At 38.4% G+C, this 288,358-nt stretch overlaps 5 protein-coding genes and 1 long non-coding RNA gene across 12 annotated transcripts in view; 2 read left to right on the top strand and 4 right to left on the bottom strand.

Moving 5' to 3' along the window:
- Window positions 1–50,331: 50,331 nt before the first annotated feature.
- CPE (carboxypeptidase E) lies at window positions 50,332–107,977 on the bottom strand. Its single transcript, XM_058803785.1, has 9 exons — window positions 107,667–107,977; window positions 69,556–69,752; window positions 67,773–67,940; window positions 66,736–66,853; window positions 65,557–65,739; window positions 58,909–59,048; window positions 56,788–56,887; window positions 54,385–54,503; window positions 50,332–53,063 (listed from the first exon to the last, which is right to left on the bottom strand). The coding sequence occupies exons 1-9, from the start codon at window positions 107,950–107,952 to the stop codon at window positions 52,965–52,967; spliced, it is 1,410 nt and encodes a 469-aa protein (XP_058659768.1). The 5' UTR covers window positions 107,953–107,977; the 3' UTR covers window positions 50,332–52,964.
- Window positions 107,978–115,306: 7,329 nt separating this feature from the next.
- MSMO1 (methylsterol monooxygenase 1) lies at window positions 115,307–124,112 on the bottom strand. Of its 4 annotated transcripts, XM_058803407.1 has the most exons (7): window positions 124,030–124,112; window positions 123,370–123,508; window positions 121,876–122,184; window positions 120,679–120,827; window positions 119,646–119,772; window positions 117,783–117,937; window positions 115,307–116,257 (listed from the first exon to the last, which is right to left on the bottom strand). In XM_058803407.1, the coding sequence occupies exons 3-7, from the start codon at window positions 122,128–122,130 to the stop codon at window positions 116,050–116,052; spliced, it is 894 nt and encodes a 297-aa protein (XP_058659390.1). In that variant the 5' UTR covers window positions 122,131–122,184; window positions 123,370–123,508; window positions 124,030–124,112; the 3' UTR covers window positions 115,307–116,049. The 4 variants fall into 4 exon arrangements, with proteins under 4 accessions (XP_058659390.1, XP_058659391.1, XP_058659394.1 ...); XM_058803408.1 differs by lacking the exon at window positions 123,370–123,508 and having other exon boundaries at window positions 124,030–124,087; XM_058803411.1 differs by lacking the exons at window positions 123,370–123,508; window positions 124,030–124,112 and adding an exon at window positions 123,926–124,027.
- Window positions 124,113–125,173: 1,061 nt separating this feature from the next.
- Window positions 125,174–179,297, bottom strand: KLHL2 (kelch like family member 2). Of its 3 annotated transcripts, XM_058803452.1 has the most exons (15): window positions 179,102–179,297; window positions 176,068–176,193; window positions 171,825–171,931; window positions 167,164–167,285; window positions 144,991–145,153; window positions 137,966–138,075; window positions 136,490–136,606; window positions 135,338–135,487; window positions 134,278–134,395; window positions 133,464–133,661; window positions 132,607–132,708; window positions 131,570–131,698; window positions 127,203–127,343; window positions 126,912–127,055; window positions 125,174–126,284 (listed from the first exon to the last, which is right to left on the bottom strand). In XM_058803452.1, exons 1-15 carry the CDS (start codon window positions 179,122–179,124, stop codon window positions 126,256–126,258), a joined length of 1,779 nt encoding a protein of 592 aa, XP_058659435.1. In that variant the 5' UTR covers window positions 179,125–179,297; the 3' UTR covers window positions 125,174–126,255. The 3 variants fall into 3 exon arrangements, 2 of the variants coding, with proteins under 2 accessions (XP_058659435.1, XP_058659436.1); XM_058803453.1 differs by lacking the exon at window positions 171,825–171,931 and having other exon boundaries at window positions 179,102–179,205; XR_009274649.1 differs by lacking the exon at window positions 125,174–126,284 and having other exon boundaries at window positions 126,952–127,055; window positions 127,203–129,305.
- A 10,641-nt stretch (window positions 179,298–189,938) lies between these two features.
- On the top strand, window positions 189,939–207,068 carry TMEM192 (transmembrane protein 192). Of its 2 annotated transcripts, XM_058803757.1 has the most exons (6): window positions 189,939–190,030; window positions 192,904–193,050; window positions 196,944–197,208; window positions 199,138–199,272; window positions 203,027–203,129; window positions 205,453–207,068. In XM_058803757.1, exons 1-6 carry the CDS (start codon window positions 189,989–189,991, stop codon window positions 205,574–205,576), a joined length of 816 nt encoding a protein of 271 aa, XP_058659740.1. In that variant the 5' UTR covers window positions 189,939–189,988; the 3' UTR covers window positions 205,577–207,068. The 2 variants fall into 2 exon arrangements, with proteins under 2 accessions (XP_058659740.1, XP_058659741.1); XM_058803758.1 differs by lacking the exon at window positions 199,138–199,272.
- Window positions 207,069–210,279: 3,211 nt separating this feature from the next.
- Window positions 210,280–215,291, bottom strand: APELA (apelin receptor early endogenous ligand). Its single transcript, XM_058804030.1, has 3 exons — window positions 215,212–215,291; window positions 214,662–214,756; window positions 210,280–212,470 (listed from the first exon to the last, which is right to left on the bottom strand). Exons 1-2 carry the CDS (start codon window positions 215,289–215,291, stop codon window positions 214,672–214,674), a joined length of 165 nt encoding a protein of 54 aa, XP_058660013.1. The 3' UTR covers window positions 210,280–212,470; window positions 214,662–214,671.
- Window positions 215,292–280,877: 65,586 nt separating this feature from the next.
- The window catches only part of LOC131557230 (uncharacterized), a 14,853-nt gene continuing 7,372 nt past the window's right edge, over window positions 280,878–288,358 (top strand). Inside the window, exon 1 of the long non-coding RNA XR_009274719.1 lies at window positions 280,878–280,945. This is a non-coding gene — a long non-coding RNA (uncharacterized LOC131557230). The remainder of the gene's footprint in view (window positions 280,946–288,358) is intronic.

Genomic DNA, 288,358 nt, shown 5'->3' on the forward strand with positions numbered 1-288,358 from the left:
GATAATCAAATTTCTAAAATATGGTATACCTAGTAATTTTGCTATGTGCTCAACTCCATTAGCATGCTTATTCCTCAGAAATGTTTGATCACGTAAAACTGCCAACAGCTGGTTTACAGAACACCAATAGCAATGGTACTAAATGAAAATAATTCACTGTCCATAACAGTGTCATTTTCAGAAGCATTTGATTCTTGACTGACCAACTTTTTCTTGCTGTGCATCATTCATGCTTAGCCATTAAGATGTTCAAAGTTCTCCAAGATACAAGCTCAGGAAAAGTGGCATGTGGCAATGTGATATGCTTGCTGAGCCTCAAGCAAGGGATGGAAATAAAGCAATATTTAATATTTATTCACATTTTCATGGTAACAAATGTGAACTGCATGTATTTGCCGGCAGGTAATTTAAGTGGAGATGGATAGCTATGGGGCAAAGGAGAGCATCCTACTGTGGAGTCACATACAGCTCCTCTGATGTAGGAGTTCAGTCTTTAACCTCATCTGACTTAAACTGGCTTATCTTTTAAAAACTCAACCAAGATATATGATAATGAGATACAACAGGAACTCCTTTTAAATTGTAATGGTTCTACTGGGTTACATTTTCTGGATTTACTACTTAAAATCAGAAGAAAGCCTGAATATGATCCAGCAGCATCTACGCAAGCGTAACAGCTGTATGTGCTTAGCCCATTTGTTCACTGAAACTGGAGGATAAAGAAACTTCACAATTTTCTAATTCTTAATAGAAATTGAACTGAGATTAGGGAAATATATCCCCAATGGAGAGTCGGTCCCAAATAATGTCAAGAGCACGAGAAAAACCAATACTTTTCTTGCAGAAAGCTTGCTCATAACATGATCCCTGTGTACAGAGCATTGTTTAGAGATTTTTGAACAATCAGCTTTGATTTAAAAATATGAATAAATGTCAATTCTGCGTGAGACACATAGGTTAGTGGTTTACCCTCTGGCAAGAATTTGAAGTCCTATAGGACTAGAAATTCAATCTGTAAAAGAAACATTTATTGTTCAATGTAAAGGTAACAGCAGCCAGTCTTATATCATTACCTTCAATGTCCTTCAATTCCTGTAAGGTACAGTCTGAGAAAAATTCAATCACACAGAAAATTATACCGATCTGCTATTTTGATTTACTTTCTAAATTTGTGAAATACCTTTCAAATGCTGTATTTGCAGGACTGCCTTTACAACTGCTGTGTCACTTGGAATTGAATTCAGGTCTAGCACTAGCAAGTAAATACCACACACATCAGTTCAATAATAAGTTTATGGTCAAATTTCAATCTGATGTGGATGCTAGTCTTTAAATCAACCTCATGCTAAGCCACTGCAAAAAAATACAAATTGCTCTGTCCTTGTTTCTATATTAATACCTTTTTTCACTAATGACATACTCTTGAACCCCATACTAAAAGTCTTTTCTTTACATTTGTACTTTTCTCTTTTTGAATTAACTTTACACCTGCTTTCTGCATATTACAGTAGTGAAGTTAAAATGTTAAAATGTTCGTGAAGCTAAAATGCTATTTCATTTTGGCATTTTTAATAAAAGAACTGAAAATGTCGTATGAGATTTGGATTACTTGTGGTTGGGCTCTGGCAGATGTTTTTAGATCTCAGACCAAAAAACTCATTGGAAGGTCTTTAACAGAGCTAACAATTTTAAAGCAATTTGCTTCCATATGTCTGGTGCAGGAAAACTTTATGACAATGTTGGAAAGTTAATCTTTCTTGGCTCTCTTGATCTTCAGAAGAAAGTTTTGACTGTAGATCAGTGAAGCTCAAACTTACATTAAGATGACCAGCAGCAGGGTATAGGTGAACCAGTAGCACAAAGAGAGGCTATTCTTACTTTCAGCTCTGTGAGGAATCAGCTGGAGTCTTTCCTTTGACTCTTGATTGCTCTGACATTTAAAGGATATTTACCACTTTCTTGACAAAACTCTAAGACTGAAAAAACCTATAGCAAGTGCTTAGGATCCAGAAAAATTCACTGACAGAAATAACACTGGACAAGTACAAAGTCACCCTTTAATTTTCTTTCCTACTTAAATAATTATTTTTACAGTATTTCTTACAACCACGAGATACTTGACAGTATCTTGAAGTACTGAAGTTTTAGAATTCCATATCTAATAGTGTTGCTAGTCATTGTTAAACTGAATTTCTGGTGCACTGAGGTTTGACCTTTCACAACAAGATCTTCCAGCTGAGTGCAGATTAGATGATAGGCTAGGAATCAAATTTTGGAATTCTTTCAACAGCATCAATCTCAGATTTTTCTTTAAGTTGACATACAAATTATATAGAAGATATTTGATTATTCACATCTTAAACAGAAACTTTCTTTCCTGAAACAAAATGGTGTCTAACAGGCTGCTAGTAAAGGCACGCACATGCCTTAAAGCAATGTCAAAAATGTCTGGAAAATTTTGAGTTTCCACTAGAGTTAATTTGATTTAAAATGGTTGCCTTGGATTTAGTTATTCAATAACCACCACCAGTAGATGCATGAATGTCAAGTGGAATGAAAAGATCTTTTAATAGGATCTTTTTGGATAAGTCCTTTTCTTCAGGCAGAGTTACTCTGCTCACTGTCAGCTTTCCAGCAAGAGAAAAAAGTCCTTGCTTTAACCTTGGGCACTCAGCTATTTTCCCTGTACTCAGTAGACAGCTGGATTGCAGTGCTGAAGAAAGGGAAGGAAAAGGTCCATTGGCAACAACTATAATTTACCAGAGCAGTGAGAACTCTCACTGGGGGAAATGGAAGGCAGCTATCAGCACCAAACCAAACATCAGCTAGATCTGCAGCTTCACTTTAGCACCAAGTACAGAGGTTGTTCTTCCTATCAACAGTTAGGCAGATAAAAAGGATGAGGGAAAATAGCAAGCATATGTCTTAGCAAATACAATGTGATCACATTTCTGCTAAGTATCTGGGTGGAACCTTGGAACTGAGAGAATTTCACAAGAACATTCAGAAACTGCTTCTGTTCCAGCTTTTCCAGCTCTTTGCTTCCAGCTCTCCAGTTATATTTCCTTTCCTTTTCCTATTTTTCATTCATCACCATTTTTTTGTTGCTAGTCAAAAGTAATTTGTTTTGTTTGGTTCAATGCATTTTCTCAACAAAATAAAAAACGTTGAACAGAAATTTTTCCAAGTATTTCAACAAATTATAAACAGCTTCAGTCATTTCCAGGCTAATAGTCAAATAGGTACAGCTAGTCTTCCCTCAGATGTCAATCTTTGCAATTTCATGCATCCTTGCTGTAAACCACATCCCTAGTAAATAATAATAAATGAATATATTTGCCATGAGGAAGAATAAGTGGTATAATCCTGAACTATGGAAACTGTTGGAAGGATAAGTAAAACACAACACTACAGAAATACTTTGTGTCCTTAATATCATCACCTATAAGAGGATTCTAATTTGTGGCAATTTTAGAATAATTGAAAAAATTAGAAAAGATGTGGGGAAACGGATACATTTTGCTATTCAGAGATAGCTAGCTTATTGAACTAAACTTATGTTTTCAGGAGAAAGTATACAGATACACTTGGTAGAAACAGAACCCTTCATGAATCCAAAGAAAGGACAAAAATTTAGTTCCAAACTTGAAAATCTCAAATATGGCAATTTTAAAATTGATTCATTACAGAGTTTAAATCTTCTATTCTTTGGACCTCTATGTATCTCAGCTAGCAGTCTTTTCCCCCCAACACTTGGATATAATTAGAGCTCCCTGATTAGAGGAGACATCTTTTCTGCTTGCCAAAAGCACTGGGCACCTTGGGGCATCTGCTCTGTGTTCACAGTTATTAGGGTCACTTATCTACAAACAATAGACTCCAACTGCAACAGAAACCCAGAACCAAAGCAAGCTCAGCGTTAATGTCATGATTCTATTTATGTGATAATAATATATAACCATAGCAATGGGAACCTCAAAAAGTACCTCCACATTACCCATTTATGTTTTCTTCTACTAATGCCAGCCATCACAGTTACTCATTACTAATTCGATGTTACTCCCAGGGCTGGGTTTCAAAGGCAAGAAGGTTCAAATCAATCAAAATCTCTAAAGGGTCTAGGAAGTCCCTTTTACCAAAATATGAAAGAAGCAAGGTTTTCATATTTGAGATTAGGAAAATTATTGACTTCTCTTGCTCTGAGGTCTTAGTTGTTCCAGTTACTTGCAATGTAGGAGTATGGCATATACTAGTGTATAATATCATAGAGGGTAATATCTTTGAAATTAGATTAGCTGGTATAAGGTATGCTATTTGTGGAGATTTGTGCAATGAACAAGAATTTCCTAAAATGAAGAAAAAACCATAATGGGAAAAATAATTGTATTCATCCTAGATAAGGGAAAAGAGAAAGAATGTTGCCCTCATCTTCCTGGCTATACTCCAGTTTCACTGTAAATTTATTGCAGTTTCCCATCCCTTCTTGGTACTAAAGCACCAGTGATGCTTTTTATTTCTCTGACTCTCCTTCTCATTGCCCTTTTAGCCTTGCTAATAGGCTGAAATTACTCAGGTGAGTTTTATTCTTGTCAGGTATAGCCATGGCCTGGTTGCAAACCGAAAGTAAAGCAATGTTAGGTAAGTGGAAATTAGATGTTTTCCATCCACTAACTGATAAAGAACAATAGCCCTGTGTTAATTGCAGTCAGTCATGTGATTTACAATCCCCGCAAACAATCTTGTTAGGGCATTTCTGTTGTGTGTCTGTTGGGGGTTTTGGTTGATTTACTTCTATTCTTTTTGCACTCCCAATCTGTATACCTAGCTCTTGAGAATAAATGGTAAAATCTGAGAGCAAACAGCTCCATACAGAATGTTCTTTCTATACCTATCCTTCCTGCCAAGAGCACTTAAAACCACAAAACAGAGTATCTGCAAAAATCTTTCTCTTATTAAAAAAATTATACAGAATAAAGTTAGCTGAAAATTGGCCAGAATAAATACTTGATCCAGTGACTGTTTGTTTTCCTTTCTAAACATCCAAACTAAATACAAGTTTGAAAATAATTGTTTTGTTGATAACATACAAATAATAAAATTCCTCTTCTGTTAAAAAAAATTATCATACATTTGGTGGGAAAAGTTTATGATTCTTAACTGTAACAATCCTTTTTTATATTTTTTTATATAACTATCTGGGGAGTTTCACTCTAAAACCTTAGACTTAGGAAATTTCCATCTTGCTCCAGTGCAGATAGTACTGCTAGCAAAAGCTTCAGGTGAATTTCTTTAGGCACACACAGATGGCCTCACTATATCATCAGAAAAAATGTACAAAAATAGTAGGAACAAAATCTGCATGTTTAAAGATTGACATAACATGATAGTGCCCCCCTTATGTGAGATCTACAATATCTATGACAGCCCTCCAGATCTTTCAATGCAATTCAATAGCTTGGAATCACAGTATCAAGGTTTGACTTCACATGGAATCTCAAAAAGTGTTTATAAGTACAGTATGAATCTCAACTTTTTATAGGCAAAAGTTTAAAGACATTATAAACAAGCAAACTCCAGTTGTTTATAGATTGCATTCCTATGAATTTAATAATATTTTTAAACTATTTATGATCATCAGTACACACGACCTTTTGAATTTTGACTGCTGTACAGACAGTTTCCTCCTAAATAGAAGAGGTCAAGCTGTCCCCAGTTACATCACTAGTTATCCCACAGACTTTACAACTTCTCATCTGGAAATCAGGCTGTGTTCATTTCTCAAAGCAGTGTTGTCCTCAGGCCTTATCTGAGATAGGAAGCACTGTCAGAAACACCACGCTAGGCACTGCCCTGTGATAGCCCTGACCCTTGCCATGACTGCCCTTCTGTTTCCCCTGCTCTGTGGTGTTTAACTGCAGTTAACTGCGCACCAGCCACAGCTGAGACTGCATGTGAGCCAGATGGGGAACCTCAGAACAGAATTTGTTCATGACACCTATTAAATCTTTTTCACCCCGAGGTGTTTCACTACACAACTCTACAAACAACTGTGTCGGCACTGCTGAAGAGGCAGCAGAACAGGAGGGCTGTGGACATTAATGAGGTAATGGATATTGGGCAAGCTCCTATTGCATCTGATGTCTCTGATCACCAAAATGTGTGTGATGATCTGTCTGGAGAAGTAAATAGATAGATAAGTACCAGAAGGCCAGAGGATAAGAAATCAAATCTGTGGGGGAGGAGGATAAAAAGGCAAGGACATTTGCAAAAAAGAAATAGAACAGGGAAGCAGAAACAAGACACACCATTAGATTTTTTTTTTCTCCTTTTATGGCAAAAGAGCATCCCTTATCACATGTGTGTGTCATGCTCATACATGAGAAGTCATATCAGCATCTGTAGATTTACAGAATTAAAATGAGACACATGCTTAAGAGCCCTCCTGAAAAAAGTCACAGCTAGCACCTGTGTTAAGAAAATGGAACAAAATGTTACACTCCTTTTTTTTCCCTAAATCGCTTCCTAAGGAAATTACACATGCATTTTAAATTAAATTTGTTTATTTCTTAAAGACTCAGTGTTTGAAGGTGCAATAGAAAGTCCACAGTTCCTGCTTTGAGGAGTAATTTTCTTAGGAAAAAAAAAGATGCAATGTACCAGTTTTTCTGTACTAAAGGTAGTATCGCCCATTAGCCTGTAATGCTGTAATGTATTATTAAACACTTATAGATACTGTTGATGGAATATACTACAATAATAGCATAGCTGGAAAAGACTTCTACTTTTTCAGGATAATTTATTCCATATTGGGCCAACTGGAAAGCTTTTCAAAGACTGTCAGCACCATTAGCTCTTTACTGTTGAGGCAAAAGCAAGAGTATTGGATGTGTATTGATTTGATGTTATTCTGAGACTGCACAAGATTTGGAAGCTGGACAGAAATAGATATGTGGGTGTACCAGGAAAAAAAAAAAACTGAAAAACTACTCATCCACACCAATGCACTGCAGAAAGCTTATCCAGACTCTGAAAGCAATTTGATAGGGGATTTCTTATCAGCATATTGATTTCATTCTTCATCTTATTTATATATCCAAATGAAAGGTCCATTGATGCTCAAAAACAAACAGAAAAAAACCAAACAAATAAAAACCTAATATTATTTCTATTTTATGCATATTTATTTGATATGCAGTCTCTTGTGTACTCAGAGGTCTTAGATTTACAGTACAGAAGTAATCGCTGTTAGAATTTACTTATTCAGAATATTTTCCAATAATGGTTTTTTTCCAATATAGGTTTTAACTGTAGTTGCCTCATACATGTTATAATACTGCAGTGTTTAATTACTGATATGTGTAGGCTCAGCTAAGAGCATATTGTGGTTGTATACATTAACCTCACCTAGATGTCTATGTGAATTTTTTATAATATATAGGTTTTCAGTTACAAGTTTCAGAGGATGGATTCCCTTTGTACTGAACATACTTTATAAAGAAATTCTACTGTTGAATAATAAGACCTTGAGGAGCTTACTCTTAACCTGAACTATTTTGTGGACCTGTTTTATAACACATCCACATAAAAAGCTGTAACCACATCTGAGATGATAGCAAAGTGAAAATCCTGTCTGAATGATTCCAGTAACCAAGCAAAGCCTCTCACATCAGTGTTTCCTTGAAAAAGAGGATACCTTGGACACTGACAAGATCATCAGGCCTTCCTTCCACCCACAGTCATCTGCAAGCCAGTCAGATACATGGGATGCAAACATGACTTTTGCATACAAAGGAAGGACAGATTCCTAGTAATTGAATGGGAAATATTTCAAAACCGTCCACCAAAAATTTAAACATGAAAGAAAATCTGGATCTGAATGGAATCCCTGGAAGGCTCCAAGAAAGAATCTGACTATAAAAGGAAGCACATTTCACATTTCCCAGGGAGTGGGATACTTCTGTGGAAATCAGTCACAGAATAAGAGAGAATTACAACCCTAAACAGCCAGAAAGCTGCTAGCAGAGAACCAGACCTCCTGAGACACCTTTTTGGTTTCATCTGTCACTAAGTAGATCATAACAGTGAGATTTCCTTTCAATTTGTTACCTATCTGAACAAAATTTTTGAACTGTATTTTTAATGTATTTTATCTTTTGGTAGGTAACCCTAATAGGTAGGTAACAAGTAGTTTGCATCAAGCTACTTTCACCCAGAGTGAAGTGAGTCTACAAAGGTAGGTTTCCAAATACCTCAAGATGCTCCCTGCTCCGCAGTATACTCTTTTTCTTCTGGCATAGAAAGAATCAGACCTGTTAGAAAGCAGTTTCTTCCAAGACAGGGAATGAAGAAAAATAGCAAGAGAGAGGCATGTTTAACTTCTCAAAATCTCAAGGGAGGTGGAAGTAGACCAGAACCTTCTTTAGAGAAATAACTCTGATTCATGCAATTATTAATATTGCTCCAGAAAAGAAAGCTTATTATAATAAATATCTGTCAGGATTTCAATTGCTATTTCATCTTTGAAAAGCCAGCATTATCACATGCTTTTCATTTTTATTTGATCCACAGTGTAGAATCTGGCCTGTATTAGAAAGATCAGATGTTATTATTGACAGACAAATGAGCTGTCAGGAAATTCTCAGTCCTATCAGAAATGACATCTTGATTTGTTCATAGCTAAAGGAGTTCAGAGATTTGGTAGATGAAAGAAAGCACGATCAGCACTTTACATTAAGGACTTAGCATGTAAGAAAGACATTAAAAATTAATCCTGAAATAGGAACATGAATTTCAGAGTATTCAGGTGAAATGGGTACATTTATGGTGTATGAAAATGGGTACATTTTCCCAAAAAGAGAGGGATATTGAATTTTGAAAACCGGGCAAAACTAGATAGTTATGACTGCTCTGTTTACTTAACTTTCAGGAGTTCTCACTATAAGTTTCCTGTTGAGATGAATTTCCTTCTTTACCTGCTTTATTGAAGAGTCAGCTTTCATTTTTAAATGAAATTTGATTTTTCTGTCCATGTTATAGTAAACAGCCTTGACTGCTGTCATGCAAATGAATAAAAACTCATACAGATTTTTTAAATGGGCTTCAAAACTGTCAGATACTATTTTGCAGCTTTACCCAATTTAAGCATTTTGCTGAAACACTTAGAAAGGAAAGCTCTGCATCCTTCATGCCACATCCATGAGGGTTTTAGAGACTTAAAGACCACATAAGTGAGAAATTGATAGCTGGTTGATAACCATATAGGGTGATGTTTTTCTAACGTGATGGCCTATCAAGTATAGATTCACCTATTTTATATATCTCAGCCCCTACAGGCATGAGGCAGAGTGTGAGCCAAAGGTCACTGATCTCAACAGGTGCATTTGATTCACTGAAATGGTTTTGGACTTGAGTCAGAATGAGCACTGGTTCATTCTTTTGCTGATGTTGCAGTTTCAAATGTAGAAAGCCATATTAGATTACCGATTTTGAAGAGAGGGTCCTATAGATTATAGTTCTAATTTATTTTTTTCAAATTGGTATTTTTTTATTTAATAAACTTTTATACTCTAAAGCGATTTTATACTCAAAATTTACGTTTCCATAATTAACAAGCACAGGGCTATGTGAGATTACTACCTATGCAATATCATACATACCCATGGGAAATGTAAGAGAAGGGTACGTGTAATGGGGTATGGATTTATTGACATCACAGGGAGCCATGTCATTAACATAAGCAATATCACCATGGATCCTACTTTTTAATCTAAAATTCAACCAGAAGGGTAACAAAAGAATCATAAAATGTCATTGGACAGCAATGGTAAGGAAGCAGACTTACTACAGTTTGGAGTAAGTTCTTGCAGAAAATAGTACCATTTTAAATTCTACTGCATATCTACAAATTTTTTTTATTTATTACCAAATTTGCAATCATAAATTGATAGTATTATTCTGTGATATCACAATTTTAAACACCATGTTCTAATAAACTAGCACATTTGAATATATAGTCCAGTTCTATTGTTCATATAGCTTGTGGTACGTAAACATGCTGATGAGTTTTTTACATATTGCCTCAGAATTTAAACTACAGTCAAACAATGGATTCTATTTTTTAGGTTTGGGCCATAATATATAGTTTGGGCCCCTGGCAGTTTGGTAGAATTGCACTAGATCAGATATAACTTCTCCTTCAATAAAAAAAGAACACTTAGATAAATCTAAAACCAGAAACCTGTGAGTGCTCTGGTCTCCCAAATGGCTCCTTCCTAAATGAACTGGACTTACACATATTTAATAAACTATTTGTTTTATCACAGTGCCAGAAATAACATCTTCCCTTGCACAGAAATAGACTATTACATTATCAAATGCTACAACCTTTCAACCTAACCACAGATGTATTAAAAAAGAAACTGAAATTATGACTTAATCAAAATAGTATTGCTAAAGTTCTAGATAAATCTCAAGGAGGAGTCAGGTAGGTATTTGGTAGAAGCAAATACCACTGATAAATAGAAGGGAAACTCCCTATGAGTGGGAAACTGGATGAGTGTCAATATCTGTATATGAGCTGGCAAGCTGTCTTGAAAGGCAGAATGAATTTCAGTAGTTCCCCTGCTAGTTCTGTAAACAATTATACAATAATTAGCCATGCATATCTACAAAGAGAAAAATAATGCATTTTTCAAAGCTAAAGATCACATAGATAAGTTGATGGCTTTCTGACAGCAGATTACTAGCAACCAACAAAACTAATTTCTGATATATGCTTAAATGCAATTTCACTATGTTTATTCATCATACAAACTTAAAAAAAATCAAAGTGTGGAATATTTTGTATGTGGGGGATGGGCCTTTTTCTGACCATTTATGAGAAAATGAATTCATTATGCAAATACACAATCACATGTTTGGCACAAGCAATTTACTGATTTCCTTAGCTTGTCACATTGTGCAATTTGTTTTTCAATGCAGACTTCTGCTTGTTATTAATAATAAATAAATCAAAAGTTCTGTTTTGTGACTGTCTCGCAGCTGGCCCTTCATAAATCTGAAATGCCAATAACTATCAAGTACTGCAGATACGCCTTAGTGGGAACATTCCAACTGTTTTGGTCATACTGTAATTTTTGTTTCAGAAATATGGTTTTAATAGGGTTTTACTAGAGAAAATGTTCAGTGGAAATGCTTAAGCTTTTTTTAAACTCAGGCTCGATATTATGAAGCAAATGTGGGAAAATAGGTGGAATCTATGTTGTTAAACACTCCCCATAAAGTTCACAGTCTTGAGAAAATTTCTAGTACCACAAAAAAATCCTCACAAGTGAAATAATAATTCTTTGTTGCCTGTTAATCAAAAACCTCCAGGGGAGCCATTTTTATAGATTAAGAGGGGGGGAAAGATCTTTGGAAAACATCAGCCAGTCCATAAATCAGACAAAGCTATGGTATTGTGGAGAAGAAGAGTCAGCCTAATTGTTAGCATATTAGAGAAAAGGAGATAGAGATCATCTGAAGGTTGCATGGGCCCATCTTTCAATTTTCTTGGATCTTGTCAAATAAACTTCACATGTGCCTACTTTCAAAATGTGAATTTTGGCTCTTCAGAACATTCTCCACTGACTGAAATATAAAGCTATCTTTTTGCTCTGGAATCTATATTCTTATCATAAAATCTTAAAACATAAAGCTGGAAGGGAAGCTAAAAGGTCGTTCATTACGCTCTCTATCTCCACCAGGCAGGATCAAAGTGCATGTGAGATGTTCATGGCAAATAGACTCTTCTCTACCTTGGCTATTCAGGCCCTTAGCAATGAAAGCCTTTTCCAAGAATCTATCCCAGCAGTTATTTAACCTTATGAGTAGCCATCACATTTTACTAAAATCTAACAGAAATCTTTCACAACACAATTAATTAATTAATTTCTTCTTGTGTTACCTGGCTTTAGTGGAAACATTTTACTTATTTGAAGACTTAACGCGCCTCCCTCTTGTCTCCCCTAGATTCAACAATGTTTTCCCAGTTTCACAGGTTCTGATAATTTCAGAACCAGCCACTGACTGTCTCCAAGAGCCAATCCCTGCAGAAAGAGGAGTGTCCCAAGGCTGACCCCACAGAGCAGCTCCAAGGCTCTCCCAGCCCTGAGGGGAAGCTGTTGCACGCCCTGTCACACCTCCAGCACTCCCACTGACAGATCCCAGTGTGGCATCAGTGTGAACCAGGCTCATCTGTGGTCACTGCAGCCCAAACTGACCTCTTGCCAAAGACAGGTTCTGTCCTGTGCTTGAGGGGCACCATGATTCTCCCCCCATGACAGTGCTTATCTCAAAGTCCAGCCCGGCCTGAGAGTGCCTGCTGGCTCTCCCAGGAGGATGCTGCCTGCAGAGATAATAAGAACACTCCCTAACCTACTATCCAGATAGATAATTAAAAGGGTTGATAGTGGACTGCACAAAACTGCTGAGTATAGTCTTTGAGTCTGAATTCATCCTCTAATGATTCATCTTGTGTCTAGACTGTGTCTCCTCTGCTTATGAAAATATCTACAGCCCTATTGTAACAATATGTAATACCTTTCCTCTACTAACAAGGGGTATTAGCCAGTCCTGAGTGGAAATTAATTAGATTGAATGTCTTTTTGACATTAAATCTATTGTATTGACTATATATATTACCTCCTCTTGTTACTCTTCTTTTTCAAAGTACCTACAAATACTTAGCTTAATTTTTAGTTCCAGTATTTTTCCATGGATTGAAGCAAAGCCGACTCATCAATAATAACTCTCTTTCAGTCCATTTAAAGGGAGACACTAGCTTTATCATTTTCATAGAATATGCTGAGTTGGAAGGGATATATCAGGATCATTGAGTCCAACTGCACAGGACCATCCCCAGGAGTCACACCACGTGCCTGAGAGCACGGGCCAAACACTCTTGAACTCAGACAGGCTTGGCACTGTGACCACTTCCCTGGGGATTCTGTTCCAGTGCCCAACCACCTTCTGCATGAAAAACCTCTCCTGATATCTAACCTAAACCTCCCCTGACTCAGCATCACACCATTTCCTAGACTCCTGCTGCTGGTCACAAGAGAGGAGAGATCCTGCTGGAGTAATATCCAATGATCCTGATATTAAAAAAAAAAAAAAACACAACCACAGTTTTTCCTGCTAGGCAAATTGCAAGTATTTACAAATCCTCTGCTCGAATCTCTTACACTATGTCAATTAACTCTTTCTGTTCTGTTAGAGCATGTCAAAGAGGAAATTTTTAATTTTTCACTTTAATCAGAATTAGATATATGGGCATAATTCTATACATTCTACACAGCTACTTATTTTTAAAGAGAGTTTAAAACGTAAAACAATGATAATAGTTATGTATTAGGACATCCCAGGTAAAATGAAATTAAGAAAAGAAAGCATGTTGCAAAAGAGAAATTAATTTGTAAGATAAAAGAAGAAAACTGGAAAAAAATCAGCATTAAAAAAGGCAAAAATTCCCCCAACAAACCCAAAGCAAACAACATCAAAAAAACCCAACCAAAGACAAAGACAGATGAGAGTCAGTAGAACAAACAAACTGTTATTTAATCTGGATTTAAAGTGTTTCTTCAACTTAATCATATTCAAGATTTATTCTTTAGGGTAAAACTACTAAAAAATGTTCCAAACTGTATTAAAAATAATTTGAACAACTTCAAAAGTATTTCATTTCTGTTTTGCAGCTTTTGCTAGTACATTATTTATCATTTGGATCACAATAAGACAGATTCCCCAAATTAGCACAGCTTCACTGAAACAGAGAAGAAAAACAAAGAAATATTTAAAGATACCAAGGTCATTCTTCCTTATGTTCCTTGGCCACACACTGCTTCTGAATCCCTTACCCCAGCAGAGCTGACAGAAGTACTCTGCTTAGCTTCTCATTAAGCAAAGGACAACTACTGGTTTACAAAACTTTTTTTTCTACTGGAGAACCAAGCCCTGTGTTTGTTCTTACTTTTTTATTTGCTGCAGCAATATTTTAAATAAAGGGAATTCACTTGATATATGATATGCAATAAAAACTTGACATACATATGTAAATATAATTATGCGGTAAAAACCCCAACTTTTCTATATTTCAGGCATCACATACTGTGACATCACCTTATACTCCTTTTGTGGAAAGTTTCCTATAGGTCCACAAAACATTACTAATACATTTACTTTATAACCTGCAATGCTTTTAAGGGTTGGGTGTGTGCAGGGCTTTTTGTCACATCCCTCCTGTTTCATGGAAATTTCCATTAGCCCTGAAATAGTGTTTTGTTTTCTAGAGTTCAACAGACATTGCACTTGGCAGGTCTTTAATGACCTTGCTATTGATACTTTGAAGATCATCCAATGACTTTTGTAGAGTGTCTCTGTATCCCAGAGGCAATGGGATACAGCATCCTCTCTGTGAGGTGATCTAGCAGTACTGTACTGCTAGTGCTGCTCCATACAGCAGCACTAAGCAGAGCAGAGTCTCATGCCAGATTATTTTTCTCTTAGTTTTACTTATTCTATAAACAAACAAGACAAAACAGAATCCAACTCTTTAAAAGGCCAGTTAAGAAAACATAAAAGAGTAATTGGAAAACAGAGATTATGAAGTTAAACTGAAGTTCTCCTAGATCACATCTGCCAATCTGATAAACCCACATGGTTCCTCCCCTGCCACCAACGAATGTGAAAATAATGTCTGCAGAGAGCAATTTGTCTTGCTGTGATGAGAAAACTGATCAGCAAGTGCCCAGTAAAATTAAGAACACAAGTGAGATTTTTCAAGAAAGAAGTAAATAAAGCAATAGAGAGGATATGAAGTTGCTGACACTGAATTTTTTCATCCAGCACTCCTTTTGGTTGAGCCAAAAAGCTATTTGTGGAAAAATAAAAAATGCATAAAGCCAAGTAATAAGTGTCATGTCATGGTGCTCTTAGACTGCCTTTTTGTGTGAAGCAAAATCCTTTGCAAATGTTAGCTACAGTTCAGGAATCCTTTACTAAAATTTTATTTTTAAACAATCTCTAGGGAGGGAAGAGTACTGTGACACAGAAGTAAAACAATAAAAGATCACACAGCAAGCCAGTAAAGTGGCTGGTCACTCAGTCAGTTCCCTGGCCTTGAATTACACAGAAGATTCCCCAACATATCTCAGAGTGACACCAACAGGAGTATGACAAAGGAGAAAAACTAAAAGGAGCCTCACAGTGTCCATTTCTACCAAGCTTCTTCACTTTGTCATTCTGCAGAGGACTTTGGCAATGCTTGTTTTATCAATTCTTACATATTCACATTCTCCCTTCTCTATTTTTCATCTGTACCACCTTCAATGTTCAGATTCAATACTGAGGACTCAGAGAGAAGATAGGAGAGAAATCTTTGGGGGCATTGCCAGCAGCTTTTCAGATAGATGTTGGGAGACTACTTGCAAAACTGGGTGTTATGGAGATTATAAAAAGATAGAAATGGTGAAATTGATCTAATGTACACTGAAAGAAGAAGCATTCACATTTACCAACAGAACTTCACTTAGCAAATTCACTTTTCTCACATGGTCCTACTCATTAAGGCGAATTTGTGACTGGGTGCTCTGCAAGTGGAATAGCTTGCTGCAGAGGTAGGGAGCTGGGGCTGTGGTCATCCATGGCAGCAGTTTCCACGGCAGCAGTCACCATGCCACCGTGCACAGAGGAGCCGGCTGGGAAGAGCACGCTGTGTGCTGCACAGCATGGCTTGCTCACAGCCTGACTCCTCATTCTTCCATCCTTGCACAAAGGGCCATGCTCTAAGTGAACTGGGAGCTGTGCACAGCCAGCCAGACTGAGCCCTCAGTGGTTACAGAGAGCAGAGCACCGCCCCAGGATGCTGCCCAGTGTTGTGAACTCCTGATTCAGCACAGGAGATCTATGCCCTGGGCTTTGGGGTGCTTACAGGGGCCAATCAACACAACCTAACTCACATACTCCCAAATACAAACCAAAATGCAGTGAAAGGAGAGGATGACCAGAAAATTCCCTTTGAGAGGATATGTTTGATCCAAACAAAAAATGTAACACAGGCATATCATTAGATCCAAAGAAGCTGGAGATTAAATTGCATTAAAGTCATATGAACTAGCATATTGGAAGCACTGTAAAGAAATCCCAAAACTCTGTGACAGCAACATTTTACAATCAATTTAAGGTAACAAAAACTGTGGTGACTTTAAATAGTAAGCATAGTGAGGTAAACAAATGCTTTGAGCGCTGTCAGATGATGCACTTTATACTCTCTCCAATCTCAGATTCTCCTGAGCTGGGTGCCTAAGGGAGACAAAACCTTTGCTGCTACAAACTTTTGATGAAGCTTTCTTCCTGTACTCCAAATTAACTAACAAGATACACAGCCTGTGATTACAAATCTTCTTACTGGAATGACTCACACCACAGTTCCTCAAAGTCTACAATACCCCCACAGTCTGTGACAAAGAGTCAGATAAAAATAGAACAACTTTTCTATATTCCTTTAAATATAATTGCTTGGGTTTTTTAAGGATCACTATACATTTGGGTGTGTCTGGAATCTCAGTTCTGGAGGAGGGAGGTCAGGACAGAGACAGAAACAAATTTCTGGTGCACACATACACTGATACATACGGTCTGTGTTGGTGCTTTCACCAGAATCATTGGACTGCAGACAGACATTGCACAGCGTTAAAAATTATGCTAGTGATGGAAAATCACTAGAAACTAATCATCTTTTGGAGTAGGTGGAAACTCCTACATCTGAACTGCATTAAGTAGGATGGGATGGACCTTCACAATCTGCTCAAGTCTAGTCCTTGGGAACTCTCTTCTATCCCCTTTTATAGGAGCTGAAAATTGATGGGCCAATTTCCCTAAGGACATAAGCAAAAACAGTTCTCTACTTCCATCAAGATTTTAACTAATGAATATGTGTTACATTTTTCAAAAGAAAAACAAAAACCACAAACCAATAGCTAATCATCACATTTAGATTAAAAAACATTGAAATGAATGTTTATAGTTTATTAACTGTTACGAGGACATAGCTTGCTATTCATTGAGTGCTAGATTTGTACAAATACAGAGATTTGGCAGTCATGAAAAGCAGTCATTTCCCTTTTCTCCCCATTTCTGGTCCTGACATGTTGAGGTGCTGAATGCTCATGCATCTTGTGGAATGCTTGAACTTGCATAATTAGATCCTTTCAGGATCAGACTGAATGGCATTTGCCAAGTAATCCTCCTAGCTTGCTCTCCTTGGCTCCTATGAAGGGCTGCTCCACAGAGCCCATTTCACCCCAGCAGCCCCCCACAGCAGATCCCTCCTGCCCGGAGTTGCAGTGCAGCCTTGGGCTGTGCCGGTGCCTCCTGCCTGCTACACCCTGCTGGTCTGGCAGCCCATGGATTAGCAGCCCTTCTCAACAGCCAGACACCTGCACTGCTCTTCCTCCCTGCACAGAGGGAGGGAAAAGGTTGCTTTGTCCCATTAGGTACTCCAATAGGTGTTGAGGGAGGGCTTCAAATCCCTCCCACTGCAGGTTATCAGAAAAGGTATTTAAATAGACAGAAAAAAACAAGCAAATAGTCTCACTAATGCACTGCAGAAAGCCTGCTGGTTATTTTTGTTTCTTTAAAGCTTACTTTTAAATTAAGTGCTGGGCCTTATTATTCCCTGCCCCAGAAGCACCAATGTGGGGAAATCAGCTTTCTCGTCAGAAAAGAACTAAAAACCTGTAGCACAAACAAGACAGTGGGAAAAAACACCACAAAGAAATATATATAATATTTCCTATAACCCTTAGGAAACCAAAAATGACAACATTGTGAGTCAGATAGTGACTTCTCTCTTTTTGAAGTAACACCCTTTAACATCAAGGGCCAGGAATGCCTACTTTGAGCTGGGATTTCGAAAGGAAGGCAGAGTCTGTTGTGTGAGGGGAAAAGAATATTCCTGGCTTCTATAAAGGCCATCCTTACTGAGCTTTTTATTAACAGACTACGTTCTAAAAATAATGCACCATGTAGGATCACTACTAGAGAAAGGTGGAAAATAACCCTGACATTCACATATCCTGCTCAGAAAGTCATTCCTAGATCTGCTAAATTCATGGTGTCATTGGACACACTGAAGTATTTTAATTAATCAGCAAAACACTGAGAATGTGATAGTAATTATCAACAACCTTAATGACTTCACTGCTGAGTTTCCTGGGTTGTTTTGGTTTTGATTTTTTTTTCCATTCCACATCATCTTTAAATAAAATTAAATCCATAAGACATGGAAAGATATGGCAAGGAGTTTATTTGTGCCTCAGGCACAGATATTTTGTTAGATACAGCAAATTTACTGATGGCCTGACATTTTTGTTTAAAAGCTACACACCTTCCACAAATTTATTTTAGAGTTTGCAATACATGCTATTGTAAATCCAGAGGAAGCAGCCAACTACACAGATGTGCTTGTGAGAATGGGAGAAAACCCCAGACAAATCACATACAAAAAGTGTGGACTTCAAGCAATTCCAGAACAGCTAGATGCAGACCCTTCAAACACTGCCTTCACTGAAGTTGTACTTTTCAGTCTACTTTGCTTTAAAATACATACAGACATATAAATACATACATACATATAAATAGATATATATGTGCAGAGAGAGAGTGAGAGAGTTGTAAATAGAAACCATCCTGGCAACATGCTGTGAAATGATCCTAGGATTTCAGAAGGTGAGGCTGATCATGGAGAAATGCAGGGATATAGCACCAGTTCTACTTGAAAACCATAATTAATGATAGATTAGATTCTCAAACTGGATATCATCTAGGTTGACTCTAAAGGGGGAGGCACTTACAGAATGTTTTCAAGCACAGTATTAGAATAATTTTCTGATTATACTTTTGTTAATTAAGGTTTTTTTCTTCTGTATCTTTTCAAGATCAAACTCACACTTGCTCATTCAGATAATATTTTTTTTTGCATGTAGGGCATAGTTTTAAACAATACAGCTTTATAGGTGAAAAACAGACCTGCAATATGCTTTAGGCTGAAATTTGGTCTGTTTTGCATTTTTAAGCTCTAGTTGTAACAAAGATGGCTGTAAAGGGTTGCTTGTCCTGAATATGAGAGATTCTGGCAAAAGTTCAAAGAAATTTTTGAACACAGTTCCAGCTTTGGAGGATCCACAAGACACACTATGCAGGACTGACATAGATGAAATCTGTCTGAAAAAGCATTTCCTAGCTCAGCCAATGAGCCCTTCATGTTCCATGAGCTTCAAATGTTCTAAATTCAGCGTTTTCCTTCACTACTCTTGATGTGCAGAACAATTTATCTAAGGAGCAGACTGTAGCAGAGGATCTAAGTCTCGAGAAGAATCTATTTTTTAATCACCTCTCTGTCTTTTAGAAGTCAGTTTGTTAATGATTTTTTTTCTTCTACGCAGTCACAGGGAAAAAACCATTTGAATGCAAAAATAATCCAAATGCTGAATGGCAAATTGCCCATAAATACAAGTGAAAAACAGACAAGGTCCTGCAATTAGTTTCCATGGAATCAGTGAAAACTACTGATGTAGAAAATAAAATCCTGTTCCAAAGAGTAAAGTCATTTTACCCAAGGGCATGGAAGACTTTGCTCATGCCAAAGAGCCTCAGGAGGTGGTGACCACACCATTCTAGGAAGGCCTTGAGTAAGGACACAGTATCAAGTGGTAAGGCTGGGGGACATAGAAATGTTTCAGGTTGTCTTGGCCTTTAATTCCCATGAATCACCAAGGAGCTGATCTGTTATCAGCAGCAGCAGCCTCTGTCCCTAAGAGAGGGGGATGACACAGGAAGCATATGCTCCAGGCTATTCATGAGGATGCTGCCAGAAACGGGTGTAACGTTTTGAACATGGTGACCTGCACTTTGAGACTCTAATTGCATGTGAAGTCATAAACTGGGCAAAAAGGACATATAAGAGGGACATGGAAAGGAAATACAATGAAAACGATTAATACATGATAATTTCCAACCCATTATTTTCTCAGGAAAAGCATAAAACAGCATAGTGTAGAGCTCCTGGACTCCACCTTTTAGTTGCTTTGGTCAGGAACAACTATATTCAGCTCAAGTTTCTGTTTTATCTGTGGTAATGACAAGCATCTCTTCCAGCAGCGGAGTTATTTGCTCCTAGAGATAGCTGTACATCTCTGGGAATGACTGGTACACAAGAGCTGCACTGGTGGGTTCTGTGTCCAGAGGGGCAGCCAACACTTGCTTTCAGACACCTACACACTCTGCACCCATTTCTAGGGCCACTCAGAACAAACTGTCTGGGAATTTGTGCCAATTTCCTCCTAAGTTAGGGAATAATCTTCAATAACTTGGGCAAGTAAGCAGATGTAAGGTGGCTGAAATGCAATATCATTTAAAATTCACCTCACATTCTCCCCAGCTATATCAGACATACAAAAATATTTTAGTACAACATTCACCAGCCATTCCTTTGTGTTCACTCTGATGCACCCCAGATCTACTTCTTCCCCAGCCCCAGGGGTCACCAGAGCTGTGGATATTCAATGCCTATGACTACAGTTTCTCTGGGTTTATTTTCTCTATTACCCTGCTATCTATATCCAAGTAATAGAACTGACTGTTGTATTAGATAGAGTTTGTGATGACAGATAGGATTCAACATCCAAATTCTAACATTTAGGTCCTTGCATAAAACATTTTTTACTTGTCTTGCAGATCAGCAGTAAGTACAATGTAAAACAATAAAAAACGTTTGGATAGAAAAACCTGAAAGAGTCTAATCTATGAAAGAATGAGAAACATTTTAATAAACCTATAGAGATTTCTGGATGACTGTGCCACAATTAAAGTGCTCATTAGAAAGATCTGGAATTCTCATTCATACATCTTTCCATATAAAACTTATCCTACTGAAATTGCCTTGATATACCAGTAAAAAATCCAAAAGCTGTTACACAGCAGAAATGCCTGTGCATTTTCAACCAGATTGGATGATCAGCTGTCACTGCTGTCTCATCATATGGACTTCTGCATAAGAAAGCAGTTTTTCTGGGCCCAAATACATTAAGCTAGAATTTCACCACAAATAGCATTGATGTGGTGTTTAGCAAGGGGGAGTTCTTTGTTAAGACCTTCATTCCTGTTACTTACTATGGAAGAAACAGATGGAATTCAATTTTCCCCCAACTGTTAAGAACGATGAATATATTTTCAGTTAATGCTGAGGGAGTTCAAAGGTGTGACAAAACAGTCTGAAGACCAAAATATAAAATATAATTCAATAGTCAGGATAAATACAACCTTCTCCTGATTTGTTGACTTGCCCCATGACTTCCTTACACATAGCAGGCCACCAGCTCGCAAAAACCTAGTTTTAGACCTTGACTGCTATAGGCGTTCTGACATAACAATTTCAATCTAATTTAAAGCCTGAATTCAAAGCCACTGAAAACAATGAGCACATCTCCTTTGATTTAAAAGATTTTACTTGTCCCAAGAAATTTGATCTTCAAGTATTTTCCATTCTCACAGATGGTCTTTAGTTTTAACCTCAGTTTTCTTACCCTTTGTACTGTTTCACCATAATCAGTTTTTCTTCCAAGCCTTTCCTCTAACTGATGATACAAGCTTTCTTTTTTACTTCTAATGGTTGAAACTTCTAATGGTTCCTCATAGTTATTGCAATTTTTGGGGGGGGTGGAGTGGTATTGCAGCTTCTGGTATTGTCAAAGTAGTTACAACACAACTGGATGCATTTCATATTACCAGTGAGAACCATTTGCATTAAATGTGGTTTATATTTTCAGTCATTTAAAAGGGAAGGTGGACAGAATAAGCTAAAAAACATGTTCATAGTCTGTTTTCTCAATGCTGAATCTTTCTCTGAAGCCACTTGGAAGTTTGCCACTGATTTAAATAGGAGACTGATAGGGCTCTAAATTCCCTTTTCTGAGATGTGCCCTCATTTTCTAAACAACACTGAATATTTTCCAACATTCTCTTCTTCCATTCTAGAAGAGAACATAAATCAGAGAACTTTCTCTTTGTTGTTTGTTCCACGTTTTCCTGGAAATTCATAGTGGGGATTTAAAGGAAGAGAATCAGCAATACATGCAAGATGTGTATACACATTTTTCTTTTGAACTCACATCTAAGGTGGTCTTCAGTGCTCTATGATTTTTCCTGTTGTATGCAGAGTGGCTCATTTGGACTTTGGCACTGCTCAATATTTTCCTGCTGTTTGAAATGACAAAGAAGTGAGTGTGAAGAGGCTGATGCAGACTGGCTCCATCTGCACTTCCTCACTGGCTCCCAGGCTGTCAGAAAGTCAAGGGCGGCTATGGTCCCCTTGTCCCAGCATCACTTACTCTTAACAAGGCATTGTTCCTAAACACTATTATTGTTTCAGGTTGTCACTTAAAGGAGATGTTACATGTACAGCTACTTCAGAAATGATGGGTTGTTCTGCCCTCAAAAGCCATGTTTATAGCTTTACTCTCTGCAGAGGATGGCTGGCTGCCACTGCTGCTGGCTGCACTTGGAGGATAGCTGCAAAAAGCTCTTCTCTGACCTAGTGGCTTTTAAAGTTTGTGTTTCCCCTCCTGCTCCATGCTAAGCTGTGAAATTTGCACAGCCATCTCCACCACTACAACAAGGAACGCTAAGTTGCTTTATAAATTAAAGGATGTTTCATAGCTGAGGTTTAGAGAATACAGGAGCAGAAATTTTTCTGAAGGTACAGAAAGGTTTCTGTTGGGAGTAGACAACGAGAGTAAAAAGGTTTTGTCAAATTGCTGTATAAATCATTAGTTAATTATAGCCCTTAATCATCTGCATATTGTAGAAAACAGCCGTGCTGCAAATCAGATCCACTCAGGCAGCTCACAGACTGGCACAGAACTGAGAACTAAATGCACATGGAGTTCATAATCATAATAATCTCTTTAATCTGGTGGCACTGCTGCACATAATGATATTCTGAGTGCAAATATGATGCAACTTTAATAATACCAGAGAAAACAAAATACAGATGTTCCTAAGTAAAGGAATTTACAAACAAATGTACATAACACTAAAAAGTAAGATCAAAAAGAATTTACCATCTGCAATACCCTAAAACAATAATAAATCTGACAACCTGAGCCAAACTTTTAGAATGCATTTGTATATTTTCAGAACTGCTGTGCTGTTATGAAAAAAAAAAAAAGATGTCAAACTATCCCACATTCATCAACCTCCCTCATTATCCAAGGCTCTCACCACACTTGGCTCACAGGTGCCAGACCACAGCACAAGCCAGCAGTTGGAGTCCTTCACCCAAGGACTTTCAGCTGCTGTGGAGCACCCATTACCACAAATTTAGTTTTCTGACACGTTCATTCTCAGAGTAAAAAAAATATGCAAATTCATACGACATGAAAGATAATAAAAAAATCATTAAATTCAGTTCCTATTCTGGGAGATTCAAAGAACGCTCAAGGTACAACTTTATAGTTTCATCTACAAATATCCTCATCCAACATGGAGTGGGATCAGGGAGGATTCTTCCACTCATCCAAGAGGATTTTTTTTTAAATAGGGACAGTCTTGTTCAGATTAAATCACTGCTGTGCAAGTCTCATGCAGGTCATTATGAACATCCTCCTCATGATGCCATTTCTTTCCCTTTATTTTTGTTAGGCAAGTTATTTCACCTTAGTAAGGCTATATAGCCTATTCTACATTGGAGATATTAAATGAGGCTAAGAATTGTTTGCTCCTTAATATAGAGGGGTCTCTGTCACTCCCAGCTACAAAAGGGTAGCAATAAATAGGCAGCATCTGTGCACCACAGTCAGTCAAAAAATCCCAGTGGACATTTAACTTGAATTAACTCGTGTCCACAAAAAGTAGACAAATAAAAAGTGTGCAGCTGACCAACCTACTCATGCAACTGAGCAGTGGAAAGCTGTCAGTAAGGCAAGAAAAGACAACAGATAGTAACAAAACTTTTTTCCTTAAGTAACCAGGAAACAAGCTTCTGGGACTGTAATAGTGATTAAAAGACACAAAACTACAGCTGCCAGCCCAGCCAGCTGCTGGGAACATCCATGTGACACCCATCAGGGCTGTATGGCAGCAACCATCTTCATCATCACTGCGATGACTCCACTTGTCCTTGCAGCAGTGGCAGTGGGCCACTTGTTCTGCACTTCTGCAGTCATCCTGCAAAATACAGTGTGCTCCAGAGCCAAGGGGAAAAAAACGTGTGAACACATTCACTATGGTGTTTTTCCTTGGACCAGGCTTCACAAGCTCAAAAAGAGATGGATTTATGGTTCCTGAATTGTTAAGGCTCCCTCCGTTGAACTCAAAGCCAACAAAAAGAGGAAAATACATTGTACAATACATAGAAGATGGAACACTGGCTTTCCAGAATTAGATGTATCTTGCACTTGGAGCTATTTCCAGCTCTTTCCAGATCCTGTAGCGCTGCAAATGTAAAGGTACTATGCCCAAAATTCTCTGTTCTCTGTTGCATTTGTCAACCTGATCCAGTTGATACTTTGGTCTCTGCAGAAGCTGTCAGCTTTCTTTACTGAACAACTCACTTCCATCTTTCCCTGCTTTTACTGCAGCTCAACAAGTTTCTTTGTGTTTCCTGACTGCATGTCTGCTCATTTTTCATCATATATTTCGATGTTAAATGTTTTATGGTAGGAAGCATCTGTTTGCTGTGAAGAATAGCTAATGAAACAGGCATCCCATCATGAACAGACATCTGATTGTTACTCACTATTAATTAGAAATATGAAGCTTTGCCTTTCTTTCATATATTTTTAATAGAAAATATGTTGCTGGCTTTTTTTTTTTTGTTTGTTTGTGCTGCTTTTGTGTTTTATTTTAAAGATCTCTAATGAGAAAAACGGCACACCTTTGCAGAATGCCAGTAGCAAAGTCTCTAGAAAATAAGTTTCTTTACCTTCTTCATAAGCACATTTATATTCTTACACCACTGGATATTATGTATATAATATTCAGCAGGTGACAGGAAAGCAAGATCAACACCTAAAATTTAACTGCTTTGTGAACCCTTCCTCTTGCCTAAATGTCTTTGCATCATGTTTTAGGATCTAGAAGGCCTGATAACTGGCCTTTATAGCTGAATAATTTTCAGTTATAAAGAGGCACTATGTTCCTGAGGAAGTCAGGGTTTCTTTTCAAAGTAACTAGTAATGGGCAATAGGACAGATATCTGAATAGAAAGTGGATAGAAGACTAGTAGCAAGAAGAAAAATAAGAAAGGAAAATAGGAAATATGAGGTGAGGTGGGGGGGGAGAGGAAATATGTATTCTGGTCCAAACAACATGTCCCTGCAAATTAACACAGTCTAGCTGATTCACTAGAATTAGATTAACACAACATTGCTCATTTCCAAGTGCAAAGTCTGCGTGCAGAAAATGCTTAATGACAATACTAAGAGGAAGCTTGCTGAAGCAGTTAGACACAGATGGCCAGAATAAAGTACTGAAACACCACAGGAGTCAAGTTGTGCTGGGGCTGAGATGAGATTTCCCTGTGCACTGATCTGCTCTGTAGAGGACAAAGAGTGACTGTGCCTACTCTGGAGGAAAAAAAGGAAACGTTAGAACAGCTACATGCAGCAGATTTAGGGATGGAGATGTGCCAAAGAAGTTTCAAAATTTGTTTCTCTTGCCAATAATGAGTAAGCAGATTGAAGATTTTAACATATAGATAGCATTCTACATGTAGGTAAAAGAAGAACTTTAAAAAAAACCTTTATCCCCGCATCAAAGACCCTGAGGACAAGGAACCCATCAATATGCCATCAGGTATTGCAGGATTTATACTGTCAAACCTTTGGGCATTCTTTGCAAATTAATGGCATATCTCTGTCAAGATGCAAAGATTTCTTTTACTCTCACTTGATAGGAGCAGGATTTAGGGATTGCTTTAAAATAATGAATATTGTGAAGGGAGGGTGGGGTTAAGCATTACGGAAATCAAAATCATCTTCTTGGCTTTACTACAAAAAAAATTGGATTACATTGAGGCAAGTCATTCAGTTTCAGTAGATTGGTTCTTTATGTACTTAATACTGAGATTAGAATAATACTACCTTCTCCCTTCTGCTTTTTTGTGACTTGTCTATTTCCCTCCCTTTAAGACTACATTTTCTGCTATACTGGCTTCTCCTAGAATAAGAGATCCTACTTCTAAACTGAAGACTTTAAGAATCATAATTCTAACAAGAGGCATGTTGGTAAATCTATCATTTGCTAGTAGATTAATTGTACAGCAAAAGAAAAATAGCTCACTGTTGAGCACAATTACAACATATAGGGACTCATATTTAACATTTTTATACAAACACTGCTAATTCCATACAGAGCTATCTGCAGTATCATTAAATAATTCCCTGGATGTAGATGTTACATGTTGATCCTTACAGCAGGATGGAATGAGGCATTGTAGGTAATATAAAGCAAAAATTATTTTGGATCATACACGTTCATACCAAAGATTTAAATAGTTGCCTGAAATCCAGGTTTCCCTGACATAAATCTTGAATACAAAGTACAATTGCTGCCACTTCCAAGCACAGGTATCACCCTTTAATGCCATTTTAGGGTATTGGATGCTGTTTTTCAACTGTGATCAGCGAAATAAGGTCTGAGGCAGACAGAGAAGGAGCAGCACATTTACTTCCAAATTGAGAAGTAGGGATAAGACAAAGTGTTTGAGCAGCACTTTCTAAATAGCAGACTGTTACACCTGCCATCAGCACATTTCCCAGTGTGTTCCTGAGCAGGGGAAGACAGTACATTGTCCCAAATTACTTACACACTTTATGTCAGAAGCACCTTAATTGAGCCACTTTTTAATGAGTGGCATGTCAATGTTTAACCTTTTTATTTACTAGAGAAAGAGGAAACTACTTTGGTTCCATAGATATAGACATCAATACCCCTGTGACATTTTAGAAGTTTCAAATGAGACAAGCTTTCTGAAGCATTCTAGTCAGTTTTGTTGAGAAGTTATTCAGAAATAGTTTAAAGTGTTACTCAAAATCCCATGGAAGTCATTGCTTCACCACATTCAAAAGACTTTTGCTCCCAACACTAAACTAAAACCTATATTCACATACCTATTCTGAGTGCTGGAGATTAATGATATTTCATCACATGACCTTTCATAACTTAAGTTCTACAGACTCACAGATTTAAATCGGACACAGTTAAAATGAAACATGGTATTAAACTCATAATCCATGATTGGATTTTGCAGAATTTTGCAACTGTCTTATTCATCATGCTGAGCTTTCCAGTGATAGACCATAGAATATGCTGGGGACAGTCAGCTTTGTAATCAACATCCAGACACAATCTCAGACATTGACAATATGATCCATGCCTTTATGATCCATGATTTAGGTCTCACTCAAATCCCAGAAAAGTCCATAATCAGTCTCTTGTCAGTACTGGTATACACACAGCTAGCTGAAGTCTCTGTCAGCATTACTGAGGTCAAGGGTCAAGTTCTTAACAAAAGTAACAGATAGAAAAGTAGCATTTAAGGAGATTTAAAGGTGGATATATTTATTAAATTATAGCTATCTAAATTATAGATCTATAGATTTTATATTGAATTGGAAAAAGAGGAAAATGTTGAGAAATTAGCAAAATAAGCGGATGCCAAATAAGGTTTTCATTAATGTAAAAATAATTATCTCTGTTAACAGGTTTGTCCTTCAAGATATTACTCTACACCAGTGCCCATTTCTCACAAACTCAGTGCTCTGCTTGGCTACCAGCAGATCCTCTCATGCCCAGGGCTCTTTATCTTTGCAAATACAGCTTCAAAAATCTTCATGTGGGCACTGCTCATGTCCTTTGCTTTTCATTCCTCTTTGGTTACATAAACACATGATCAACCTATTTGAAAACAACCTATAAAACCTGTGCCTAATATTGGGAATTTTGACAACATGAATTTATTTGAATGGGGATGTAAAAGCCAGGGGCAGAACAAGACAGAAATATATGTAATTAACATGTTTTAAAGGTGATGATAACTGAAGAACTTTGAGTTTCAATACCTGAGTCAAAAGGTACCAGTTTTTCAGATGCAGAGAAATAACTGGATAGTAACTCTTATAATTAGACAAGCATATATAATCATTGATGCTGAACACATAAATGCAAAATATATGCACATTTGTAATGATTAATACCGAGTTTTCTTGCTCCTTAAGCTGGCTCAAGTGATTTTACTACACTGCAAGTTGTAAGATAGAAAAAAATTAAATCACAATTAACACCAAATAATCTCTGCTGAAATGCCAAGGTTGCCAAAACTGCGACCTTCAAATTCTTGTTATGCTGTTTATACATGAGCCTTTCAGTTGTGGTGGATCTCAGCAGAACCTGCTGATCACCACAGCTGCTGCAGCCACCAAGTGCTTCCCAGAGCTGCTAACAGAGATAACAGAGATTCTGCCTGATGCACGACCTGCAAACCAAGAGCAGCCAGTCAAGAAAGCCCAGTGGCCATCTCTGTGATAAAGCAGAGGGAGGCCAGGGCTGCTGATACCATCCCAGACAGCAATATCAGGGCTGCTGATACCATCCCAACACAACCAGTTTGGCTGTGACAGCAACTGAGCTGCACAGCAAAGTTCTTCCCACGTACGTTCTGAAACAGGATTTATGGAGTAGGCCTGGCATCCCCCAACTGCTCTCTGATGGAGAGCAAAGCCAGGTGCCAGAGACAGAAAGTTATATTGCCTGAAATGACTGTTAGAAAATTCAGCTGCATTTGTCCCTCTCAATGATTCATTCAGTAAAGTTGCTGGATCCTCCCTTGCATACAAACATCCTGTAACTGACTTGGAACAAAAACTTACTATGGCACAGATTATTTTTATTATAAGGCCCTTATTCTAAGTCCAAACTGTTAGGTATAGCCCATGAAAATAACTCTGGGAACTGCTGCTCAGAATTAAAAATCCATTCATTAAAAACATCTTATTCCTATGTCCAAGCACTTCTCAAACATAATTATAGACAGTTCATTGTGCTGTGACTGCAGGCAATTGAATTTTAGAAGTAAATTAATCCAAGACCTTTTCTGGTCATGGATCACTGAACCCAGAATCATGCAATCCAATAAAGAAAATGGTATATACCACTGAATGTGACTATATCACATAATAACAATAAAGACCACACCACTTTCTCTGCTATTCATAAAACCTTCCTTTAAATAGTCCCATATCTCAAGATAGCATCAAGCAACTTGTTTAATAATATCTTAATCAGAGCACTTTTAATTTCCATTTTTTCTGTGATCCAGATTTTTCTACTGAAAAAAAAATATTAGAGTGATAATTTAAGTACCAATCAGGTTAGCTTCTTTTGAACCTGTTTTTGAGATTTCCTCCCTTCTGCATATTGTACATAGCTTATTTACAGCCAGGTAGTCTCAGACATAATTAAAAGTATCTTGAAGACATTTTCACCAATATGTGGCAAATTGAACAGCTTAAGACATATTCTCTGACCAGACTGAGAGAACTGTGGTTTGAGCATGAAAACTGAAGTTATTCTCCTACTGAAATGGGTAGCATTCAAAATAGATATCTTGTAGTGAGCCCCACCAAACCTGTTTAGATATAACAGAATAACTGAGGATTTCTATAAATCATCACAATGAACCAACAAATAACAGACATTGTTCTGAGCCATGGAAATTCACAACAGTTAACATTTAGACATTTATTTAGGTAGATGCAGAAGACAGAAATTTCTTCGAAGCAGTTCTACCTTTGTTTGTAGTTGCATTCAGTTGGTCAATAAGATAGAATAAGATTATTATTAATAAATCACTTTTCTCTGTTGGCTGGCTCCTGACAAGATTGTGTTGTTCAGTGTTGCTGTTGTCCAAGTTCCCATATTTTCATTATTATTTTGCCCCTCTACAATCTTTTTTTTTTCTGGATACCCTGGGAAATGTCTGGATTCTGGATGATTAAAGTTAATGGGAGCTTTGCCATCAGCTTCACTAAATATGGGATAATACTCTGTGCCAAATTCCATAAACCTTCTAGTAAGCCACAACACCTGTTTTCCTTCTCCTCCCATGCCCCGTTTCTCTTCATTGCACATTTTTTCTCTGCTCTGACACTTATTAATCCATGCACTCTATCCAATCAATCACATTCATCTTTCTTCACCAGTTATGTTGTTGTAGCTCTGTGGCTGAAATTACTGGGGCAGTGTGAACTCACTTATAAAAGTGCTACTTTTGATATTGCCAAAATAATGTCAGCGTATCACAGAACACCAGTCTAAAAGGGTATGCAATACCCTTTCATGCATCTTGATCTGATTTTAATTTAACTTTCAGTCCCACTTGGAAAATCACCACCTTATACATTTATTTCTAAAATGTTCTTATACCCAAGTGTTAAATCTTTGCAATTGTTCAAGTGTGGCATTCCAGTCTCCCCTTCCTAGGAAATGTAATGAACATACTTTATTATCTCTGCCAAAATGTTTCAACATTTAAACTTTAGCAGTTCTTCATTCTTTGTGTTAAAACCCTTCCTGGAATTTTTAGTTTAACTCCTCTTGAGCTTAATTAAAGACACATCTTCTGAAAACACCTATAGAGACAAGCAGAACAAGTGAAACCGTCTGAGGAAAGCACAGAGCCTCAGCTTTGGAATAATAGTGACTAAGCAGAGCGGAAGCAAAGACAATCATTTGGGAACGATCACTTGGGTCAACAGTCTCAAATACGGATTAATCACGGGGGGAAGGGACCAAAAGAAAAAGAGCACTTTGGGAACAGTTGGTTTCTTATTGAAGCAAGACCTGCTGCCCTGTCTCTTTAGCATATTCTCTCATTTGTTAAGACCTTTCAGTAGCTGTGTGAATGTAACCCACTACTTCATCTCCAAAATGTGTGACAGGCCAAGCAGCAGGTGAAGGATATCCTTTATTCAGTTCTGTCTGACTTTGACTTTATTAGAGTGATACATCATTCAGGATTCAAATAAATGTCTATCTCAAGAGACTTATTGTATGGCTCGATATTTACTCTAAGTGTTCTTTGAATTTGCTGTCTGCAGAAACAAAGTGCAATGCCATTATCAGAAAATTTATTTTCTCCTACTGGAGACTGCTCTGTGAAAGCTGGGCTTCTGCTCCTGGTAGTTTATAAGATGCAGGTTTATTGCCCTCCCATATTTTTATTGGGAAAAAATGAGCAGCTAGAGTACTAAGTAAAGAGCAAATTATTGCACATTCATTCAAAATCTAGCTAAACACAAACACTTCAGAGTGCAACTGCTAAATGCCTATAGCTCACTCCCTGCTTTTATAGGAAGTTAGAACCCTGCCTAAGGGAGACAATGACATAGAATATTTAGTACCATTGGAGCTGAGGTTTACATCTTTATCATTAATTCCCAAATAGAGAATCAATCAGCTTAATCCAATCCAACATCAGCACCAGTTTGCTGGGGTGTCTGGTAAAGTAACCTGAACTGATGTGATGTCAAAGAAATCACACTTCAACCTTGTTGCTTTCAGCATACCATACTTAATTTTTAATCATTATTGCTCCTTCTTTTGAAGATAAGACTCAATATTAAAACAATCAAGTAACTTTAAAACACTTAAACCAGAGCCTAAGGTTTAAACAGCAGTACCCATGCAAACAGAATACCAGGTAGAGAGACTATTTTCAATTTTCAGGTAGATGTAAAAACTAAGTATGGAAGCACTTCCCTCAAACGCAGAAAAGAAAATTTTCTCTTGAGCAGCACAAGCACACCAGAGACAGAAAAGAGATAGTATTGCTTCCACACTTCCCATCACCACTCACTGGCTTGCAGAGCTGCTCTTCATCCCCCAATATCCAGATAAGAGCAAAGTTCACTGCAGATGCCCTGATGTGACAACATGTGTTATTCTGTGTTTTTTTTTTTTTTAATTTCCTTATCTTACTTCTATCAGTAATTCTTCTATTGAGTTCTCTCTTAGGCTTGACTCTTTTCACTTACCAATATGCTTAAAATTGAGTAGTAGTTTAGGCTCTTGGGGAATTTAAAAGTATCTTAGTAGTATTCAAGTTATTTTATGGGTGCAGTGAGTAGGAACCATGTTTTTACTGTAGTGTTTCATCTAAATGATTCTTTTATTGAAAAATATTTTCAAGTATTTCCCCTCTATTTATAAGTGGGGGGGTTGGGAGAAGTCAGTACCCCAAATGTTAAACAACTTTCTTAGGTTTTTTCCCCCCTTTTTTTAACAATTCAAAAATATTCAGATTTAGATGTTTTTTAAACCATGACATGATCTGCTTCAGGGTGGGTTTTAATCCGGATCACCATGCTGCAAAATAGTTCTTGGAATATTCCTTATCTAAGTTTCTTTCTATTTTGAAAGTTTGTTCTGTACATTAATCCACATCAGTCTAATTGATATTCTGCCAACCCCTTAATCCACAATTGTGCACACACACACTATAAACCTGTGAGTTTATGGCAGTGCAATTTACTTCAGTGTCAACTGAATTGTATAAAACCCACTTGCACATCAATGGGATCACCCATTGTGACTTGGTTTCGTGTAGACAGGGCGTAAATCACCTGATAATCTGATGAGGATGGACTGTGTAAATAGTCTCACAAAGAGCAAATGTGCATAGATAGGGCAATAAATTGGAATGATCGATGGGACAAGCACCGCGGTAAGATCAAAGACAGGAGGCTGCAGCAAGCTTTTTAATCACCAGACCTTGCACTCCCATTAACCACTTCCTGTAAACGCTCTCTCAGCACTCTGAATTAGAGATTTTCCACTTTTTTTTTCTTTGCCTTACACCATTCAAGTTCAGTAGGATACAGCCTCGAGCAACATCAGAAACCAGTTGAAGTGCAAACAAGATCTGTCTGAAGAGGTGTTTGCTTGAGTTAGGCAGCTCTGCACTCTGCTACCTGAGGGCTTCCTACCCTGGCTTCCTCCCGGGTTTGTTTGCTCCACAGTCCTTCACACAAGTTGTTTGCTAAAATTGTGTCTGCGTTCTTTGGGGATCAGGGTACCAGGAGCTGACACCTCCCCATCCCCAAGCCCTCGATGCTGTACCATGCTTTGTTTCACAAACCAGCATGGCAGTTCTGCCAGAAGAGCTCAGCACATGCCAGAATGAGCACAGGCTGCCCCTTCTTCCCTTCATCATCTTGTCAGAGCTGTGCTTACACTGCTGCCTCTCATCTTGAATTTGTTGTTGTTCTAAGTTCCCAAGTTCTCTCTCTGCCTTGAAAAGCTGCTCTCCATTTTCCCTCCTTAGCTAGTACCTCCTCCACCCCTAAACTCACTACCTCTGCTGTTCCCTTCTCAAATATCTCCTAACCTTTATCCTTCTCATATGATAATCTATTGCCAATTTAAACACACTTTTTATTTTTTTTTCCTCCTTGAGTTTGCAATATCGCTGCCTTATCACTCACCAGAAACTCCTTCCTAAACCCCAAGCTGCCTTCCCAGGTGCCCTCCATTATTTCATCGTCCCTAGATTTTTGTTTCATTTCTCAACAGTAGCTGGCTGCAATAGCAACTGCTTCTCTCTCATCTAATTATTGCAATGAATCTGCACAAGATACCAGAAGATAGTTCTGAAATGCAATGAGAAATGTTTGTTTACTCACTACTCTTTCTTCACCTGACTCAAAGTAATTTAATTACCTAGAGCTTTACAAATACTCAAATTATCTCTTCTTATCAAATTTTTCATAATCCTACAGATGTTTCAGCTACCAGCAGACACAAAACATGGTTTCTTAGAGAGGAAAAAATTGCAAGCAAGAAAAAATTGCTCTTTTCACCTAATCCATCCACATTATATCACAACTTGAGAAAAATTTAATATTTTATTGTTTACTTTTACCACCTCTAATTCTTTTTCTTTGCATTTTGATTTCCTTCCACTGACAGAATTAGCAAGCATGCTGACTGTGCCAGTTTAGCTTTCTGTGCAGCATAAACACAACCACTGCTTAGGGTAAGGGAGAGGGAATTCAGCATGCATATAGGCATGATGTACTTTCAATAAACTTTAGTTTCTATATATCAGTGTACTACATACACAAAAAAAATTAAAGAATTTTTATACTTTAGAAAACAGCCACAAATTTGTATGCCAAAGGAAAATAAACATTTTCTCCGTGTTGGTGGGCAGGAGGGTTTTTTTTTTTGTTTCATCCTTTTCTCTCTTGTGTTTAAGGCATAAAGATCAAAGAATGTCAATGAGATTTTTAAGATAATCCTAAATGCCTCTTTCACATTGAGAGCATAACCATTACCACCACCAGCTCAACAGGTTGGGTGTTTTTAAGAATCGTTTTGGAGAAAGGTTCACAACGCCCCATAGTTCTGCACAGCCCAGGCGGTGTCCTCAGGCACATCTAATGGAAGTCAGGCCTCCAGATACCATGGCTTTTGATGAGCTCCTTCACAAAGCAGGCTCCCCCAATAAGCCAAGACGTCGAGGCAAACGCAAATGCTTAAAGAAACAATTGCTCAACAAAGGGTTGCAAGAGTTTTTTCCAAAACACACAGGTCAAATAATTGGAAATGTGAACACGACAATTATTGCCACTTAGATTTTTCGGACACGACTTGCTTTCGAGGTAATGGTCATATGGCTTTTCTCTCTGGGAATTTCAGTCAGCTGCCTCATCCACTCAGCTTAAGAGCTCTGCAAAGCACAGTAAGGACTGTGGGCATTTCTTGCTAAATTGGCCAAGATTCATTTTTTAACTCACTTTCACAGTTAATGCATTTTAATCTAGAGAACAGAAAGTCAGATAGGAAAGCTGTCCAGTCTGAACATGGTAACTAGACAAAAAATGCAGAAGATTTGCAGTGGGAACTATCTCTACAACTATTTTCATCTTAGGAAGTAGAACCTCATAATTAAATAAAAACCTTCATGGGGAAAGAATTTGAATTTAAAGAAAGGAAAATACAACCAACCCTAACACTTGATGGGCCGGTGTAAATCCAGCCTAAACAGAAAACAAATACATACTACTGCAATCATCAACACAGTCTGGCTACCTAACTTACAACAAAGAAAGAGACAATTCACATCAGATTTGTTGTGTTTCACATAAAGAACCATAAATAACAACAGAATGAAAACAAAATTTCAGCTGGAAATTGTAAAGCACTAAATGGGCTGAGTTTTTATAAGTGCCACAGAGATGGGCTGACATTCCACTGCAAAACAGTTATTTTAGCATTTCATTAATCCATGGCTTATTAGATGGTTCTTACTTTTGATTTATCTTGGGAATTTTTGATCAAAGAGGGACACACACAAGTTTTCATTTTTATCTCAATAAGTCAGTAATTCTGGAATCAAATCAGTTTACCAGGGAAAAAATTTTTCCCCCTCTTCCTTAAGAAAACCACTTTGCAGAATTTTCTAGTAAGAACTGTGAAAATTAGTTATATAGAAGACTTATGTCTGGAGGCTAAACCAATTACACTGACCTTTCCCTCCTTACCTAATACACATTCTTTTTATGTTGAAATATAATAACATATGGAATGTCTTCTGCTCTTTTCCACCACCTGGAACTGTGCAGTAGCTTATAAAGCAAGGAAATTGGTCTGAAATAGAATATTATGATGACATAAAATTATAGCTCCAAAATTATAGTGTGAAACAATCAGTTCTCATAGGTTGCCTTGTTTTTCTACACTCAGGCAAAGACTGGTGTTCAGTTGTGTGAAAAACTTAATTGTGTAAAATTAATCCCTTTAATGTAGTCATCTTCGGCTCTGTATGCAGGTATGAAGACATCTATTACCCAAGGCTGTTAACATAATCTCTCACTCAGAAACCAAAAGGACAAACAACTTTCTGTCAGAGTCAAATCAAAAGGTAAATCAAATAACAGATTGCTAAAATACATTCTCTAACCAGCTGTGGTCAAAGAAGAGATATTTTTAATATATACATAATAGGCTTTAAAAAATTGTATTTTTAACTTGTTAAAATATGACAGTAATAAAATGTCTCCAATGAAAGATTCCCAGTGGTATGTACAACATTAGGAAGGGAGGAAATTATTCTGTGGTCCCTTCAGCAATCAAAAACACCAAAAAGGATTTCACAGAGAATTTTCAGCTGACTTTTATCTAAGGCCATACTACCAAGCTAGGGAAGGCATTTTCCATAAATTAATGAATTAATTCAGATTTCACTTTCTGCTTCACCTTAAAAGAAAGCCCTGAGGCAAGAAATACTGCAGCACAACACAAACTCATGCTGGTTTGGAATAGAGGTCCCTGTTCAAGGATTGGTCCACTGTCAACTCTGACTGCAAGAGCAGGTCCTTGCTGGAAAAGTGGCTAAGGCAGCATGGCAGGAGAGCTTTTATCACATTAGACCACAAGAAGAAAGATGCCCCATCCCTGGAAGCATTCAAGGCCAGGTTGTATGTGGCTTTAAGCAACCTGGTCCAGTGGAAGTGGTCCCTGCCCAAGGCAGGGGGGTTGGAACAAGATGACCTTTAAGGCCCTTTTCAACCCAAGCCCTTTACAGTCAGGATAAATACAAGACAGCAATTAGTCCTGCATGAAATGCAGTGCTGCATGTTTCTGTGTTTTCATGTGTATGTTTACATTCATCTGCCCTGTTGAGAAAACAAATGATCAATTGAACATGTGACAGGGCCAAAGCATATAAAGAAATAGTAATCCATCCAAAGCCATCCCAGGATGGAAACAGAAATCTAAATATTTTTTGTTAAGTCCCTTTAAGCCAATATATAAATTCCTGTTCCATGTATGTTCTATACAGTGAAAAAGGAGGAAGGAAAAGGTAATTAAAAAAAGCAGATGGGTGGATAAAATGGAAGTAATAAGCAGAGAGAGAGGGGACTGATTTAGGGGGGGCAATACTAGAAGAATTAATTGGGAGATAGAAAATGAAAACCTGAAAAACAAAGTTGAGCAGCTATTGGGAATATAGACTGATATTTGACATTGTGGATTCTTGAGGGTCATGTGGGATTACTGATGGTTGCCTTCTGCTACTGCAGCTCTTCAACACAGACACCACAAATACTGAAGAAAACCACCTGGAGTGTCCCACTAATCTTTCATTGACTGAAAACAACATCAAGAGCTTCACTAAGAAGCATTTAGTTATGATTGCACAACAAAACTAGCTGCAAAGGGGATGAATTGAATCTAAATTTAGATTAAAAGGTCAACATGTTCAAATTGCAATATTAACTTTTTCTGTTAGCATTCAAAAGCTGCAACACAATTTCCCTGTTTGATTATTTGTGATAGCAGTGCTACAAAAGAATCAATTAGAATTTCTGCTATGAGCTCAGGAGAGCAGGTGTCCCTTGAATTTTATTTAAATGGTATACGACACAAATAAATAGTAACAACTGAAAAAAAAATTACCCCAAACAAAAAAAAACACAAAACAGTTGAGAAAAAGTTTGTCATTATAGTACAAAGCCATACTGAATATTCATGGTTCTAGATGAATGAGGCAATCACCTAAATATATGAAAAGCTAAAGTACAGTACAGTATATGTTAAATCAAATACTATCACAGGATTATCCACAGCTGGGCTAAATCCAGAGAGGCACAGCAAAGTCTGAGGTGGAGGTGAGTCTGATATATACATGCAACAAAGCTTCCTTATGTCCCAGAAACATTACCAAGCTATTACCCAGGCTTTTGCTCATCAGACAAAAAAAAAAAAAAAAAGAGGAAATGAAAAGGGAACATCTGCAGTGTCTGAAGTATTCTAAAGGGAATATACAGGAAGGATGTTTCAAAGCTATTTGAGCTAGGGTCAAACCGGGATAGGAGATGCAAAACCTAACAAAGGTCAAACTACATACTAACAGAGTTTACATTCTGAAATTATTATTAAGCTCTGTGACAAATAAAGACACTTTTCTGAAAATTAATAAATGAATGAGAACAAGCACAACACTAATTCAGTGGTCCTTTACTGATCCAAACTGGTCCTGTGTTTCACCCCTTGTTAGAATATTTGCTCACAGTAAAAGAGTTAATGTAAAGCTATTACTTTGAAAAAGCTCGTAATACCTACCCGGCAACACTTTTTATTGAATGTGGGGGTAACCTCGTTATGCAGGTATTACATTGCCATCTAGTGTATGCAGTATATATTGTAATTCTATTTCCCGGGGCTTATACCATCTAAAGAACCTGAATTTTCCCCTTAGTTGGCTTTCCTCAATGCATTTTTTTTCTTGAAGCAGAACAGATTTCCTCCAGGCTACTCAATCCCAAGAACCTGCCACTGGTGCCAATGAGAGATTCAGCACCATTCAAAAAGCACTATTCCAGAAGAAGCCACTTGCTGACTCTCAGTGTCTTGGGCAGGTACATCTGCTGAAAGTTTTAGGATTTGGAACTGTTCTCATGCAGCAACAGGTGATTGGGATTCAATGGTCATCCCCTGAAGGGAATGTGAACTCTCATCCCTGACAGCAACACTACCTCACTCTGGAGCAACACTGGGTGGAGGAGAGAAGAGCAATCCCAGTCTTTCCGATGCCACTTTCAGTAACTAATTAATCTGTTATTGAGAAAGCGAGAGCAGCTAAACTGCACTGCCAAGTCCTGGGATGGCAGGGAGGCAGAGTCCACTTTGTGCAGGCTAAGGACTGCTCCACACCACAGTTGCAGGGTGTTCCTACCATGCACCCCAAGCCATGAGTCACTGTCCCAGGCAGGCACATGGCACATTCCCAATCCTGTTCTAAGAGAGAAAGTTTGGGACACTGGAGTTTCCCACAGCTCACCACTCTGTGTGAGCTGCTAGCAGCTACATATCCCCACTTTGAACCCTATCCTTCTGCATTACTTGGTAATGGTTGCTGAATTCCCCAGCTGTGACCTCTGCTGGAGGCACAGCACACCCAAATTAAGAACGGGAGACATTTAGGTGCTTCTATAAGCGGAGCTTGGCCATCTCGAAGTCTTGCAACAACTGAGTGCTGAGCAATCCCCCACCACTTTGAACACTCCAGCCTCACTCCAGTTTAAGAATCTGAGCTTTTACACTCAGGCCTAGACCTCTGAAGCACATTTCCCCAGTATTTATGGTGAGATTTATCTTTTCTGGAGGAGTTCTTTCAAGACACAAACTGACCCGGGTCCAGAATGCAAAGGTTGACTTATAAGACAGAGAAAGCTACAAAGGAACACGTTGCTCTGACACAGTGCATGAGAGGCCCCGGCCACCAGGTTCTCCAGGAGGCCGCTCTGTCACTGAGCACTCTCACCTTCCACTCATTCCTCTCCTGGCTCCCATATGCTGCAGTGAATGCTGAGTGCAAAAGAAAAAAATAAATGTGTTCACACTTACCCCATCTGCCAGTGCACATGAGAGAGAAACAGGCTCTTCACTGGAAAGAAAGAACAAGGAAAAAAATCCTTACTATTACCAGAAAAGGAAGTGTCCTCTACTTTCAAAATCCAGTTGCCACATTATGGAACTGAGGAAGCTCCTTTAAGCCCCAATAACAGTTACAAACACCAAGTTGTACAAGAACTGGCTACAGCTGGTTTTTTTCCTGAATCTTGCTATTTTAACAATATAGCAAGGGCCTAATTTTACACATAAATAAAGATCTTTTAATGCATGATAATTTATGCATGAATAAAGTAGATTTTAGCTTCTTTTTTGCTAGCTGTTTGGGCTTAAATTACTGGATCTCCTTGTTAACACATTTGTTCACTTTACTGGTCTTATCATGATACTTTGCACCATGTACAGCAACAAAAAATGCATTTAATAGACTCTAGCCTGTTATTTTGCCACTGTGTTACTTCTTATATTTGTTATTACTATAATTAATATTCAAATTATTTCCTTTATCAAATTCAGGTTTTGTTTGCTATTGACCCACGGATATTACTTACACTGTGCTTCAGGATGTGAACACACACGGAGCCCATACACAGCTGGCCTAAGGGGTGAAGGTTGGCAAGCACCCTAATTAATTTCAGTCTAAAAGAGTCAAGTTAGCAAAACCCCTCTGTTTGAGCTAACCAATGCCCTTTAAAATGAAACGCTACACTGGCTCTGTCAGCAGATTGGTCCCTTCCAGCAGGGAGGGAGCTGAAGGACAATTAGGGCTGATAATGTCTCTTGTTAGTGCAGCTGTTGGGCATTAGGCCATGAGAAAAGGTAGCAAGTGTAAATAGACTTCCAGGGTGATAATAATTCCTTTTTTTTCCTAAATATGTTGAACACTAATTCAGCAAGATACTGATACAGTACAATCACTAACTGTGTAAATATTTCCATTCTCTTCAATAGAACAGCAACTCAGTTGTCTTTAATATTAAATTTGTAATAATCTATAGCTACAGAAGTAGTGAAAGATTCTAGTACATCTCTTCCATCCCCTCCTGTGGACTGTTTTCTTCATTCTGCCACCATCCTTAAACTTATTTCAGCCCTAAATTCACAACTTGTCACAGGCAGGCACAGCACCACCCAAGTTAGTTCAGACATATCCTTAGCCTTTTAGCTTGTAGTTACTAAAAGCTGCCATTGCTGTAACTGGAGATCAATTCCCCACCCATTTACCAGAAATAAAAGCACTTACTTACAAATTATTACCTTACTTATCACTTACCTGATCCCCAGCTTACTACCTAATGAATTAATAAAGTAAACAGAAATTTTTTTCAGAGAGCAAGATGTAAAAAGAAGGTAATTCTATTTATACAAAGTTGTAATATCTGCCTTATTTTTCAAAAAGAGAAATAAATTTTTCTTAACTGAAGGAAAAAAATCATAAATGGAAGAGATTATATACAAATGGATGCTTGATAATTTTCTAATAACTTTTAACGGGTTGGGTGGGGCTTTTTATCCAAAGTGGAAATAGCATGATGCTTAAAATTCAGAGGAGAAAGAACACCTCGTGATAGAAGACACAGAGAATTCAATGGCATACAATTGATGAGCCTCATTTATTTTTTGCTAGCTCTAGCAAGGCTACTCAGCATTTAAGTTAGCAGCCAGCCTCTCATTTACACTCTGCTGGCACAGGAAAAATGTTACTCCAAGCAAGTAGAGGAGAGTCAAGACATTTCTAAAGACAGTCTTCTACTAATTCCTAAGAACAGAGGATGAAGCTTGTACTGAGAGCCCTTCTGTATGTCAGTTTGATGTCAAACATCAGTAGGCTGAAGTCAACCAACAGGTTTATCAAGCTGTTCACACTAGAACTTTACAAGAAACTGTATGCTGATCATATGGCCACACACAAATTTTCACAGTAAAAGTATTCAGAAAAACATTATTTCTATCCATCTACAGTTCTGTTTCCCAAAGGCCATAACCTGCCACTGAGCATTCACCACAGTGGATGGCAAACTCTACCACTGAATTTAGCTGTGGGGGTATATGTTCTCACCTGGAAGACGATTTTACGTCCTTGTCCTAAAAATAACATTTTTCATATAAGTTTCTGTAGTGTTTTTCATGGCTACTATAAAACTTATTTATTAATAAATAAAGCAGTAAAATATTTGAGGCAAAATTTTAACACAGAGGGGAAAATTTAATGGAATTTCCGATGGCAGTTGTGAGGGTTTTACTTACAGAAGAGGCAGCCATCTCAAATTTAATAACCAGATGTGTCCAGAACTCAGTGTTTCCAAATGTTTCAGGTATGTGAGGTTTCAGAACATGACACATTGTTCCAAAAATGCACAGAGGAGAGGAAATGGGTAATTGGGAGGGAAATGTGCAGTGGTAGCACGTGCCAATCTGTCCTTGCTCAACATGGGAAAGCTGGAAAGAGGATCTTTGTGGTGGAAAGAAAAGGGACACAAGGTCATTTTCTACTCCCAAGGATGACATTTATAATCCAGAGTGATTCCACTGAATTCATGGGTTTTGAAACCAGAGTGGAAAATGGACTCTGGCAGTTAGGTCTTTTTAATCACAATGGGAGGTAGGCAGCCAGTTCAGCACATATTTAGTCTCTTGTCCTCTCTAAGGAGACCTCGGATAAGGGCCAAACAGGTGCTTAAATACCTGGATTTGATGACTTGTAAAACATTAGATTAAGGTGATACAGGTGGTAATCATCTCATCCAGTTATATTTTTATCTCTCTAGCACAGGATCCTGCCCAGCAAGAAGACATAACATATTTCTCCCTTCACAGAATTTCAAGGTGGAAACATAATGGCATAGATATCCAGATCCTCTTTAATTTTGTTCATCAAGTAATAATTAAAAGATATGTAGGGATTTGCACATTTCTTAATTTTATGATTAGATATTCCACATACATATAATCCAAGTTCCAAGTGGTTTTGTAGCTTTTGTTCATTTGCTTTTTAGTTTTTTAAAGCGAGGTTTTCAAACATTAAAGACTTTGAGGGAACAAAAGAAGCTGTAACTGGAAATGATTGCACAACTTGATTTTTATCTTTTGGTTATTTTGATCAGCAGCTTTCTAAAGGGAAAACATTCTTTGGAAAAGTATGATGTGAAAGTAATTGAGATACATTCCTTGAACTAGAACACAGATGAGAGCTGAAAGTTTGTATGGATAGGGCCTGTCATCTCCACACAGCTATTATTTCCCATTGTGTCTCTTCACGTTGCCTCTTTGTACCCTCATTGTAAACAAATCATTATACATTCCACAGAGGTAGAAATTATACTATTGGTATAAGCAAAATGAATTGAAGTATTGCTTTAAAATATTCCAGCAAGTTCCTGCCTGGCTGCACAGAGCACAGATTCCCATCTGGTACATATTGGAACATCTCTGCTACCATCCCCACAGAGTGCCACTGGTGGCCATGGTGGACCTTCAGCCTAATCTCAGTACCCCAAAGTTTCAATGCATAATCAAGTTTTAAGGTTTCAACATCATTTCTAGAAGAAATATCTGGAAAACTTAAAATGAAAATATATGCTTGAGATTGGCAGAATCTGAGTAACATAAGTTGTGACTGTGATATTAGAGGAAATATTACTAAAGAGTTGTCGTTACTTACTTGATTACAGAGAAGTGTAAAGAAGAATAAATCAAACAGAATCCCCTTTTTAAGCTTCCCCTCCTCCCCACCAATTAACTAGTCAGGTGTGACAATCCATAGTACAGTTGCGCCCAGAGAAGGGACACAAAATTATGTGGCTTAAAATATAAAGTGTGGTGTGACTTTGTTATTTTCCTTCACTGTATGTTCAGTGTCTCCAAAAACACACAGCCTTCCAGTTCTTAACTCCAGCTGTAGGCAAGAAAGAGTTTTTTCACTGGACGTGCTCCTGGATGTTTGTGTTCTTAGCTGCTCGCCTACAGTTAATTAAGCTTATCCTGATATTTCCTCTCATTACCAAGCATGGTTTTGATTCTAAGATTAAGACTATCCAGGTCGTAATCCAAGACTATAAAACAATAAAGCAGCAGTTCCAACTATTTAGAGGAGTAACTTCATTAAGTATTGAAATTGTTGTGGTGGGGATTAGGGTAGGTCAAGCAAAACCATTTCATGGGTCATCCTGTCTTGGAGGAAAAATATGCCTGGCAAGGCAAAATGAGAAATTGAATAAAACCATGAGAATCAACTTCAATTGACTCTAATATGCCAAGAAAAGTGCTGGGCCTTGCACCCTGTTAGAAGCCTTTGTTTTCATTTTGTGAGTGCTTTTTCATGTTTTCCACAGTATCCACCTAAGCAGCCATTTGTCTAAAAGCTGTCATGGAATAGTTCGGTCTAATATAAGAGACTTAACCATAAGAGGAACTGAACTACATTCTATGATGACACCTTTCTAGCCCCATCTTCAAGAATGATAATTCCTGAGTGAAAATCTGATAGAACATGAACTCATTGCCTTCAACAATTTCTATCTAAAAGCCCAGAATAATGATGTTGTTCAACAGAAATGATAAAGCTGTGCATGCTCTGTGACTTTATGACTTTCTATTGCTACCAGCAGCTTAGTTGCACCTTTTAGGTGATAGATATCATCATATTGCAACCTCTTTCACATTTACTGACTTGGAAACCAGCACCTTTTACAGTGCACAGGTCTTATCAGTATTTTAGCATCCATCTCGGGGGGTCTTAGAGTGAAAAAATGAGGGTATGGAGAAAGAAAAATTAGAAAATACTGAAATGGGGAAGAAAAAATGTATGGCTTTGACATCTCATCTCTCCCCATGGAAGTAGATGTGTTTCTGAGGAATGCAGACTTGCAATACAAAATATTTTCTTAGATATTATACGAGTGAAGCTGCTAACATTAAAAATATCATGCAAGCAAGCCAGTCTTAATTACTAAATTCTAGGAAAAGTACAATTCCAAGAAAACCAAGAAGCATGTAACACTGAAGGAGGAAAGAAAGCCCTTCAGAGCATTTTAATTGATCTGAATACCAAATGCATTTCTGTAACACTTCACCAGGTTCTGTAATGCTTGAAAATTCAGCTCAGAATCAAAGCTAAAAAAATCTCACTTAGCTTCATTCAGATCACAGACAATAAGAGAAGTAACTCCAATGCAAGCACGGAAAATCAATACCCAGATATTTTTAACAGCATACAAATACTGCCCACGGAATCCAAGCCTAAATTTTCAGAACCCTGTAATTAGTGAATCCAAAAATGCTCTTAGATTAATGAAGCAGAAGCTCAAAGGGATGTGTGATTATCTAAAATCTCAGGAAACAATTAAACCAGGTGGGACAATCAACTGTAAGGGCGTACCCCATGAAGAATAAAGTAGCTCAACCAAGGAACACAAAAGCATTTAAACAGCTTTTAAAAAGGACAACAGACTTACTTCAAAAAAATTATTGTGATGAAAAATCTACTGCACAGCTACATGAACTATCTCAAAGGTAAATTAGCCTCACTGAGAAAATACTGAACATTAGTTCTGCTTCTAAGTTTGCCTAGTTCCAGCTGCCAACTATTTGATCTTGTTCAGTCTTTCTTTGCTAGACTGTGGTTTCAATTATGTGGCTGCATTAATAAAAGCTACAAAACTAGTAAAAATGCTTTTAAGTGTAAACATTATACTATAAAATATCAAAAATCTAAATTTTCATTTTTATGGATGAAAGAATCAAGTTGAAGCAAAATAGTTTGCTTTTCAAAATTTTACTCTTTATCTTTCAATAGCTATTTTTAGAAATTATTTTTCAACCCACAGTTTCCAAAGGCATCTAAGGCATCTAGGAAGCTTTATCATAAATGAATTATTTTGGTACAGAAATATTCATTGCAATATTTTTCTACTTTTTAAAAATTTTTGGTTTTGTTTTGAAATTCCTAGGGTTTTCTATTTTTATCTTGGCTCCAATTTCCTTAAATATTAAATAAGGGGTTTGAGATAAATTAATTTGGAAACAGTCTGTGAATACATCTTCATATTTAAGTGCTTTGTTGAAGAAAATCTCACTGAATAAAAATTTCATTCTTCTGTGCCACTTGTTCAAATCTATTATATATAATTATTATTTTTTCATTTGAACTTTGTTTTCCTGGCAACTATTTATCTGAGAATTCTTGACATAGTGTGCCAGCAACTTATGTAAACCTACAACCAATATGACTGCATATTTTTCATGTTAATTTGAATTTATCTTGGCATCTTATAATACCATCCAACGCATTGGCAAACAAATATTGAATGACTTAACTTGGGATGTCCTCCAAATTTTGTTTCTTTTCAGTGGAAATTCCCTGCAAGCTATGTCTAACTTTTCAGACATTACAAAAATGATCAGAAGATTTTGCAGATGTTTAACATCTTGCATGTTACCACATATGTTAACAAGTATCTGATGTTGAGTCCTGTCAGACATACGGGGAAATAGAAAGCTGAAGACAGAATCTGTATTTATTTGGAAGGGCATTTATCATGTCCTGGTATAACAAGAAGTTTCTCTTCATTTAGTCTTTCAGTTTCCAGAAGAAGGCATAAGAAAGTAATCCCTTTAGAGGTTTCTTTTGCAAAGAGCCCTGCTAAAACATCTGGTAAGACCTTTAGGTCAAAATGCAGTAAAAGATTCAGCTCTACATCTACAAAGGGTTCAGCACAGTGCACGATGAGCACCTGGTGCCTGAGAGGCAATGCGGGGCAGCCACACAGTTTGGCTCGGTCACAGCTACAGCAGAGCTGTATGATATGCATTTTAGAACATTCCTGTAAGCACTAGCTGGATCCCAGGCTTGCACAGCCCCTTCTGGAGGTGCCTGCCTGGCTCTCCCCAGTCAGGGGCACCTTTTTGGCCCCCTGGGAGCATCCAGCCCCTAACACAAGGGTCAGCGTGGGGTTCACTTGCCTGCCATAGGAGTCTAATTTAGACGCCATTCATAAAACAAGGAGCCTGCATTTCCTTCATGGCAAACAGAGTAGGTGCCTTTGAGGATTTCTGGGCAGTTAAATGACTAAAATAGCCTAGGGAAGATGACGTACGTTCTTGCCCTGCTCCCTTGCTCCCACACATGCTTATGTATGTATGCACACATGCTTATGTATGTATGCACACAGTGAATCCAAAAGATAAATGTTGCCGTACTGCTTTTATTTGCACTAAGACTTTTCTGGGTCCTAAATTTTTCTGCATTAAATGTGTGCAAAAATGGGCCTCCAAAACTTTTATTTATGTCTATTGAAACCTAGTAGCACTGGGACTGGAGTGAATGCCCTCCTTTCCCACACATTAATAATAAATGCTGAGCAGCACAAGCCAGTCAGATGTTTTTCAGTGTACTCCTGCTCCCAAAGCTGCTTCTGTATTTCATCCAAAACTTCTTTAAACTGAAAAGCATTCCCTCCCATACAGGAAACAAAGCAGATATGCTGATATATGCATATACAAGGATAAATACGAGTAACATGATAAACCTTCAAATATATTACCTGAATCTGGAGGGGAAAGTAGGTGATATCACATTTGCTGATATTCCTCTACAGACTTGAGTTTCTTCAGTCACTTCTCAGAAACCATGTCTCGATCATGTCTAACCTATGGAATCCAGGAACAACTCCCAGCTTCCAAGTCTTAATGTGTGCCTCCCACACTCTGGTGTGGAGTCACAGGCACAGGCCAGCTCATCCCTTCTATACCATCAGGAAATTGCAGCAGCTGTGTTCTGCTGAAGGAAACCCAAGCACACAGGCTGAAAGCAAGCTCCGGGTGGGGTCCCTGTTCTGGAGACCAGAAGATTCAAGTTTCATTCAGGCCATGCCAGGGCACCTGACTGAACAGGACACTGCAGAACACCAACAAATTCACAGTTGTGCCAATTATGGTGTGGAAGCTCTGACAGCCTCAACCCTGGAAGTGTTCAAAGCCAGGCTGGATGTGGCTTGGAGCAACCTGGTCTAGTGGAAGGTTCCCTGCCCATTGCAGAGGGGTTGGAATTACAGGATCTTTGAGGTCCTTCCAACACAAACCATTCTGTGATTCTCTAATTCTAAGTGCAAACTTGGACTCTTTGTAGACCCCAAAAAGCCCTCTAATCCACTCCTGATGGGTCTTGGAACAAGTGATCCTTGAGCTTCTCAGGCTGAGCTAGCTCTTGACACACCCTGCGAGCAAACTGGAAGCAGCAAAGAAAAGCCACATGAGCGGATATTTAGTGAGCTGAAGGAAGTCAGACTGTAATTTTGTACTGTTCTTGGCAGCCAAGTCCTCTCTGGAGTGCCGTCCATAGTTTCTGAAATGTGTTTAATTTACCTTTTGTGCAAGGGGTGCTGCAGTACGGGGGAAGGATGTTGTTTCTACACCCTTGGACACCAGCACGTGCACCACAGCACACTGCAGAGCTGGTGCTCTGCTAAGCTCATGAACTGCAATCTCCCATTGCAGCACGGTCCTGCAACACTGTGCACCCCTCTTTTGCTGCCATGCTACTGGCAGGTGAGATGTTCATCTAGCTCTGTATTTTGTCTCTAAATTAGGGCCCTGATCACATTCTCATTGGGTGAATGTAACAAAAATGGCACCCAGATTTACCTTACCTTTCACTGAGCAGCAGTTCAAAGGCTTATGTGAGCTGTGGGTTGCAACTACTCCAGCTCACCTCCATGATTTCTACTTTGTGTCTTGCAATGAAACTTAAGTTCCATAACCAATTCTGCACATTGTGAAAGTAGATTTCATTTCTTGTTAATTATTTTGCAGCTTTCTCCCAGAAAAGATGCTGCTCATGCAGAATGAGCAGCCGTGACAGCAGATAGTCTGACTACTCAGATTCCAGGCTTAAAGGTCTTGTAATAAAAGGAACTTTTCCAGAGTAGCTTTATCTTAACACTGAAGGCATGGACATACTGCACTCCTAGAATCCCACAGCCACACAACCCTACCCAGCCTTTACTAAAGAATAATTAGAAAAAAGGTCAGTAAAATCCACTCATTTCTCAACACCGGACTGCTTCCAATGCATTTCCAGATGTCGAACTCCCTCTACATTCCCAATGCAGGAGCCAAATTCTTCAGCTTCTCTCTTTGACAATTTCCACTGTGAACAGGGATGTGTGATTACAAAAATGTGTAGTGGCCTAACTGAATATGAAAGGAGAACCAGGATGAAATAACATGGATTATGAACCATTAATTCAGGGAAAATGTAGCAGTGTGATAAATGATGCCTAACCATGGATGTGTTTAAGCCATTGCTGAAACAGAGTGCCTGCAGCAGAGAGGTAAAATAAGGAGGGATGAAGAAAGATCAGCATTGTGAGGCCATTTAACTCAATTAATATACTCCCATTATCACAGTTAATAAAAGCAAACAGCAGTTGTTTCTAAATATCTCATTTTTCTGCTGCTGATTACAGTACTTGCCATACTGCTGAAAGCCTTGGTCTCTGGATATGTAGGATTACATCAACTTCTCTGTTGTCATCCACTTCTCTCCCTAAAGCAGGCTTTAGGAACAAAAACTTGAAGCAAATTCACTTGGAACCCTCAAAGCTAAGAGGCAAACAAACCCACTGTTTTGGGGTTTTTAATGCCACGGACTTCAGAAAATCTCCTGAGTGTTTTTGTTTTCTGGGTTTAATTATCTAAGTCAGAAATAATGGAAGAGAGGCTGTGTCAATGGCCAAACCTATGATTTAGCTTAACAAGCAGTAAATTATTCATAACAGACATAGCTCTACACAAACAGAAACATACACAGGGAATAAAATACTTGCAAGGAGATGATCAGAACAAGTATTTTGCAAGATTCAGGAAGGTAGAAAGTAAGCACTGCAATAGCATTTCTCAGTCCTGCGTTTCCAGAGCAAACCACAAGCAGGAAACAAGGCACTCCTCCAGTGGAGCAGGTTTACTGGGAAGCAGCTCTAGAGAGCTGCTCTAACTCAGAGAGGCCATCATTAAACTGCTGCTATTCTACAGCCTCCACAAACATGAGTCAAATTAAACACACGGGAGAAAATCAGCTCATTGGAACAGCATCTTTTAATTTTAAATTCCAGCTCTTCTAAACCTATCTTCTCTGAAAGCTCTTCGTTTCATGGCCTAGTTATTAAGTGTTCCTAAGACACCTGTTATAGCTGTTAGAAAAAAGAAACGCAGAAAAATCTGGCAGCAATTCTTTCTAATCTACCATCTCAGTTTTAGTTTACACTTTAATTATGTCATTAGCAGCTCAGGACTAGCCAAGGCTGTATGTGAATTCACGTATATGGATGTGAACACCACAACCTAACCGGCAAACACAATTCAGATGCAGTGACTTAATTTGACTGACTTCTGTTTTTCTGTAATCCTGACCCCTGCAGTTATAAGGAATGTGTAGCACCACAGATTTGCAAACACACTGCACAATGTGCTTTCTAATCCTAAGGATCAATACGGAAACACTGTAAGGCAGACACACACAAGTGCATGCCCTGTCCCCACCAAGACTGCATGGAGGCAGAGCATCTCATGCATCTCCCTTACTTGACTTGAAAGTCTCCATGGGAGAAGTGCTCAGAAAGACACGTACTCCAAAAGGAGGATGTTCTGGCACAAAGTTAAGGGGCTGTGGATGGCTCTCAGAGAGATATCAGCACAAATCCTGGTCTCCTTTCTCTGTTCAAGCAGCAAATTAACTGGCACACACTGAGGATGTTTATGGCATACTCTGCAGACATGCACGGCCAAAGAGGTCACATTTTGAACCTGCAAATTACTCACACATTTTACATTTAAAATAAAACTGTAGATTTATTGTACAATAGTACAGCATGTGCCTTTTTAACCAAAAGCTTAGCATCACATAACACTTTAATCTTCCATTAAACATACACAGTCCTACAACACAGCTCAGCTCAGCAAGCTACAAAATGAATTAATTTATTGAGAGTCCTGGCTACGCTGTTCTTAAGGATGTTTACCTAGAGCAAGAACAGTGGCAGTGGTTCTGGTGCTGAAACATTTAATCACTTTTACCTTTTCTCAACACAGTAATAGCAAGCAGTCACCTAGAGCACAACAAACAGATCACTTAAGGGACAGCACATTTAATTGCAAATGTATGAAACAGTAGACCAGGGGATCTCACACACATCACACAGGTGTGGATTAGAAACCTGTTACGAGATCACTTTGATGCAATGTCTGCACTAACTATGCCACAGGAAGACTGGATGCATGACAGGCATTGTACCATGAAGTGTCATTTGGATTGAAATTCTTAGGTTTGGAAGAGGCAGACCAGGGTGTTCTGTACAAATATACACTTGCCTTATTACATTAGTTTACACTCCTGTAGCCATTTGCCCATGTGACAGCAACATCTTGTGATAATTCATTTTTATACCATTTGCTTCAATTTTACCTGGTTCAATTAAAAACAAGGTCATTACTTACAGACATAGAATGTGTTCTGTGCCACATCTTGGCCTTTCAAATTGTCATAGACATCCAAGTTGGTGTAACCAGGCATCCTTTATGCATGCTTTTGTGCACAGCTAGCTACAAGGTGTTATTAAGACACATTCAGATAAGAATCTTTATTTGCCACTGGGGTTTTTCATTGCAATGGAGAACCAAAGCTCATCACTATATAATGACTTAGAGTAAGTAAATTTCCTCTGAAATTTGGAGTTAAACATCCACAACCCCAATGAGCTGCAGGTTGCATCACAAACTCTTCATCAGAGAGAGAAAGTTTATGCTTTTTTATTGCTGTTCAGTTTACCATGGCGTGTCAAACCTTAAGCGTGTTCCTTAAAAGGATCAAGTCCTATTTTTATTAAAGAATTTAAAATTCTCAGAAAACAGTACTTGCAGTAAATTTTTTAATACCCAAAGGAGGTAAATTTGGATCCTGCACCTGAATACGTGATTTTTCACTTACAGCAGGAGTGTGATAGTCCGCTCTTGATTGGTTCCAAACAAGCACCAGCTAAAATAATATGCTAATCAAAACACAGAGAGTGGTATAAAAGAAACATAGGAAGGAAATCTCTATCAAATATCTGATCTTGAATTAAAATAGACTAGCAATATATGTAAGCTTTCAAACAGACAAGATGCTTAGCTTATCTCAAGTAGCATACCAGGAGTCACTTCCGAAGAATTACACCAAACTTGCACCTGCTGTGGTCCATGTGTATTCTCTGGCTCTGCAAATTTCACTCATCTTGGCCACAATACTATAGCATGTTAATTAAAGTTTTAAAAAAATCAAGAAGGGACCAAAAAGAATGGTTCTAAATCAAAGTTGCTTTTGTATCAACTTCAACATTTTTCTGAAAATTTCACCACACTGAAAAAAATTTCACGTATCTGTCTTGTTTCTAGTTTTAGGTAAGACTAGCCAGCAGAAGAAACAGAGCTTGACACAAATCCATTATTGACTTGCAACACTAAAATTACACTCTCAGTAGATTTCCAGCTAATTGTCTAAACTGTAATATTTTGATAGCCTTGACTGAAAAGATGAACTCTTAGCTGATTATCTAGACATCATGGATACAAGTAAAGATTTTTGAAAAGGTAATTATTTAATTAAAACAGACTACACCTGAAATTATTTTTTCTTGCCGTTGAACAAACACAAGCAGCCTAGAGATGCACAATCTCATAAAAGAGATGCACTAGATCTTCTTCTTCCACTCAGAATTTCTAATTTGTTTAACAACTAATGAGAAGTACTTAAAACCTGATCTCCAAATATTATCAACTGTTTAAGGAATAAAGCTCTGCTTTTTCCTGAATTCATTCCATGCCATCTTTTATTAAAGAGTTTACACAGATTTTTTCTTCTTACTAAAATGAAGTCAGCTTGTGTTTCTTACATGTTTAAATAGCTCCAACACCAGAGACATACAAAGTGTTATACTGAATTTTAATCCTTGCAAAACATTATTTCACCACACACTGTTATTATAAATCTTTTCAATAGCATCCATTATGGAATTAAGTAAAGAGCACTGTCTACTACTATGCACTGTCAAATATTTCTGGCAGTATCGGTAATCAACTACAGCATATTTATTTTTTAAAATCAAGTGTTAACCTACATATTCTGAACTTGCAAATAATACACAACAGATTTTACCGTCATATAGGCTGCATATTCATTCATTTTTTCTGATTTTTATAGAAGAGTAAATTTTCTATAACAATATGAAAGAAAATTAATAACTTATTTATCTATCTAGGAGGCTAGTAGTTATTTGTAATCATATTAATCAAAAGATGACTGAAAAATTCAAAGTTAATTATTGTGAAGTGCACAAAATCTAGAATATAGGGATTTTCCACAGTACATTATACTAAGTCAACATATAATAGATTAAAAGCTGTAAAGCCAAAATCATCATTTAAAAATTTAGTGTTTCTGACATCATCTTCCACCACTCCATCAACTCTTCTTTTTCCTCTTCTTTTCTTTCAGACAATGACTCCAGCTCAAAATCAACCTGATTAAGAGAAACAATCAGAAACATCAGTAAGACTTACAGATAGAGAATAGTTAGGCTTTTAAGAGTCATTTATTGAAAGAAGGTGCTTAACACAAACATAGGGCTTAGAGAGGTACCTTCTGGCTCAGGCTGGGTTTATTCCAAAGTGTCTCAAAGCTGATTAAAATACATGCAGTACTAGTATATCAGTACAGTAACTTATCCAAAAATACACACAGGTGAGCAAAATTTCCTAAAGAACCAGACATCTGTCCACTTGTATTTGACTTGACTAAAAATTTCAGAAAGTATGGGCCAATGAAATTAAAACTGAATAACAGCCAGCCACATAAATCATGTGGCATATTATAAAAGGTATCATCAGCATATTGCCAACACCGATCACAGAATATTGTGAGTTGGAAGGGACCCACAAGGATCATCAAGTCCAACTCTTATGAGCTCCACTGTGTAACCAGCTGAGCTAATCTCAGCTAACACCAGCTGAGCACTGCAGACCCCCAGCATTTCAAAACATGTATTCAATTTTATGCCATCAAAAAAAATCCAGGGAGCTTTTCCTAACACATGGCTCATTAATGTAGATACCATGTGCTAGTTTCACAGAATTCACAGAATGGCTAGGTTGGAAGAGACCTTAAAGATCATCAAATCCAACCCAGCCCTAACACCTCAACTAAACCAATGGTGCAGCCCATTCCAGAACTTTATTACCCTTTCCATAAAAAACTTCTTCCTTTAGTATATCTTAATATGTGATTCACACTATTGAAATAGCACTTATTTTAAATACCTCCACATCTGTTCAGACAGTGAATTTAAAATGCTTCTGAAACCTTAGATGGAGTCTAGATCTTATCAACCTCACACACTGAATATCCATGGAAAGCAGTAGCTCATTGCTACCTTTCTGCACAGAGCTGGCCACTGGTTCGAACCTAAGCAGGTACTCATTTGACAAATTAAATTAAAAAAATGTCTACATCAAAACCTCAACATCTCTTACTTTTTATGTTGTGCTATTAAAAGATATTCCATAAGATCCTATTCAAACATGTACCAATAACATGTTATCGCAATATTTCCCTTCTCTGTGTCTTTTTGTTATAAATAACGCCAAGATATTAAATGAGTTTACAGTGAGATTGCTCTCAGTGGCTGGTGCATCAAGTGCTAGAAGAGTAATTTCCAGACTTTCTAAATTCACATGTTCTAGAATATTCTGAAAAATCACCTCCTCCTTAGAAGCATACCACGAAGGAAAAAGGGACCTTTTAAATGTATAATAGAGGATAAATGAACACATGTGAACACTTACCACAACAGCAGGGCTGAAGGGCACAGCCACTTTTTTAGTTATTGCTAGATAGCCTGGTGCTGAGGCTGTAACTTTGTAATTTCCAGGCACAAGCAATCTCCAGTAATCACCATCCTTGGCTGTAAAGAAGAAGAAAAGAACCCAAATAAATATGTATAAGACTAATTACACAGCTAAGAAGCAAGGCTCATATGTCAATCTTTTATATTCCTGTCAGTGCTTTCTTTTTGACTGCCTGAAAGGCTGTACATATATATATATATATATATGTGTGTGTGTGTGTGTGTGTGTATGTATCATATTTGCTTCCTTTCAGGTAATCAAAAACATTTTAATTTTGAAGTTGTGCTGGAGACCCCATGAAATATTATGCCCGCTGAGGCTGAAGGCTCTCCATCACACTGAAGAAAAGGACATTATCGGACATTACTCCACTTCAGAAGCACTGCCCAGCCAATGTAAAGTCCCTGCTAAATGTCTGAGATTGTTTGCCATGTGATAGGGATTTTTAATGTTCCTCGGTATTCTGATAATCCAAGCGTAAATAAATTTCATTCCCGTCAAATTTAAATAAGTGGGACTACCTTTCTCATCTTTCAGAAAAAGCTACAAATCATAATTTCCTAGAATATGTGTATCACCCTTGAAGCATCAGTATCTACATGCTTCCAGGCATTGTCAAGGGTTTTTTCTTTGGCTCAGAGAAACAAAGAAATGGAAGCTTGATCCACTCAGGTCAAAGAAAGGCTCCTCCCACACTGTTGCTACAGTTTATGTTTTCCAGTCACAGAATCAAAACTCATCATCATCTTCTCTAGAAATGACCCTATTGCATTTTCACAAAGACTCAGATCTTCCCTGCACCAGCAGTAGGCAATTATCTAATTTGTCACAGGCTAATAATTTGAATTTCTTGACCTCCGGAAAAGATTGCAGAGCTATTCTAAAGTTCAGCTTTAGAGCAGTGCCATTTAGAAGATTTGGCCATGCTCTTTGTACTTTAAATGCTTTTTCACCACATCTGCAGCTACACAGTGTACAAAGGAAAAAATTACTTAAATATCTGCTATTTGCATGGTCAAAAAAAAATGTCAGTAGGCAGTCCAGTTGTTCCCAGATTTTTCTCTTCATAAAACAGAATGGAAAAAAAATTGCTGTAGAGCTACAGCAATGATCTATTATAATTTCTGTCACTGCAACAAAGCAGAATTTCAACTCATGAATAAAGAGCAGGAGAAAAGCCAAAGAATATTTCTCCCTCATTTCGACTGTGCTAATACTCAAGTACTTGTTTTCATCCCTGTTTTGACCATACATGACTTTAAGTCTTATACACACACAATGATGTGAAAAGATTTATAATTAGATGCAATTTTTGTGTCATAGAAGCATGAGCTCCTCTCTCTCAAATACCTCTTTGCACAGTTTATCCCCTTTTTATTATGCCTGACAATTTATTTCCAGTCTCTATACATTTTGCCTCCTTGTTTACAGTGACAGAAGATAACTCATGTTTTCACAGACTGTTCTCCTGCTGGGCAGAAGAGCTGCTGGTCTCTTTGCAGGTGATGTACCAACACAAATCAGAGGTGACTAAATATCCTACCAATCCTGTTCCATATTATTCTGCATTTCTGTGACAGTACAGTGAGACATATCATTGAGAAAATGAACATAAAATAAGCTCATGCATAAAGCAGTGACATTTACTTATTGTTTCTCTAATTGGTATCTTTTGCAAATCTCAGGATAGGAGAGCACAGGTGTAAAGGGAAGGCTGAAAGTTGGCACACTGAGAAGCTATTTCTGAACTCACTCCTAGAACAAAGCACATCATCACTGAAGAGGTGACACATCATTTTCTGTCAACACCAACCAACACAATGCTTTCATCTTTTAGAATCACCCTTCTGAAAAAACATCACGTAATTGTAAACAGCAGAGAGAATTTATCTTTGCTGAAGGAGGTTATGTAAATTGGAAATCTGTCAAGAATTTACATACCAAAAGGTATGACTGCATTGTGAAAAATATAACACTTTTGGACTTAAATTTAGCCTTTAAACTGAAGGCAGCACTGTTGACAGAGCTTTAAATCCCATCAGAGCTGTGAAACAGTATTTGCTTCACAAATTAGAAGACAGATTAGAGCATTAATGACCAAGAGCCACCCAAACCAATTTACACTAGAGACCCATGAAGTAAAAAAAAAACAGTCTCAGCTACTCTGAGAGCAAAATACAAGTGAAAGATTCGTAAAATCTTCTGGGCAACACACTTCTTGAGGTACAACGTACCGTCCTGGTTTCAAACTTTTGCTCCCTTAAAGCTGCAGTTAAAAAGATGTGAAATGGCTCCAGGTTGCTAAGCCAAAGAGAAGCACTGCTGAGGTACCACACTCACCTGATGTAATATCATGGCTTATCCCCTCCACAGAAATTGTAGCATTTGCAATTGGATTGCCCTGAAGATCTTTAACAAACCCCTTCACTCCTCGATGAATCTAAAATAAATAAGGTCACCAACAAATGGTAAATAAAAAATTCTTAAGAAAAGATGGTGTTTTCTGGCAATGGATTATATCTATTGATATATCTAACAAAGCATGGTATGAATCCCACAATCTACAGGCTGACCACTATCAATGATAAATACTAAATATCATAATGGAAAAGGGAATGAAGAGGAAAATAATTCAGCAAGTAGTTATAATAATATATCTATTCAATGCAAGTAATTCTCAGAAATACACAGCAAGTAATAATACATGTAAACATTGACTTGCAAATCTTTGTCATATTGGGAATTAATGAATGCACAGAAAAGCTTTGAAAGAGCAGCCTACAGAAACATTTTTTTTAAAGTTTCATCAACTGTAAGAATGCAGAGCTAATGACATTATTTCTTAAAGGTGAAACATTAGCAAAGTAAATGCACTTTGAAGTCACTTGCACTTCAGTGGGCAATCCCTCTGTGAGGTGCTTGAGCTTTCTATTGCACACCCCAAACATGCAGTTCTGTGAGCTGGGACCACAGAGAGTCAAACATTCCCTCCTGGGCTGTGGGAGAAGGGCACTGGTGGGTCATGTCCTTCTCCTTCGTGCTCCAGGTAACAGCCCCAGCAGCAGCTAATCCGTCTGCTCCCACTATTTATGAAATTAAAATATGACCTCAGTGTGCAGAGGGACCAGTGTATCTCAAGCACAGCCTGAAAGCAAACTCCTCAGAAGCAAGAGACTGAGGATCAACTGCCTTTTCTTCTCCAGAAACAGGGAACTCAGTGCTGGGGATGAGGGGATGTTGGGAACCTCTGTGGAGATGCACCTCACTGTGAGCCTGGAAACAAAGCAGCAAAGCGCTGTGAAGTTCAGGCTTCTCTCTGATTCCATGTCCTTTGAAAAGGCTTGTAGATCCCAAGTTTTATTTTGAGATACTGATGTTGCCCTTTATGAACCTATATGGTGCATTCAGCTGCACCATAATTCAGCTGACAGATTCAGTTCAGATTCCTGTAACACACTCTGGGAGAAGCCTCAGAAAAGCAGAAATTACATATTTGCACTGTCCCCAGCACTCCCAGGGGAGCTGGAGCATAGACCTGGTCATCTTATCCTGCAAGAAGATAAAAACCAATGCCAAAGAGATCATCTGAACTTCAAGGATAAAGCTGGTAGCTCTGCAGGAGCAAAGGAAGTTGGCAAAATAGTATCTTATACATGAGCAATTTTGAAAATGCAGTGACAACACAGCTTTCCATGAGTCAGAGAAAATCAACCCCTAGGCAGGGGAGCCGAACAATTTTAGATGGATTCCATAAAGAATGGGTAAAAACCTGCAGGACAAGTACAGCTTTTCCCTTAGCCTACAGATAATGTTTTAACAGAACAGTATAACACTTCAAATATTCAAATATTTCAGGTTTCTGGCTAACTGAAGCATTTCTGAATTAAATCCTTAAAGAAATGAATGTATTAATTGATGGGCTGTGCTAATAAAGTGTGTTCCTCATTTCACAATCGCAGGTGTGCAACCACTAATGATATCAGATTTATTTGTAATTTTTAACTACAATATTCAGACTTCAGAAATTCTCTATGGTCTAATCCAGCTGCCCAGGTTCCTGTACATGCACAGAATGATCCTTCCCACATCAGCAAACACACTGGAATATCTGCAGAGGGCAATCCATCTCTCTGAGCACACACACCAGCACTGGGGCAGTCAGTCATAGATGATGGAGATTTGTATTTTTTTTGCATTGAGGAACCCAACACAAATAATTTAAGTCAAATGTCTGCAACAGTTTAAGTAGGGTGAGAAGGATTCCATACTGTAAATGCATCTATCTTTTCCACTCTTCTTCCACTTATATAGAAATATCACACAGGATTTATTACCACAGAGACAAATAAGAATTAAAGCAACATCTGGATTAATATGGTATTTTGAATTAGATATTCACAAAGCACAAAGTTTAGAAGCTTTATGCACAATAGCTGGTTTTGCCATCCTCTTCTCTGTTACCTGCTCAATGTAATTTATAAGAGAGTTCTTGTTGTCCTCCCAGTAGCCCTTCAGAGTTTCTTCAGGTGGGAATTTTTCACAGCTCAGCTCCACTGTGATTTCAAAGCAGTTGCTGCTGAGGTAATTGAAATCCTGCATTCCTGCAATGCCAGAAAAGAGAGGCAGTGATGCATTTTGTGTTACTCTGAAGTAAGTAAGGGGGGACACATGAAATACTGGGACTACTAAGAAAAGAACAGTTATTAATACAATTGATGCAGCTCCAATCCATCTGTTTAATTTTGAATTCAGAAGCTTTAAATCAGAGAAACCAATAGGACAAATAATTCCAGAATACATTTTCTTGCCAGGGAAAGTTTAAAAAGGCCTTGATAAATAGGCTGTATACTTCTACTTGATGCTGTACGTGACCAGTATACTATTAACTCACACATTTTTGGATAGCCGACATATAAATTACATTTCTTCTCTTTGGGAAAGAAAATTATTTTAGACTATGGTTAAAATATTTCCATATTAAAAAAACAACCAAAAAAGATGCTCACCTTGTAAGCCAAGAAGAATGACAATTAATTATAAAGCAAACTAAACATAATAAAGTGACATTGAAAAAAAGATTTATAAAGATGGGTCAAAAATGTGTTGAGATTTTCTGAAATTATAACATTTTACATGGAAAACATTTCCTTGTCAAGATTTGCTGCATAGATTCAATCATCTGCATAGATTTCAAATATTCTCCACCAAAAAAATACAAAATAAAACTTCCTATAAAATGTATTTATACTAAAATTTTTCTATGGATGGGGTTTCTCCAACTAAATGCCTCTGCAAAATCAATATTAGCTAGCTTTTGAAAGAGAGGAGAAGCATCACTATAAATGCAACTTTAATAATTGAAATTTTAAAACATAAGTAGTTTTAAATAATAGTTTTGCTTAAATTGGTCAACCAAAACAGAAGGAGGTTTCCAGGTTTTTGTAGCTGGATCAACCAGCTGGAGAGGGACAGTGGCCATCCCCAGGAGGGTGATAAATATATGTTTTGCAGAAGCTGATGAAGGACCATCCCTCCCCTCCCCAGTCTGTCTAGCTAACAGCGTCAGTCTGTCGCAGACATTTCTTCACAGAAATCCTTTCTTTCGGATTTCTGCATCTTCTGGAGGCCAGAGGCCTCAGAAGGGAAGGTAAACAATTATTATCAGCTGCTGTGGAATGTAATAGGATGCACCTTGATTGGCTCTTGCTTCTTGTTAATAATTAAGGGCCAATCACAAAGTGTAAGCCAGGGACTCAGTCCTTGGGCACAACTTTGTTGTGGAATTCTTTCTATCTGTTCTGAGCCTAGCCTAGCAGCTCTGCAAACCTTCTCTTCTTTATTCTATTTAGTATAGTTATAATGTATTATATGATATATAAATAAATTCAGCCTTCTGATTCAAGAAACAAGATTCACCGTCTCTCTCTCACCAGCAGCGACCCACTCAGGCGCGGTAATGTCAGTGGATTCTCAAATGGAGGCCTGAAAAGAAAGCAGCCACCAAGCTTTTTGAGCAGCCCCATGGAGGTCATTGAGGGATTCAGGAGTGTTCCTAGCACAGCTTGTTCATGCAGCTCTGTGTTCCCCCATGCAAGCTGCATATGAGACCTGAGGCACTTTACTGAGCACCAGAGCTGCTCATGGGTCCACAACTGCCCAGAGCTGGTGTCACATCCCAAAGAGAACCCCAAGGATGGCAAACACTGAGTCAGGCGGGATTTAGCCAGCACACTAAGGTGAAGAGACTCTTTTCTGCCAACCAGGCAACAAGACTCCCAACTACTGACAGGCACAGGGATTTTTCTGACTGCTAAAAGAATCTTTTTCTTTCTAACCCTTTTTTTTTTTTTTTTTTAGAAGAATGAGGACACTGAAGGCAAAGGCTCCTGGGAGGGATGGAGGGATGGCTCTGATGTTCCAGCAGGCAGAACTCTTAGATGGTCCATTCAGCAATACACAGCAAGAGAGCAGTGGAGTCATGAGTAAAATCCTGACAGCAGGGCTGACTATCATATATCTGTTCTGGACACTAGATAATGCTGCTTTTGCTGATTTTTGTACTTCTTCTAAAAGACAGAAAGAATGCATGAAGAGGAGAACAGGGAGCCGAAGGGCACAATGTAATTTTACTGTAGTGACAGTAATTCTGGACCATTACTGTTCCAATTCTCAGAAAATTTCTCTTTCCTCCCAAAGTATTACTCAGGGATGCCCTAGTTTCTCAAGAACAGAAAAAAGAAGCAATATATTTTTCAGTTTTGCACACAATGTCCATATCCTATAGTTTATTTCCCAGGGCCTGGCCTTGCCCAAGGTTTATGTGCTGCTCCTGAAAAAATTCATCCTTTGCATCTCTGAGACAGAGAATGGGATGAAGCTGGCCAAGATCCCAACTACAGCCTATCACATGTGCAATCTGGAGTGCATTGGGCTGTGCACTCTTTACCTCCCTATTCACAATGGTGATTAGGTGCAATACACAAGAAACCAAAACATTTCTAAAGATTTATCGAATATTGCAGCAGCTTTGCTGCCCCTGGTCAAGTCCCTGAAGTGCCCTATCCATGGCATGTATCACATGCATGTACATCATCACGCTCCCAAAGCCTCCCACTGTGACCAAGTGCAGCACTGACTTTCTCACACTTTAACAGGAACTGCCCTCTGAAGATCAGAGAGGCTTAGATACATCAGATATAACTGAGATTCAACAATGAATGCCCTTTATTGCTGACCATGAGTAGGACTTTGAAACTGAGAACACAAAAAGTTCTCTGTTGCACTGCTCCAGTGGCTGAGAGACTATAGTGTCTTTATGTTACTGCTTACAAAAGTAAGCTTAGAATACAGGAAAAAACCTAATTTCTTCAGGTTTTAATAAAGGAACACCAAGCTTCATAAATGAAGTGGAATGCAGGGTGTGCCCCTGGTATCCAGGCATCAAAATTACTTAAGGCTTTGAGCTGCAAGCTACAGCACTAAGTTAGATCAGCTTCTTCACATAGAAAAGACCTTTAGCAGGACAGGATGTACTTGAGTGGGGAGAACACGAATGCTTCCTACATTAGTGCTTAGCAAAATCCTAAAAATCCCTAACACTGCTGGCAAAACTGGTAATCCAAGTTAGGAATTAGTTGAGTGCCAAGGGTGATTTGAGAGTACCTGAAAATTAAAAAAAGACACTAAAACAATAGCCTAATGGTACAGCAAAGTAAGCTGCTTTGAAAAGTTATTTTTGCAATGACATGAATCTGATTAGACTCAGGTGACTCTGTAATGACAGAAAAAGCAGAGCAGGCATGTGGCTAGGTAGTAATTGATTACTATTTGTTCTTCTCATTTTTGCTTCCAGATAGGTAGTCTACACAAAGGATACGTTAAAAAGTCATTAAGGATGTTGAAAAGTTATACAGTCAGCAGCTAAGAAAATGCCAAAAATTAAAGCTGTTTCTGCAAATTTAGTTTGGCTTTCCTGCACATGAGTGAAATCATTAATTACATGCTGATACAGAGAAGGCCTCCATTAAAAACATAGTGGTTTTTGTGTACAAACTTCTTTCTCCCCAGAGTCTGATGGCTAAAAGAGCCATTCCTGAGCACAGAAGATGACCTCTTTGCCTTGGCTTGCTGTCTCTGAAAAACCTCCATGGATCAGCTGATTACAGATGACAACTACTACAAGTGTAACAGCACCATGGCCTCAGCCCTGGCACAAAGGTGCTCTTGGGAGAAAATTTTCTCTGTACCCCTGCTCTGCAGACAGAAGTAACTGCCAAACAGTAATGTTGAGAAAAACCTAACAAAAAGTGTAATTAAGAGAGAGAAGAAAAAGTCAAATATTCCTCTACGTCATCCACCCTCTCCACCCAAAAAGCCAGAAAGGGGAATTGCCACCTTGCATGAGGTTGGTGAGGAAATCCTGAGGTCAGACAAAAGGGAAGGGCAGAGCATGAATGCAATGGAGGGCTCCTCCTTACTTCCAGTTAGAGCAAAGGACTATCACCAGATGTCTCTGCCACAGATGTTCAGCCTTCCTATTGAAAGAATGCAGGTATTCAGAAAGCCATGAAAAGCAAGCCACAGTGACATGAGAGCCATCCACACACCACCCCTGCAGACTGAAGAACCAGTGGAGATGGCTACTGGCCCACCTGTCTTTTACAGAAGGTACAAGGCCATGAGGGTCAATTATATGGCAAAGAATTGATGTTGCACAACTGGGGCATCATAATGAGCTCTGTAGGGCAACAGCATCTATAGTAATTAATTCAAATGAAAAATCATCCTTTCCTACTGTCAAAGGCAGAACCTAGGAGATGGCCAGGGATGGGCCAGAAAATGGGCAGGAGTGGATACTGGAGCTGTGTTTGGTGCAGAAAGGAATCTTCAGTAGAAGAGTGAGAAAGGAAGGGAAAAGGGGAAAGTGGGGTACAAAAGCCCAAAGGAGCCCAAGGGTGCAAAGGTAGAGAAGTACCAGCTTAGCTCCAACAGGAGCCGATGCAATGGAGACAAGGCCTTCAGTTTCTTTTGATATATTCCTAACTCTGGTAAGGATGTGCAGTGGAATACTTCCCCTAAAACAACATAAATGGCTTTTCAACAGTTTATGCTGCTGCTAACTTTGAGTTCATTGCCATATGGACAGCAAAAGAGCACGGAGACCATCCATAACTGAATTGCCACATTTTGTGTTTTAGATGGAACTTTTAGTATTAAAACTTCCCAGAAAATTTTCACTTGAACTGAGCAGTGTTTAGTCATTTTCCTTAGCACTAGCCATAGAAAGAGCAGAACTGTTCTCACTGAATTATATTTGTTTTTTTAAGTCAGCAAACACCACCACAGAGGTTTTGTTCAAAAGTCGCAGCTTGCCAGATGATTTCTGCACTTGAAAAAAAAAACCCAAACCAATAACAGATTCAATCTGTATGGTCCGAAGTATGTTGTTGTCTCTCTATTTTTTATTAGTTGCATCGTATTAGGATGAGAGATCCTGCTTAGCACTAGCATTCCTGCCTATTAACAAATATGAGAAAAAGAAAGGCCTCACTTGGGAAATTAGCAATCTAGCTTAAAATAAGTTCCAAAAAGAGGAAATGAAATTTCCAAAGACTTTCTCCAATGGAAAAATGTGTCTTTGCCATACGCCGTTTAATCAGAATCAAAGTATTTCATCAAAACAATGGAAAAACTGCTTTTCATAGCATTTTCTTAAGGAAAAATCACTGAAGTTAAATATATCTACATTTATATATATAATATTTAATATTTCATTAAGCTAAATTTAAACTGATTTAAACAAATTTTAACTATTTTTATATTTTATATTTTAACTGTTTATATTAATATTTTTTCAGCTTTTGCAAACTTCAGTTTTCAAGTTTTAATGGTTCCAAGAACTTTTTCAAGAATTTCAATGGTTCCAATTCAAAGTCTGAAAAGCCTCACACAAAGAGATATTTTGAGGTTTTAGTTGCATTCGGAAATGTCAGTATTTTACTTCATACTCAGCCCCTGATGATCACTGGCTGTGTGAGCACTAGCAGTTGTTCTGTTTCTAATTTCTTCACAGGAGTTTAAATATTTTCTTCTTTTAGTACCACCTTACTGTAAGAGAAGCAGAGTTAGGCTACCACTTAGGCTGTCTAATGCTTTGAGAGATTCCTATTCACTTCAGGTAAAAATTTAAAATTCATTCAGAGACTGTAATTGAATATCAAGAGAAAAGCAAAGAATTAAACAGTTATGTGTGTTCAAGGTTATCCAGCATAAATCAACAAAGCCAAATAACAGGCAAATCACTCCAACACAAGCTGGCTCAGAAATCTTCAGCTCAGTTTTCATTCCAAGTTGAGCAGAGGAAGAACACTCCAAGATTTAGATATCCCAAGACCTATTTGGCTCAGTTTACAAATATATCAAAATTCTTAATAGAAAGGAATAAAATGTTTCATTTGAATTAAATGTCTCATTTCATGCTCCTCTTCTGGACTTCTGGAAAATTAGTCTGGACATGCCTGCAGTAGCCCTGCTGCTCCTCTGAGCACAGAAGGCTCTACCAAAGCCTTGGAAAACAGCACCTGGGCAGGAATCAGACACTAACCAACCCACAAAGCATGGAGATGCAAATGCAAGCATCTTCATGGCTGGTTTTGTTGCCATTAAAATCCACAGCCAAACTCCCATTTCCTATGACATTCCAAAATCAGGCAACCAGGCTCCCCTGCTTCCTTCAGCTTGGATGCCATCATTGTTGAGGTTCAAATGAGCCAATAGCCTGCTCTATTGAGGATTTGTCAGGGGATTTTTCACTCTTTTCTTCTTAACCCCTCCCCGCCAAAAAAAACTCTCCTAATATTTCATGACAGCAGAGCTATCACTTGCCCACTGTAGAACTATTAAATTTGCAATGACCTGGAGCCTGAAGAAACGCTGTAGAAAAAGCCATAAAAAGGAGTATTTTAATAGTTATCACTGAGAGCTTTATCAGACTTTATAGATGTGGTGAGTGATCAGCCTTTGATTTAGCCTCAACCAGACCAAAAGTTGTGGATAACATAACTCAAGGCCAGAATGAGCAGTGACACGGACTGCTGTAGGTGGGCTCACCTCCTGGGACGCTGTACCATGCACCACCATTAGTTGTCCCATCCACAAAGCTGCTGTCATCATCATTTTTACGGCACGGTGGTCGGTTCGGGTCAGACATGGCAGGGTTAAAGGAAGAATAACTGCGAGCCAGGCTTTGAAAAATAGCATCATCAGGGCAGGAGCTGTACTCATGAGCACTGCCTAGGGAGGAGAAAAATCCCAGGAACAAGAACTATTAAAAGGGCAGTCATAGTGACTAGGCTCACAATTTAGATCATCAGCACTGCACAGCAGAACTGTGCCTGAAAATTCTGTGTACACAGGGAAATGTCCCACAGCATCACAAGTTAACATGGCATTATCTTTTTAATGTTAACATTTCCTCATTACTTCAGCAATTATTGCCCTATTGTTAAAGTGGCTCATCACAAGAGTCTCAATATTTATGAAAATACTACTTTAAAAGTGCACTGCAAAACCTAAGCTATTCTAGGCTTTAGATATTTTTAGAAGAACACATAGTTCAAAAACACAGATTTCTCCCTAAAGAGTTTAATAGTTGGATATTAGAAGAATTTGCAATTAAAACGCAATAAAGTCAACTGAAAGAAGAGAATCACAAACAATATAATTTCATGAAACTTTGGTCATGCGTTCATCCCATAGTAGCATAAAAAACCAAACTAATATTGCTGTATACTTTATGATTACATCTATGCCACAATGTGATCCTTTTTATAAGGGACCAATACTGAAAACAGTGATAGCTGTTTCTGTCAGCACACTACTGCTTTCAGAAATTCATTTTTTACAGGTGCAAGAAACCTTAACCTAGATACATCTTTCTCACTTCATTTAAACAGGGTACAAACAACCCCAGCTAATTTAAGAGCTAAGCTGCCTTGATTAGTATATCTGAGGGACTATTATTCCCTCAGGCGTTACATCACTTTTGTACTGAAACAATCATCTTCAAAACTAGAAAATATGGTCATACAGTGACTAGCTTTAATCACGTGATTAGCATGATAAAATAAGTCATCATAATGCAATGACTACAAATAACTTTTTTTTTTTTCCAATTTTTATATGGTTTTGCAGTGTTTTATGGTTTCGCTTGCACGGTTTATAAAGTGAAATAAGTACAGAATGAAGTTTCTATCTCCTACTATTTCCTGCTAACTTCTATTTACATACCACTCCGAGTCTCGTCATAAGGATAGTTTGCAACAAGGTCTCCTCCATGAAGATTGGCAGAGAGCACAAAGGGAATATCCATAATCCAGTGAATGACACCCTTTGTTTCAGGAGCAAGCTACAACAGAATAGCATTACCAGCAGTTACAAATCAATAATCCAATGTAGAAACATTCAATTAAATGCAGTGGGCTTAATTATTACCACATAAACTCTGCAAGACAGTTAGGTGAACAGCAATTTTATTCTGGCTCCAGAGAAAAATAAGTCTAGTCCTTACATTAGATTTATAATTATATTAATTGGATTAATATAAGTCCAAAACTGGTGTCAGCTATCTCAGAATGAGACTACAAAAAAAGCAATCTCAATCTTTTACTTCTTCCTATTATGGATAAAAAAGCCTACTCAATTTTAAACAAAGGAATATAAAATATTTTTTTTTTAATGTTGGTGCAGTTTTTTCTCTGCATGGAAGGTAAAATTACTTTATTAATATTTTGAATTTGAAGCCAGAACACAGCTATTAAGGCCACAGTCCTATGGTTCTGCAGTCACAACAGTCAGTTTTCTAGAACTTCCTCTGGGGGTAAACACAAGAAGATAAAACTCCCTCCAGATATACAGCTGCATATTCAAGGCCTAAACTTAACAAAAATGCATGTGTTATATGCGGGAATAGCTATCTGGCTAGCAATATAATTAAGCACAATACACAAGTGAATTTCTAGCAATAGTAAAAATGCAGAATATTTGGAAAATCAGCTTAAAATCAAGAGAGAAGGCGATACAAAAAAAATTATAAAATACCTTTTGACTGAGGAATTGTCTAAGGATTAAGACGGATCAAAAGAGTATACTACAGCAATCCGTTTTGAGGAAACAAATCAAGAAGCATCAGATGGATAAATTTAACAAAATGAAGAAAATATTCAGAACAACATGAACAATAAAGAGCTCTTAGGGGTCACTACTGTTTGCTTACATAAAAGGAAGAGATGGGCATGTCAGTGACCCAACATTCAGCCCCTACTTACCTTGGGATTCTGGTCCACAGCTTTTTTCATGTTCTTCAGAAGATGGTTGTTAGGGCCACCTTCTTTCTCGTTAATATAAACTATTCTATCAAGATCGGGGAAATTTCGGTTCAGATCTATCCCCTGGGCATTGCTTCGACCAACAAACCAGTCTTTCAGCTCACCAGGCTGAATGAGGAAAGGTAACACAAAGAGAAGGGAGATGAGTAGATACAGGAGAATGGCACACTTGGACTAAGGATGAGTAAAATTACCAGCAGTATCAGATTTTTCAGTGCCAGGGGTGTCTCCCCACAAGATTTGGCTTTTCCCCATTGCCTCATGCCCTGACTGTGAATTACAGATCTCATTGTAGCGAGAGTCACAACACCTGTAGGCTTATCTGGAAGCCAAAGGAACGTTTGCATTTGTTTCAAGCTCCTCTAAATAACTTCCAGAGTAAAGAAGGATCTTAAGCTTTACTTGAATCTTTTATTGTGTCTGGCAGCCTTGTTCACTGAAATGGTAGCCATTAGAATTTTTGCAAAATTATTTCTTTAAACTGATTCTCTAAAACAAGTTTTGGATTTCATTAAGGAAATGCTTTCAGAATGCATAGTTTTTCCTAGCTTCTCTCTGTAAGCTGTCAGTACTCTTTAATGTAGGTTAAGTTTGGTTACTGATTTTAATTTGGGGTATACTGAATATACTGTCATACTCTGTGTACAGGATCAAGATATTCTAAATTAGAACAGCAGTACTAAATAGAGTCTTATAATATTTAAATTTTAATCGTTTAAATTTTAAGGCAACCATATAAAAGCAGGTGTACTTTGGCTAAGGAGAAAAAGTTTCAAAAAATATTATGAGCCTCTAGAGAGAGAGAGATTTCAAAGCAGTAAAATGCCACATCAATCTGAAGACAGCTTCTGCTTCACTGCCACGAGAGGGAGATGTACGACCGAATATAAAGAGTCTGTGCATATTTTTAAAGACTTCATGAGAATCAGTTTAATAAAGATCTTAATAAGGTTTGACTTATTTAATCATAAACAGAGAACTTGAGAACTTTCAACATTTCAATATTAATTCAAAAAATAAATATACCTTGTAAGCAAGGAAATTCTTATTTTTGTTTATAACAAAATACAGAATCTGTATTTTGACCAGAATCTGTATAACAGGGTTAGTATTTGACTTTCATTTGCTAATTATGCATTAATACATTATATGTTTCTTGACTGAGTCATCGCCCTAAAATGTATTCTAAATTTTCTTGACTAATACCTTAATTAAAGTATTTCATGCATGAAATTAGGAATCAAAAGTAATTAATGTTATTAAGATGGCTCATAATGCTTGTTGTTTGGGGACTAAGCTCGTGAACATGAATAATTTTTTTAGGTGCATTTGCATGGGAGTTTCCTAAAAGAAAACAAACTTGCACTTTTCTAGAACTTTTGAAACATCATTTATTACTAGGAATCATTTATTTATTATTTAGGAAGTTAAGTCTTTAGATGTAGTTCAATCAGTGAACTTAGTGACAGAATATGCATGAAACATAAGCATAATTATATTTTTAAATCACAGGAGAGAAGGCTACTTGTTGAAAAGTCAAGCATAAATCCTCCTTGTTAAACATAACAAGCCTACAGTACTATTCGGAAATACTTTGGTTTTGTTGTTCCATCCAACAATTGCCACCAGGAGTCCATGTATCTGTAAAACTGTTAGTCCAAGAGCCATTATGGTAAAGCTGGCAGACACTGATAGGTATTCTTACACACAGAGCCTTACAAACCTGGGATGCTGCCTTCTCAAAGCCATCTGGGTTCAAAGATGGCATGATATGGATACGTGTGCTATGGATCAAGTTGATAATAGTATCGTTTCCTTTCTGGTATTCATTACACAGGTACTGCGCCAAGAAGATGAGCAACTCCCTTCCAACAGCTTCATTCCCATGCATATTCCCAACATATTTAAATTCTGGCTCTCCTGCAAGAAAAAGAAGAACATGTCTTAGAACAACATATAAAAATCACCCACGGACCGGATCACGCAGCGCCCCTCAGATATGGGTATGACTATTACTACAGCTGGGCATGGCATCCCCAGGAAGCTTCAAAACTCCTTCTAAACCATGGCTTAACAAATGCTAATTAATATTCAGCTCTTTGCCAAAGGCAGAGTGAGAGCAACAGAGGACAACACAGTGTGCCAAAATAAATGCTAAGCACCAACATTAGCACTGCTACTGTGGAGATCTAATGCAGTTGATGCATCAATACTACAAAAGCGTGTCTTGATTACTAAGTTTTAAAATATATAAACTGGCACTAGCAGGGCTCCTTACCTTAACTGTTCCCTCCAAGATTAGGTAAAGCTTATTCTACTACACATGCATTAAACTGCAATTCTTTCATGAAAGCAAGGCCACAACCAGCTGTTGATCGCAGTGATTGAAAAATGTTACTCAGCAGGTGTTTTAAATATTCACTCAGACTTCACGGGCCAAGTGCAAAACCTAACTCATAAAATCAACAATTTCCATTTAACATTCTAATAAACAGAATTAAATACCATGCTTAAATATTCCATACAAATAACCTATATTTAATGCTTATGTGTATATTTAATGTAAATTTTGTACATATTACATAACCATGCAATACACATATTAAATGTGTAATATATATATATATATGTTGTAGAACATATAGAATGTGTAACAAATAGATATTCTCTGTATAAAAAAAAATCCAATATTCCCAATTGCTAAACATTATCATTCTTATGACCATGGACATGAAAACCACACAACATATGTCTTTTGGAGCAGTGAAGAACTTGCCTATTAAAAGACTACATTTTGGGCTCTCATTCCAGAGAGGTTTTAGTGTACATATAAATGTGTACATATAAACAAGATCAAGAGGAACTAAAATGAGGAATATGCTGTTTTCTAGGTCGAAGCTCCTTTTCTCTTATACTTTTCATTTGGAAATGTAGTTCTGTTGTAACTGCTTTAATCAAACATTCAGTTAACTGTAGACTCTGGAAAGTCTTCAACCACACTTTGTGATAGCCTTTAGCACTATTAAAGGGGCAAATTCAAGGCAGGAAAAATGTTACACAAACAACACCTAAGTAATTGCTAATCAAGCATGCAGCCATATCTACTTACAACCCTTCAGTCTGTGTTCATTAACCTTAATCCAGTGATAAGATGCTAGCACATACAGTGCTATTAATACCACAGCTTTCCTTCCAGCTAAATTGGTTTTATAAATATGGATTCATCTCTGAAATGTTTTGCTAGACAGGTTTAAAAGTTTCCTAATTTGTGTGAAGCAGTTTCACTTTATCTGACAGACAGAACACCATTACTGTGACTAAACCCCTTCATTTCCTCTTTTTGCATTGAGATCCTATTTACTGTTTCTTTCTATCTGCTAATACCAGGGAATGCAAGAGCTTTAATCAACAAGAGTAATCAGACCATGCAATCAACCTGATCCCATAAAACAGATGGATCTGTATAATGAAATATGCAACACTGCACATCACACAAACTCAGAATACTCACACACATGTACACTGGCATGTTACTTATGGGGAAAATGCTTCACAAGTTAACAGGCAAAATTGTTACTCCCCTAAATACCACCACAGCTGCATTTTGCACCTGTGCTTTTCCCCAAGACATACCTAAGGAAGCCTGAAGGAGAAACTTTTTCTTCTGATTCCCAGACCTGTGCATTAATCTCCCACTTTCCCACCCACTTGAATTTTACAGGCCTGGTTCAAATGAGTAGAGAAACATATGTTTCCCATAGGGTATTACTGGGCCTTCCCCCAAAGCAATCATCAACAGTGTTTGTAAGGGCTCATGGAAACAGTCACACGGGGTCCACAGTGAGCCAAGAGTACAGCTTTGGATCTTCAGTAGTAATGACCCATCCCAAATAAGCCAGGAAGATGTACTGAGTCACTGGAAATATAGAAAGTGTTTCCTATGAGAAGTGATTGAAGAGATCAGCCCCATTTTCCTTAGGTCAAACATACCAATCATCATGTCACAGAGGGCTTGGTCAGGAGAACAGTACTTCCCAACACCACAAACAGGGGACTGATTTTCAGTGAAAGGAAGCAATGACAGCTTCTGGGGTGATAAAGAAAAATTACACAACTCAGAACACAAAATGTGAAACCAGTATTCAAAGAATCCTCTTAGCAATGAGGTGTCAGCACAATTCATAAGTTTTGCTGGCAAATCAAGAGTTAAAGATTAAAGTATCGAAAAGCAAATGTAAAAAGAATGAAAAGGAAAAGATAACAGAAAACTGAATAACATTTGAAGCCCTGCTTCAAAATGTAAATTCCGTATTTATATTTTATCTCCCTTGGGCATTTTCTTATCCCAGTCTTTGAAGCCAAGAAACCCATCTCCCATCCATCCTCTGGCTGCAGAAGACAAGGATGCCTGGTCCACACCTGTCCACACCTTGGTTAGCCCCCAGCCCAAACACTTTCTTAATTCTAGGCACAGCAAGCAAATAAACACTGTGTTTCTTCTCAATATAAGTACTGAATGTCATACTGTATCCAAAAATCTTAGGAAAACTCATTCATTTGATCAGTGCAATGCAGCCAGCATTCCACATCCACTACTGCACCAGAAAGAACCAGCTGCTGCTGCTGCTCCTCCACTGCATGTGCTTACAGACCCCTCAAAAGCCAAGGGTGCCAGCAATCAGCTCATTGAACCTTAGCACTTCATGGTTTCCCTGGTCCAGTCATAGAATATGTCCTGCCACACCACTTCCACAAGGTTCAGCCTTCTCTGGAGAACAGCCCAGGCCATGAAGGAAACAGCCTCTGGGTCACCTGTTGCCAGCACGCTGCTCAGCCAGAGGAAGAGCTGCTCTTGCCATTAATCCTTCATGAGCCATTTAATGCAGACCTTAATCACCCTTTGTAAGGTTCCATAACTGCAATTACCTCAAAGATTTTTTTTTTTAAATTAAAAGATTCTGTAAGTGTCAATTTGACGAAGAACTTTTAAATGGTGTCTTCAACCAGTAGAAAAACTTCTCTGCCACTGCAGAACTGGAAGTGGCTTTAAAGAAGATGCTTGAAGAAATAATAGCTGCCTTTTCTCATTTCTTTGACCCCCACAGAAAAGAGATTGTTTTCATGGATTCCCAGGGTCTAAGATAAAATAAACACAAAGGAACATTTACATTGTCCGAATATTTAAAATTCTTCTTTAATGAATTTTATTAATTTTCTGACGATATATCTTGACAAATGATAGCCTGTCATTCCCAGCAGAAAAAGTATGTCTTGCAAACAATGTATGGCATTTATAAATGCTTACACCTCATTTCAGCTCAGAGCTAATTTCAGATACAGAGATTTGTGATAATGACTGAATTCTAACATAAGAAATGAAATGCAGCAATCAGGTTTGTAAATATCTTAGTCATTCTGGTGAAACCTAAGGCACCACACCATTATGGCTCTTAGAAGGCTTTTACATCCTTCTTAGACTATATGTGGTATACTCATTACAACCGATGAACAATTGAGGAAAAAAGTATTTTAAAATGTCATGCTTTTCTGGTGCCTGGCAAACATTGGGAATGTCACCATTCCCCTCTGCAGTGACTGTCAGCAAAGGTCTTCCACAGTTTCCTAGGAACAGCTTGTACATCGTTAATGCCAGACAGGTCATCCAATTAACAGTGACTAACCACTGCCATTTTCAGGTCAGGCTGTATTTGTACAGTAAAGACAGTAATTTTCTAAAACAGAGGGACAAAAAGTTTGCCACCTACTAATTATATACCCTACGAGTCAAGGCAACGTCATGCTACCAGCCACAGTCTAATGTCAAGCGGTTAGCCTGAAAATGTACAGTATTTCACTTGTGGAACTGCAAGCCATATGGGAGAAAAACAATTAAGTCCCAGGAAGTTTAAGTGCTTAAGGAACTCTTTTGCAAACCAGCCTCAGATATCCTTAAAAATTTGAGTCCTTCTGCTGTCCTGTATTTATTACAGAAAAGCCAAAAACATTCCTAACATAACAAATTTAGTGTTTCTGATTACTTACAGTTGCTTGTCATTTTTAATATGGCAACCAGCAAACTTCTCTTGTAGATAACTGGCAGAAGAAATCTCAGAACCTCATTGGCAAGAAATTTATTCATTAAATGTTATTGAAGACTTTTTTACACTCCAAATTTTTATTAGCATTTTAAAGAGAAAGAAATTATCTGGAGATCAACTACATGGAAAACCAAAGATTATAAAATGAGTTTCTCCTTCAAATATGAAAAAAGTGAGTAAAATAAATGAAGATGCAAGATAGAAAAGTGAACAAATTAGAAAATTTAGATTTCGAATACCCTGTAAAATAAATGTCTTCAATCTGCCTCGTAACAGCATTTCAATGTAAATGTTGATCTCCCCAGTTTGTGGAGAAAATGGCATTGAAAGACAGAGCCACAATGCGGTATTAGTTTCCTAATCACTGGATAGGCCTTATGTAAACTTAGGACAACATTTATTAAGATGGTAGCATCAGCCTAACCTTGCTGAACAAGAAACTACTGGAAGTTTCACAGATGGACTACATGAAAGCAGAAACAGGTCAACAGTCAACACCAAAGTTTTACGAAAAAAATAATATTTCCCTGTCTTGCCACTAGCTGCTGGAAAACACACTGGAAGAAAATAAGATGAAAAGAAGGATCTTTTGGCAACCTCTTGTTTTAAAAAAAACACATGTACTTTTAACAGCTATGATTTAAAATCAGTTTCAAGCTCTTTCTGGAAATTTTCATAATTACTTGAACACTATTGCTTAAAATCAAAGTTAACAATAAAATCTGTACAACAGATTAAACTTTGAGTGAAAGCTCACAAGCTGCAGCTGTTTCTGCTGGCCTTGACATAAAAATTAAGATGCAATCTCCATTCTACTGAGTACAAAGCTTGTGAGCTGGGCTTCAAACTAGGATCTTACGTGCCCTTGCATTGCAAATGAAATTCTCCAGACAGATTACCTCATGCCCAAGACAGCTATTTCCACCACAAAAGTTCTGGATGACTCAGTGCTTTCCCCAGGTTTCCAACATCCCACTCTCACCCTGGCAGCTACAGGACTTGGCACAGCCTCCCACAAAAAGTGGGCAAAGCATCTGCTCAGCTCCTGCAGTCCCCACCTACAGCTCTTTGCTGGCACATCCCTGTGATCTTTCCACAATATGCTGCACTTGCACTCAAGTGTTGCACAATGCAGCACTGCATCCAGCCTTGTGGGGAAAGCCCACCTGCTTTACCACAGAATACAACAATTTTTGCCAACTAGGTTGGTGTTACTGCTCACAAACTGATGGTTCCATCCAATACAGGTGGGGATGATTCTTTAAATCATAACAAACAGCTTGTAAAGGAAAACAAGTTTATTTATTTAATCAAACACTTTTAACTTAGCAAGAAACACTGAAATGTGAGATAAAAAACCCCCTCATTTTATGTAAATGTGTTAAAAAGGCCTCTCAAGTTCAAAGCAGATTTTAAAAATCATCAGAACTTTAGAAGCAATAAATAACCTTCTACATCTGGATTAACCAAGTTGGTTTTATAACAGATTGCATTTCTTCTGCCCTAAGAAAACTAAATAAGAGTTTGCATTTACAGAATTCCTTAGTGTTACAGCAGCAAGTATTGTTAGCTCAGCACTGAAGACAAAGCTCCTAAAAAACCAAACATGAAATTGGTTTTCACCCCTACCAGTCTGTGAACCATCCTTACCAGTCTGTGGCAGAGCACAAAACAGGGGTTTTTGCCTACCAGTTTCTGCTCTCACTGCTAGGAAAAAACACAGACCAAAACAGACCCTGGCATTCTTTGTAAAGGACACTGGCACTACAAAGATGCCATGAGTAACTGTCCGCAGTGGTGCTGCCTCTGGGATGTAACAGATTCATCTCTTCCATTGTGCTCAGTAGGAGAGGAGGATTTTCCATTTATAACAAGTGAATTTTCATTTCAAAAGCACTCACTATATCCCTCAAGTTTTAGTTGGCAGACAGAGCAAAGATTTTTGTTATTTTCAGTCTATCATTTTATCATTGAAATAAACCCAGTTATGAGCAAGTTGACACATAATTTAGACATGTATTCATGATGGTTCCTCATCAAGTTCACTTTAACAAGCTCTCTCTCTTCAGCAAACTCTAGAATCAGCTTTTTCACTTCAGCTACAAAGGTACTTTGCCAGTTATTACAGCACTTCAAAAGGACCAAGCTCAACTATCTCATTCCTTTTGCATGTAACAACTATGTGGGGAATTTCAAAGCTAAGCTAGTTCAAACGCCTGCTTCCAGCAGGAGATACATTTGGGCTCTGCTTTTCCTCATCCTCATTTCATGAGAAATAAAGAGAAGAAATAAAAATCAGAAAAAACCCACAACATTTATATCTAGATTCCAGACTCTCAAGTTAAAGAGCTGGGCGCGAATGCTGGACAAATAATCAAAATAATGAAAATAAGGTCTCCCTTATTAATGGAAACAAACAGGGGAAAAGTCAATGAAAACATGTCAATAATTCTTTTTCAGTAAATTATACAGGCCAAATTAAACATTGTTATGTAGGTTTAGATTAGAAGAAATTATTTTCTGTGAGGATGGTGAGGCACTGGCACAGGTTGCCCAGAGAAGCTGGGGATGCCCAATCCCTGGAAGTGCTCAAGGCCAGGCTGGATGGAGCTGTGAGCAACCTGTCCAGTGTAAGGATCCATGCCCACATCAGGGGAGCTGGAACTAGATGATCTTTAAGGCTCCTTGAAACCTAAACCATCCTGTGATTCCCCTGCCACAGAGGTGGGCAAAAACACCGAAGTGCAGCCAAGAGCTTGTGCAGCAGCAACTTCCAAGCTGGAAATGAAGAACATTGTGATTTTCCCAGCAGTGCCCAGAGCATACAGCAAATCTGAAAAGAGCTGAGGGAGTAAAGTCAGGCCAGGGCTCCTCCTCTGCAGCATCATTCCCCAGAACTCACTGCAAAGCCATTTTCCAGGAGGAAAGCAAGCTTGGGCAGCATTCAGGGCTGCACTGCCTTGGGCCCTGGGCTGCACCAGCATGTGAGAGGGAAGCACAGAGCTCATCTTCACCCAGCAAAACTCCCTGCATTGCTCTCTCCATAGAGGAGAGCTATTTCTGACTGAAAAGTACCACAATTTCTGTCACAAGGATGTTCTGAGTCCTTGGGAAATATATTTTCTCGGCTTGAGAGGAGTAAGAAATAACTAGTGGCAAGCCTCCAGACTTGTTTCCTGGATTTCCAGGAGCCTTCCTGAGGCATCACAGTGGCACTTGTTACTCCACCAAGGCTCCTGGTACTGGACGTTCCTTCTTGATTGGTAACTGGAACATTCTTTTATTTCACTGCTATTTTGTCACAATCTGACACTGTGTGAAAAAACCCTTGGGCTGCAGAGCTGTTATTCAGGCTGATGATGCTGAAGTGCATTGGTCATTGCTAACAGAGGGAAAGGGATAAAATTTTCCCAAAAATGTACCCCTCCAACAAGTCTCTTGTGTAGACACCACGTTACAAAATAACAGTTCTTTTGCACTGGCATATTTATTCAGCTTCCCTTGTTCAGATGAGCCTGAATATTTACTGATCTTACCTTCTTTGATTATTGGCCATGGAAGTTACAGAAAGTGTTATAAAGTGACCTTTTATAAAAATGACAGAAGGACAGAGGCAAAGTGCAGAACTTAATTATGCTGTTAATTTGCTCCTTTGTGGGGGAAAAAAATGAAAAATTGACTTGTGAGAAGTCTTTGACTAACAGGGACATCATTTACACCAGAACACAGCCAACCTGATTTATATCAATATTCTTACAAACCAATAGATACCCAGGTAGCTTCTTTTAGCCTTAAAAATTATTTTATTATCATGCTTTTGATATAAATAATTTCTAACAGAGTTCTGTCGTTTCAAATGCTGGGAAGGGAGGGGGGGGGGGGGAATGGATTCCAGAAAAAATACATCTGCATTGTAACCTTAAAAACCTGGCAAACTCTGTGAAACCCTGCTAGGAAAGTGTCTGATTTTAGCAGCTAATGCTCTCTCAAGTTTCTGCATTTAAGGTAAGAAGCCTGTATGATAACCAGCAGTAAATCACAATTGTACTTGTGCTTCAGACAGGAGTGGTTAAATCATGTTAGTATAAAGCAGAAGAAAATGAAGGTTAAATGGGTAGAGAGTGATCAACACTGGTAGAGTAACACTACATATCCAAACACTGCAATACTGGCTCCAGAAATTTTCAATGTTATGTGAAAATTTTAAAGAAAAAATTGGTATTGTACTTTACTTTAATAATTTATTTACAGTCAGTCGGTAGAAATGCAGACCTGTATGCTTGGAGAAGGTCTGTCTGTTCACACTCACATATGTTTGAAATATGGATACTCTTTAAAAAATGCCCCTCACATCATCTTACACAATAAAAAGCAAAGCAAACAAGCTATTATTCCTCCTAGCAAGACAGTGTAATAGTTTAAGGAGAGGAAGCTAAACCGGTGCAGAGACTAATAAAATCAACCTTCCTGCGTAAGAGGAAGAAGTGAATCATACAACAGATTCATGACTCAATAGTAATGATGGAGATAACTGAACCAGACAAATCCTATGTCTCCACAGTAGATGTGAGCGGATCCAGAAGGCTTTCAGGAGATGTTTTGCCTTTAAATAAGGGAGCTCCAGACAAAAAAAAATCACATATGGACATTGACCCTGACACTGCAAAGCACAGTACAGCTGTATAACTGAGACACAGAATAGTCCTCCTGAGGTGGAAATGGTTAACAAAAAAAATCTGTAATGGCTTTTAGGTCTGCTCAGAGCACACACTGCAGTGTCCTAAAAGCAGGTGTTTTTCCTCATATAGGGAACAAATGTAATGCTTTCTATTTTCTCAGTTTTTGTCAGAGCTTCCACTGGGTTTTCCCTCCAAAGAGCAGTAAGACATTTCTGCATTTACATTTACAACATGCATTGTGCACATGGTCTCAGTCAAGAACAACAGAAATTGCAATCCTGACCTTGAAGAGCACTCTGTAAGTGCAGAAAGTCACTCAGCAGCTGAGCACCCACCTACTTCATAATGAACACTATGTATGGCAATGGAGCTCTGAGAGATTTGGTATAAAATGAAGGGTTTAGGGTTTATTCTAATTACACATAGAAGGGCTACTTCAAAGTAACAAGGCACGTTCCTCTCAAAAGGGCAAAGAATAGCCATGTTCTACCATTATGCCCAATATGCCAAGGACACTAAAGGGCAATGACCAGCAGGTCAGTGACCAAGGAGTAATTCCTAGCACTGTCCAATTACTGTTTCCTCTGAGCAATACAAAGCAGCTACAGAAAATCCATCTTTTGTGGTCCCTTTCATCTCACTTGAAACTTCCTTTCTCTTTCATGTTACTAGCAGTAGATCAGACAAGCTCTTTTTTGACAATGCAGAGGAAACATCATGTTAGTGAAAAAGTACATCTTATCCAAGGACAATTTTGTTCACTAGTAAAAGTCCAAGGGCTTTTGTTACTTCTGTCAGTGGTATCTGACATCAGTCTGAGCATTTTCACCACAATTCCTCTGTTGTCGCTTACATTTTTTAGTAAGTGTAATAAAATACTGGGAGCTGAGATTTTGCCACGCTTCTGGGATTCAGAACAATATTAAAGCACTGAAACCAAGAGGAAAATAACGACCTACCTTTCAGATTTATTGCATTTTATTTCCATTTTATGCAGGTGTAGAAAGCTGGCAAAGTACAGCAGAGAGGCATAATTAAATCTGGCATGTTTAAAAGCTGGATTCATACATTTTGTACATTTATTCAGAATAATCTGAGATTTGTGAAACTACTTTTCTCACACATACTGCCATTATTCATGGCATCAAGTTAGCCATGAATAATATCTGAAATATGGTTAGCCAGCCCATGGAAGAGAGCATAACACAGCCAAAAAGCATTTCCTGAGAAGCCCTAGAGCAATATTCTCACTTGAGGCATTTGGGGCACTTTGAGAAGGAAGACTTCTCTAAATGAAGAAAAAACCTAGGAAATAATAATGCCAGTCAAATAGGAAGATGATGTGATGCCTGATCCAAAACACATCTATCAAGCTCTTAATTCAAGAACAGTGATACAACAAACAGAGGAACAGTACTGAGTAGTGTGGCTGCAAAATCTTTTCTAGCTATACAAGCACTTCTCTACCTTTGTGTTCATCTGTGGACACATGCATCTCACAAAAAAGCAGGAACATCCCTCACTGAGAGACTCCAGCAACAAGGAGGTCATCCCCAGGTCATGAAAATTATTTTCGTGTTTCTTTTCGCTAACGTTGTCTTTGATCTAAAGCACATTTCTAATTTTAACTAAAGAAATTGCATTTGCAGGTACTCAAAATCATATGAAAAGACAGATTTGGCACAGTTCACAAACAAAATCAAAACCACATGATTACAAGACAGGGAAAAAACCTTTTGGGAAGCGACCTAGTATTCCCTGTTTTTATTAACCCTGTTACACCTTACGATTCAGTAGATCATTCTTATTTAACTAAACAATCTGAAAGAAAATATTTTTAATGAAATGATTATTTTTTTGTGCTAAAAGAAAAAGTTGTTTGGATTGTTTCATAAAATATTAGCTTTCCAGTATTTGACACATTTTCTACTATTTTTTTATATGCATGTCATTTTTCTTTCAACCTGGTCTTCACTTTCATGATCACAGTGTGATGACCGCCAAAAGCATGCTTCGGGATATTTTTTTCCAGCAGTCTGCTAAACCATAAAGAAAAAAGAAATAGTTACAAAATGTAAGTAATCTAAAAAAATGTGTTCAGATTTCAGGAACACAGGAAGGCAAAGGGACTGAATATTACCACACTGACCACTAAAAACTGAACCTAATAAAAGGCAACAAATTTGGCAAAGAGCAGCCAACCCATAACTTACTAAGACAACTACTAACCCTACATGAAGGAACTACGCTTTTCTCCCCAAACAACGAAGTGATATTTGACCTGATTCTAACCACAGAAACATTGTTCTTCTATGTATCCAACAAGGACATTTTCCCTTTTACCTGTAGCCAAAGCTACCACTGAAATTGCACTGAGAGCTCAGTTTTGTCTTTTTTCCCTTTATGTAGGACTTGAACCATTAAGCATACACGTACCTTCAGCATATTAGCACTGGAGGAGTTCATCTGGAATGTCACGTCAAGCATATACTCAGGAGTTTGACAGAACAAGGTATTAGACTCAAGCAAAAGCAACTTTGAGAAAAGATTTTCCAGACTCCTGTGAATTCTCAATCAAGTTTTTATTTCTGAAAAGTTCCTCTCCAGATGCAATTTTTCTATCCACATTTAACAATTTTTTTAAGCAAAAGCTTTTCACCTATTTATAAGTCCTCTGAGGGTATAAAAATATAGGCCGAATTCAACAACTCTTTTATTTTCAAAGACATTTTCTTTCCAGTTATGTACCTAGAAAAATTAATTTTTTACACTAGAATTCTCCAGGTGGCTTGTTTTCACCGAAACCTTCTCTTCAAACCAGGTATGAAACCAAAAGATTATACAAAGCTTGACCAACACCATGTTGAAGATGAGATTTAGAATCTTGACACTATTTGAAAAGCTACTAGAAAAAGTGCACAGAAGGGCACACAGGTGTACTGGAGTGTCAATGTCTAATTGCCTGATTTTGCTTAAAAAGGAAGACAGAAGGTAAAATCACATCCATGTTCCACTACTGCTATGCTAAGACTACTACTTCAAACTCTCCCCTGTTAGAGAATTACACTTATTTTCACAGAGGGAAACCAAAGCAGCACATAGCAGGCTATGCTGGGACCAAATACATTCCAGGATCCCAGGATAAGCTTTTTGTCCCCCACTGGACCTGGAAGGCCAGTACTGCAACCCCATGAAAATGACAAACTCAAAACCAAGGTCTGCTCATAAAAGATTTCACACTGGGAACAATGCTGCTTTCACATCTTACACTACTCAGAAGGCCCCATTACATCCAAATAATCAACTCAACATGTCAAAGGAAGCAGGATATGAGGGCAAACCTAAGGAAAAAAAAAGGAGTCCAAGAGATAATTTCAGGAACTGTGAGTTTCCTGACTAGGAAATGTTGTTTTTTCACGGCTTCATAACTTACAAACTACCAAGCTAAAAGATAACACTGTAACATAGCAAGCCAGGCTTTATCAGGGTTTCTGACCTATGCATTGCACACACCTTCTATGGGAATCTCATGCTTTAGCTTACAGCTTTTTCAAATAGGCAAAAATTATGTTTTTCCCCAGAAAAAGAAAGGTTCCTATTTAAGATTGCTTGTTAATGGAAAGTGGCTTGAGTCTGATAAAGAAATACAAAAAAATCACTTTACTGTGCTGATCACTAAACAATAGACATTAAAAAAAAAAAAAAAAACCTTCCCAAAACCACACACCAAAACAACCAACATATCAGTGAGAGCTGATAGTGCCTCCTATGCACACAAGCATAATTATAAGGGGTGGTCATAGTGCAGAAAGCCATTCTGGGATTTTAACCATGGTTCACTCCAAGCTGCCACTCCAGCAGAGCAAGACTTGCCAAACAAGGATTAATGTCATTGTCACAAAGCCTGTACCACTCCCAGGAAGGACAGGCACCACTGTGCCACCACTGAACAATGAATGTACCGGCTCTGGGAGCATCTGCTATGGAGGCAAAAAAAAGACCAAAAAAGAGAGAATAGAACCAAATGGCCAGCACAGGGCAGGCTGTGATCTTACCACAGACCTCATTAACCCCTTTTCCTCCCTTACCTTTAAGAACTGCCGTGACAAAAGTAAGCACTGAGGAGAGATCTGAGGAGAAATATCAAGCATGGCCTCAGACCCTGCTGGGGGGAATTTGTTTGCTACCTGTCACAAGAGTGAACGCAAGAAAGGTGGTTTGAAAATTTGCTCAGTGGACAACAGAAGCGATCATTAACAGATGAGAAGTACAAATTAATATTTTAACACTGAGGTTTTAACATCTACTAATTGTATTACCTTACACTGAGGTTTTAACATCTATCAATACTTTGTCAATGTTTCAACAGCAACAAAATCAAGTACCAATCCTAAATTATACTCCAAGCCTTTGGACTCAGAGAAATTCCCAAAACGGGCAGAAGAAGCAATATTAGCTCAAACAGACAACTGAATATGAGTGTAATTTTTTTATAGGAACAGCACAAAATGAAGAAGCAGACAGGATGGTGTAAGAAAAGCAAGAGTGAGCAAAATGAAATCACTTCACTGAACAGTTAGTATAAAAGCAAATGAATAATGGCAGAGAAAAAAAATACACAGCACTCGCTTCTCATTACACTGAAATTTTACTGGAGTATATTGTTAATATGGTTCCACTAAAAAAAAAATAACAAAATAAGAGTCTTATGATATTTTTGAAAGTCTAGGCAGCAGTACAGCAGAGCTTTTTCTTCATGGATTTTCGCTACAGAAATATCCTAACAGATGCAATTGTGGTATCACATCGAGGCACACAAGGGAAAGCAGGATGACACGTGATGTTCAGCTGCTATTTGCTTATCATTTGGCTTTATAGCTGCATGATTCTATTTACATGAAGGAAGGAAATGTCCTATTTTATGGCTTTATTTTAGGCTTGCTGAATTGGGATTACAGTCACACAAATACATCTACAAAGAAGAACATAAGGTTTGTGAAAATGATGTCAAAACTGGTGAACATAACGTTTTTCAGGTAAATTACACAAAACTAGAGAAGCATTTTTATTGTGCCCTTCCTGTGTAGGCCCATTTAAATCCCATGAATGTTCTAAATCAATTTACAAGAGTGAAAGACAGCTATTTTTTAACCAGTTAAGTGAGAAAGACAAAGAAGCTGACAATGTCTGTATGGAAATTTTGTCTCCTCCTTCTGCCAGAAGATTTTGCTCTGAAGCAGAACTAGACAATTTTTTTTTTTTTCCCCCACAAATGAATGATATAAGAAACTGCAAGCATCCTGGAGAGCCAGCATCCAAGCACCTGTCAAAGGAAATGGTCCCATGACACAATAATTTTATTTTTAAAGTGAATCTGGCTGTTAAATTCATCAGTAAGGGAATAAAGATATTCAAACGTATTGTGACAGTTCAGATTCTCACCTTTATTGATACAGAGCTCAGAGTGTTATGGTTCCTCTGTGAGCATGCAAACTCAAAAAGCACTGCTGGCTTTTTTGAAGGGCTGGAAATATTCATTCATAAAAATCCAAAGCTCTACAGAATACAGAAATATTGTAGCCCTTCTGAGATTTGACAAAACAATGTCAAACCACGTTGCTCCAAATCCTGTGCCAAATTGCCTACCAGTTGAAGAAGGATTAATGTCTGAAGTGATCAGACTACAATACTGCACTTAAGTCACTGATGAGCAGAAAAGTAGCCTGAAGTAAGTTTGAAGAGCTGGCATAAAGATCACCATACCCATCCATAACATGATTTATTTATTTATTTGTCCATTTATTTTAACTTCAGTAACCACATTTTAATAAAAGGTTAAAACCCAGATGTTTGAAAGTGCAAAATCTCCACACTTCAAAAGCATAAGGACATCTCAAAGAAACAAGTGTTAAGATTTGGATAAGTAACATTTTCTGTTTTTTATTGTTTCTTATTTTCCATTACACATGATCCTAGCTATATATATTGTTTCATACAGAAAAAGAGTTTTGGTCTTTAAAATTATTCTGTGTTGGACTTACTGTTTAGTTTGGTGGGTTTCCTCATTCAGTTCTGTGGAATGGGATTGCTCTATCTCTCCTAGATTTGACTGTGATTAGTTCTAAAGGAATAACAGATGTAAAGAGATGGGCACAGCCAAGTTTGGGTGGCAGCAAACCCCAGAAGCAGCCCCACTACCTGCTCTAATGAGCACCAGGTAAAACACACGTGCATTCCATGAATAATGCACTCTGAAGATGCACTGCTTTCAGTGACACTGTGCATTGCAGAGGTCTGAAAAGACATGAAAGATCCCCCCCAGAGCACATTTTCTGTTAGATGTATTTTTTCTGCCAAATATAGGAAATTGAGATTTTACTTTGGCATCAATACTCTCTGCCTGGAGATACTGGGTACTGAACCTGACACATTTTGCTGGCACAAATTCCTAGTGTTACTTTTTTCTCACAGAAACTCTGATGTAGGTAATTTCAAAGAATTATTCTGGAAGCACAATCCTGGGTAGCAGACCAAGTTAAACCCCACTTCTTTCTAAGTTCAAATCTCTCCACTAGAGATTTGAATTTTGATTTCTGCACATTTAAAAAATCATCCAAAAAAGCAATGAAGCAAGCCAAAAGCATCCAATCAATGTCTACATAGCAAAGTTATAAATCCTACTTTACATCACAGTGCACAAAAGCTTCATTTCTCTTCATACAGGCTTGAAGAGGGGATAAAAAACTACACTTTATCTCCTTTAAAAATTTTAAGGTTATGGAATTGTAATTATTTTCATAAACCTATATCCTATACACAAAATATAGCATTAAGACAAAGTGTCTTTTTCCTAGAACTTATCTTCATTTCAAAACACTTGTGTATTTTTAAATTACCTTACCATTTACAGAATGTTAAAAATGGGAGACACAGAGGTTTATTAAAACTACTTAAAGAGAAGGTTTTTTTAAAAAAAAAATGAAGAAAATACTTAGTATGTGCTAAGATTTCCTCGGCAAATCACCGTGGAAATACAAATGATGCTGTGCTCCTGTAGCACTTACACATCTTTCATTCTGGGGAACAGGAGGCCAGGATTTCCTGAGGTTAAAATTCAATACAGAAGATAATCACTCTTGAGTTTTCCACCAAATCAAAATATTTCCAAAGTCATTGTGGATTTTAGGGTGAGTTAAGAGCTAAGCTGCCATAAGAGGTCAAACAATAAGGGCAATTATAGAGAAAAATACAAGACCAGTGTAAGCTACTCTAAGCAGACAATAAGATGAAATATGAAATAACACACCATGTCAGGCTCTGAAAGGAACAAGCTCAGTTCTGCTGCAAGGCTTGTAAGTGAACTAAGGCAGCAGCCTCACAGCATTGCAGTGACTGGGAAACAGCACTTGGAAATTAAGTCACTTGCCCAGAAGGACAGTCCATGATTCAAGGTAATGTTTTTGAGAACAGCAGAGAAATACTTTGAAGAAATTGAAGGTCCTCTAAAGTAAAGGGTGAGGGAGAAGAAATTTTCATTACAAGGGACCAGAAAGAAAGAGGGCAACAGGAAAAAGGTGCAAACTGGCAGCCTGAGCTCAAACAGTGCTATTCCCTGAAGCCTGAGAAACAGAGGTGCCAGATGTGGAGCCCCCAGCCCGGCAGTGGCTCAGTGCTGTGTGCTCCTGGAGATGGAACACAGACCAGCTCCCCAGGTGCTGGGCTCACACCCACACAGAGACAGGCAGCACTGGGACACCACCTTCATGTTTCCACGGCCTTGCCAAAGGTAACAACCAGCTTTTCATCATCATGCCTCCTGCGAGACCAAGAGCCCAGACCAGTCAGCCACAGCATCCTGCTGTTTTCACACCATTGAAAATTGCAAAGAGCTGCCACACTGGCAGAGAAGGACAAAAAGGGGAGGAGGTGGGACATTTTCATTGACTTCTCATGCCACTGACAACACCACCTAGCACTGGACTAAGAACAAGCAGAGAATGAACACTGCTCATACTTTTTTCCTAATTTAACTTTCTTGCTTCAATCCTACTAGATTTTTTTTCCTGTGGGTTTTGTTTTTTCTTTTTTTAATATGACAGTTTTCTTACTTCATGTCTTCATTTGCCTTTTTCTTTTAAACCATCTCCTCACTACTAAGTTTAAACAATTAATTACTTTCTCTCTTGTGATATGCAATAGAGTTAATTCATGCTGTATAAGTAGATATATGTGTAGGTATAAAATATTGTAGAAGTTATGTTTTAACCTCCCCAGCCAGGAGCAGAATTCTATTCAAATTGTAACTAATTTCGGGCAGCGTTGAGATAAAACCAGACCTTTTCTCCATGTGAATGGAGCAACGGTGCAGCCTGAGCCAGGATGTCTGACGGGAATAGAGTAAATCAATTCCCGGACCAGCTCTGGGACAATACCAAGACCTGTTACCATATGAAGAAGACAGGCTGGAGCCATCAGAGAGGGTTTCTCCTGGCACCAGCCCCTGAAGATACCATCAGGAATTGCCTGAGTGATGATCACCGGGACATCACCAGGCAGCTCATGAGATCCTGCACCTGGACTAATCAAGTCTTGGACATTCAGAAGATGGTATCATCTACTACATTTGAAAAGACTCCTCTTCCTGAGCAATCAGACATTCGTCTAGGCTGTGGACAGTTCTTTGTCTGTTTCTACACATGTATGGATCCAACTTTGCATGCAAAGGGACACAAAAGAACTATGCAGTCACTTCTGCCTCAGGCAGAATAAACTGTATATAAGCTGGACGCTGGACACACTCAGGGTGAACCTTTGAGGGGAAGCCGTCACTCTGTCAGATGAACCTCTGGTTTCACCCAGCACCTGTTCCCGGGACAGACGCTGTCTTGGCTGTGGTGGTTGCTCAAAATTCTATTTTTTGTAATTGACCCAATAAATCGTTGTTAAATTTTTCATAAATTTGGCTATCGATTTGTTCATTTATAACATCTCTGATCAAGTATTCCACACTGAATAGTGTTTCCATATGCGACCTCACCACTGCTTAATCCTTAACCTTTGCTTTCTGTCCATCCATCCTGAAAAATATTCCATTTGGCACAGTAACAGCATCAATTCACTGGAGACCTGTTTGACACCCAAAGCAGCAGCACCATCACCTATGTGTCCTGGGCTACTGCCAAATTAATGTATTTGCTTTTATATTCTTGATGGCCTTGACAAGCACTCAAGTAAAACCAGTGCTTGGCCTCCAAGAGCCCCCACCATAACAGTGGGGTTGTTTATTCAAGTGCCTGGAACTGATGGAGCATCACACGCATTGGAACAGTGCTGGGACATGCACTGTCCCAGTTTTTGTGTCAAAAGGTGACATTACTTTAGCTGCTGCCTCTACAGGCTCAGTGCTTCAAAACTTGGTGCTCTCTCTGAGCTATTTTTCAGCCTTCCTCTCTTACTTTTTTCCATTATATCCATCGTCACAGTATTCTTACCTCTGGAAAACATCTTGCGACCAATTTCTACCCTCACTTAGATCAGTGAAAAGCAGTGCACTGCGTAACTGCTCATAGAAAAGCCAGCTCATTGCTTCCACTGCTGTGCTGACTTTGCTGTCCAGGAAGAAAACATTCATCTTTCTTGTAAGTGAAATAAACTTTAATTTAAGTAAGAAGTATCCTTAACAGTGATGTTTTGGTCCATGATACGGACCAAAATTACATTTCAACTACAGATTATTCTCAAAAGTCAAATTAATACAAAAATTATATATACTGTGGTTTTACTCTTACTAGAATTATGAAGAGTTTTGCCCAGTTCTTTCTCTTCTGATCATTCTAAAAATGGTTAACACTTGATAATTAACCAGGGATGCTTCTTAATTCATTGTTTGCATTCCACTTATCAGTGAAATGTAATTCCAGAGTCTTTCTACAAACATTACTTATGATTCATGGTTCCTGAGGAAATTTCACAGAGACACAGGTCTGAAACCATAATTATGACATTATGTCAACTTTATGAGTTGACCTGTCAAACACAATTCAGCATTTCCATGAGAAAAATCAAAAAGGTCAGGAATTTCCCTCCAGAGTTGTGATTAAAACAAAACAAAACAAAACAACATAAAAACAATGTAAAGAAGTAAAGAACAGAGAAAGAATTTTAAAATCATAATTAAATTTTATAACTAATTTCCAAAGTGTTCCTCAAAGAGAATTTTTTTTAAGAAATCGTAATAACTTTATTCAATTTGACTACTTTTAAAAAATTATATTTATTTTGCTATGGAAATGTGAAGAAAAAGAATCCATTTTTAGAAGTTTATTAACACAGTGGTATCAAAAAGAATGAGAACAATCAACTTCATCTTTGTGATATCAGCTAGAGACACTATTTCACACAAAAATACCAAGGAAAACCTAATAATAATGTCATAATCATCTCAACATAAATTTCTTTCCTTGCCTCTTTTCACAGAATACCTGATATTACAATACCTCCAATCCCATTGGGAATTAATGTCTCACACTGCTGAAAATCATTTCTTCCTGAGGGTGCCAACCTCCAGATTATTAGGAAATATAATTCGTATCTATCTTCATTAAAAGTTCTGTGATGTTTCCTTTAATGAGTGGGTTGTTTATCCTGGACCTTCCTTTAACTTTTGATTTGAAGAGTCCCACTACACAAGAAAATCTTGTTGATGGAAGTGTGAAAGCAGCATGGACAAGTGGGTACAACTACTTAAGTGGGTGACAGCAGTGATGAAGATGCAGGTTTAAGCACAGGCTAGCACTACAAATAAACACCACAAAATTCCAGCTACAACCCCCTCAGGCTCTTTTAACAGAGAGGCAGACCTCTGGTAACATATTTTCATTTCTACTTTCTGGTACAACTGCAGTTTTAGTTATTTAGTGGATACCCTATGAAGGGATGGGCTTGTGCCTCTCTCTTCTGAATAACTTTGTCCTCCACCGATACAATAACCCACATATCAGTAACTTAAAAGAACGAAACTTTCCTTGAACATCTTGTTAACTCTCGTGCAATTTCAGAGTCCGTTTGAGTCTTGGTAAATAGGCTTGCCATGATTCTTCAGAGTAAATACAACTGAAAAGATCTCAAAACAGACAGATCTTTTTAACTGGCATCAAAACACTTCTTTCTCTTTTGATATAGCCTACAGAAAATCCTTCCTAGAATAGTGGGCACTCAGTAAACATTTTCTGCTACCACACTATAATTGTTCACATAGCAACACATCAGCACTCTTGGGAGAATTCTGTTTCTTTTTATCTAAAGAACTTTCACAGACTTTAACATTAGCTAGATTCTTTCATGTCTTTTCTCTATTTGCAGAGAACTAAATGAAACAGTTATTCAAGATGCACCATATCCCTTCTAACCTATCTGCTCTTACCCCTTCAATACATGAGAAAGTTTTAGAAAGTTTACCTTTGGTATTTTTGTTCCCATTCTTTAAGACCACTTCCTTTTTAAAGTTATTTATGTTTTTCCCCTTTGAAATTACTGAATTGCAGACAAAGCAAGCTCTTGACTTGAACACAGTTTAAGCGTAGCAGACCTTTGAAGCTTTTGAGCCTAATGTGAACATTTGAAACACTGTTTTCTGGGGTATCTTTCATTTGGCCCCCTACCAATGGTATTCTGGTTTGCCTTGATCCTCTGGTGAGACGGGATCACTGTGTCCACAGTGTTACAGATACTGACCTCACTCTGGCAAGTCAAGCAAACAGGCTGGCCTGAGAAACCTTCCCTGAGTGCACTGTAAATTTCTTACAGTTGATAAAAATTTCAAAAGATCTTTTTTTATAACATGTAATAATGCTTCATGTTTTGAAAAATGGGTCAATTTATGCCAGGAAATCACCTAAAAAAGGTTTAGTAAAATATTGGTGAATTTCAATGCACCATGTAAGAATGGCAAACTGAAACTTGACTTTCAACTATACCTTCACGTTTCAAACTGATTCATAATTGGGTAATTTTATGAGTTTATTCATTTTTATTAAAACTTATTTAATCAAATTGTATTAGGGGAAAAAAAAAATCTTTGTTCAAGTAAAATATTGCCACTGGAGAATTCTGACCATTGCGGGAAAGACCACTCCACAGCATCTTGACTGAACCAGGAAAACAAGGAATCCAAACAGACTTTTGATTTTCGACAATTCAAAAGTCAATTTTTTTTTTTTAACCACCAAGACTGTAATGTTTTTCAGATGGATATTTTTTCATCTTTTCTCTTTTGGTAATTTTACACAGAACAATATCCAAATAAATTTTTAAAATATATTTCTGCTTTTCAAAGCATTAAAAATCAAAAGCAGTTTCGAAAGAGTTTCTCATTTGATTTTGGCGTTTGGTTTTCAGTTGTTGGGGTTTTTTTGATTTCCCCAAGAGCTTAGCAAAAAAGCCTGGTCTTTGAAGTAGTCTGAAATTTTAATTGCTGCTAGTGATAGCCAAGCAAATAGGAAAGAAAAACAACCAAAAGATGGATTTCGCACACGCTGAAGATCATGAAAGTTTTGCTAATAACACCAGTAAAAGCAAAATGTCCCAATTTATTGTGTATGTTACAATGGTCACAATTTCCTGTGGATGACTAGAAATGGAAAAGCATGGGCTTCACATACTGTATCTGCCATTAAAGCTTTCACTGTGCTCACTTAATACCAAGCAGCTTCCAACACATCAGGTATAATGATGTGCTAATTTTTATCTCCATATAATATTCAGATGATCTGGGATTCATTTGCTTATCAAACAGAAGAATTGACAAAATCTCACAGCCATTGGTGTTGTGCTTCTTTTCAGATTTTCATATCACTGCTTTATGAAAAGGTATTTGCAGCATGAATATGAAGGGCTGGAAAGCTTACCAGGTATCTGGTTTAATGTAGCCTCCTATCTAAGACAAGGACTAGAGTTAAGTATTTCCAGTCTTTAAATTTTACGTTTTCTTACTGAGTATTCAAGCAGCTTTAAAGATCAGCTGAGCAATTACCCCACAGATTGGTGCATCTTCACATCCAGATTGATAAATTTCTGTTACGGAGCCCAAAAACCAGGTTCTCTACAGCCAATAGTTGAGGGATTGGATTTTCCCATTCTATGAGGACCTTCCAGAAGATTTCTGATACAAAATGTGCACATACACATGAACATGTACACACAATCACATTATTCTAATTTATGGTATGTTATTTCATATTATTTCATATTATTAATAATGGCTTATGAAGACACATATAGCTCACCCTTGAGTCTTGCTTTTATAGTACTTAATAGTTTAAGCAATATATCGAACTCTGGATCCCATAATGTCACTGGCAAAGCTTCAACTGACTTCACTGCATACAGAACTGAATCCCACATAGATTTTCACACTTTATCATTTTGACTGCTACCCTGGAAGATACAGTGTGAAGCAGTTAATGGGAAAGCTGGAAGAAGCGACTCCTGACATACATTTCTTGAAATGCGCTTATGCATGTCTTGTAAAACTGCTTCAAAAATTAAACAAAGGCTACCCAACCTGCCAAGTAAACAAAATGAGAAATTATTCTGCATTAATTTCAATGTATTTTTAAACAACAAAGAGTAATAAGGGTAACCAAAGGGAAAATAAGAGAAAAGCAGGATGTCTGAAATGAATTGGACTTATTTCTAGCCTAAAGCAATCACAGGGAAGAGTTTGATCCACAGTCCTGTTTTTTGAATGGTGAAATTATTAAAATATTCTTTTTGCTTGCTTCTATTCCTAGACACTAGATTAGACCCTGTACAGTTACTATCTCTTGTAACCCCATGCTCTTTTGCTCAGAGGTTTGCATTTGGCAACAACTGCAATGACAGATCCCAGTTCATAAGGGACTGCAGCAATCATCTCGCCATCTGCTGAGCCACTGATGTCATCATTTGTGTATTCCTTTTATGTATCTAAATGTAAATGTGATTTCTATCTCTGTTCAAAGCTTTGAAAGGGGCATTTAATGAAACAGCTATAAATAACAGAGGAGGATCTCTATCTGTGGTTTCTCCCTGGCCTTTTTAATGTACATTTCCTTTTACAGCTGCAGCTGCTTCAATTTTCCTGAGATTCTGCTGGAGAATCTCCTACAGAAAGGGTTTCTGCTCTAAACCACAATGCTATAAACAGATTGCTGACTAATGTGCCATGCTCTTATTGTACATTACAACTACAGCTTCCTTCTAGACAGTACAATCTTGATACACCCTATAATGAAGCCTTTAAGGCTGGAGAAAACAGAAAGTCTACATAATCTGCAGCAAAGCCACATTTTTTTAGTCTTCTCTGTTTCCTCACCTCTATTTCACCCTTGCTGTTTTTTGAGAGCCTGCTTTTAAAAGGCAACTGCAGTGACTAAAAAAAATCTGGGTAAAAAGGATAGAAATATCAGCAAAGAGAAAGGAAGAAAAACATTTTAAATTAATCTTTGTATAGAAAAATAATACCATTCCCCACTTTCTAGGGTGCAATGAATCTGAACCACAACTGGAAGCTTGCAGAGGTTTTGACCTACATGTTTTATACCAGCAATAGGGTACAATCTCTCTAGCTCAATGTTCATGTATTTAATACCAATAATCTGGGAAGTGGTCCTAGATGCAGGCACTAACAATAAGTAAATTTTAATTTGTTCAGCTGTGGATGATCATTTTTCCTTTGCAACATGCAGCACTCTTCCTGACTGTAGTTAGTAGCATGATGCTCAATGTCCTGCCTCACATCAATGAGTTTTATGCTGGAGAAAAAAATAATAAAACCAACATGAGATCTGTAATTTATATTTAAAGCTACACAAACTAAATGTTGATACCAAGTGAATAAGGAACTCCTAGACACACTATATTCAGTGCTAGCAAGTCTGTACAGAGTGGATGAGTATTAAGCAGAAAATGCCCCTAAGTCATTAGAGAGGACACTAAAGAACCCCTTTTTTCTTGTTTAGATCATCCTAATCCTTTCAGCTCCTAGGAAAGAGAAAATGGAGAATGGACTGGACTGCACCAGACAGTATCTCCAGTTTCTGTGGTGTCTGGCCATCTCAGACACCAAATGATTCCCTACCACAGGCTGCCTCAAGCTGTGCAGGGTCCCAGAGGGTGAGCTGCAGCACAGGCACAATAAATACTCTGCAGCTCTGAGGAGAAGTCAGAGGTATTCATGGGCACCAAATCTTCTTCTGGCCTTCACATCAAATAACTGAGCACTCCAGACTGACCTCATATTGTGATTTCACTGGGATTACAGGAGCAGCCCTGGAATGATATCCAAAGGAGCAATTTTCCTGGGACAAATCTTAAGAAGCATAAATCTAATAACAGCTCTGTTTATATTTAAACAAAGCATTTTTGGAGCCTTTTGTTGATTCTTCATACAGGACACATTCCATGTTCTGATGATTCAGCTGCTTTTAACTACAAGTTTCTGAAACTGCCCCCATCATATGGAATCATATTTTAGTAATCCACTGAATATAGAAAATCTATTGTTAAAATAAATCTACTGTATCTACAGTGCTATTGCAGTGGTATTTTGAGAACAATTGTCATTAGCCATCTATGGCTGGTTGTTTCAAAAGCACATTGCCATATCATTTGCTTTCAGGGCTACTGGCAAAATATATCACAGACTTTACAAAAACATTAATCTGTATTCATTCCACTTCACATTAATAGTAAACTTAAAGAATTGGACACTCCAGACAAGAAAGCCTGACTGCAACTATTTCAATTTCAGACAGTCGAGTCACCAGACTTTGCAACTCAGCAGAATGTTATGTAGCACAACTGGTGCTATTTCAGATGCTATTGTTTCTCAATTCTATCACCTTTTCTCACACTGAAATAGCTTGATCAGCTGCAGTCAGCTCATTTAAATGCTATGGAAATGCAGCAAGAACTGACGCAGCATTCTATCCCTGAAAATGAATGGAATGGAGAAAAAACAAAAGTTCATTCCTAGACTATAAATACTGGTATGTCAAATGTCAGTATCTGGAGAACTGAAACAAATGAAATAATGTGAAGGAATGAAGTAGCATCTGGCCAAAACCAGCAGCTTCAGAAATTACGTGTTTAAGTACGAGTAATAAAACTGAAAACCAACAAGCACCCAGAAGACCAAGCAGTGTAGGCGGTTACACCCCAGCTCCTCAGGCCAGGATCCCTCCTGATCCTCCCCCACAGATGGAGGAGGGTACTCCTGGCCCCACAGGGCCTTTAGGAAATACTAACTTGTGGGTTTATCTAAACCAAAGGGCCCACAACCATGCAGGGGCAGCATCCCAGCCTCTCAGGGTGACTTCAATTCTTTTGCACACCGTGGAAGTGTGATGTGTCGTGAGAACAGGAAGATGCATGGGAGGCTACAAGACATGACAAGGTAATGCTGGAAGGCTGCTCAGGGGTAACAGCAGCAAACAGCTCTGTGGCAGCAACATCTGTATCACCATGAGAGGGGTCTTGGGGGGCACTGACACCCAAAACTGCACCCAAGCTTTGTTTCACACAGAACTGAATGGCAGCATTAAAAACAAGCAAACAAAACAGGGAGCAAACTGATTTGAAAACTAGGAATTGGGGGTTGGGAGCAGGCTGGGAATACAAGTTATTTGGCTTTCTTCCTGTGCCCTATATTCATTTTGTTAAAACAGAACTAAGCTGTAAAAACATTAAGCACCAAACATAATCATTCTAAAGCTATTTGAAGGAGTGAGGACATTCACAGCTATGTATTTCTTGGGTCCTGCACTCGAAGCAAAACTATATAAAGAATTTGTTTTGGCACCAAAGTCAGAGCTCCAGAATAAAAGCTTAAAACCTAAAGATTTGTGTAACAGACCCCATGTCCTTGTTTCATTTTATTACTGTACTACACACTTCACATTAATATCCAAGAAATATCAATCACATCAATACCTTAGGACAAATGTTACACTGCTGCAGAGCACTGCTATAAATGCCTTCCCCATCAGTACTTTCAGAACATCAGTAAGCTCTAAAAACGTAATGTAAATGTAAAAACACCTATCAAGCTTAGGGATAATTATTGAGACTTGACTTCAAATTCCATCCAGTTTTAAGTCGGGATCCAGGAGAACAAAGCCTCCAGCTAGTTTTCCTTCTAGCCACTTTCCTTACCATGCCCAGCCTCCAGAAAAACCTCCACACTGGAACTTGAAACTCAGGCAGCAATATCTTCTGGCTCTTATTTGGTCATTCTAACCATTCATCTCTGTCTGGGGGAAAAGTCCTGAGAATAGTTAAGTACCAAGATAATAATTATAAAAGAAAAATTGTGAAAATTTATAAGCATCTGAGGAATGTCAGCAGTGACATATAAGCTCCTTTGGAAGATAACTCCCACTCCAGAGTGGTATTAAGGAAAGCAGATGAAGACTCATTGATATAAATAGATCAAAGATAAGGTTTATCTTAGTCTCTACAAACTGCCTTTCTTATCAAATCCTTTGCTAAAAAATACGTTTTTAAGGTATACAGTCAAACTAAAAGAAGATATGCTTTTCTTGAAATCATGGACTCTGAAGTAAGCTAAAGGAACTCTTGTTTGGTTAGACCTTAATTTCTTCATTTAACACTGCAACATTACAACATACTTTTCCTCAATACACAATATGATCTTGTGTTGGTTCAAGGTGGTGGAGCTGTAGTTCCTGAGCAGCTTTGCAGTGAAAAGGCTTATTTTTGAAAACATGTGGCTGCCTTCACATTCACACCTGAAGAAACATGCAGAAGTGTGTATTTGTGCAGAGAATATTTCAAATATGTGCTGACTGAGTATAAAGAAGACTTCTGAAATTCCTCGTGCTGCTTCCCAAAGCCCCCCTTCATCTCTGCACAAGCAGTGATTTTTCAGAATATTTCTGTGCACAAGACAGCTTTTCAAAGTCCCTGTAACTCTTTTAGCTTGTCTTACAGACATAAATCAAACTGTGTTGGCCAACTCCTTCCGTAACAGGACTGCACCTTTAAATATCACTAATGCCAGATGGTCTCAGCATATAAAGCAGCATGAGACAACATATTAATGCTACTCAAACAAGCAACTTGTGCTAGCAGCAGACCAATGAAATCAGTCTCAGGCTGCTAATCCTATCTGTCTCCATGGCAACATCTATTTCAGACAATTCTTCAATTTTCAAGTCAGATGAGCTTCTTGGCTCCTAAACTTCTCTATTCAGGAGGTATGCCATTGTCAGGTACTTTTTCATCTTGTATTGGCTACTGTTATAATACAGATTTTATTTTTATCAGCTGCTTCATGGAGTATCAGGAACAGATGTTCCTCTGTTTCTGTTTATTTATAGGCTTTTCCACTACAGATTTGTACTGAAAGATTTCCACTGAAGGTTAGCAGTATTTATTTTGACTATGGATTTTTTCCCATATCTGCAACACGTGGAAACCCTGCAAATATTGATGTCTCTGTTGTGACTCTCCCTATCAGCACCAGAAGAAAAGGATTTGTTCCCTTCTTTATATTTATCTAATATGAAGGCAGATTTTTAAACAAAAAACTGTGTATCTACAGCGGGCAAACAGGGAGAGAAGCTCTTGGAGAGACTCCTCACCATATGTCCATTAGCATAGCTAAGTCAACACAAATATTGGGGCTCCTTGCTACTAGGAAAAGTCTGACAGGAAGCAGGTAGGAACTGCCTGTTAAAGGCAGATCAAACGCTGAGCCACATGCTATCTCTCAAGTACCTCTACACCTGGTACACTGCACAGCCACACGTAAACCCAGCATGGAGGCTGAGAACACAGGCATGGAGAGGAGAACCTGAGTCACAGGGAGAGGGTGCTCTTACCCAAAACCACAAAAAATTCCCAGCAGAGCCAGGAAAGCAGCCAGCCATCCTTTACCACAAAACAGATTTTCCTCTCCGTGAAACAACGTCTTACAATGTTTAAAATTTAAGCATGTGAAAGCCCAGCTCCCAACCACACAGCTTTTTTTCCTCTCCATCCCTCTATGTACTGATGTCACCAAAGAGAAGGAAGACATTTCATCAAGAGCAGCATAAACTTGGACCACTCATTCCATAAGTGCAGCCTATTACAGAATTAGAGTCACATTTAGCTTTCTTTTTTTAGAATACACATGCAAGTTGGCTTAAACATTTAGGATTCACTGTTATCAGGATTTATAAGCCTCCTGCTTAAATTCAGATGAATAGCTCCCACCGACTTCAGTTTGATTTATGGATGGTCAGCAGCTGGGTAGGAGGAAAAATTTAAGCATGGGGGGCAGATCTGACATGGAGAGTCAGCTTACCATAGTCACAAGGCTTCCTTTGAAGCACCATTTTTCAGGTGGGTAAAAAGTGTCTATTTATGTCTTAGACTCACCCCAATTTTGCTTATAGTTCTAGAACTGTGTTTCTGTGCAATAAGCCAAAATGCTGCCAAAACAGCAAAGTATTTGGTTTAGCACAGGAAAAAAGTTTCATTTTGAATGATCAATGTGCAAGGAATGCACCACTCATAATACTGAAGGACAAAAATGTGCAACTGAAGGACAGTGATGCTGAGTTTGAGGGACCCAAAAATAAAATTCAGATTAATGTTTTGCAGCCAAAAATGTCAGGAGGCGAGCATGTGGTAATTCACACATGTATTATCCAGATATCTCTAATGTGATGGTACAGGAAACACAACTATGCAGAAAGTTTTAACCTTTGAAATGTCTCATTCTCCTTCCACTTTCTTTGTATCTTTGAACCCTTAGCTGCATTTCTCATAGCAATGTACTATATGTCTTCTCTTTTGTTTGGAGAGCTAATATGGCAAAAGTCTATGCCATACTTTCTAGACACCTAGCAGATCATTAGCCTAGCAAGGATGCCAAGAGAACAGTTCAATAAACTTTGGCCAGTCCGACAGTCTCCCCTGATCAAACAACTCTGTTCATTTGGCTTTAAGGCAAGTGCATCCCCAAGCATAAATACTCAAAATGGCATTCAGGTTGTGTGAAAAATGCTTTTGTGATTCGTGTCAATCAGCAATGGCACCAGCAAATGCTTCTATCTGCGGTGTTGAAAGTGGATATGTTCCCTGGGATAACTACAAATAACAGTTCTGAAACTTTTTGACCAAATTGCCAAATAAAGATTTGAATAAAAAAAGCAGAAGTATAGTAAAGTAAAAGAGATGAGATGACAAAACCAACTGATGCTTAGAATAAAATAGAGGAAGTTGAGGTAAAGCTAAGGGATATTGCAACAAAGCAACTAATGTGTAATAAAATGCCTATGTGTAATAAAAAGCTTGATGAACTTGTTCAAGGTACAGCAGACACCTGTGGAAGGCCTCCCTCCAGATGACCACAAGAGGGACAGGAAGCCAACGACCACCTGGAAAGATTATGAAATTGCTGATCCCAGCTTGTTGATATTTGCTGATTCAGACTAACACAAGCACACTGGAAAATGCTTTGTAGGCTTAGAAACAGTAAATATGCTCTGGTGAACTTGTAGTGGTGTGTGCCATGAGTGGAGCAGTGACTCCCCAGCCACCCAGCACTGCTTGCTTGCTTTAAAATAAAAGATATAAAAATGAAATTCAGTTCGGCTATAGAAATTTTATACCAGGTTGTTCTTGCTTCGGGCAGGCTCTGCAGCCAGAACAGTATCTTTGATCATAAATCAGGCAGCTCACACTCCAAGGCCACGTGCAGCTCCACGCAAAGAACACCTGTCTCCATGGGACTTCACTTGCAAGCAAACAAGGATGTGAGGTTCTCCTCACAATTCAGTGTGAACAACTACCAGGAAGCAGCTACCAGCTTATGCAGTTATAAATGTCTCTCTTTGGACATTAATTAAAAACAAATGTTTACTGCCTTTGAACTGCCAGCCACAGGTTTATGACTCAAGATCCTCCCTTACCTGGCCATTGTACAGAGTGCATAGACACATCTCTAACATATGGCTTCATATTGACCCAAACCTCACAGCTCTTTGACAATACCTGCTGCTGTGACAGGAAGATGTGACCAGTGCCAATTCAGCTAGCAGAGAGCTGGCACCCTGCAGGAAACCTCCATTTCAAAGGGAAGGGCACCATGGACCAACACCTCACTTTTAGTCCAGCGTCCTTTCCCCCAGCAGTGCCCCTGAAAGCAGCAAGAAAGCCAAAAACTTTAATGCCAGGGGCAGCTACTGCACTTTGGCACATACTTCACTTGTCATTTCTTCACAATGTGGCAGAACTTCTGTTCCCAAACCCAAAACCCCAGCATGTGAAGCTGGGACTAGCTCAGTTCCAGCACTGTTGTTCTGCAGAGCTCCCAGAACACCACCAGCTTTCACCCTTATCCTGAGATGATACAAGCTGACGTATGGCAGACTAAAGAGCTCCATTTCCTGTCCCACAGCAGATCAAACCTGCCTACTCTGTTTTACTGATAAGGATTTTTTTCCCAACGTTTTTACTAAATAGACCCTTGATGTCTTCATTTAGCCCCAACACACTAGAAAATAATAATACATAACACCCCATTCGCACTGAATTCACTGAATGCTGGCTTTTGATGTGCACCTCACTCCAAAATGATGTTTACATCCTTTATTCTGCTCCTTGTAACCCCAGCAATCATTTCAATTACCTTGCCCAGAAGCCTTGAAGTACATACTGTGGTTTTCACTTTTTTTAGTTCCACAAAATTTTAAGATAATTGAGTTACTAGTCCTCACAGTTTAATTCCCTATCCAATTGGAGGGGGAAAAAAACCCAAGAAACCAAAACAGCAAGGCTCCATGGTAATACTAATACATGCATGAGACTTTTGTTTAAAGAGTAAGTGTAGATCAAAAAATTATGTGACGTGATGTTTTGGTTTTTTTTGGTTTTTTTTTTTTTCCTTAAGAGGAACATGAATTAAAATAGATATGAGGACTTTAAAAAAAATCTGCTGAAAAAAAGCTCAGACAGGGTTCATACACTGTATGTTTTGCAAAAATAGCACATGAAGCACAACAAGGCACATTAGATGATGATACATGAAGGCTGGGACTCACCAGAACTTAACCATAAGCTCTTGCACACATTCCTAAGCCAGAATCCTACCCAATGTTAGCTCCTCTCACAGTCAGTAGAGAAAACAGATGCTTTCAGAGGGGCTGCAGCCTGGCCAAGAGGTGTTCCTGCCGACCAGGAAAAGGGAAATTACAGCCTGCATATGCATGCCCAGGATGTAGGCTTCTAAATCACATGCCATCTTTGAAAACAGAAATTAGATGTAAGGAGCACAGAACTCATTCCAAACAAGTTTGAATACTAAATTATCAGCTGAGTCTAGCTGATAATAATTATCATGGAGTCTTGTAACTCCACTGTTACAACCAAAAATTTGTGTTTATTCTGAAATCATAACACCTGTCTTCTGTTTTTCACCCTCCAAGTTATTTAAAGTCTTGAGATATTGATTACTAAATTACAGAGTAATAAACAGTTTTGCCTGAAAAAAATTTTTAACATATTTTAATAACGAGAACACTTTAGATAAATCACACAACTCCAACTTACTGGCTTTGACAATACACGTCACAAAATCTTGGGAAATACCCATGCTTTATAGACTTCTCACGAATTTTCTGGAGTTTACATTATTGCCACCCTAATAAAACATCACTTTAAGCCGAGACAATAACAAAACAGGCCCCCTTCTGCTTTCTTTGGGAACTGATAAGGCAATCTGAAGGTGTGGGAGGTGATGACAACTCCTCTCTTTGAAAGAAATTAAAGTAATCAACTCTTTCAAAAGGAGTGGGACTGTCAAAAGCAGTCGGGGTCAGACCAACAAACCCTGAATAGTCTGCATACTCAGACTCATTTCAAGTCTGAAAAGTAGAACAACTGCCTTCTGTAGAGCCATGTTTATTCTTAATGATTACAGACCTTTTTACCCCGGCTTGTTTGCCATTTGTGTTATTCCCGTAAATACAAGATAACTGCTGGGACGCAGTAGCTGGGATGCACTGTGTTTCCGCAGGTAGCACACAGCTGCTATTAACCCTTTCTTAAATGTTCTAACACAAAAGGGAAGCCTTTAAATACCTGTCAGTGAAGCGATTTGGAGTGAGAGCATTGTATGTGTCGGGAACACTGCAGGCTGCCTAGCACAGCTGCCTAGCCACACTCACTGGGAATTTCCATTGATTCAATGGGAACGTGAGTGGCATTAACAACGAGCTGCGAATGAGAGCTGTAAATGTGTCTGCCTCGCCTTGATTTGCACCAGTTCTGTGAGACCTTTCTCGCTTTGTATTCTACACCTCTATTTTTGGCTGAACACGAGGACTGAGACAGGATGAAATCGGAAATATTATTTAAGAAAGATAAAATTAAGGAAGAAGAATCTAAAAGTCTAAAGAATTCACTCAGCACGCACATGCAGCCATCTTCGTGCTGCTCCACAGCCCTCCCGAGACCTGCCCAACCTGCACAGTCTGTGAAGGACACGGAGCATCCCGCTCTGAGTGCGGGCAGCACTAAAATCGTCCTGCCAGAAACTACCCCAGGCCAAACCCTGGCTGGGTGACTTCAGAGGGATACCCTAACCGGCACAAAAACCCACAAGGGATTTTGCTGGAAAGGTAATTACAGCTTCCCAGCCCTCTGTAGAATGCAGGAGGTACAGCCCGCCCCAGATCCGCACTCCCAGCAGGCGAGGCAGTAGCAAATCCCTGACAGTTTTTGATGAGAAAGCCAGAACATCCTCACAAGCTCTGAAAGAAAATCTGTTCCCTGAGGCTCAAAGGAAAGAAATTTTCCAAATGCAGAAAGCTACACGAGAAATAAGTTCAACCATGTTTTACTCTGCATTTTCTATCCATCCCTACAGACACCAGCAGCTGCCCTGCTGTCGCTCGTTTGGGGCTGCAGGTGTCCAGGCAGCAGCTCACTTCTAAAGAGGATTGCAGACCTAAGCCAGGAGAGCAGCTCAACCACAGCTGACAGAAAGGGTGAAAGCACAACACGGTCAGCACAGCATCTCCCGTGTTCCTGATACAAAGTGCTCTGCTGACACCGACCTATTTACAGCCCCTGCCTTTCTGCAGTGCAGCCGGGTGAGTGTGAGCATAGTGCACACACATTTACCAGCAACAAGCCCTGTAACATCTCCCTTCAAAAAGGGAACACTACAAGAGTGGTCCTTGATAAAAACTGGTGTTTGCTTAAACCTCGAGCACACAAATTGGGCTGGCTCTCTCATATCGAGATTTAATAGTAAGCTCTTGCCATGTGCAATTTGTATTAATGCTTTTCAAATATGGGAAAGATCAACAGGTCCAATCAAAGACCTCATAAGATTTTTATGTGCAGATTTGGGGCGCAAGGAAAAGAAAGACCTTTAGAAAATCAAGTGCAATTAAGTGTAGCTAATGAGGTTAGGACAGCTGTGTCTGATGACACCTCCATAACCAAGAGACAGGCCGTGTGCTTTCTGACATCACCAGGGATGCAACACCCTGCCACCAACCCCAGCATTGCACCCACTCTGAAGCAGGACAGCCCATAATACCCACAGGTGACATCCCGTGGTCTCCCCACTCCGGGTGCCACCTACAATGGCACAGCTGATTCCTGCCCATGCTGGCCTGAAACCTCAACAGCCTCCTACACGTGTGCTCCTTCTTCTCCCTGCTCTCTCTTTTGAAAAAGAGCAGCACTTGCTCATGGTTCTCTTCAACGGCTGTAAAATGGGTTTTGTGCAACAGTGACAAAGGCATTATGAGAAACAATTTTTCTCCCTGTAAATTCATCAGCTTTAATTTGTAACTTCTTACCACTGAAAGCCCCAGATTGCATGGCTGGTGCCACAGCTGACTACAGGAGCACTGTAGTGACAGAATGAAAACCTGTTTGTATTAGCAGACAGATCTTGGATTTCTCTATTCATCAATATATAGCCATGATTTTCACTTCTCTCTTAGTCACCCTCTAATTATTTTTTTGCAGGAGGAAATGGTTCTAGCACTGCATGGCTGGGGTGTGAGAAAACTGAGAGCCTCACATCTGGGGGATCTGGAGGGGCTAGTACAGGAGCTGCAATTTGGGAAGTCTAGAAGCTTATTTAGGCTCAGTGCCAGCAGTGACCAACCCAGCTCATTTCCTCACCCTGCCAAGTGGAGTCTTTGATAAAGTGATGGGTCCAAGAATTATTGTAGCTGAGTTGCACCTCATAAAATTGACTGAAGTCACACCCACAGGGCCCTGTGAACGTTCCAAGTCACAGCTGCACTGCTCAATTCACACACCGTGTGCTCCTGCCTCACCACTTCAGGATGCCTTGCTTGAAACTGCAAACTATGTCATTTTCTAGAAAACCAGTTGCCTCACTCTACTACAAATTAGTAGTGATTTCCTTCCATTTGAAGTATTTTTAAAGATGCTTGTGGGGAAAAGGATGAACAATAAAATCATTAACATTCTGTTCAACAGAACATCAGACATCCACAGCAAGAGCCTATTTCCTCTCTCAGGAGTATTCTCCTGCATGTGAACTGAGGCAAAGTATTGTCCCAGAAAAAACAAAAATAAATCTGTGCTTTACCATCAAATGTCCTGTTTTCCCCTGGTCCACCATCAACTTCTCACAATTTCTTTCTCCTCATTTTATCTGACCTTGCTGTCCACAGGCTTCTGTCAACTTTGCCAATTTTTGGTGGGCACAGGGATGAAACTGTGTTTTCTCATGCAATCAAAGCTACTCCAAAATATTTTGATTCCTTCCAGTCTACGTTCATGCAACACCTTCTACACATAACCACTGACATAGACTCATTAAAGTCTTCTCTGCCTTCATGCCTTGTCCTCAGTGACTTAAAGTGATGTTTTCTGCCTTGGTATAAAACTTGATCAAGTTCAAACACCTCCATCTCTGGGTTGTGCTTTTCCTTTTTCAAGGGCTTCTTTTCCATCAGTTGACTGCAGGTTCTAATCTCCCATACAAATGCAGTATCACCCTAAAGAAATCGTTGCCACAATAAACGCCCAAACAAACATTTTATAAAAAACCGAACAACAAAAAAAACCCACAAAATGCACAAAATTACAAATATTAGTCCAAACACTGTTTGGCACGAAGCACAGTTGAAGCACAGGTGGTGTGGTGCTCAAGTTTGCAGAAAGGCAGCACATTAAATCTCTCAGTGTTTAATGCAGCATCAGAACCTTCAGGCAGCCTCACGCTCCTGGCATTTATCGCGTCCCTGGGAGGAGCTCAGTAAAGGCTCAGCTCACGGTCTGCAAGTGACTAATTCAGGTTCCCAAGATTTGCAAAGACAAGTGGTATGACTGTGCAAGAAACCAGACTGGCTCACATGAAGTCATTCTGACTTCCAATGCAGTATCAGGACTTTAAAAAAAACCCTCCTAATGAATATTTACCCCAGGAAAAAATGAGGCCTTTATGATTTGTTCCAGTTTCTTCATTCACTGAGGATTTTTTCCAGTTGCCTTGGAGGTCTAAAGCACATTTCTGAAGTTTTCCTATTTCTCTCCAGCAATTTTTTTCAAACATTGCACATATATTACAAATTAATTTTCAAAAATAGCTGATACTCAAAAATGGAAGTTGATTTATATGCTTGCACATGATCAAATGCATTCACACAAGGCTACACAGCCATGCAATACATGTGATTATGCAATGGTTGCATGTATATGCAGTATTTGATTTACTCAGTACAAAGCCTCTTTACTCAGTACAAAGAGTCTTTACTGATGCTCTGCTGACACTCTCCTGATCTATTTTGTCATCAGCTTGCTCACTAAGTGAACACAAACATTTTTTTTGTTTCACAGCTGTTCACTAGGTGATTCAGGTATCATCCCTGTGAACACATCAGCCTTCCAGAACCATGAGCTCTCTATAGAATATAAACCTATGAACCACAGCATATATTTTGTTCATACTTCCCTACATTTAAAAAATAAATCCTGTGACACTCAGGATGCCCTGCAGGAATAGATTATGTTCAGAACTTTTTGGCTGTCTGGGAAAAATGAAAAGTAACTATCGGTATGTATATGTGTGTCTTTGATTCCGTCATTTTTTAATAATAATAGATGACAATAAATCAGATTCTGATCCTGCAAGCTTTGCCACACAAAACATCCTTACTCTGGTTGTTGCCCTGAGAATCAAGCATGGATGCTGAGAGTGAGCAGGGTCCCCCGTTCAGGTATGAGCAGAATCAGTCTCACATTTCCTGCCAAGGCTGGTACAAGGCTCCACTTCTTTTACTGCACAGCTTAAAAAAGCTCCCATAGAAAAATAAACAGTGCTGCCTTTTACCACATAGTAGAAGAAAGGGCACATTTTTAAGAAGAAAACACCTCTAATGCAACCATTGGCACAACATATAGGTGCTTAGGTTCTGTAATAAAGCAGCAGGGATGGTATCAATGCTTTTACAATTCTTTCTAAGGAGTGCAAGGGTAACTATGCATGAGGTCTGTCTTGCTGCCCTTCCCAAAAAGATCCCAAGTTTCTCCCAAGCAGCATTGCAGAGAGGAGTAGTGCTCCACTTTTTGAGAAATGTTCAGAACCTCACAGAATGAAAGTGAGGATGGAAATAAAACAATGAATTTGCTGTCGTTCAAACCCTAGTTAATCCCCTTCAAAAACCAGCATTTTCAGCATCCACCACTAAAGACTGCCAGGCCTCATCACATTCCCTGACATGTGATTTGGACATTGCAACATGTGGCATTTTTGTCTATAGGGCTCCTTTAGTAAGGCGCCCAGCATGTTCCAGGAAATGTTTGACACTGTCTACAGCTTGTATGTGGATGCAGTCCATAGGAATTTTTCATTTTTGCAGTATGTTCTAGATATACTGCTGGATTCCCTTTAGCTTGGGCTCAATGACAAGCCCTTTCTCACATCACTGACACCAAGAGAAGTGTGTCTCCAGGAAGAGGCACAGCCCCATCTCAGCTGCACCGTGTGCTGCTCTTTTTGTCCCTTTCAGCTGGCTTGACACAACGGCCACATAAATGAGCTATAGCTGCTGTTCCCCGGCAGCAATGCAAAATCCCAGAATTATTGTTATCACTCTAGTGTACAAATTACACAGCAGCAATAGATTCATTCTCAGCTTTGGGATCCTCACACCCTCTTATCAAGATGGCAACGCACCACAAAGAAATTTTTCAAATTTCACTGCATTCCCTACATTTTTCATTCCAAGACAATGCTTTCCTACACTGCCTTCCTCCTACAACCCGCTTATGTCCAATATCCTATAACCTCTAACTATAGCTCTAACATTAAGTCTCTTGAGGACACAAAGCAAGGTTATATTCAGGCATTAAAGCAGAATATTAAGCACTAATTGTATTGGCCAAATCCCTGGAGAGCCACAGAAGCCACACCTCCGCCTAAAAGTCACGGACTTCCAGACCTGTGCTGTAACCCAGAGAGGGAAATGTGAGGACATGACTGCAGAGGGCTGATGGCTGGGCCAAAGGTACCGAGCAGCCCTCACGGATAAGCCCTGTCACAGACTGACATTAGGACACTATCGATTCTAAAAGCGGAAACAATGAAATTGACACAGTCGCAGGTGGAACACAAGCGCACGGCATCGGTCCCATTCCCTTTGATCGAGGCGTCCCAGACTCTAAGTCCGCGCACCCACGAATGCCGAGGCACGCGTGCCGGCTCCCGCAGCGTGCGGCGGTGGGTGACCCATCCCCGGGGACAGCCTGGCCGCCACCGCCGCTCCCCGGGCGCTGCGGTTCGTGCGGGGAAGGGCGGCTAGCGCTGCCCTGCCGGCCAGCCCGCGCCGGGCATTTGGGGAAATCCGGGCGTTTCTCGCCGCAACGGGCGCTAAAGGCAGCGGCACGAAGCCGCTCCGCGCCGGCTGCGGCTCACAGCGGTGCCGGTGCCGCAGCGAGCGCTCCGGGGACAGCGCCCGCCGCCGTTACGGGCGCACAGGTGCGGGCGGCACCGGCCGCGCCCCCCTTACCGGGCTCGTGCTCGCCGGGGCGGTCCGAGATCTCGATGACCAGGAGCTCCCGGCCCTCGGCGCTGCGCCCCACCGTGTAGATCCTGCTGATGGCGGGGCACTGCAGCCACACGGCCACCAGCGCCTCCCGCAGCTCGGCGTAGCGGTGGTACTCGAAGGAGATGCCCTCCTCGGCGCTCAGCCGCCGCCGCCGGCTGGCGGCCCCCGCCGCCGGCTCCGCCGCGGCCCCGCGGGCAGCGAGCACCGCACAGCACAGCGCCAGCAGCAGCAGCACCCGCGCCGCCATCCCGCCCGCCTGCTGCTCCGCCAGCGCCGGCGGCACCCAGCGAGCGAGGGAGGGAAGCGGGGAGCGGGAGGGAGCGGGAGGGAGCCGGGGGGCGGCGAGCGGGGCGGGGCGGGACGGGACGGGACCGGGAGCTCCGCCCCGATCCGCGGCCCGAGCGCTCCCGCGGAGGGCGGGCGGGCGCCGCGGCCGCGCGGTGCGGCGACAGCCGCTCAAGCTGCTGTCATGGAGCTGCTGTCATGGAGCTGCTGTCATGGAGCTGCTGTCATGGAGCTGCTGTCATGCAGCTGCTGTCATGGAGCTGCTGTCATGGAGCTGCTGTCATGCAGCTGCTGTCATGGAGCTGCTGCGGTAAAAACGCTGCGAGAATCCGGGCGCGTGTTTTCCGCGCCGCCTCATCAGTCTGTGCGGTCCCAGCGGGTTAACGCGCTGCCGCACACGTAAAGTAACAGAGTGCTCCATGAAGGATTCAGTGCTATCGCAGGGCAGCACAAATGCATTTGATTGACAGGGAAAACTATAAACCGCCATCCGCAGGGTCGCTTTGCTCCCCATTTATAAGGTGTCTTGGCTGCATTACAGAAAGGAGAGGATAAAGCAAGACTTATTTTCTGATACTGACCGTACTTAGAGAGCACGCTCCAGTCTGTTCAAAGCAAATGCTCAAGTGAAGAACCATTCACCATATATTAATAAATCCGTTTCTTCTAGCTCACAGATACTACAGGACTTCTGAAGCCTTGTTCTTTTCTTCATAGGCACAGCTGTTTATATTATGTTGAAACAGCCTGCAAAGGACGAGTTCTGAAAGCAAAAGGCTGAATGCTAAAGAGCAACTTCCATATCGGGTTGTTGATTTGGGCTTTGGGGTTTTTTTTTGCTTGATTGATTATTTTTCTTTTTTTTTTTAAGGACACAAGGACTTGCTGGAATATTTTGAAGTTCAAAATTTTGAAAAGTGCACATCTAATTCATCCTTCTACAAAACGAATTTTGTCCACAATAATATAACGTATGTTTATTCTGATCTCCTAATTTATAACGGTGAGCCTGTATAACATCTCATTCTATCACCAATTAATACTGAATCAATTTTCAGGAAGATTTTTTTAAATAATCTTTGGTGATATTATGGATATTTTCCTAAATTGTGGGTGTCTACTCCAAATAAGGTGATAATGGACACAATCTCTTCTAAGAGATTGTTTGCACTGACCTCTGGCGATGTACCAGCTCAGAAAGTGATCCCACATCAGAAACACAGGCTTGAATGTACAACATAAATACTTGAATATCTGTCTCTATTTAGCTATACTCATTATCTATACTTGTTACCTTCCAGGGCCCTGAATGCCAGTCCTGAATTATTTGATGCGTTTTTCATAGCAAGAACCAAAGTTCAGCCCTTCCGCTTCTCACCATCTTTCAAAGCCAACTGGGTTCAGAAGCTGCCCTGCCCAGTTTAATTCCACATGCAAAGGCACCTTAAGAGCACTCTTTGTAGCCTTCAACTCTTCATTCTTACTGCTAGAAAACTTTTGGAGATGCCTGTCATAGCATGTCCCACTAGCTCTGAGGTTATCACAACACTCATTTGCACTCTTTTGCAAGACTTGGACGTAGAGAGACTCCTTGATATGGTGTTTTCTCTGACCAAGGTCACTGAATTTAGGATGACAAAAGGGCTCTCTCTCTGACTTCTCCCCTTCCTAACAGCATCAATTGGACTACATTAAAAAATTTTGTTTATATCATCACACTGCTTTAGAACAATGTGCAACAACATGTGCAGCCTTCTCAGTGCTCCAAACAGGAGCTGCAAGTAATGGTAGCTGACCTAACATTCAAAAGATTCACCTTCTTTAGCAGTATTAGCTACACTCATCACAGGCTAAATATTCCTTGTTTTCTTCATCACTTTTCCTTGCTCTCAATATACAAATATTTATTTATACAAATAAATCTGCTGATGCTGGTTACATTATCATTTTCTGGGAGAACTTTCTAATTCAAAAAGCCTCCCGTTTGTTCTTTGCAGCAACTGTCATTGGCTTCTCTTCTAGTTTGATTGACCAAAGTACATCACTAAAATATGCAAGTAGGCTGGGAAATCATCTATTTATTTTCATCTCCTCAAGCAGTGAATTATTATTCCACTACATAAAAGTAGTCTCACACCTAGATCTGAATGGATTTACTTCTGTTTTCATACTTATTCACCCCCACTCTTAAAAAACTTAAGACAATGTGTATGTATAAAAACACACACGTATCTTATGTAAAGCAGGGTGGTTTATATACTATCAAATATTTGAGCTCACACATACTAATTTATTTTTAATAAGGGATTAAAAAGCAATGTTTAAATTCTCAAACAGCATAGGAACATAAGCAGAACTGAGTAGGAGGAATAAATTGATGTCTTCCTTTGTATCTAATCCTTCCTCCTATTTTCCTTAGTTCAGGGATGATTATCTTCAAAGGCCAAATTTCTTTGTAATATGTAAAAAGTTTTGGCACTTAGTCTCAGAGGAATGCTCCAACCCCAAGGGCATTCCCAGCCTGTAAGCATAACCAGGCACCTGGGCATGGCCTTGTAAGCTGATAGTAACAAGAGAAGTGAGTAGAGCACAAGTACTCCAGGAAACCTACTGATGAACAAATTTAAAATCTGCTTTACCCGTCTCTTACATCTGAATACAGTGCAGCAAATAATAAGTTATATTGTGCCAACAGACACAGCCTAAATAACTTGGTAATTACAAAAAGAAATTTATTAGCATTTACAAAAGTACTTATTTATAGACAAATCTACATGTACACAAAGCATACATATAACACACATACATAGAACAATTTACAGATTACTTCATTCCTTCGGCCAAATAGAATTTGCTGAATCAAATTTTCCAATACTTTTGACTTGCCTGAATCCGTCTTTTTCAGCAAATTATTATTCACCAGGAAGCATGTATTTTCCAAAATAAACTCACTCACAGAGTTTTGCCTACAAGACTTACAAGCCTTCGCACATTTTTTTTTTATTTTATTTGTGTGACAGGACAAAAAGGTTAAGGTGAGTATTTTCTTTTATTATTCAGAAAGATAACCCTAAATCTATGTCCATTACAAACAACTAAATCCTAAAAAGCAAATCCTAAAAGCACTCTATGATTGAGAGCAGATATTTAGATTATTAATAATAAACTACTGCTAATATGCACACCATGGAAACACTGAACTTCTCTGGTTTGTATTTGGAAAGAAGTTTTACTGCTAGGAATAAAATTACTCCATCAATTTAAAAGAGAGAACAGTTGATCTCAGCCTTAACAAACCAGGCAAGGAAATAGAGATAACTGTGAGTGTAAGATGATTTTACAAAACTTACCAGAGTGCTGATTATATTCCCATATACTACACCTATGACACCTGTGACAGCTGCGGTCACTTGAAGCTGTGTCTTCAAGACAGAATCTTCTATTTCCAACCTTCAAAATGTCTTTCATAACTCAGTGGCTCTATTTCTTGGATAGACTTGCAAAACAGGGTTGAGATATAGGAAGCTGAGGCTTTTCCAGTACCTTGAGAAGGTGATCAATGTAAGGTAGGGCAAAAGAAATACCACCACAAACAAAAATTTATTAATAAAAATACAGATAAATCACTTATGCAGGGGGTTACAGAAAAGCAGAGGGAAAAAACCCACTCGTCTTCCAAATTTTTTACTGCAAGACCAAATCTTTTATTGCCTCCAGCTGTTAGATTACTCACACATGTTACTGAAACCCAACCCTATCAGGTATTTAGAACTGCTCCCTTGGTGGGTGGTGACCATCCTGTACATGTAACAATTCTGCATCGATACTCCATAAGCTTCAACTTCAATTTCATACAAAATGTATTTAACATTTGCACCTATACAAATAGCAGCGACTTATTGCTGCCTCTTGTTCAAGTTTGCAGGAGCAGTAACTGCTCCTGGGATGATGGTAGGTCCTGGAAATTGGACTGGAATGCTGCTTCTGAGAGATGCTACAGCCTGGCTATGGTGCCAAGTATTCACACAGAGAAACTGCCATGCAGGATCAGTGTGAGGGTTTGAAAAACTGGCTGATAGGGCTTTTTAAAAGTGTGAATCATGATTTTAGAGGAGCATTCTTCTGGTCTTCCCCAGGGACTGGTATTTCAAGTCCAAGGGTTAATTTATTCAGTGATTACATAAATGTGAATCATAACTGATTAAAATGTGTGGATGACAGAGAATGGTGATTAATAAGAATATAGCGGCTCTGGAATGTGATTTAGTTGGTAAGTCAAGCACATTTAAATATCTCAGAGCAGCAAATTGTGAATTACACTTAAGAGCAAGAAATGAAAAACACAGATGACAGTCTGGCAAGCAGCATTGCCTGAAGCATTGAGAGATCACTAAAGCTGGGTGATGACTGTATTTTCCAGTGCAATGCTTAGACAGAAAAATAATGGTTAAGTGGGAGTAAGTGATTATATCACAAGGTGGTCTTAGAGAGAACAACATGGACACACAGTTCTGATATCCACAGCTGAAACAAGACTGAGAATTCAGAGACAAGCCACAGCAGTGATTTGAGAAACAGAGGGAATGCCTTACCCTGGAGGATGATACCATCATCCACGGTGAGATGGTGAAAAATAAATTGAAAAGTGACTTGACTACTGTGTTTACTACTCCACAGACAGAAAATTATAGCAAGAACTAATGGCACAAAGTTGCCTTGTCCCTGGACCTGCCAGTTACAGGATTCAATGAACAAGATGTGCCAGAGGGGTGCAGCTGCCAGAGCAAGAGAGGCAGCCATAATTGGGGCAGAAATTTGGAGGCAATTAACCAGACACTGTGGTTAACAATAACTAGCAGTAGCCATAGTGAAAGTTTCAATAAGGTAATTTTTCAACAAAAATGAACATTAAAAATATAGAAACATATCACAGTTTAAAAAAATTATCATAAAACATGCAATATAACACTGTGAGGAAAATAAATGAAGTAATATAATCTTATAATCATAATATAAATCAATATTAAAATTTTCTGGCATACTGTGCTGTAGTGTAAAATAAAGCACCTTACTTTGTATTTCACATCAGCTGCCAAAAGCAGTTGATTATTTTGCAATCCTAATCATTATAGTTTATAATACTTTTACAGTTTCCATGGGTTTTTTTGACATTAACTCCAAGAAATTAATTCATGGTTTACATAGGACTTAATTATTGTCATATCCTAAGGCAGAGCACAAACTGTTAATTTTCCCACAGATGAGCTTTAATTAAACTAAACCAGACTTTCAGGAAAAGATAAAGTAGTGGAAAATGTTCCTCCCCCACCAATTCCCCTGTCCTACCTTATTTAAATCTGTCTCCTTGTTGAAGAAGATAAAGGACAACTGATTGTGTAAGGTTTTGTTATGCATTGTGAAGACCCAAAACTGTTATTCCATATGTTTATAATTTTTTACTATTGCACAAAAACCTCTTTATTTTCAGATCTGCACATACTCTATAGACTCTCTCACAAATTATGGGGGGGAAATCAGTAAAGTCTGATTTAATAAGGGCCTAAAATCTAAAAAATGTAATTTCCTCACACAATTCTTCATTTGCATAAAAGACACAAAGTAATGAGGTAGGCCATTTACTCACTAGCATCACATTCAGCAATAAATACAGGGTCCTACATTTGAAAAAGCAGTGGGGTGGAGGTAAAATGCAGGTCCATCTGAGTCCTGAAGAAAACAAGCCTGTGGTTTTCAAATGCAAGTTCCTGTGTTGAGGGGTCCAGCAGGCACATTTTTGTTCCACAAAAAATAAATTTATAAAGCACAGCTTGCATAATTCTCTAGGGATTTGTTAAAGAAAGATCAGAAGCAATGATGTGATCACACTGTACACTAAGGATGTACATAAAATAACCCAAAAAACTAAAATGGCAGTGGGTGTCAGAAAAACACGGGTTCAACTAATTTTAAAAGGTCCAAAAAAGCCCCATGCACACTTCCCTAGATGCGTGTTTAAACTGCATTCTTTATTTTTAAACCTCTTGAAGAATGGAATATACATTATAACTTTGTAAGTCAATCCCCTCATGTTTTTAGCACTTTGCTTCAGCTTTCCAACAGCTGAGGAGACACCAAGCATTTACAAATACCTTTACTGGAATATTTAATCAAGCCGCTCCCTGTTGTGCATAATTTGCGGCAGTGTGAGCGGAGGCATAAGCCAGCAGGCTGAGAACAAATGAGTGGAATGATGTTCACAGAGAAAAGCTCTGAAAGCTCCTTCTGTTTTTAGGCTAATGCTTCAGTCAAATAAAGCAAAGTATAGCTGCAGCTGCAGGATGGGAGTGGAAGTTGACAAAGCAGAGGATAATGGCCATCTTTGAAATCTGATTAAAGAGGCTGCTTCCACCATGGAGAGTTCAGGCAGGCAGTGCAGATGGATTCAGCAAGGCCCAAGTACCAGTTCCTGCTAAAAATTGAACAGTGCAGGGATTTCAGTTCTGTTCACCTCCTGTAGTCAAATATATTTGTTTTACTTCTTTTTAGAGGGAAGAGAAAGAATATTGAATTTCAACAAGGATACACATAAAGACGTAAAAGCTCCTAAAAAATACATACAGAAAAAGAATCTGAACTACTTCCACATCCCAAGTAATATTTGAGTCATTCTGCATGTCATTAACACCCCACTTTTTGTTAGAAGCCTGATCTCATCTGCACTTCCACTGGATTGTCTGTTTAGACAGTTATACCAGATTGCATGTGAAGCAGTACTAAAATTCAGGTGTGTTCTTGAGTAAGCAAAATACTGAAAAGTCGTGTAAGCAACATGTTGAGTAGATGAAGTGGTATTAGAAGTCTGAAGAGCAGCTGATATGACAGTACAAAGTAGATCTTTTAAGGGTTTAAGCCCTTCTGAAATACTTCACTGTTATTTCCTGTGCAACAGATAAACACTTAAGAGTAGATTCCAAAATACTAGACTACTGCCTGTGTGATTAGTGCAACTCAAGCAGCAGATTTTGAGATTCTAGCTTGTGATCAAGCTGCAGCCTGAGAATTCACTCATCCCAAAAGATGCTGATACATTGATCAGATATGTATCCAAGCCCTTCAAAACAAAAACCAGCAGAATTTACATGTTCTGTTTCCATTTTGCACTGCTGCCTCTGTGAGTAGTTTAGCAGATGGCATTGCCGCAAACCATCCTAACAAATAATGCTTCTTCATTAAAGAGATGAAGTGTAAGACTCTGTATCCTACGTGCTTTTATCTCAACTTGTGTTTAAAAGCATATGAAAAGTATAATACATGCATCAAACCAAACCACGTTTATTTCATCAGTCACAAGTGCAAATATAGCAACAAGTCAGATCAGCAAATTACAACACAGAGAAGAATGTAATGTAAATGCTAAGTACACTGACAGACCGACTTCAAGAGAGCAGCAAAAAACAGTGTCTTCAAATAAAAATTTCTACTCTTCTTACTCTTTTGTAATCTAAATTAACATAATAAATCTAGATCAGGAATGTCTCTGACAATTCATGTTTAGCCAGGTATTCTGTTATTAGCAGTTCACATTATCCAGTGTGCAAAAGACCTGTCCAAGCTTCCTAGTAACAGACGTTTTGGTTTTAAGCAATTTTTACCCAATATTTAAATAATTCAGTGCTGATGCTAGTTAATAACTTCTGCTATTTGATATTATAAATTCAAGAATATATATTTAAAAAAACTAAGACCAACTTCAGTGTACATACATAATTCTACCCAGATCCAAAAATGGGCAACATTATAGATAAAACTGATTTTTTTCTTGTCAAAAAAAAAAGATAGACACAAGTCATCTCTGGTTTTTTCCATCATCTTTAAATCTGTAGTTAAAATATATGCAGTACTTATGTACAAAATAGAAAACATTCCCATTAGAAAGATCCTGCAGTTCAATTAGCTGTTTTCCCCTACCTCTTAGTAGCCAGGGAACAAGATTTATGCTAAACACCCAATCACTATTTTGCTTTACAGAAAAGCAAAAGATGACTTTTACACTGGAAATTTAGTTAGCCTTCTTCTTTGTTAAGCTTTGTTTCTTCTTCTCCTTTTCTTGATAGGCAATGAACTGAGAATCTGTGCCAAAGAGTCTGTCCCACCATGTGAAGGTCGAGGCGTAGTTGCCAATGAAGTTCATGTGGTGGAAATCATGGAACCGGGCCCCGGCGTAGAAAGGCACCAGATGGAGAGGGTTCAGCGGCACGTCGTAGCCACTGCAGGGCAGGGAAAAAGGAACAGCAACAAGGGTAAGAATTTTTCTGAAACATAAACGACAAAATTCTGACATTAACCTGTCATTTTTATGAAAGAAATATATTTTATAGTATTCTTGGGTCCTAAGGTAATCACTGTGATACTGGCTAAACATGAAAACGGGTTCCCTCCACTCCTAGCAAAAATGACTGTAAATTATCCCACAATGGCTTTGGCACTTGCTTTTCAGCTCAGTTTACTAAGCAATACAAAAAAAATTAAGCAGGTAACTTTAAAAAATCACAGTGGCTGCTTTCCTGCTGGCTTAGCAGTTTTCACTTAGAGTGACTTTTGGAAGGAGGAACAACAAGTAACATTAAGTGCAAGCTATGGCCATCAGCACAGCAGCTCATCAGAGAGCATCTCAAATAAACAATCACTGTATGCCTACTCTTATCTTCACCTTACTGCAAGTTCTTCAAATATTTGAAATCCAAATATTTGATTAAAGTAAGATTAAAAGCAGAACAGTGTGCTCTACAGGGATTTCAACTCCTTTGCTTGATAGGGCTGGAAAGCCTCTTACCACCACCTAGTGGGGAGAGTGCAAGGCAATTCATTATAAACCCCTCATGTGGAGAACAAGCTGAAATGATAATTATAATAGGAAATTCATGTTTTTTCTAAATTAATTTATGGTATATCACAACATATACTTTGAGAACTACAAGCAAAACACAACTAAACCTGGAATGCTTTATACCATGAATTTACTGGCAGCTTATGTTCCATTGAAACACCTGATACTCAACTTGCAATAAGACACTATGTGCTTCATAATATATTTACAAATACAAGGTCAAGTGTTAATACTATCATTTCAAAAATAAACTATTAAGGTCCCCTGCCTCTTGAACACAGGAAAGAAAATCTCATTCAAGTATAGATGAACTAAACTAAGCCTACTGGGATTTGCCCTAAGATTTTGGAGCCAAATTTGTCAGTTCTACTACAGTGACAAGAAGACTTGTCCTTTTTATTTACAATAAATAAAAAAAAAAACAAAAGAAATCTAGGCATTTGTTTTAAATAAACAAAAGAAATGTATGCATTTGTTTTAAAGAGAGTCACTGGTCACAGAGCATGAAGTTTCTCTTGAGCAAGAAAACAGCCTGACAAAATATTAAACAGAAAGAACTCTTGGCTGGAATATCACCTTTGGTAATTGATTTTTGCTATTCCAATATGCATAAGATCACTTGCACACCAAACAGCAATAGCCAGACATCATAATCAGGTGCCTAGCTTCTCTAACCCTCTGAGATGCTCTAGCTGATTGTCTACACTCCTCTAATCAGCAAGATCTGCTGCTAACACTGCCTCAGAACAGAAAAGTGTGGTAACTCCCCAGGTAGGCTCATTCTTTGTACGACACAGAAACATATTTTAGTGCAAAATAAAATGTACATCTCAGTGACAGAGACAGGTGAGGTTGATTTAGGGACAAGAGAAAAAACAATTCTTAAGAAGCAATGAGCATCTCACCTGTGTACATCAATGGTTTCCATCAAGCGACAGATCACCCACGCCCACAGAAGAACCACGTGGTTACAGAAAACAACAATTCCAATAAAAAAGCCAGCTCCAAGGATGAGTGTTTCCAAAGGATGTGCATATTCTGCTTGCATTCCAAATGGAGACTAGAAAGAGATAACAGACAGGGAACAGTCACCATTTTCAGTTTCATGTACTCCCAAACCAGAGGCACCATTTTGCAAGGCTCTCCCTTTCCCATTACCCCACAAGACTACAGCAGGACAAATGGAACAATGCTGTGGACCAAGGGAATGGCACGACTGAGCAAGGGCCATAATACACATATTTAGCTCCTCTTTGGAAAAGCAGTATCCCAAGGTCATAAGGATTATCACTCTATTAATGATTCCAAACACTACACTACTAGTTGAAAAATTGAAAACTTTTGTTTAGGCTTACCATCACCCCAGGTCAAAGCATTATTTCAGGAGTATTAAAATATTTGGCAAACTCCTATCAGCTTTGCTATACATCCAGGCTTGGAAGCAGAAGAAAGAAGGAAGCCAACATATTCTCAGAAGCAGGACTCACTCAGAAATTTCTTATCAAAATAAAAATGAAAAATTCCTCATCTTTGACCACTTTTTAAAATAAATAAATCTGTACCCCTCAAAAGTGATTTTGAGATTGATATAGAACATATATACACACACACCCCAGTCATTCCTACATTTGGTTTAGCAAAAAAAGACATTCTAAAGAGTTTTCAATCACAGAACACCATACACAGAGAACAGTTTAGAAAATTTTAACCTAAGGCAGAAAGTTATAAATAAGATCATCAGAAAAAAAATAAGTCCACTTTATCTTAAGGGATACTTAAAAAAAAAAATCTCTTTTTACTGTCAGGAAAAGTTTTTAGTGAAACAGCCATTACAGGCTACAGATCACTTCTGTGAGAACTGCTAACCACTCTCAAGAACAATGGCCAAAAGCTGCTCCAGCTAGAGACCTGAGGGGCTGCCAAGTGCAAGAGGAAGAGAGCAGCTGCTGCTGCAGATGCCTGTACATATGCATGCATCAATCCATACCAGGCTCCTCTATTGCTGGCAGCATGCATAAGGCACCCATGACCCAGCAGCTTGCAGATTCCTTTTGGCACAGCCTAGGTTATACACAGCAGCACAGAAACACACAGCACTGACTCCTGGGCTCCACAGGCAGTGCCTCCTAAACACAGCAGCACCATCTACAGAGCGCAAGCACTGCTGCATCCCACCTGGCTCCAGCCAAGTGTGGTTCATTGCCTGGCACTCAGTGCCAGCTCCAACACCACTAAATACAGAACCACCCAAAATGCATGCTCTTGATATATCTGTGTATTTGAATGGCACAATGGGCTATGCTAATTCCAGAGGCCCTCATCCAGAGCTGTAATCCTTTCCTTGAACCAAGTACACGATGCACACACTGGGGTTGTGCAAGAGCTGCCTGTCTGATCACATTCTGGGCATTCATATGCTCTGGGCAACGGCCCGTGTGGTGGGGAACTGATGAACAACCAAATCCAGACATCTACTGTTTCCCTTCCCCTAGCAATGAGATCTATATGTGCATTTTTAAAAGTCCATTTCACCTTCAAACTTAGCAAGAGTGCGATCTTTTATTTCTCTGAAATGAAATCAAATTACAGGAGGTGTTTTCAGAAACAAAATGGATGACTGCTCTTGACAGAGTGCCCAAGAAAAGGCATCTAACCACACTGTCAAAGGAATGCAAAATTCTCAGGTCTTTCAAATAAGATGCTTAAGTAACTTCTATGAAACATATACTAAAAGCTATTTTTAAAGAAAAAAATCAAGTAATACGTACAACAAACTCATGGTGAACCTTATGGATATACTTGTATATTCTCTTGTGATGCAGCAATCTATGCAGAAAATAGTGCCAGGCATCCTCAATCACTGCACATCCAAAACACTGGCCAACCAGAACATACCTTTAAAAAGCAGAAGATCTATTAGTTATAGAAAATACTAGCAGACATCTGTTTCTTAAAGAGAATACAGTTTATATGCTAATAGTGGTCAGGAATGTTTATACCTATTACTGACTGAATAGCAGTGCACTACTTTTTTAACATAAAAAATACTAAATACTTGGTAAAAAGGCTGTGGTGCTTATCAGCTCATCAGCTGATATGCTGAAGTGAGTTAGCACAAGGTAACTCACTTCAGCCAGTGTTAACTCACAGTTAGTGTAACAAGCTGTCATTTCAATATTACAAATGCAGTCTACAGAGAACAACCACAGAGTGTGCGAGGCCTTGATAAAAAACTTGGAGCTGCATCAGCCATCTACACCAGAGAGCAAACAGCTCTCCAAGAAAGATGACCTTCTGTGATGAAAAACTACTGTTGCTGGGGTGGGGGAGAAGGGGGCACTTATAGCTAATCCAGTTTTGTTCAAAAGTCCATCAGCTCAGTGCAAGAAAAGAACACTGTGAAGGTGGTACATTCTCCTTTGAGGAACACTCTTCTGCTATGATACAAAACAGGGTGGAAGGCAGAGATACTTAGGAGGAACAAAAAAATTTTAGATAAATAAAACCCCCAGACAGTCGAACATTTAACCCACCCTGCCAGGAATCTTGCTTTGCTTCCATAAACTCACTCCTAATCCCCCTTCTCTCCCAAAGATTAGAACAGCTTGCAGCCATTTAAAAAAACTTGGAAAATTCTAATTAGCTCTTACAGCAGCTAAGCAGCAAATAAAGGATGATTAACAAGCACAGCCTACATTGCCAAAAAATTATTTCCTATTAGAGTTGACAACACTAATTGTTAAATATTCTGCCCCCAGCTGTAGGCAACTCAGCATCACCACACCAGAAAAATCTACATACCATCTCGGCATCTCTTCCCACCCATATGGGATGTTAAAATACTCTGTGAAGTAATAGGTACCACAAATCAGGGGCAGCTGAATGAAGAAGTGATTGAAGAGGAGGGTTTTGAAACACTTCCATTGTTTTTCCCATGTTTCTGGTTTATCCTAAAATGAAGCAAAAAGAATTGATTTTATTACGTGTTTCTGTTGTACACAAGTGAAGTGCTCCAAAAATTCATTTGGAGTCAGTTTAATTTCATCTTGTAAAACAGATGCCTTCCAGTAATACAGATTAACTCAGGCAACACAAATAACACGGGATTACATTCAGTTTTATCAAAATCTCATTTTTCTAGGCTAGTGTTTTAAGATAAGCTGTCTTGTCAGACACCTCCAAACTAACTATTTTTGTTTTTTCAGTGCTTATAGTTAGCAGGAACATTTCATACTCAACAGTTTAACACAATCCAAGTTTTCTTTCCTTCTTCACACCACAGAATCCATTTCCATTGCTAAAATAATACAAAGAGCGGCTGAAGAGACAAGCTTCTGAAGAAATAATTGTCTTGAAAACATTCAGGTTTTGCAGGGAGACATTCAATCAATTAATGCAATAACTTCAGAAGCTGGTGTTATTAATTTCTAATTCAAATTCTAATGAACATGGGGAAACCAATTATCTTTATATACTGGATATGCCTTTGCCTCCAATTAGGAGCATGCAATCCATCCCAGGCTTTCTTCATTGTCAAAATATTTCAAAATCCTTTCAAGAGCATGTGCATGGAGGTACTTTGAAGGAGAGCACCGCCATTAAAAAAAGCACACCATGTAATTATTTCATGCTACTAAGAAACACCTATAACACCAGATGCCAGAATTCTATTCACCTTCCCTTGGTGATGTAAGAACTATGTATATGAAATTTTAGTAACAGTAAGACTGACATACCCTTTCCTCTCTATAACACCATGGGGGAAAGCATAACCCTTCCTCAGGAGAAAAAACAAAACTCCTTTTCTTCCCTAAAATCCACTTCTCTTTCTCTCCTCATACACAGAGTAAATTTACTTTGTTGTTTTCAGGATGTCCAAGTGGCAGATGAAATGGAGCCATATACATTGATGATACTGTGATGATACACAGTGTGATTGCATGCTCTGCCTGACAGGTTCAAAGACAAGTCAGTGTATGCTTCACAACTTTGTCTTACCTGTTGAATTTTGTACTTTTGCATGTATGGTATAAACTGAAAGATAAATCCAGGTACACAGAGCAAAAAGTATGAAACTTCATGAACTAGAAGTGATCCCCAGGTTGCAATCTGGAACTTTGTGTAGTTATCCAGCATGTAATTCCAGGCATTTTTAAATGGTTGCTGCAGGGGATTGTCAGGTAAGAAGGAGTCTATATATTCCACTGCCAGATAAGCAGAGTTCAAGATATTAACACTGTCATTCATGGCCATGGTTCAATCTTAAAGCATCACAATTAAGCTCTTCTGTAGTTGTCTGTAAGTAACCTGCAAATTATGAGAAAAAAACAATAAACAGAAGTTAATCTTCAGAGAAAAAAAAAAAAACAACAAAAAACATTACATGACAGTCATTACCTAGTCTTAAAGTAAAAGCTGAGAAAGGACAGGAAAGACAGATTCTCTTCATACAGAACAGCCTGAAAGAACAAACCTTTAGATTGGATTGAGAGGCAAGCCAATTTGAAAGGCAATCAGCTCCTAGGTTTTGAGATTATGTCAAGGGAGCAAAAGGATAAGGAAATATTAATTACTAGCCAAATTTTTATTTCAAGGCTTTTGCAGGATAATTGTATTCTGTACTAAAAGAGCAACGGGAAGGTTCAAAAAATATTTAGTTTTAATTTTTAATTAGTTGTGATCTCTTGATTATCTAGTCCTGTTTTTCTCATGGCTGTGAACCAAAATTCCTGCAAATTACATCAACACTCCAGCTGGCTTGAGGCAACCCACCTTTCCCTCAGTAATGGACTTTTCCTCACAGCTCCCAAAACCACAGAAGCTGCATTTCTGCAGGTGCCCTGACCTCATGCCATTTCCACAGAGTAGGCTCCTTTCTGGTTTGGCTTGGAAGGGACCTTTAAACATCATTTACAGTCCAACCCTCCTGGGATGGGCAGGGACATTTTTCAAGACATCAAATGGCTCAAAGCACCATCCCACCCAGCCTTCAAACACTTCCAGGTATAGGGCATACAGAACTTTTCTGCTCAACCTGTTCCAGTGTCTCAGCACTCTCATTGTAAAAAGTATAATTCTTACGCCAAATCTAAACCTAGCCATTTTTAGTTTAACAACACTGCCCTGTACTTTGTCACTGCAAGCCTTAGCAGAAAGCCCCCTTTATGTACCACAGGATGGTGTCCCTTGAACCTTCTCTTCTCCAGGCTGCACAACCCCAACTCTTGCAGCCTCTCCCCACTGATGATGTGCCCTCTGACCACTTCCAGTGCCCTCCTCTGGACCCCTTTACACTCCATCTTCCACTCTCACACAGGTTGGCAACTCACAGGCCAGAAGACACTGCTCCATCCCCATCTGGTACTCTTAGGCTAAATCCACAGAATCACAAGGTTGGAAGAGACCTTCAAGATCATCAAGTCCAACCCACTCCCCAACACCTCAACTAAACCATGGCACCCAGTGCCACATACAGTCTTTTTTTAAACACACCCAGGGATGCTGACTCCACCTTCAGGAAGTTGTGGAGAGTGATAAGGTCGCCTCTGAGTCTCCTTTTCTCCAGGCTAAACACCCTCAGCTTCCTCAGTCGTTCCTCAACACGTTTCTCAATCCGACACAAATCAGATAGCTGCAGGTTGAAAAACAGCTCTGAGATCCCATAACCAGGGCCCACCTGTAACCCCTGACCCATCGCCCCCCTAGCAAGCAGAGCACGGCACCAAGTGCCCCATCCAGCCTTTCCTTTAGCACCTCTGGGGAGGGTGACTCCCTCACCTCCCTGGGCAGCCCATTCCAGCGTGTCATTAACTCGCACGCATCAACCAGCATACCAGGCCACTATCCAACAACATCAGTTATCGTTTTCCTTCCTTAGCAACAGCACCGCGATGCTGCCACTTCTTACTGACAGCAAAAGCATCGCAGCAGGCAGCGCACAGCCCGAGCTCCCGGGCGGACGGACGCGTAAAGCAACTTAACCACGGCCGCCACCCCCGAGCACGCCACCGGCCGGGCTGCACCGGGACTCCTCCGTCCGGACACGTACCGGCACTCACCACCCACACGGGGCGCGCCGAGGAGAGACGGGATCCCGCGGGGAGCCCGCAGCCCCGCACCCCAAGCCGGACCCCGCCCGCCCCGGCCCCTCACCTGTCGGCGGCAGCGGCGGCGGCTCCGAGTGCGCAACAACACCCGCCGGGCCACCCGCGCCACCGCGCGCCGCCTATTGGCCGCCGCTGCGGCCCCGCCCCCGCTACCCCATTGGCCGGCGGGCGGCAGCGGCGCAGGGTCAGGCGGGCGGGGGGCGGGGCCGCGGCTGCGGCTCCCGCGCGGCCATTGGCTGGAGGGGTGGAGTGAGGATAGTGAGACTCCGGCGCGTGGCCAATGGGGAGGGAGGACAGCAGGTGACGCGCACGACGCCATAGGGCGGGGCTCGTCCGGGCGCGGCAGCGGCTGTGGGAGCGGCTCCGTGCAGCGGCCGGGACCGGGACCGAGACCGGGACCGGGACCCACCGCCTCCCGCCGCGCTCTCCTGCAGGAGCACCGCGGCTGCGGACGGACGCGGTGTCACCCCTGCGGGGGCCTGCGCCCGCTCTCCGTTCCGCGTTAATGAAAAGATGGAAGTGCACAGGCGGCGGTGTTGTCATGGCAGCAGCGGCCCCCGCCGCGTTCCCGGGTTGTGTCATGCGGGTGAGAGCGTGCAATTCGGATACAACATTCCCGGGATGTGTCATGCGAGTGAAGGTGTACAATTCCGATACAGGGTTCCCTGGGTGAAAGTGTACAATTCCGATACAAGTTTCCCTGTGTGAACGTGTACAATGCCGATACAAGGTGCCCTGGGTGAAAGTGTACAATGCCGATAACAGAGTTCCCTTTGTGGACGTATACAATTCCATACAAGGTTCCCTGTGTGAACGTGTACAATTCCATACAAGGTGCCCGTTCACAGCCCCCGCCTCGCCGCACCGCGCACGGAATTGGGGCACTCCGTGACTCCCAGCCCTGCCGCCTGCAGTGCCACAGCTCGGACGCTCTCAGGGAAGCCAGTGATGGCCATTCCTGCACTCATGGACAACCACAGCTTCCAGAAACTGACCTGCGGCATACAGCGATGTTCACATGACTGGCTCCTAAACCTTAATGACTCCCAGTTAGGTGGCATTCAGACCTTTGAGGCTCCAGCGTCTCCCCGCTCCTTCTCCCCTGCCCCAGTCCCCCAGTTTATTTCACTGATTATTTGGTTTGAGACTTGCATTGAGAAACACAAGTTTTAAGCGACCTGTTGGCATTAGGAAACAATGTACAAACTTTTATTTGAAGAAAATGTCTCAAATATGACAGTAGCTTTGGTCATGTTAAAAGGAGGCCATCCAAGAACAAATAAAAATGTGCTGCTGTATAAGCATGGCCATATACAGTGTATTCAGATATTGGCTAATAGAAGCTGAGATTACACGCATAAATAGGCCTTTGTACCATGCAAGTTCAATGCAATTGCATACATTCACTATAAATTTTCAGTTATTTTCATGCCAAATCACCTTTTGGATAAAAAGGTAAAAAAGAAGTAACATCTAAACGTGACCAAAATTGAACAGGAAAAAAAAAAACCTTGTAAGTACAGACAACATTTTTATTAAAAAGATACTGAAATTACACCTGCTCAAGAAGTGTCAAACCGTATCTCTGATCTCCTTCAGCGGGAATTAGTCTTAAGCATTGTTACATATCAAAAAATACATCTCTGTTTTACAACATAGTACTGACATATTCAAAGTACTGTGCCAAATTATAAATAGTAAAATCAGGTTTTGAAGAGTTTCAATAGAGAGCAACTTATGCTCACACAAACATATGCACGTAGTATAGTTACGTAACAAAAGTTTTATAAAAGGAAGCAAATGTACCCCATGCCAGTTTGAATTACTGAGGTGGGATTCAGTACCTACAATGAAGACTGACAGTTCATTTCCTTAAATATATTTATTAGTCTCTGGAAAAAATAAGACAAAAATTTACTTTCACCAGAATACACACCATTCTTCACTCACAATCCGTTTCTCAGTCATGACTGACAGAAGCCGGTCCTTAGAAGAGTGTTGGGTTTTTTCTGAAGACCTTGCAATACAAAAATTGGTCTACCAGACTTCAAAAGTTCAATCAGCTTCTGCTCAACTGCAGAATAATCCTACAAATTGCTTCTACCTAGAGTAATCTTCATCATCTGTCATCTGTAATTGTAGACAGTCACATCTTCCACTGTGACTCAAGGTGCAGCTACAAGTAGAGAAGTGCTTAGATACTCAGTCACTTCAAATACACTTGTTGAAGACTGCTTCTAGTGCATAATCAAGTTGAAAATCCTTTTACTGATCATAATGGTTTGTCAATAACTGTAACACCTAGAGGGAGGGAGAGAAAAAGGGATAAGTCTTTAGGCAGTATTGTTTTTGAAATCAAGAAAAAAATTAATATGATACATTGCAAATAGCATTTAACTGTGCACCAGCAACAATGCACATATTTTTCCCTGATTTCTCTTTGACACAAAGCTGTCTGAATCAGTGCCAAGTTATGAAAGTTTCTGTGACTAATCAAATTTAATTTTGCTATCAGTGAAATACATCCTTAACATTCACTTAAATAACTCATTTGAAAAACTGGAGTTTTTGAAGGAAAAGATTTCTGAAACAGCTCATTTTCTAAATATCAAATCCCAAAGAACTTTGGAATTTGGATTCCCAATTATGTCCCTTAGATTGAGACACATATTTCTTGTTAAAAAAACTGGTCATACCAGAATCATCTTTCTGACTCACCGTGTATGTGCTAAATCATTCTTGATTACACTTTAATCCCTTTTTTTTCCTTGTAGTGAGTAATTATTTGAAGTCATCATTCAAAATATACCATCAGATTCTTCCTACCCATTTTATTATCTTAGATTCTACCTTAGACAAGACTCTGTTTGGATGCTTTGTCAAATGTTATACTTTAAAAAGTGTATTAACAATATCTATATGGCTTACCTGCATAGCTCCTCCCTGTACTCATACAAGATGACACAACTGTCCATTTATCAGTTGTTGGATTATAATACTCCACTGTTGATAAATTACAGGAACCGTCATCTCCTCCAACCACATACAAGAGACCATTTACAGCACAAACACCTGAAAAGGGGCAGGAAACCAGAATGAAAATTAGTAATTGACTTCCACACCCCCCCAAAAGCATGTTTTTTTATGAAAGCAGCAGAAATCCAGGTACATGCCATCCATAATTGACACTGGCACAATTTTAGTCATTGTTGCACATACCTGCATTCCTTCTGCACATGTTCATGTCTGCAACCTGCTTCCAGGTACTGGCAATGGGGTCAAACACTTCCACACTTTTTCTTACCAAAGGACCATCATGACCACCTACTGCATACAATAAATTGTTTAACACACCAACACCTGCAAACATATGAAAATATGCAGAATTAACCAGAGAATTATTTGAACGATACAAAGGAGAAACAACAAATATGTCAGCTAACATAAATCCTCCGTTAAGTCAATGTTGGAAACTATTTCAGAAAACATTTGGGTCAGGATGCATTAAAGCAGAGAGACAGTAACTACAGCAAGACACTGATAAAATGCCTTGCATGCCCATCTACCATATTGCAGCATACAAAGACCAGAGCTGTTCTGCAACAGAAGATTTAGAAAATTTTGGACAAAAAATGACGTGCAGGAAAATGAGGCTTGTTGAAATTTAGGACTAATTAGAAGTGACAGTAAATGAGACAATGTGCTCAGCCAGCATAACAGAAATCTGACAGGATGATAAAGTGTAAGTGAACTTTTAGAAAGTAAAAGCTGTGCAGTACAGAGGATAAAAGCTGAATGGATAGACATTATACAATAGGGATGTTTCCACTGAAGTGTTGGAATACCTTGTAAACAGATGGAACATAATTAAACAGTTAGCAGTGAGTACCTTCTCTGGGATTTGAAGAACACCAAGCTTCTCTGAACCAAGCTTCAGTTATCAAAATATCCAAAAGGATATTAAAGGGTGTCCTTTAATCCTAAGGTCTCCTTTACTTTACAACAAAAGTTTATCAATCTGTGAGCTTAGAATGAAGGCGTGAATAAAGCTAGATCTATCTACTTGCTATTTGGGTTGCACATATTGAAAAGATGGAAATGGGGGAAGCAGAAAGAAAGGCCTGTTTATTTATTACTCCCTTTATAATGCATTATTAGAGCCAAAACAATAAATTTCAGAAATGTAGGGGGTTTTTTTGCATTAAAACTTCTGAGTGATGGACCATAAAGACAACTAAAAAAGCACTTCTATGAAAGTATACCGGGAAATCTCATAAATGCCACATTTAAGACTATGAAACTCAAAGCAGAGATACAGATTTGCAAATATAGCTCATAAAGTATTCCATGGAACCATTTAAAATCTTTTTAAAGGGAAACAACAAATATGAATGCAAAAAATCAGGTAAGTCCCTCAAAGAAAAAAAAAATTGGAAGTAGAAAAGTAGAAAAAAAGAAGAGAACCCCAAGACCTTAATAACGAGCTGAAATATCTTTAAAAACATATCACTAATTTTGTATTTAAGAGCCATTTCTAAATGTGAAGAGAAATGACTCCTGCTGAAATGACTAAATTTTCTTATTAAAGAGACTAATTTTAAGAACTAAAAGAGAGGAAAGAAACATGGAAGCTAATTGGTACTGTAAATCTGAAAAATAGCTTCTTGATAGGACACTCTTTTAAATCATGCTATTTAGGGCTTTACCAGTGATATTCACTACAAGCATTTCCCCATATCCTTCCCAGTTAATTTAATTCCTCTTTTATTACTATTATTTCTAGCTATCATGCCACAGTATAGTATGACAACTTTTCTTTCTCCCACTCTGATCACACTTTATTAGAAAGGAAAGTACAACATTCATCTTTTGTAGAATTAAACATTACAGAAGGAGGGCTAATATTTTCAGTTTAAATGTGGGATGTGACATAAATCCCCCCACCCATGCCTTCAATGGAGTTACTGGCCTTCCTATTCAGTGTGTAGAGCTTTCCCTCTGCCACATTGCCACTTTTTTCTTTCATAGCTCCTTATTTTTAATAATGTCCTCCCTTCCTCCATGGTGCTTCATTTTCCCTTAATCCCACACCCAGTTTCCAGGTCCTACCTTATTTCTTGCTCCTTCCGTCTGTATCCTCTTGTTGCCGTCTTCTGAGTTCTCCTTTCTTTGTTATTTTTCTTTCCTGCCCATTTTTCAGGACCCTGTCTTATATCTCTCAGCCCTCCCAAATGGCCTATATCTGGATCTGAAGTTCCTCCTCCCAATATGTTGCTGGAAACAGATCTGTCCCCGTATTGATCAACTGAGAAGCAGTGGGTACTAAAGAAGAGTAACTGAGGGTTAACCTCTGAAAAGTTGCTTTTGAGTGAAGCTGAAGCAGTAGGAACAGAAGAGATGAGCTTAAGTTCTTTGAGATGACCAGACATCCAAAAGTTGAATACAGGAACAAAATTTTCTTTAGTTAGCCCCCATAACACCATCAGGACTGATTTCCAGTTGAAACAGTTCTGGTGGGTTTGGCTATTTGGCTTCTACAGCCAAGCTCAATCAACAGTCACGATTTTCACATTACCACCCACTCCTCTGCCATGCAAAAATATAATTTTTCCATGTATTTAACAGTGGCTGTTGATTATTTTACTCAATTATATGAAACTGGAATAACTGTCTACATTTCGTTTTCCTCTCCATTTTTTTTTTATCAGTGGACCAGGCAAAAGGCAGAAGAGAGTTGAATAAGCAAACACAGGGACAAGGGAAGAGAGGAGAGGGGCAGGAAGGTCCCAGTAGTTAGTATATTTAAGGAGTTGTAGAAGAAATTAAACATTAAAAAAAAATCTGAAAACATCTGCTATATAAATAGGCTACATGCACAACAACAGTTTGCAAAAACAGATTTATCAAAAAATAAACCCCAAATGCTGAAACAAAATGTGTGCACAGGCAGACTGCAAAATGAAACTTTGTCACAACCCACCAACACTATTTGTCTTTAAAATTATTCTTGTAAGTTGCCCATTTATATGAATATATTCCTCAAAACTTGCCAATATTAGAAAGGAACATTTTCCAGTACCCTTACTGCAACTCTGTCCAGTTTTTAATCCAGAATTTACTTCCAAGAAGCACAGACTGAGTTACTAGAAGTTTCACAAGGGAACTCTGTTTTCTTGAGGTATATTGTATCATGTTTCCTTCATTATCATCAAAGTTTTAGTTTAGAAATAAAATTGAAATGTGACTTCTAGTAATAAGAGTTATCAGCTTGCTGATCTCGTAAGGATATGATGGAAGTATCACAGACTATGTTAATTTAATAACAAATTTAGTACTTTGATAGATTTAATTTGAAATTGTTTGAACTTAATTTATTACATAGGTAAAAACTGTTCAGAGTTAACAAAGAATAATGGAAGGTAAGATGAGAAGTTGGGGTAATTACTAATCATATACTGAGCATACTAGAAGTCCATTCAGATTTATTTGTAGCAGTATCTCTTCCCATTATGAAGCACATTATTGCAATCACCAGTAGATATTTGAAGGGTGTTGCTAAAAACCACCGTTAAGTACTTGGCAAAAAAAGTGACTTAACTACTGAAAAATAAATATAGAAAATAATATCATGGAATTTGACTTGAAAAAGTCCATGGGAACGCATCTAGAGAAATAAAACAACTTCTGCGAGTTGAAAAAACCTGAAATACCAAAAGACAAATAGAGGACAGTGAACAGTAAATGAGATTCAAGTCCATAATATTAATAGATAATGAAAATGCTAAAGTCAATTTGGAGCTGTGGAAGCACCATTTCATTAAACAAAAGTGGAATACCATAGGCACTTTTAAAGATGTCTTTAAAGAGAAATATACACACTCAGAATTGCAAGAAGGAAAAAGGAAATCCACAAAAAAAAAAAAGAGAAGGGATTTTTAAGATTATACAGAAATAAATGGATATACCTTGGCTAAATAATAAGGAAGGATAACATGTAGTAGGCTGTACATGTACAGGGGATGCAAACACCAGGTGATGAGAAGAATTACTGAAGGTGAAATAAAGGGTACATAAGTGGAAGTAATAGGATGAAACCATTAATACAAACTTAGGAATGAACAAGGACAAAATTTCCTGCAGTGAATCAGAATGCAGAACAAGTCCTCCAAAGAGGTGGAAACCTAGTCACAGTTCACACGTAAAGTCAACCTGGAAACGCTGTTAGAATAATCAGCCCTAACTGGCAAAGAGATCCCTGTAGAAAAGACATTTTTTCATTCTTGCTGTATAGATTTTGATACTTAAGAATTGAGGTGACAGTGATTATTACAATCCACGAATATTAGTCTGTATGTTAAAAACCTTTAGAAGTTGTGAGAAGAGGAGGAATATGAAAGTATGAAAAAACAAAGAGGGATATTTACTCTTAACAGACTGAATCTTACTCAGTGGAACACTTGTGCTGTGCATCAAGAACTAGCACATTCCATTAGATTCAGACTTTAGCTTACCTTTCATGGTTTTAGATACATTTTAAACCCACGAATTTTCATCTTTGCAAGGACAGCTGATGCTTGTCCACTCACCTGCTCCGCTCCGCCTCGTGCTCATTTCTGCGACGTAGCTCCACTCGTTGGAATTGGCATCGTAGCATTCCACTGAACTAAGGCACTGCCGTGACGCTCCATCATAGCCACCAACAGCATACAGCTTCCCTGGGGGGACCAAAGGAGCCTGCCAGCTGCTAATGCACATGCAGAGACTGCCACACCACAAAGAGGAAGGCATTGCTCTCCAATTAGCCACTAATCAGCACCTGTCAATCACTGACTGAGATTCTATACTGTAAACACTTGAGGTTAGCATGCCACAGATCTTGTCGCTTTTAGGATGTAAAAGGCACCCAGTATTTAACAACAACAATACAAGTCAAAAGATTTTAAATTGCCTAGCTGAAATACAAAGGTAAGTCATTAATCAGTCATTGCTCAAAAGCAAGCTATTTCAAGTATGTTTGATACTAGAAGCTCACAAATAGGCTTCCTCGGAATATTGGAAATTTAGTTGAAAATCACTTGCACAGTCTGCATTTTCAGATTAGAAACAGCAGTGGTTCCTATGCAGTTAAAGCACACACCCACCCCTAAAACTGTTTTAAGATCCAAGAGCCAGGCCAGGCCTCCATTGTGCAAGTGACATCCAGACTATTCACCACCAAGCTGACTGAAAAGTCAGCAGTTTTCCCAACACTGCCCTTGGGATTGTCCCCAGCGTGCAGCCAGCAAGGTCAGCCACAGATAACAGAGCTGACAGTACAGCAGTGCTGCATCACTAAAGACCAAATGATAAGGTCATCACGTCAGCTGACTTTGTTGGCATACATAACACAGAGCTTAGCAAGGTTTCCCTCAGCTGGCCTCAGCCACAGCTGAAGCTCTGAAAAAAAAAATTAAAACTACTACTGGTCAAACCCAAGCAGAATGATTACATAATGTTCATACTGTTTCAATCACAAGGTTGAGCAAAAACATAAATCTGAAGTATGTTTTCAGAAACAAGAAAAACTAGTAGGGTAAATGATTGCATTTCCCTCTGTTTTTTTTAATATAATTTGTTAACTTACCTCCAACAACACCTACACCAACACTACTTCTTCTTGTGTTCATTGGAGCTACATGAAACCACTCGTTAGTCTTTAAGTTGTAAACTTCGACTGATGACAAACCTATGAAGACAATATAACATTTTCTCTATAAACCTAGGTGCAACATACTGTCCAGCTTTCAGGAAATTCTTCATATCTGAAAACTCAAATTATTGCATTTTAAGGATTGTTAAATACTGAACAAAAAGCACAACCTTTTGTCCTTTAGAAGGTAATTACAGTCAACCGAACTTTACGTCTGAAAATGGGCAAATTACTGAACATTTTTGTGTAGCTGTGAAAGCTTCCTCCCTGGATTATTTCCTTTCTTTTTAATTAAGTTACATGCTTTCTTCTACATATGCTTCTATAATAGGTATTCAGCAAAAAGATCACTTCTGCACTAGTTGTTTAATGCATCTAAGTAGAGAATGAACAGTGTTTGTCTAAAACTTTCTTACAGGTCAGAAAAAGCTGTTTATAATCTTATTTACACTACATGAAAATGCAGAAATCAATTTCCTATGCAAAGAGGACTAAACAGACTAGATAATTTTTGTCTCATATCTTCCACAAGTTAAGGACTCTGACTAAAGAAGGAATACTGGAAAGGAACTTGCCAGAAGTTCACTAGTCTTTAAGCCTGAACACTTAGGAGCAAACAGTCCACTTTTTAGGTAAGGGGATGTGACCACTTAAGGACACTCCACACCACAAGATGCTGGGCTACCCTCATGCTTGGTTTCACCACAAGTACCAGCAAAAAGAGCCATTCAAATTTGCAACAATTATGTTAAGAGTAGTCAAAGCTGTTCAGAAGTGTCTCAGGCACATACCTGTACTCCCATCAAATCCTCCCACAGCGTAAAGAAGGCCGTTTAACACAGCTGCTCCCAGCGTGCTTCTCCTGTCTTGCATGTTAGCAACACTTGTCCACTGGTCCTTCACTGGGTCATAGGAATCTACTGTACGAACTCTCAAAGAGCCATTGAAACCACCAACAGCATAAACCATGCCTCCCATGTACACCATTCCTAGAGCAGGGACATGGGAGGAAAGATGAGTGTTTCAGTCTCTCTGCCAGTTAACTGTATTCTGTAACTGTGTTCTGCACCGTCCTAAGTATGCAGATACTTGACACAAACTACATTATTCACTACACTTGTCGTGCTTTTGACAATCCCCTAGAACCACACTTCATTCAGATTAGGCCCTAGAATTTCTAACGTTTTTTGCTAACAATGCATGTTCCTGAATACCATCTTGCTGAAATTGCTCAGCTGCTTTAAGATCACATGTTCGTGTTTTCAGTAGTGGATTATCACTGCCTTCACATTCTTTATAACATTTAATAAGATTAGGGCATTTTAACAGCAAAATTAGTCATTATTACAATGCATTAATATTTTGATTTATTTATCCCTTGTTTCTGTGGGAGGTAATAAAGTTTATCCCACAGATTGCAAACTGAAGCTCAAATTAAGCACAATTGATCAAAGTTGTATTGTTCCAGATTAGCAAGTAATTCAATGATGAGTGAAGTCAACGTTTAGCCTTCTTAGAAAAATATCTCAAGTACTGTTCCAGAGAACGTACAATGCCTAAATTCTGAAGCATTACCAACCACAATAAAAAATTAGGCTTCCTTACCTGCTCTACATCTTCTGGAAGGCAATTCAGCCACCTGATGCCAGCGCTCTTCTTTAAAATCATAGCATTCAACACTGCGAATTGCCTTTGGAGCCTGTCCCCCAACTACCATCATCAACTAACAGGGAGATAATAGTAATAATAACTGTTAGTTATCTGCATAAATGAGAGCACCTGAAAGATAAAAAAAGTGTTTAAAAATAAAGCAAGCTTCTCTACAAGAAATAATTAAAGGATGGCTCTCCTATAGAAATTTGAGTCTTTTGAACCAAGCCAAATTAATTACTAGGTGGTTTTTTTTAAACAAATGTAATTTGTAGTTATTTTGTCCGGAGGAAATACCAAGCGTAGAAAAACAGCAAGAAATCAGAATCTTTGTAAAGCTCCCACAAAAGAGGGAGACCTTGCTTTATCTTCACATCCTACTGTGATCTCAGGTATATGAGAATTCACCATCTGTGACGTTCATGTAACAGCCTTACCTTGTTCTTCTAAGAAAAATGTGTTAAGTCTGCTGAATTGAATCTCCTATTCCATTATTACCATTTTCACAACAGTATCACAAGAAAACTTCTTTACTTCATTGTAAAGAAGAAAGTATCTAATGTTTGTTTTTTGATAAAATAAATTAAAGATTGAATGAAAAAATCTCAATACAGAAGCTTCAGTCATTCTTTGTTTTGGTTTGGGGTTTTTTGGTTTGGTTTTTTTGTTTGTTTGTTATGGTTTTTTGGTTTTTTTTTTGTTTTTTTTTTTTTAACAAGCTTACTTCTCCATAGTTGTATATTTCTCAAAATAGCTGAAGCACTTACTAAAAAATGTTTTCTGGGAGGACAGTTAGTGATGATTCTCTGTGTAGGTGGGAGGCTAAAACATCATAAATATCATGGAGTGTAAAGGTAATCACTTTATGATATTTATTTATAATATTTATTTATAAATATAAATATTTCTGGTACAATTTTTTTACAGGAATACCTGCAGACACAGTCATGCTCTCATGAAAGTTTTTAAAATGCAGTTTGAAATAATATATACACTGGAAAAACAAGGGCCTTACCTTTGGGAGGCTGGCAGGTGTTCTCAGTTTTGTCCGTGTGCTTTTCATCAATGCCCGTTGCTCAGTTGGTAGCAAGTGATACTTCATAGCTTCAATGAGGTAATCTTTGCAAGCACTGCTGTTCTTAACCAGTATTTCCTCTTCAACTCTCTGTTTATTAATAGAAGTTTAACAAGGTCTGAGCATTTTAAGGAAGTAAAGTAGAAATCACAGTACAAAGTGTATTAAAGCCTATGATCTATCACACAAATGCAGATTAATATACTTGTTAAGATTGGAATTTTACCAGTAGGACACAAATTTGTGTTGTAAATGTGCAGTCACTAAAAATAAATCAAAATATGCTGATTGTTAATTAGCAAGTGGAAGAAACAGTGATAAGCAAGGTAAATCACTTTTCGTACAATTGGGCACATTTTAAAATTTTTTAAATACAGACAGTACAGAATATTTTAAGACGGGAATAGAGGAGAATGATTTAACAAACTAGTAAGCCACCCTACAAAAATAAAAACCACAACAGAACACAACAACAAAAAAACTCCAAATCCCACCCAAAACAACCCACACAAATTGGAGATTTGTATCACAAAACCAGAATTTTAAAAATAAACACCTATCAACCTACTTATACCTACTAACCAATGTTAATACTGAACTCATATTGTCAATCTTAAATATTTGACCAGACACCAAAATATCTAAATGAGCTTATAAAATTTGAAAAAATTTATTTTATCTGAACCAGGTAAAAGAATGATTCCTTTGTCATTAATTCCTAATCAGCTTAAACAACAGATATAATTCTGAAGTGGAAAATTTACTCATGAGAAAAAAACCTTTATCAAAAGATGGCGTTACAAATGAAACCTAACCTGATCTCAGCAAATTACATTGTTCAGATTCCTGGTGTAGTATGACATGCCCTCAGCCAAACAGATAAATTACTGACATAAATCATCCTCTTTGTGGCAATCTCTCACCTCAGTGGGTGGATGTGCACATGACTATGTGGTAGTGGCTGTTTGTTTACTTTTTCTATCACTAACATCCTAATGGCACTGTTGTTGAAATTTAAAGTTATCTACCTGGCATTAAAATAACAAACAGAAATATTCACATGCAGAATAATTAGTTTTCCTTTTTGCTTACCTGAACTAAATACTCCCGGGAAAGCAAAGGCAGCCGAACATGCTCCATCAGACGTGCCATTAGCTCCTGCCTTACATCTTTGTCATGGTTTACCCAGGCTATCACTGCTTCAAATACCTTCCAGAAAACAAACAAATTTAGTTCTTTGACTAACAAGTTCATAAGCATGAAAACATTAGTGTGCCTCCAAAAATAGTTTTGCTTATACTAAAATTCCTAACCTAAGAACAGATGACAGTGGTTACAGCTCCTGTTATTTCCATATTTATCAACTCTAAAATTATGAAGGTGCATTATCTGGTCTCTTTTTATATCTAATCCTCTACTGTGGTTTCAAGGATAGCTGTGCTACATTGACAAAATGCACACAGTGGCTTCACTGAAACTGAAAACTAGGCAAACAAACAACACAACAGCAGGAATATTACAGTCCTCATATTTTTCTTCCTTTCTTGGAGAACTGACCTGTCACATCCCCGTTCAAATGACCTATCATCACTGAGTCTTAGCAGGACAAGTGATCCCAAGCCTGATTTTGCCTGCATTGCACAGTAGCTCATCATTCACTAGAGCATTAAAACCTTAGTTATACTCTACGAAAGCAGCATCACGTGTATTTAGGTGATAGATCCAGACCTTCAGGGTATTACAGGAACAACAACATAGCTTTGCTAGTTCCTGTTTAAGGAGATAGTTCTTAGATTCAAAGTTTCAAACATGAAACACTGCCTAACTGTATAAATGAGTATTCAAACATGCTTTTGTACACAATTTAGCCTCATTTGAGTACAACTATAAACTTCTTGGAAAAAGAAAACCAACATATTTCAAATAGATCATAACTGAATTTTAAAATCTCAAAATTAATACTTCCACATCCTGAAAATCATTAGAGGATTACAGGGACACCCTGGGCTCACTGAAGAGCACTGTTTCAAAAAGGGCTTTAAAAGATTGAGATCTAGGCTAAAGGTGAGCTAACACATATTAAACTCTGGTTTGGTAATACCAAGCTGCCATGTCATCTCCTGTGCAAACCACATGTGCTCACTTATACACACAGAGCTTTAATACCTTTGTGGGACTGCTGATGTTAAAGTTACTAAATGACATATAATAGCTCTTCAAACTTGAAATTATTTATTCCTTGGTAAACCAAGCTCCTGTGGATATGACTCAGCATGTGTTCTGGTTGTTCTGCTTGAAGATGAGAAGGAATTTCTATTTAATGAAGTTTTGGTTATTGGGTTTTTTTCCCAAATAAGGTGATGTGATTTAACATAGTTGTAGGATTTTTAAGAGTTGAGACTAGTTGTCAGCATCAGACTGTCAACACTTTTGGGAAACATCCTTTAAACTTGAGCACAATACCTGCCTAATTTTGCCATGGACACACAGAACACATCTGAAAAAGGGCACAAGATCACTCTTTCACATGAAAGGATAAAAAAAATAATGGGATACAGATTGTCTTACCTTCTCCTCTGAGGCAATTGTGAGTTTGTCACTGGATATCAGACTGCACACCTGCTCTACACCAAGATTGAGGTATTCTTCACTAAGCACAACATCAGAAAAGTGCTGTTCTGTTTGGGGGAAAAGAAATAAACTAACATACAGCAACAGGTCTCCACATGTTTAACAAGCATCAACACAGCAGGGGAAAACAGAGGAAAATGATTCAATATGCAAGCTATTCTACTTTGTCTAGAAGCAATATATTGATTTAAAACTTCTTCTATAGGTTAAAGCTTGGTCTCACAAATAGCTTTTATATTTAAACATTCTTTAACTGAAATATTAAAGCACATTATACTAAAAGTATTGTAGTAATTTTCAGATGCTTGCTTCATCTCAGTACTTGTCCTTGAGAATTACCTAAGTCTCATTTGACTAAATTTGTATACAAAAATACAGAAAAAAGACTCCAGAGTCTTTATACTCTGTATGCTGTTGACAAGCATATTTTAAATTGGTAGTTTGACATGAACAATGGTTGATTCTTTAGAACCAACCAACAATGTCATACAACAAGTCCTGTTGCATCTCTCAAAGCTTTTCCAAGGTCATAAAATATTGCATATTGCAATCTCTACAATGTGCAGAAGGTATGTAGTTTTTCCTAACTTTTTTTAAACCTCACCTTAAATAAAACTGGAAAAAATTCAAGTTTCCATGTTGTCATTCAGTTATTCAGTTGTCCCCTCCCTTCCTTAAAATTGCTTTTCATGGCATTATTTTGCTTAAAAAGTCATTCCATTCAGTTAAATTATTTTTCTCCTTCTTCTGCTATTAACAGAAGTCAGAAGGGACAACTGTTACTAAGAACTTAAGAATTCTCTCAAAATTAGAATAAATAAAAAGAGGCCGGCAAACATACTCAAACCAAAGAACATTTTATAGCCTTTTCAATCACTGTATTAGTACTACTGTAACTAAGGCTCCATACTTGAGAAAGTTGTCTAAGATGTTAAAAAAGTTAAAGAATGCTGAATGCTTAAGGTCAAGAAGTCTAATTTTTCAGTTCAACTTTGCAGGGTACAAGAAAACAGCTGTTTTAAATCCAATGATCATTAGTACAAGCCCCTCTAATTCTGCAACATTCTCTCGTGATGGACAGGTAGTATTTTCTGCAATACTTCAGACAATGGGAAAGAAAGGATGAAAAGAAATACTATTGATTTTTATAACATCCCCATTACTTTTCCACTCTACAAATTGTATCTGTTTGCTTTTCAGAAAAGTACGCAGTTTCTCAAGCTAAGTATCTGATGGGTTTTATTGTTTGCAAATAGAAATTGAGAAAGAAAATTTGTATAGATTATTTTTACAATAAACTCCAAATTTTAGGTGACAGTGTCACAAACCAGTATGCCTGACTGTACTGAGAAGCTGAGTTTGGAGAGAGAAAGGGAAAGCAACATGCATCCAAATCTCAAACAAATCTGAGGTTCTGAAGCACTGTTCATCTTTTCTTGAGAAATACAATGCAACAGTAGAACACATCCAACAGGATATATTTCATAAATCAGAAATACCTGGTTGATTTCATAGACTCACATACAAAAGCCTTGCTTTTTTAAAGTTTATTTAGATTTATGTCATGCATTAAGTAGGAAGAGATCCACCCTCTAAACCAGGAGAGGTGAAAGTTGAGAACTTTCCAAGTAATACAATGAATGTGAGGCTGTCTCCAGTTTTCATGCTAGACATAAGAACGACAGAAGAGAAAAAAAACCCCAGTGCTTGAACAAAAACTGTTTTACTGGATGTCAGCCTCTTAAAGCATAAAGCATGGCACATGGTCAAGGGAAGGAGTGAAAAAAGGAGAAATACTAAACCAAACTACTCAATCAACAGCTACAGATCCTCAGGTGAATGAATTATGGACAAAAGAGAAATAGAGGGGATTTCCACATAAATTCTAGTCATTGAAAAAAGAGGTAAGGTGAAATAACTTGTCTTGTAAGAATCAGATCCCTTGTTGTCTAGCAGACCATCATAACTGATTGATAGGTAACATCTGGCAGAAGCCAGTTGCAATTACAGCTACATGAATTATTTAATATAATTAAAAACTGAAAAATAATAAGGAAATGTAAAAATCAATTAAATCCACCAGTAACAATTTATGTTATGCTGGTTCAAGCGTTGAAGACAGAAGGCTTCAATATATATAAAAATCACACTTATGAAATTCAAACTTTTTGCATCCTTTTAGCAAGAAGGATATTAGCATCTTCGAAATAACATGACTCAGTACTAAATTTTCAAGAAATCACACTTGGATCCTCTTTTCCCAATAACGATGAGAAATAGTACTGGAGGAGTGGGGGTTTTTTTTGCCTTCTGGGTTAGGATTTTTATTATCTCATATTACAGCTCCCATCCTGAGAGCTTTGATAATCTGAAGACATTAACATCAAACATGATGAAAGTTATGCTTAAATGATTAAATATTTCATGTAACTGTTCCCTGTAAAATCTCAAATTATCATGGTTTTTATTTATTGCATTACAGAACATACTTCTTTCTTTATGAACATCTCTTAGAGAAGCAAAAAGAGAACTACCCATATGGAAGTTTCCATGAGAGAACAAAATAATTTTGTTCCCAAATCAGAATTTTCCACACAGTATGCAACTTTGACAAATTTGTACTGGAATCCTGCCCCATTTCTTGCCTCTTTACCCAGAAATTGAAGCCAGCTGGCTCTAGAGTCTGGCAGCCTGAAAACAAGCTGGCTTAGGACCTGCAGAGGCTCGGCTTCTAAATTCCCACTTCTTGAGAAAGTAGAGTCCTACTTCTTTATTATCAAGACTAATCTCTGACTTAAAAAAAAAATAAAATCAATTTTAGGACATTTCTAAAATATCTGTTTCAATTGCATATGAAAAACAGATTTTCACATTTTTGCAACTGAGTCAGTTTCTATCTGAATAGCTAAAGATCTGTCCTTGTCTGCCCTGTGCCAGTAGGGTGGGACAAACAAAAAGAAGTCTTTAACAACAGGAAAAGGGCTAGTAACAAAAATGTCTGGAAGCACAATAAACAATGCCAGCCTGGAAAGCATAGAAAGAAAATAGGAGCTGTAAATGTACTACTTTTTGGTATTTGTTGTTCTGGGTCTGGAGCTATACATGCACATTCAGCAAAAAGCACTTGACACCTCTCCTATCCAAAAGGCACACAAGTCTGGCTATACAGATAGTGACATTTACTTTATATTTTTCAATTACATAGCAAGGAAAGCTACATCTGAAACCTGCACAGGACATTTTATACTTTAAACATTTATGCATTAATTCACAATGTCACATTGAGATTTTTTGGCTTGGGACAAAAGGCCTTTGCTATTGGCCTATTTTAAGGTACTGGTCAAACAGGAACCCCAGCTTTGCTGCAGAGGTATAGACACAAGTTCTGCCAATTGGAGAACCAGCAGAAGCTAAAACTGCAGAATCACATTTTTTTCCAAAGAAACTGATTTATCTGCAAATTTTATACTTAAATAACTGTTTTTTAGAACATCATGAAATTCACAACAGCCAAGGCAACAGCAGCATAGCAACAGACGTTGCTACTCAGAATAGAATCATAGGACTGATTCTGACAACTCCATCCTTTGCATGCCAGGCATACGGATGTACACAAGAACACTCCACAGAAGACGTGCACACTTCCAAGGCTTGCCAGGGCTCAAGTTTCAGACTAAGAGCACCAGAATCAAGAATGCTGTTATCCCAAATACAATGCAGCAATCCCTGCATGACAAAACACGCTAGGATTCCCTAACAAAAAAATCTTTAACATCTCAGCACTAAAAGCCAAAACATCTCAGTGTTAAAAGCCAAAAAGTTCACTGTGCCACGCCTCCAAGGACATCACTGCCACAGGTCTCCCAATGCCTGTGCTGCCCTATGCAGTGGGTGAAATACATTGCTATTCTTTGGTTCAAACTAACAAATGTGTCAGGACATAAGCACTGAGCTGTGGTTTCTCTAGCCCAAGACGGCGCACCCCTTCGCATTAGAAGGTTTTACCGATTTATCTTCAGGTTGAAACATAACATTACAACACCTATATAACGCACCTCCTTCTCAGGAAAAATTGTAAATTGGTGAATATCCTTTAACGCCACATAAGACATATCCCAGACCCAAACTGAGGACAGACTAGCAGTGCTGATGCCACATACTCTTCCTAGGAATCCTCACAAAAAAGGAGGAGAGGCCTCAGCTGTATACAGTCTGTGACTGTGCAAGTGTAACAAGACCCAGAGCAGAACTGCTTGCTGGGACATCATGAGGACATGTGCCATCTCCAAGTTAAATTGCAACAGAAGCTCATTCCAAGTAACCTGTATCAATTGTCCACTATTTTCAGATCACAGGTGCATATAAATGACTATCCTAGAGATCTTGCTCTCTGCTGCAAAGAACCAACCCACCACAGGAATACAAAGTTCCAAATTTAATGGAAGTTAAAACTGGAAGTTCTAGAGTTTCACTTATCTAATAACTTCTGATCCATTGGCATCCATTTGGTTTTATATTATCATTGTCTATTAGCAGAACTATCTCACTGTCTCTTTTTCTAAATCTAAAATAGCAGGTGTAACAAAATAAAGACTGGGAGAAGTTACAAAACAAAATACTTTTCATTTTCACTAGCACAAAAATATTTTCACTACTTTTTTCAATCTAATAATCCTTTTCTGTACTCATTCTAATTTCTGGAGTCTTAATCCCAAAATGCGTGCTCTGGGAGTTAAGCTGCCTGTGATACAAAGCTTAACTCTGAAATGGCACAGCCATGTATTTTTGGCTCAGACTTTTGAGAATTTTTTTTTCATATGTAAGAAAGCTGTGACAAAGTACAAAGAGCCATTTGAGATAAGAACAGGGGAAAAAAGAAGCTATGATGGTTGAGATAAAGACAGTAAGTAGCCTGAAAATTCAAGAGCAAAAACATTGACCTGAAAAGGTGTAGAACTGTATGAAATGAAATCAGGGAGCCAGCAGACAGAAATTCAGCAAGACTGATGATGAGCCAGTTCCAAGGAGAAATGAAGGCCAACGCTTCTTCCCTGGATTATTTTATCAGGAGTACTGAGCATTCTGGTGCTCAGTCTAGTATCCTGCATGTCCCAACTTCCCTCCTCTTTTCACTTGTCTGTGCTCTGCTTGCAGACACTCTCTGTGCACAGCAAAGGATGCCTGAACAAAGTGACCCAGGGAAGAAGAGTTAACAGGTGGACACAATTCCTGTGCTCTCAAAACACGTTTAACCAATACTGCACTCAAGGTCTTGCCAGGGTCTTAGAATCTTTATTTCTAGAAAGTAATCTATACAAATATTAGCTTCAACTACTAAACAGAACAAAGATTGTTCAGAAGTAACTTAAGTAGCTTAGAGGTTTAGTTTAGAAGTAACTAAGGGCCAGTCAGAACAGAAGCTAGAAAAAATAATTTAAAACTCAAACTTAAGTAACAGCTGTATCAAAATGTGTTCCCTAAAATATTGAATATCTGAACGTTAACTCTAGTTAATAAATGCATGTCTTGCTTCCTATTTCAAAAACATGTAATAGCTTTTTGGATTTAATAGTGTATTACTCAAAGACAAAAGGATTTAATTAAAACCTTTTGCATAGATGTCTAAATAGAAAAACCACAAAGTCATTCAGTCATGTGCACACCACAACTTCACAAGTAAGGCAGGCATTACAAAAGCTCGTACTTTCAAAAACAACCTGAAAAGCTTTTGAATTTTTTTAATTGATATATCAATCATTCTTGATAGAAATACTATAATCTCCTGTGAGTTAAAAAAATCTATACCACAAATCAGCATTTCTAGGAATGAAGACAACTGAAAGCATTCATCAAAGTCCTTGCCTTTCTGAGCTCTAAATTTATTCAAGGCAATAAAAAGCCTATTATTGCAACCTGAGTTGAAGCACTTAGTGCTCTATTTCAGGGAAATATTCAATTTTAACTCTGTACTAATTTTTAATTATGCTAATTGGTCACTGTGCATTTAAGGAAAGTTATGAAAAGCAATGCAGTCATACGTATTTTTTTCTACAGCCTTATCAGGACATTTAATTTTTAATTCTCTTTTTTCTATTGCTTTTGATCTAAGCCCGACAGTGCTAGGAAGAAACCAGAGCAAAGAATGGACCTGACTATGCATTCTGACTATACACAGCATATTTATCTCAAGAGTAAGAACAGACTGTGCATTGCTTTAAAATCCACCCCACAGACACAGCAAATACACAGTAGGAGTTGAGCTGGCAGCCTGTCATACAGGCCAGCAGTACTCCAAGAATATGATGACAATAAGGAAAGCTTTTGGGGGGAATTTGACAGAATTGGAAGGTGGTTTGGTTACAGAGGAAAGATAAGGTTAGTACCAAGCATGAAAATAGGAGAGCTGGAGAGACAGATGAAATACAAGATTCAAGTGGATGAGACTATAGGTACCCTTTAGAGAAAGAAATTTCAGGTCTTTGGCTAGATGAGTAGGATTTTCAGAAGATAAGTTGATTGCATAATACCCAACATTACATTTCTTGCTTCTTCTCTAGTGCAGTGCAGGGGCTACCCCTCTTCCCAATGCCTTTTTCTTATTTCTTCCCCCATGTGCTTCCTACATACTTTGACTTATGGTAGTTGTCAGAATTTTAATTCTTCTTTCCCGATTTCCTCCCCTCAGTGACGGTGCAGGATTTTAAACAGGAAGCTAGATTCTTTCTGGATTAGAAATGGCTTGGACCCTGCAGAGTCAGAATAGTCTGAGAAAATGCTGCCCCATTCAACTTAAATACAACTGTGGGCCAGCCAGCACACTTTCTTTCTCTTGAAGGCATTCAGATCAAATGCAGTTTTCATCAGGAGATACATGTCTGCAATGCCCTGGATAAAACTCAGGTTCCTCTGGAGCCCACCCACACTGACACACATCAATGTGTGCTCCAGCATTGAGAACTTGCCTGCATATGTGTTGGCCTTGCTCAGGAGATCTGTGCATGCATGCATGTCAGCAAAAGCACGAATCCCCAGGCAGTTGATAGGATGAAGCTGAGATTCCAAAAATTCACAGCAAGTCCTCTTCACATCCTGCAGTTGCAAGAGACCAGCTGCTGGGAGCAGTACCTGAAAGGAGAAGCAAGAGCTGGTTAATGTCCCAATTCAATTCTGATGTTATACAAGAGTATTGTGAATATTAAAAAACCAAGACCAAAATAAAGAGGAAGATTTCAGCATTCTGCAACTGAGGAAGTTAAAACTCAGCAGGAGCATGATTTACCTCCCTACAGATACCATTTAGAATAACAAGCAACATCTCTACCACTGTGTTCACTGGGGAACTTGTTCCACAAACTGTAACTCACACTTTATTTAAACTCTTCCCAATATTCATTCACAAGTTCCCTTCCTGCATTTCCCAGCATTTCATAATTACATCTCATTTCCAAGCCTTCAGTTGAGTATTTTTAAAAGAAAGTTTTCTAGTCCAAGCCTTCAGTGTTGGATATTTTTAAAAGAAAGTTTTCTAGACCATGACAGAATATGTAAATCTTATTTGCATGCAAGCAGTGGACACTACAATTTTTTTTTTTGTCACCATCAAATATAAGCATCTTTATGCAAGAGATTCCAGTAAGGACAGAATTCAGACTTCCCCAGAAGTCTCTGACCATCTTGGAAGAATAATAATTCAAGATTGTCTGGCAATCAATATAGACAGGAAAAATAAAGGATCACACATTTAACAAGAGTTTGGTTTGAATATCAACTGTTAATGAAGGAGAAATTAAGAAAAGGCACAAATGTGATTACACTCAGATAGACTATTACTAAGCAAAATACTTAAAAAATAGTTTAAATCTTAGATAATTCTTGAAAATATTTAGTAAGTCTAACAAAGTAAGTGGAAAAGATGTAATAATGATAAAAGTCAGTGTTACACAATTCCAAACAACTCTAGTAAGCTTAAAGGTTATTCATTACAAGGTTGAAAGAGTACAGTGAAATAGTTTTATTCTGGCATATGTTTATATAAATGCTAAGATAATATCACTAATACAATTTATATTATCAGAACACAGTATGATTAGTTATAACAGTGAGTAGATAAATTCATTTGCTTGTTAATTCTATGATAAGATATAATCATTAACTTACATAGAAAAAAATCAATGCCAGAAATCTACTACAAGTATTTATTTACACAGTTTGCCCCAATGAAGCAAACATTTCATACCTGATCACAAATTCAGTAACTAATTCAAGGACAGTCTTAGATAATTTTAGGCACATTATCAGTATAGTTGAGAAAATAATTCTGAGAACATTCCTTGACTGCATAAATGGATCCAGTAGAAAATTCTGTAAAACCATCATCAAATAAGAATACAAAATGGAAATGTAAAGTTTGAGAATGGCATGGAGAAAATAATTTAATATTTGTATTCACAGTTACCCTGGCATACCTATATGAACAGTAAAGGAATGTTACAAGAACCAGATTATTCTTCATTATGGGAAATTTACTTCAGTTCTGAGATTACTGTAACTGAGCTTGCAAACTTAGAGATTTCAATACATTTTAATTATCACAAAACAAAACATTCAAGGCTAAATGTATTTTACATTCTGCTGCTAAAAAGGAAAAGAGAAGAAAAGTGCATCAAATTTATCTCGTTGAATTACACATTGGACTTTGGTTACTAGGCAACAAGAGCTGTGATAACATCTAGCTATTTTCATTTGTACCTATAGAAGTGTTGGTCTGAAAGCCATAACAACCTGCATTCAAAAATACAGTTCCATCACAGTCAGATTTACTCTGCTGAAGCCAGGGACAGAACTAAAGAGGGAAGAAATACCAAAGCAGCCCAAACTCCTCACAAATCCATCAGAAAAAAAAAGAAAATAAAAAATACTACATTAAAACTGCAGTACAGATTAAGTTTAATTGCTGCTGACTCTAAACTGGTCAGTTATAGCTCAGATCTGTTCCAAAAATAGCCAGCAGAGGGTATCATAACTTTCCTTTAAAGATCAAAAATACTGTAATGCGCATACTGCTTTGTACTGCAAGAAATGCAGGGGTGGGAAAAAAAAATCTCCGGTTTCTTGAAAATATGTTCTATGAAAATATATTCTCAATGTGGCTAATTTTTTTATAATCAAAGAAAACTGAACAGATTATTACTACTAATGGCAAATTAGAAATTAGGTATTCTCTTTCTTTGTGTCAAAATTGTGGTGATGAATCTCAGAATGACTGCTAGATTTCCTAGAGCAAATGATTTAACCCTTACGAGCCTGTGAAGACTCTTGCCTGGTTATTTCCTTTTGGTTCTCCTTCCTGCAGCGACATGTCTATTCCCAAAGCTCTGAGCACCCATCATGCCAAATACATCTTTCCAACCCCACTGAGAAAAAAAGGACTGTGACCAGGTGCAAGTATTTGTTTTAAAATCCTCCTGCAATGTCACCTGCAGGGTCAAGAGGGATCTACTTAAGCCTGGAACATGGGTCCATGTTTTCACTGCAGTAAATTCAAGCCCTTCACAACTCAATTAAATCACAAGCTGTAAATGAGGCTGCTGCCCTTTCTTGTGGTCCTTCAGATACCTGCAAGGGGTATGTCAGGGGCTGAGGGTACTAATGATGCCTGCAGCTTTTCTCTCTCCAGTTTTTTCCTGACAGCATTACAACTCTGTTCATCTTTGTGCAGCTGGACACATTCACCTCACATGACTGAAACCTGTGTTGAGCTTGGAGGCGTGGAGCAGCTGGAACAGGCAGGCACCTCTCCAGGTGCTCACAGGCCCACCAGCTCACCAGGAACACATTTACAACAGTCCCAAAGAGATACAGACTGCCTGAGTGATGAGCAAACCTCCACAAGGAAAGAAGGCTCAGAGGAGATGGGCATGGGTGATGAACTCAAGGAAGAAATACAAGAATGAGCATCTAGTGGCATAAAGTCAAATTTATTTCCACATAAAGGGGACTGGAGGATGACTTCTCCTTTAGGTATATGGCTGTACCAGTAAGTCATGAGGTTATGCAAACAGCCTTTTCTAAAATAATTACAGGTAAGGCCTCCCCCAGCAGAGCCAGGCCAGCAGGGGGAGAAGTATGTATGTGACACGGCTCAGTCCCATGAAAAGTGTAAAATCTAAAAAGCAACAGAAGGAGCTCTCAAGAGAGCCATAGGCTTGAGAAGGCTTTAGCCCACATATTTCTTCCTGGTGAACTGGAGACGCCCTTCATCCTGACAGTGGGCATATGTAGATCAGAAATGGGAATCGCTTTTGCATAGTGATCCAAATGTATATTTCAAGTGCTGTGTCATGCTTGTGTTGTGATTTCAGCATATTGCAGGATGTCTCTACTAAATCAAAACATAACGCTATGTAGTACCAAGTATCTTCAAAACAGCAAATTTCATGGCAATCATTAAATATCCCTCAAGGACTATCCAGGAGAAGCTGGTCAGAGCAGCTGCCCTGGAGTGCCTCCATTCCAGACAAGGCTGCTCATCCCACCTGAGGGCTGCTAGACGACCTGACAGGCACGGCCCCTTGACTGGTACCACTCCTTCAACACACAAGGTTTCAGTGGCTGCCCTGCTGGTTGAGAATGGGGGAACAAGTCCAGTGGAAGGAGCCACCAGGATGATCAGAGGGCTGGAGCATGTAGTATTACAAGGAAAAGCTAAGAAAACTGAGTTTGTGCAGCCATAAAAGAAAAAAAGGGAGACCTTATTACAGTCCACAGCTACTTATTGTGAGGGTATAGAAGATTGAGCCAGAGTGTTCTTGAAGATGCATAGCCACAGAAGGAAACAAGGAAAAGTATGAACATAGGAAAATCTGACTGGAAAAAAAAGGAGTTAGGTTGCTTTTTCTGTTTTGTGTTGCATTTTGCTGGGTATTCCTAAAGTGAGGCAGATTAAGCCCCAGAACAGGTTGTACCAAACAGCTGCAGAATCTCCCTTCCCGGGAGATATTAAAAATTCAGGGAACAGGCCTCTCAACATGCTTTTACAAAGCTCAATAAAAAGTAAAATTTAAATTGATTAAAGCTTTCTGCCATTTAATTTAAATCAATTTGATCCAGTAATTTTATATCAATCCAAGCTGTCCTGTCTGCATTCCTTTTTGTACCATGGGGTTCTCCTAGACAGACCATGTTGTGACACCTGACATGAAGATGCTTAAGACAATATTTTCTTTACTGCTTTCAAATTTCTTGTAATCATCTTAACATTTCTGCCAGGAATATTAGCTCAAATTCAAAACCAGTTTAAGATAAGTATAATGTCAATAGGAAAATAGTGACAGATCACATTGCAGGTTTTGAAAACAAGATCCCACAATATAAACAAACCTAAAATTTCTCAGAACACTGAAGCACTTTTCAGGCAAATAAGCCAATAAAAATCAGAGCAGTGTATGCCAAGAGAATTGAATAATGTGGTGTCTAAAATAGAAAAATTCCATACTTTATTGCATGGAGAGGAAAGAAAACAGATCTGAGACATTAGGAAAGATACTAATCGAGGAAAGCAGATGCATGAGAATCCAAACACACTACAATACAACATAGAAGCTCACAGAAGAGCAAGTTACCTCCCTGCTAATCACAGATATTGAATATTTTCAGTTACAATATTAAAATGAAATAAATTTCAGAGAACAGCAGTTATGTTATTGCCTGTAATAAAGAAATCTTGAGGAAACAGATTAAGGTTTAACATTTATTTTTAAGTTTTAAATAACCATTTCAGCATACTAAGCTCCTTCATTTGCTGTTTACATTATCATAGCACGGGGAAGAAGGAAATTAACATAGTGGTTAAATATAACCCAAATGATCTTATTTTTTTATTCTCATCTACATGCATCTGTGCTGTAATTAAAACTGTGGTTTGTAACTGAAGTGTAATCTAAATTCTAGTGAAATCATTCAGCACAGCATTGAAATTATGCTATTTGGGAGTATGCATACAAAAACACTAAAATAGACACAAATATTTTAAGGCATCTGTGGGATAAAATGTGGAAGTTTCAATTTTGGAAAATTCAGCCCTGCTTGAATTTCTGTCTGAACAACATGTGCATGTTAAGCACAGTGTTCCAGTGTTAAAATACTAAAATAAGAGGTTGCACTGGAATTAAAGACATGCATGAGCTGCAAGTTTAGAACATGATATCATGAAGCCTATGAAGTATACCTTCTGGATACCTTAACATCCTCAAGGCTATTGCACAATGAAGACATGGATGTATTAATTTTTCCTTTAGCTTAATGAGCCCTATGCAAATAAAAATCAGGTGCAGGTGGCAGTTTCATAGTATCACAGGAGGGAATCAGATCCCAAAACAGTCCCATTCCCTCACATTCCCCTTGTACTAGATACAAATTGGTAGAGCACCACTTCAGTAGAAAATGATTGAATAATCATGAAAGTACAGTATTTTAAATTATTGACATGATCTAAAAAATACTAAGCAGCTCCCAGCTTGGAAATCATTGTGACAGATTCAAATGAAGGATAAGGAAGAACTAAGTGTTTTACATATCTGCTTTTTAACTTGCATCATAATCTGTACTTAAGAGTCCACTTCAGTTAATGACATGCAATTGATAGGAAGTAATTTGCTCAAAAAGCAGCTTTTGAAGAGACAGCACCTTAAAAGATGAGTCTGAATGAACTACTAGTTATTAATAAAAACATTAGCACAGAGGTGGATTTTCTGTTGTTTTCTTGGGGTTTTTTTTGAAAGGGGTAGTTGTGGAAGTTTTGGGAGGGATTTAGGATCCAGTTAGTGGTTGCTGAAGTGCAGAAACAAGATTTATGAAGCAAAAGAAATTACAGAAGAGCCACTTATTTAAGTAATACACTATAATGAGGGATATCCATCTAGTCTACAAGGGAGAATCATGCAGTCTTGCTTGGCTTCAGGGTTCTCCTACATCTTCTCTTCCAGAACAGTGCTTTAACCACCACACGAAAGCACATTTTGGCATAAGCTTTCACACAAAAGAGACAGATTGATTTCCTAGTCTGATGGTTATTTTTGTTAATAGGCAGAAGCTCCACCTTTCATATCCTTTTCTTCTCTTCTCACATATTACCAGTATGTGTACTGGCAATAGAAATGAAACATTCTCTCACTTGGAGTAAAACATAATGAACCTAAAAAAATTTTAAAGTTTTACATTTTGCTTTCAGTGAAAAAAATTGCAGACATTTTGATTTTATAGGAACAAAGTTCTTGATTTGAAGTTTGGCCACTGAATTTAAGTATGTGTATAGTAAGTAATCTAAAATGAAAGCTCAGAATCCTTCATCATACTTTAATTAATTCAGTGTTTAGAAGATTACACAGCTGCATAAAAACACCATCGTATTTTCTTAGGGACAGCATAATTTAAACTAGACTAAGTCAAGTCTGAACAAAGCTACTTCTGATATTGTGTCATTCAGGAACTGGACAATTTGTTCTTTAATTACAGCACCAGAAGTGCTATGCAGTCAAATCATATACATAGCTACCCTGCAGAAGGATTAGAAGAAGCTGAAAAGATTAAGTAGGCAGGATAACATAACTCACACTGCATGGTTTGCTTTCTTCCTGTAAAGGCTGACCCACATAAAGAATCGCTGCATCAGCTGGTGCTCGGAGCTTTCAGGGAGCTTCTGCCACGGCACTGAGCTGCAGCAGCTCAGCCTCCAGCACCACACCAGCCTCAGCCCACACCCCACTGACACTTGGGGTGTACCAAATATTGCTACGATAGAAACGTCTTCAAAGGATTGCCTGAAACTGGAGATGCGAAGGGTTGACAAGAAACTAAAACTGTTCATTTGCTGTTTCCTGAAGTATACAAAAAACATTTGATGAGGTGGGGAGAGGGGAAGGAAGGAATTGTTGGTTTGCTGGGGGTTTTTGTATGTTACAGAATGACTTGTGACAAACAAGATTTGTTCCCGTAGTATAACTGAGCATTTTCTGACAATTTAAAAGAGAGGGCTTGAAAAGCCATTTGCAAAATCCTAAACCTGGGCAGGAAGCAAACAGCAGCATAACTGGGATAGTAGATTGCGAATATTTGCTTGCTCTATTATTTCATTCTCTGGTACAGAAGATATATACTACCAAGTCTTAAAGTAATACAAAACCAAGAACTAAGGACAACAGAAATAGCATGAAGTAGAAATTATTTCTGTGCATGGTGCTTATCTTCAATACAAAAATTACGTCAAGATTAACATCTAATATGCAGTAAATGGTCCTTCAGTGGACTCAAAACACATTTGATTACTTCAAGCTTTTACCATAATTATGTTTTTGTAGTTTATTAAGATAATCTTTTACTTATCACTCAGTTTCCAACAACAGACCGTAACTGCATTCTAGAAATGTCACAGAGGACTTCCTCGGAAAAAAAGCATTAGGCTTAGTGACAAATTTCATAAATGCTTTAATCTAGATGTTGTGCTTTAAAAATTCAGGTATGTAGAGCCAAAATTCCCAAAGTAAATAGCATCTACAGCTTCCCATTTGATTTTTCTTTGCAGATGCACATTTAGTACGTACATTTCACCATTTGAAGCACAACCAATATCAAGAAAACAGAAACATTTTCAAGGAAGCCTTTATGCATCTTCCATCTTACATGTTGCAGCATGTCCTGAACCTACCTGCAGGTAAGAGCGGTCAACTGTGCAGTCTCTTTAAGTGACTTCATTTACTCATAATAAGCACCTTGAATTGTACAAGGAGGTGGACAAGCACACATGCATTCATTTGAGCAAATGACCTCTGCACTTTAAGTTGGCGTAGGCTACTTTTCAGGTTTTGCCACAGGTAGCTTTATGGCCATACAAAGAAATAGAGACATTGATGCCTACAGCAAAAGTTGTAGCTGAGACAAAAGTAGCTGCTTTCATCCAACTTGACTAGAAGCACCTCTAGCATTGCCTAGCAGTGGGATGATTTTCAAGACACAGAAAAGTCGTACAAACTGTCAGTCTGAGAAGGCAGTTTATACACCTCCATTATTAAAGTTTAGCTAAAGGGCAACCACAACCTAGCAAGGAAAGATGAAGGCATCAGGTTTTGGGATCACAAAACTTGTGATGTCAATACTGATTACTTCTGATTTACCCAATGGTCATCATATCTGATACTCTTTTTTTTTTTCCTTTTTTTTTTCTTTTTTTAAAAATTATAGAATGGCCTGGGTTGAGAGGGACCTTTAAGATCACCCAGTTCCAACACCCCTGCTACAGGCAGGGACACCTTCTATTAGACCCAGTTGCACAGAGCCCCATCCAACCCGGCCTTAAACATTTCCAGGGATGGGGCAGCCAAAAATTCTCTGGACAAAGAGTCTATTCAAGTCTGTAAACTCTTTTAGGCCATACCATACTTAGAGCTTGTTGCTGTAATTCTGCTCAATGGAATCCCAATCCCAGGTGGACCATAAAACAAGGAGTTAAAAATATCTTCCAGGCTAGTGTAGAACTTCACAGTTTTCCAGAAGAATATTTATATAACAAGTAAAATCCAGACCTTCTAAAAAGAAAAAAACACTTCTCCCTAATCAACTGCAGGAGAGAAAAGAGAAATCTCAGTTTCCTTCTACAGAAGGAAATGGCAACATTTTTGCCTTTGTCTAGCTCTGCTACAACCAGCTAAGGATCTCCTCATCTCTGGGTCACACTGGAAGCAATTTTTGCATCTGGTTTGAGACAGAATTTGTTATGTCCTCCATCCTTCCCCATTATGTGGTTAAACCCGGTATTTACTGAAATGAAGCTTCACAGCACTGCTCTGCTTCCACCAGCACCATCCCTTCCCCTGTCTTCCCCTCTTCTGAGGAAAAGGAAACCTAGGATGGAGATGATTAGAACAGGTCAACTCAACCCAGATCCGGACCTCATATAGTCTCACCTAACTAGGGAGGTAAACCTTAAGAGGTGAAAATACCTGCTTTGAAACACTATCTAATCTTTGCTTTGATAATGCTTTGAAACACCGTCTATCTAATGGTAACACAGGTATCATTTCCAGGCTTCACAGGTAATTATTTTCACACCAACCAGCACAGATAGAAAGCAGCACTGCTCACCTTGGTACCCTAATGCACTCATGCAATTGCAGCAATGTTCTATTCATTTAGACACTCACTCACCTCAAACATACCAACAACTCCATGGATGTACATATATGTTTTTGTGCACTTCTCTTTAGTTACTCTAAAGAAAAGCTTGTTATCTTTCAGCATAAATTAGTAACTCACCCTTTTACCCTTTACAAGTGTACGTAGAGTCTTTGAAACAAATAGACATCGGAAGAAAAATAAGAGTCCTATTTTAGTCAACTCACAGTCAACCTAGAAAAGGCCCGAATTCCCTTCCTCTCTCAAATGACAGCTTTTCCATGCCTTTAATGGCTTTAAGCCTTTCCCCAAAGCATGCTATTCCTGTCATATTTTAGACCATCCAACAGTGTTCCAGGTGATAATGCAGATTTCTACAGTGACATACAGATGTGCCATTTTTTATGCTCAGATTTAAAGACACTATTTTACAATAGCAGAAGTTTTTCTAAGGTGACTTCAGTATGTTATTCTATACTAGGAAAAGCTGTTAATGTTAATGTAAAACATAGCAATATGTAGGAGTAATTCAATTTTTTTCTCTCCATGCATTACTTTACACTTTCCAACATTAATTTTGGTCTGTGATCATGATAGCCTGACATCTAGCTTAGCTAGAAAGCAGTGAGATTTTCTATTTTTGTCTGATCTTGAAAAAATACTTAAACCAGTTCATTACCTACAGATTTTGTTACCTGCTTTCCAAGACTAAAGGAAATAGGTCTTTTGGAAGCCTGTGACACATTACAATCACTTTGATACAGCAAAACCCGACTATTTATTCCTATTTGTTCCTTTCCTCCCTAGGAATTTTTGATCTATTTATTGCTCATCATGTGACAATTTAGGAGGGACTATAACTAACTTGACTCTCAAAAGCCTTTGATATGGTTATTTCTGGACCACTCTAAGAATTACAGAAGGTTTTTAGTAGCTATGCACAACTCATGAATAGAATTCTGAAACATATGAGAAGTTTGAACTTTCCTTATCTCACCTGCCACTAACAAAAAACATATCCTTGATAATCTCTATAAGGCTCAGGATCACTAATGACATTGTGATTTACTAAAACATGAGCTGAAATTCCAAGGAATAGCCAGTTACAGACCATAACATTTTCATACAGTCTCAGCCACCTCTCTTCAAAAGTTTCTTTTCTGTGGGTATGCAGGGATTATTTTTACAAATATGTCTATAAAATCCTATTTGCTCTAGTGATTGGATGTTTTTATTCATTTGGTTTTGCACTTCATCATTTGACCCTCTCTCTAAGCCTATCCTTGATGTGTAAGAGGACACACCTTGCACAGTCTGTTGGCGTAACTGGGACTTTCTACCTTAATTAGTTTTTGGCACCTTTCTCGTGCATGGCTCTGGCAGCCCACACGCTCTCCTAAATCACTCATTTAAGAAACAATATGCAGGAAATGAATAGATGTTATATTTAGAGCTGAAGTGCTGAGTAAAAGTGTTTTATTCTTTTTATCATTTAAATTAAACATGCCTGTTTAAATCCCTCAGTGACTTCCCATTCACCTCCCACAGTAATCAGAATCACATGCTTCTGAAGTGCAGGATTACAGATCAGTATCTCTTCTGTAACACACTCCTGCCTCAACCCCACTTCTCTCTCACCCCATCACCTCCTCCAAGAGTTTCTGATTCATTCCTTGGCTCCTGCTTAGACCATGCTGACATAGCCAAGCTACAAGCCTCTTCACCGCCTTTGCCCACAAGTCTCTTCCAAATAAGCAGAAACAAGTGGTTTCATAAACCTCAACCCACATTCTCCCTCCCACAAAAAAAAAAAAACAAACCAACAAAAAAAAAAAAAAAAAAAAAAAAAAAAAAAAAAAAAAAACCAACCGAAAAAACAAAACAAAAAAACAGAACACCCAAACATCTTCTGAAGGTACAGAGATTTTGAGACAGGGGAAATCTGTGATTCAGTCCACAAGACAACAATCTCTCTCTGGAAAAAGCACGACTCTCTGCCTCCTACACACACTGGCACTTGATAGTCCAAGACAGTCTTTTACAGTCTTGGGACAATTTCAATTCACTCCTCATACCTTTTGATCCACATTTTAGATTAATTTTCTTTCTGGTGCTCATTCCTAGTTCTGTTTCTCCCTTATGTACTTCTCTCTGGCAACCAAAGCCAGTGTACAACAGCTCAAATGTCCATTCAGGTTCATCTTTTCATTCTTACAAGGCTCATACCCTTCTGCCTACTCAATTTGCTTTATGAAAAAAGTTCTTGGATCCCCATTCAGATGGCAAAAAAAAAAATTAAAAAGCATCATTTGGAGGACAGAGAGAAATAGCAGTAAGATATCTGCAGAAGGGAAAGAAAAAAAAGGCAGGAACATAAAAATGTGAATACCTCAGGAGAGAGTATTTGCCATATCTGTGCAACATCTGCTTCTCCTGGTTCTGGTGGTCCTGCCACCATTTTTCCCTCTGCCTTGACCACAGCTACGGCTGTATAGACACAGCAATTGCTTTCTCTGCAGACCCCTTTTGCTACTTACCTCGTTATCTTCACTAACTTCTACAACCCAGGGGAGGACATGCGAAAGAATTTATCCCTAAATGAAGTATGAATTGTATTTATTCAGTTTGTCTTGACAATACAAAAGATATTGAAGAGACAAGTGCAAGAGACTCTTTAGGAAGACAGCCCAGCTCGAGAGAGAACAGAGGCAGCAGGTGAGTGTTTCTGCCTGCACAGACCTGTGGGGTTGGCAGTGTGCACTGTACACATGGGATTGAGCACGCACCTACTGCAAAGGCATGCTCAGCCTCACTGCCAGCCTGGAGCTTGCAGATACAGAGCTGCAGCCACCTAGTTGTTATCAGGCTGCCAGCTTCAGCAACCCTTAATGCTTTCCTCACACTGAGCACACAGTGTGATTTCCTCCTGTCACATACCACCAAGCAAGCCAGATCAGAAACGGAAATCCTTTAAGAGAGCATCAAACATCTATCAAATAAGCGTGAGGCTTTGGAACACAACTTCAGCCACATCAAAAACCCAGTTCCTCAGTTAAAAACAAACATGGGGGAGTGACAATATAGCAACTGCAGCGATTCTGCAGTGCACAGAATAATAATGTGCCCCCAAAACCAGGCAGTTCTACTTTGCACATATATAATAGCTAAAATCACAAAAGATATGCTATGAAAAAAATAGAGAAAAACACAATTTAAATGCATTTAAAAATTGTCAGAGAACAAAATATTAAATTTTCCAGCAAAGCTGTTTACTTGGTATTTTGGTCAGCAGCTCTTAGGTGAAGCTTATTCATTTAAAGTGCAAATTAATGAAGCTTATATTTGTAATAAAATAGGCTTGTAAAGAGATCACGCTCCTCTTTTGCCTTCCCTCCTACACTCATTCTCCTGACAAGCAGGCACATATAAGCAAATGAAGAATGCCAACTAGGATTATTTCACTGGAAAAAATGAGATAATTTACTGTTGCCTGACGTGTCTTACAATGCATATAAATTCAAGGAGTGTGCCACTGTCTCTCCTCCAGCTATGCCACATATTAGTTGTGCCCTCATATTATTAAAATCCTCAAAGCTGTTGTCATAAATACAAAAACAGGTCAAAAGGAGACAACCAGATGGTTGCTTGAAGCCTTAAGTATAAAATACATACAATAGCAAAACTCAGTGGTAGTCTTTCAGCACACAACCAAAGAGCACACTATAAGGCTGTTTAGTCCAGCATTAAGTTCTTGCCCAGTAAGACCTAAACATGTTTCTATGAATAGGGTTTGCAATGAAACTCATGTCAGCTTGGATTTAAGAACCTCTCTGTAGTGTCAGCAAGCCCCTAATATTATTAGAACTGTACTGTCATAAAAGAATAAAAGTGAAGGTTTGGATTACCACGTAGTTTCAACACACATCAGAATTTAAAAACATCAGCTAATCCTGTTTTAATCATAAACTCATTAGGATGAGCCAGTTTCATAAAGTATTTTAACCTGAATAACTCTGAATACAACTTCAGACTTTGCCAAAGATTTCATAATTTAGTATCTATGCCACAGCAGCCAAAGTGGAGATGAGCAGAAAGGCCAAAGGCTTGTTTATTTTTAAGGCTCTATAAGATGATCCAATAAAGAACTCTATCTCCTCCTAAAGCTTTAATAATATCTGTGTCAGGGAAATATGACCAACAACCATCAAATAGTTCTTGACACTCTAATAGCTCGATTACATAAAACATACTTTGAAAAAGAAAATATTTTCAAGAACTTGTGCAGTTGCTCGAAACCTCTTAAGAAAGAAAGAAGCGAGTTTATGGACAGAACAATTTCGGTTTTCATGAAGGCAAAGCAAAAAGTGATGGTAAAATGAAATATGATGGTGGAAATATGGTGTTTTCAAGAGTAATCTGAGTCTGGAAAAAGCCAGGGTATGGAAGAAAAGAGAACCAAAGCCCATGACAAATACTTTCATTATCTCAGAAACAAGCAGGATTGTAACCTGTCACCTCAGGGCTCAATAATTAGCACCTTACTCATGATATATTGAAGGCAGGAAGCCAAATCTGTCCAAAATTTTATAGGAGATTATTTGGGAATCAGAATTCAGTATCAGCTCAGAAAAATAAAACTATATGAACAGCTTAAAAGACAGCTGTACAGTTTTAATGAAGATTTGGCCTACCAGTCTGTCTAAAAGAACATGTGCTGCACTGGGATATTTTGCTGAGAGTTGCTGGCAAGTTAAATTTAAGTCACAGGAAACAAATTCACAGATTTCACCTTTAAAGATGCTATCAACAAACTTTATTGTAAAGTCAAAGCTATTTTCATTTTTTGAAAGAATCTACCGTGGCTATTGACAGGGAAATCAGTGCAAAGATTTCCAATGACACCATACACTTTTTTAGGAGCAGTAAAAGAAACAACTTACACTCATTTACTTCAAAAAATTATCTCTAGAAAGAAAAAAAAAAAAAAAAACCACCACAACAAAATATCGCTGTTAACTTCAACAGGATTGGCATTATCTGACCTAACTGCATTCTTCTTTAGAAGCATGCAGACTTTAGCAATAAATCAGCTCAGAAGAACACTCCCATGGTCCAATACCCTGTGTCCAGCCCCTAAGATGTAAGCAGCCATGTACTGCAGGAAAGACTTTGGAAGCTAAACCAAGATGGAGTGACTGTCTAGGGACTGTGGAGATGCAAGAGGAAATCTGTACAAAGAACAGATTTGTCCAGTGGGGACAGGACAGGGACAGCCACAATGACAACCAACTAGCTTAAAACATGCCTCAAAATTCTATTCAATTAATAAATACTATAGGGATGATTTTTTTAATGCTTTATCGGGAAAGTGTGGTTAGTAAATAGAGGCAAATGCAAGCAAATAAAAGGCCTTTATGAAATCAGACAGCAAACTTCAGAGATGCCAACCTCATTAGCCTGTGGTACAGCAGCAACAGTTTTAGTAAGTTACTTGCATCTGTGAGAATGCTGTGTCTGCTTCTAGCTAGAAAAACTGCCATCATGACCCATGCTGTCATCACCAAACTGCACTGTCTATAACATCATCTCTATTTGAAATTGCTGCTAATTTAGAAAAAACTCTTCTTTAGGAGCCCTGCATTTCAGTAGAGTGCACAACTGGAGATGTACAGGACCTGTACTTAATAGTGGTCTCTTGGTGACATGCAAGGTGTTAATCATGACCAGTAGGGATGTAATTGCCTAGATACAGCCTGCCAGCACCTACTCTTCTCAAGATATACTTCTGTTTAACCTGTTTCACTTTCCCTGATTATCAAAAGCTTTTTAAGGAAGAGGTGGCTAGAGGCACATCTGTCAATGCATCAAGATCAGACATTCCCTTCCTGCCCCTTTTAGGTTTCTAAGTGTGGCATTTTTTTCCACACATCTATTTCTTAGCTTCTCTGAAGGAAAATAGCCAATTCCCATAGAAGCAATTTCAGCATTACCTTCTCTCAAACCAGTTTCTTACATAAAATATGTATTTTACATTTGAAACAGAACCTACTGCATTATAAGATTCAGTGAAAGCTTCACAGGATTCAGTTCAGTTGAATAAATATTTCTTTTATCTCTTCCACCCACTTCCACAGCAGCAGGAACACTTCCAGGACACAGAATGCATGTCTCTGTTCAAGCACTGAATTCAACTCCCTCCTCTTACAACGCCTAATCACACATTTGTAAAGAACCTTTGCAAAGTCAGCCTTGGATTCTAAAAAGGAAAAATCTACCCCAATTAACACAGAAAACTTCCAATATTCATAAAGAAAATATATCCCTTTGGATAGATCCCTTTGAAAGGGAGGGACATCTTTTGATCCAATAAGGGAAAAGAGGAGTTCTGTAGTGTTTGAAGGTATACTTTATTGGCAGGCTCACAAACTCCTGAAAAACATTCCAAGTTAGATATCTAAAGTGAAAAGTGAAACTAGTTCCAAAACACATGCTTTATGCTCTTCACACATCACAGTATATGAGTTAACTCATATAAAGACAGTTTAGTCACCTGTTCATATACACAAAACACCTTTTTTTCAAGGATAAAGCTTGAAAAGTACCACAATGTTACTGGGAGCATTTTGACTCTCAGCTGAGATACTAAGTTAGTATCTTAAGATTACCAGAATATAAACTCTATTAATTTGATCATGTATGTGCTCAAAGACTGTGGCAAATATTAAGTAAAGAGATCAGTCTTATAAACTGGCTTTTATTAAGCCATTCTGCATTTTCCTCTAAAAGCACACACAACTAGCTGCTGTTTGTTCAGTTGATGTGAACTCTCTTTTTAATTAAACTCCTGTGAACTGGTGTACCTGACTCTTAATAGAAAGGGTACTGAAGGAAAGAATCTGAGACAATCACGAGACACAGATGTGGGGAAAAAGAACAACTCCATTACTAAATCTGACATTCTGGTAATACAAGTTTCAGAACAAACTTGTAGCCCCAAACAGATTATTTCACATCCTACCCCCATAAAACTGCATGAAGTTCATCATAAGCACACCAATTCAAAGTACAATACAACAGTTTATTCTGAATATTTTTATCTGATTTTATTCTAATGCTTAGCAGAAGAGCAAATAAGGAATGTTTCATGCTGCACAGAATTTTATTTTTGTCTTTAAATTAGTATCCAGTGAACATTAGGCACGGTAAACGCAGATCTTATGCATGAACTTCATCTTATTGATCATACATAGTTCTACTACATTTTTATTAATAATAATAATAGATATATAATAATAGATAGATATAAATTAATATCTACTCCTTGCTGATTTGTTGGGGGCTTTTGTCCTCCTCAACAAATACCAGTCTGTACTGTTCATTATTTTGCATTCTATTTTGTGCAATGCTCTCTTCTACATTTTTCTTTCAGTTTTAAAATGACTTGTACACATCTTGCTTCTCTCCTGCCCTTCCACCCCAAAACCAGATATAATTTTACAAGATTTTCAGTCATATTTTTTTCTATTATTGGTGAATTTTAAAATATAATTAAACATTTACCAAAATGAAAATAGTTAATTTCTTTACTTTTTTTGTATTAAAAGCAATTTTAACATTTGATTATACTCTGGAAACAGACTTGCAAATTGGCATCTCTTCCTAACAGGAAATTCCTGGTGTGAACCTGAAGTCTTGCCCACTAAACTTACCGAAAGAACTTACCCTACTACTATTAAATCAGATAATGACTTCCACTGGTTGCAGTTTTGGTTCATTAGAAATATTATGCTAATAAACATAAATGTTTAAAACAACAAATCCCTCAAAATGGCCAGAATTTCTTTCTCCCACTGTATGACTACTTTGATGTTCTCATTCTTACTCTCTCTACCATCACAAATATATAATGACTACTAGAATCAATGTCTTGTTATCAGAAAATCAATGACATAAAGAATCAAACACTGTATTTTTATTCATAAGATAACAGTTTCACTCTCGTCTGTAGTAACAAGGCCTTAATGGACCAATTTTCCCAATGCATGTTAAATATGTAGATATAGGTAAAATAGAAAGAGCAAGAAGAATGGTAAAAGATTTAGAAACTACTGTCTCCAAAGAACAGTCTATGATGTTTAGTCTAAAGAAAAAAATTAAAGTATAGGAATAAGAACAGTCATTCAGTACATGAGATTACTGCAGCAAAACAGCAACATGCTGCTTTACAAGATGACAGAAAGAAGTACTATTAATCTAATACAGACCAGGAACATTTAAGTCAGGTACTACCTACCTTTTGAACTAGGAAAACTATTAAATCAACTGGAATAAACCACCTAAGGATTATTATCCAGTTTCCATTGTTAGATTGAATATGTTCTGCCAAGTCTCGATACATTCAGTCACTGTTTCACTTCACAGAGCTCAGCAGCAATTACCTTTTATGCTATTCCCTGTAACATCACATTCCTTCTTTGTGCTCCTTTAACATGCCCTCAGTCCAACTTATGGCATGACCCAATGCTTGTGGGTCATGCCACAAATATAATTCAGAAGCTGACCATCTTAAAAAGAACACATCTGTTTTCTTAAACTTCTCTAGGTTTTGGTGGGAGGCACAGGCTCATTTTCAACCTTAAGAATTTTTCAGGGTTTCAACAACCCTGCAACACTGATCAGCTAGAGGTGATTATATGTAGCAAGAATAGTCAAAGCCCATATTACCAAACATGGTAGTGTAGAATGTCTACCTTAGTAAATAGCTGGGACAACATTAGGATCTTCTTTTTTGAGGATTTCTTGGGGAAATCAGCTGCTTTTTTGGACCTTGTTTTGACAGCATCTTGAATCAAATCTGCTGTCAACTCTTATGCCCACACCCAATGACACCATACAAATAGAAGCATCTCTGTTGTACTTTTTATGGCAATCTGCGTGAACAGTAAGAGTTACAAAGAAAAAATGCATACATATTAGTGTTCATAACATGCTTATTACTATGCAAACATTGTCCTTGAATAATTTCAAAAAATCAGAAGAAAAAATTATACTTCTTGTATGACCCCATTAAAGATTCTGGACTTCATGTTTGTTGTACCTAACAAAAATTTTAAAAGGAAAAAATACACCAGGATAGAGTTATACAATTGTAAAAATACAATTCTATTGTGATTTTGTCTTCTATCTCTCATGCACTCACCTTGTCCAAAAGCAAGACAGCAGTAGCAGCAAAGTGAAACTACCTGTAATGCTTGACCCAGGCTGCAGAGAAACATCTACTTCCAACACTGGTGTCTGTTCCTACACTTTAATACAGTAATCCCATTTGGGATTCTTGCTTTCACCAATTGGGTGAAAACAACTGACAGGGCTGTGATCCACGTTAAGGATAACCCAAAAGTCCCCCAAAAACCCATGTGGGGTGGAAGTGGAGACACAGAGTGTTATGCTGTCACATGTTTTTTTGAGTTCAGTGATCTGCTTTATAAAACAGTCCAGCAAATAGTTGTATAAGCACAATTAAAGGAACAGAGACCTGTAGCAGGGAATCGAAAGGAACCAAATCACCTAACTTGTGTTTATTCAAATCACATCCTACTCAGCCTGTATCAGGCTGGCCTCTAAAGCCCATAACAAATCCACAGCCCACCAACAACTGCAGGAATTTCTCCTCCAATATATTTGTGCTCAGGAGAGGCCCGAGGTGCACAGCTGACTAAAAGGGGGATGCAGTGCATTCACATAGTGTGGGAGAGTTACTCACGCATGAGCTCCTTATAGTAACCAACTCTCCCACATTGTGCACTGCATGTAGTTAATACCTATATGGATATCAAAAAAAATTGATATGGAAAAAAGTTGATTTGCCTTCTGAAAACATTAACTCGGATATTCTCTTCTTAAAATATGAAGAATGAGATATTGCACTAAGTCTGACATTTAATTTCATTCCTTAAAAAAAAAAAAAGGGAAAAGCAAAGAGTTAAGAATGCAGAAAAATATGACTTGATATGTAAATACAGCAGAAACACTGGTATGGCATTATGCAAAGTTAGTGCCACTAGAGATGAATTATAAAATAACTTGTTCCAAATGAAGGACAAACACTAAAAGAATGTACACATTCATATACCAGCTGTCTCATTGTTGCAGGCTGGGGGGAACCTATTGAACCAAGAACTGAAGAAAAGAACAAATGTTCTTTTGTGTTTAACTAATGTAGCGATAACAGCCAGTGATGAGGGCCTCCCGTGCTGACAGTTTACGGGTAAATGAATGCGGTTTTCTCCTCAATCACAGACTTACACCTTATTTGTCTACTCCACACCTGCTCAAAAACATACATAAGTTAGAACAGGACAGCGGGGAGGAAAAATGAACAGCTCTCACCGACAAGCTGCAAAGGCACAGTCAGGAAGCACTCTCCTGTCCACATCTAGATCAAGTAAGATACTAAGGAAAGAAGCTCAGAGTTAACCTGCCCCTTGAGAAAGGCCAATGAGCTGGGCTATGATTATGTATTCCTTCATAATTAGTTTTCATAAATATACAATGCAGCTATTTTAGTACCAAGAGCTACTTAGCAATTCTACATTACTTAAACATGAAGCTTGCACACCCTCTTCAAACATTGTATCACGTATTAGAAATTAATTCAATACCTATTTTTACTATGTATAACCTGGAGAGATGGAATAATACACTTGAAATCCCATCAAGGGTATCAGAATAAGAATCATAAGGAGCTAACTAGAAGCTGATGCTCCAGTTCAACACATTAATCCAAACATAAAATTGCATCTTAGGTTTTCACACTTCTGTATTCCTACAAAATAGATTCCTAACTACCAAAATTTCACAATGTATTCTAGGTCATATAGACAAGAAATTGAGAGCTAGAATTAATCTCAATAGCATGCAACACGCTTATGGAGAGAACACATTTTTAACTAAGGCCTGACAATCTGCACTAGGTTTCTAGGTTTTCAGAAAGTCACAGCAACAATTTCCCCATCTTGGCTTTCAAGCATAAGGAAAAGAATTTGCATCAGCATGTTTATTTTTATCCACAGCGTTTATTTCTGCTGTAATGCAAATAAACTCTACATATCTAGTAATAATAATGTAAAAAGGATGAAAGTGACAGAGTAAGTTTACATACAATACAGTCATATTACAAGTGTATTCACCATCAACAATAAAGTGTAACTATATTGGAAAAAAATCAAAACCCCACTTAAAAGTCTGACTTTCTTCTCAGTACTCAAGCAACCACAAACTTGTAATATCACTCACCAAGCCATATTATTTATACTAACATCCCCAGCATCATCAGATATCTATCTTTAGACAGATAACATGAAGCCATGAAAATTAAAGCCCGATCACACTCATAAGCGTTAAACCCATGGATTTCTGGCCTACAAAGACTTCTGTATGAGGAAGAAATGTAATGCTTTTCCTTCCTTCTATTAACATGGAAGAGTCAAGCATTGCCAAGGACAGGTGATAATGCCTCCTCCTAGACAGCACCTACAGCAAAAATACAGTAGCACACCTGTTGTCTCCTCCAATATTATGAATCAAATGTACAAGATTAGGGCCATCAAGCTCTGTCAGCAAGACAGAATATTCTGCTTTAAGGATGAAAGGCCAGAATGATCAAGCAGCAAAAGGTTTGTTAGGGAATCTCTGACAGCTCTGGATTTGCTCAAGGTCTTCCACAGCAGAGATTTGGGCAACCACCAGATTGGTAAAATACAACAGAATTTCAGCCCTTTTTTTTCACTGTGTACATTCATCATCAGGCCAGAACAATTCCTTAAAAAGGAAGATTCTTAAGAAACAAGTCATTAAGAAAGACAAGAAATTAGTCTTGCAGAATTAAACGACTTATGACCTAAGATATGGAAGTCTTAGTAGCAAGATATTTTGTTGGCAGCATTTCTCATTTCAGGAAGTATTCAGTCAAGCATGGCTAAAACAAGCAGTGTCCCCACTGGATTCAGCAGCCAATATAATTGCTATTAATTTCAGCCTAATGTCCAGTAAAAGCAATTAATTTCAGAATACATAATTGCAACAGAAGTTTTCAATGACAAACACAGAAACATGGTTTTTCACTCTGCTAAAGCAGCAAAATAACTGCTAATAACCAGTTATTTGGCATTGGGCAAGAATAGAAAGAAGAGCATAGCAGTACAAGGAAAACATGAGAATTAAATATATCATCCCTTATGCAACTAGTTTTAAACTTATTAAATGTCTAGAAAAAATCTCAAAAGATACTGGAAGGAAAATCTACTCTGTCCATCTTAAGTCCACCTCCATTTAGAAAATATTAAATGCAGGAGGCTATGTTTTCTAAGCTAGTATTTGTTTTTTTCTAATTTCTTCAGGTACAGCCAATTGGAAAAACTTATTACCTCTGTGTGGGATGGACAAAACCTTCATGATAGATATAAGCTGATTTAATTTAAAAAAAAATCAGTAGCTAAACATTTCTGCACAGCTGGTCACTAGCAAGTTACAGAGATTGAACAGGGAAAAGTACTTTATTGTGCAGGCTAACAGTGAAAAAAATAAACAGGACAGCTTAATTGGAAAACACGGTTTCACATTAAGGAATAAATCTACTTTGCTTATGTAAATTTCACTTAAATATTAGAGAAGAGGTGGTACAGAGGTGGCTGACAGCATTAATTTTAGGCAGAGTAGACCATCTATTTTATTGCATTACATAAAGTTTGGTTGCAAAGACCACTAAAGTCAACTAATTCTTAATTTACTTGAATTGTCTTTGAATTTGAGCCAGAATTTAAACAGCATGACTACTTACTATGTAAGCACTAGGTCTGAAAATATTCCAGTTTACAGATGAGATTTCCCATGTTGGAGTTGAACTACAATGACAAAATAAATGACTCTGCACATTGCATCTCATTTGTTGCAGAAAATATTCTCGCTCTTACCTGCACATTTTCTTCTGTAACTTGAATTTCAGCAGTGTAAATATAATCAATAAGCATCCTTAGAGTCCAGCCATCAACTTCCTTTATTCGAACTTTTTTTGCTCGGCTTTCACTCATCTCACCTACAAACACAGTTTATTAATCAAGTAAATAAGATAGAAATACAGCATGAATGTAGAAGTTTAACAGCAACAGAAATTTTGTGTATGAACAGTTGTGATAGTAGAAAAACTTCAACACTAATCATTTAATTTCTTCCTTTCCTTCCTTCCTCCAATGAGGAAGGAAGGTTTTGTTGTCATCATGCAAATGCTACCTGGGTTAATACTTTTAGGGCAGTTGACCTATTTTTTCCAGTGTAAAGTATCAGGAAAATATTGTTATCAGACCTAAATATGACACTTCAAATGCATACAAAAACATTTTGCTGGGAAAGCAAGATATTAAAATACTCTAGCTTTATTAACTTCTTAACTGAAGGAGCATACCAAACACAGTCCAGAGTAAATTTATTTAAATAAGAAAAGTTATATCCCCACAGAAGAATTAACATACATATTTCTTTCCTTGCCTACTTATTATTCCCTTGGTGATTTCACCTCTTTTGCAGCTCCAATTTAACAGCTCAAGCTAAGATAAAATGGTAAGCAAGGGAAAACTTGTTGGATCTCATTTTGTGGAGGCTGACATGTTGGCCATATGCCACAACCCATCTTCATAGAAAGGCCTGCAAAATATCTTCCACCTTCTAAAATATGATGTTTCTCAAAGTGCAATATTTTCTTTATGGCTGAAATAATGATCCAAATATATATTTTGAAGTAATGACTATAATCTTCTATATGACTTCCAGATCAGGTAATCTCAGATCTTTAAACCTTCTTGCACTGACTTTCACTGAGAAACAAAACATGAACTACAAAAGTGATGTTGGAAGATATATAAAATTTCACTTTGGAAGAGTATATCCCAATCTCTGAATATATGAGTTTCTTATTCTTCTATATAGGATATAATTTCTTTCCCTTGGGCATAGACATCTAGAGATAAGGGTATTGGTGATATAATAAATTTAATGTATTCAACAAGAAAAGCAGATAGGATGGAGAAGTGAACAAAAACATGCTAACCATGGCTGATTTTTTTTTATGAAGTCATACACATTTTCATTGCTTGTTACCTTCTGGTCTCCAGGGTTAGTGTCAAACAATGCATTTTACCCAGTGCTTTCAGCAAAGAGCTCATCACTGACAAATCTGTCACCACTATTCATGGTACCATACCTTTTTTTGAGCTGAAGAGTAAAGAATGGCATTGCAAATCAACACTTTAAGTGGCAGGAAGTTCAAAAGACATAAAAACCAGCAAAATCCAGCTCCCACAGAACTATCTCCTTTCACCTGCACTTCTGAAACATTCCCCTACATATCTGAAGGATGACTGCAGAACCCTGCAGGGCCCTGTATTCCAAGTTCCTGCTTCTAGTTTGACACAGATTAAACCTATTGATCTTCAGAGCATGTAAGCTGCAACTTATTTATTATGCAAGCTGCTGTGGAGGTGGTCCTCTGGGAAAATTGTGTGTGTGGGAGAGCAGATTTTGATATTCTGCAAGCACATTAGATTTGTTTTCAGATTTTGTGTCAAGGCTTTTAGAGTCATGGATAGGCACCTTCTCTATTTAAAAACCAGGCCCAGAATATAAAAATAAAAAACCCTGAACAAGAAAAAGAAAACCAAACCAAACCAAAACCCCCCACATCCAATCAACAACAACAAAAAAACATCCAACCAAAATAATCCCAAAAATACTTGCTTCCAACTTTCATGTGAACCACATGTGCAATCCTACTACAATTCTAGATCAACCCATACCTGTTTGCTAGATCATATAGAGGAAACCAGAGATGCACTCAGCAGGCAGGCTCAGTCTAGAATTCAACCTGCTGAAGAACTCAGTTTATGACTGGGAAGCAGCACCACCATGACTCCACAGAGTTCTTAGTGACAGGAAAGAATATCATGAACTGAAAGAAAGCACTGAGCTGATCCAACCTCCCAAGCAGCAGCAGCAAAGCAACAGCTGAGTTGAAGATACTAAGGGGCTACAAAGATACAAAGGGGCTATCTAAAAAGCTTACATGGTTCCTCACAAAGTAATGCAAAGAAGGCCTTTTTCTTCTTTTTTATTTTTTTTTACCCAAGAATTTTAGAAACGGAGAATGGAAGTGAAGAGAGCAGGTAAATCCCTAAGGATAACTGCCATCGCCACCCTTATCTGAAGTCAGCCCCTATAGCCACTGAAGAGTCCCTTCTCTGATGCTTTATATTCAATTCCTCTAAACATTTAAGTAGATTTAAATTATATTTCTAAATAATTCCACTGTATAAGACAAAAGAAGTATTCCTATTAACATAGATTAAATAGCAGGGACTCTCTTCCCCATCTCCTCATGGGATAATTGTTACTAACTTACTACATTTTGTAACTTTAAAAGACAGTAAATTTTTCTTTCCTGATAATTATTAGGGCTACCATTACAGGTACAAATGAGGAAAAGGAAAAAAAAAAAACTAACAGGCAGAGAGTTTGAACCCAGTTAATGCCATATCCCAGCCTGCACTGCAGTAATATTTAATGACTCAGAGAATGATGGAATCAACCTGCAAACACATGTTTAAATATAAGCTTCTAATTTCTATTCAAGAAGTAACCCTAAAGATAAGAGTGCAATTTTTACCACTGTCTTTTCAGTCAGTGTTTTATTCTGGATAGAAGATACTTCTCCCTTTGGTTGTGGCTGGTTAAGGGATCAAATTTGCTTATTTGAACTTGCAGATTACTGAATGAGAATAAAAATCCACCTAGGAAGTGTGGATTCCAGGCTTCATGGAGAGAACAATCACAATGAAATTCAAGAATTTTTGTGTGGGGAATGGCTGAAATGCACCAACACCACAGCTGGGCCATGCTGTAAGCAACATATAAGCCTAGTAAAAAATCTGCTGATAACTCTTAAAGCCACAGCTGAATTCTATTTAAGCTCCCACCTATTTGGTTCACCAACTACACAAACCTCACCACAGATATATTAGTTAAACACTTCACACCCATTACTCAAGTGAGTGCTCCCACCTCCTGCACCACTGGGGCTAAAGAAAGCCTACATTTGAAAACATAAAACAAGTTAAAAATCTTAAAAGGGAAGATTTTAGTAATTCCATCTGGAGAGCAGCCACAGACACTGCTGCACTGGCACTCTGAATGGGTAATAAACTTCTTCACAGAAAGGGCAGTCAGGGCAAGCAGAAACGTCTTAATCACAGAAGATATAATAAAAAGCTATATGCTGAGCAAAGAGTATTTGCAATGTGATAGTCAACAACAGCTAGTCTTTAATACAGAACTAACATAAGAGGCTTGCATTTCTCTGCTACTAAGGTGATAAAAAGGAACTGTAGAAGCAGCCTTTTTTATTCTAATTTTATAGACAGCAGTAAAAATGAAGAAAGAATTTATCAGTCACCCACAATGTTTGCCTCAACCACAAATGCAAACTTAAAGAACTGCTTGAGGAAGAGATATTTAATTTTACAAGCAATTTTAAAGCATTCTTGTAGAAGTTACTCCACTTCTGGCCTTGAATATGTCAAAATATTTGCCTATAAAATCAAGAATGCTCAGCTGCTTCACTAGAACACAAGAGAATTTCAAATTTCATCCATCTTGTTGCAAACAATTAAAATTATTAAAACACCAATCTGTTTGCATATGGGCAGGCCAAGAGTCACATTTCTACCTCCATCTGAGCTGGTGGTCAGAAGCAATGGATTACAGAGAAGTCTTTTCATTTCAGACAGTTGACATTAACTACAAAGCTGGCACAAGATTTCAGGATGAACAGACAAAACCTCAGAAGGTAATTTTAACATGCATTTAGTAGCATTCTTACTTTGGCATGGAATTTCACATTATTTCAATGTGATTTGTAACCATGATGGAATTAAGCCCACAGCACAGGAATTTCAGCTGGAGGCTCCTATGAACCTGAACCTATCTTAGCCTTGCAAGCCTTCAGCATTCCCGCTCTAGCAGTAAAGCAGTAACTTGGCCAGCATGGAGTGAGCAGAAGTCGAATCAAGCCTGTACAGAAAAGTACTGGCAATGATGCAGAGTACATATGTCATGGAGAATTACCCTAAAAATACTGAAACATGCACTCCAGCTACAGGCTGCCAAAGCCACAGAAATTTCATATCTACTAAGAGCCTAGAGCGCTCATGGGCTGAAGAATGTAGAAGCACTAGTTTTTAAAGGACATAATTTACTCCAAAATTCACATGAAAATTATTTTAACCTTCTTTTGGACAAGTGAGATTACTAGAGGCTTAAAGGGTATAACAACTTGACTATCACTGGCTTACTTAACATCTAATTTGTTTTTTAATTAAGGAGACTTTTTAAAGCATTCATCATGCTAACAAAGGCTACGTTGACAGTATGTCCTTAGACCGCAAAAAAAAAATCATTAAGAATCCCAAATGTTCCTATTGGCTTATCTAAAAATCAGATTAGATCCTAAAAAGCAAAAGTCATGAAAATTTATTCTTTATACAGTTAGACTGGATTGCAACATAGTAAGTATTGAAACATTTGGTACCTGTAAACATGGCATGGAAGTAGGGGCTGCAGGCGGCTAACACAACTCTATGCGCTGCAATTTCCATGTCTTCAGCTACTATCGTCACATCACACAGCAAGTTTTGACTATTTAGAAATATCAGAGAAGGCAATTTCACATAAGTGAACTACAACAGAAAAGTATATATTATATCATACACAATTTCTTTTCCCATGCCATCAAAAGAGGCAGGCAGACAATGTTGATGAAGCATTGTTTTTAAATGTGTTACACAACTGAATTGTGATTCATTGCACAGAAGTTTTCTGCATTGAATAACCATAATTTGTATCAGCCCAATTTATAAACATTCTCTCTGGAAGTCTGGGCCCCTTTGAACAACTATGATAGAAAAAACAGAATTTAATATATACAAGCACTAAAAAAAAATTACATAAGAAACAAGGCTTTACAGACAACAAAGAATCCAAATTTCAACTGAGGTGCCTGTATTACATTACATTGGAAACTTATGCCTACTTAATTGTACAAATCCACTACTCAATCTTCTCTATATTCACTGTTTTCCAAGCATTTTTCATATTCAGCCCATGCACACAATAGCAATTATTTTTTCCAGTCTGAACAATTTAGAATTTATTATGGTTAACTTCGTATCTTGACTTTGTATCTTCATATATGCATTTGTATTCTTGTCCTTTGTGACTGTAACATATTTCCTCCCTGTTCAGTTGCAATAAAGTAACATCTCATTTATAACCATTAGAAACACAGGTGTTTCTAACACAGTTTACAGCTATTGGCTATACCTCTTCCACTTAAACCCTTATAATCCAATTTTCTAGACTGAAAAAGGAGAGGGGGAAAAAAAAAGAAAAACACACCACAACACAAAGGCTGCACTTCACAGCTTCTAACTAAGGGTTACAGTCACCTCTTCTTTCCTGTTCATGCTAGCACTGTCCCTGTGAAGGTAGTATGGAATCCACAAAACTCAGACCCATAGCAACAGAGGGAAGAGGGAAAAGCATGACTTAACAGAACATATTCCTTAGGGGTGGAATTCCTTAGGGATTCCTAGAGCTGTACACCAATCTAGTGATTTCTATTCTCAGTCCCATCAAAAAGATAATTTTTTACCCTTCCCGAATACATAATGAAGATTTTTAGATAGTTTGCAACTACCACACTGAGTTGTAGCAAAGTCAGGTGAGCAGCTGCATTTTGCTTGGGCAGAACTAGAGCTCTCAGCCAAACTGCTCAGATATTCACCTCAGTCCAAAAGAAAACTCTGTCATCTCTCAGTTCTGCAATTATCCAAATTTATGAGCCCAGACTCTAGTAAGGTGGCTTTGCAGAGGTCACTCACCAAAACTTTTGGTGGCCACAAGTAAACTTTGGGGCCATATTGCAATCCTGGCAATTATCTTTCTGCTTTCAACTCCTAATACCTACAGCAACTATGTAAATCTCATAAATTTAGCTTGCAATATAGTTATCATCAAACAATATGTACAATGTAATGACTGTACCAGACAAAACACACAATTCAGAGGATCTTGAAACAACCATTACATTTATTATAAAAAAATGGAAACAGAAAGCTACACATAAAAGGGCATCAGATACCCAGCTTTATCAGACACCTGCACCTAACCTGACAACAGGAACAAAAAGTTTTATACTTAGTTGCACAGAAATACTAAAGGTAACAATGAAGCCAGAAGCAACAGATTACATCAATGCACAACTAGGGTTACTAATTACATTGCACATACACAGACAGAGTAACACCTCTAGTCTGGAACTGCACCAGGCGAATGAATATGCTCTGAGCTACTACAGAGCTGACAAGCTAGAGAAACTACTGCAGAAAGGAGCTTAAAAACTTAATCATGGACTCTGCTGCAAGCATCTTGTGGCTTCCACAGCAACTCAGCACCTTCATTTCATGAGGGCCCATCAATTTATTTTAGAAAAGGCTGTGTTCTGAAGTGGTATTGTACCAATTTGCTTATATAGAGTGACTGAATGAACAGAATTGTGGGAGATAAACCATCAGGGTATGGAAAATGATAAAAAGGGGGTTAAGCAAGTATGCATTTAAGAATAACTGAGCAACTGTTTACCAGCTTGCGGGCTATTCTTCACTGGTTCATACAGAGAAAGTTTTCATTACCCCCATCTTCAAAAGGTTTTGGTAAAGTCTTGTTTGTAAGAACGAGAATTTTGATAAATATAGGTAACATCAAATTCCTTTGTGATAAAAGCAAATTATAATAAAGTGAAAAGATAGGCATCAGAGTGTAATTTTGTCACATGTCAAGAACTAATTAGTTTTCCTAATGAGCTTTCTATTCAGTGTTGAGGTGATGCTGAGCAATGAAATGACAAAAAATACAAAGGACAAAATTGCTAAAATTTGTCAAAATTTGAAGGCACATAAAAACTCATTAACAAGCTACTAGAGCCAGACAACCTGACAGCAGCCAAAAATTTAACATAAGCACAGAGACTTAAGCATTCAAAACCAAATGTATTTAGATGCTTAAGCAAATTATTTTTTCAGTAGCTATTCACTTCCTGGAGAGTATACCTTGGGCAAATACCCGAGGTATACTCGGGTATTGTGCTACATTAATGAAAAGCACTAAGATTCACTATATTTTTAAAGTTGAATCTAAATAAAAAAAAATTTACTGGATTAATATTAGATCTTTGCTTAGAGCAATGAAGCCTGAAACATTTTTAAGATTTTCTGTTTATTATTTCAAACAAATGAATGCAACTAGAAACGTTTATAATTTTATTTAATTACCACTTACCATCTTAAAAGCTGTATTCAGCTTAAATTGTAAATATTGTTGGTATACCTTATTAAATGGCAACTGGTTGAGGTTATATGGCAGAGCTCCTGTTCAAACTTTAAGTATTTATACATGCAAGGCAAAATTGCTCAAATTGCTTCTACAGCAATTTGAATTTAGGTAACCATGGAAACTAAAGTATATTCTGAAAATAATCCATGGGCTTCAAAAATGCACTCTGCTGGAAGACTGTGAATCTTTTACTTAAAACAAAGCAAAATGCAGGTAAGGTTTCTAACTTCCAAAACTATTGTTAAGATTAATTCTGGGGAACTTCCTCCATGTAAACTCTTGCTCATCCTTAGGAAGTCATTGCTACTGGCTCTAGCCAGGCTCTGTTACACTCCTTGAGACACTGCATCTGGTTACTGGGACACTTGAAAAAGCCAAGGGCATAATTAGGTGAAGCAACAAGTGCCAGTCTATCCAGCACACACTTTTAAAGATTTATCTATACGGAACAGCAAAAGCCAAAGGCAGAGGCATACTTTTAAAGGGTATCAGTTGCTGTGTTTCTTTCTGGTGAAGCCTCTCCAATTTTTAATTTTATATAGGAAATAACAAAGAACTACAGGATTTTCACAGCCTCCATTACTGTCTCTGCTAGAGAAGTATTTTTATTTATTTAATTTCTCCATTGTTGCTGTAAGTTGTAGCACTAAATTACTATCACTGATAGATGTGAGTCCTGATTTCCAGAGCTCAGTTGTGAGCTCTAATTACCAGCTGTCACAGTTTTCAACACCACTTCACCTACTCATATGTAAAACATAAATCAATATGGATGCTAAGAACATCATCAGCATCAGCCTCCCAGTTTCACTGAAACTGATGGTATTATCCCTCAAAGTCTTACAAAACTTTATTGAGAAAAGTTACTTTCAATATTTGATTTGGGAGTTCATCAATTTCTCCCAGGGCACAAGCAAAAGATAACTAAGAAAATGTGCAGTCAGGTGGTTTATACGGTGACCTATGTCTCCAGACTAGAAAATTTTAATATTTTTCTGGTTCACAGCCTACCACAAAAATCAACAACGGGCACACAGAGAGCCGAAGGCTCAACCAGAGTCACTTTTTGTCACAGATGAAATACATACAAGAGAAGATGAGTAGCTGTAACTCCTTAAGTACAATCTGTAAGTATTTTTCAAGTCTCACAAAACTAGTTTTGACCAACTTATGAAGTGCACAAACATACTGCATACGTTACAGTTATCATCACATGGCTATCATTCAGTTATCACTTCATTGTATATTTAATCCTTCTCCTCAGCTACACTTCTGAAATTCCATGTTCTTAATAAAAAAACTATTATTATTAACTTAACGAATGCAAATGAAAGCAAAAATGAACTTTGGACTCCAGGCAGGTGTATACAGTGAAGTCATACCTTCTTAATTCATTCATAACTTTAAAAGCTTTCTTCATGTGCCATGGATTTACTGTAATAGGACAGTGAATTTCGGTGTTATCATCTTTCAGATCCAAGGGCTTCTGATGGCAAAGTTTGGTACATCTGGAAAGAAAGAGGAAAAAAATAAACTTAATACTTCTGTCTAATCTCCAGTGCTGTTGCTTCTTACTTCGGCCACCTTCGTCTCGGGGAGAAGAAGATTTGCACTTGAAATTTCTCCTTTACTCCAAGCAATTTTAGTTTCCCTATTACCAAGGGTGTAGGGGAGTAGGTAGAATTCCCATGGAAGTGGAAGCAGTAAGTTGGTGACTAATAGTAGTGACATTGTCAGAGGCTAACTATATATTAAAGAAAACATGAGGATGTTTTCTGGTTTTGTGAATATTATTTTATTTAGTGGAGAAATAGTCTAGAATACTTCCAATAAGCTGTGAAGTGAGGGCAGAATCAGAGTTTTGGGCACTTTTCACCTAGTGCCCTACAGATCAATGGCAGAATGCAGCAACCATCACCCCAGTCTCTTACTGCCTTCACTGCCTGTCAGGTAAGAGCTCCTCTCTGCCCTTCTACCAGGACCTCAGTTACTGTTTCACACAGCTCCTGGTTCTCCTCTGACAGGAAGAGCACACAACGACTACTGCAAGTATCCATGCTTTCCCCAGCCACAGCACAAGAAGTGGGCGACAGAAAAATTGTGTACTTTTGTAGATTCACTCAATGTTTTGAAAACCATAATGCACATAAGTGACCAGCCTTTTAATTTTTACTCTCAAAACCCCATTCCAAATAACAAGAGAAGAACTAGGCAGTGTGAAAAATCATGACCTCTAGCTAAAATTAATTCTTTCTGTAAGACATACCCAAGTTCTACAGACACTAACTCCTGTAGAAAAATCATGATCTACACTCCTCAGTCACTTGGAGTGTCCAAACAGCAAGCAGACTTCTCATGCCAAACCAAATCAATGAGTTTCCTGTTTACAGTCACAACGTTGTTCTTACAAAGCAAACCGTGTTGCTGTAGCACTTAGAAAATGCTTAGCATCAGTGATGCTTTATTCTACAGTACTGCAACTGTATTCCTCAACCTCTAAACTGGAAATAAGCAAAGGCACTGAGAAGTCATTTGGTGGGCCACAAACCCTGGAATATCAACAATCTGACTGCAAGTGAAAATTCAGCCTTACCAGCGTTAGGTAAGCACAGTCAAACTGAGAATATTCAGTGACTCACATAATTGCAACCTCTCCTCTACTATACCTGAAACTTTTTAATTTGGCATGTCTAATGAATTTAAAAGAAAAAGCCAACAATAATTTAAGATTTTAACCTAGAACTCTAAGTTCTATGCACTACAATTGTGCAAAGCCAAGTAACTGGCTCTGTTTTTCATTATCCCAACACTGGCTACAAAATTCTGGAGCAAAGCAGTACAAAATTGCATCAAGCAACAAAGGAATGTAAAAAGTTTCCATAAAATTAACCAAGTAACGTCCATCCACAGAACTCTGACTACAACCAACTTGCTACAGTGTACCACAAAACTGATACGAATTAAAAGTTTCGTGTTCAAATTTGAAAATTATACAATCCATTACTGAAAAAGGACAAATGACAGAAATTCTGCATCAATCAAAAAAAACCCCAAACAAGTTACATGCTATTCAGCACATAAATATGCTAGTTCATAGAGGTAAAAGAAAAATACTTTCTATCTAGCAAACTCCTTTAGACTGAAGGTTACTTTTCTACATTACGTGACATATGTTGTGATCAGAATTCCAAAAAATTATAGACAGAAATCAATGACTGCAGAAAACATTCAAAACACCAAAGACCTATAACCAAGAGACCCAGCTTTTAATTATACCACTGACCTATCAAGTTCAAGATAGAACACTTTCATTGCAACATCCCAAAGCAATGCATCAGATACTGATATCTATTTATCTGCATATATATACAGGCTGTGTACACACCAAATACAGCTATGCAACGAAAACAAAAGTGATCAAGTTGTCCGTAAAGAGCTGCCAAGCAACCTGGATTAGATGGAGGAGTTCACTTGAAGCAGAAATTAATTTGCTGAAGTTTCATTTGTTTGTCACAAAGGGGGACTTTGTTTTAAGGTAATGAACCCTACAAAACCATCAGTCATACGCCTTCTGTTTTGGTAAGCGCCACTCTGCCTGAAGTACTGAGGTCTCTCTTACCATTTCACCCACAGGGCCAGAGCTGTCTGCAACTGGTTTCTTTCAGTTTGTTCTCAAGAACCTCACGCACATCACGCCTGAAATCTACCTACCGAAGGCATAGGATGAAGTAGCACGGAACCGGAGCCCGTGAAAGGACTGAGGAGGCCAGCTGAGGTGCAGCTGGACATGGTTGCCTGGAATGCATCGCCTGGGCACTGCCACTAAAAAAGATGCTTAACTAAATAACCAGAAAACCGGGAGTGAGATAAGCACGACTGCTGAGTCAAACAAGGAGTAATTTGGGACCACATATGGAGGAAGCAGAAGGAGTGAGGGGGAGGAGGGAGAAAAAGCCCGCCTGTCCGCACAGGCTGGAAGGCACACGGGAAGGCGGCGGGGCGGGGGTGCCGGCAGCGCTGCCCGCCCGCGGGAGCCCCGCGCCCGCTGCCCCCGCCGCACGGTGCCCGCAGCGGCACGACCGGGCATCTCCGAGCGCCGCGCTGCCCGCAGGAGAGCCGGCCGGGCGGGCACCCGTTCCGCCACCAGGTCTCCGACACGACCCTCCCGCCGGCGCTGCCCCGCGGCCGCTTCCGAGCGTGCCCCGTCCGCAGGCACCGCTCCCCCGGTGCCGAGGGGCCCGGCGGGGCGGGCCGGGTGCGGAGAGCCGCGGCACCTCCGCTCGCTGCAGCGCGGCCGGGCCCGCCCCGCCGCCCCAGCCCACGGACCGCTCAGCGCTCCGCTCCGCGCCGCCGATCCGGCGCGCTCCGGGCGCCCGGCTGCCTCCCCGCCCGCCCCGCCGCCGCCGCCGCACTCACACGGGCGGCAGCAGCATCTCCATCGCGGCTCCGCTCGGGCTTCCTCCGTACAACGCGGGCGCGGCGAGCTGCCGCCAGCACCATGCCAGCTGCGCTGCCCCGCCGCTGGTGCGGGGAGCGGCTGCGCCCGCCCGGCCGAGCCCCGCCGCCGCCGGGAGCCGCCGGCGCTGCGGCTTCCGGGTGCCCGCCCGCGGGAGGGCGCGGCGGGGACGGGCCGCTCTGCGCAGGCGCGGCGGCGGCGGGACCCGGCCCGGCCTGTGCGGCGCCTCCTGCGGTGGTGGCCGGGGCTCCGGTACCCGCGGTGGGACAGGGGCGCCTCGCCGGAGTCTTCCGCCCTGGAGGTGGGACAGCCTCGGCCAGGGGCTTTAGGAAGAGGAGGCTGAGGCGCCGCTGCCCTTGCTGAAAGAAGCCTGGCCTCCGAGCGGGATGAGCCGGGGTCTAGCGCCCAAGTGCGCGTCTCCCGTTTCCCAGGAAAGCGGCGGCTCGGGGCGGGCCGGAGAGCGACACCCGGAGCTGCCCTGCGCAGCCACACGTCCCGCGGAGCGCCCGGGCCAGCGTGTCCTCAGCGCCAGCGAGGGTGGCTTGGGGTGCTCGCGTGGGACACACAGGTGCTCTGTCCCACGGGGGAAAAAATAATTAAAAATGAAAGCGGTTCCAGGTCTCCTCAGTGAGACTGCCAGTGAGAAAATCCACCAGCAGGTGCACACCGTGAGGGACATCGCAACTTCTTGGCAGGCCAGCCAAGGAGCTGGCCCGGCACCACCAGCTCATGCAGGTGGTTTCTGCTCGAGCAGGGGCGAAGGGAAGAGCAGAAGTGGCGTCGGCACGGAGGAGTTGAACAGGGTCTAATTCCCTGTGACCTGCTGGGTGTCATCGACTTTTATTTGATCAGTCCAGCAGGAGCACTGCCGCCCAAAAGAGCTGGCCTGTGTTTTGCAAACATTGCTGACATTGATCATTAAGTACTTGAATTGTGGCTCAATGTTTGCTGAAGTAGCCTCTGTGATACAAAATGGCAAAAAGGAAAACGAACCGACATCTATTTCAAATGTGTCTTTGTAAACAACACTAATCAAGAATCTACATTTAGCAACTTTTGACTTGGGGCACTAGGGAATAATTTACTGTACTTAAACCTCTGTAAGTTATTTCCAAATTTTGAAGATTGTGTAGTGGAAAATGGATTTAGCACGCTGGACACAATTCAGATATTTAAATCTGATTGTGTCTGTAAAATTAAAATGCTTTTTCACTGGAGTAAAGATTTTAAATAGTAGTAGTATCTCTAAACAAATAAATCTACTAATAACTGACCAACACTATTTTTCTAAGAGTGAGAAGAGTTTGAGAGCAGCATATTTCAAGTAAGACACAAAACAAAATGGCAGGAGTGTTTTGGGTGAAGTCTTATTATAGACGGATACTGAAAGCCTTCACCAGTGTTTCTAATAAAATCACTGGCTATTAAAACTAAATGTATTTTAATCTGTTATTTTCATTTTTGCCAATCTCCAGTAATACTCCTCCCTAGGAAAATGTCATTTTAGTTTTCTCAGTTTACCAATCCTCTTTCACTACAGTGATGTTTGATTTGGGAACACTTCAAAATTTTTTCAATGGGTTACCACTGGAGGTTTTTCTAAATTAAATAATCACAATTGGCAGTGCCTGTTTTTATGAAGTCTGTGCTTTGTAACTACAGAATTTGTCTCTTCTCAAAAGACAACTAGATTTGCCTCTGGGTTGTGTTGAAGAAGACAAGGTACTTGCTAAAGATTTAAATACATACCAAAACTTGCTTGCTGGGAAGTCTGCTCCAAAGGAGCCAGCCAGAAATAATGCTGTCTGAAATGGAGGTTTAAAATTCAGCTGGCTCCACATAACAAAGCATGTCCGAGGTCTGAGTTCATAAGCAGGTATGGCCTGGGTAGATCCGAGAGTGGATGATGTCTGTCGCATCACACTTCCAGGTTTCTATAATTTAAACTCCTGGACACATCACTTTGTAAGACAAGGATCCCAGCTTCTACTGATCTGTAAGACCTAAGTGAACTCTACTGTGTTGTGTTTAAGGGTCCACATGAGACCACTGTGAACTTGTCAGCTGGTCTGGAAGCTGAAGGGCTTTGTACACTCTTTGCATATAGATCCTGCAAGTAGGTAGGCAGCTGCAGATCCTGCTCCATGCTAACACGGCAGAACTGTTCAGTGATGTTGCTGTTGTGGTTTAACCCCAGCCAGCAGCCACACCCCAGGCAGCCACTCACTCACTCACTCCCCCAACAGTAGGATTGGGAACAAAATCAGAAGGCTAAAAGGTAGAGAACTTGTGGGTTGAGATTAAGGCAGTTTAACAGGGAAAGCAGAAGCTGCATACACAAGCAAAGCAAATCAAGGAATGAATTCACTGCTTCCCATGGGCAGGCAGGAGTTTGGCCATCCAGGAGAGCAGGGCCCCATCACATGTAAGGGTTACTTGGGCAAACAAACATCATCACTCCAAATATCCTCCCCTTCCTCCTTCTTCTCCCCACTTTATATGCTGAGCATGATGTCACATGGTGTGGGATGTCCCCTGTGGTCAGCTGGGGTCACCTGTCCTGGCTCTGTCTCCTCCCAGTCTCCCATGCACGCTCAAATTCCCCACCAGCCTGGCCATAGACAGCAGAAATGGCCTTGGCTCTGAGCAATCCCTGCTCAGCGATAGCAAGAACATCTCTGTTATCAACTCTGTTCAGCACAAATCTAAAACACAGACCCACGCCAGTCACTGTGAAGAAAATTAACTCTACCCCAGCCAAAACCAGTACATTTATTCTTAACATCAAACATTTCCAACCTGTGACTTCTCTCATTTTCTTGCAGTGTTGTTTTGGCTTCAGGGCCAAATGTTCAACATTAGTTCAGTTAATTTCTGTGATGCAGAGCATGAGAAAGAAACAAATAGGGCAAGGTTCAATTTTTTTTCCTGAAAATTATATCTTTATAGTTCGGTAATTTCAAGAGGAATAGAAGCAAAAATGACTTCATCCAAAATACATTATGTGGTTATGGCAAAACAACCTGTATCTCTAACCATGAGAAAACATATCCTTTAAATACAATGCCTAGATTTTTATGGGATTTTGCTTGATCCAATACCTCTTCTTAGAAAAGAACTTTCAGAGAAAAAATTTATTTATATATGTCTGTGGGTGTATGTATGTAGATTTGAAAGGAAATGGGCTATGTATCTTATCTATGATGAAACAGCTGTCATTTTTGTTTATGCTGCAGCAATTCAAATTACTGCATTTACTGAGAAAATTCCCTGTCATGTTTCAGGCTGTTCCTGTAATAATTCTTAGCACTTTCCCACTTGTTTTAGTGAGTTACAAAGAATGTGGCCAATGCTTACTTAGGATCACACGGTTCTTCAGATCTATTGACACTAGAAATACTTTACTCGTACAGAAACCCCAATACTATCCATCAATGAATTGCATCCAGTGAAAATGCAGTTATGCTAGCAGAGCTCTGCTTGCTAACAAGATAGTCCCACAAGTTACACAGCCCTACAAACAGAATAACTAATGCTGGTAAAAGTCAATGTGACTGCATACATACATGGTGGTTTATTAGCATGTTTAAGAGATCATGCTCTATGCTGACATGGTCACCTTAGAAGAAATCTGGTTTAGGTTTAGCCATAGAGGACTCTGATATAAGTTCTTACTTATTTTTAAATGACAAATATAGGCTAGGAAGACATCTCCAAGAAAGGACAGAATATAAGGTCGTAAGAACATTTGCTCTTGTTTAAGATGTTAGAAGTCATCATTCCTGAAAGATTTGGGTAGAATGCTTATGAGGACATGCTGCTGAGGTTGGGATTCTTTTCATGAACAAGGGAGAGGAAAGGAAGGGCTCTGCAATTGAATACTTAAGTACCTCTCAGTACTCCTATTGCTTCAAACAGAAAAATAATGTGCTTCTTCATTTTGTTAGCTTTTAGATTATCCATTATATTTGTATCCTACTGAATTGAGTTGAGAGTAAATTATGTACAAAAATCTATGTAAAGATAAGTATGCATTTATCCAAAATACATGGGGGCACACATGCATTTTTTTTCCCATTCATTTCACCCTCAATAACTCAACCATCCAGCAGCTGACCTTTATGCAATCTGGGCACCTGTATCTAAACAAATCCACAAGGACTTTTGTGGAATTCATAGCAGGACTTGAGTTCAACACAGACACCAGCTACTACTACATTCTTTTGTCTAAGACACCAGCACTAATATCAGCATTAATCCAGCATTGCCTAATCTTAAAAGGCCTCACTCTAGTGGAAGAGATTCCTTTTTCTTGCTTCAGAAGCATGGAATATTTAAAGTTTCAGAGAACCATTGAGCTAAGGACATCAATGCAGCTGAGAAGAATTACACTGAAAAGTAATGTGAAAAGGAAATGCAAGAAAGTGCATGCAGCAGACTGAGAAAGGGACCAGATTGCAGAGAATATGTACTGGAGAGTAGGCAGAGAGAGAAAAAATAAAACATGTAAATTGGGATTGTGAAATAAGGAATAGCAAAGCAGCTGCTATCGAAGAGAAATTGTACTGTGACCAAAATCAGTGAAATACAATTAAGCATGGATTAAAATATTTTGTCTTTTCTAGCATTTATTTTCCTATGTGAACAATTACTGAAGCACTAAGAATAACACATACTTAATGAAAATAGGTGAAGGAATAAGATTTTTTCTGTAAAATTCATGGACCTTATAATGATGATGATGAAAATGAGTAACTATGAACTGGTTTTTTCAGTGTTCAAGACCAGATACAGTGTAATTTCTAAAAGGACTTGATATGACACACAGTCTAGTAAACAGATCTAATCCTATTTCTGGAAAATAAGGCCACAAAAAAAGCAAATGATATGACACTTTTGAATTCTACTTGATGGAGAAGCCAAGTCCCTCTGGTCAGTGCTGTGTTCCTTCTAGATTACAGCTTCCAAAAGAAAGTCCTAGCTGAAATAAGAGTTACAAATGGAAGCAAATGTAGGTCATAGCCATGATTCATATTTGTACTGCATACTACAAAGATTCCAAGTAGATATCTTGTTGAGTGGATCTAAAGCCCAATGCTACAAAGTTATATATATTTCACATATGAGTGTATTCCTGAGATAACTGTGAAAGAGATGGAGCAATTCCTGTTCTTGTACCTGCAGACTCATGTTGTTTCCTGTATACTGAATAATGCAGTCAGGTCTCTATACTGAGTGGGTTCCATTCACCAAATCAGAAGAAATCCCATCAATAATTACCAGATTTCACCTTGTAGCCACATTACTAGTTAGACATGATGCAAAGGTAGCAGCAGAAACCTGCAGCAAGGATGTTTTGGAAAAAGTTGGACCAAAGCTGATGAGGAGTTTCACCCTTAACACAGAATTATACATTACTGAAATAAGTTATGCACCATTTTTGAGTACAGCCTACACCAGGAAAAAAAATATTTGCAACACTTAGTTTTTAGTGAACAATGCATCATAAGCAGTCATTGGAGTTTTTCCCTGATGATTTTACTTTATGCGAGTGTAGAAAAGATTTCTGTTTATTGTTGTGTTCTGTCATCTTGTTTAACTCGTCAAAACGTTGTTTACTTGAAAATGAAGCAAAAGTCATTTTCTTCACAGATAATAACTGTAAGGTACCTATTACATGCAAGCCCATCAAAGTCTGTGTACTTCTCCTCCATCATGTTCCCACTCGAACAGCAATGTTGTGAGATAGCGCTAACCAGGTCAATCAACCAACACGCCCCTTTCTCAGAAGAAAACAGTTACAGCTCATAAATTAAAATCACATTTAAACAACTGATGTACTGCCATCTAGTGCTTCCTGAATGCACAACGAGACAGAGAGATGGACTCTCCTGGGTATCCAGGATTGGCCTACTGCAAACCAATAGTAAAATCATCAATTTCCTCCAATCGTGCTCATTGTGAGCTTACCTAAGAGCAGTAATTGGGAGCAATTTACACTGTGAAAAGCAGCACAGTATGCTAAAGTAGTCAAACTGATTATTTACTTTTTCATATGCATATAAACAAGACAGGAGGAGCAGTATTTGCAGAGTGCATCACTTGAGGGGACATTCAGTGAAAATGAAAAATGCTGTAGACTGGGAAAAAGCAAGTGGGATATATCTCACAAATTGTACAGATTCTTTGTTGTACAAAGAGGCAATGAAAACAAAACCAATAAAATACTAAAATGTTATATTCAAGGAGGTATACCAATTACAATCACATAGGTCTAGTTACTGCACATAATTTTTCAGAGAGGATGTTCATAGAAAGTGAAAAGCATATCACGCTGCTGTTCCAGAAATTTAGTTTATCTTCATTTGGAGTAACCTTTTCTGTGTAAGAAAGACTAGAAGTATTTATACTTCTAGAATTTATAAGCATATACTCATTGTTTAATAAAATAGCTCAGGATCAGTACTTGTAGCTATACAGAATGTCTATTAAAATTGGACTCCTAGTAAACTGGAAAAAAAAATAAGGGGAAATTTAAGTCAAAGATAAAGATATGGAAATGTTTAGTCCAATAATTCTGGTATAAGGAGGTACTCACAGAATAAGTAGCTTATTATGGTGTTTCTGGAGTAGAATTTTCACTGGTATCAAGGACAGTCCCTTGCCAGTATTTCTATGCAAAAGAAGATTGGGATCTGGATTAATATACTGAGGTAAAAAATTAGGTAACTTCAGAACTTAAAATATTCAAAAGAATATTTGTTGCAATGCTAATATTTAACCATACAGCCTAAAAAGTTAGTTTACACAAACTAGTTCTTGACAAGTTAATTTTAAGATTTTCAGAAAAACTGTAGAGAAAACTGAGAAAAAAAACTGTGGGGAAAAACATCAACTGATTTTTCCTTGAAATTTCATCTTTCTTTATTTCAATTTTGTCAGTAGTTTTCCCAAGGTAATTATCCTAAACATACCTCATTTTTAAGAAAATCACCCTAGAAAGCATATAATCTAAACTGAAATATTTTTAGAAAAAGCTCTGTGTTTCCCTTTATATAGTTCAAATAAATGCTTGTCATATTGTGATAGCTTTATAACAGAATGTAAACAGAAATGTGATTTTGAAAAATCAGAAAAAAAAAGGAAAAAAAAAAATTCTGCAGAGGGAGTACTTTTCACCCTGCAAATTAGGCATTTGCTTAAGTGCTAATTTAAAACTCAAACTGATCTTCAGCACAAAGTGAGATACATTGTGATAGTTAATTCTGAACTTTTATACTTCTGGTGTGTAATTTTAAAAGTAGATATGAAATTGAAAAGTTGTATCCTTTCTTTAACACCAATTTATTTGCTTTTTAATATATCTAAGAAATCAGTAAATTTTTTTTAAGTAATCAAGAGTGCCCATTCTGTTTTTCACAATTTTTCTCTTTGCTATTATTTCACTCTCTGTCTCATCTGCATAAAGCAGTCCAAATTCTCTCTACAGCCATATTATCTACCCTTTTTCATCAGTCCTAACTCTGGAATTCATTATGGACATTTTGCAGAATCATTTTACAAAATCATTTGTACTAACAGATTAGCTGAAGTAACCCCTGGGCACACTAACCCTCCAGCATTCAAATTTGTATATTAATCAGTGAAAGACTGAAAGAGTCTTTCTACCAGTGTAACGTTCTTCTCTTTTCAATAGCTTGCATTTAAAGGGCACAGATTTTTTAATGGGCATTTTACTCAGGAAGCAAAATCTGCATAGCAAATGGCAGTTTTTGATTACATGATTACCATGCACAAATAGCCCCGTGCTGCTCAACACAAAAAGTTGATTTCAGATTTTCACATCACTTACATGATGTGAAAATCTGAAAGTGTACAAGGAGCGAAAGGTTTCTTTGTATTAAACATATTCAGCAGTGAACTGTTTTTTTAACCTCCAGGGGATCTAAAAAATTTACAGGAGATTGAAATAAAATGAGTACTTCTGAAGTGTCTGCAGTATGAGGCTGGAACATAGACTGCACTTACTACAGTATGGCTTTCAGGATTATTACAGCCAATTCATGCAAATAAAATTTTCTACTATTATTTTTACCTTTTCACTTCCCATTTGTATTTTAAGTAATGTTGGGATCTGTCACAACCCCATATTCTCCAAGCAGAGACTGTATTCTTTACATAGAACTGAATGCAGTTTAAGTACTAATTGTACTTGTAGTATGAAAAAAGAAACAGTAATGATAATTATATCTTATAGCTGAATGTGAAGAAGTTTGTGAGCTCAATCCTGTTTCCATTCATGCCAAATTTTATGTGAAACTGAGAAGAAGAAAAGTAGATATTACGTCTCTTTGTGAGGATACAATTGTGACAGCTAGTCCCCAAATATTGTAATTATTACTGATATGGAAAGGTAATGCCTAAGTAGAGCATTTACTCCTGTGCATCTAATGCCTAAGTAGAGCTTTCTCTAAGGGCAGCATAGCATTGTTGGGCCATACTACATCTTTTTATCTTACCCTTAGCAGATACTTTCATCATTACTGAGGGAATTGCAGTGGAAATCATTTAGGACCAGGCCATATCATTGTCTGTTTTAGACCGCCCAGCATTAGATCATGCTTCAGGAGCCAGACTTGCAAGTTTGGATACACTTAAATTGCAATGTCTGCAAAATCTGAAGGAAGATGGAACAGATGGAATGGAGTAGAAGAGAATGTTACTTTATTAGAACCTATTTTCATCACTGAAACCTCTCACTATAAAAAATACTGTGAATCTAGTAATTAAAATGATAGATCAAAACCAAAGCAAAGATTGAGTGATCTAGTAAGAACAAGAGCAGACTACTACTATAGAGATTACATACATGTTTTACATTAACCAGTTGAAACTGGCAATCACATACTTCTGAATATGTTAACTGATGTTATATGCAGTAAGTATTTATGCACTTCAAATATTTAAACTTGCAATTTTTTCCCTAACTGGCTCTTCAATAGTCTCTTGAGAACTCTTAATTTCCCATTCAGTAAAAAACAAGGTTTACAATTATATATAAAGTTATAGCTATTCAAATGAATGATAATAAATGTAAACTTATTGGGACATTAGGATTTTAAAATTACAGCTAGAAGAATAGTTAGAAGAATTAGTTCTTTTGATTTTATCTTAAACACTTGTCTAATGACATGTCTTACACACACTACATATATGTGTGCAAATTGTGGCCTCACTTCACTGTCACTGAAAACTTTTGTTTGCTGAGCACTAGGATCTGTGTTCTTGTCAGGAATGAAAAAATAAAGAGGAAGCACAATAAGGAGGAGGAAAAAGGAACATTTATGCTGATAAACTGCAACAGAGCATGCTCTTATCACAGGAGCTGGACTTTATCTGAGTCAAACCAGCAAGTTTAAAGCTTCTTTTTAATTTAAGATAGTTGTCCTGTTCATTAAATGTGTGTATCTGTATTAAACAAGAACAAATGAGTGCAAGGGATGAATGTAAATGCTCTGGGTGGGAGGTTTCAGTTGAGAATATTTTTCTAGTAAAAGATAGCCAGGAAAAGCCACAGAAACTGAGATAAAAAACTTGGAACTTCTTCTCTGAAGAAGCTCATACCTCAAAAGCATTTTCACCTCTTGGCACTTCAACATGCTTTTCAAGAGAGACAGAGCCACTGCAGCTGTTCAGGGTGACAGTCCTGGCTTCTCTTGAATAGTACACATAGAACAATTACAACCTGGAGAGGATACAATCTTACTTGGCTTTCAGACCCCTCTAACAGCTTTGATCCTGTTCAGAGGCCTCACTAGCATTAACTGAAGCTTAAGGGACGTTCATAAAGAACAAACAGAAGGTTAAGAAACATTAGCAGAGGAAGAGAGTACATAACAGATAACAAATATGATGCTTTGGAAATTCATACTTTGCACATGCTTGAACAGTGTGTCATTCTGATCCTTCTCATTTCAGAGAGGTTATAGCTGAAAAATGTCAGAGAGGCTAACAAAAATTACCAAATAATAACTAAGCACAACTAAGTGGTTGAGGAGTATGCAGAATACACAAGGCTGTCAATGCCAATAAGAGAGAGATCCATAAGGGAGTAGTCTGGACACTGTCAGTGGCCACAGTCTGTCTCAGTGTGATCACAAAGGGTTAGAAAATGAAATTACCACGGACACGTTTCAAAGAAAACGTGTTTCTTCCCAAAATATACAAAGGGGCCAAAAATAACTTAGAAAATGTATAAAGTGCCTCATGAATGCTAAAACTTTTTCTGATCTGAAGGGGTTACCAGATCCACTGGAAACAGTAACTAGCTGCATAGACTCCATGCTTTCCGCAAGACCAATCGGAGGTGAGGAAACACTCTTCACTGCAAGCTGGCACCAGCACCACGCTGCCTTTACCCCACACCTTGGCCAACCACCTGCTACCGGGGCGCTTTCCCCTCCCAGCACTGCCCCCCGAGCCGCGGCCCCGCAGGGACGCCAGTCCGGAGCCTGCTCTAAGCGCTCTCCGTTTGGAATTCAGGCGCGGGCTGAGAGACAACTGCACCGAGCACGGCCACGGGGCAGCGCGGCACCCCAGGGCGGGCTGGGGGCACGGACCTGTGCCGGGGCGGCGGGACCGGAGCTCGGCCCGATACCGAGAATCGGTCCCCGCCCCGGCCCCTCCGCCGGCCGGGCCGCGCCCCGGGGCGGCGCTGGCGCGGCGCGGGCCCAATGGCGGCCGGGGGCGCTGCTGGCGGGGCGGGGCGGCGGCGCTGCCCGTGGCGGCAGGGCCGCACCGGGGTCGCCCATTAAACACCGCCGGGGCGGCTGTGGTGGGAGGCGGCGATGGCGCTGACGGCGGGGAGGCGGCGGCAGGACCTGGACAACGTGAGCGCGGCGGGCGGGAGCGGGGCCGCGGCCGCGGCGACCCCGCCCGGGTGAGCGGCCGGGCTGCCGCTGAGGGTGGGCGCCGCCGGGCGAGCGCCTCGTGTTCCGTGCCGTCTTTTCCTTCCGCCTCCTCCTGGCTGTGTTCCGTCCGGGAGCCCGAGGCTGTATCTGCTTCTTCCGGGGGCGCCCGCCGGCCCAGGCTTGTCCCCAGTGGCCCTGTGCGAAGGGCGGAGGCCGGCGCGGCCCCTCGCTCCCCGCGCTGCCCCTCCCCAGCCGGGCTTGAAATATCCCCGAGGCATTTGGGCCTGGGCTTGTTTTTAGTCGAGGTTATTAACCTCTAATCGGGGCTGCTCGTGTGGCTCCTTCAGGCTTTCTGGGTTATTTTTCCACAAGCGGATCCCGTCTGTGCCATCTCTGGATTACGTGCTGTTGGCTGGCATGAGCGCGGCGTTTCTGTGTTTGTTTGAATGTGTCTCCCCGCCCCAGCTGGAAGGCTGCGTGGGCGAGGCTTGCTGGCTGTGGCTTGTTCCTGCCTGCCCTCCTCCTCCTGCAGGCGCTGGGCTGCTGTGGCAGCGGTCACATGCTGGATCAGGGAGCCAGGAGGCCAAAGCTTTAACCTGTGCTCAGCAGCAGTGCCAAGCAGGTCTGGATTTAAGGCCTTTTGGCTTTTGCCAACTGTGGCTGTGGCTCATCTTAGTTAAATGAAACCAGTGTTTGCTCCAGTAAGGAAGGACGCTTACTGGGTTTTCTTTATGTCAGATTGACTGCATGGGATCATCATGTCCCATGGTTTAATTCCCCTCCTCTCCATGTTGTCTGTAATAAAATCTCTTTGAATAGATTATGTAATCTAGTGCTTCCTAATACTAGCTGTATTTTAGGAGACAAAGATGGACTGTAGCCAGTCTTGTGAGAAAGTAGCATGGTCAAAGCTCTGATAAAGCTTTGTCTGTGAAGGAGTGCCCTGATCCGTCATGGAAATGAGGGAGTGGTGAAATGCAGAAATGGGGAATTGTTTGTTCCCATGAGACAAAGGTTATTGTCCTAAGAAGAATTGCTGGGTTTGTGGGAGATGTGAGCTGTTAACCCCACTATTGATTCTGTGATCATAAAATGGTTGAAGGTTCTTTAAAGATCTATTTCCAACCCCCCCTGCCATGGGCAGGAACACTTTCCACTAGGCTAGCTTGTTCAAAGCCCCAGCTTGGCCTTGAACACTCCCAGGTATGGGGCATCTGTAGCTTCACCAGGCAACTGTTCCAGTGTCTCTCCAGCTTCATAGTAATTGTTTTTTTACTGATGTGAAATCTAAAGAATTAGTTGAGATGCCTTGGCTGATGGAGTGTTGGTCCTTGCTCTCAGAGCTTAAAATTACACCTGGCCTGTGAAAATGGGCAAAGGAGGGCTAGAAGGCATCTTTGCTCTCATGCTTCTAGATTTTATATCAGTGCCAAAAGAGGAGTGCCATTTGTAGACATTAAGATGTGCAGTAAACGGTAATTTTACCAGGCAGGTATTTCAGTAGGGGTCATTTTCAGTCAAAGACTGGGCTAATTAAAAGCTGTCAAATAGCTGAGGCTGCTCTGTTCACACTCCTGTGTGGCAGGGCAGATGTAGTGTTCACAGTTCTAAAATATAACTGCTTGTTGACTGAAATAACTCTTGATGACGATTTCCTTCACTGTAGGCAGCTGTCTGCAGGTGAAATAACTCTGGGGAGACAATCACATTGTCCTCATTGACATGAGGTATAAACCTAGGTGTAATCCCTCTCTTCCCATGCTAGTGTCTAGAAGGATGGCATGTTTCATTTGTCTTGAGGCTTATGCTGCTTTTTCTCATGGCAGAGGGTCCTGAGTTTATAAATCAGCAAATGGCCTGGTGAAACCTGACATATCAGAAGTCTGGAGTGGGATAGGGTCTGCCCTTGTCTTCTTGTTCTGGGCTGTGGTTGGTATCATGAAGATCAGCAGTCAAAACTTGAGTGGAAATCTTGAGCTGTTTCATCTTCTGAGGCAAGGGATGTAACAGGATGCTAAGGGAGAAACTCTAGCAGTTTTGGCCATTGTAGTACCTCGTGTATGTTCCACTTACTATGTATTTAATGACCTTGTCCTGGCCTGAAAGGAGAAGGGATGCATAGGTATGGGGCAAGTTCCTTGTCCAAAGCTTTTCCCTCCACCCATACTTAGTGTCCTTTACTAAGTAGAAGGTAAAACTATATTTGAGCTGATTGTGAAGTCCAAGAACTAATGCTTGGCTCCAACGTGACACAGACAGGCTGCATTCTCTGTAGTCTAGGCAAAGAATGTCTTGCTCACCACTTGGTAGCACCTTCTTCCCTCTGTGAGCTGGTGCTTCTTTCCTGCCCGAGTTCTGCTCTAGTTACTGCTGCAGGTGTTTTGACATGTCAGTAGTATCAGAGGCTGAATACTCAAAATTGTTACTGTTACACTGCAACTTTGTTGTTGCCTCCAACTGTAGTCAGACAAAAGTAAGAACAACAAAGAGTTTTGCAGTACCTGTATAAAGCATGTGAGAAAGACGTTATCACTTTTCCCCATAAGTATACTGATGCTTCTGACGTCTCAGGGTTGAAGCTCAGATACTTGTATTACACTTTAAAAACTGAAGTTCCTGAAGGCTCAGTGTGATTCTAGGAAGTAGATTAGTGTTGGATTTCTCAGGGATGTGAGTTCTCACATAAAGATGGGATGAGCGTTTACCTGGAGTTTAAGAGCTTTTTCAAGATATTGACCTAGTGGGGGTTTTCCCCCTCAAGGCTTGATTTGCTAAGAGGAAATTCCTGAACCTTTGTACTTTACTTTTAGAGCTTACCTGTTGCTATTGTTTGCCTTCCCCTTCTGTTCCAGGGCTCCTTGGAAATAACCCAGAGTTTGGAAGATGATCCTCTACTGGATGCACCACTCATTTCATCTCATACATTGCATTCCCAGCTGAGGCCAAGATTTCATGCTATCCCAGCAGTTCTCCTTGGCAATTTCTTGTTGCTAATACATGTAAGTTTAAGAAGCATGATTTCCTTAAGACACTTGCTATCTCTCTTCTGAATCTTTCAGAATCCACTGTTCATGTGACAGAATTGGGATGATATGACAGTGAATTGCATACACTGGCTGTTCTTCCAAACCAGTGAGGTCCACTTTGCCAATCAATTTTGATAGTGTGTATGCTATCAAATACTTTCTGCCTTCTTGTTGTTGGTGCTGTGATGCATCTTGTTAGGAGGAAGAGCATTTTAAATAGTAGCTCTTCTGTGCTGTTGGAAGTGTAATTTAAGAATTATATTATTGCCTTTTGTAATTTAAAAATAGCATTAAATTACAGCATTATTGTAATTTAAAAATAATATTATTTAAAAATAATATATTGAAGTGCTATGCTAGTTATAGAGGGCTGAGATAATTTTCATGCTGTGCCTTCTGAGAGCAAACCTAATTTCAGAGAGAAGGTAGCTAAACAATTAAAGCTGGACTTGCTTGAGGGGTGTTGCATAGTAGTGGATGGAGAAAGAAAGTAATCCAAATATGACTTCCTGCTCTCACTTCTGGAGGTTGAGAGCAAAAAGCATAAATACTAAACAGTATCTAGGCATTTATGCAGGCTGGTAGACAGAAGCAGAGTCCTGCCTAGTAATGAGTTTTTCCTTGATAAGCTGAAGAGGCTTGTTGTTGCTTGTGAGTGTGTGGCAACCAGATATGAAGAAGGAAGGCTGAGGAGCTCAGAGCCTAAGATCCGGCTGAAATGTCACTTTCATGTGTTTTAGGGACATGGATTAGTGGTGGATGTGGTAGTTTTAAGTAAAGGGTGGACTTGGTGATCTTAAGGGTCTTTTCCAACCTAAATTCTGTGATTCTGTAGTACCAGGGATGCGAGCTGTTTTAGGGCTTCATTAGATCTCAAACACAAAATGCAGTGCCCAGTGCTCTTGAAAACATGGTCTCTGCCAGGACTTGAAAAGCACATACCAGCCTCTAAGGTCTCTCTTTGGGCAGTTGTTCAATGTGCTTTAGCCTTCTAATTTTAGGAGTAGCTGTTTTGTGGGCCTTGTAGTAGTATCAAGAAATGTTCCTCCTACTACCATAAGTAATGCAGCCAAATGTCAGTCACCCAGATCCTAGGAAACTGCTGCCTATTATCCTCCCACTTTTTCCTCTCTCCTGCAAATGGTGGTTAGGTGAAATGGGAAAACTTCTGTGGCATCTGTCAACATGTCATTTCATAGGTTAAGTCTTGTTGCTGAACCTGCTTCAGTGACCAGTTGGTTTTTGGAGCAAAATGGAGAAGTATCCTTTTCTGTCGGCAAAACAGCATTATAATTGTTACCTTGAGTGGCACTGGCTCTCTCACTGCAAAGATGTGTGGGCAAAACAATTGGATATCCTTCCCCTGTGCATTAATCTTGTGGAATGTGGAGAGTGGCCAGGGTAGCTTCTGATGCACAGCCTGCCAAAGGGGTAAAAGTCCTGGAGAAGTTAAGTCATCATGGTATTATGTGGGAGAGCTGTAATACATCTCTAAAGCAATTTGTGTGTAACTTGGAGTATTTCTTCTCCACTTTCCTGTGCCAAGAAGTGGAGTTAGGTAGCAAAATAGCTGCTGTGATGCAGCTGCCTAGTTACATACAGTTCTGGAAGTGGGTAGGATGTGCTGGGCTGTGGTAGGACTGGGTTTTTGAGTGCCTTTCCTTTTGCCAAGCCTTGCTTTTCTGAAAGCTTCCCATCAGGAGGCTGGAGAGCAATGTGAAGTGTACTGGCTAGAAATAATTTCCTTATATTAATCTTTTCTTTCTTTTATTCTGTCTGTGCACATACACAAAATGGAACTTAAATACTACTCTTTATAAGAATAACTTTTTATGTAAAAATATGTGTGGGGTGAAACACCTATTATTAAACTGCCTGACAATGCAAGCAAAACATATTTAATAAATACCACTCTAAATGCCAGCTTCCTGTTTCCTCTTGTATACACTGCTGTAGTAGTTTAGTAGAGATGCAATGCTAGGTCATTCCTGCTTGCATCAGTTTAATATAGCCTTTTTCTTTACTGAAATGTATTCCTAACACCTGGAAGAAGTAGGACTAATTGTATCACTACTGTAAAATGGCAAACCAAACAGCAAACAGATCAAATAAAATAGCTGAATTATTCTTAACTTTGTAAGAGAAGAAGGTGGTAAAATAATAGATTAAACAAATGATAAACCTGCCTCTTATTTAACTTCTTAATCTAGCGACTTAGCCCTATCTCAAGATAATATGGTATTTAATTTGTATTTGAAGTAATGGTCTTAGGGATAATGGAGGGTACACTCCTATTTTGATTTGAGTTTCTTTTCTTCCACCTTCTATTCTATCTGTCCTGTGTCAAGTCTTTTTTAGGTATTGACAATTGTGTGAAAATTACTCCCCTTTCTTGCTCCCTTCCCAATTGCTCACAACCTGAGCAGGCTAAGGGCAGCTTGTCTCAAGAGTAATTAAATGGTTCTGAAAAGTTAATTTCTGTGAAGAGTGTTGCTTGAGGAAAGTACAAAAATAGGAATTGTAAGTTCAAGAGGGTGAAAAGGGAGTAGTGGGATCTTAAATACTCATAGAACTAAGTAGGGAGACAAATTGGGTGTTTTCATCTGTTTTCAGTTCTGATGTGCTGCTTCTGTCAGTTTTGACATGCAGAACATCTGACACTTTTTTTTAAGCTAAGAGTATTAGAAATCATTTATAGACCTTAGATAAATTGATTTCTTTGTGTTTTGTATATTAGTAGCTCCCCATTTATTTCTGTATTGGTGGGAGTTGTTTTTCTTTACAGTTCTGTTTTAAAAGTATTCCTGTTCTATAGAATGAACCAGGATGAGAAAGTATAATGTTGTTCTTGTTCATTGAATGATCACAGTAGAGAAAACATTTTCTGTGACAAAACTCTATAAATATTAAGAAAGCCCTGTGTGTATACATACACTACAGATAATATGCATCCTCAGCTTTGCTTTCTAATTGGCCAAAACATTGCTAATGTTCACTGCTGATGCTGAAAATTTGGAGAGGAGTCTAGAAGACAGGAAAAGTTATGGCATAATGGCAGTAGTCTGAAAGGATAAGTATATACACAGTCTGGCTATATATGCACTCTTGACAATCTGTCTGGTTTTTCTGACATAAGTAAAAAGGTAAAATGGAAAAATATGATGGTAACTATACTAAGGAATGATTACGAGTTGGCAAAGATGCCTACCCAGTGCTAATAATTCACTTTAAGTTATTCTGATGATTTACTTTTCTAAAGTCAACCTGGAGATGATCTTCAGTGGCTGTGGGAAAGTGTTGATTTTCACTTAGGAAATGTCAATTTCAGGAGATGTCAGTTTCAGGAAATAGAGTGTACTGATAAGATAATACTGCTCTGTGGGACAGGCTCTTCAGTGTAATTGAATGGGTCTTAAAAAGATGTGATTTCTCTTTTCTAGGAGCATAAATCAAGTTTTCTTTAAAGTAAAAAGGCATAGTAAGGAGGGTCTAGAAATGAAATAAATTCACTATGAAGACTCAAGGAAGAGTGAAATTGATTTAGTTGAAATTCTTGGAAGGGTGACAATTACCAGCTCTGTTCTGCTGGAGACTGCTTGCCCTGTTGGAATTCAGTCTTACTGCTTAGCAATTTCAGTCATCTGTATATTCCCAGAGTGACATGAAGTGGTTGTAGCAAGTGTCTAATGTTTTATATGTTACCTCAACTCTAATAAAATCAATTCAGAAAGTAATGCATAATGAATTAACTACATAATCCTGGCTTTGTGTTTCAGGGGTTTTTTCATGTATATAGCTAAATTGATTTTAAAGATTTTTCTTTAAAGTTGACTTTAAAGATTTTTCTCTCTTCCTTTCTCTTCCAGGTTGCTTTTGTTGTTCTAGCATTTTTAGCAGCTATGTTTTGTTCTTACCCCAATCCAAACCAAGATAAGTGCCCTGGAAACTACACTCACCCACTTAAAGTGCAGACTGTCATAATAATTGCAAAAGTGGTTCTGTGGGTTCTGCATGTCTGTTTTGAACGATTCGTGCAGCACCACCACAGCAGAGTCAGAAGAAGAGGTTACTTCTCCATATACCGATCAACAAGGCATCTGAAAAGGCTTCCACTGCTGATACATGCCACAGGTGAAGTGAACTTGGGGTTTTTTCTATCTAAAGCTTTAAACTGTTGGCACAATAAAAGACTGAGCAGGTTATATATAATTGTGTATTCTGTATTATGAACTTTTAAGAACCTGCCTATGAGCTCTTAAAAATTATCCTTTAGTCAGATGAACTCATGTACTGATCTTTCTGGTCTGCCAGATGCAGGTTGTAAGGAACTGTTAGTAGTGCAAAAACGCTCACATTGTGAGGTTGAGTAAAACATTTAGCCATTAGCATTTGTCTTCAGCCAGGGAGTGTTCAGTTCAGTGATTTGATTTGCATATCCATTTGTCTGGTTGGATATGTGGTAAGCCTGCTTGTCCTTCCAGGAAGTGTGCTGCTCTTCTCTTTTCAAGCTCAGCAATCCACATAGAAGCAGATGAATTGCTTGTTGCCCAACAGCTCTCTGAATTCAGTGCAATAACCCATATTCTGACCTTCACAGAGGATGTGTAACATTCAGCTTCGTATCTGACTACCTTTCTCTCCTTTCTATGGACAAGAGGTGGTGTGTAGAACATTTAACTATATTTTTAAGTTACATCTCTGGCAAGTTTAGCTGTAAAGTGTTGGTGCACCGAAGTGGTGAAGCTTTTGTACAAATCACTTTCAGATCTGAAATCCATCTATCTTAAGGGGATTTTTCCCTACAAATAGCAGTGGAAAAAGGGCAGAACAATGCCTTCTACAGTATTTTTGCCTCTTATAATCCCACCTCCCCCCTGGAGTAGATCTTTTTTTCACCAGAATTAATAAGTGAATGGTCCTGTTCTGTATAGGTATCTAGCTTTCTTTCCTCACACTCTCTAAAAGAGCTAGTCATCTTGATAAATGTGCAACACTTCAGGCTCTGGCCACTAGATAGAGCTCTGAAGATGTAGAAGTGTTTGGAGTGCAGTGACAAAAGCAGGCTACAGGAGGCTTAATGATGTAAAAGGATTATTTCTGCCTGTTGCAGAGTAATTGGCAATGCTTTGCCCTGCTTTCAGTCTTAGATGGAGCCCACTTCTCCCTACTAGACAAACTCTGGGTATTTGTGAACGTTCAGATGCAATCAGGTGTGTGCTGTAGAATTTTGATCATGTGTTGTTCAGAAGGTAGTTCTTCCATTATTGCAAGCTTCCTGCCATGGTAATGACTGCTCATACCACTTCCTTCACTTGACTGACACAGCAGGAAAGAGAACTGCACAGTTCCCCAGTTACATTAATGGTCTTTTTAAATTTAGTTCTTTATCCAGACACTGGTCTGACACATTTTTACAGGAAGGAAGAAAACACTTCACACTCAGTATCAGAAAAGATTTTTAGACCTGTAACTCATAATTTTTTCTCCTTGACTAATTGTAGTAATTTCAATTAAACTTTCAGTTATGTTAAAGTATTAGGATAATAGCAAGTGGAAGCATATGTAAGTTGGCTTTGAAAGGAAGGTGTTAAGGTTTTTGGGTTTTTTTGCTCTATTAGCCTAATTTAAATGTATTTTAAATCCACTACTTGAAGGAAAATACTCCCTCATTTTCAGCTGACTTGCATGATCTCTTAAGAATTGAAAGAATGAGTAAGATGAATAGCATCAAAGTCAGAAACACTTTAAGCCCATGTACCTATTTTAGGTATTTCTAGTGTGTTTCTTCCACTCTTGTTTTTTAAGTCAGAAGAATCTGTAAGAAAACTCCTAATTGTCTACCATGACAAGCATGTGCTGAAATGAGACCTCATTTTGCTGCCAGCAGGTATAAGCTTGCACGTTAAGGAAATTAGCTGAAGGGGCTGGCATGGTGTGAAATGGAAAAGCATTACTGAAGTGTTGCAGCCTAATGCAGATACTGGGCATGAGAAAGCATGAATTAATTTTCAATAGCTAATAAAATTAGTAAATCTTTAAAATATAACATTTGTTTTCTAGGTAATACAGCCCTGCTCTTGATTCTGTCAGTGCAGCATTCCTTTCCTGATCACAGCAAAGTGTACCTGTATCTTATCCTGGGAGTCCTGAGCCTGGAGATGATTAGTTCCCTGACATGCTTAGTGATTTACACAGGTGAGAGAGGCAAGCTTAGCCTTCTTTGTGACATTCATTAGAGCTGGTACTCAGCTGTTTGTTTGCCCTCATAGTAGTTCACTTGTGGTACCCCGAGGCATTTAACTATCATTATAAATACAAAACGATTCTGTGCTTGTAGAAGGAGAACTAAGGCAAATCCAAAACAAATTGGGAAAGGTTGTCAGGCTTGATTTGGTTCCAAGGGCTGCTAAATGAAAGCTCCATGTTATCTCAAAGCTGTTAATCCAGTGAAGTGGCAATAAATGCCTAATTGATTCAAAGTGTCCTGTGAGCAGGTTTGTCTGTTTATCAGTGTTTCTCAAATGCATGCACCACAAGCTGTGAAGCAGTAAGAGCTATCTGGCTTAGTCAGAACCGTGTCCGAGATTTACATGTGGGGTTTTCATAGCTGATTGTGTGATTGTGCCTTTTTCAGCCTCTTCCTCTTTCCCTGGTCCCACCCCAAAGGCTTCAGTTTCTCTTTGACACTAAAATTGAAGATTCCTTCTAATGAATATATAAAAGATGCATGGGTTTTGGAAGCTGTGATCATATAAAAACACTGTAGTGCTTTATAAAACTTTGAGGCTTTGTTTTGTGCTGTCACTGTTGGTTTGTAAGATTGTCTGCTTTAGGTTTGGTATAACTTATGAAGACTTGATACAACACTTGCCTTTAAACTTTGCAAAGCTATCGAAAATGCTGATAAGTAAATGCTTAAAAGAAAACTTTGGTGTGTTCATAGTAATGCAATGGCACAGAGAGAAATACTGCCAAGTAGCTTGTTCATCTAGGAAATAAAACCTATTCTGACTCTCCTGCAACAGCATCAAAAATGTGCCAAGAAATCAGGTCCCAGCACTAAAATATATCTGTCTTACAAGTGTGCAGAAGCCTGAATGCTGCAGACTTGTCAGGCTTTCCCCTCAATGGCCCAGTGTGGCTCCAGTAGACTGACTGTCCTCTGGAAGAGTAAAGGCAGTGATGAGGGAAAGCAATCATGGCAGTGCTGTAAAACTATTCCAAGAATGCTGGAGATCATCCCTTCTTTGCATACGCACACTTACTTTCCTGGGAAACTCGGGAAATAAGAGATAAATTGTAAAACTTTAATAGGATGTCAGGAATTCCAGAGAAATGCTATTCCTAGCCCTGAGGCCTCCTGGAGCTCAAGGAACTGCATTGTGTGACTCTCACCTTGACCAAAAAGGATAAGTGCAAGAAAGATTACCTGCATAGTAGTAAAGTCTGAGCTTGTGCTTCTGTAAAAACTCTCAAACTATTTTTCTGCTTTTTTGTCACCAAAAGGGTATTGTTTCCTGACTTGTACTTATGCCAGTCCCTGTGACCTTCAAATTCATTAACCATGTTTGTGCTATCACTGTTGGTTTGTAAGGTTGTCGGCTTTAGGTTTGGTGTAACTTACAACGATTTGATAAAACACTTGTCTTTAAACTTTGCAAAACTATCTAACATGTTAATAAATAAATGTAGATACAAGGAAGTTGTAAGGAAGGGGTGCAGTGTTGTGCTTTGCAGCTCAAAGAGGCTTGGAGAAGGGTCCAGTGAATCCTGATACTAAGGGGTAGAGTTAAGTTGCTGGGAAGGAGTAAGACAGTGTGTTCTACCAACAGCTGCCTTATCTCTTGAGCAGCCCCAAGTCAATGTAAAATTCATTCTCTAAAGCTTGCTGTACAAAGCTAGGGTTAATTTTTATGTGACTTTAACCTGCTGCAAGATGAGGATGACTTCCAGTCACCCTAAGTTGTTTTTCCAGAGAGCAGTGTAATTTGTTTTTGTGTTTTCCATCCCAATGCTTGTTGAGGTAAGGTGAGAGAGTGCTTGCATGTCTGTCTTATCTGTACTGGTGGGTTTTAAGGTAATATTTAAACAACTTTTAAAATTTCAACTTTTAAAATTTCAACATTTTAATATCAAGTTAAGGCTGTACTGAGGCAAAACAAATGTATTTGGACAATTTTGGAAGTACCCTGAGAATCTGTAGTAATAATGATATTCAGGTGGGTTTTTTCTCTTAGAGCAGAATATGTGACTGGGTGGAAGCACCATGCTTCTTTAATGGGATAGTTTTAAGGGCAGGCTCCACCGAGGTTTAGAATTCCCCTCTTCAAGGCAAGCACTTAGCAGATACCGCTAAGATAGTATCAGCTGAGCAACAATGGGGAGACTAAGGTAAATTTACACTAAAAACTACTGGCCCACCCTTTTTTGTATTAGTTTTGTATAATTTTGGAGAGAAGGCAGAACCATTTTACATATTGTTTCATCACAGTGAGGTAATTATTTAGCTATAAGAATGAGACATAAATGCTTATCTGTAGAAGGTTCATGTACCTGACTTATTTTCTGTTAAATAATTCTGTCTCACAAGTCAGGAATACATGACTGTAATTCTAGGTACTTCTCTTACTTGTCGGATCTGTTTATGAATTATATGATAGACAATGTCCTGTGAACGACTACTGCCTTCCTTAAAATTGTCTCCATGCAGCAGTGTGTGTATATATAGCTGTAGGATGCAGAGATTCAGAAATCTACAAGGAATTGCTGTGACTGACCTATAATGGACTTGACATATATAAATCATTCAAGTGAGGTAAAAGTGCATGGAATGAAGTACGATACAGACAGCTCTAAATGTCAGCTTACTATTCTAAGTTTTTTACTGCTAGGATAGGGAGTAAAGCTTTAAATGACTTACTAAATATATGTATTTAATTACTTTCTCACATACTTCTAATATCACTTAAATACAAGACCAACATTCCCACAAACAACACATGTTGAGAATTCCATGTCCATTCCTTTGTGGTTTTATTTGTAGAGAAATACCGTCATAGAAATAACTAACCTTTGAGCCTAACTCGTAGTTAACCTCTGGAGGGTCTCAGCATTGTTTTAGCAGGGTGGCCTGTAATAAACCTTAGTACTGACTTGTAAGGACACTCCTCTGTTACAGTAGTGTGGATTTCTCACAGAGCTGCACTGTAATGTTTTTTTGTGGCTTTAGATGCATTGTTTCACAAGCAACCCTAACTGCAGAGTCCCAAATGCATACTCTGGATATTTTGATATTTTCTCTGAATCAGGATCTGACATTGAATGGCTTTAAATATTTTCAGCTTCCTTTTTGAAATAATGCAGAGGGTGCCTATAACTTTTCCCACCTGTCCCACCCATACATCTGTTAAATTTAGCCTTAAACTTTATTCACAGGTGCCCAGGAATGACTTGTGGGTTTGATAGCCAAGGCTGCTTGGTTCACAATGGCTTTCTGTAGCAAGTCTGCCCTTGTCTGAGCAGGCAAACAAGCTGCTGCTTCACTGCAGCTAGTCTAGTTAAAGTAGTATGTATTGAAGAGCTTAAGCTGGAAGTTCTGAATCAGCTACCAGTACAAAACTTCTTACAATTTTTTTATGGCATGTTACCTAGTTTTGCCTGAACTTGGAGACTGAATCTTGGTACCCTGTAAAAGGCAACTAAGGTTTCACCCTCTCTTAGGTGGCAGATTAAACTTTGCAGGTGTTAAGCAGTATGCTCAAGCTTCCCCATTCAGGGCTGCTTTTGCTTTCCCATTTCTCAAATTCCATTATTGTCTTTCCATCTCCTATCCTAAGGTAATCTTAGGATCATCTGTTAGAGATTTTTATAACTTGGACTCTGGTGTTAAAGCTTCTTTTTTTTTTTTTTTTTTCCCACTTTCCAACTAATTTATAAAGCTTTCTTGCAGTGAAAATAAGCAACTTCAATCGTGCCAAGCCAAGACCTGACATAATTGAAGAAGAAAAGATGTATGCCTACCCTAGTCAAATTACCTCAGAAGTTGGATTCAGGTAAGAATTCTGTATTCATGTTGTGCTGTGTTCAGCCGTGGTGTATAGGTAACATGAATGGAATTGCACAATTTCCTCTAGACTTCCGTGCAATCTTAAACTTGTCAGTTAAACCAGAGGTGGGAATAACAGTTCTGAAGGAACTATGCATAAGCCTCCCGTTTAAGATGCACAGATGAGATGCAGCAGTCTTGTACTTCCTCCATAGTAAATGACAATTTACTATGGTACAGAAATCCTCAAACATAAGGATAGAGGTGATTTGACCATTTATGGTTGGTTACATTAATCTTTACTATAAATAGCTGTGCTTAATCTAGTTTAGTTAATTTTATATGGGGTTTAAGGAAAGATACTCTTGTCTTACACTGTTACTTAAAGCAGGCCTACAGAAGCCTAGCTGCTTCAGCTAGTTTTTTTTAAGGAAGGAGATACATTGTGGGCAGTTGATAGACAAAGAAGAAAACTGAGCAGCTCTGTTCTGTGCCAGCAGTTGGACATGAGATTTTAGCAATGGATTTGGAATGTATTTTGAGTATCAGAAGGAACTTTTAAGGTGTGGAAGGCACTTAAGAAGTAAAGAAGGTCTCAGTGAGAGTAGAAGCTGTCCAATAGTAACTGAGACTGTCCCAGGCACTGAGACTTATTTTTCATTTGTTCTTTGTGTACCTGCCATCTGCTCAGTCATTTTCCAGTTGCTGAAATCAGTCTGGTATGACTTAATAAAAACTAGTAATTGAAAAGATTATGGATTTCTGTATAAGAATTGGAGATTTTCTAATATACTATGACTTGCTTCTATATGTGCTGCCTTCCTGAAAGGTTGAGTAATGAGAGATGACTAATACTTTGGGACTTTCCCTGGTATCACAAATGCAGCATGCACATGCTTTTATGGAAGTTGGAAGTAGGTGTCCAGGATACAGGAAGGATTTAGAATTGTCTTGAATTTTGATACCATGTCTGACTTCCATTTTGATATAAAAACCATGGTGATTGCATGGTGGGCCTCATTTCTTTCTTATTCATCTTCTCCCCTGAGAAATTCTCAAATGCCCAGGGAATGTGTCTGCAACAATGACCAGCTGAGGAAAAGACTGTGCTCATTTTTGATTAAAGAGTGCAAACTTCCTGTGAGAACTGATTGCAAAACCGTTATTTTAATTTAGCTCTATACAACTCTGACTCTCTTTCCCTTGGGGGTTAACATCTATTGAAAAGTGAATCCTGTCAGCCCTTCAGTTGACCTTGTTATAAGAATGTTTTTTGAATATCATGACCTCTGCAACCTAAGCTTCTGATCAGGAGCCTTCAGTTGGCAGTGCATGTTACTGGTTAATGTTGCAAGTTTTTTGTTTACAAAACTTGTGTTCTTTACTTTGCCCAGTTTATCTACAGTAGCCTTTTAATTGGATCTAAGCTTTTTTCCACTCAATATCCTTCTCAACACTTTCTAAGAACTATGAAATGGGCAGTGTTCCTCTACAAAATGCTGTAAGGCTGGGGAACAACTTACTCAGCACTAAGATGCTCACAAGTGTACTAGGAGGGCAGATTCCCAAGTCAGCTGAGAAGAAATAATATGTACGGAAAGAGGAGGCTGCACTCAGGCATTGGTATTTTATCTTGCTGTATCTTAAAAATTCCCAATTAGATTTGACAAAATTCTCTACTTTCCCCCCTCAATTAAGTGAGCTTTATTTAAATGTTTGTGTTTCTATTGGAGTTAAATTGAGAGATATCTGAAAACTGGATATATCTTAAGGGAGAAGGGTAGTTGTACACGAGGTTGTGGATCTGAAGTAGCACAGTTTTTTTGGTACTGATGCTGTCATGGTATGTGACAGATATTGCTGTATATAGTAGCATAAAATGTATGCTACTTCAGGTTAATCAATTTCTATCTTAAACAGCTTTTGATCTCCCACAGCTGAGCTACAACATTATGCCTGGTCAAAACAAGCTTCCTAATGTGTGTGGGAAAGGTTCCACATTCCTTACTACAATTCTAGCATATTGTCTGTCTTGGTTCCTTAAACAGTAAGATCCTCACTCTATAACTGTCTAGCAGGAAATATGTAACTCAGTTGTGTATAAATGGCATGAAGTTTAGCCAGACTTTGTCTTCCTACCTTCTCATGCAAAATAGAGTTAGACATATAGGTGTTGTAAATTGCCTCTTCCTGCAAAAATTAATTGATCCCAGCAAAAATGAAACTAAAGGAAACAACTTGTTAAGTATGTGTTAATTAGCTCTGATATTTCATATATTAGAAGGCTGCTGTCATTTACTGAAACCCATATTTACTTTTGTTACTTCAAGGGAGAATTCCAGTTTAGAAGAGATAGTTGAGAAGCAAGGAGATGTAATAGAGTATCTTCAGCGACACAATGCACTGCTCAGCAAGAGACTGTTGGCGTTAACATCGCAGCAAATCAAAACTTAACAGCATTTGGGAAATTCCTGCTGGAGCTCTGGAGGGGAATGTAAAATTAATGTAATATCCAGACTGGGTTGTACAGATGTGACTCTTCAAAAATCTTTCACATTTTGAAGTACAAGTTAAGCTGGAAGGATAAGCTCTGCATACTTATAAACCTATTAGAACTGGACACTCTGGCTCTCTGCAAATTATCAGTTCTGGAAAAAAGTTCTGCAGCTTCAAGGATTTTTAATTCCTCATAAGTTAAAGTTGGACCTGAGTTAATGGTTTAACTTTGCCCAGTTGTTGCTATTATTTTGTACTGCTATGTAACCATTAAGCTTCAGGCTACCAAAGTATTTTATATTTCTGGAATACAAATTTGTTCTCTAGAAAAATCTGACTTTCCAAGGGATGTATATGCAGTTTCTATTGCTGAAGCTGAGACTAGGTGTGTTCTGTCACTGATTCTCTTTACTTCCAGGGATAGGGGTGGATTACTTCAGTGATCCAATGCAGGTACTTGTTTTCTAGATGTCTCCTTTTCTCCTTTGTCAGGTAAGTGGAGAAATTTGGCATCTCACTTGGGATTATAAAAAAGTGGTGGGTGTCCTAAAACTGTAAATCTCACAAGATTTTGGTACAACACCTATGCTGTGATAAGAAATTGTTCAGAATTCTGGCTTTAAAGCTCTTAAGAGGGATCCTCAGGGCTGGTGACTACCCCATTACCATGAGTTTGTGTTAGTAACACGACTCCTACTCTGCCAACTGAACTAACAAAGCAAAAATATTTGAGCACGAGCTTTTCCATTGATCTGGTAACTAACTTGTGTTGAATGCTTTTAAAGATACTGTCAAAAATGCTTGTTACATACTTGCTCTACACTTTGGCCCTTCAAGAAAGTCAGCATCTCGATTCAAAAGTTGAAGTGGTGTATGTAGGGAAGTGGAAAGCAGCAGAAGACAGAAAGGTCTTTTAGAAGTTGAAGAAACAAGAAATCTTGGTTTTAAATTATGGTGAATTAAGGCTGGTGAAAGAAACATTTTTTTCAGGGTACTATTTTGTCTACCAGTGAAGACAAAGAACTATTTTAGAAGCCAATGCCTCTCTGGGGATATGGTAATCACTAATCAAAACTGGGAAGAAGACTCTTAAGAGGAATGGTCTTGTAGTCGAATATAAGAAAGGAAAATTAATTCATCCTACTTTGGTGTTAGGGCACAACTTTAAAAGAACCTGGACAGTTTAGTGTGCAACAAATATGGGGGTTGTCTCATTCAAAGGAAAACAAATATTGGAGGCTTTGCTGCTATCCAACACTAGACTGTTCTCCTTAGCTGTTGTTTCTTGAAAATGCAGCCAGAGTTTTATAGTATACATATATGGAATAAAGTTATTTGTTTTTAGAACTCAGGTTTTGATGTGACTCTGTATGTCAATTTATATCATTTCTATGAAAGGCAGTAAAATGTGACTGTGAAATTCATGCACAATAAATGCAACCAAGGAAGAGTGTGAATTCTGTTATTTCCAAGCTCTTATACATCTGGTTCCAACAGGCAATCTGTGCAGATTTTTCTGTTATGCTGAAGTTCTCACAGTGGTATGGGCAGTTAAAACTAGCCGAACAAGGAAAGCTGTACACTTGTTTTGAATCTTTAAGTTTAGTTTTATTCCCTTTTCTGAGTAATGTTTCTTTCTATCATGCTTCAGACTTCCTCTGCCACTTGTGTTTCTTTCCAACATTGAGAAAGATGCTGCATAGTGAGGCAGAACAGCTTTCCTTTGTTTTGAGGTCATTATTCAAACCTTCCTCTTCTCTCTGACTGCTCAAGGTAAACCTTGGATTAACCGGTAGTGTTGCTTTCTGTGGAATATGGTAGCTGGAAAAAAAGGCAAATATGGCTTGCTGTGCACACACGTGTACATCTTCTGCCCTTTAAATGTTATCTTTCCTAAGTACACAAGTGATAACAAATGATAACCACCCACCCCTTGCCCCAGTTTTATATATTTATCATACTCCCAACTCTATGTTGTTTTCTTAGTATCTTTAAACTTTTTCTTTGGGCAGGGTGGAGGCTTTTCACATTTGTATGGGCTCCAGCCAGAATCTGGTAATTTTTACTACTCACCCTGAACACTTGAACCTCTGGCCCTGGCAGAGCTACAGTGAATTGTCAAGTAGGAGCTGCTGCTGTGTGTGGCAGCCCCAAGCCCCTTGTCTGCAGCAATGGGCCAAGGCCAGCCTTGTTTGGAGGCAGAAGTATTCCCCAGCCCTCAGGTTCCCCTGTGCTGCCTGCCCCAGTGCATGGCGTGCTGTGGCTGGGTTCTGTGGGCCTGGGCACCAAACCTGTGTTCTGGTTCTGTGGGCACCTGCCTCCTCCTGGCCACCACCCTGCCCCTGGCCGAGCTCACTGCTCTGCAGAAGGTGCTCAGGGGGCCTGTGTGCCATCAGCTGCTTGACAGGCCACATGGAAGGGGTGAATGGCTGCTGCTGGGCCAGGCAGATGAAGCTCAGCTGTGTCCTTGCTGTGTCTGACGTGCCACAGTGCTAAATTGAACAATGACTCCTAATTGTGCTGGTTCTGCTGTGTCCTGTTTATCAGACACCTCTCTGCTGCTGCAAGGCTGGGTGCTGGGGTGGCCAGTGCTGTCCGTGCCCAGTGTGGCAGCCTGGGTGCCTGTCCCTGCAGTGCCAGCACCTGCTCCTGGCCTGGATTGTACTGTCTGATGTGAAATCCACGGTATGCTGTGCCTGCAGCAAGCACTGGAGCATTGGGTCCAAGCTTCAGAGGGGCAAAATGTGCTGCCCTGTGAGCACAGGGGTTTGCACGTGCTCTGCTGCAAAGCAGTGCTTTGCTAACCACCATCACAGCCCTGCTCTGATGAGGTGTGGCAAAGCCACAAAGCTGTGACTCTGAACAGCTGAAATTATACTCTTTACGTCACTACAGCTGCTGAAATCCATCGGTGGTTGCAGGTTTTGGGAAGAGCTACCTGATTGCAACTAGGGCAGTAGGAAGATAACAAAAGTAAAGGAATGTTTCCTAATATATGCTAAAACTGTACCCTAAAATGAGAATTAAAATAATGTATCATTATTTTATAATCTTTTTTATTACTCAGTGCTACCCCAGTAACTTTTTATTTCTGTAGAAAACCAATATATATGGTTTTTAGGTCTGAGAAAATAAGTATTTTGTCCACCTAAGGAATATATTGGGTTGCCTGAAAATGTTCACATTGTGGGGTTTTAACAATTTTTAGATGAAACGCTGAACTGTGCTAAATATCCTGAACACATGACAGAAAAGATATGATGGTCTCTTGTGAATGCACATCTTACATGAGGGCAGACTCTCAGTTGGTATTTCTGGTTTGTCTTTCTGAATTGCTCATAGTGGATATTCTATATAAGCACTTCAGTATTTCACTCCTTGAAGGAAATCACTGATTGTTAAAGATCTTCACGGGGTTTTCCTGCTATAAGGTTCTACACTAATGTGTGCGTAACTAACATGGAGTTATGCAGGCTTGCTCTACGGGAAGTCCTTAATCTAAAACAAGGTTGCAGCAAGGAGCAGAGACTTGGGCAGACAACAGTCTGAACAGGTAACTCGAGACATGGAAAAGCAGCTTCACCCTTGGAATGAGCTAGGCTTTCTTTCTAAAAGCCGTGTTGCCCTGTTTGTGCTGTTGGAGTGTTTCCTGCTTTGCACAAATATTTTGCAGCTGATCACTAGCAAGGAAGAGTAAGGCCAGTAGAAGAGCAAGTAGTGAGAGATCAGTGGGCTAATTGTACTGATAGTCAACACTTGAAACTTGTTTGCCATATTAATATTTCTCCTGATAGATGTCAATTTAAATATTTTGTGACCCTTAGCAAAATTTGGCTTTGTGTAGACACTGAGTTATTTAAAGCATGTGTATGTGGCGTAAGGGAAATATTTCCAGTCTTTATTCTCCTATAATTTCCTTTTTTCCATACTGGAAAGGGAAGAGGTGAATTGTTTATTATCCTTTGGGAACATGCTAAACTGTTGTTTCTCACCAAAGCCTTGCTTTACCTCCGTTTCCTCTGACCTGCTGTTACAGGACTTAATGAAATGTACTTTCAAATTAAGTTTTCATTTTTCCCATATTACAACTATCTACAAGACAAGGAATTAATTCAATGTTTTAGAAACTCACATTTTGCATTCCAGAATATGAGGTCTTAATCTATCTTGGGGTCAAGTCTTGCTAGATTACATCCATGCAAGCATCAGTTCTGACTTGGAGTAGACAGCAATTTGTACTTGTGCAAGCTGCCTTCAAACATACACTGGTACATGCACAGGGAGAGCTCAGTCAGTTTGGCTGTTGCAAATAATTTGGACTGTGTCCAAATTATTCAAATTTATAGATGTGATCCCACTGTTATCATGCAAAGCCATTCTTACCACAAGACTCATGTTTTGCACATCAAATGAAAACAGATAGTCTCAACAAAGTCAAATGCAAATCTGACTTGAATCAGAATTTTGCATTTTTAGAAAGACAGAAGATGTCAGAAAAACTCTTCCATTATTAGCTATCACTTATTTGTGTCAGAAATTGAGTAAAAAAATGTCAAACACTGATTCTTATACGAATCCACAGGGGAAATAGGCAAGTTCTCAATTTTCTTTAGATGAACTGCCTTTTGATAGCTGAAGAATACAGACTTTGAGGAGTGTACAAAATTTATTTGAAATAAGATATTATTTGAAATGCATACTATCTTTTTACAAAATATACAATCAACCAGCTAGTTGATAAACATATATCTACTGAAACTCACAATTAATGCATTTTTCAAAACAGATTTGATGGTATCAGAATGCCTTTAAAAAACAGATACATAGAATAATTTTGTAGACTGACAGCAGGCATCCTTGGGTGCTGTTTTGTTTTTACTTCTATGAAGGATCATGCATTTATTGCTTTTTGATAGATACATGATTTATTTTTTACCATTTTATCAAAGTTAATTGAATAATTGTGGTTATAGAAAAGATCCAGTGCCACAATAGATCCATATACTCATTCATAAGACATAACTGTGAAATAGCTGCTCTGCACCTTACTTGCTTTCCCACACTCTTTACCGGTAGTTCTAAACAGAGTTAGCCAAGGATACATATCAAAGCCAATGTAAATAAATAATTTAAAAATTATATATGTGGTAGAATACCTATTTGGGAAACTGTGGTTTTTTTTTTGTTTTTTTTTTTTCAAGACTTCAAAGGTTTACCTGCAGGACTGCTTGTTGTTTTAGATAAGTTTGACCACCTTTGTTATGATGGTTTTACACAACTCCAGAACTGGGTCTGAAGTTACATTTTTTTTTTTTTTCATGGAGAGAAATTTGTAACTGCTGTTAAACTCTGCCAGTATTAATTCAAGTAGAGTTTCAAGTTCTTAGAGATAAGGGGTTACATATGCACACTGATTAGAAAGGTTCAGCTATCCAGTTTTTTTGATTGCTGTTCTTTCAATTATTAGAAACTATGTGTTGTAAGAAAAAAATAGTAATACCAGATTTAAACCACAGCACTTCTGATCTTTGATGATCTTTATATATTTTGTAAAAAATGTTGGCATTTCAAGTCTAGTGCAATGACTTAAAAATCTGGGTATTTTCAGTTATGCTAATGAAAGGACTACCATGTTATCCTTTATATCCTTCTGCTGATACAGAAGGCGTATGTGAAGCATGTATTTTTAAGACCAAAACTCAGACTAAAAGCTCAATGTATTCTTGACCTCCAGTGCTGAAAAGAACAGCCTGTTTTCTGTTTGAAGTCTTCATTTATTGTAGTGCTATGTTCAAATATCCCATTCATTTAAATTACAGGAATAGAGTGCTATGCAACACTAGGGCTGGCCAAACAAAGGATTCTTTTCAATGGTCTATTTTTATGCTCTATTTATAATACTGTAGCTGGTATTTTAGGAAAACTACTATTAAGCAAATAGCTCTGTAGTACTGAATTTTCAAGCATGTTTAAACTGTCTGGTTTGGCAGCCCACTTTAAGAAAACAAATTATAGGCTTTGTAGTAACAGCTCATTAGACAGGAGGATGGGCTTGACCTTAAGGCCTGGCTTGAGAGATCTGAGTTATCAGTTTTGCATGACCCTTGGCTAATCTCTTATCTCTGTGTGCTTCAATTCTCTATCTATAGAAAGGGATAACACTCTCTTTGCTTTCTTATATTGTAAACTCTTACTATGCTTTCTATACATGAAGCCAGTGGGACCACTGGTGTGGTGCTGGCTTTGGTGCTATTACAGTAATGCATTCTATGTTATTATAAAGGTAATTCCATAAAAATGTAATGTTAGATGTTAAAACACAAATGTATATATTATTAATATATAAAAGTATAAAAAAAAAATGGACTTTCAGAATTCCATACTGGAGTCTGAGACTATTTCATCCTAAACACAGCCCGAACTGAGTAGTCAACATGTTGCACTTTCAATTTCACTCAGTCTGAATAATATGTATCACCAAGAGTGGCCTTGGACAGATCCTTCCTTCTTACTGCCTCTGGAAATCTAGCTCAGATCAAAATCTACCCAATATTTGATTTGATCTTTAACTTTCACTAGTGATTGTGAAAGCCAAATAATTTGCAGGGAATGATTCCACCAGGTAAGTTCATGTACATCCCCCATCACCACACTTTTCCCCCCTCCATCACTTTTTAGGGTGTGAGCAGGGGCCTTTAGTCCAGGTCCAGTGGAATGTGACAGACAGGACTGCTGAAGATGGCACTGTGGTGGCTGTCAGGTCAGCTGTTGTTGATCTGCACTTTTGGCAAACTTCTCTTATTGGTTTAACTGTTGCTCCTTTAAAACACTGGAAAGTCCAATATGAAGTTGCTGGGGGAAAAAAGGAAATAAATATTAATGAGAGATTTAGTAGTCTAAATAAGTTTCATGCAAAGCAGAATACATTATTTGTGAAACACATGGATGAAATGTGGAATAATATTTCTTAATTTGGAAATTTCAGGTACAAAGTTGAAGAAAAAAAAAGACAAAAGCAAGAAGGCTGCTAATATAAAATTTTCTTCCTTTTTTTGTCCCGTGCTTTGTGTATGGAACTGATGAAAAATCAAATTCAATCTACTAATTTCAAATGCTGCAAGAGGCTGCTATGCTCATTTAGTTTCCAACCACTAGTTGAAATTCAGGCTTAAGGCTGCATCCTGTTTGCATCTGCAAATGGCTCTATCCATATGTACAACTCCACTGAGATCAATAGGATTACTCATGTGAGTCAAGCAACCTAGGCATGTAAATATTTGCTGAATTTGGGCTAAAACTGGAAGGGAATGTAAACTTAGGTGGTAAATCCTACTTAAGATAAAGGATAGCACCCACAATGACTGAAGTAAAGAGAGTTAGTTCAGGTGCCTGTCTCCCTTTACTCCCTGGCAGAGGTTTACTGAGTTCTAAACATCTTTATAAAGTGGAAGGATCTTCAGCTACAGGTCTACAAAATTTATTGAGAATTAGTAAGTACACTGTATTGTTTGGTCATTGACTTTTGTTACAAGAAATCAGCTCCCCAAAGAAAAGAAGATAACATTGAAAATACCGTTTATCTTCATATTCTGTGAGGAAAGGAATTCCCCAGAATATGGGGGTGTATGCAGCTACTGCAGTCTAAAGCAAAATGCATTCATTATATGAGGCTTCAGAGCACATTACAGAAAGTGTAGGTGCTTTCTACACAATTTCCAGACATGGATGTTGGATGTGAGAAAATGTACTCTTCTTAGGAACAGAAGCAAATCATTCTGAATTGATTCTTGAAGCAACTGGGCCTATATTCCTCTGTCCCTCTGTCCATTCAGTCTCTACCTGCTGAGTGAATTGATCCAATTGCTTATCTTTTTAGGTTCAAGCTTAAACTGATGATGGAGTATCATTTAATCTGTCTCTTGTTTAAATGTAGCTGTGAGGAGACATGGCATTCAGTAGTAAAGCATACTTCTGGCATGTCCTTTCTACTCGCATCTCAATTCTGCCACTCAGTATGCAGCCCATCTGAGATTCACTTTAAGATACAGCAATCTTTTTTTTCAACCTTACAAACTTGCCAGTTTGGCATCCCATATGCACATTCCATGTGTTTATGGGCCAGCCCTATAGAGTGGAATGGTACCCTTTTGCATGGCTGTTTTGGGAGTGGTGTAGGTTCTTTTCACCAAGGCAGTTTATGCATTGACAAGATGTTAAGTTTTGCTTTAGTCTCCTTTTCACTGTTAACCACTTAGTAAATCGAAACATCTTGGCTCCAGAGTGCAGATTCTGCCACCGTTTGTTTAGGATGCTGACATGCCTGGGGCTACAACATTATTTTAATATATAATGAGTTTCAAAGATGCAAAACTACTGGCTGCATGTTTTATTCATTCTTAAATTGTAAAGAGGGCCCGGTTTCCTTTTGATGCCTACCCTATTAGCATATGCTACCTGTGTGCTTCTGCAGTCACTTAGTATTTGAATGTATCTGCCCTCATCAGCTATAAAGCATTAATGTTTTGCACTTGTATAGCCTTTCATCCAAGGAGCTGAAAGTCTTTTGCTGACAATGATTAAGAATTACAGTTCCCTTTGAAGTGGGTTGAGTGCTCCTACCTTCATGTTACTGACGGGCAGAGTGAGGTGGCTTTGCCCTGCATGCAGCACGGGGGAAGTGTCAGCGCTCGCAGCCCGGAGCATCCTCTGCTAGAGCCGCTTTGCCCAGCCTTTGCACCAGTGACATCCTGCCCCGCAGCTTTGCCAACAGCCTCGGAGGGCAGCGTTCGGCCCGATTAGCGGGATCAGATGTTTTTCACTGCCTGAAGAAGGCATTTGGCAGGGGGAATGGCCTGGGAGGGGGACAAGGCGGCAGCGGCCGGCGGGACGCGCGCCCCAGCCCCGGGACAGCGACCGCAACTTTGGCAGCTCCAAAGCCCCGTTCGCAAAGCAAGCGAGGGGAGCCCGTGTGCAGGCACGCCTCGCACGCTGCTCCAAGGCAGGAGCGCATTCCCAGAGGCGCTCCCTCCCCGCGCGGGCTTACCTGGCGGCGCTCAGGGGAAGGGCACCCTGGAGTGGAGCGGCACGCAGCGCCGGTGCGAGCAGCCGTGCCGGTGCAGCTTCCTGCGCAGCGCCAGGCTGGCTGCGGACACAGAGAGAGAGGGAGGGAGGGAAGCGAGGCGTGAGAGGGGCCGCCGGCAGTGCCGCTCCCCGGGACGGGACGGGCCGGCCCCCGCGCTCCTCGGAGCTCCCCGGAGCTCCCCGGTACCCGTGGCCGTGCCCTCCCGTGCCGCCGGTGTTCCCGCTAGCAAGTCTGCAGCAGTTGCCACCTTGGGTCCCTACTTATCCCTGTTCCTCCCCCGCACCTCCCTGCCTCCCTCAAAGTTGCCAGACTCCTGGGATGGGCGAAGCATCCTCTCCCGCTGCCGCTAGAAGTAGGGATGAAGCGCACAGATGGATGCGCCAGGTCCAAACCCGTCCCGGAGGTCACAAACCGCATGTGGGACGCGGCCGGACGGACACGCCGGAGGCGCCCGCGGCAGGCACGAAGCCCCGGCGCCCTGCCCGGCACAAGCATCACGCTGAGGCATCGCCTACCTGGCCGCTGTCCGCTGGCTGGGAGGAGGCTCGCCAGGAGCACCGCCACGATCCAAAGCAGCAGCTGGAGCCTCATGTCTGCAGTCACGGCGGAGGTGTGTGTATGTGTGTGTATGTGTGTGTGTGTGAGTGTGTGTGAGTGTGAGCGCTGGCGAGGAAATGCCCGCGGGGCCGTGAGGGGCCGGCAGCGCTCACATGCCCGTGACAGGCCGGGGACAGGCCCAGCCCTGGCGGGTTAATGATCAGGCCCCACCGAGGCTCCCGGGCTGCGCTGCGCTCCGGGCCTCCCTCCCTTCCCTTCTCCCTTTTGCTGTCACTCCCCCTTATTTTCCATAAGCAAACAGCGCAGGAATGAAAAGCCCGTGTAAACAGCAGCTCCTGTCAATGCGTAGGGGCGAGGAGCCTCTCGAACAATGCGGCCGCTCCACTTTAAATTCAGCCCGGCCAGGAAAAAAACATATGTAAAACAAGCGCCGATGTTCCCTCCCCCATTTGCAACTGTTTAAACTTTGCATTGCCCATATTGGTCCCACATGCAGACACCAATGGCAGGGGCAGGAAATGCCCCCCCGACCTTTGTTCCCCCTCCACAAAGCGGGGGCAGGGAAGCCCCCCAAGCATGGCCCTTGTCCCAGCTCAAATGCTCTCTCTCTTCTCCAAAATACCTGCCAAGTTGTGGCCATTCAAAGTGAAACTGGCAGTACTTAAGGCTAATGGGTGTCTTTTGTACCGTCAACTATTTTTAAAGGATCAGAATATTCAGGAATTAATTTGTGCGGTGTTGTTTTTGGTTTTTTTTTTTTTTACCGCGTAGGGTAAAATAGATATATCTGTTCTAGCAGTGCCAGCTTGAGGCCAGCAGTTTTGGATGGGACATCCATTTGCATAGCCCACCTGTACACTGCATTATATTTATATTTGATTAAGATGAGAGTTCAGTTTAACGAACCACTGAAACCAACTGTGCAGATACCCAAGCCTGAAGGGAAAAAGGCAAACCCTGTGGAATTTGGGAGCAGCACTGATGGCTTTGAAATCCTGTGAATTACTGGCATCAGTTGAAATTCGACTGGTCCTTTTCTTTTTTACAACCTGCTGATTTCTTGTGATGAGGTAGCACCAAGTTATTTGGAAAAACAAATCATTAAAATTTGTTCCTTTCTGGGAAAAATTTCTGTTCTAAAACATGCAGGAAAGAGTACATTTCTATTATAAGCAAAGCACTACTATTATTACTAGGTAACTGTTATTGAAAGTTGTGTAAAGTTATTTGCCTATTTCCTAAAAGAGTGGAATATATAGTTGTTTTGCTGGGGGTTTTTTGGTTGGTTTCTGTTTTGTTTTGTTTTGTTTTGTTTTAATTCAGTTGCCCCTGTATTGCTTTCCCTTATTGTGGGCTTTTCAGTTTTGTTTAAAAACCTATTTGACTCAATAGTGCACGCTACTCCCTCCTCATAGAGTTATACATCATTACTTGGTTACTTAATTTGTCTAGGTAAAGTATGCCCATATCAATTGAAATACAAATTGCAGCTTGAATACATGGAGGAAATAGTTACTATATGTTGTTTTAAAATTATACCAAGACTGCTGAGGAAGGTGTCTCAGATAAAACAGGAAAACAAAAGGAAGATCCTCTGCTGGTTGATCAGATTTGCCTGTTATAACCAGGAGACATATCCCAGTGTTCTTCTTTGCAGCTTGATGGTCATTAAGTTTTCTCTTTGTGATTTCTGGCCTTTAAAGTGAACTTTTTAAAATATTATTGCTACTTCCTCAGCTGAAATCAGGGTGCTGTGGTGGCAGTGACAGAATTTTCTTGAGGGTGTTATAAATTCAAGTACAAATGTGATGGAGTAGGAGAGGAGTGCTGTGCGCAGATCACCCAGCGAGTTTGTAACAGAGCCAGGGTTACATCCTCAGTATCCCAAATGTCATTCTGTCTCCACTAGGACAGGTTTAGGGGTGTGCTCTCTTGCTCACCATGAATGAGAGCACACTGGCCACCTCATTCATACAGCCCTGCCAATGACCATCACTTTCATTCAGCAGGTGAGGTTCAGGCTCATAACCTTAAGGTGGAAAGTAGTACAGACTTCAAAGTGATAGGGACTCTGCAGAAAGCTGAAAGGCAGAAAGAATGCATAGACTATTGCCAGTCCCTCGGGCTATCCAGGCCTCTTCTGCACCTGAATGTGGTGAAGTTTAGTTCTGAGGTCACATTAAATTTAGGGGACTTGAGATAGATGCAGTCATTAAGTGCATTATTTATTGGGGTTTTTCCCAGTTTTGTATACTATAATCTGTTAATTCCACTGCTAACTCTGTGACAAAATTTACAAATGTTTATTTGACTAATAAAATCCAAGTCACTATAACATGAGCATGACAGAGTTATAATTTTCATGTAAGATACAGTAATAATTCTATGCTTCCCCACTGAAAAAATTTCTAAAATGTAATACAGCCCGACTCTAGAATTTGTAGTTCTTTTGCAGGCAGCTTTCTTTCAGGTACTTACTTTCATGTGCTACTTGAAATTAGGCAAATAACAACTCAGCAGAATGTAATGATGTAATAGTTCTGCCCTTTTCACAGTGTTTGCTGGTGGGGTTTGGGCTGGCTTGAGAGGAGAGGGAATGTAAAGTGGGTAGGAAAGCTGCAAGTCTGTAGATAACACTTTATAAGCTAGAAGAATTGGTTATTTGAATCAAAAGCTTTCCTTCTCTTATAATCTGGAAGGAACATAATAAAGGAATGATGATTTCAGCATTTATTACCTATATCATTACTACTTCTCCAACAGACATTCTCTTCCCTGTTTCCTCCTTGATAGGATCAAATAGTCAGATTATCTGTTTACATCCAGAAAGTGAAAAAATAGCTAGCATATTACAGAAACAATTTTGAAAGTGTTGAAAAGGAACTGCCTTTCCGGAATATCAAACATTAACTGTGGGTAACACACAGCATTATCTTTTGGTTAACACATTTCAATAAGTGCTGTATCACTTCACTGGTTATTAATTGTTCTGGGTGACACTTTCAGTACAGTCGCTGTTACAGTCTTATTTGGGGAAAAGATTTTGAAAACATGGTGCCATTTCTAATAATAATATTGGAAGAAATACAGGAAAAGTGGCTGAAGGAATATCAGATCATTTTGTGACATGTAGAAGAATAAAAAATACCTCAATAAATGAAAGAGCAAGTCACTGGAAGAGCAAAAGATGAAATAATGTGAGGAAGCAGTAAAATGCACAGTATTAAGAAATAGAATAAGCTTGGATGATTACAACAGAACAGAAAGATAGTTGGGCACCTCCTAGTATGGAGTAAGAGATTAATTAGTATTCCCCATTGCTCTGCTATTCAGAAATTGAATACTACCTTTGGTTTGAAGGCCAGCACATAATTATCAACTCTAGCATTTATCATTAATATTTAAAAACAATTTTCAAATTCTTTCAGTATAAAATGTTAAGTGATGATTCTAAAGTACAGGAATTAATTGCTATATATGTCAATACTGGTTTCAATCCTGTTATCTCAGATATCCCTTGGATAATAACTCTTCCCCTCTTAGAAGCCTGTAAAAATACATTGTGGGTCTCCAGTGTTTCATAAGAAACCATGCTGAATGCTCAGCAGTGATAGTAACTGATAATAAGTGAAAATTATTGTTTATTTTGACTTGAAGCTGTCAGATAAGATATAATAGCAGAGTTTTTTGTCAGATTTTCTAACTTGGTTTTCCCCAAATTAATCCATCCTGCTGATCCAGAGGAATTATTTCACTAACCAGACAAGATCTGGGATAAAAACGTTTACAGGTCAAAAGAATTTTGTGAAGCATATCTTTGAGTCAAATTGCAAGTGTCATGAGGGAAAGTTCTCAGCTTTTCCTTGCTCCTTTCTATTGCATTGCAAGATGATAAGTGGGCTGTGCAACAAACAAAATTTTCAAAATGCAAAAAGATCATGTGAGTAACCACTTGGAAGGAAGAAGTTGGCCAAGAAATGCTCACAGGGATAAATTTTGAAATGTTGTTTAGGTGTCTGTGATTTTTTTTTTAACCACAAATTTCACTGGGATTATTATCTCATGGTTTTATAGGGTCTATGTGCCTACCATGAATATAAAGGATGTTTTTTCTTCAGCCCAGGGTACAGCACCAGATGCCAAATACAATGTTTGCCTTCTTCGTTGACTGTAATCATGAAGACTACTTTTTCTAGGCAAAACTCATTAGCTCAAAAATTATGATTTCAGGAGAAAATGATGCACTCTGTCCTGAATTTTATCTGTTCTTGGAAATGAAAATCTACCTGGAAACAAAACTCTATTCCTCCTGTTTACCATTTAATGGTTTTTTCTGGAGGGAAAAAAAAAAATCTACTTCCCTGCCTATTAGTGGTCACTGCCTTTCCTGCCTGAGGGGAGACAGTGCTCCGGAAGAAAATAGTAGTCAGCAAGCAGAAGGAATGTGCACCAGTAACCTGACACTGGAGACAGATGTGCTCAAGGAAAGGAAATGGGGATGGCTCAGACCAGGCTGAACCTTGCATAACTTTTTTTTAATGTTTTCTATGTGTGTTGCAGAGATGCCCTACCTAGAAAGTACATTTTCTTTAATTTTAATCTGGGAAGAAAGTATGCTGGGTTCCTGCCATCATTTCTAGGTTCTTACTGCAATATAGGTCATAATTACAATAATTCGAATAATGATAGAAGTAAAACATGCTCTGGTAGCCTTAGTCTGTCTTACTTCTGTGACCCTACAATCTGTATGGTTGATTTTTTAAAATACAATGAAATACCAGCCCTACTCCTAAATAATCATAAATTATGAAGACCCTCCTAGAGGGACAATTTCATCAGTGACAATTTTTTCATTTTTCAAAAGACAATTTCATCAGTTACCTACTGAACTGTATTGATGAATTTTCTTTTTTACTTAAGGAAAATACATTTTTATGAGCTCCAAGGTGCACTTATTTTTCAGTTTCCTTCCATCTCTTAGAAGTAAATTTGATTCTAAGATTCATCTATGAAATACAAATGCATATTTCTTCCTAAGGGGAAAACAAAGAGGTCAGCTCTGGAGCAGGAGTGCCTGTGATCCCCACCAGTGCGGCCGCATGTTCCTTTTCAGGCAGCCCATTTGGGGTCAGATTCTTCTCTGGCACTGCTCATAATTTCAGAGCTTTTTAATTTAAAGTGTCATTTATATTGTCTTGAATAAATGATGTTCAAGAAAAACCCCACAATTCTTGCAAAGCACAAGGTTCTATAATAAATTTTTATTTGCTGGTTGACTTTCAAATATGTAACCCCCTTGCATATCCAGACCCTTCATGCCCTAGGTTTCAGCAAGGAAAGTATTTTTAAAAGTATGTTTTTCATGTTGTTAAGAAAACTCTGAGAAGTTATCACATAAATAAGGCAAACATATTTGAACCTTTCTGCTGCAGCTAGAACACACACATGTAGGAAAAAGAGATGCTTACTGTAGTATTTAACATTGAAGTTACTGTTTATATTTAGTAGGGAAATTTCAGGAAGGAAATACAGACATATTTTTGTCCTGAACTCCAGGTTTTAGAGCTTCACATGCAGTCAGGAAATTATTAGTCTTACCTAAAGCTATCCATTTAGTTGTACAAATTTCTGTAAGATTTTCAGACAGAAAGAGTTAACTTCCAGGAGATAATTTGCTACATAACTGATCTTCTGTTTTGGATTTGGGCAGCCACTAGCCACAGTAAAATTTTAATGCAGGAGGTGTTAGGACAGGCTTGGCAAATTTCTGTAAAGATTGGTTGAGTGATTACCTGAAAGGGAATTTCAAATTAACCTCCAGCTTTTTGCATATTTATACTTTTGACTTCAGGTAGTAAATTTAGGTTGCAGCTTTGGCAGATCCTTTTTCCATGTTGCTTGCATGTTAGCATTAGGGATATGGTGTCTCATGAAGCAGCTCTGTAGCAAGAGTGAGCACAAGTTCCCATCAGGGAGTCTAGTGTGATGTAATGTTTTAATACCCCATAGTTGTCACCGATAATGTTAACCCCCTGCAAGCCTGGTGACCATCTTGAAACCAGGTAAAATGTGTGCTTTATGTAAGGGTTTTCTTACTAGGGTTTGGAGCTGTTTAGTACAATCCTCTGAACTTTGCCTCCTGGCAAAAAGATTGCAGATCTGCCTTGCTCTTTATCAATGTCTGGGCTGTGACACTGCCTTTTCCATGTTTCCTATCTGAATTATTTCTTTATCTGCTGTGATCAGGAAGGTCAGCCTTGCTGTGGCCAACACAGCTGGTGAGAGGTGCAAAAGAACAGAAGGTATCTATGATTTCTATGCTTTTCTGACCATCAATCTGAAAAGAAGGAATTGCAAGCTTATGTTCAAATAAAATATATGAACACATGAAAAATAATGGAAGCAATGCTCATATTTAGGGAAATGTAGACTTTCGTTGAATTCCTATGTTGTTTGTGTGGGAAAGACTTATGTTTTCTGATTGCATTATATATAGTTTTGTTATTTGAAAAGTTTTGTGGTGCTTACTCTTAGTTAGGATAACAGCACAACTGATAACTACCCTTTTTGCTGGCTGTTCTAGATGTTGCATGCTTCTAACTAATAACAGATTTTTCAAAGTATAAGCTTTACAATGTAGACTTGTGAGATCTTTCTATGCCAGCACCTTTTTTATTTGATTACATAGGTTGGATAACTGTGTAATGTGCTGTGGTAACAAGTCTGCCAAACTGAAGAGATTGCCTTGGAGAGATCTCAGTGCTGTAACTGCTGCACTTGGTGGGTGCCTGCTGTGATCAGAGCTCACTGTGGATCTCACACACTAATGCTCTTACCTTTTCTCCCCCTGTTGCAGCTGCACTGATAGGAAAGGTGGGAAATTTTGAGGAAAAAAGCCTACTACAAGACAGAGCACTGCAATCTGTACCCCCTCTACTAATCCAGTAAGGTGATTACTGGCTGTACAGCACTTATAGCTATACCAAAAAAGGTCCTGGCTGGTTTTTTCTTTGGTAGAAAAGTCCTTTATCAATGGAAACCCCAAAGACTAAATTAGCAGGGATGATGTCATGGAAATACGCGCAAAACATGAGAGTAGGTACAGGATATGGCAAAAGAATATCCTGTAGAAGCTGAAGCAGCAAAGCATTGGTCTTGCTTCTGCAAAATATATATATATTAAATAATAATGATGTCTAGCATGAATAAAAGGCACAAAGCTCAAAAGTTAATTTTGTTGATCTCAATGTTTACCACAAGAATTATTGTGTTAAACCCTCAAAGAAGATCTTGAGACTCCAGACTCATCAAAGTTTTGTAATAGATAGCGTGCTCCCTCAAAAATAGCTGAATCCAGGAAACAGAACAGCAGCCCAAACCATCAACCCTCAGACAAAATACATGCTTCATGGAAGAGAGGTTATGTTAGGTTAAGTGCATAACTTAGCTGTTGTCAGGAAGTGCAGTTCATGAGATGTGTTGCATCATTGACTTAGAAACCCTCAGTTGAAATTGGCAGTGTTTTTATTTGCTTTCAAGGCTAGTAAATATTTTCAGCTTGCAAATTTATACAAAATAGTAATAAATGTCTGTTGCCAGAGACACTGATGAACGTTCCTTCTGAAATATGCTATTTAACAAAATATGTTTTTCTGTCTCTATTCAACTTTTTTCTCATTGCAGCATTTCAATCTGTTAAAAGCACAAAGATGCAGAGGTGAAGATGCTAATGTATCAGATCTGCAAAATTTTGCTCATTTTGAACAATCCTTCCATTATGTAATAATTGCTAATTTCCCCCCCTTTTTTTACTATGGTTTGATAGAGGTTTTTTATATTTGTTTGTTTGTAGGATTTTGTTGTTGGTTTTTGTCATTGTTGTTTTGCTTGTTTGTTTGTCTTGTGGTGGATTTTTTCTGGGTCTTTTTTTTGGTTGGTTGGTTGGGCTTTTTTACTTTTTTCTTTTTGTTTTTAATGGGCCACCAAGGTGAGTAGTAAATTACTAGCACCAGATATACTTGGAGCCAAAGTGATTTGTACCTTGTAGTTGAATAAATTGTCTTAATGGTTTTCTGGCATGATACATGGATAGAAAAATCACAGCGTGAATGTGGTGGTTCAGGCATATATTGTGATGCTGATAGGTAGCAAATCACAGTTTTTAATTTTCACAAAATATAAAGGAAATGTTCCTTTGGCCAGCCCACAGCCCTTCCCAGCAAGCAGCATGTGGTAGCTGTGCCGTGTCCTGGTTGTCAGAGCTGTGTGAGGCTGCTTTAGCAAAAGTGGCCACAAATGTGTGCCACCACTGGCCAGGCATCTCATGCAGCCTTTTCCTAGCTGTCCTCACTCTTGGAAGGATCAGGATGGAGAATGGCAGCTGAATTAATTGGTTTTGTGTCAGCAGTGTCTTGCTTCTGGTGTCTTTCTTGAGAGGCTCTTTGGTTTTCCATCTATTGTGTGTGGTTGTACAGCTCTCACAGGGTGTGGAAAGGGTGTTGTGGCCTGAAGGCTGGGAGAAGCTGAGAACAGGCTACAAGCTCCACAGCTTGTTCTGGCAGACAGAAAATGTCATGTGGGCTGTTCCTTGGGTAACTTGCAGATGGCATTTCAACTGGAAATCCCAGTGAAGAATGGTTTTGTAGAATGAGCTTCTTCACAAGGCTCTTATCACTGCATGGCTTTACCCATAGCAGGTCTCAACGTGCTAGTCCAGGTAACCATAGCAGTGTAACAGTGAAATAACCATGCTCCTGAGTGTTTGCTCACGTCCTCTGATGAGTTTACAGCTGCTCCTAGGGCCATGGAGCTGCCATGGTGACAGGGGTGGCCTTCCTGAGCTAACTGATTTAAGGCCGTCATTCAACTGGTACTAATTTCAGGCTGAAACCCCAAAATTAAATGCTATGTACTTAGAGAAATAAAAAAAAGGTGTGAAGAGTATCTACATTAAGGTATAAGTGCATTCACTTGAAGGTCAGCAGCTTACATCTGCTGTCCATCACTGGCATGTAGCAAAATAAATAGACCGTGATCTACCCTTGTATGATGCTTCTATTTCTCTCTAGCAGCAGCAGGGTTTTCTGGCTCTAAATACTTACAATACAGTGCTAGGCATATGAAAACTGTTTCAGAATTCAAACAGAAATTCACTGCAGTCACCTTTGTAAGGCACCAACAAATTTGCTATTCCTTGTCCTGTTTTTCAAAGGATTAATATGTATATACTTGGACCTTTGTCATAGTATAATCCCAGGTGGCCACTAAGCCCCACACAGAGCTCCCTCACGCTGCTGTGGTTGGATGTGGGAGAGGATCTAAAGAGTAAAAGTGAGAGAATTTATAGGTTGAGATAAAGACAGTTTAATAGGTAAAACAAAAAAGGGCATGCAAGCAAAGCAAAGCTAGGAATTAATTCAGCACTTCCCATGGACAGGCAGGTATTCAGTCATTCCCAGGAAAGTGGAGCTCCATCACACATAATGGTTACTTGGGAATACAAATACCATCACTCCAAGCGTCCCCCTGTCCTTCTCCTTCCCTGAGCTGTGTATGCTGAGCCTGATGCCTTATGGTCTGGAATGCCCCTTTGGTCACTGGGGGTCAGCTGTCCCAGCTGTGTCCCCACCCTCACCTCCTCGCTGGTGGGGTGGGATGAGGGGCAGAAAGGGCCTGGGATCTGTGCAAGCTCTGCTCAGAAGTAACAAAAACATCCCTTTATTATCAACACTCTGTTCTGTACAAATCCAAAACACAGCCCTACACCAGCTAGTTTGAAGAAAATGAACTCTACCCCAGCCTAAACCAATCCAATTTTTATTTGAATCTCAACAGCAACAAATTTGGTTCACAGTTTTATAGATAAAGAAAATACTGTATCATTTTCTCAGTGTGTGTCAGTACCAATCTTAGGTAATGGTAAGGTAAGGTAACCTTTCTACTGCAGATATATTTTTTCCTGTTTGGTTTGTATAAGAAGACCTGAGAAGAACCCAAATAAAAATTCAAGGTTTATTAAACTCTAAATTACATTTAAATGAGTTATAGTGTCATATTTAAAGAACTGTGACTACACTTTTTATATAGAATTTTTGTAGGGATTTTAAATAGATCTCAGAGATTTACAGCTGTCTTCTTGAAATACATTATTTTCAGGGTTTGTTGCAGTTGTTACACATTAACTTACAGTGCGCTAACAGCTAAGTAAATGTTTGGCAACTGATCAGAAGCCCTAAATGAGGTCATAACATATGGAGAGGTGCTGAGAGGTTACAATTCCTGTGTCTCAATACTGTAGCTAGTAAGCATTCTTTGCAGCTCATAGGCTCTGATCCAGCAGTGTGCTGGCGTGGAAGTGGATATTTAAGCCAACAACCCAATAAGTAGATCTGTCAGCTTCACTGAGGGTGCTCATATGCTTGGAAGTATGTTCAGGAATGAGTTCTTTGCAGGGTCAAGGTATCTTGGAATAAATATTTGTTGGGAAAGTTTCAGTACAGCAAGCTGAAAGACTTGAAAAACATCCTTTTCCTGAATGCTACGTTGCATCTCATCTGTGCATGTGAGCAGCAATAGATTTCTTTTATGAAAAGTGTTATTTTCTATCTGATTGCAGCCCATTTAAGCATAAACACATTTAATGTACTCTTGCTTTATCCTTACCTAGAAGCTATCATTGTAGCTGACATGATGAATGCAGAACTGTAGTAGTTTAGGCTAATAGGCATATTTCTTATGATGTTAGGCTTTATTGAAAAGCAGCTATTCAGCCCAGTATTTCAGAGGGATTAGTTTATGTTCCTTTCACATCATCTCTTATTGTTTTGGTATCATTTGGATTGATGGATTGATTGTATTGCAGTGGTAACTAACTGACATAAGTACAAATGCATAAAAAAGGAAGCATCTTCATTTATTTTTCCTATAAAATACTTAGGTATTCTACAGGAAAACATTGTCTGAAGTATTTCATTGTAAGCAGAGAATTCCTCAGTCTTTGCAGTTTGCAGTGGAAAGCCGGTGACCAATTCTTAAGATTGAGCAAACCTAAGAGAAATGAAAATGTGAGTTATTTGCACATTTGTATGGGATGCCTCTCTGATTCTGCTGTAGAGACAAAAAAATACTGCTAAAAACACAGAAAAGGAGAAGTATTTTCTTGAATTTTTGCTGCCATAATATCAGTTAATTCAGAGTTTCATTATCTCTTCTGTTATCAAACAGGAAATCCTTTCTTTGCTTTTACTACCCCTGAAAGGTAGCCTTATCAACCAACCATTCTTCACATGTGGCTCCCCAAACTTTTTTCCACTTCTAGTATCTCGCAGAGCGATTAGCTCTGACAGAAGCATGCAGAGCCAGCCTGTGTTTAGCACTTGTACACACCACTGGGTATTTTATTTGTGTGAAGATAGAAAAGATTAGTCTTGACTCACTGAGGCTGGTTAAAGTAGTGGCCTGATTTTCAGTTTGTTCAGGATCCCACTTACTGAAAATATCATCATTACACAGAAGGGACCTTGCCTTCAGAGAGGGCAGAGCCGTGTTTAATACTATCAGTTTTATTGTAGTGATCTACCTATGGTATTAATAGCTATAGAAATGCTACTTCCCTGAAGATACACATCTTGAACTGTAATGATTTTGAGAATGTGGTTCAGTTTTTGTTGGATCTTGAGTTTGGTTTGGGGTGTTTTTCCGGTGGTGGTGGTGGTTTTCTTGAGGTGGTGTCTTTTTTAGTGACAGGAAAAAAAATTGTCTTAAATGTAGGGTACTTATTGAGTCCCTTTTTTCATAGATCTTATTCCAACTGAGATTTTGTTTTGTCAGGAAGATCCAGAATATGTTTTGAGGGTTTTTAAAATATTCTTGTTTTTTTAAACCAAATTTAAGAAAATTTCCATTGACTTAAAAGTGATTTTTTTTTTACCAACAATATAATTTAAATGAAAATCCCAGTAACCTTTATTCATAACTAGTTTCTCCCTGAATCAATACATAGATATAATCCTATACTAAATAGCAACCATGAGCAGTGGAGACTTGAAGGATGAAGATGAAGCTAAATCCTCATAATAGTTTCCTCAGGGGTTTTAATAGGTAATGCTCATGTTTTTACTTGGTTTTAGCTCCCTCCTTCATGTAGAAAAGCCAGCAGAAGTAGAAAATCAATCAAATGTGAGATAGACCTTATACTCATTGACTGCATTAAGACTGTCCCTTTACCTGAAGGAATATGTGGTATTGTGATTTTACCAGTAAATACATATTCTACTTTACACTTGAAAATTGCAAAGTATCTCATTTCTGTAAGATGGCATAGATGTGCACCCATTATCTTGGCATTTAGAAACCAGCGTGTTACAGATTTCAAACAAACAGCAAAGCTCCAATTCTTTTCTTGATTTCCCCCACCCTCCTTGGTGCTCTCCTTGTCTATCCATAAGCCCAGTGGGTATATTCAGACAGCACAACAAGTTTGCCTCTGTTTTCAGTTTATCCTGTAGATGTTTCCAGGTGATGAAAAGAGACCTTTTGAAAATTGCATGTTCCTTTCTTTTTTCTGTAGTGATGAAAAGCACACCATGATGCTGACAGAGACTGCTTTTGTCTCGTTGACATGTACGCATAATTTATACAGCCTTATAAATCTTGGCTTTATGGGACCGTGTGTCTTATAAATGAGATGAGGGGTGTCCCTTTCACAATGGGTTGGTCAAAGCTGAGGGAGAGCTGAGGTTGTTCTCTCCCTCTAACCTCTTGGCCACCCCTTGGTAAAATCGCATAGCTTTAGAGTTAATGGACTAATTGCATGTACAGCAAACAACTTCATTTTCAAAGCCAGTGCAAGCTGACAACTTTATTGTCCTGTATTAAAAAAAAAAATAAAATCAAAAAGGTGGTATTTCAGAGAAAAGAAATGGAGAGGAAAAGTTTGGTAGGGTAACTTATACAGGAAAGCATAATATCTTCAAAAGAGCAAACTTTGAAAGGCCTTGTCTGTGTTCATATCTGTTATCATATAGAAGATTATGGGTGTAGTAGATATGAGATGATTATATCCCTTCTAAAATATTTAAGAACTTTTTAGAAATGTTTCCATTTCTAATTTTTAAGGTTTTTTTAAATGGGTAGCTTTGATCCCTGGTATTTTGGAACTATTCTTCCCAAAACTATCTATAATATTTTAATTTTGATTTTATTCAGATAAATTTAGATCAATTTAGCAAACATTCTCTGTGGAGACAAAATTTGTCCAAATGACAATGTATCTTTTCCTCTCTATTTGTCTGGAAAAACTGAAAGAATTGGGGTATCCTTTTTTTTTTAGTATTTTACAGTCTTTTTTTTCCTTTGTCCAGAATTATCTTTGACAAAATGGGGGATTCCAGCATAGCATATTGAGGAGAGTGTTCCAGTTAATCAAAGACAACTGTTTTCAATTCAAAAAGTATATATTTATTTTTTAATAAAACATTTAACATTTTTTATTAAAACATTAATACGTTCAATTTCCCTCTGAACACCTACACACTGAAAAACATAGTAAAAGATCTGTCCAGTATTCTTTACTAAATCATCAAAAAACTGCTAGAGGTGAGCTACCTACAAAAAAGCAAACATAAGTGAATATTTTATGTCCTGTGTAAATAGAAAGTTAGAAAGAAACAAAACCACTAAACACAGGTCTTTTATTGAGAAAAAAATACTTCACATCTAATTAAGTAGTCAAATTGTAATTACATATTAAAGGTGAAGATTCATTGGAAAAAAGACATCTTTGATTACTTATTCTCTATCAGTTTTTAAAAATCAGTTTGCTACAGTACTGCTTCAATTGGTTTGAATTGCTCACACAGAGCTAGAGAATATATTCATCTGTGATCCTTGTTTATATGCAGGAATTGTGCCAATTTAATTCATTTAGATTCTGCTGTAAATTGTCGCTGCTTCTTTTCATAACAATAACAGATGATTTAATGTTTTCTCATAACATCTTAATGCCAATTAGCTACTAATTTTTTTAATGCAATTCCATGTGTTTTGCATTAGATTAGGCTTTGATTTTTTTTTTCTGTCGTTGTTATTGGTCCTTGGCTACACAAATCCAAAACCCCTCATTTTTAGAAAGTGTGACAAATTCTGTAAGAACTCTACCTCTTGACAGCATTGGTCCATCTAGTCCTACATTCATCAGAAGTTTATCCTGAATCTGGAAGATGAATAAGTAGGAAATAAGTGATCGATGAAAAAGTTTTGCATGTATAAAAAGCAGAGTGCCTGAAAATATTCAGAGAGCATCATACTTGCTCTGGGGTAGCAGTTATGCAAGCTGGGACAGAGACAGCCGAGGAGATTTTTATACTGTGACAAAACCTCACTCAGAACAAGAGCTCCCATCAAGGTCAAAATTTCTCATATTAGCAGCCTAATACCTCTTCAGCTTAATATTGTATTACTGGCTATTGAAGTGTGGCTCCTAACCTCTCTAATAGATGCAGTGCTGATCTATACGTAAATGAGATTACAGAGGCTGGTGCAGCTGCCTGGGTCGGTCCTTCATGCAGCTCACCTGGGGCTGCTTACACCCCAGCCAAAGGGCTGGAAGTGCCCTCCGGGAAAGAGGGAATCGAGTTCCAACTTCCCTGCCTTCCAGACCAGTGCATTCTCTCTCGAATAGATAAGGCCTCTGCCTAATCTGTCCTCACTATCTCTAATTCAAGTCTCTCCTGTTACAGATTTTTCCCAAAGTACTCTGCTGCCTCCTTCGTTGTCCTTTTTTGCTTGCTCTTTCTGAACTGCTCCAGATAGCAGTAAGATAACAGTAAAATGTAGGCATTGGTAAATTTTGGCAGTATCTGCTGAACGGCCCTCTAAACAGCTCCTGCGAAGTGGTTTCTAAGTACCTGAGATATTAAAAATTGGGGAGGAAACTGCTGTATAAATCAGCCCTGCCAATATTGCCATCATCCATGCCAATATGTGAAATGCATTCTTTGAAATTTTTTTCAAGTGTGGTGGGAATTTGTGGCTGTGTTGTGAACTTTTCTATATGTGTCTGATTGGATGTTTTAAACTTTGGATTTTCAGTCTAAGCTTTTTTTTTATGGTGGCTGGCAGATAAGGAAAAAAAAAGAATTGTGAGAACAAATTGTATTTAGAGTTTTTTAGACTTTTAGTTAACCAGAATAGAATACAATAGTTCTGCATGCTGTCTTCTCTATATTTTATCTGACTGGAGACAGGCCTGAAATGTTTTGGATGCTTTTATTCCTACTCCACACAACTGGTATCTATTGGAGAACACAGTTTAATATAGAGATAGAGTCTCTTAGTAAACACAAAATTGGGATGGAAGCTTGTTGACATGAAAATGGATATAAAAACTAAATTTCTACCACCAAGTGGTTTTCAATATATTTAATATATGCTTGCGAAGTCAAAGAAATAGTGATCCATGAGAAAAAAACCCCATTTGTAATGAAAAACGTTATACATTAGTATAATGACTGGATATTTTAAGGAGATGAAAAATGTTAAAATACACAGCCAGAAGGACAGAGCAGAAGCAAAACTTCTTTCAGAATAATCTGTGATCATTTGTTCAGGAATAACTGGACATAACTGTAACAGTCCAGCAGTTGTGGTCTTTAACACAGAAAACAGAGGTTTTTCAGCTTGTGCTATGCAAACAAATGACAAGATGTTGGAAATACTGTTTTGTTGTAAGACAAAGGACAAAACCCGTCGATAAACTGTATTAGGACCCTTTGAGGACTTGCCCCAGATAGATGTAAAAAAACCCAAAAGAAATCTGATATAGTGAGAAAATAAAGTCACCCTAAAGTCTGGAAGTCTACAATTCCACGTCTATGTACACCAGCACACCAGAATAAGCTAGAGAATCAAGGGCAGAACTCTAGTTTATCCCATTTTTTGGTTACTGTTTCATCATGAATTGTTACATTCTCGTCATTGAGGTGATAGAAGGCATTGAAGCAAAACACTGTGACGTAATTTTTTTTTTTTTTTCTGTTTCTGGAGCACTGTGATTGTCTTAGATTCCTTTTCAAAATATTGTTAATAATTCCCATAAGCAATGCATATGTATACTTTGTGAATACGCATAGAGACAATGTCTGTATCCTGAAATTCTTGGTCTGTCACAACTAGAAGTTACAGTTCAACATGTTTACAAATTCAATGTCTTTAAGGCAACACTTAAAAACTCATTAGGTTCACAAATCAATGATTCTTTGAACTGAATGTTTGCAAATGGAAGAGGTATAAAATAACCTGTTTGTCTCAAAGAGAACTTGGCTAAAAGTAAAATGCATACACTTTCAGAAGTACCTCAGTAAGTGCTGAATCACTCAGACACTGAACTACATTTTGTCCCTGCAGACAGTCTATATAGCATCACTTTTTGGTAACAGTCACTGCATTAAATTTTTTAAAATGTAATTACATATTCTCTATTTTACATCCTACCAAATTTTTTGTGGTTGATTTTGCTTGTTGTTGGTTTTTAGGGTTTTTTTAAATGTTCAACATAGACAACCAGTTTAGACTAAAGAACAATAGTAGATGAAAGTCAATGACACTTCAAAAAGAGTCTAAAGGTAGGAAAACAATTTCAACCAAGAAAGTTAACCACTGAAAATCTAAGACTGCTGGAAGTCAGCACACTTTCAGTTATGGAGGTGCAATATTGTCATTGCCATAAGAAATGTCCAGCTGTCGTTGCTCTCGGCTTCCTTTCAATGAGCTGTCCTTGCTCAGTAAGGCACCTATGGCATATATTCAAGGGCTGGTTGCTGAAAAGAAATCAGCTTAAACACTTTGTTAACACCTGTCTTGTATGAGGACTTTCGGTCTGGGTCTGCATTTACTGACCTGGCTTCCTTTGCAAGCTTTTGGCCAGTCCTAATTCCCTCAAGTTAAGGAGGCATTGTATGAACTTGTCAAAATCAAACAGGTGATGCAGGTTCTTGTGGAAGACCTCTTAAGATCTGTGCACCTTTCAGATGGTCACTCTCCTGGTTAGTAATCCTTTCAAGTAAGGGAACAGAGCTCTGTGAAAAGAAACAGTGACAGAGGAGCTTAAATTGGGAATGTTGTGTCACAGACTGCATGAGCCTTCACTCCTTTCTGAGCAAAGAAGGGACTGTTCAGTGTGTTTGTTATCTACAGCCAGCTAAGCAAATAAATAATAATGCTTTAGTGGGGCCACCTGTCACCAAAAGCTACCTTCCTGAAATAGAACTGCTTTTTAGATAGCCACCTGAACAAAACCAAGTATTTTAAAAGCAAACCACACACAAATATGAATGGCTCACAGTGGGAGGCGTGGACAACTGCTTTCCATACAACAGGGTCATTGATAAAGGCACATAATGTAAGAAAACTGTTGAGATTGCCATTCATATTCCCCCTGCACTTTTTATGTCCTTTCCTACTTACAAAATCAGTAAAAGATGCATGGGAAGAGGAAGATAAGTGGAATAAGAAATATTTTGAATGCAAAAGACAAAAAAATCGATGAAATGACGTAACTACATAGGCTTTTTTTTTTTGTCAAAATAAGGGGAAAATAAATAATTTAAAAAAATTAGAGAATTTGGTGAATGCTAAAGAATGAAGGGATGTTTTACTTTCTTCAAGCGCTGAACTTCCTATGCTATTAATGAGCAGCAGTGGATGCTGATGTCTACACCAGGTTTTCCTGAGCATGCACAATATGTCCATAAATTGCTTTTTGGGAGGGATATCATATCTTCTGCCTCAATTTCTCTCTCTTTTTATAGTGATTTTTTTCTTCAGCTAGAATTTCTTCCTCCATGTTTTCTAGTATTGCTGAGTGTGTATTCTTGGACTTGTTTGGTTTTGTTCATGTGACAAAAAAAGAAGCTATTGTGCTTGCTGGTTGTGCCTTCTGGCAGTGTTAGCAAGGAAATGTTATGCCTGGCTGAAACTCACTTATGAAAAGCACACCAAAGTGGCACAAAATTTTTTCTGTACATGTATTTAAGGGCAACTGTTTAGCCAAGGATGGTAGTACAAAATATTTCACTGAGGCCTTTAACTAAAAAAGAATTCCAAGAACTTAGGGATACAGACTATGAGCCAAGTTGGGAAGAAAAATCTTAAAGAGTAATATCAAGAGTCATTTAAGTGACAGAATTTGAAAGAAAGGTAGTTCTTTTACTAAGCAATTAAAAGAGCTTCAATATAATGGCTCCTTTTATAGTATAAGATCAGGAGTAACTGATTAAAGGGATACAATTGAGCAAAACCTGATCAAAATCTATTTCTTTCTTGCTTTTCTGTTTTTTTTTCTTCATTGTGTATTTTTCTTCCTTTCCTAATCTCTCTATCTATGATTCTTTCTATATTTTTATTTTACTCTTACCCTTCCTCTGTTTCCCTTGCTTTGTGTCCCTAACTCTAACCCCCCTTCCAGATCCCATTCTTTTAGTCAGGCCCTTGTTTTCTTACCACTTTCTGTGACTGGTTCCAGTGTGCCAAGGCCACAGAAACTACAGGGATAGCAGCTTCTGTCATCTCCAGTAATTCAGCTTCAGGTCTTAAAAGGAGAAGTAAACCCAAATCTGTAACTTTGTGTCAGTTTTGGGCATGTGGCCGGGCAGAGGTTGGTTCTTCATTTGGTGTTCCTTTTTTAAGTTCAAGTGTTATCATTCAGAGATAAGCAGTGTTGGATCTATCAGGGAGGAGGGGAGCTTAAAGAATCCTCAGGAAGAGCCAGCTTTGGAGTTTTTGTTTTGAACTCAAGTAATCTTTGACTTTTTGCTTTCAAGTTTACAACCAAAAAGTGCTCAAACACAAAAATTAGTTTAAATCAAATAAATGCTGACTGAAAGCTAGTTACTTGAATTTCTACTAATTTTCTTCTAAACCATAAATTTCTACTAATTTTCTTCTAAACCATTAATCAGATGTAATTTATTACAATTTGAAACATCTTAATAAATACGGTAGTTGTAACAACTCTAAAACTTTTGATTTTTTTCTTATACAAAAAATACAGAAATTCATTTGCTTTCACTACCATTTTGGATCTTAAAAGCATAAGGTTGTGTTACCCTTTACTATCATTTAAGCTATGTAACTAGTGTTAACTCAGGGATCTGAATGCTTTTCTGAGGCAGGGGTAGAAAAAAAAGATGCTGTTAAAAGAGGGAAGTATTTTCCTGTAGAAAGTTACAGATTCATAGGTGGTCGCAGAGCCTGTGAGGGGATTTGGATGGGTAGCTTTGACATCTACAACTACAAATGTATCTGACTGAAGACATCAGGTCTGAAAAGGAATTTCTGCATGTGCATGCATAAGTGGTTCAGCACATTACAATGTCAATAGAGCTGTTCTTAAACAGGTGGTAATGGGCAATTTTAAAAGGAGCTAGCTGTTCTGGGTTGGTAAATGTGTAGTGTAGAAAAAAACATGAGTATTTGCTGTAAAGAAAGCTTTGTTTCAAATACCAAAAATCTAACACTAGAAATTATAAATCTTGCATACAATAATTCAAGGAATGGCAAGAAAATTCATGCATTTTACTTAAGAGTTCTAAAAAAATACATTTGCAAGACTGGAGTAGTAATTAAAGGCTGATAAAATTATATCAAGTGTCATTTTGGCAAAGTAAATATTTTATATTAAATATATAAAAAGCAAAAAACCACTGCAGTCTTTCAAATCAGCCCTGGGAACAGTGAAAATTTTAGTAAATTATAAATAAGATACATCCTTGTTGATTGGAAGAGGAGGAGGAGCAAAAAGTGGAAAGGAAGAGGAAGAAGAGGAGGAAGGAAGAGGGGACGAGTTACGGGGTGCCCAAAAGTACTGACCCATATCATGACCCTTAATAGCTTTGTAAATATGTTTTTGTTACTGTCGTGTTCCCTGCACGAAGCTGCCCCCAGCATGCTGAGCTGTGCCATTAGCGCTGCACTTTCATCCCTGTGGGCCCCGAGCGACAGCATCACAGAATTTATGTGTGTATCACTGTCCCTCAGCTCTGCTAATCTTCCTCAGCAGGGCCGTAAATAGCACCACTCAGATTCCCTTTCAAATAAAAAACTCAATGAAAAAGAGAGAGGGAAGATCTGCAAATAACCCCTCCCAAGGCCATGACCTCCTCCATCTATCTCACCCAGAGCAGGTAGATAAGGAGGTTTGATAGGAAAGCCTTCTTTCTGAGAGACCACATGTTAAATCAACCTGCAGATGAAGCTTTGACAGGTGCTGATAGGAAGGGCTGGCAGAGGCCACGTGAGAGCTGTGTGCTACCCATCCATTATTTTCCTGCTTCCCGAGGGTATTTGGAGAAAGCAGAAAAGATTAAAATCTTCCATCTCTGTAAGAAGTTATTCACTCCTCTCTCACTGAGGTCTGTGCAGCTCTTCTGAAGCATTGTATTGTTCTGAAGCAATATTTCACTCCAAATCTTTTTCTTCAGAAGAGAAAGAGGGACATGCAGCTAACATTTGAAGAGCTACGTTTTTATCAATTATAATTCCAGTTATTACCTTGGGCTTGCATCCAGGTATAAATTGCTAACATTTTATGCAGTTTCCACAGAACAGATAGTTAAATGTTACATCTAATAAATCAAAGATAAAATTTTTAAATGCATAACAACATTTCTTTGATGCACAGTACAAAATTTTCTACACGTTTTTATGCTATATTGAACCAATATGACCTTTACCACAGTCATCATCCCATTACTGATATGAGCAAACATGGGTAGTAATAAAGGAAATTTCTTATCAACAAACTCTGCCACCCAGAAAAAATGTCACATTTTACATCTGTTTCACTCAGTTGAAGAGATCATACCATGGAATGTGATATATTATGTCTTTGTAGAAAACTTTTATGAAGAAGGTTATGGGGTAGATTACTCTTTGATGTATATTTCCTATTTTTTAAATCTTAAAGTCTAAATCTACAGTAGTAGCCCAAATGGAATATGCAAATAGAGTTTTAAGCTTCCAGCATGACTGCTTCCAGGAACTAATTTGAATTCAATGCTTTAGTGTCAGAACATGTGAAGCAGAGTAAAATGTCAAATTTTAGGGCTGAGTACTTTGCCTGAATTCTAACAAAGCAAGTAAGAATATTAAACTTCAAGTTTTTGTGCCACAGCACTAGTATGTGCATTCATAAAATCATACCCTCTCCAGGCTCTTGCTCAATTTGGGATTTTTATCAGGAGTGCACTTTTAAAGTGGATATCCCAGTCATTCTGAATTAATGTACTTAGTGTCATGAAGAGGTATCAGAAATTGCTAACCGCATTCTTTTTCACCTAATTGTGAATTGAAGATGAGTACAATAGATGCAGTCCAACTGTTTAGGGGTGTTCAATCCACAGAAGCTGATTATCAGCCTGTCTGAATACACACACCTGAAATACACGGAGTTTGGCTGTTGCATTCTTGGTACCAACACGTTTGTTCTACAAGCCTTCTCCTGTGGGGCTGCACTACTTGCTTATGCAGAGATAACTTCAGCCTTCTGAGTTACAGCTTGGTATTTTTGCAGTCAGCCTGGCTGTTGGGAATTAAAGATAAAGTGGGCATACTCCCTTACAGTCCATGGCAGATCATGAGTGAGCCTCAAAGAAAATTAGAGAATAACAAGGAGCCCAAGTACATTATAGAAGGAGATAAGAAAATTCAAGACAGGATATATATATATTTAATACAATACTCATTTTGGGATTGGTCTTTCCTGAACAACCTCAAAAAATTGTACAGGTTGTGAAGTTTGAGCTAAAGTTTGGCCCATATGTGCATATATTGCATGGCTTCAATATCACTTTGAGTACTTTGAGTGTTACTAGGAAGGCAATGAGAATACATCTTGAATTCCTTAATTTAAAAAAAGTGAATGCTATTTTTAGCACTTTTATATGGCCTTCTTTAAGAATATATAACCATATAGTCCCATGAATTTACATCTGTCAATTATCTTTTAATAAATACAAGATTTACATGTAACATATAAAATGGAGAAAAAGACTACAGTGTGTAGCTAAATCTTTGAAATCTTCTCACTCAGACCAACATACAAAGTTTGGTTCTTAGCTGAATTAGATGTACTATTTATGTCTATCTGCTTTCTTGTTTTGTGGCTTTTCCTTCTGTGTTCAATTACAATGTCATCTTTGAAGACATTATTGCTGGAATTAATTACTTTGCCATATACCAGAGCAGTGGCATCCTGAATTTGTTAGATCAAAGGATATTGGCTGAGAAGACAAATAAATAAATGACCCGTAACACAGGTAAATGATACTCCTGGGATCAAAGGGATCCCCTAGGAATACTGTGTGCTGCTTGGTGCAGCCAGTCATGGAAAATGTCCTTGCAAGGGCTGTAGTGAGGCAGCTTTTGTCAGTCCTTCAAAGTAAGGGGTTTCCAAACAGGATCTTCCTGTTTGTTTTCCTTGTTTGCCAGTTGTTCAGAAAATAGGAAGATGAATGTAAGACTTGGTCAAGTATCAATTCATATGACATGGCTACTTTAGTACTTGGGGGCCAAGTGAAATGGAAGACAGTCAACAGTAGTCTGTCATGGAAATGAGTGGAGATGGCTGACTAAGAATTTTCTGGTGCAAAAGGTATTACTTTTAAGTCTTAATTTAAACCATTGGTTTTAGTCCCATGAGTTCTATGCTACTGCAGTGATAATCTGGTGTGATCAATTCTTTATGCAATTTCATGTAAAATAGTAGTTCACACAACTTTTTTCTTTTTCATTCTTAGTGTTTTTTTATCATCGCATTTTCATTACCTCTAAGCTTATGGCTTAGGTCCACACTTTTGTTGAGGTACTTTCCATTGCTTTCTAAGATTAACTTTCTAAACTAATGGTACTCTTTCTTTTCTGCTTTTTACTGTTAAAAACCTACTAAAACAATAAGGAGGACAACAGCCAGGAGGAACTAGATTTCTCTGTCAGTGCAGAAATAGTACACTAAGGAGCAGTAACCACTAAATTTCAAAATATGAAAAAAATTACTTCACCTCTATGGTGTTTCTTGGAAAAGATTGCTTGCCCTGTGGAGAAGTCACTCTTATGGGAATTTTTGATAAAATATTAATTTACTTCAGCCCTGAGGATGTGGCCATTAAGCTGAACAAGTCACTTCCAAAATCACAGGTCCTCTTCTCTAAGTAGTGCCATGAGCAGGAATGGGCTAGTAAATCCAAGTTGTTCCCTAACTGAATTCAGCTGTAAACATTTTCTGACTTCAACAAAATCAGATTCACATTAATGAAAGACTCACCTTAAGTCAGGATCTTTACTTGGATCCACTACAGCTGGAAAACTTTGCCATGTGTCACAGAAGTAATGGTTTTAACATGGCAGGAGAAGGAGGATACTCGGGAAGAGCAGAAATTGCCTGCAGGGAAGTTTACAGCTTCAGTGTGGTAGATGACATGTTTTGTCTTCTTACAGAAGCATATTTAGAACAGTATCTTCAAATTGTGCATAGTAACAGAAGACAGCACAGAATTTTAATCAGGCAAAGTGCAACTGCATGTTCCTAATAAAACATCTGCCTCTTTACTGTGTATGCATAGCCGCTTCCTGTTTCTTAATATTAGACACGTAATTAGGTGAGGAGTCTATGGTACATTCAATGTTCCATTGTTTATAACTACAAATCATTAAAATTAGGTTTGTTATGACTGGACAATAATATAAGAAGTGATTTTATCTCCATATTTGGGATTTGCCAATGTGTCCGTGAAAAAGTCATCTTTGCCTGTATAAGAAGGCTGAGTTGGTTTACAATGAAAAGTTTTCCAAGTGATGCAGCTCCTGTGTGGACGTTCTTATTTCAAAGTAGTTTCTGTACTGTTAATCTTAAATGGGTTTGCAATCAGACTCTTAACTAAGTGTATGATGATCTGTTCAGAGGATCTCCTCATGTAGAGAGAAATTTCTTTGTAGAATTTAATCCTAATTTTTGTCTTAAGAGAGTCTCCAAGATGAAGCTGAAAGTCATCTCCATCCAATTTCAGCTTCTGTTTGCAATAGCAGTTTAGTGACAAGAAGGGCACGGTTTCACACTTAAAACTCTTTTCACACTTAAAACTCTTTTCATTGAATCCACGTTCCATTATACTGTCTCCTTTTAAAGTGGAATTTTACATGTTCTTAAAGCCATGACTCACTTAGCATGTAAAACAGGAACACAGGCCACTGAAAACATGGATTGAGATTTAAAAAGAATAATTTAATACTATAATTTAATTAGTACATGTGACATTTTCTGATACATTTACTGTACTGGGTGGTTGGTCCCGTACAGCTTTTATTAGTTAAAAGAAAGTTCTCTTTAGTTTTTCCCTGAATGTATGCAAAAGTTTGGACTGTAATTCTCAAGAAGGACTGGACATTCATGCTTCCAAGTCATGATTCCTAGTGCCCTCTTATCTTTGTGTCAACATTGAAGTTTTCTTTCCTGATGTATCTCCCCACAAACATGAGTTGTTTTGAATGAGAACATTGGATGAGAAACAGTGTTTTTTTTAAATCAAAATAATTTGTAGATTAAATGTCATCAAAACAGTAATTAAAAAAATTAATTAAACCCCAAATAAACTAGGTTTACAGATAAATACACTTTACTGTAGTTCTTAAATAAAAAGAATTAGAATACGTATGTGTTAGGTTCATTCATCCTAGAATGACTTGAAATCAACTCATGCCAAAGGTCTATTAGAGCAGTTTCTCTTAGAAAGTTTTGTTTACATAGAGATCACCCATTAAGTATGTTTATATGACTTCTTAATGAAGATAAAAACAATTATTTATTTTGTTATGTTTTCTGTCCAGACTTACTAAAGTAGTTTTGGGTTGGAGGAAATTATTAAAAAAGTGGGCCTTAAAACATAATTTGCCTGGTCTGTGGGTTTTATGTTTGTTTATGTTTTTTGATTACATATTTGCAAAAATAATTTGGTGTTTACACAAGGCAGATGGTATTTGCAGCAAACACTATTTCAATAATTTTAAAATTTTGCTACTTTGTATAAAACTTTATATTTTATTTTTTCACTAGTTCTACCATGTTTTCAATACCAGTAGCATTTAATGAGCTCTAGGAAAGTTAAATAAAAAAAAAACAAGCCGATGAAATAATGAAGACAAACCTGAACTTGTCTTGACAATGGTGTGTATGCTAGCAGAGACAGCTTCAGGGATTGCTGTTACCAAGACATCTAACACAGTGTGAAGCACTTTTTTTTTTTAATTGAGAAAACTTAGCTATAATAAAGCAGTTTAGTATTTCAACTGCTATTTAGGCTATGGAAAATTATTATAATACAATAATTCTATGAGCTACTTCCCTTGAAAGGCAATGACTCCCAATGAGGTCCTGCAAATACCACAGACATTTCCATGTGTAAGTGCAAAGTGGAGTCTTATTTCTGAATAATGGCTTTCTTCCAGTTCAGATTTAAAGATTTAAAGAGGCACCAGCTGCTGAGATGTCCTTGCTTGATATAAAACCAGGGTAATAATGTTTTTTACTATGGGAGGCTTTGACAAGGGCTGTGCTGGACAAGGATTCCTGGGAGTGTCTACTATTGCCAAAAAGCAACTGTAATATAGATATCAGTTTTGTTAGTGAATTGATTTGTTTTGGAAAATAATTTTTGTTCTAGTGTATGCATCAGACTTTGGCTGACCAATAATGTCTTAAGAAAATACATGTATTCTTCCAGCAAATGGCTCTAGCATTTACTTGGTCATGGATTATTGTGCAGATTGATTATTTTTTAAATTAGTGGTTAACATGAGAAGAAGGTATTCTCTTTACTTTCCTGAAGAACACTGACAATCTGAAAGCGCCATAATTAGGCTGCTCAGATATTGCTATCTGAAGCTTTGGGTCAGGGTCAAATTTGTGATATTTGGGGTCAACAGGGTCAATTTCATCATATTTTTATTCATGTCATTGTGGTGAGGAAAATAATTACTTCTTGCCTCTGCATATTACACCTTGTGGCCCAACCCAGAGCTCTTCCAGTCATCTCCTAGTATGCAAAAGGGAGTTTTCTAACAATTAGCCTATGAGCTACTTTGTCCTTCCCTTGGCATGTGGATGGAAGAAGCAGTGTGGGTGTAGCACTGGTTGAGACCTAAGGGAATGAATAGGATCCAAAAACTGCAGAAATGGTTTGTCCATAAGGCAAGAAGGATCAGTTCCAACCTCAGCCTTAGAAGTTCAGCAGATCTTCTGGACTTCAGGGAGGAAGAGGTATTGCTTCATTAGGTATATCTGCTCTGTGAAGAAACTGAGGACTTCAGTACCAAGGCTGACTGAGGCACTCTGCAAAAGCAGTAAATCAACCTGAATTTTGCAAGGCACTCTATTTCTGAGTATTTAAAACCAAAGGCAATACTTGGATATAGATGCCATGCTACTGAAGAAATGAAAAACTCCACATTTGCCTGGTACTTTTCAGTCAGCCTCAGCAGCTTATTAATGCTAATGCAAGCTAAATAACTATTATAATAATATTGTTTTATTGTAAAAAACATATCTTTCAATTCTATTATTCTGTTGACTGAATAGGTAGAAAAGTAAATACACTGCTGTTAAATATTCTTTATAAATGACTGAAAAGTGGTGAAGGAACAAAAAATAACTTCTGAATGCACGTTTCTCCTTTGGGAATTTAGAGCAGATGTGGTCTGTAAAATAAGCCCTGGTACTTTTATGAAGGCCATGAAGTGGGGCTGTAAAAAGGTGCTGAAGCAGCTTCATGGGTCGTGGTTCATTAACTCTAATTGTCACGTCTGGATTCCATCTGATGGATGACCAGGGCCTTCCTTTCTCACATCCGCTTTCTCACTGTCTTCAGGTGACCAGCATCCATCCACAGATACCTCTTTCACAACTGTTTTCAACAGTGGACTTGGGTAATATTCTAAACCACTTCAGTCATATTCGAATGCTTCTTTTTCTTGTTGGATTTTCTCCTTCTCTTCTTTTCTTCCTGTGTGTAGCTTTCCTCTGACAAGAATAAAGCCACCATTAATGAAAAGCATTTTAGATGTTGAGGCATGATGTTACAGAAAGGTTTTCCTAATTGACAAGACTTATTTCTGAAGGTCACTAAGGTTTTACACACATTGAAAATGGAAAATGTAAAAAGCCTTATCAAGCACCGTGTGCCTTCTGATTTCAGGCTTGCTATAGGGAGTGAAGAAGCAATGTTTTACATACCGCCCACGTAAGACAACCACATAATTTATAGTGTGGGGCCATCTGTGTGTTTCCCAAGTTCTTGGTTTTTTATTAGAATTAGCTCTGAGCCAAAAGCAGAACATTAACTCGAAGGGAGAGGAAAAGATGTGAAATGAGTAAAGAATGTTCCTCCCTTTATTTCAGGCTAATTGTGACTGAAAATTTTGTCATGATTGTTTGCAAGAGGAAGGAAAATCAGTTAATTGAGTTAATGAAATTAACTAAAGTAATTAATGCTTTCAGACCAATGTCAAATAGCATTTTTTAGCAGTGAATATATTTCATTTGTACATAGAACTATCTGTTTTCCCCACGAAAAATAGCCAAAACATTTCAGAACTTGGAAATTTTTTGGCAAGTCTAATTCCAAAGCATAACCAAAACCTCATGTCATGGTAACAGAAAGAATAATCTTTCATTATTTTGGGAGATTACAATTTGGATTTCAGTGTGGTTTAAGAACATTCCTTAAAATAAGTAAATAAGAAATGATGTGGTTTTAAGGGATAATTTCATTAGCATGATTGGTAGAAGGAAATTTTCTGAAATCAAGAAAAAATATCTGTAAATCTGAACACATTTTCTGAGTTTACAAAATCAAAGTGTAACATTTCATAAGGTTGTACTTTCTTGGCTGTTAATATTGTCGTAAGTATTCAAACCATCTTTATAACCCTGATATACTGTGCCAAAAAAATCAATAAACTTTAAGCATGTGAAACAGTTGAAACACTTCATATATTACTTTTAAATGTATCAAATTGTTTATACATGTAGCTAAAGTTTTGAAAATAATTCTTACAAATCCACTTCACAATTAGTAGCACACAAATAACTTTTGAGAACTTGCCAATATTAAGTATCTGTAAGTATAATTTTTTTTGAGTATATTCGATTTTTGTTAACGATTCTTTCTTGCTCAGAATGCCACCATCCTAGGGTATGTCTATCAGTACTTTCTGATACTGATTTTTCAAAATACTTTCAGCATTTATATTTCTTTTAAGGTATTTCCTGTATTTTAAAATAGGAAGAAATATCACAGATAAACTGAGTATCCAACTTCCCACTTCTGTTAACTTGTTAAAAGTTCACTTCAGTTATTGATAAATGCACTTGCTGTCAATGTAATTTATCAGTGCCACCACAGTATTATTCACTTTTTTGGGGTGTATTACCTGAGCAGATTTTTAATGCTTTTAGTTACAATCCTAAAAAAATATAATATGCCTAATAAAATAAAACCAGCCTCTCTTACCTCTGTTTCCGTATGTCTTGTGACTTTTATTAAAAGAACTTTCCTGTTTTCTAAAGCAGTCTGGTTCCACTCTACAATATAAAGTCACTACTTCACTCTGGGCTTTGTATACTTATTTAATTATTTTACAGCCTCCACTTTTTCATTATTTATTACACGTTGGGATCAAACTAATCCTGGTTCAGCCATGGCATGCTAAGCTCATTAATTTTTAAATCTGCAGTTTTCTCCAAAGTGTCCATGTGCCAGAGGGCATTAAACAGAGATGAAAGCTGGTGGCTTATTCAACAGCATCTCTGGACTTTAGTCTCACCATACTTTTGTATTTTTTACAGCCTGAAAATGGACTTTTTTTTCTCCTGCATTTTATCTATAGGTAAGGAGCTTGCTGACTGTTTTCACACTGCAATATTTAAACTTCAGCCTGTTGTGGCCCTTTTGAATTTTTTTTAATAACAGAAGGAAATGAGAAGTTCTTAAATGTACACTTAAACCATTTTTATGCAGAGCTCTCACTTCTTCAATTTCCAGTGTTGACTTATTTCTTTGGTTTCCACTTTTCCTATGGGAAGCTCTACTACTCTGCTTCACTTTACTGTTTCATATGCATCTCAGTCATGATTTCAGATGTTTGACCTTTACTAGTTGAAGAAAAAAGAATATAGTTTCTGCTTTGATAGCATTCAAACCCTGAAATTTATCATTAGGGAGTTACTCAATTTCCAACTCTTTTCTATTGGACCACCTCTAGTGGTTTTAAAATTGCAGTCATTGCATAGGCTTAACATACTTTGATATCTGAGCTATACAATCTGCCATCAAAGAAAATGAGGCAAACATATATATTTGACCTATTGCATAAATTTGCAGCAAGGAAAAAGATTATATTTCCTGAGAAGACTGCTGGTGCCTTTAGATACTGTGACATCTAGTTTGAATTTCTTTCTTTTATTCTGTCCTCTCCATGTACTTCTCTGTACTTTCTCCATGACTGATTTGTCCTGAAGTCCTTCGGCATCTGTGTTCTTACCTTTAAAAGATGCACTTTTGTTTTTGCAGCCTTCCAAAGAACAGTTATTCAACACTCAAAGTACTTGTCTAACCTGTTCTTAAATTATGTCCTCCTATATTTGAACTGTTACTAGATGGAGGCCTTTGCTCTGGCCTTGGTAGCACACCTTTTTAGAATTGTTCTGTCTGGATGGGCTCACAAGACTTATTTCTCTTGTTTATGCCGTGGCCTGAATCGAACACTGCCAATTTATGTGAGCAAAACAAGCTCCAGATGAGCCATCCTACCTGCTTGTGTACAAAGGGACTGCTTGGGGTTACCTGATCACTACTAACTTCCAATGCCTCTGTTATTAATTGTCTCACAATGTTTCCATTTCTTATAAATATTTTTTATATGAAGAGGTCACTGAAAAACAGCTATGCTTTCGCCTTAAGTTTGCCTGTTTATGCCTTATTACTTTTAATTCTGCCTCACTGAAGGCTAAAATTTTCTCTTTCTCCTCCTGATCCTTAGGTTATCTTCCATTGAAATTACAATAGCAAACAAATCTCTTAGTGTTGTTGTTGGTTTTGGTTTTTCTACAACTTTGTCCACTTCCCCCAGGTTGAAAAGTTTTCTTGAGGTTCTGGAAGTCAGGAGCATCCTTTTACATGGAGCAGAGAGCACAGAAATCCTTAACTGAGAGGTTAATAGATTCCTCTCTGTATTTCAGTGCAAGTTGCACGAAATTCAACCATAATGAAGAAATATATTGTTTTTTATTTTAAAATATTTCCATATTTTTAAAATGTGTTTTATAAGTAATTTTTTCTACTTAATCTTAGATATCAGTCTTAGTAGCAAAATAATCTAGAAGGAGGGAGATTTTATTTTTAAGCAGTGAAACAAAGCTTATCTTTGTTATAAACCAGTTTGAGGACAGATCCATCACTTTTTTGCAAAAATCTGCCCCCACCTTTTCTTCACACTCCATCACCCACAAACAAAATGTCTCTCAAATTGAAGGCTTTATAGTGAAGAATACAGGAGACTAAAGAAAACAAATTTTATTTTGAGATATGTTAGCAAGATTCCAGCTGGCTCTGGCAAAAGCCTGCCTAAGGTCACTTCTCTGTGTTTCTGCAGTTGCCTCTCCTTCACAGGTGCAGTTAGGCACTGGCCTGAGAGAGCTGTGTGGGGTCAGTGGAGACAGGGGCAGAGCTCAGAGAAATAGAGAATAGAACATGGGAGCCAAGCAGAAGCATCAACTAATTTCAGATTTCACTCACATTTTAAACATTTCTAGCTCCAAGATGAGTCTGAGTGCGTGCTCACACGTGTGGCTTTGCCATCTTTGAAGAAAGTTCTAGGGCACAAAGCCAGCAGAACTCCCTGAGATTGGTGAGCCTTTCCGTTCCATATTCTTTTAGACATGAATGCTCCCACAGGCAGAGAACTACTTGTAAAACATAGTCCTCAAAAAGGCTTTTCTAGACACCACTTACATAGATGGGGTGCAAGGGGATCATATTTTTAAGGAGAAAATAGAATTAGTAGACAGAGAACAGGAGCTTGTGGAGTAATCTCATTTATTGCCTTCTTTGAACCCAAACTGTTACTTTTTAATCTGGGAAGGACTACTTAACCTCTCTGGCACTTAATTTGTTATACATATTATATATATATGTACATGTATATATCAGCAACGTTTACCTCCCAGGGAAGGAAAAACTGTTGTATACTTATGAGTTTAGTAAGAATGTCATCCAATCCATGAGTGTTACTCAACATTTCAAAAGCAATCCTATGACAGCAATATGGACTGAATTTAGTCCTAAAATAATATATGCCAGTTCCTTAGGGATTCCTGGGAAAGTCTTAGTGTTCACTCTTACTCCCACATTATTAGTTTGAAAACACAGAGCTGTTTTTTTCTTTCGTTTTTATCCTCCCCTGTAGGGCTTTTCAAAGGTGACTTATTTTCCCTGAGTTTTGCCACTGAAGGGAGTTATTGAACTTTAAACTTTATATGCTGGGAGGGAAAGGGGTGACAGGAAAGCACCCTGGCAATATTTTTGTATGTGGGAAGACTAGCTGTAGGCCTATTAGGTTTCTCAAAAAGTTTTCTCGAAGAAAAAAACCAACGAAAAACCCAAACCAACAAAAAACAAGACAATAAAACTATCTTGCTCATAAAGACCTAGACCCCTTGGATTTGGTGTTTGATGTTGATACTACTGTCTTTAAATACCTCAGTTTTGTTCTGATCAGCGCATGGCATCTCATGGTCCACTTACCATGGCTTTTTTGATTTGAAATAATGAATTCAATCTGCACTTGATGGAGCAGTGGTGGATGATGTTTATGAATGCAAACATCTCCCTGGTCCTTACACTGAGGACTTTTCATCCACCTCTTCCTCTTCTGGCCTGTAGACCCTTAATTACTTTCCTAGCAACTAAAATTGTTTATAAAATACCTTCAGACAAAGGAGTTGCCATAATTATTTCAGATTAAATACATTCTTTTATTTAATTATTCAGCAATTACCTGCCAGTTTTCACCTCTAGGACCATGCCTGTGTTGCCATACAGATGGTTGTTCTTCAGCTTTTCCTGTAGTTCCATCCAGCCAAGGTGCTACAGTCATTAAATGTGTACACCATGGGTGGCCCTATACAGATTTTTTCATCAGAGTAAAAGGCCCTACATTTTCATTATTCAATGATAGCCTGGTTTTAGTAGTACCTCTGAAAATTCTGCTGTAAGCTATATTCTTTCCCCCAAACCTCCATGACTCTTAAAAGAAATTTATATATGATACAGAGAAGAATATTAAATATAAAAATCCTCCCACAGGATTTAATTCTCTACAATTTTAAAATAGTTTACTTTAAATAATCAAATTTGGAACAGAATTATATCAGCTCCCACTTTTAGTATCTTCAAAGAGTTGAATATATTTGGGTTACTTATATTTTTAGAATGTCCTCCTCTTGCATTGATCTTCTATTAGGTGTAGCACTGGTCTTAAGTACATTTGCTATTTTGGCTTTAGGGCTAAAAGTTTCTTTGAGCGTAAATCGCATACAGTTTTATTACTGATTTGTGAAAGGGATATTCAGATCAACACAAGCTCTCTCTCAACTTGAGACATTGTAAAATGCATCCCAGGCTTTTTTGAAACTACTTCAAATGGAAATTCATAAAGAATCTTTAAATTATATAGCAAGAAATGAGGAAAAGCTGGAATGTACCCCTATCCTCTCATATGTCTAAGGATGTCATTGCCACTTCCTTGGTGCTTTGATAATATTCTTATGTGACACATGCTGTGATTGAGGTCAGACATAAACATGGTTCTGAAGGGATTCTGATTCCGAAGCCCAAGTGAGTCTTTCCCACTGTAAACCTCATTTCTAAGTACTGCAAGTAGTAAAAGGAACATATGGCACATACTGAGGGGTCTTTAGTGTTGTGGTGATTTCACTCAATTTAAAAACCATTATTAAAATATCTGCTGTGACACCCAAGTAGTACTTCAGAAGTCCATAGTGCAGTGTAAAAAGCAGCAGAGTTTAAAGCACTTACTGAAAATATCTTTCTTTTTTCACTACGATATCAAACATGATGGTAAGGAGCTCACATTTATGGCTGATTTTAAACCCAGGAATATGAATTCCAAATTCTCTTTCATCAAGTGAACTGAAATTTTACTGTAATCTCACTTAAGTAGGTAGAATACTTCTGAATAATTTATAATACAAGTAAACTTTTGACCTCTTATTAGAGAGATACTCAAAATATTTTAAAGTGTTTTCACACAGGGCAAGATCAAACACTAATGATAGAAGGAATATAGGTGTTAAAGGAAAGTGCTGATTGTAGCAAAGCCTGAAAAATACTAATTACATTATTCTAAGCGGCGACACAATCTTTAATAAGTTGTGAAAGTAACCTGAGAACAGTTAGTCACCAGAGAAAAAAATCATTAAGTGACTGGGTAATCTCACAGTCTTTAATGTTATTAATTATGCCAATGGGGTGAACAAAAAGCCCCAAGCTAAAGAGCCTAAACCTGACTATTTTGCTGGTTTAGAATTTGAAAATACTGACCTCTAGAGCAGAATGCATCAAGCATGTGAATTATGCTATCTCCCCTTTTCATGGAATGAAGCTGGTACTAAATTATCGAATCAATGCAGGCCACTTAGGACTGTCCCAAGGATGGTGAAAAGTGTCCCTTTGTGATTAAGGGAAGGTTAAACATTGATTCTCCAGGTTTCCTCCTGCAGATCTAACACTGTTGTTACGTGCTTTAATTTTCCCTCATAAGAATGGATGCATGGCCAAGGTTCTTTATTTCTGAAACTGTGCTTTGTAGGTAACATACAGGTGAAGATTGATTCAGCTGGGATGAAAATGTGTAGAAAACTTTATCATATCATGCAAAGTTCCTTATTCAAAATTATTCAGTAATTCCTAGTAATCAGTAACAAAAAATGTGTTATGTGATTAGATATTGCCTTTTTTATGATATTTTATTCTCCAGTGTAATCAGATTTATTGACTAGTAGGAAACGATGTTACTCTCTTTCTTTCTTGGAGTTCTCAGGATTTGGCCCATACCCATCTCATTCTGTGAAATATGGCTGATGTACAACATTTATTGCTCCCTTCGGTGTGATTTTGAAGGTTTTAGCATATGTCATTTTTATAGACATAACCTGTTCTTTGTAAATGTGTGATCACTAAGTTTGCTTAGTGAGCCTTTATTTTTATAAGAAAAAGAAACAGAAGGGGCTTTGTCTGCAGATTTGTGTGCTTGCAGCATTCTGTTTGAATCCATGGCCTTACAAGGCTCACCAGCAGTTTGTAAACAAAAGAAATTATCTTTAGAGATATAATGGAAATATTAAACTTTCCTAATATACAACATACCAAAAATATTAGAAGTATCTTAAACATTAGAGGATACATTTCTTGAGTGCACTTACTGTTTGTACTTCTCACTGCTTAGTATGTCAGCACTCAAATCATTACAAGTGAAGTCTTCAAAGAGATCAGCTCAGACAACTCAGTTTTTAGGGTCACTATTCTTAAACATGGAAAAATTGAAGTAATTTTAATATAAGTAAAATTTTAAAATTGTGGTTTAGTGTAGGCATTACTTCCTTTATTTCCACTATATGTATAGTTTGTTTGTTTGTTTTTCTGTAAAAAGAATATAGATGAGGAGAAATAAATTTTCTGGGTATCTTCCTTGCTGTTTTACCATTTGGATTATGCTGTGTAAGTGGAGCAAAACAGTAACTTTCTTCCACTGAAATTCAATTAGTGCATATGAAATCAAATTTCCCTGAGGCAAAACTCTGCTAAGTAAATAGAACTCCTTTGCTGCACCTGTGTTTGGAATAGCTTGTCATGCAATGGAAATATGAATGGTAAAACAGGCATTTTAATCTTCAGACTTGAGATTTCAATTCTAGCAGACACTGCTGAAAGCAAAGCTTCCAGGGATTCATGAATTGTTTCTGGTCTTTGCAAGATAATTCTCCTGCAAGTAGCTGAGCTAGTGGCTCACGGTGACTAGACATCTCCCTCCAGTGGGAGATTTATTGCATAGACTCTGCTTGGAACTGCTCTTCTCATGACTGACTGTTCTTGGCAGCAAATGCATCACAAGTTCTTAAAATCTCACTCTCTTTTACCTTTTTACAATAAATCTGTCATCTTTTATATTCCTTAGAACAAAACTTTGTGAAGCACATTGCACTGTGCCTTAAGGAGCTGTTTGGTTCCTGACAGGGATACTGGTCAAATAGGGAAAAGAATCAAAGGCAAGGCTTACCTCCTACACAGAAGAAAGGATCCTAGGAAATCAGAAGACTGCTTTCTCACAGCTATTCCTTACATAAAGAGCTACAGTGGCACTGGGCCATGAAAATTATGTTCCATGGAAGTTGTGACAGTGGGTTTAGCCTCTTCTAAAAGGGCAGCAGGAAACACGTGCTGCAGCCTCCATCAGAACATCACACCACTACAGATTTCCAAATTATACTCTAATGCATGTCCTGCAGATTGCGCCAGATGCCAGCCTGTTGGCATCTAAGTGTAAGGGACAACATGTAATGCCAGCAAAAAAGGCTTTAGAACACAGGCAATGAGTATATTCCTGATTTTACATTTAGACTTTCTGTAAGCTTCTGTACTACTTCCAGTAGCTACTGTTATGCATAATGATGCATGCCTTATTTTAAATTTAGTTTTCTGAGTTAAGTTTCCTTATGACAAACCTAGTGAAACATTCCTGCATTTTTCCACAATGTTCTTCTACTTGTTCCGTGGCCTTCCTCAGCATCTCGGTTGTCATGTTATGAGGAGTTTCTTTTACTTCCACCTCAGTTAATGAATAAATGCTCTCAGATTTCTTATTTTTCTTCCCTGAACAAAGAACATTGTTCCAAATATTCTCCTTCTCTTCTTCAGGTAGATACAGACTTTTGAAGGATGACATTCTTTACATTTGCATGAATTGTTGCATTTGCTCAAAGGTAGAATAATCTTACAGAACAAGCCCTCATTTTTCTGAGGGAGGAAAACACTTCTCTTCTAATAGAAGGTAAGCATACTTCTCACTTTCTAATTACTCTATTTGATATGTCTAGTTTGCCACACTTAGCCATGCACACTCCTCTCTCCCAGTCCCTTTTCTCCATTGAAGTGGCAAATCTGAGCACTGGCTTCTGAGCTAGAACAGGAACAGCTGATTTGCACTCTATCCCCCGCTATAGAGTACCATGATAAAATACTGTAATATGTGGTGAGATTGGTTTTTTAGAACAATTTCCCTCAAAGCTTGCCTTAGAAGCTTGAGAAATACAGGATAATATTTCAATTTCTCATTTCCTTAACCTAAATAAATATCTGAAAAATACACACTGTGTTTGGTGTAGTGGGAAAAGCAAATGATGTGCAAACTTCCTGGCCACAGGAGAAAATAAAACAAGCACAGTCATATTCCCCCAAAAAAGTACAACTATCTCCTCTTAAATAACTGAACTGGAATATAAATTAGAACCCTCCTGTAGCCCTTTTTTCTGTTCGGATAACATGCAAGAGGGAAGGCAAAGGAAACTTCTTCCAGCTGTGAGTAGAATGCACTGGCCCAGTGCTGTATGAGTGTGCTAAAAGGCTGATGAAGGACAGCACCCCATTGAAACACATTTCACTTAGCTCTTCTAACCAGACATCTGTCAATGTTAGTGCAAAGGGGCTGTAGGGTTTTCATTTTCCTTTTGCCCCTTAACTTAGGAAGAAGGCTTTTTATAGATTCCCTGCTTGCTGGTCTTTCCTCTAAATGCAGATTTTAAAAAAGCATTGAAGGAGAAAGGCATAAACATGGTTACAAAGCTCTGCTACTGCAGAAGGATGCTGCCTGAATTCAGGGGTTATTTAACTAGAATAGTAAGCATGAATTGTTCTCACAACAATTCTGTCCAAAATAATTTCATACAAAATTCTTTGAATATAGTTCTATTTAGCAAAGTGAGTCCTAGGCCTGCTGAGGCCACACCAAAGTTTTTGAGATATTTGGCACTTATGAGCTCTTAAATCAAGATTCTGCTCCCATCTTAAATCAAGATTCTGCTCAGCAGAAGATTCAGCTTTCTCTTTGAAAGTGTGGTTGTGGTGAGATAAACATGTCAAGTGAAAAGTTTGCATGCAGTTTTGACACTAAGAAGATGCTGTCAGTCACTCTACAATTCTGGTGTGAGTTATTGTGGAAGCTGAGGACAAGGAAAGGGACCTAACCTTGTCTTTGCACAATGGCAGGCATAAGTTAAAATCAATATGACTCTGTTAACTTTCTTTTTTGATCTCGTAAGACATATCTCAGTTATAGACTGGTGAAACAGGGTCTCATTTCCAAGTTCCTGCCTCTGCAGAATTTGTTGGTTGCCACAAGGACTGCATGCCTTGCAGCACATGCCTCCCCCATCCTGCTCAGAGCGAGAGGAGCGGCTGCTCTCACCATGTCAGTACAAGACTTCTGCCAGGAAAAACTGCTTGTGTCCACGCTGTCTGAATGAGGTCAGTTCTCATGGCAACCACACTTTACCCACAGAAATGTGCATTGTTTTCAGGCACTTTCCCCCTCTGTGCAGAAATGATGTAAGATCTGACGGAGCAGAAGAGCAAGAAAGAAACCTCATTGACATGCAAGCGGCAAGCGCTGTGACACTTCCTTACCTTTCATGCTGTCAGCTATTGTTTCACAGATTACTAGGCAGGCCAGAGTTTTACAATATGAGACATACATTGAGAGCACTCTGTTAGGGCTGCTCAAAAAAAGTCCATAAAATAAATATCATATTTTTGACAGAAATCAAGGTAACGCAGGATTAGTTTCTGTCATATATGGCAGAAACAACAGCTATATTGCTGTGTGCCTCAGGAGTTTATTGCAGTCCCTTTCTCCCTACCTCCTTTCCTTTCCCACTTCTCCAGTTTGAGGAAGATTAGCAGGGGCAGGGTGATCCAATGGGAGGCTGGGAAGAGGAGAGGAACTCCTTTACTGATAGAGATGGCCAGAGCTCCCTGCTCCCGCTCCGCTCCAGCAGCCTCGCTGATACTCCTGCCCGCAAGAGATCAGATGGCATGAAGGTGGCTGTGACAGCACTCCTGTGACACGGGAATGCTCTGCTGAGGGTGTAAGGTTATGTTAAATCTTTGTAGAACTAGCAGGGGATGTGGTTGGGGTTTATTCAGATTTCAGAATCTTTTGAATGGGAGAAAGACACCCCCACCCGTGCTTTTAATGGCACTTTTCACTCTCTTAAAAAACAGCAAATTCTTGGCTTCAGCCTTATAAAAACAAACATTTACCTTGATTACAAGAACATCCTTAGTTTTGCCCGCCTAAGCACTTTCTAACTCCTCAGACCATGAATCAGAACTGCTGCCAGGAGAAAATCCTCCCCTGCTGAGAGCAGAGGTTGCTCGCTGCGCTATCTCGGCTGCGTGGCACAGCTCCGGCCAAGTGGGCAGAGCCGGCTCTAAAGGGTTTCCTTCTCAGACCTCACACAATTTCTATGCTAGTGACTTTTACTGATGCCCTAAGCAATTACTTTCTGCCCCTTTAGGAATAGTATTCCTAAAGCTGGTGTCGGGTACTGTAAGTCTATCGGCAAGATAAAGCGCAAAACATGTAGTTAGAGTATTAGTAAAACCTGTAAAGTACTACATTTATTTTAGTTCATTACCTTCTTTGTTGTCATGGGGGTCACTGTAGATAGAAGCCAGGGTAAACAGGGTGAAAATGACAAAAGCCAGCAAGATGAAAGCTACTTCAAGGTTTGTGAAAGGCAGCTCCATGAACTGCTACTGCTTCGCCTAGGAAAAAGTGTAAAAAAAGCGTTCACTCATCTGACTGGCTGTGGAAAGGGACTGCTCTCAATGGAGCAGTTAAGTCTTTACTCAGGAGGATACTAGATCCTGGTCAAACTGGTTAAGTCACTTCGGTGGTTAAGAGGGAAACAATGCTGCTGGCTCATACAAGAATGTAAGCTCAAACCCTTTTTACCGAGGGTTCAGAATGTGCTGGTGCTCTAGGGGACACTTTGAGCAGCTGCACTTAACTGTATGGGCAAATACATCTATATGCTATATTTTTTTTATATGTTTTTTGTGTGCAAGGCATTTAATAACAGAAACATACCTGGACTCTGAGAGAGTGTTAAACTCCATTTATTAAAACAAAAATTATCTCAAATGATCTGTAGGAAAGCATAGATTTTTCTTAATAGAAAAACTGCTAGACTATAAACCCCCTTGCCTTCTGTGTAGTGGAAAGTTTAACATGTATGAGAGAAAGCCCAAACGTTACCACCAAATTGCCAATCAAATTCCAGTCAATAGTCCAGGAATTCTGAAGTCAGTGGATTTAAAGTGTTCAATTGCCCATATGATTTAGCTCTAAAAAACATTCGCCCAGAAAACTTAAAACCAAGAAGCCTGATACATTTCTACGGAGTTTTGTGGGGGGAAAAATTAAAAAAAAAAAAAAAAGGGAAAAAAGAAAGAAAGAAAAAGATAACGACTTTTAGTAAGTAAAGAGAAGCTGGCACTTACTGATTGCCAGCGATTTGTGTACATATTCCATTGGGTTTTCTTCAAAAGCATCCCAGTTCTATGAAATGGAGCGAATTAATCACCCGAAGCTGGGAGGACCTAAAATGTAACGTGATTCCCTGACGCTTTCCAGCCGCTGCCTTGCTCTCCGCAGGTACAGCCCACACCAGACCAGGGGGTGGTGAAAGTGACAGGAGAGGCACAGCTCGACACGACACCTCCAGGATGCTGGCATGTGAAAGCAAACTGAAGGCACAGAAATTGTAGCAATGCCTTTGGGGCAGTCAAGACTGAAGTTTGCACCTTGTAAGTCGTGTTGGATTTTAAGCCCTAGTGAAATATTAACATGATGGTAAACAAGACTTATAAGAAAGAAACCCAGCTCAGAAAATGTATCAGCAAGAACTTTAAAATTCAGTTCTATAGGGTTATAAGCAATAATTACTAGAATGATATCACTGTGTCAGCAAAAACCAAACCCATAGAGGTTCAACTTATATGAAAGAAGATCGTTTTGAAGGACCTTTCTGATCAATCTGTGAGGTTTTTCCTTTTTGAGCCTTGGTTTGAAAAACACAAACATTGTTTATACAAACTAAACTATAAAGCGTAAGCCGCCTTGGATTGCATTAGCTACATGTTAATTAAAAGGGATCTCTAAACTGTATTTTTAAATATTGTGGTTATTCTATTTAAAAATATAAAATATTTTGCCATTGCTCTTTCTGATCTTTTGTATAGTGATCTAAGCAGGAATATTTCCATTGCAGGAAAAGGAATGATGCTTCTGAAAACCCATGTCAATACATAAGAATAGAACATATAAAATAGAACCACTCTTAAATTGTGGACATGATTTGAACATTGTCACATCCACTGTATATTTTACTGGATCACCTTGCAACAAATATTTCATTAGCATTCATTATTATAAATCATTATTTCATTGCCAATCAAATTCCAGTCAATAGTCCAGGAATTCTGAAGTCAGTGGATTATTATAAATTATTATAAATCTCTCTTTATTATTTCTAGTAGTGAAATAGTAATTAAACATACTTAGCTTCTTTGTCTACATGATGTATTGGTTGCTCCATTTTATTAAACAAACTAAGGATTAGCTATTTCAGTCAGAGGAAAACTTACACCTGTGTATACATTGAAAAATCTCTGATTGACTGTATTTATACTTTCTTGCTCTTTGCAACAGATATTTATATATCTGCCTGAAATTAGATGTGAATTCAAAATTTACAGCTTTTCCATAAAGAGAGTCAAATTCTTCTACTTCCCTTATCTCAATAAAGCTGCTGAATCTTTCACGGTCTGCTTAACTGATAGAAATAAATTTATGTGCAGTTAAAGAATGGGCCTGTTTCCTGAAATCATGCTACAGTTGATGAGAGGTTTTTTTATATAATAACCTGCAATTTTTTAAAGCAAAACTGATGTATTTTGTATTGCTGGGCATATGTGTAGTACATTCATTTATATGAATGAGTATTTTACCTGGACATTGTTAAATAGTTAAATATCAGCCTGTCATTGTTAACCCCAGCCAGCAGCCAAGCCCCAAGCAGTTGCTTCCTCACTTTACCCCCAGTGGGATTGGGAATAGAGCTAGAAGGATAAAAGACAGAAAGCTCACTGAGATTAAGACAGTTTAACAGGAAAAGCAAAAGCAGCACACAAAAGCAAAGCAAAACAAGGAATGAATTCACTGCTTCCCAGAGCAGGCAGGTGTTGAGCCATCTGCAGGAGAGCAGGGCCCCACCACAGGTAATGCTGACCTGGGGAGACAGGTGCCACCACTCCAAATATCCTCCCCTTCCCCCTTCTTCCCCCTTTTATATACTGAGCATGATGCCACATGGCGTGGGACTGTCCCTTTGGGCAGCTGGGGTCACCCATCCTGGCTGCTATAAGTTAGTGTAATTTGCTTACTTAAAGCTGCTGGAGGACCTGAGGAGCTGCTTCTTCAGGGAATTATAACCTGATCAGTCATGGGCTGTGGAAATAAAAGAGATATTTTTTTTAAAACTTCTTAGCTATTTGGGCAGCATAGGTATGTGCCTGCTCATTAGCTCCAGAGTGAACTCAAACAGAAAAAAATAAATGAGGTAGTGTGAGAAAGGTAAGAGAAGGGCTGTGGAAGAAACAGCCAGAGAAGCACCAGTAGAAAAAAAGTAGCCAAATGAATAAATTACAACATGTATAGAGTGTACATATCAAAGAGAACACAGCCTTTGGACTTACATATCTGTAGCTTCCTAGTCATCTCAGTATATCCTAAGTTTGTAATGGGTATCTTCTAGGTTCTCATTTGTTGACTCTGCTCATTTTATTTCCTTGTGTTTTAATCTTATCAAGGCACAACTTAAGTCAGTTATGTTAGCTGTGAGGAATGCAAAAAGGTATAACTTTAATATGGTATACTGAAAAATAACCAGTGCCTTGTGAAGTAAGACATTTATTCACTTCATAGGATCTATCTTTATTAACAATTATGTATAAATGGTATTATAGAGATAAAGTTGGCTTTCTCCCTAGGCTTGCTGCTGCTATGATTAATGATTGAGGAAAACTCCACTGAGAGCATACATCATTCTTTGTTATCTCAGGAAAGAAGCAAGCTAACAATGTTAATGAGTCAGCAAGGAACATAAAAAAGCTCTTGGTAAATAATAATAATAAAAAAGGCAGTTGTATAGTCATAATGCTATTACAAAAATAATGTTGATGTTTCTCTAAGTCTGCCTTTTTCTTACCTTTGTTTGCAGCTAGACCGTGTTCAGTTCAGGGGCATTTTCTATTTGTGGAAATTGCCAGTGGCAGGTAGTTTTTCTAGCTACCCTTTTGTGGGTTTTTTGAGGGGTTGGTTTGTTGGTTTTCTTTTGGTTTGGTGTTTTTTTGTTGTTGTTGTTTAGGTTGGTTGGTTGGTTTGGGTTTTTTGATCTTCGGATGTTGTGGCCAATGTGTTTAATATTAAATGAACCTGTGTGACTTTAACTTTGCTGTCCACATGTTCCGTGTTTTTACCTGCCTAAGGAGCTAGCACAGTTTAGAAGGTTGAAGATCCTGCTGTATTTTGTATTTATTTCTGTGGTATTGATGATTTCATAACAGCAGTGGAATGAAATTTTATTTGTAAAACCTAACGCTGCTGATTTACCAGAGCAATTCTAAATATGAGTGATTACTTTTATTATTTTTTGTTAATAACAGCTTGAATCCCTCATAGATCAGGACGCAGATGAGTTCAATGTAAAATTTGATTACTTTTGTTCTGTCTCATATGATAGCTGTACATGTAGTGCTAAGCACATCTTTATAATTTCTTTCATAATGCTTGAAGACATTTTCTGTGCAAGAATGTAACAATAAATAATTTATACGTATTCTATTACAAAGGAAAGACACCTTCAGTGTGAAATGTGAACATGTGGCAAAACTTCTGGAGTGGGAGCAGGACTTTTCTTTAACCAACACAGGATTGAAATTGTTGGGGTTTAAGCCATTTGAAAGAAAAGATTTGTCAAAATGGAGTTTTCTATATCCCAATGACAGTCACATATTACATAAAAATTTGGGAGGAGCTTGTACTCACAGAGGATGGATCAGCTCAGGGCCAGGAGGGTGCAGCCCATCCCTGTGCGTTTCTCTCCAGAGCACCTTGTGGTAAACCAGTGCCAAATTGAGACTGTCATCATAGCCTGGGATGTTCAGCTGGTTTTACTCCAGGAAGAGTCAGTCTGCTGAGCTCTGCAACAAATATGTGTGCAGGGGGAAGAGAAGGTTTCTTTGTCCTCTGTAACAAATAAAATTGTAATATTGTAATAGTATGTGTTTTAACCAAAGTGATCAGTGGGACTGTTACTTTGTGCGCTGTTACACTGAATTTGTATGGAGTGGTATTTCCAAAAGTAGGCATACCAAATATTATTTCCTTTAAAATACCATGAACAAAATAGCAGACAGAAGACATCTCTTTCAGGGAAACTTTATCTTTCAAACTTAACTAGGGTTAATTGATCAGAGTTCCCCCCTCCTCCCCCCATTTTTTTTTAGTTGGCACTAGTAATAAGAATATATAAATATCTTATTATTTAGCAAAATAATAACTTTAGATTAAGTGAACTATTGGGAAAGAAAGGATTCAAAATGTTAATCAAAATGCTAATTAAAATACAGTATTTTGCCTTCACTTAGAATCACAACTTAAAAAGAAAAAAATGGCTAAAACTGTTTTAAAAATTTCTTGGTTTTATGTTGTTTCTTTTTCCCTTTTAGCAATTATTACACAAACTCTCTGTCTGTGTGTCTAAGCATCTGGATGGCTCTACTTCAGTGGAGGAGTGACTCAGACAGCCTTTCTAAGAGAAGATTGATGATTTTTAATAAACTAAATTGTGGGATGCAGGATATACCAACAACTGAAACCCAGCAATTTGCCAATTGTGATATTTACAATTGTGATGTTGTTGAAGCATCCTCTCTCCAGTGTCCATTTCCTTGGTCCAGCTTTTTTTAGGGTCTGTGTATCATCGTGAACAGCAGGACTGCAGCTCATTCTCTGCCCCTCCCTTGTTTAAAGGTGAATTGCATGTGCAGCAAAGCCTGGGTAGGGCTTTGGTTTGTCCCTTTTCTTCATAGACACCCTGTTGCATATTTGTCTTCAGAAAATTTGTATTAAATACGTGATTCTAGCTTGTTCCTTGGGCAAAAATTGATAAGCTTTAGTGTAGTATATCTGATCTCTTGGACTTCAGTAGAAAGACTAAACTGAAAATTTTGCAATTGCATAAGGACAGCTTTCTCAATTCTCTACAAGATCCTATGTGTTGGGTTTTTAGGTTTTTATTTTCATTTTTAATAGAGAGAGTGAACTGAGGCCATATCAGAAAGTATGCACACCATATCTTGTGAGATATTAGCAGCCATAAAGGGGAACTACAACATTTTCCATTCCAAGTCACTGCTAATTACTCAATCCTTTCAATATAAAAGTTAAAGAAGATGGAAGTATTACCTCATTTCTCACTTCCAGCTTAAGTTGTATGAAATGAGGTTGTGGTGAGGTGGGCAGATGGCCTTGTCTACCAGGCAGCTAGCAATAGGCCAAGGGGAAATGGCCTCAAGTCGCATCAGGGGAAGTTCAAGTTAGTTATTAGGAAAAATGTTTTCACTGTAAGAGTGATTAAATATTGAAACAAGCTCTCCAGGGAAGTGGTGGAGTGACCATCTTTGGAAGTGCTCAAAACTATGAGTAGATGCAGCACTTGATTACATGGTTTAGTGGCTGTGGGGCTGTTTAGTAAAGGGTGGACCCAATGGCCTTGGAGGTCTTTTTCAACCACAGTGATTCTGTGAATCTGTAATAAGAGCTGGTGTTCATCATTTTATGGGAAGCATGACTCACTTTCCAGTAAACACATTTTTTTCAACATAACTCATCTGGATATGAAGTTTTATGGCCTGTACTATCAACAGATAATCTTTACTTTGCCAGACCAGGTGATTGCCTCTCTACTGACATGACTAGAAAGATTATGTTTAATTTTCCATGGCCAGATTATTTATTTGTGCAGCACATCTTGTCTGTACAGTGGTTTCCTGTTTAAAGCCACAGCTAAAATGATGTTAGGACTTGGTAACAGCAAGTTGCACTTGGGTTCCTTTTTTCCCTTCTCTGTTTTCTCACAGTTGTCTAAAATTTGATTTTGTCTCACTAGAATTTGGAACTGAGAACACTTCGCAGCATGGAGAGTTCTGCAAGTATTTAACCACTTGGAATACACATTTACAGATCCATTTTCATATTCACAAGCATATCCATATGCAAAGCAAGTGATGGGTGTGTAGTACATAAAAACAGTAAATGAGTTCTTAAGAAGATGTGCGTCAGCTTTCAAGCTCATTGTATCACTAAAATGATGATGTAGGAAAAAAAAGCCCTAAAGGTGAATTTTCTTTAGAATTAGAGGCTGAGGTTCAGTTTGACTCATCTGCTTATCTCAGGGGTGTGGAGAAGACATAAAGTAGCTGGATATGGCCAGTAGTGAACCCTTCTATGCTGTCAAAAGGCAGTGGAAATAACATATATGCTTCCATTATTTGAATAACCAGTAATGGGATATGCATGCTGATTTGATCTTACAGTTTCAGATGCATTTCTTCAGTTGAATACCTCCTTTTATAAAACATTGCTATAGCTGTCAACACTTTGATATCGTATAACTAGCTCCAGTTCTGTAAAAGTTTAAAGGAGAAATTTTTGAAACTTGTTTTATGCCTTGTACTATCTGGATTCTGTAGATTTCACCTTTTTGACTATTTTAATGGAGGTGTTTTGCTGGTAAATGAATATGAAGGAGACATTGTAATTTATCTGCTTCTCCAGGCGCTTAAAATATACAAGGATGTGAATTATCATGCCGGATTATCTTCTCTCCTTCATTTATTGCCATTGTCCTAGGAACAATAGGTAAAGTAATAGTTGACATAAACATATACTTTATGGTTTTCCCAGAATGTTAAAGAAGTCTGTAATTAATTGTATAACTCAGTTTTGTGTTTTTATGTATATTTGTACCTCAAAGGAAGTCAGTCTGTCATTTCCTCCAGCTGAGAGTTTTAAAATTTCCCTCCTGTATCAGTCTATGGCACTTTAATACAAATACATGGTATTTGTTTTTAAGGAGTTTGGGACAGCCTATCACTTTGGGCTCCTTGCTAAGCTAGGCATCCTAAGGTTAATATGCACATTGAAATCAGTGAAGAGAGAAGCAGCACTAATTATTTTCATATTCCAGTTTCCCTTTCTTACCTCTCCATATTGCATATAGCCCGTTGTGATCAAAATGCTTGTTGAAGGTCTTCCTGGAGTGAAACTTTGCAGCCATAAGAAGCATGATTGAGATAGTTGGGGCTTCAGATTGGCTCTTCTTTTAGCTCTGCTGCTGAATCTCAGATGGCAAATTTGTTTGGAGGTGGTTGCCCTCTTTTGCATCTGAGCAGATCCTACATACCTTGTACAAAAATACATAGCTGTTGATGTTTTATGGAAAAATTACTACAGACAAGTACTCTTCCAAGGCATTTTTTAGAAAAATCTGTTTCCATTTGACCCAGTTTATGGATAATTCTGTGTGCAGTCATAATTTTTTAGCTATTACTATAGAAAGTGATACCAAATAAGCTACAAGAAGGAGTGGTAGTAGGATATATATGTTGGAGGAATAAACACCTTCATATTTCTGTTGTGAGAAATAACTATCTGGATCTGCTGAAAGCTGTTCTTTTCCTTGAAGACATAGTCCCAGTGTTAGCTCATTTGAGGGAGGCAAATCACTAATGACACAATGTTAGGACACCTAAATTTCATGCAGCCAGCTATTAGATTTAGATATTATTTTAAACACACACTGTGGTATGCATAGCTTCTTGACACTGACTAATTCATTCAAGTTACTCTGAGCTGCCTGTATGCAGCTTTTCAGTTTGGCTTTTATGCTAATACCTTAGAGTTTGTTATCATATGCAGTACCTATAATTGCAAATGACCAAACCAAAATTGAAAGGGATAATAAACTTTGTATTCCTGCAGTACTGACAGGCCCTAATCAGCTGAAAGGGCAGCGTATATTGGAGTAACCTTCTGCCTGCAGTATGTAATTTCCATTTTCAATTAGTTTACATTTCAGGCACTGGGTGAAATTTGGTTTTGCAGATGTCTACTAGAGATCTAGTTTTGTTCCTTGGTTTTGACCTCTGAGGGGAGAAAGTATGTAATACTAGAAGAAATGTTTATTTAGGAGTCTCAAGTTTCCTAATGCCCACAGACATTACTGATTTTGTTTTCCATGGTATTTACTTAGGGAATTAAATTAAATTAAACCAATATAGCAATATTTTTCTATTTGCTGGAATCAGAAAATGGTATTTAAATTATTTTTAAAGGGGAAAGAGACAATCTGGTATTAATTAAAGGATGTATTTATTGAAAACTTAGTAGAAATAATTTAGGTGAGTGCACAAAAAGATAATTGAATTTAATAGAAGCAGTTAAGACCTCTGTCCATACATAGGCACTTTGGAAAAAATTCCAAACAAAGATATTGTCATTAATAAACCTTCATAACTACAATTTTACATATTTATTAAAACATTCATATTATTGATAGCAGGCTGTTTTACTTAACATCCGTCTGACTTTAATGATCGGATTTTTATTTATATGGATAATTATTTAATAAAGGTAGAAGACTCATAAATTCTTGCAAAAATCCATGTTTATGTGAACATCATGTCATACATGTGTTTTTCTTTCTAGCTTCCAAGTCCTCTGCATTTTTTGAATAGTTAGGATGACTGTACACATCTCCATCTTCCAGGACACAATCCACTTGACATTCCCTAACTGCTTAGTGAAGCATTTGCACTCATAAAGTAATGGTACAGTCTAATGTCTCAGAATGATCCAACTTCAGTACAGTATCACAAGAGGGAGCCCTTGTTAACTCCAAAAATTTGCTACCTGATTTTGCAGAGCTGCATGAATCACTTTCCAAGAGAAATGTGGGTTCTGTGCACTTGCAATGAAAGTGTCACTAGAAGAGAACCTTCTAAGAGAGGTTATATACAGACTGATTTTTTACATGGGGAAAAAATGCCAGGAAATTATGGTTGAGCATTTGAATAGGTTTGAATTGTGATTTTTAAATTACTGCATCTTCTATTTTTGGATAGCAAGGGATATGAAGCTAGAGCATTATCATTTATTTTTTTAAATAAATATGATTTATTTTAAAAGACTGTTACTTTTATTCTTGTGAAAATTCAGTATTCCTCTTTTGTCAGTTGCAAACTATCAATGGGAATCTAATCTGTCACTTTAAGGTATTAATCCATTCTGAATTATATCTCTTTAAAAAAATTCTTTAATTAATTTTTTTCCTATTTTAGGCACTGCTTTGAAGAGGAAAGTATTCAGTCTGGTTTAAGTTCAATTGTTTGGCTTTGAGGGAAAAAAATTTAGGTCTTACAGTTTTATGGTGTTATCATGGTGAAATTCTATATGATGTTGACTGGAGAATAACCTGAAAGTAGAAAAAGATTGATTTAATATGCAGGTTTCTTAAACATGTGTATCTAACCACTTTAATAAAAGAGGTCTTATGCTAAAGATTTCAGGTAGAACCCAGGTATTTTACTGAAAGTCAGAGCATTTCCAGGCTAAATTAGTAACAATTCTGTGTCTCCTCTCTGCCTGTCAGTAATGTTTCTTTACCATTGAGTGCTATTTTTCTTCAGGAAGTTAAGGTGAGATTCTTAAAGAAAACAGTGCTTTATTTTTTTGAATATTTTAATGCACTGTCTGTGTAAAAATGAACAAAATGACAGGGGAAAAAAAGGAAATATTCTTTCCTTTTGGTGGCTGTTTTGGCGGTTGTCATTGTTTGTTTGTCTGTTTGTTGTTAATAATGTTTCATTTAAAGTATCTGATGAAATTATTTTCTTACCTAGACTTTCAAAATTACTGTAATGGTGAATGCACCAAAATGTTGGTCAAAAATCATTGATAGTGGAGCACACAGCATCACAGGCTGAAAGTGATGCATTGCAGCAACTCCATTATGCTGCTTTTTTCTCTGTTTGAGGAAATGATGATGTTAATATGGTTACAACCTACAATATAAATTTAAATAAATTGAAGTGTTAATCTGTATATACAGTAGAAAATTTAGTTTTAAAACATTGATGACATAGTAACTTCATTTTTCTTTTCACTCTTTCACACAATGCAAGCAAGTTTAGAGGGTTGACTTTAGTATTAAATATTCATTTTGAGGCAATGAGATTTAGTGATAGAATTTCTTTTGCTATTTATGGGAGATTATGTGGTTAACCCCTGTTCAGGTGTCATGATTAATTCACTTTTGTCTTTCTGAAAGGATCATTTTTATTCTAGGAGAGTTAAAGACTACAATTCATTGAATTGAAAAGAAATTACAGGTGACTTCACTTAGAGATACAAAAACATTTTGAGAAAAAAATTGTTTTGACATTTTCAAGGAAAAGCTGAAGCCAAGTAAATATTAAATAATAGACCATTTTAGCTAAGCTTCTTGTGTGCAATTTTGTATTTTCTCCTTCTTTTCCAGAAAATATGTACATTTCCCCACGGGTTTTTTAAGGTAGCACTGTTTGGATGTAGAATCTGAGTCTTTTAGGTGATCATTTGAGGTTGAATAGCAACATTGAAATTCTTTCACCTAATTTTTTTGAATTCTCCTCAATGACAAATTTATTACAAAGATATAGAGAGAGACAGATATGGAATAGGCAGCTATGCTACTGGTAAATCTTTTGCTTCTTCCCTCCCTTTCCCAGGCATGGATTTTATAATGTGCATGGCTTTTACACTGAAGATTTGCATGCTTTGGAACCCAAACATTACCTAAGTGTCTACTTCTCTGGTTTCAGATGGGATAGAGGCGATTTTCCTTCTAGTAGCTGGCACAGTGCTGTGTTTTGGATATAGGATGAGAATAATGTTGATAACACACTGCTGTTCTAGTTGGCACTGAGCAGTGCTTACTCTAAGTCAAGGATTTTTCAGCTTTTCACACTGCCCTGCCAGCAGAGCAGGTGGGGGACACAAGAAGCCAGAAGGGGGCACAGCCAAGACCCCCACTGACCAAAGGGATATTCTACATCATATGTCATTGTTCTAAATGATAAAACTGGGGAGAATTGCCCAGGGGTTGGGGGCTGCCTGCTCATTGGTCAGCAGGTGGTGAGGAATTGTGTTGAGCATCACTAATTTTGCATATTCTTTCATCACTTATATTATTTTCATATCCTTTTCTGTCCCGCTACGTTGCCCTTCTCTCAATACACAAGTTTTACCCTTTTTTTTCCCAATTCTTTCCTGCCTTGCGCTGTGGGGAGTGAGTGAGCAGCTGTGTAGTGATTGACTCCCTGCTGGATTAAACTGCACCAGCAGACTCAGTAGAGCACAGGCTGGCTTTTAGCTGTATTTTATGTCTTCTTACCAAGAGGGACAGAGACCGCCCGAACTCCGTTGGAGGGCCATATCCATCAGACACGGCTTGTTCATAGCACAGGCTGCACAGAATAGGGACAAGTCCTCCTTTCCTCAGCACCAGGCCACTGGGAGCAGCTCTGTCACCAAGCAAACCAGTGACAGGGGGGGCTCATTGAGGAAGTGGGTCTCAGCCATCCTCAGTTTGTCTGGAAGTTTATGATTGAATAATATGTTTGAGGGAAACTGGCTCTGTGTGCTCAAATTGAACTCATGATCTCAGAAGCTGGGCTGTGCACTGTGGCAGAGGAGAGCTGTCTGCCTTGGCTCACAGGATTTGATGGGAACCATGCAGGAGGACAGGAGGACTCACACTTTCTCCACCAGAGAAATCTACACTTGAGCAGTGGGAATCAAGAGGTTGAGCTGATAACTTCTAAGCTGCCTAAGCTCTCTGCTTATCTCTTTACTCCCACATGAAATGATAGTATTTAAAGGAACAGAGGTCTGTGGTATTTTCGGGGTCCCCCGTGGCAAGAAGGAAATGATGAATCTGACTCCATGTTCTTAATTTATTATTTTATGTACTTACATTATATTTAAGAGTGGTATACTAAAACTATACTAAGGAATAGAGAAAGAATGCCTGCAGAAGGCTTAACAAGATACTAATTAAAACCCCATGACTCTCCAGAGCCTTGACACAGCTGGCTGTGGTTGGTCATTAAGTAAAAAAATTCACATGTTGGATAAACAATCTCCAACCACATTCCAAAGCAGCAAAACACAAGAAGCAATCAGATAATTATTGTTTTCATTTTTCTCCGAGGCATCTCAACTTCCTAGGAGAAGAAATCGTGGCAAAGGGATTATTCCAGAAAATATGACAGTGACATTGGTCTACACTGTGTTCTTAAAAGTTATCAATATTTTTCAGGAAGGGTACAAATTTTTAATTTGCTGCAATTTCTGGAGTAATGAAACCATACTATGCCATCTTATGTGCACAAGAAAAAAGAGAATGAAAAGTGGTGAGGTTCCTAACAGAAATATATTTCTTTTTTATATGTGTGCCTCTGTGAAGGAATTTTGCATGTGTGGGAGATGACAGAAGTATAATATAGATGTTCAGCTGAAGGGCCATGACCAAACAAAAGGAACATCACAGAAATAAAATACAAAGATTAATAGTAGCAGAAGGATTGGAAGGTCTAACTATTGTTATTATAGTTAAACATGAAACATTTTTCTCTCAGGTTTCTGTTTTCTGAAGACAGGGATGTTAACTCATTCCCTAGCCACTGTCACACTGCATAAAATGGTCTTTTTATCAACTTCAGATCCAGCCAGTCTATCTCTTGGAAACTTGCTTCTGGTTTGTGCTCTGCACAAAATTATTTTCCAAAAGAATGACTTCTGGGAAGATCAAGTGGGAGTTGCTTTTTTGCAAGCTAGGATCAATTCAGCTATCTTTTTGTAAGCTAGTTCAAAGTCATACTGTGAAAAACATCCCTTTAGAAAACTTAATTTTTCTTTGGATAAAGACATAGTTAAAATTTTAAATGAGATGGCTTGAACAGGCTTACAAAGTACTCGTCAGAAAAAGGCAGAATTAGCTACATTGTGGGCCATCCCTTCCATTCGATTTCATTTGTGAATTCCATGTTGTGTGTTTACCCAAAATGAGGGAGGAAATTGAATTTGTCCCAAAAGCTGTCGATTAAAACTCTTTCAAAATACATACATATAAGTCACACATTTTAGTTTATTTTTGGAAAATTGTTTCCAGTTTTATAAGCACATCAACTCCAGCAGAGGAGCCTGAATAGTGTCTTAGTATTCCTATGTAAATCAGAAGGCCATGCCACTAAATTCTATCATTTGGTTGCCTAAGGTAGCTGGTAAAACAATTCAGATTAAATAAATTTTTTACTTTTCTTAAATTTGTCCTTAGTTTTACTAATACAGATTTTTCATCTTACCTAATTTTTATTATTACACAAAGACATGAAACGTCTCTAATACTGATTAATTTAATTGAAGGATTACAAGCGTCTTAGGCACCAGAGAGAGATTTCAGTCTCTCAAACTCTTTGGATGCTTAGCTCTATTTGGTTTTATGGTCTCTACCACTGCAAAACCATTCACATCTCATATTACTGTAGCTCTGATTATCTGATTAATTACAAAAGGGGGATTCTAGTAGTTGAGATAAATCTCTGAACTTTGTAAGTAGAAAAGTAAATTTAAAATTTTTCATGCCACCATGTTCAGTTGTGTTTTTAGTGTAGATTCCAACTATAGCAAAGCAGACAGTTTTCATCACAATAAAGATAATGGCTGTCATTTCAGGGCAACGTGAGGCAAGCCTATAGAAAAGTCCTTTTGTTTCTTGAAAAATGGGAAGTCAAAATGGTGTTTACTGTATAAGTTTTAACTTTTTAAAATTTTTATATTTAGAGAAGATTACAAAAATGATTTTAAGAAGTGGTACCTAAGCTTTTACACTAATCTCCAATGATAAATATATGTTACCATGTCAGGGTCACATTGCCAGGTGATTCTTATACCCCAGAGTAAATAGAACTTTAAGAGATGATTTTAAAACTCTCCTCTGGCACTAAAATATGAGTCTCTAAATTATATATGATTCTCTAAATCTCCCTCAAAACGGCATGAACGTCTGACTGTATTCACCATGTACTAGTGGAACACAGATACACTGTATAGGTAGGCTTAGTTATCAAAAGAAATGCACATAATAGAACAGAATATAATTTCTTTCATTTGATTCTCCCCAAATGGTGACTGTAGCAACTCAGAACTTGTCCTTCTAGTGAGCATGCTCAATCGTTCCCAGTTTCCAAAACGTTGTTTCAAAAATAAATAGTAAGGGGGAAAAAAGGAATAAAGATCTGTTGAGTAAGACATGAAACAAAAAATGATTAAGGATAAATTTCCCTGCCTACTGAGTCCTTGCAAGTTGCTACTTGTCCTCACTCCAGCAGCTTTTGAGCAGCTTCATGAGCTGCACAGCCCTCACACAATGATCTATAGGTGTTACAAAGAGCTTCTTTACACTTATTCTGGTTTGTGAGTCTTTTCCCTGTCAAAATTAAGCCTATTTCCTGTCAGGAGGATCCCAGGCCCAAATCTTGTTGCAGGCACCCATTCTTCTCTGCTCCACATGCCAGAAGTGTGTCCAAGCTGTGTGTACTTTTTGTTTGGTTGTCTTGTTGAGTAACCCTGTTAATACATTGGGTACTACACAGAAATCAATTGAATTATTGCACAATAAGATGGATTCTGTAGATACTGATGTGAGATTTGAAAAAGACATTTAGAAAACTGTAAATTTAATTATTCCATATCCTGTGATTATCTAGAAAGGAAGGTACATAGATTAGGTACGTTAAGGCCAAATGAATGGTGAAAGTATTTAATCCCTTAACTGACATAATATCTTAGCCACTGTTTTAAATGTACAAGGAAGGACAAATGAGGCACTTTTGGCAATTGAAGAGGAGTTGTCTCTTCCTTAACAGCCAAATCATAGCAGAAAATAATGCTTTTCAATTGATGACAAAGGACTTCTGAGAGACAAATACAGAACATTGTCCAGATTCTTTCCAAACATTTAAAAATGGGAAAAAAATAATATCTCTGTAAGAGAGAAACTTTCGATATTATATTCTCTTTCTACCTGACATAAGGGAGAGGGGGTATGCATGACCTTCCCCTTTCAGCATTTTCTTTGCTGTTTGTGTCAAATCATTCAAAGAAACAGAAAAATCCCATGAAACATCTTTCAGAATAAAAGATACTTTAAATCTTGTATTGTGCTGATTCTTTTCCTTGATTTACTTTTCCCATCTGCCTCTAAAGGTTTGAGACAATCCTAGCACGTAAGAGGTCAACTTTGGAAACATCTCTAACTCTAGTGCACATGGATGCTCGTTGTTACCATGGAAGCACATAAAACCATTGACTGAGAATATCAGCAGTTTCCAGTGCAACTACCAGCCCAACAAGATAATTAGATAAAGCAGCCACTAAAAGCAAACAGCAATGCTGTGTGATACTGCAATAACTGGTATTTGATTTTCCTCCTTTGTTTCAGCTGCTGTAACAGATTTCAGGGAGTTTTCTCAAACTGAAAAATTCTCTCTTGCAAAGTCAGTTGTTGTAAGTAGTGGCCCTTTGCTTCTGAGGACATATGCTTCCATCTTCCAAAAAAACTCCTAATTCCTGATGGTAGCCTGGATTATGTAATCTGGGATCAGACTAAAGGAGCAGTGAAGATGTTGCTACTGTACCCTATAGACACCACCAGAATCCTTCTTGGGTTCTTGTCAATACTGAACTGCTAAACAAAACAGATGTGTGGGGTGTTGGGGTTGAGATATCTGAGGATAGGTAAATACATATATTTCTAACGAAATAGTTTTAGATCATGTTGTGCACATGTACAGGCAAACATGACCCAAGCCACACAGACACTATGGTTAATTTATGCACCTGGTCTTGAGAGGTGAAAAAAAAAATTATTAACATTAGTGATGGTTTTCAGGGTTTTTCAGGGCAGGAATCCAAGGCAGGCACATCTGGATTTCTGCATTAAACCCTGAGTGAGGTTAGTGCTATGAGGTCATTCTGGTGTGCTGTAACTTATGTTTTAGTATGACTTTGAAGTCTTGAATGGTTAATTCAAAATTTATCAGTAAAAAAAATCTCTGAGGAAAGTAATAATGGAAAGAGGAAATTGAACAAAGTAGAAGAAAAGAAGTTTGAATTTTAAATAAAGACAGACTCTCATACTGCTGTCTTAGCTTCTCATTTCTTGTTTGTAAGATAATGAAGATGTCAAAACTTTCCCTTAAAGACAAAATGTTCTTTCTTTCCCATAGAAGTTATAAAAATGTCAAGAAGAATCAGAAACTGCTCAGAGCCCATAAAATAGGACTGTTATAAACTCCTTGACACATTTATGAAGAGAATTATTTATTTAAAATATTTATTTTGGCTCTAACAGCCCAGTTTTTACTCTGCATGTGATATTATAGCTATTTTTTGACAATTTCTCTTCTAGTCTCAAATAGTAAGGTCCAGAAAAGCAGCTACCTTTTACCAATGGGCAGCTTTTGGAAACGGGAATTCAGTGACCTGGGCAGGTCCGGATTTCGTATCGCAACATGCTGCTAACATGGTAACGGTATTGTGTAAAATGAGATTTCCCCCAGCTGCAGATTCAACCTCTAAATTATTCTCCATCTGAGTTGATACTTGTGCTGAGTTGGAACACAGCTGGTTTCCAGGATGCCCACCAAATTTGTTCTGTTGCTCCCCTTCCCAGTTGGACAAGGGAATAAAAATACAATGAAACGCTCATGAGTTAAGGGCACTCACCAATTATTGTTATGAGGAAAGCAGACTTGATTTGAGGAAATAAAGTTAATTTATTACCAACCAAATCAGAGTAGGGTAAGGAGAAACTAAACCAAATCTAGCAAACACCTTCCCTCCAGCCTTGTCTTCTTACAAGACCTGACTTCATTCACAGTTTCTCCATCTCCTCCTCATCAGTGGTGCAGGGGGGAAAGGAATGGGGGCTGCAATCAGTTCATCACACATTGCCTCCCCTGCTCCTTCCTCTTCAAGGACTCCTCACACTCCTACCCTGTTCCAGATGGGGTCTCTCCCACAGGAGATAGTCCCCTACAAACCTCTCAAACACAAGCCCTTCCCAGAGGATTCTCCACAGACTGCTTCAGCATTGGTCTCTTCCACAGCCTGGGACAGGCTGTTCCAGCATGTAACCCCATGGCCTGCAAGGACACAGCTGCCTCACCATGGGCTGCAGAGGAACCTCTGCTCTGGCACCTGGAACTCCTCTTGCCTCTCCTTACTTGCTACCCTCAGTATCTGCAGGGCTGTTTCTCTCACGTTTTCTCTCTCACTCCTCTCTTCACTGGCTCAAAGTGCCATTTGTGCTGCTTGCTTCCCCCTTCTTAGACCTGTTATCCCATTGTTGATGGGCTCAGCCTTGGCTAGCAGTGGATCCATCTTGGAGTCCCCTTTCCAAGGGGAAGCTTCTGGCAGCTTCTCACAGAAGCCACCCCTGTAGCCCCCCTCCTACCAAACTCCTTCCACATAAACCCCATAGAACATTTTTGGTTTTAAACTAGCCAGCTGATACCTCTTTAGCTGTTAGGTTTCTCATTAAACTGGATTTTATTAATGGTGTCTCAACACCTGTGGGAGATTCTGTTCCGAGATCACTTTTAATTGTGATGTGTGAGTAGAACATCAGTGACATCCTGTGGCAGCACATAGACAAGCTGTGTTCTGCACACCTTGAGGAATGAGTTTCATGAATTTGCCTCTGTTTTCTTATGATTTGGCTCAATGTCTGCTTCTGGAGAGCTCAGGCACATCTTGGCAGATTCATGTTTTCTGCTTAAATAGTAGGCGAGCAAGCTGTTACTGCACTATCCTTTAACAAATAGTAAAGGTTGAGCAAGATCAATCTCAATTATCAGATACGAACTCAAAGAATAAGTCATCTCATATACTGTGTTATCTTGGGGGATATTTTTTTAATACTTGAGCAGAATTTACCAGAATTGTCAAACAATAAAGAAATGAGTTTCACAGGAGTGTGTAGGAGAAATGATGAGCTATGTTAGAGCTAAATGTTATTTGGCAATACCATTTTCTCAATATTTTTTTTTAAGGTGACAGAACTTTGAGACTTGAATGCAGAGTATGGTAGTGTGCTATTTGAAAAAGTGGTATTATTAATAATTTTTTATGTCCTTCACCAGACCGTGGAGGCCATTGGAAACATTTTAATCATTGTAAATAATTTAAATTATCTTCTAATATAAAAAAGGCACAAAAAATGTGACATCAAGCATGCAGGTACATACCCTGTTGTGTCTACCTTTGGAGAAGAACTGATTATCTATCATGTAACTAAAATGCAGTTATGCCGCCCTGTTTTCAGAAGGAGATATATCTCTATGGACAGTAATGCCCATAGTGCAGGTAGCAAGTCAGGACTATCAAATTTTCTTTCTCAATAATTTAATTTTAATATTGTCACTTGGATTTGATTTCTCTACTTTCATTGTGAATTATTTAAAAATATTTTTAATATCATAAGAGTAAGTAAAAACAAAGTGGAATATGCCTGGTTATTTTGCTCCTAAATTGTTCTAATTTCTGCAAATAGGGAAATATAACACAATTCATTGTACTATGCCCAAATACTTTAATTTCAGTTTTTATAACTACATATTTATCAATATATAAATTTATCAATACTACTGTTGTCATTACATTGCAAAGGTTCCATATTGTTGTCATCTTAGTGCAAGAGTCTTACACCTCCTTGATGTTTCTTATGGACATCTCCTCTAGGCACTGACTCTTCCTTCTTCACAAAGCAGCCCACTGACTCCAGTTCCCTTCTCAACCAAGCAATCCGCTCTTTTATAGCGCTCTTCTTGTTGGCTACAGCTGTGGCCTGTTAAAGTCAGGCCTGTTCCTAATCTTTAATAATTAACACAGCTGTAACTCTTTCGGGGGTAAGATGATTTTCTATATATACCTTTATCTACTTGTGTTCTATCCCCCTACATACTACAGCAAATTCAGACAGAGTAAGATTAATATTTCTTTTTCTTTTGTTAAAGAACACCTACTGTTTAATTGAGACAATGCAAGTTTTTTAATATCAACATAAACAGGGAGAAATCCTCTTACATCAGCACTAGATTAATGAAAATGAGACTCTTAGAAGAAAACAGAGAACACTATTTAACTAGCATTATTTATTCTTCAGGAACAGTATTCCAGCTCAGCAAGTTTGCCCAACAGAAAAGACCAGGAGATATTCCTGGTACCTAGAGGCTCTTTCTCCTCTCAGTGATGGAAAATGGCCTCCACCCATCATGCACTGAATATTATCTTTCCAGGAGTATCTCAATAATTCCAAGTTTTTGCTGTTCCAGTTGGGAGGAAAAAATTAAAAACATAGTTTTATTATAATAAAAAAAGGGTAAACTAGACTATTTTTATGTTGCCAGAACCTCTCACAGATTCTAAAATAATGTGTAAGGTACTTCATAGGTAAATAAAATGTTTAGAATAAATTGTGCTGTGTTGGCCAAAAATCCTGCTTGGCTGACATTTTTCTTACTGTGCTTGCACAATGCAAGCAGCGATGTTTGAGTGGGAAAAAAAATCAAATTGTTAAATTGAATATAAATTACTATCCTTTTAGATATGAGAGTATCAGAACAGAGATACAGAAAAAAAACTGCCTAAAAGGAGAGGGAGAACAAAACATCATGCTTTTTTTGTTCACAGTTTATATTGCAAAAATAAGTAGAAGGCAAATCTAAGGAACCAGCTCCATTTTGCCAGAGAAGTTCAAGCTGATACAAAAGATGGCTGCAGTGTGGAAGATAAAATAACAGAATGTGACCACAAAAATGGACAGAACAATTCTACAATATTTTAATTTTTTATCTGAACGACACCATGAAGGAAATAAGCCCAAGGAAGTTATTTTCTGATTTCTCGAGAGAATTCATGGTCAGATTTGTTCCATGTGCTAGGAAGATAAACTCTTTTTCTGTGACAAATTACTGTTTCTGTTTATAAGAAAGGAAGATGCAGTCAGAAGAAAAATTCTGTGTTAGAGCTGCATTTGACAGGATCCTTGTTTTACTCAGATTTATTTGGAAGAGTGAGGAAATAATGCCTGATAAATCCATACAAACATGATATTATGATATTAGGATCCAGAAGGGAAAAATAGAAACAAAATCCAAACAAAACCTCCAAGCAACAACCAAGTATGATGCAGAGGGTGGTAGAAGTTTTTTTCAGGGAGTGGGAAGTTCATAAAAATATTTACTAAAGTCACGATGCATCTGCATTTATTTCACTAAACCAAAGAAATACCTTTTTCTTTTCTTGCATGAAAGGGGAAAGTCTTTGAAACCCACCTGTCACATCTACTTTCCCAGCTGATTTACAGCTTTTACTACAAATGCTTAGCATCTGATATTGTAAATTTTAGACTGTCACTGTAATTTCCCTGCTTTTTCCTCTACCCAATGCTGAATCAACCTACATATATGTAAAAGTTAATTTTGAAAGGTTCCTTATCAGTACAACTTTTTTGCTCACTATATTAGAACTCAACCTCTAGAATTTGTATCTCCTATTTTGCCAGAGAGGTTGCCCAGAGACATTGTGGACTCCCCATCCCTGGAAATGTTCAAGGCCAAGCTGGAGGAGTCTCTGAGCAACCCCATCTACTAAAAGATGTCCCTGCTAATGGTAGGGTTGGAACTAGAGGATCTTTAAGTCACTTGGAAACCAAACCATTCTGTGATTCTATAATTTTTTTTTAGATTCTCACATTTTTTCAGGTTCAAAGCATGACTTCCTAAATCCATTTTTGAGCATTTTGAAGCACTTCGTTCCTGCAGCCTGAGTTCCTTTGCACCTTGTGACAAAAGGCTGATATTGGTCATTTCTTCATAGAAAGCATTCATCTTCCTTACTGCCACAGCAGAACTGAATTCCCTACATCTTCCTAGGTGAATTCCAAGGTATACTTTTACACCTGTTACCCACAAGGGCACCTGACTACATAGATACAAGTGGAAACCATATTTTAACTCCTTGCTCTTTTTTTATGTGGATTTATATTTATCTAATGAGTGCTGTCAATCAATTTCTGATATGTAGATGGTCACAGCCAGAGGTGGTCCTGTCCTCTGTTCCAGCAATATGAAAGCTGGGATATCAGAGCCATTTTTATTCAAGTTTGATATAATGAGGCTTAATCTAGGTGAATTATTGGTATTACCACAGCATTCTGGAAAATGTGACTGCAGGAGATGTTTTCAGCCTGAAACTCTTTCTGTTAATTGTGGTGGTTCTGCAATCATGTTCATCTCTCTAGAGGTGCAATTTCTTGGAGGCTATGAAATTTGGCCTTATTAAATACACCTGCCATGAAATTATCTGGAGGCGTGAAAAAACCAGCAAAATCCCATTTGAATCTTCCTATACCATGTCTTAAGTAATCAAAGACAAATCATCACACCTGGTATGTAAGAAGAACATTTTGCTTCCAGGAGATGCTCTTCAAGTAGGAAAAAAATCTCCTCTGGATGCCTTATAACACAGCATTGTGTGATTTTTGCATTATCCAGGTTCTACCCTCATGTTTAGACATGGGCTGTCAAAGTTTATATTATAAGCTTGAAGTACAGTACAGGCAAATATGTGCACTCTGTAAAAATAATGACAGACTCTCTGAAAATTGGCAAATATTCCTTATATATATAAATTTCAGCTTCTGAGATGTTGTGAACTATTTCTGCTAATCTTGAGTGATAGCGTCCCTACAGGGATAGTCTCCCTGTAGGTAAAAGAAAGTACTTTTTTAGTAAATAATCAATTGTATAGCTGAAAAATAGAGGTCAAAGTGAACTGGAAATCAATTATTAACCCTTTGGGAAGTCTCTTAATTTATACTTGATTATGGCTCCTTTCTTTCAAAGATTTAAGTAAAGAATGGATTGCACAATTTGTTTTCATTTTAATCCACCTAGCTTCCATCTGTCTGTGCATATTTTTGGTGAAAGATTATTTATTTGCACAAACCTGTAAAACTACTGCTCTTCTGTATTTCACAAGCCTGACATTTAAGAGATTATTCTGCAACTTACTTTCTTCCTTCTAATGTTAAGTCTTTCAAAAATAGCCTTTCAGTCTAAAAATAACCCTTTTGAAACATATTCATTAAAGATGTGTTGAATGTTAAAAGAATGATTGCCAATAGTGAACAAGCTCTTGTTCAAGAATGTAGGTGCTGAGCAAGATTTCTATCAAAGTTGTTTCTTCTGATAGCTGTAGCAACTTGTGTTATTGAAAACAGGGAGGTGCATTCCCTGTTTTTACTCATCTCCTTAAGTTTCACTAGAGAAAAGGCCCTCTTATCGTGCTGCCAAAAGGAAGAAAAGAGCTAAACAGGTGAGAAAGAAAGTTTTGCATTGACAAAAACACCATGGTATGTTAATGGTTTAGTGCAAAACAGGTCCTGTAAGTAGCCTGAGTTAGGAAGAGAGGAGCATGAGATGCTTAGGTTTGGAAGCAGGAATAGCAGAGGCCGTATGTCCAGATTCAGAGATGTAAAGGATAGGTGCTGAGACTGGAGTAAAGAATCAGCAAAGGAAAAAATGTTCAGAAAGACCAGAGTCTGGGCCAAAAGCATCAGAAAGGCTCATTACTGCATTCACTATTCACATCCAAAACCCATATGTACCCTGAATTTTCAGTTGTCATTTATTTGCTCCAAGAGAGTATTTTATTATATAGAGAAGTAGCTCCCAATCTCCTTTTTATGACTGGTTTGTAGTAAATAGTCTATTACTGTAAAACTGATAAAATTTACTACTGTTACAAGTTGTTTGATCAACTAGGAAAGATCTGTCCAGTGTTTAAAAGTTACAAAATACTAGTAATGAAACATACATGTATCAATGCAGTACATGAACTTCCAGTATAGTGCTTTGTAACATACATGACTGAAGAAAAGCTTCTTTTAAAGAATGCATCAAGACTGCAAAGTCTAACATTGGAAAGCTAAAAAATGCAGAACCCAGTGTGGAAGTTTATTTTCCTCTCCCATTTTAATTATAATTACATAGCTTCCCCTCAGGTCTCCTTCCCTCCTTTACTGGTAGGAAGATTGGGTCTGATTATAACTCATAACTGCCTTTGTGAAAATAAAATGTGCACTGAAACACACATTTATTGCAGAAAAAGCATATTGTTATCTTATTTCAAAAGCTCTATACCTGCTTGGTGATTTCTCATGGACATCTTCTCACAGCACTAACTCCATCTCTCTTCAGAGCACAACCAACAAACCCCAATTCCCTCCCCACCCAGCTCACCCACTCTCTTGTAGCACTCGTCTTCTCATTGGGCACAGCTGTGGCCTGTTAAGGGCTGTTCCTAATCTTTGGTGATTGGTACAGCTGCAACTCCTCAGGTGTGAGATTACCTTCTGCACTATCTTTATTTTCTTACATTTTATCCCTCCACAAAGGTAGGTAAGAGCTCCCTCCCTCCCTTAATACTTATCAACTTTACTAATAATGAGGAGACAGAAAATATGTGTAGGGAGAAAAACAGTTTTTCTGATTCAGCAAACTGTGTTCCTCCTCATTCAGGACAGCTAGTGCCATGTTTAAGTGACTAACATATTCCAGCTCTGTCTTAAGTACTTCATCCTTTGGCACTTGGATTGGATGGAAGACACAGACTGCAATGTTTTGAAAAGGCCATGAGTGAACACAAGTTACATATCTAAAGAGAATGTGTCTGGATAATTTTCCTGATTTCAACCAATATGATTATTCAGGGAACTAGCCTGGATTCAAAGCCTTCAAGATGTTCTGAGGCTGACACAGAAACTTCAACTTCCTGACCCCCTCTTATCCAGATGAATGTGTTCCTTATTTACTTTGCCCTCTGCAAGAAAGGATTCCTACAGACACTCCTGTCTGACTCCAGTGTTTCAGAATGTGACGTAAACAGGCTCTCTTGTAGTTAAAATTTACCATGAAATATTACAGTGCAAATTTGAAATAACCTTAAACATTTAAAATAACTTTCCTCTGCTTGGCATGAGCCCCATTCTATCCCATCAAAGCATGGCAAAATCTCAACGACTTCAGCATCATCAAGAGTAAGATCTGCATGTGGCTTTAAACACCATATTAGTACTATCTTGAACTTATATGGCATAAAGATTCCCCAGATCCCACAGAGCTTTTCTGAAAAAAACCTGTTTTTAAATACAAGTGTGAACAGGACCATATGATGCATAACCTGCAGAGCTGAATAGAACAGAGCTTTATGTGGTTATGCCAGTATAATGGTGCTCACAGCTTGCAATTTGTGGCAGATACTGCTACTCCAATAAAGAAACAGTGCTTTTCTCTTCAGAGAGCACAGCACCAGCACAGAACAGGAGGCTGCCACACAGTCCTTCTGCAAGATGCAGGGATGCTGCCACTGAACAAAGCCAGGAGCCACAGGTACCTTGGTAATCATGCTGTGAGCAGGGGCATTGCCTCTCAGCCAGAATCATCCATCCACAGCACATTGGAAGGATCACAGTTTTGTAGTGCAATATATTTGGAAAAGATGAAAATTCCTAATGCTCTGCAAAACTTCGAGGAATATGGATGTGGTGACTTTCACTGAGAGAGGTTTAGTGTCTCAGCTAAAATAAAATGGTGAAAAGTAATGGAAAAATCTCATAGAAGGAACCTCCAAAGTTTAATAGTTTTTCAGTATAAATAGAATTTTGTGGGGATTGCAGAAGGGAATTGTAAATTTCTTAAACTTTCTAGTTTATTAACACTCAAATTTTTTTATATTTATCCATCACATGAAGAGATGAAATACACTTATACTAACCCAGCCACCTCATAAGTGTGTGTATACATATAAAAATTAAAAAACATATGTATGTGTATATATATATATATATATATATAATCGATTTTATAAGTATAATTTGCTTACACAAGGTGAATTAATGATTACTTGATGGCTAACACTGAAGCCAGTCCCAGCAATATCTCATCAGAATATTTTTCAGGCCAAGTATTAAGTAAAAGTTTGATATAGTGTGAAATCATAAATAAGAGACAAAATAGAAAGCAACTGGTCAAAATGTTAATTTAATGACTTTGGTTGTTTACATCACCCATGAAAACACATTCAGGGCTAAAATTTCTGGAGTCAGATTAGAACTCCTCTGCCCTTGTTTTATTTTGGTCTGTAGCAGATTTTCCAAATCCAGAGCATGGAAACAGAAAGGGATGATTATCTATACTGATGACTTGGACATATCAAGGGACAGACGCAGAGATTTTCTATGGGATGAACCTGACAGATAAAAACTGTCTCAGTTACCACTGCAGGCTCTCTTTCAGGGAGTTGCAATGACTTTGAAATAGCAGGGACTTTGGATAGAGTTTTCAAAACAAAGTATTATTTATTGATCTTTAGGAACATAATAATCCTGGAAGATGGTTAAATAACAAAAGCTGATGTATGAGTTTTCTGAATTAAATTGCAGCAGGTTGGCTAATATTTAATATATTTGAGCAACCAACAGTGGGATTTAGAGATACATTTTTCTCTGTTGCACATTCTTTTCAAGACTGACTTCCTATTTGGAACTTTGTATAAATCCATCTCTTTTGAGCATGTTTTATCTATCTCAAGGTCTTTTCCAGAAGGTTTTTTAAGATCATGATGAGGAATTTTAAATCTGATCAGACTGTTTTACACAATTGATCCAGACAGGATATAAAAATCTCATGGTAAATATTCTTTTTGACCAGCTGGATAGCACACACTTTAAATAGTCACTGCTAGTTTTCTGCATAATCTAATGCTCAGATTAAATTCTGGAGTTCAACATTTGGATTCACAGAGCTAGCTGAACAGACACATTCATCACACTAGTTTGAATTCAAACCATCTTATAGAAAAAAATAATAAGTATAATTCACTCAGAGTCCTAATCCTGTTCCTCACTGGGCTGAGACATAGCCCTGAGAAAAACTCTTCATAGAAGACATGTGGATTGTAGTGGGATAGAATGTAAGAAAATGAAGATAGTGTGGAAAGTAATCTCACCCCTAAGGAGTTGCAGCTGGGCCAATTATCAAAGATTAGGATCAGGCCTGACTTTAACAGGCCACAGCTGTAACCAGTGAGAAGAAGAGTGCTGTAAAAGAGTGGGGTGGCTGGTTGAGAAGGGAACTGGAGTCAGTTGGCTGCTTTGTGAAGAAGGAAGAGGCAGTGCTCTGAGTAACTGTCCACGAGGAATCACCAAGAAGGTATGAAACTTTTGCGATAGGAGACAACGGTGTGGAACCCCTGCAATAAGATGACAACAGTAGAGAAGACATGTTGTGTTATTGCTCTGGTGTATCTTTCTGAATCAGTTGTCTCTATGGGACCAGACTAACTAATGGCATTGAAGCCTGGCTTTGCATCCTGCTTCCTTTCCTTGGGAAGCTGGGAATAACATTTCACTGTATTAGCATATTTCTGAGCCTGAGAAGGAGGCAGATACATCAGCTTTAAAGTAAGAATTACTTTGGACAAATTAAGTCTCATATTTTAATAGGTTTTAGCATCAGAATCATATTAATGACTGAATAGTGAGACATTTAGTTCACAGATTGACTTGAAATCACCTAGGTAAAGCAAGTAATTTTTATATGCTTTTTTTTTTCAGGGAGAGAATCCCTAGCATGAAAAAGCAACAGCTAGCAGCAGAGTAGTGAAGTATCAGTTAAAATTTTCCTTAGAAAAAACCTGAGAAATTTGCTGAAAAAACAAATATTGCTGTTGGCTCAAACTTGTCCCAGAGGACTCTGGCTAAAATAACAGAGCTGTTTAATTATTCTGAAATTGATTTATACACAGATTTATGCAGCTGGGAATTTTGCAGGGCTCTGCACTGTGGCAAGCAGTTGAATTCTGAGTAATTATTTCTCTATAACTAGCTTTCTGAAAGAATTGGGTGAATTTCTCCTCGGTCTTAAATGAGTGTTTGTAAAAGTATATCTAATATTTGAGGTGAATTTCCCATTTTTAAAATGGAATACCAGAAATATTTGGAAAATGCTTTCAGTCACAGGGCGTGACTCTTGGGGTGTCCTGTGTAGGGCCAAGAGTTGGACTTGATGTGGGTCCCTTCTAACTCAGCATATTCTGTGACCAGAACCAAATCAAATTTGGAGAGTTGATGTCCTTAATTTTTTACTATATTACTGTAATGAGCTATATCTTCATCCCTAAAGTTAAAACTGAAATATGTTTTTACCATATAAACTAGGATAGAATTATCTTGTTATGTGTAACATGAGCCTACCTTTTATATTTAACATATTCAGCAATAAATTGGCATCAAAATCCATAAAAATTACTTTGTAATGAAGTGCAGCTTTGATAAGTAGGTTAATTCTAAGTATAAGCATATACTGATCAATAGTCAGTACAGCTCTTTCTCTGCAAACCCAACACTTAAGTGTGTTAAGTTCAACACACATTTCAGCAGCTGTTTGCTTAAAAATACACCGGTGGAAGACAGACCAACAAAGGTCAAACAAATTGAAGCACTTCAACTGAGGCATTAAGGACAAGCACATAAATGTTGCTCTTCAATATGGCTGTAAAGTAAAGCAACGTAGGGAAGCCAAGATTACCCAAAAGGGCACCTGCAGTGGATTGCTCTTATGCCAGCATGTAGCTCATTTTCACATTACACTTAGTTGATAAATAACAAAAGACCTATAAACCATTACAGTGTATTTATTGGATTATATAATGCTGAAAACACCGCAGTTTTGCATACAAAAATCTTAGCTATAATGCCAGAGCAATGAAGAATTAGATCTTGACCAGGCATATCTTAGAATACAAATCAAAAGAGATGATTTATTACGAATCCTATCAATAATACAACACTATTTAAGTCAATTTCAGGGACAACATTTTAATTATTTTAATTAAAAGGAACACTTGGCTATCTTGAGAAATGAATAAGCTTATGGTTTGACCTGTATAATCATAACTAATTGTTTTGACAACCCATAATGTCACCATAGAAACACAGTATGTTTATGCTCATTGCATTTAATAGATGAAGATGTATGTGGTCATTCATTTGGAGTTGTTTTATTCCTTCATTTTGATTATAATTTTCCCAAGTAGCTTTCAAATTTGACACATACAGACTGAATGTGCAGATCTGTGGTAGTGAATTTAATTTATGTAAAAGTCACAGAAGGTGAGTTTGGTTTAAATACTGAGCACATTACCTGAAAAACCCCAGGAGACCTTAGCAGAGTATTTAACAGAAGCATGGTTTGGTAAGCAGAGTAGAATCTGCCTTGTCCATTTCCTCTCCTTTTGAATGCAGAGAATAGTCTGTTCTTATAAAACTTGAAACATCTAAATCTTGGCTCACTGTTACAGAAAAAGGAATCATTCACTGTGCATTTGATTGAAGTAGCCCTCCTGTTATCTCTTGTGTGAAATCCCTTATATCCACTCAGATATAAACACATTGGTTTAGTCTGAATCTATCCTGCTAGTCAGGAAAAAGGTGACAACAAAAAGAAAAAAGAAAAGAAGGCAACAGAAGGTACAGAAGTCTAAAGCAAAATCTGAAATCGAGCTGAGGACCATCCTGCTCTGTTACCACTAGCATTTTTAGTAGTCCCCTACACACTCTTCCTTTCTCTCTTTTAACTGGACTGCTCCCTTAAGTATCTATTACCATTCCATAGTCTCTGCATCTCTATCCTGCCTCCTCTACCCATCTTGGTCCTTGCTCTTCTCTCATTCATACTTATATAGCCCATTTCCTTGTCCACTCCTCTCATTCCTTCCTGTTTCTTTTTTACACCAATCTTTCCCTGCTTTCCTGGTATCACCAGCCCATGCTGTCCACTCTATTTCCAGCCACTCTTTTCTGTTGCCTCTCAAGTCTTCTCATTTCCTTTTCTTCCTGGACTTTTTACTTTCTTCTTCACTCTGATTTTCATTCTCTGTTTTTTGTATTGTGTCTTTATTGCTTGTCTAACTTCTTTATCAAGTTTCTGCCTGCTATCTTCCTGTTACCTCCTCTATCACCCCTTTTTGTTTTTATTTCCTGTTGCCCTACCATTCTCTACCAATAACCATGCTGCTCGTTTTCTTCTTTTCCCTGTTATCTTCATTCTTCAGTAGAAAATATCATTGAAATATAGGGCAGATTTTATCAGCACAGTTACGTTTCAGACCTGGTCTGCTCTGTAGTACAGTAATTTCCATTTCAGTGTATGTAGCCTTTTACTACTAATTCCTTTGAAGTGTGAAGTCTATTGTTCTGCTAAAATATTGGAATAATGCATTGTGGGGGGAAAAACCTATCTGTAATGAAATTTTAACTCTCTAAATCAACATCACAATGTCAGACAGGTATGTAAATAATGAGCTATTTGTACTACCTGTCACTGTACCTTATCTAGAAAATAATTCAGTAGTTCTTATACACAATTGTGCCTGGTATGTATTTTGATGTGTGATAACTGTAAAACGTTATCAGTGTCAGGAACTGTACATACTCACATCGTTTTTCACTTTAATGGAGCTGAAAGTGCTGAGAACAAAGCCTCACAACTGATGCAAATCTTGTGATTAACACGAAGTTTGAAGGATGTTGTGCATGGGAGAGTCTGCCCAGCCTTGTTTCAGAGCCTTGTTTCTGTAAGCATCTGAAAATGAGAAGGAAAAAATATCTTTAGTGTTTTGGAATTGATTAGGCCTGTATCCAGCTGGTTGCAGGTGTTTTTTGTGCCCATTAAAACTGAGCATTCAGAGAATGATAAGTACATTGCAAGAGTTTGCTAAATATTTGTTGTAACTACGTTTTCTTTCCTTCTATTTAAAAAACCACCCTAATCTAGACATTCTGACTCATTTTATATGTTTGCAGAGACTAAGAGGTTCCTGCATTCTTGGAACATATGCTCAAACAGTTTTATCATCTACCCCTAGTTTTCTTCTTTTCCATGCCCATTTGACTACAAGGGTTGTCTACACTAGGAAACCTCTGTTAAACAGACCATGGAAAATGATAATACCAGCTTTCAAACTGTGACTACATATGTAGGAAGCGATCTTTGTCAGTCTGTGCAAAGAATACAGGCTATCTTGGCTCATTTTGCATTTTCACATGAGATGAGGTAATCAGGAGAGGAGTTTGTGCTGTGGAAGGATGTGCCTGGATGAATTCCACATCCACTCGCTGGCATGAGCTGCAAAGCCCGCTCCACATTTCCTCTCCTCCACACTTGCTGGATGCAGTTACTTTTCTCCAACATTCACCCGTAAGAAAAAGACTGATCAGGATGTGAAGAGGTAATGCAACATCAGAACTGCAGATTTCTGCTAAAATTTAACAGTAAGCTAAGCGTAGAGTGAAATGGCAGAATGCAGTTCCCATAAGTTGTCATCTCTGCTTGCACTGCCCCTTTTAGCTGTCCATTTAGAAATGTCCAAATGCCATACAGTTGACATAGCATCTTAGGAATGTTGTATATCTGAGGGGATGTATTGCATACATGCAGAATCTTGGAAATGCCACATATCCCAGGGGACCCAGATGGAGCTGGTCCAAAATGCTCTAAACACTGTGAGGTTTTTTAGGTGCAATCTAACACTGATTTATAGAGGTAATTAGAAAATAATTATACAGTATTTTAAGCATCCTGACTGGATTTCTTCCATCACCCCAACTACAGTGCTAAAAGTATAATCAAGCCAAAGAATCTAACCTGGAAAAAGATAATAGACCAGGTATTGAAATGAAATTCTCCTGAACAGCAACAGAAATTGTTGTCTTCAGTAAGACAATTTAATCTACACTCCTTATTTTGAAATACACTTCTAAGCTTGTTTGTGGCTTTCACTTAGAAAAGTTGAAATATTTACTGTGCAAAAATTATTCAACAAAACATTTTCTCTTACACTTAAGCTTTCTATTATAATGGGAATGTAACTTGTGCAAGCCCTCTACAGAGGTGTATTAAAATGAAGTTTTCTGACATATAAAGCACTTTGGGATTTTGAAATTTGTCTTTCTCAAAAGAGATAAGAATGTCATTTTACATGAGTGAAATTAGTGACATGGTAGGTTTCCACTATCTCAGCTACCTATTGAAGAGTTAGTAGGAGCAGAGAAAAGATTTATGGAATGTATTAAAACACATTTGGTTCTTTAGTGTGAGGGTAGCCTGTGAACAAAAAAAATTATTTTTGGAATTAGTATTTTGTTTCCCAAGGTCTTATCTTGATTCTAGCCTGCCTTTTCTTGAGTAGGTGTGTAATCCTTTTTGAGTAGGTATGCAATCCTGCATGGCCCAAAACAGTGAGCAACTTGCAGAGTGCACAGGTCATTCTTCTTTCCCTTTAAGTATCTTGTGACCTTTCTTGCCTCCAGTCCAACAAAGCTCCATGAGAATACTTCTGTAGATAACTACTGTTTGTGTGTCATTGTTTTAATTTCTATAAGATGGGCTTTTTCTTAAAAAAAAAGTGAGTCAGTTATTTTTCACACCATTTTCAGACTCATGCAGCAAAATTAAACTGTCACAAAATGTTTCTCTGCTTTCCCTGCTCTGAAATGGAGAACTACATCTATTTCTCCTTTCATCTGTTGTAAAGATGAAAAATGCCCTGAGGTTCAATATAGAGATTTAAAACCATAAGGAATTTCCTGTGAGCTCAGAAGTGGTTCTTATGTGTGTGAATATATGCATGCATGTGTGTAGGTGCATCCTGTGAGAAATGAACCTGAAGGAAAAATCTTAGCATGGAATTTTCTGTGTTAGCATCTGCTTTGCACAAAGGGGCTGCTTCATGCTCCATATTTCTTGTTTTACCCAGATGCCTGTATGAGTTCCCATGTTCCCTGTGGAACAAGGTTGGGATGCCAGTCAGTTCCTCGTCAGTAAAAACTCATCACATCACATTTTCACCTTCTTTTGCAATCCTGCCCTGGGGTTTTTCAAGTGGCTTCTGCTATGCACTAGATAACACACAGCATTAAAGGCAATCATTCTGAACTCAATGACTTCTTCCTACCATTCTGCTCTGCTTGAGATAGGAGATAGAACTGTTTTCATATTTTTCTGACTTATTGTCAGCTGAAGTTGAAGTTACTATTGGCACCTCAGTGAATGTGCAAATGTCACTGCTATATTCTCTTTGAACACACAAAGAACCAAAAACTAGATATCCTGGGAGCAGTATTTTTGTTTGTACATATTTAGAGTGATTAAGAATTAGGATGGCTGGCTTAAGTAATGCTAATTAGGAAATATGTGTGTGAAAAGTCATCTACTGTTTTTTTTTCATCTGTGCAGGATGAACTCTGCTTTCCATGATGAATCATTGTTGCTTTGCAGTTTTTTTCCTCATATCTCACAAGATCCCACGCAAGCTTTAAAAAACTCACCAAGAAGAAGAAAAAAAGCCAATTTAAATAACATACCCAAGGCCTATTTTCCTCCTCCATTTGCTATGAAATCCCAGCAAAAACATTATGTATGAGCAGTTTTCTATAGATCTTCTGCTAACTAGCTGTTAAACAAGAAGATGAAATTCCCAAGGATGAGAACATGCAAATACCCTAAAGAAACTACTTTTTTCTGAGGGATCTTATGAAGTTCAAGGAAACTTTAGATAAAGTTCCAAAGTACTTTGAGACAGAATATCTTCTCAAAGTATCCATGCTGCTGCTAGGGAGCAATCATAAATTGCAGAAGGCATAGATTTTCAGTTCTCACACCATTTTTATGTCTGACAGAGTAACTCTATCTGTTATATCTTGTTGCTACCCAAGAAGATTTACTGAGGTGAAAAGCATTGTATCCTTACTGAAAGAATACAGAATACACTTACTATATATGTGTCCTATCTAAAGCAGTTTATATTTTTGCAGGAGGCTTATACAGTGTATTTTGTCCTGACTTGAGTGATAAATTTTTGAAAGTTCTCAGGAATAATGAACTGGGAAATGTATTTTCCCCGCAAGGCTCTAATATTTTTTTAGCAGGTGGTTTCAGGATTCTATAAATAATACACATTTTTAGCAGGTATAAAGCAGTTTTGGAGACTGACTGCTAAGGGCAAGCTAATCCGTGCACCAAAAGAAGAGGTAAAAAAATCCTACTTACTTTTTCCTTAAACTTAGTGTTGTGATATTTTGCCAGAGGGTCAGGAAACAGTCAGGACCACAGTGCCTCAGAATATAGGCATGCCTTAGAATAGGGAGATGTGGCTTGGATAGTCATAATTTTGATGACAATAATCTGCACAAAGATAAGTTTTTAGGAAAGAATTGGTTAATCCCCTTGTGCATTACAATATGCTCAGAATAAAATTATTGTTCCCAGCTGTACTTACTCCTGCCCTTTTCCTGTCCCAATAAAGGTGACTAGAACAATACATTTTGGGAGGTAAAAATAACTAGGAGTAACTTTTGATTAAAATTTACTGTTTATAGCTTGTGTTGGTGTCGAGGTGGTTAATACAGTTAGGTGAAAAATAAAATCTGTGACTTTTTTAATTAAACTGTTTTATCTGAAAAAGTGAAGGGAAATATTTCCCCACATTTTGCCAGTTTTCCTACTGTCTTTTCCAAGCAAATATACATCTCTTGTCTAGGAGCAAATCCTCTTGTGTAGCAGCAA

The sequence above is a fragment of the Ammospiza caudacuta genome, chromosome 4, assembly GCF_027887145.1.
Source record: "Ammospiza caudacuta isolate bAmmCau1 chromosome 4, bAmmCau1.pri, whole genome shotgun sequence".
Taxonomy (NCBI): Eukaryota; Metazoa; Chordata; class Aves; order Passeriformes; family Passerellidae; genus Ammospiza; species Ammospiza caudacuta.

Bases quoted from the DNA above. Each gene is read 5' to 3' on its own strand.
- CPE (XM_058803785.1), bottom strand. From the start codon at position 107,952: ATGGCGGCGCGGGTGCTGCTGCTGCTGGCGCTGTGCTGTGCGGTGCTC. The intron at 59,049-65,556 runs GTGAGCCCACCT...CTGGCATTGCAG, and splicing joins ATGGTACAGCGTCCCAGGAG to GAATGCAGGATTTCAATTAC. The intron at 54,504-56,787 runs GTGAGTGTGGTA...TCTTCTTTACAG, and splicing joins AAGCCATGATATTACATCAG to CCAAGGATGGTGATTACTGG.
- MSMO1 (XM_058803407.1), bottom strand. From the start codon at position 122,130: ATGGCCATGAATGACAGTGTTAATATCTTGAACTCTGCTTATCTGGCA. The intron at 120,828-121,875 runs GTAAGACAAAGT...GCTTCATTTTAG, and splicing joins AAAAGTACAAAATTCAACAG to GATAAACCAGAAACATGGGA. The intron at 116,258-117,782 runs GTGAGATGCTCA...CCTGCCCTGCAG, and splicing joins GAAACCATTGATGTACACAG to TGGCTACGACGTGCCGCTGA.
- KLHL2 (XM_058803452.1), bottom strand. From the start codon at position 179,124: ATGGAGATGCTGCTGCCGCCCGT. The intron at 145,154-167,163 runs GTAAGAGCGAGA...TTCTCCTTTCAG, and splicing joins TTACAGAAGAAAATGTGCAG to GTACTGCTCCCAGCAGCTGG. The intron at 138,076-144,990 runs GCAAGTTCTCAA...TCCCCCAAACAG, and splicing joins CAAGGCCAACACATATGCAG to AACAGCACTTTTCTGATGTT.
- TMEM192 (XM_058803757.1), top strand. From the start codon at position 189,989: ATGGCGCTGACGGCGGGGAGGCGGCGGCAGGACCTGGACAAC. The intron at 197,209-199,137 runs GTGAAGTGAACT...TTTGTTTTCTAG, and splicing joins ACTGCTGATACATGCCACAG to GTAATACAGCCCTGCTCTTG. The intron at 199,273-203,026 runs GTGAGAGAGGCA...GCTTTCTTGCAG, and splicing joins ATGCTTAGTGATTTACACAG to TGAAAATAAGCAACTTCAAT.
- APELA (XM_058804030.1), bottom strand. From the start codon at position 215,291: ATGAGGCTCCAGCTGCTGCTTTGGATCGTGGCGGTGCTCCTGGCGAGC. The intron at 214,757-215,211 runs GCGATGCCTCAG...GTCCGCAGCCAG, and splicing joins AGCGGACAGCGGCCAGGTAG to CCTGGCGCTGCGCAGGAAGC.